The sequence below is a fragment of the Odocoileus virginianus genome, chromosome 2 (genome assembly GCF_023699985.2).
Source record: "Odocoileus virginianus isolate 20LAN1187 ecotype Illinois chromosome 2, Ovbor_1.2, whole genome shotgun sequence".
Classification (NCBI taxonomy): Eukaryota; Metazoa; Chordata; class Mammalia; order Artiodactyla; family Cervidae; genus Odocoileus; species Odocoileus virginianus.
Window position 1 is genome coordinate 63,436,854 of NC_069675.1, and position 244,286 is coordinate 63,681,139.

Here is a 244,286-nt window from a genome sequence, read left to right on the forward strand (position 1 = left end):
CACTCTTCATTTGCATTTGTGGATGAATTTCTTGTCTTTTGTCAAATGAGTCAGCAAAGATGTAAATGTCCCTTTATTTGACTTGTTTCAATGTGATCCTGAAACAACAATACCAGGGATGCTGTACTGAGGTCCACCGTGTCTGTACATATGGTGTGCACATACGAAGCACGTATTGATCTTTTCTGCTCCATCTGGACATGCAGCTGTTGGCTACAAATGCTAACTGGTTGAATGCTTTGTGTACTTTCTTTTACAAAGTTTGAAGGTTTTTTTTAAAAAAAAAAACTGAAATTTCTAACATCAATAAAGCTGAAGCTAAAAAGTGAAGCCTCAAAATAAAATTTGGTATATGTAGTTTATTAAAAAGTTAACTTGAGGAAATTATCATTTATAAAGAAAGAAACTTTAAAGTGATACATTTGCTGTGCTATTCAGTTGCTAAGTCATACCTGACTCTTTGTGACCCCATGGAGTGGGCCAGGCTCCATGTGGTTCTCCAGGCAAGAATACTCCAGGCAAAAAATGGGTTGTCATTTCCTTCTCCAGGGGATTTTCTGACCCAGGGAGCAAACCCTGTCTCCTGCGTTGGCAGGTGGATTATTGGCCACTGAGCCACCAGGGAACTGTATAATTCTTCTATTAACTAGTGTGTAAACAAAAGTTTATACAGTATATATTTTTTATTCATTCCAAATTGAATAAAAAAAACTTTAGAAACTGTTGTTACTGGAGGGTATTTAGAGAAGAGGAAAGAATCCACATTAGAGCTTTGAAGAGACTGCTCTCAGGTAGCCATTTATATCTTGTTAGGTAAAAACGTGAGGGTGGGGATGTTTGCAAGACATTTGCCTTGTGGATTCTAAAAATATGTCCTTTAACCAAAGTTGGGGTTTTCACCCTTCTTGGTGAATAAATAATTATGCTGCATCTAGTTACTCTGAAAATATCTTGGCCAGTTGTTTTTCATTCATTTTGTTTATTTAATTAATGTTCATTCAAAATATTTAATAGATAATCAGTGTCAGCTACTGTTTCGGCTGCTAATCTCATTGAGTTTATATTCTTGATAAACAAATAAATCATGTGATAATTGTTACACAAAAAGATAATAGGAATAAAGGATTGAAGGTCAGGGCCTGGTGGTGCGCTTTTAGTGAAAGGAGTTGGGGAAATCCTCTTCAGTAAGATGGCATTGGAGCCGAGGCCTAAAGGAAGAGATTGAACCATGTTGCTATTTGGAAGGAGAAGCCTTCTAGACAGAAGGAACAGAAAGTACAAAGGCCCTGAGGTGGGAGTGTGCTTGAGAAACGTCAAGGATGCCAATACAGGAAAGGCAAAGTATGAGTGGAAGGGGGATAAAAAGGTCCTGAAAGTAAGATCAAGCGTCTGTGGAGTCTAGGTCACATGGGACCACTTAGAAAATTTCCATGCAATGTGTCCTATAAGTTCTCAGGCATCTTCTCAACTCTTGAGCAACAATATTTCCAACTGAATTTATATATGCAATAAATGGTACCTGTTAATTTTTTGACATGTAAATGACCTCTACATTGTTAAAATCAATGGTCTTAGTCACCCTATTGTTTGACTTCTCAGTGGCACCTGCAGTCATTGATTTCTCCTGCCTCCTTAAAGCATTTCACTTCCTAGTTTTCCCTCTACCTTTCCTCAGTCTCTTTTGCTGACTCTTCATCATTTTCATTTCTGAATCATCGGGTGTCTCAAGGCCCAGTCCATGGACTTTATCTACCTAATCCTGCGTTGTGAAAAGTCTTACACTTTTAAATTTAAGTTGATCAAAATGATTTACGCTTCTGCAATGGTTGGTATTAATGCTGGACTTACTACAAAATTTAAATTCAAAGACAAAATATTTCCCAAGGATTTGATACATACAAGTGTTCATTACAGGGTCACCAAGAATACTGTCTTTAAAATAAAATAGGAGCGACTTCCCTGGTGGTCCAGTGATAAAGAATCCCTCTTGCAATGCAGGGGACATGGGTTCGATCACTGGTCAGGGAATTCAGATCCCACATGCCACTGAGTGACTAAGCCTGAGTGTTGCCACTACTGAGCCTGTGTGCCACAATTAAGAACTGACACAGCCAAATAAATATCAAGAAAAAAATGTTTCTAAAAATTAAAAAAATATAGAAAACTATGGATGCATCACTATGAACTAATACGACACCATTGCTTAATACTCAAATAATTCTATACTCTGTTTAAAAAATTGGCTGCACAATGTGGCAGCAGCAATTGAATGACTTACTTCTGCAAAATGTTGAAGAGACGGCTTGAAATGTAAATCAAAACAACCAACTTGTTTCATGCTATTACAAAAGAATCCCTACCTTAAATAACCAGCAAGGTTGGATTGAAGGATTGTCATTTCAACTCATCACACTGACCATCCTCTTGCCTGGGCATCCTTAAGTGGTGACATAAATATATTATGTAACCTACTCATTCTTGGAAAATTCTTTCTTGAGGAAACTCAACTGGCACATAAAAATCTGACCCACTTCTGCTACACTGAAGTCAGTCTCCAAAAATAAAATTGTCATATGAAGTATGACTGTGAAAACTAAGAACTAAACTTCAAAAAGTTCTCTGATTTCAAAGTTTATGAAAATGAGCTAAGATCCTTTTTACCATCTAACTGAATATTGATAGTATAGAAAATTACTACAAAGAGAGGCTATGAAGTTGCAGTTAAACAAAATCATAAAGAATATATAAGGGGATTTCAGAAGGGCAGAATTTTATAGATATCTTGAGTGGCAAGTCAAGATACAAAAACCATGGTGCAAAGATTGCATCCATATTTGGAAACAACTATATTTGTGATCAGCAGATTTTATTATAAATGAAAATAAGTATCCCTTTTGTTTAAAGGGTTTAAGGCTAAATCCTGCATTGCAAATTGGAGCAAAAAAACAAAAAAAACAACCCCCCCCCCACCAACCTGACAGTGACATCTTAGTGAGGAAGGAAATGTGTGAGATTTTAGTTCCCAATGGAAGGGGTAACCACTTTAAAAAAAAAATGTGATTTAATAGAAGTGATATTTAGAGAAAAGTATCATTGTGCCTTTTCTAGTATATGACTATCTCCCTGGTTGGTCTTGGAGGAGATTTCAACCTATTACAGAAGCTGTGTGAGAGTAAGAACAAGGTAATACTTCTTTTCTGACATTCTTTGAAATTTACAGCAAGACAGCAGGCTTAAAATCCAGTTAATGGTGGGGAAAGAGGGTTTATGTTTTTTTAAGGCCTGAACACGGAGACTGTAGAGGTACTGTAAAGAAGGGACCCCGGTGGGGATGGTGAGGTGGTGAGGCTAAAGCACAGGAAATGCTGGTGATTATGGAAACCCACCTGTGCGTTCTAGTTATGGGATTGTGGGGAAAGGCAGAGAGAAAGAATCAGGAAGGAGAGAAGGAGTGTGCTGTGATTGCCCGTGTTTGACTCTTGGTGTGGACAGTGGGAAGAGACAGGTAAATTGAAGGGAGAGTGGCTTTTCCTGCTTCCAGTTTGAGATTCTGTAGGAGACTCCTGTGGAGAGGCTCCATGCCAATATGGGCCAACCAGCACAGCCAAAAGAGTTGTTGGACATGGTCAAGAAAAGAGTAGCTCTAGTTTAGACCCCAAGTCTCCCTTGGGTCCATGCTGAGAGCCAGGGGGCTTGTTATCATACCTGCCATTGGAAGGAGCAGGTTGCCCCACAGCAGATATTGGAGGAAGACCAGCTGGCTATGTGACCGCGTGGTGGAGCTGGAAGAAACTCAGGTCTACAGCCAAACAATAGCCAAGAGTAAACTGGAGAAGCATGAGATTGCACAGAAAAGATCACATATCCATCAGAGGTAAGTCAGCAGTCGACGCCAGTAGAAAGCCCTTGGACAGTACCAGTCAACCATGCTTCCAGCAGCCGTACAAGCAGATGATGATAGAGGAATGGATGTGACATGACTTCTTCTGACGTGAAATCACATAAATCCCTCTGTCCCTGGGTGCTTTTTACAATTTTTTGAATGGCAGTAGGGTATAAGGCAACAGAGTCCAAGGTAGTGAGCATTTTTCTCATAAGTTGGATATTTAATAATGCTTTCTGTCATTGGATAGGTCTAAGGTTTGAAATGAATTCAATAGTAAATCTTTCCCCTTCTGAAACTCAGAGGTTATGGGCTTGCAAGGAGCACAGTTATATCAGCTAAATAAAGGAAAAACAGCTTTCTATGTGCATGTAAGTTGTGTATAAAACCTGTGACAGTATTCAGGATAATTATATTTCTATTGTTTTTCATTGTTTGGGTGAGGTTTCCATTTCGTTTTCAAAACAAAACTTCCAATATTTTACAAATGTATACGAGATTGTGCGCTTAAGCTGTAGTTGAATCAAAACAAGATAAGTTTAACTATGTCTTTCTTCTGTTGACTTTTCCTACGTTCAGCCTGCTTCATTCCTATATATTGCTGATTTGATTTCTGAAGGCATTTGGGTTTATAATTTTGTTTTTAAAGAAATCAAATAACTCTCCAGGAACAACTTGACCCTGAAAAGAACACAAAGGGTGGAGAATGAAGAAAACCGATACAGTAAGTAGACTCCGGCATTAAAAGATTCTTTAAGAAATTCCCCAACAATGGACACAAATCCAATTAAAATTCACAGAAGTAGGATTGTGAGGAATAGGCTTGCCTCATTCCACAAGGGTTTGCGAAAAGGTTATAGTTCCTTACAAAGGTAAGCCTGAGTGTTACACTAAGGAGTCCTTCCTCTTCCTTCTCTCATCCTTCCTTACTCCCTTCCTTCTTTCAACAAATATTGTCAGGTCCAGTGCTGAGCACTGGGGAAATACTGGGGAATAAGATGGGTATGTTGGTACTCATGATATTTAGACATTTGGGAAGAAGACAAAGAGAAAGCAAATAGACACGTATATAAAGTAAGTGCAAAGCATGTGTAGTGAGTCCTCCCCATGAAGGAAAAGAAACAGGATGCTGAAATGAGAACCATGAGCGGTGGTTGAACGGGGAACCCACTGTGGACTTCACGGGCTAGGAAAGCTTTGCTGAGGAATCAAACTTGACCTGAGACTTGAAAGTTAGTGATCTATTTGACTAACTCAGTTTGTTCACGACTTTATTGGTTTTAAAGCTAAAAGTTCTGCATCCCTGGAATCCCTTTAGACCTGTGCAAACCAGGGTGGTCAGTCACCCTGCATGAAGGATGAGAAGGAGCTGGCTTTACACACAATAGGAAACAAGCCCTCCAGGAAGAAAGAATCACTAAGAATTGATACAAAGGCTCTGAGGTGGGAAAGAGCTTGCCATGTCAGGGAAGGGTCAGTGCAGGGAGGAAGTGCAAACAGCAAGGTGAGGAGGAAGAGACAGGCAGGGACCAGGTCCCCACGTGGAGATCTGGTGAAGAGTTCTGACTTACTTGAGGTGCCGTGGGCAGAGAGACATTGATGGGTTTTACTCAGGGAGCGATATGGTTTGATACATTAACAAATCACTTTGGCTGTTTTATGTACAGAGGGGTCAGCGTTAGAAGTCAAGTTGGGATGATAAGGCAGTAGCTCAGGTGAGCAGTGAAACTGAAGACTAGGGGACAAGTATGGGATATATGGTGGTGTTGGTGAAGACTCTTGAGAGTCTCTTGGACTGAAAGGAGATCAAACCAGTCAATCCTAAAGGAAATCAGTCCTGAATATTCAATAGAAGGACTGATGCTGAAACTGAAGCTCCAATACTTTGGCCACCTGATGCGAAGAGCTGACTCATTGGAAAAGACCCTGATGCTGGGAAAGACTGAAAGCAGAAGGAGAAGGGGACGACAGAGGATGAGATGGTTAAATGGCATCACTGACTCAATGGACCAGAGTTTGAGTAAGCTCTGGAAGTTGGTAACGGACAGGGAAGCCTGGCATGCTGCAGTCCCTGGGGTCTCAAAGAGTCAGACACGGCTGAGCAACTGAACTGATGGCATATACAGGGGCAGAATGGATAGAATTTACTGCAGGGTGCCTCCTGGGATTCTGGTTTGAGCAGCTGATACCTGATTCGCTGCAAAAGGGAAAACTGGAGGAATAAGTGGTACTTTCTGCCTAAATCTCTGCCCCTTATATCGACTAGCTATGTGTGTCACAGACGATAGATTCTTAGAACATGTAGCTCCTTATAAAAAGGCACTCATTCCAGCATTTCAAATATGCTTTTTTACATAAGTAGGAAGTTTAGAACCATGTGAAGGAGTTGTCATTCCTGTGTTTCTGGCATAACCTAGTTAACATTTATTTTTGGAGGAAAACACTGATTAAGACAGATGATCTGCCAAACAGAGCCAGAGAAGTAAGTGTGGAGATCGCTAGAAGGAAAAAGGTACTCAACATTTCTGTCTGTGGTGTAGACCTCACCACAGCTGTGTTACTTCTAGACCCATAAATCCTGCCTACCATTATAGCTTAGGATATAAAAAGGATAAAATGTACACTGCAAAGTCAACAACAGATATGGTGAAAAGTAAAAATTGTGACCCCAAGATTTAGAAGAGTAAAATCATGACAAAGATAAAATAAGCTAGAGGATAAATATAGAGTGCGAAAATGAGGTGACAAAAGAAGTGTGCAGAAGCAAAATGTTAAAATTTGTTAGAATTTAACTCCAAATCTCCTAGTCCCCAGACATTTGTGGAATGAAGGTCTGGAAAAATTAGTTCCTGTTACTTAAAAACAAAAAAAGACCAAAGCTGACAAGTGACGTGAGTTACTCGGAGTGATCTCTGGACTGAAGTAACTCCCACAGGTTAGGAGCAGAGCTTCAGCAGAGCTTGAGGGCAGAGATGGCCTGAAATCACAGGGTCTGTGATTCTTCAAGTGCCTTTTTAATGCAAGTAACTACAGGTCAACAACAAGTAATCTGCCTGGAGAGTCACTACTAACTGGTGTTAGTAATATTTCTATTGCCCTAATTGCTTCTATTTTTACTGCACAGAAGTATGTAATACAGAAAATACCAGAAGGACAATATTCCTTGAGTATCAGTGAATTGTTAACAACTTTGCAACTTCAGCTATAAAAGAGTTATAACTGAGGTAGAGATTGGTGGGAGAGATAGTCCAATCACTCAATTCTTTTTTTTTTCTGGGACACTTTTCTCTCTCCTCTTTATGAAACACTCAGCCAACTAAGGTAATGTTAAAAACAAACAGACAAGAACAAAACCACCACTATCCTCCAGGAACCTAGAACAGCCAAAACAATCCTTAAAAAAGAACAAAACTGGAGGACTCACACTTTCTGATTTAAGCACTTAGTACAAAGTTAGAGTAATCAAGATAATGCAGTGTTGGCATAAGGATAGAGAGATCAGTGGAGTAGAATTAAGAGTACGGAAATGAACCCGTACATTACGGTCATCTGATTTTCAAAAAGGTGCTAAGACTATTCAAATGGGGAAGATAACAATTTTTCAACAAATGGTGCTGAGATGACTGGAGAGCCACATGCAAAAGAATGAAGTTCCTTAATTCACACTATCTAGTTGCCTTGAACATGAGAGAGTCAGGGTGCCCATTCCATAGAGTCCAAAATCCACACCAAACTCTATAGTCTGCCCTCTGTATTCCATATCCTTGGGTTTGACCGACTGTGGATCATGCAATTCTGTAGTGAATATTTAGTGAAAAAATTCAAGTGTAACTGGAGACTTTCAGTTCAAGCTCGTGTTGTTTATGGGTTAACTGTATAAAGAAATGAACTAAAAATGAAATGTACAGAATAGGCAAAGCTATAGATACAGAAAGTCGATTAGTGGTGACTGAGGCAAGGCAGGAGGAGGTATGAGAGATGAGACATGACTGGCAATCCTCATAACAACTCCATGAGTGTGAATATTTTTGTAATGTTCATTCTACAGATGAAAAGCAGAGGCAGAGACAACTTACTCACATAGTTAATAAGGAATTGTAGCAGGAATGAAATATCTCCAAGGATTGTTGGGAAGATGCCTTCATCATGGTAAACACTCAACTTAGCGTAGCTACAAATATCTATACGTTCAACTTGAGCGGTGATTTTTGCCATGCCTTCCTCCAGGGATCTTCTCAATGCAGGAATCCAACCCGCATCTCTGAGGTCTCCTCAGAACCCATGGACAGATGGGTTCTTTACCACTAGCACCACCTGGGAAGCCTAGAGTGGTGATTCTTGTATCACAAATACACTGTGCTTTAGACAAAGTCAGGAAAGTAGTCATATTGAGTCAAAGCTAAGTCATATTGAGACAAAATTCTACATCATACTTGGGCACACTTTGCTTTCCCTTTTGAGATGTAGCTATTTCTTACATAATGAAGTATGTAACTCAGGAGATGAATTTCAAAACTTACATGTGACAGGTGTGTTTTCAAATGAAATGGAATCTTACATGTGAATTCTTATAACCTTGCTCAATTCCTCAAGGTTCCTAGCTCAATCTTTCTGCCTAAATGAGTTTCAAAGGGAAAGAATAAAATATGATTCTAGAAGTGTCTTGACTCTGGGTAAATTCCTTTTATAGTCTTTTCATATCTATAAGAGTGGAATTTATTCATAATGTTAGTAAAAGGGTGAGAAATTTCTTTACACTTTAAGACTGTTAAACCATAAATGTCTAATTCTAAGCTCTTGGAGCCAACAAACTCAGAACTTGCATTCATTACTTCAGTAGAATACACTCACAATACAGCTCAACCTTAAAGAGCTACAGAATCAGTGGAGGCATTGAGCTGGAGATTTGGAGAACCAACTCATGGAAAATGAAATAATACCCCTTTGGAAAAACATCTGCACAGAATAATGACTTGGACTTTATTTTCCTTGACAAAAAAAAAGAATTCAGATGTTCTTAATTGTGCCTTTGGAGATTAAGGTAGAAACCCTTTGAAAGGTCAGGCCAGGACTGGAGGGTGTTGTGGACGGAGAGTGGTTGGATGAGAATTCTCTTCATTGGAGTATTTTATTTCCTGACATCTTAACTTTCTAGCTGTAGAGTCTGTCATTTTTGGATGGGCAAATGTTCTTTTCCAGGAAAGCCTCACTCCACTCTCAGCCCACCCCTATCACCTGAGATGGGCAACACTAGTTTCGATTCTGTCGTTTGCGACTAAATGGATTTGGACAAAGTTTGACATCTGAAAATTTCCAATCAGCAAACAGGTTGACATGAACTCTGCTGGCTCGCTCCCGCTCTGTTCTAATAGGAACATTGCTCCCTCTGCCGGCAGCAGTTAGCTATCGCCAGGTCTCAAGGATGGTGTGGCAGAAACAGTTTTGAGTCAGACCTGGGGTCGGGATCTCGCTCCGTGTAAAAGCTGTTTGATATTATTCAAGTTACTTTGCTTTTATGAGTCTTAATTTTTGCATCTTTAAAATAGTAATGTTAAAAAAAACTACCTTTCAAGACTGCTTTATGAATAGATGGCTACATAAAATGTACTTTATAAATGAAAGATATTATCATAAGACCCTTTTGGAGAAGATTCAGCTTGTTCATCAAGCTTTTCAAAATTGTATCATATGATCTTCAATACTGTTGATTTTCTGGATTTGAGAAAACATACATGTGTTATGTCAGCCTAGGAAGCTATTCTTACAGAATGTAGAATAGTAACATGTTATTTGTAAAGTTCTTAAAAATTGTCAGTGAGAAATGCTTAACTTAAATTATAGATGCCAAACAGCCCTTTAATAAAATACAGATGCATTAGATAATAAAAGATTCTTTAATAAAATACATATGCATTAGATAAAATATAAATTAATGACTATTCCCCTAACATGATTATGCACATATATATTATATAAAGGATATATTCATATATCACATATATATGATAGAGTGAGGGAATGTTATGATGGAGAAATGCTAGAAGCATTCCCACTAAGGTAAGGAACAAAGCAAAGATGTCCACTGTTTAACAACATACTGGATGCATTAGTCAGTATATTCATTCTAGGAAAAAATATAAATATTGAAAAAAAGAAAAATTCCATTTGCAAGTGATATGATAATACATTTGGAAAACCCAATAGAGTCAGTGATAACACTAATATGAACAAAAGACTTCAGTAAGCTAACAGGCTACAAAACTAATGTAGACAAATTAATAGTGTGTGTGTTTATAGCTGTAACCAATTAGAATATAAAGGAAGAGAAAATCACATTTATGATAACAGCATAAAAGATAAAAATACTTGAAAAATAAGACAAATGTTCAAAACCCATATGAGGAAAAATGTAAAACATTCCTGAAAGATAAAATCCTTGATCTTGGATAAGATAACTTGATATCATAAAGATATAACTTATCCCTTCAGCTCAGTTCAGTTCAGTCGCTCAGATGTGTCTGACTCTTTGTGTTTCCATGAACCATAGCACACCAGGCCTCCCTGTCCATCACCAACTCCCGGAGCTTACCCAAACTCATGTCCATTGAGTCGGTGATGCCATCTAACCATCTCATCCTCTGTCGTCCCCTTCTCCTCCTACCTTCAATCTTTCCCAACATCAGGGTCTTTTCAAGTGAGTCAGCTCTTTGCATCAGGTGGCCAAAATATTGGAGTTTCAGCTTCAAACTTATCCCTAATTTAACACTACTTCCATAAAATTTCAACAAGTATATTTCTTGAAATTAGATGAATTCATTTTATTTTTAATTAATTTATCTATTTTAGTTGGAGGCTAATTACCTTGCAATATTGTAGTGGTTTTTGCCATACATTGACATGAATCCTCCATGGGTGTACATGTGTTCCCCATCCTGAACCCTCCTCCCACTTTCCTCCTCATCCCATCCCTCTGGGTCATCCCAGTGCACCAGCCCTGAGCGCCCTGTCTCAGGCATCAAACCTGGACTGGCGAGCTGTTTCACATATGATAATATACATGTTTCAGTGCTATCCTCTCAGATCATTCCCCCCTCACCTTCTCCCACAAAGTCTAAAAGTCTATTCTTTACATCTGTGTCTCTTTCGCTGCCTCACATATAGGGTCATCATTACCATTCTTCTAAATTCCATATTATGGGTTAATATACTGTATTGGTGTTTTTCTTTCTGACTTACTTCACTCTGTATAATACGCTCCAGTTTCATCCACCTCATTAGAACTAATTCAAATGCATTCTTTTTGATAGCTGAGTAATATTCCATTGTGTATATGTACGATAGCTTTCTTATCCATTCATCTGCCAATGGACATCTAGGTTGCTTCCATGTCCTGGCTGTTGTAAACAGTGCTGCGATGAACACTGGGGTACACATGTCTCTTTCAGTTCTGGTCTCCTTGGTGTGTATGCTCAACCGTGGGATTGCTGGGTCGTATGGCAGTTTGCATGGAGAAGTGAACACACATGCATATATGGGAACCTGGGGGCAGGGAAAAGTCAATGAGGAGAGATAACCTTATTAAGTGGGCTTCCCAGGTGGTACAATTGGTAAAGAATCCTCCCGCCAATGCAGGAGACACAGGAGCCTCAGGTTTGATCCCTGGATCAGGAAGATTCCCTGGAGAAGGAAATGGCAACCCACTCCAGTGTTCTTGTCTGGAAAATCCCATGGACAGAAGAAGCTAGGGGGCTACAGTTCATGGGGTTGCAAAAAGTTGAACAAAACTGAGTGCGCACACACACACACACACACACACACACACAACCTTGTTAAGTACAAATACACTCTAAATCTTCTATAACTAAAACAATGTGGCATGAATAGATGGGTAGATCTGGAACATAATTGAAAATTCAGAAACAGAACCAAGTTAACTTTACTAATGAGTAAACTGGCATCTCAAACCATGAGGTTAAAGACAGACTTGTTAAAAAATGGTGTTAGGACAACTGCACAGCTATTTGAAAAAAAATTTTTTTTGGATCCATAGTTCACATTTCAGGAAAATATCCAAATGGAAAAATGAGCCAAAAATGTACTAGGAAAAAACCCCTAAGTTAATTTATTCATAGCTTTGCTGTGGAGAAAATCTTTTAAAATACGCACATCATCCAGATGCAATAGTGGAAAATATCAACAAAATTAACTATGTTAATAACAAGAAATTTTATGAAAAGTGATTATAAACAAAACCAAAAGACAAGTGACAAACTAGGAAAAATGTAATTGCATCATATACTGTAGATAAAGAACTAATTTCCATATTTAAAAAGCACTCAAATACCAAGAAATGCAGATTTATAAGCATTAAAAAATACAAGCTCCTTTAAACATATGAACTTTATTTATGAGATGAGAAATGCAAATCAAATCTACAATGAGAAAGTTCTTTCAGCCTTATTGTATGCTTGAAAAGTTCTCAATAAATCATTTCAAAAAGCCACATGAAGATACCGTTTCTTACTGACAGATTGGTGAGCATTCAAAAGCATGAAATCATACTTTTCAGTGATCAATTGAGTGAAACTTGGAACTGAGCTGGGTATTAGATGATATATTCATGTTTTTCCATAACATCTTACAGAAAAAAACTTTTTGGCCAACCCAGTATTATTGTATGAAAGCAAAATCTCTTGGATGTGATTATAGGGTTATGGTTATGAAGGAGTATATGTTTATGTGTCCTGAGGGAAAAATATTCTCCAATATTTATGGGTAAGATATGAGGCCTGAAAATCTACTTTCAAATATTTCAGCTCAGTGGAAGCAGTGTGTGCTTTTATTATAGACCAGTTCTGATTCAGGGACATTTGGCAATGATTGGAGATATTTCTGTGTCACTACTTGGGAAGGGAATGCTCTAGGAATTTAATGAGTAGAGAACAGGGATACAGTTAAACAGCATATGAAGTACAGAACAGTCCCTAAACAACCCATAATGTCAATAGTGCCAAGGCTTAGAAACCTGATATAGATAAAACAAATGTGGCTAAAGTTAACAATCGGGTATTCTAGGTGAGTGTATCATTATGCTATTCTTTCAAATTTCTGTATCAGTTCAGTTCAGTTGAGTTCAGTCGCTCAGTCATGTCCGACTCTTTGTGACCCCATAGACTGCAGCACGCCAGGCCAGTCCACCACCAACTCCCAGAGTTTACTCAAACTCATCTCCATTGGGTCAGTGATGCCACCCAACCATTTTGTCCTCTGTCGTCCCCTTTTCCTTCTGTCTTCAGTCTTTCCCAGCATCAGGGTCTTTTCCAGTGAGTCAGCTCTTCGCATCAGGTGGCCAAAGTATTGGAGTTTCAGTTTCACCATTAGTCCTCCCAATGGATATTCAGGATTGATTTCCTTTAGGATGGACTGGTTGGATCTCCTTGCAGTCCAAGGGACTCTCAAGGGTCTTCCTCAACACCACAGTTCAGAAGTACCAGTTCTTTGGTGCTCAGCCTTTCTTATGGTCCAGCTCTCACATCCATACATGACTGCTGGGAAAACCACAGCTTTAACTATACAGACTTTTGTTGGCAAAGTTATGTCTCTGCTTTTTAATGTGTTGTCTATGTTTGTTATAGCTTTTCTTCCAAGGAGCATGTGTCTTTTAAGTTGAGAAAATGATCAAGCATGACTTTTATAAAGGTTCTTTTATAATGTATGTATTTTCTCCCACGTTTTCACTGATCATCAAGTAGATAATTTTGTCTTTTTAAAACTAAATCAAAACAAGCAAATTGGGAAACCAGAAGTGAATTTCTTCCTTACTTGGCTCAGAGACCCATAGCTAAAAAATAGACCTTAGAAAACAGCTATTTAAAAAATTTTCCTTGCCAGGTTAATGTTTATAGTAACACAGCATAATTGGTGTGGTTTGCAAACCTCTAGTTTTATCTTATTTTATCATCCATTCTGCCCAGATGGCAGGGACTAGGAAGGTGTTGGGAAGTGTGAAATGGTCTACAAAAAAGGGGGGTTATTTTTAGTAGAGTTCACTATAAAAATGCTGAGCTCTAACCATATCTGACTTGCAGCCTTCATTTGTACTTTGACGTTCTTTGGCCTCATCTCAGTCTCCGCTGTTCTCACTGTTCCTTCTTTTCCCAAATTGTTTTATCATGAAAAATAACAATAGAATGAGTTGATTTCTTTGTATCACTTCCCACTGTACTTTCCATTCCCAGTAAGTCTTGTTTCTCTGCCTTCTCCACCTGTGAAGGCAGGTGTCCAAGTCTTTGTAGGAAGGATGGAACATATGACTAAGAATAAAGAAGTCAGAACTGTTTTGAATTTCAAAAGACTAAAATAAAAAGGAAAAAAAAAAGCACAGAAGAAATGAAAGTTTTCATAATCCGGCTTTGAATGCAAAGATCCAGGTACTTGAGAAAAGGGTCTTCTGAATTCCAAAAGATTCACTTTAAATAAATCAAAAACATTGTTTATTAACTGAACTACCATTAAATAGGAAGGATGGAAGATACAACTAAAGTTCAGCATTCCCATCCAAAAAGCGATTGAGGCGTTTGCCAGCTGGTAGAAATGTTGCAAGAAGGGGGACCTCCTCTCGGGCTGCAGAGTAATGCTGGCCAAGCAAGAGACTTCACTGGGAAGGGGCGCCTGGGGGGAGAGCAGGAGGCCAGGGGAACCCAGGGGGAACTGCTATGCCATGTGACTCGCAGTCTGAGGTTTTATGGTGATGGGCTTAGTTTCCGGGTTGTCTCTGGCCAATCATCCTGACTCAGGGTCTTCCCTGGTGGTGAGCACGTTGCCCAGCCAGGGTGGATTCCAACAAGCAGGATTCTGGGAGGTTGGTAGGACACGTGGACTGGCATCTCCTCTTTGCTTTTGATCATTCCTGAGTCCTTCTGATTGATGGTGGCTTGTTATCTCCATGTTCCTTAATAAGACCTCCTATCCTAGAACAACTCAGGCAAATGGTTACTGTGGTGCTTGGCCAGGGTGAGCTGTTTCTGTCTGTGGTTCCCCTAACAGAAGAAAGAAACTCAGAGAAGTCTAAGGGAAGTTTCTGGGGGTGCCTCTGAGCACCCTTCTGCTACCCACTGGAGAGTAGAAGCCCCCAGACGCATCTGAGGGACTTCATGGTAGAACATTCTGTGTTCTTCCAAAGACCTGGGAGAAGGATGTCTTATAACTACAAGGCAGCCACAGCGGAGTGGAAAGGGGCATGCCGAGGGTGTTCAGGCCCAGGGGGCCTGAGGAGAGGCCGGGTCACCTTACAGTGTCACGCTCAGTCAGAAACCATTCTGTGTTCAGTGAGGGGTGTGGAGTTGGGAGTGGAGATGGGACACACTCTGAGACTCAACCTTGGTATTCTCCAGTCATTTCCTGGTTAATTCAAACTCAGCCCTTCATTCCATCTTTCCGGGTTAGGGTTGCTAGGGAAGAAACACATGCCTGGTTAAATTTGGTTTTCAGATTTAAAAAATGAAAAATTTATGTTTTAGTGTAAGCATATCCTATTAGATATCTGGGATATGCTTATAGTAAAATGATTCGCTGTTCATCAAAAATTCAAATTTAACTGGGCAACTTACGTTTTTATTTGCTAAATCTGGCAATCCTATTTGGAGTTCCTCTTTTTCCCTTCTCCTTCCTCTTTCTTGGCAAGGAGGGGGAGGGGGTGGCGGGCAGAGGAGGAAGCTTGAGTAACAGTTTCTTCTGATACTGTATCCTTTGTCCCTATAATTTGTCTCTTCTGTTGGAACAGTCAGGGCTCAGGGCATGGGGTCCTCCTGCTGCTGCCTCTGGCCTACCCCACATCTCTATGTTGCTCTAAGATCTCTGTGGCCCTCGCTATTTGGCTTCTGGTTTTGGTTGCCAATTGCAGGATTCTGCTTGGGGGTTCTTTTGCCTAGTTTTTCAGCTGCTTCTATAGCATGGGAACCTTTTCGGTGGTCTCCTGCCTGGGCTGAGGAAATTTGAATGTTACTTTTCTCTCTCCGTCCCTTCTGGAAGTCCTATTAGAAACTATTAAACGTTTGTATTCTGACTCATAATCTCCAAATCCTTTTCTAAAAATATTTTTTCTCTCTGTGCTTTGACTCAAATCATTTTTCTATTGTTCTATTTCCCAGTTCGCAAATGTCTTTTTCAGTGGTATTCTAATCTGCCATTAAACCAATGTATTGAGTTTTCATTTCTGTTGTAATTTTCAGTTTTAGAATTTCCATTTAGTTCTTTTTTAATTATTCATTGAATATTCATGAAAATTCTTCATTGTTATCTCTTTTCTTCATTTTGTCTCCCATTTACCTGGATGTCCCTGGTATCTTAGTTGGTAAAGAATCCGCCTGCAATGCAGGAGACACTGGTTTGATTCCTGGGTTGGGAAGATCCCTTGGAGGAGGGCAAGGCAACCCATTCCAGTATTCTTGCCTGGAGAATCCCCATGGACAGAGGAGCTTGGCAGGCTATAGTCCATGGAGCTGCAAAGAGTCAAACATGACTGAGCGACTAAGCACGTAGTATACATAAACACGGTTACTATATTGTGAGGTTTTTGTCAGCAAACTCCACTAACTCCCTTTGACTTGGGTCCTTTTTCCTGAATTTCCATCATTTAGTTCTGTCTTTCAGTATGCTCAGTAGTTATCTATTGGATGCAGACATTGTATCTGGCTCTAGGTGACTTTATCTTCCTCTAGAGAGGAAGTATCTTCTCCTAGGTCCAGGGGTTTGCTCATCCTAATCAAATTAGAGATTTAGCTGAATTGAGGCTGCAGACAATTTTGTGGGGCCCTCCAGGGGTTTAAATTAAGAACCTGGATGTTCACCTGGGTCCAGGTGCAGCCTCAATTCTAATTCCTATCTCGCCTGCAGAGTGAGGCCATGTGAAAACTCCACTCTGTTTTTCAGAGGGTCTCTGCCTAGCTTCTTAGCCTCCAATTCTGCAGGGCTTCAGAATTTGGCAAGTGTCCTAAAACTTAGCTCTCCACCTTCTTGTTGAGCCTTCAAGTCTCCAGTTTTGTCTCTCTAGCACTCTTGAGACCACCCACAGATTTGTTAGAATCCCTGCCTCCCCTGCCAAGGCCCTCTATCTTAACAAAAGCCATATTCTTAGTTATTTTTTGCATCACACTTGGAATTGCCAAATGTTTTCAGGAAAAAGAAAGTAGTAGAATATCAATTTACTCTCCAGGTCTATCCTTCTCCAGAATCTTGACCCTGTAGCTCTGGTTGCTTTGGCAGCCTTCCAATGCCTTTCTATTGATGTTTTCTGTTTTCTGTCTTTTCTATTTATTTAAGGCAGTAGCATTGCTCTTATATATCCTCATTGCATGTTTTTTGGCCTTATTTTCCCTATCGGTTGCTGACAGAGGTGTGATTAAAAATCTCCTACTGTGATTATGGATTTCTCTACTTGTTCTTATAATTTTTTATTGGTATGTTTTCATGCTGTATTATTAAATTCACAACATATGAAAAATTTAATCCTTTTTATAATTGTATAATTTTGTAAAAAATACTCTGGTTATATACTTTTCCTTAAAAAATTTAATTTGTCTGATATAAGCTAGATACATCAACTTTTCTTCTGTTAGTCTTTGCATAGCATATAGTTTTCCATCCTTTTACTTTAAACTTTTCTGTACCCTTCAGTTTTGATGTATCTCTTCTAAAATGCCTATAGCTGAAACCAAGTCGCCCTGAAACTGAGTTCCTCTCCTGAGTTTGTGATTAACCTCTCTATTCAAAACTTTATCCCCTTTCTTGTCCCACATGTTTCCCTCAAGATTGAGGAGTATCATAGAAAAGAAAAGGGGGGTTGAAACTGAGGAGAACACTTTGGGGCCCTCCTGGGTAAGAAGCCCCTCTGTGCCCCCTGTGTCTTGTTTGCAGCAAAAGAATTTACTCTTTTTTTTTCACCTTTATTTTATTTTTTTCTCCTAGTTTACTCTTTCCCCTGAGTTTCAAAGAGCAGGCCCACAAGCGGTTACTAATTAGGGAAGTGAGGGAATGCAGAAACAAAGGAAAAGGAGAAGTTAAGAAAAGCAATGACAATAATTCAGCAATAAAACAGAGCCCAAGTTCCTTCTCAAAGGATATACAGTCTGATGGATGTGGATATCTTTAAGTTGTTCTTCAAGAACTAAGACTCCTCTCCCTCACTCAGGTGGAGTTTGGTGACCACATGTTCAGCACAAGCACTAGCCCCACAGACTGGCTGGACCCAGAAGGTTTGTGATTAAGATTTCTGAAAACCACTCTGTTACCTCACCACCAACCAATCAGACGAAATTCATTCATCCTGCAACCCTCACCCCCAAATATTGTCTTTAAAAATACTTCCTGGAGAGGTATCAGGGAGGAAAGCCGTCAGGGAGTTCTGGACTTTTGAGCATGAGCTGCCGTACTTCTTGCTTGGTGCCTGCAATAAATGCTGCATTTCCCTTCACCACAACTTGATATCAGTAAATTGGCTTTTCTGTGCACCAGGCAAGCAGATTCAAGTTCAGTTTGATAGCATAGTTTAAAAATTCAATCCAACATCTTTGTTTTTCCACTGCAGATTTTATTACTGCCTTATACTTGGTGTTCATTGAGATTTGTCCACATATTTATACTTTTATTGATTTCTGTTCTTTCCTATACTCCAACCAGATGAAATCTGGGAGCACATTCCTTTTACTTTTTCAATGTATGTTTTTAGTTCAAGTCCATTCGTAAAATTCTCTCTCAATTTTTCTTTTCCTGAGCATGTCCTTGCTTCACTTTCCTTTTTTGAAATGTATTTTCTCTGGGAATGTAATTCTGAATTGGTATTTTTCTTTTGGATCCTTTTTCTTAAGATAACATTCCTTTGTTCTTGTTAACAAGAAATCATCCAATTATTGTTCATCCAATGGTAGTTTGTCCTTTTTCTTTGACTGCTTTCATTTTTTTCTGTCTTCACATTTCAGCAGCTTTAGCTTAGTTAGTACGTCTTTTGTATAGCATGTTTGCAGATTGCATGGTTTCTTGAATCTGTGACTTAAGATCTTTGATCAGTTCTTAGCTGTCATTGTTTCAAAATTATTTTTACCTCACTCTAAACTTCCTTGTCTTCTTGAACATGTATAGAGTTTCTCACTTCATTATAAATGTTTTCCCACTATTCCCTTTTCTGTATTTTTCCTCCTTTTTCGCTCTTTGCATCATTCTGGATATTTTCTTTGTACTTATTTTCAGATTCATTCATACTTTCTCCTCTCTTCAGCTGTGTTTAATCTTCTGCTAAACCAATCTATTGCTTTCTTAACATGTCATTTTATTTTTTAGCTGTAAAATTCCCACTTGGCTCTTTTTATAATTTTCATTTCTCTGCTGAATTTCTCAACATGCATTTTATGTCACTGATTACCTCAAGCTTTGTTTTTTTGGAGACCTCATCTAATAACTACAACTGTGGATTTTTTCTATTGTGTTTTTCAACAATGATATTCGTTTTATTCTTTATAATGTCTCCTCCTGTGTGTGTGTATACACATCAACATCAATATTTTACAATGCTCGTAGAGATAATATAAAGCCTAAAATGTTGATAATGTTGATATCTTTCTCCAGGAAGAACTTTTCTTTTCTTTGCCAGGGTGTCTAGGGCATTCTTCTTCTGGGATCCTATCATTCCATTTTCAGAGGCTGAGATGTTTTGAAGGTGCATAGTTTTTTTTTTTATGTACTTCCAGGTCACTTCCTTTCCTAGGGTGCTGTCCTTCTGAGTCCCAAACCATAAGAAAGTAGATTACTAAGGAGAGGGGTTACTGGTTCTCTTTTGCTTAACGAGTTCTAGATTCCACTCATCGTCCTTGTAGTCTTGCAGACTTTCAAAATCTATTAAATCTCTCAGCTCCCCCTGCAGAAATTGGCAAATGTTTTCATGGCAAGATTAACCTCAATCATTGGCTTACCTCTTTGATTTTCTTTCTTTCCCCAGAAATTGGTCCAATATCTCTTTGCTATCTTATTAGCTCTGGGATGCCTTCAAATAGATTAACCCCCACCCCAATCTGGTTTTCTAATTGTCCTAAGAAGGAAATCTTGACAGAATTATCTGTTCTGCTACTAGCTGAAATGTAAGTACTATGTATTTAAAATTAATTTCATATAGAACCTCTATATATTTGTAATGGGAGATGTTATTTGTTAGTCTTAGCCTGTCATGTTGTCTCAACATAAGAACAAATTGTTGAATTTACAAAAGATACTATATAGGGGTTAAAAGAGAAGGAAATGGCAACTCACTCCAGTATTCTTGCCTGGAGAATCCCATGGACAGAGGAACCTGGCAGGCTACAGTCCATGGGGTCACAAGAGTAGGACACGACATAGCGACTACCACCACCATAGGGTTTAAAAGCTTGATATCTGAAGTTGGAGAGATTTGAGTGTAAATAGTAGGTTTACATTTCCTTTTTATGTTTTAGACTGCCTGGCAAAGAATTTAGTGATGCTTTCCTATGGTCTTTAAAAGTCTAATTATGAAGATGAAGTAAGATAATGTCTTATAAAGCATTTAGCATAGAGTAAGGCAATAATTTAGAAATGAGTTGTTGAATAAAGAAGTCTTTGCTCTATGGAAAAGAAGTCTTAGCTCTATGGAAAGAAAGTCTTAGTTCTATCACTTTAAATAGAGAGATTTGGTGATTATCACCTCAAGCAATTGATCAAATTCTCCTTCCATGTAGTGCAACAATGGGGTATCACCTGTTTCTTAATGAGGTACAGTAAGAAGTATATTACATCACCTGTGTAGTCTAATTGTTGAATATGTTTTAGCTGAATCAGATCATGAAGGGACAATCAGACAAATCAGTTATAGAACATTCTATAAGATAACCAACCTGAATTCTTAAAAAAAAAGTCAATATCCTAAAAAACAAAACCAAAGGCATGGAGATATTTCTATTTAAAAGAGATTGAAGAAACATAAAAAAATGATATGCGTAAACCATATCTGGATTTTTAATTGGAAAAAAATCTATGAAATGTATTTTTGGAACTATTGGATAAATTTAAATAGGGATAGTAAATTAGATGACTACTGAAATAATATAAAAAGTTTTAGATATGCTAATGAAGTTATATTAATATTTAGGAGACTACATATTCTTAGGAGATGCTTGCTGAAGTATTTAAGGGTGAAGTATCATGTCTGCAACTTATTTTCAATGCTTTGGCAAAAGTGATTAATAAATGTGGAAATGTTAACAAGTAGTAAGCTAGGTGAAGGTCATACAAAGGGTTTTTGTCATATATTTTTATTTTTCTGTGGGTTTGAAATTTTTCAAAATAAAAAGTTGAAGGAATATTCTTGGCTCTTCTATTTGACCTACTTGTTTTCAGATTAGTTTTTAATTTGTTCAAAATAAAAATTTAATGAGTGCCTACTATGTATTACATATTCTTATAGGTGCTGGGAAGTGAGGTTGGACTAGGTAGGTAAGATTATTCTCTAATTTTCAGTTCCCTCATGCATAAAATGGATATAGAATAATAGAAACCCCTGCATTAGCACAATGCTTGGAGCAGAGCAAGCATTCAATAAATGTTGGCTATTATAATTAATCAGCTTTGCCCATTGTTTACCTAATTTCATCCATTTGATGGTTTTGTTTTTTCAGTTCTACTTTAAATAAAAACGTGTGATCGTCCACTGTTATATATTATTCTTTGCAAATCATATCCTAGTGTTACTACTCATCTTATTTTTGTTAATATTATTAGGGCATTTGATGTTGTGGAGAGAAGATATTATGTAAAGCCAAAGCAAAGATGAAATTAAAGTGGTTAGGGGTATATTTTTCAAATTAGGCTTCTATACTTGACTATTCTAAGGTCTAAGGTTTATATTCCCATAGATTTTATTAATGATTATCCTGCTCTAAGATTGGGTTTGATTCTAAACACGATTTCACCACCTCCCACCCCACTGTCTTGCTGGGGCTTCTCTGCGCTTGGACATGGGGTATCTCCTCACAGCCACTCCAGCGCCACGCAGCCGCAGCTCTGAGTGCCTGAATAACTATGGATGGAGGTTTGTGACATTGTACAGGAGGAGGGATCAAGACCATCCGCAAAAAAAAGAAATGCAAAAAGGCAAAATGGTTGTCTGAGGAGGCCTTACAAATAGCTGTGAAAAAAGAGAAGTGAAAGGCAAAGGAGAAAAGGAAAGATATACCCATTTGAATGCAGAGTTCCAAAGAATAGCAAGGAGATATAGGAAAGCCTTCCTCCGTGATCAATGCAAAGAAATAGAGGAAAACAATAGAAGGGGAAAAGACTAAAGATCTCTTCTCTCATAGCTCAAGTTGGTAAAGAATTCGCCTGCAATGCAGGAGATCCTGGTTTGATTCTTGGGTCAGGAAGATCTGCTGGAGAAGGGATAGGCTACCCACTCCAATATTCTCTTGGGTTTCCTTGGTGGCTCAGCTGGTAAAGAATCCACCTGCAATGCAGGAGACCTGGGTTCGATCCCTGGGTTGGGAAGATCCCCTGGAGATGGGAAAGTCAACCCACTCCAGTATTCTGGCCTAGAGAATTCCATGGACTATATAGTCCATGGGGTCGCAAAGAGTCAGCACAACTGGGCGACTTTCACTCACTCAGAGATCTCTTCAAGAAAATTAGAGATACCAACAGAACATTTCATGCAAAGATGGGCTCAATAAAGGACAAAAATGGTATGGACCTAACAGAAGCAGATGATACAAAGAAGAGGTGACAAGAATACACAGAAGAACTATGCAAAAAAGATCTTCACGACCCAGATAATCACAGTGGTGTGATCACTCACCTAGAGCCAGACATCCTGGAATGCAAAGTCAAGTGGCCTTAGGAAGCATCATTACAAACAAAGCTAGTGGCGGTGATGGAATTCCAGTTGAGCTATTCAAATTCTAAAAGACGATGCTGTGAAAGTGCTGCCACTCAATATACCAGCAAATTTGGAAAACTCAGCAGTGTTCATGGGACTGGAAAAGGTCAGTTTTCATTCCAATCCCAAAGAAAGACAATGACAAAGAATGCTCGAACTACCACACAAGTGCACTCATCTCACACACTAGCAAAGTAATGCTCAAAATTCTCCAAGCCAGGCTTCAATAGTACACGAAATGTGAACTTCCAGATGTTCAAGCTGGATTTAGGAAAGGCAGAGGAACCAGAGATCAAATTGCCAACATCTGTTGGATCATCAAAAAAGCAAGAGAGTTTCAGAAAAATATCTATTTCTGCTTTAGTGACTATGCCAAAGCCTTTGACTGTGTGGATCACAACAAACTGTAGAAAATTCTTCAAGAGATGGGAATGCCAGACCATACAGCCTGCCTCCTGAGAAATCTGTATGCAGGTCATGAAGCAACTGTTAGAACTGGACATGGAACAACAGACTGGTTCCAAATAGGGAAAGGAGTACGTCAAGGCTGTATATTGTCACCCTGATTATTTAACTTATATGCAGAGTACATCATGAGGAAATGCTGGGCTGGAAGAAGCACAAGCTGGAATCAAGATTGCCAGGAGAAATATCAATAACTTAAGATATGCAGATGACACCACCCTTATGGCAGAAAGTGAAGAAGAACTAAAGAGCCTCTTGATGAAAGTGAAAGAGGAGAGTGAAAAGTTTGGCTTAAAGCTCAACATTCAGAAAACTAAGATCATGGCATCTGGTCCCACCACTTCATGGCAAAGAGATGGGGAAGCAATGGAAACAGCGACCGACTTTATATTTTTTGGGCTCCAAAATCACTGTAGATGATTTCATGACTGCAGCCATGAAATTAAAGGATGGTTGTTCCTTGGAAGAAAAGGTATGACCAACCTAGACAGCATATTAAAAAGCAGAGACATTACTTTGCCAACAAACGTCCGTCTAGTCAAAGAGATGGTTTTTCCAGTAGTCATGTATGGATGTGAGAGTTGGACTATAAAGAAAACTGAGCACCAAAAAATTGATTCTTTTGAACTGTGGTGTTGGAGAAGACTCTTGAAAGTCCGTTGGACAGCAACAAGATCCAGCCAGTCCATCCTAGAGGAAATCAGTCCTGAATATTCATTGGAAGGACTGATGCTGAAGCTGAAACTCCAAAATTTTCCCCACGTGATGGCGAAGAACTGACTCATTTGAAAAGACCCTGATGCTGGGAGGAGAAGGGACAATGATTGCATGGTTGGATAGCATCACTGACCCAATGGACATGAGTTTGAGTAAACTCTGGGAGTTGGTGATGTCTGTTGCTGCAGTCTGTGGGGTTGCAAAGAGTTGGACATGACTGAGTGACTGAACTGAACTGAACTGAAGACTGAGTTATAAACTAGAAGCAACTGAAAAAAGGTTGCTAAAAGCAACTACAAAAAACTAGATCTTGAACTGATCAAACATTAAGCAACACTGGAAATTCCTTAATACTCTTCCCTAATAAACTTGCCTCTTTACAGATTATGTATATATAACATGTTATTTTATCTCTGAGTTAAAGCACTCTTTTTCATTTGAGTCCACCCACACACATTCTCAGATGCTAATGACTTGATCTGATAAATGTACAACTCATTCTAAACCCATTCCATAAACTTATCATTAAGTTCCAAAACTTTCCTTTCAGTGTAGACTGTAATCACAGTAATAACTTATTATACAAAGAATTATTTTAATGGTATAAAAATGGTATAAGACAAAACCCAAAGATTACTCATTTAACAATATTTAAAACTGATTGGGATGATCCATATTTAAAAATGAATGACACTTTTGGGTAAAGTACATTTTCAAGTGTTTATTCAAAAAATATTTCTTCTTTCCTATTTTTCTCTTATAGCTTTTAAGAAAACAAGAATAATTCTTCATACACTAGCATTAATATTAAGCATCCCATATATCTTATGGGTTTGTACATTGCATTTCAGTACAATATTATCTACTAAAATATGTTATTTTTATTTTACATTCTGGGTAGGATTAAAATAAATAATATAAAAATAATTTAACAACTCTATGAAATATCTACTATGTTTCAGGTTTGGGAACACAAAAATAAATAAATGGTCCCTGCCATTAAGCGGCTCACAATCTAATGGGGGAGATACACAAATCAAACAGACAATTTAATGTAGTATGACAGCTTTGAGAATGGTATGTACAAAGAACTACGGAACCTTAAAAGGGTCACTTAATGCAGAATGGTAGAAGGTAGGAGTGGTTTCCAGGTTAAGATGATACACTGTACAAAAGAATTTACGAAGAAGAGAATTAATGGTGAGTGGAAAGAACATTCCTATAGTGGGGATTACCGAATAATCCTAGAGACTGGACTGTCTGATCTTCAAGGTCCCTTCTACCCCCAAGAAGATAGTAGGAGATAACCTTAGCGTGCTGCAGTCCATGGGGTCGCAGAGAGTCGGACACGACTGAGTGACTGAACTGAACTGAACTGAACCAATCATCACCTACTTGATTCAACAAAGGGAATCTGTATATAGCAGGACATATTCCTCATATTTGTTGACTTGTTAAATATTGAGTTCCTGGACTCTTACTTTTCATGCGATAGAGCATAATTTAAGAAGAAAATCCCATACTAACTAAAATGTTTTGTAGTCACGTTACCTATGGTGCTGATCACAGTTTCAGACTGAATAATCTGGTACCACGAATATATCATCTACTTTTAAGTAAAAGAGAACAAAAGTTAAAGGTTCCTATGAAGCTATAAACTCTAACAGTCAAGTATATAGGTTTCTTGTTAATAATATTTTCTTTTCTTTTAAATGTGGAAAAACAAAAAGGAGCTGGTCCTTTTTCTTGGTTATCTACAAGAAGTACACTAGATGGTGCTACAAGATGTCAGAAAGAAGATAAGTTTTACCAAGAAAAACAGTGTGGAGGTTCTGATGGCACTTTCCATACATTTCAGCCCCTGAGAGTATTTCAAGGTTTGTAGGCAAGTAATGAGGAACTTAATCTCACAAATTTTAGTTCTCTTGTTGGACTCATTTAAAATTAAACCACATGTTTAACATAAAATATTTTCAGTGTTTGACAATTCAATCTGATTCCACTGAAATGGAAAATTTTAAGTTATTAAAATATACATTTATTATACACTTAAACATATTGCTATTAATTTCATTTAGGGATTTTTCCCATGAGCCTAACTATGTCTACTAATTAATAAATCTCTAAATCAGTTCCTTCACATTGTTTCTTGAATTTTCAAATTATCATTAAGCAGAGAACACTAATAAAACTCTTTAATCATTAAAATACTGAAGTACTACAACAGACCAACACAAATACATGAAATAATACATTTTGAAATCACCCTATCAGTATAGGATTTTTATATAAATAACATTTCATGATTTTTCCACATTACAGTAAAACCAGAAACATTTAGGTAAGACATTATTTTACCTGAAGTGCAAAATGAAAACAAAGTTTTATTTTTTATATTTTCTATTTAGTTTTCTTTTAAATGTTAAATAATAAAAATGCAAACAAAAAAATGGACGGTTAAAGACATACTTTTTATAATCTAAGAGTCATTTTGGTTTTAAACTCTCAAAGTTAGGAGAGTTTTCTGCTTATCTTTCCAATTCTGCTTCTAGAATTTCCCCCCAAGTGTCTGCATCCATTGGGTACATGATTTTTTCTGGTAGGCTGACAGGAGAACATATGTTGCTGTATCTGCCAGTTAGCCACTCATGTTTCACTTTACTCTTCTGGTAATTCCTCAGTAGTATGACCTGAAAGAAGTAAACCACCATTGTTAATGGCAATCCACTCCAGGATTCTTGCCTGGAGAATTCCATGGAGAGAGGAGCCTGGCTGGCTACAGTCCATGGTAAAGAGTCAGACATGACTGAGCGACTAACACTATTACTACTACTAACTACCACCACTGTTAAAGAAGGTAGTCAGGGGTTGGTGAATGAGTTTGTTTGAAGCTAGAGAAGCTGACTGAAAGGCTGAAAAGATTAAATATTTGCATTGATACACACATCTATTAATAAATGTGTGTGTGTGTGTACGTACAGAACAGTGTGAGTTACACAGTTTGCTGGGGTTTTTGGATAGGTGGAGTAAAATGAAGTAGCCATTGTGGTTTATGAGGTAAATGCCCCCCAAATTCAAAAGGATAGATGGGAGATATCCTTTTTGCAGGAAAAGAATATAATTTGACTTTAACTCCCAAAGTCAACCCACTCTGTGTGTCATTCTGTATATGAAATCCTCCCTCCTTCAAGCCAGAAGGTAGAGCGTGGCTCAAACAGACCACCATATTGTCAAGAGGGCTTCAGATCGCAAAGGTTAAACTTACCCTCCAGGGATAACCACTCTCTAGATCGTCATCTATCTCTCTTTGACAGACAGCTCTTACAGTCAGGCAGTGAGGTTTCCACAAGGAGTCGCTGTGTCTTATTGCATGATTCCAGCTCCTGCATGTCACCGAAGCCCTGCACAAGCTCCGGATGTCTAGCTGACTGAAAATTTTAAAAGTAACTTCTGGAGGCAGCAGTTCAACAAAATTATTTTGACACTCTTTTTTTTCCTTTTCAGCATCCACAGAGTTCAATTCTATGTCAGAAATTCTTGAAGCGTGGTTTCTCTTGGAGTTTTTCTTCATAGCTTGGTATTTTAGTGAATTATCCTCATATATAACCTGAAAGGCAAAGGCTAAAAATATTCACTGCCTTTAGATCAGACTGTAGACGTCCCTTTGAGCCAGATACTTTCATGGTTAGATTTAATGAACTTTAACTTTCTTGACTTGAGCTCTTCAGTCTGTCAGATGGAGCCAGTGATGCTAATCTGGTGTGTCTTCTTACAAGGATGACCAGAGATGATGAGTGAAGAATCTAGCTCTACGTCTGAACTGAACACAGGAGACATGCAACACATGCTACTCCTTTTCTTCTTTTTAGATATTTTTGGTAAATGGGTTTCTTTCTAAACATTTGTTTTTCTACTCCCAAAGAAAATTATCTGAAAAAGAGATGTGATTCTTCACATTCAGTCTATAATTTATTTTTAGTAGTAGAAACAACTATGGTGAGAACACATTCTATTCCAAGTATTGATTGAAAAAACTTTTGAAAATGTATATGTTTCAGTTCTACTCAACTCATTGAATATTAGTCTGTGGGAACAAATGCCTTGTCTTTAAGTTTTTCACTTATAACTTGTGACTTAATGACAAACCTAATGAATTTTCAGTAGTTTATATAAGAATTATTTATCTACTTGCACTTAATAGGTAAATACTCACATTTGACACAGATGCTGTCTGAAATTGATAAGAGGTTGAGGTCTGGGCTATACTGACAAAATCTCAGATATTCAATTAGTTATAAGAGTTGTGTTTTAGAAATAGCTTCTTGAGGCTATTCCACATGGATAGTTAATTACAGACTAAGATAACTAGTCATTAAGGCCATCAAACGACAGTGACTAACAACTATAAACAATATTTGTAACGCATCTAGGTAAAGCACATGACTAAAGATTGAAAGTCCAGTCTGAGCTAATTTGCCTAAGGTGCATGGTTTAGGCTCCTGATATCAGTTGAAAGTATGGCGGTATTTTGGCATATAAAGACAGTTCATATTTACTTAAAATCAGTTTATTCCAGTTTGTACTGCCTTTTATAGTGAGGGGTGTTGGTGCAGGAGAGGTTTCAGATATAGCTAATACTTCATTTATCTTAGCTAATGACATATTCCCCTTTCTAGATGTGCTCAGTTCAGTTCAGTTCAGTTCAGTTGCTCAGTCGTGTCCGACTCCTTGAGACCCCATGAATTGCAGCACTCCAGGCCGCCCTGTCCATCACCAACTCCCGGAGTATACTCAAACTCATGTCCATCGAGTCGGTGATGCCATCCAGCCATCTCATCCTCTGTCGTCCCCTTCTCCTCCTGCCCCCAATCCCTCCCAGCATCAGGGTCTTTTCCAATGATCTAGATGTGCTACTCACCTATATGTTTCTATACCTGTCAATACCACAGATGCTCCCGTTCATTTGGTTATGATCCAAGTTGGCTACAGTGGTCAGAATTTTAATGTCTGACTTCAACAGAGGATTTCCTCTTGAGAGTTTGGGGAAGTAAGAAAGCAAACTGCAAAAAATAAGTTCATAAGTCAAGTTTTTGCTCTTCCACCCTCTAGCCCTCATCAATATAAACTAAAGCCAAACTACTCTATTCTTGAAAAGAATCTCATACTAGGAGAAAGTTACTGTGCATTTAAACGCACATTTGTTGTTTCTCCTAAGATCTCCCTGGAGATAAATACGTCCTCCCGTTACAATTATTCCACACGAGGCAGACGAAAGCATTTCAATTTAACAGATGGGGGTGCCTAAACCCCACTAGGCATTTTTCTTCTTCTGAGTCCCATTTTGCCTGGATGTCTAGAAACCTATCCTCTTCTTTCTAAACCAAACTTTGCTAAATTACCTCTCTAATTAGGTGACAGATCACCCCTCTTTCAGGTGCCACACGGAGGGAGGAATCGTAAAGCAGGGCAGACGCCCGGCTTTCGGGGAGCCTCCACCCCAGGCAGACACTGCAGGCCGGAGTGAATGACCCCACGTCCCATCTGAACCACCCTCCTGGCATGCCCGGCGCCGACAGCAGCTGTCTGAGTCCAAAGAATACCTGGGCATTGACAGGTAAACAATAACAACTGTCAGCACCGACTGTCACCGCAGCTCCGGTAGGCCGAGCAGAGGCTGTGCGAGGGCCAGGGCCGCACCCCGGATTACGCCTGCCAGATGTCAGCGCAAAGGGAAGACCCCCTCCTACCTACTGGAAAGCTGCTACCTCTCGATCCGCGATTTAAATTGTCCAGAATTCGAATCCTTCCCTCAGTCCCTTTCTTCCCACCCACTCTAGCCCCGCCTTGCTGACTCAGATTTCGCACAGGCGCGGAGAGGGGCGCGCGTTGCCTCTTGGGATTGGTAGTTTTCCAGGGGCGCCTGAGATCGACAGTGGAGGAGAAGGGAAGGCGTCATGGACTACAAAGACCGGCGTCCTCCGAGCCGGGTGGGCGGTGAGAAGGGCTGGGGGGGAGTGGGGGTTGGGTAACCGGGGCTTTTAAAAGACCGATTGGAGGCGGTGTGAAAGGGGATTCCCTGAGTACGTCACTGGCCGGAGTGGAGGGGCGGGGTTCGGTCCCCCTCGGTGGGGCCCCAGCTCCGCGGAGCCGGGGCACACTCGAGGGCAGTCTTTGCTCTACCTCCTCCTGTGTTTCTTGGGGCCTGCTTGGGCCTTGGGCCTGTCGTTGGAAGGCGGAAACGGTTGCAGGGTCTCGCCCCTTGCGAAGGGGTCTATTTAATCCTCGCCGCCATGTCCGGGGGCTTCGAGCTGCAGCCGCAGGACGGCGGCCCCCGGGTGGCCCTGGCGCCCGGGGAGACGGTCATCGGCCGCGGGCCGCTGCTGGGAGTAAGTGTGGCGGGGGTTCGGCGGCCCCGGAGAACCGCGAGGTCCCGGCGGGCTCCTGAGGCCTTACTCTGGGTCCTGCCCGGGTTCCCTACCGCTCCGGGCAGGCCTTTCTGGATTTTAGAAGTTTGAAGGCAGCACGTTTTTCAGTCAACTTGAACTAACTCGCAGACGTTTCCTTCTGCTGCCTTTAAAAAGCACTGACCTGGATTATCGTCGTTAGTGTTTTACCCGGAGGTCGGCAGACTACGTCCCTGGCTCCAAATCCAGCCAGCAATTGTTGGGACCCACATACTAAGAATGCTTCTCAGATTTAAAAATGTAAACAAAAAAACCCATATTAGCCTTTAAGGGAGAAGAATTTCTCTAAGGGTTGGGAATATTGCCTGTTAGCTTGATAAGCCACGATATTTATAGTAATTTCTGGCCCTTAACAGCAAAAGTCTGCCAACCTCTGATCTTAGTTTTTCTAGAATAATTTCTTTTAAGCTTTGGCCCCTCTGGTGGTACTGTCTGGGCGTTACTTTTATTGTAATAATCTTTTTCAGTAACGTCAGTGACTCACCTTTATGTAGTGTGTAGAATTCCAGGCATTGATCTAAAGACTACCTGTACCAGCTTCTTTAAACCTTTCCAAACTTTTTGAGTTGGGTGCTCTTATCTTCATTGTTCAGATGAGAAAATTGAGCGAGTTATTTAAGGGACACACACAAGATTTTGGGTAACAGAGTGCAACTGGGTTATGTATTCTTCCTCTAGGGTGTTTAGGAGTTAGAAAACTTGCCTGTAACGTTCTGGAAATTTGTCGATCTCTCACTAAATACATATATATTGTTTTCTCGACATGCAACGTATCTTGTTTACTGGCCACTTTATGCTGCGCATCTGCAGACCCTAGCACTGCGGGTGCACACAGAGATAAAATGGATACTTGCCCTCCAGTTTTCTCTTGGACTGTCTGAACAAAGCTGTATCAGTGAGCCTATACCTGGAAGTAAGGAGTCTGGTCACTTACCCTGATTAACCGCCAGTGTCTAAATGGAACCATTGGTATTAGGCTTAGGACCCCTTTCCAGGCAGAAAAAGGAAAGGTGGTTCAAGGCGGTGATGGGGAAATTAGTTTTAGAGGAGTGTGAGTATATGTATATGTAGTGGGATTATTGAGAAACTTCAAATTCACTTGCTGTTTTTTTTTTCCACTTAAATGTGTATTACTTTTCTCCATAGTCTATTATATACAAACCTTTGGAATAACTGCTTGGGAGGTTTTCTCCCTCTGTTTTCCTTCCTTTCTTATTCCCTTCCCTCCTTTCCTCTCCTCCCTCCCGGTCTATTCCTCTTTCTCTAGCTCCCTACTTCTCTCTCTCCCTACTTCTCTCTCTCATTTTATCTCAATTAGAAATAGAGTATCTGCTTCATCTAGAAATCTTATGTCTGGTTACTAATGAGTTTTAATTTACTCAACAAATCGTATAATTAATGTAGAGTACTATGGATTGGGTTAAATGATGGGTGAATTTTAGGCCTCTGTTTTATAAATTTGGCACCAGGTCACAGACCCTTCATTATTTGTAGCTTGATCTTTGCTAATAGGTTTGCTAATGTGAGACAAGCTTATTTGGTTTCTGTTTTTAAAAATGGTAAGGAATAGGAAGTCAGTTACCTGGTCAGGATTTAGTTTTTCCTTTTTGAATAGTCATTGATGGTGAGATTCTGTTTCCAAATTTGGTGGGTATTAGAAGTGAATGATACTAGATGTGTTGAAGAAAAACCTTGAAGAACAAACAAATCACCATGTGGTTTTCAAAAATTTGGAGCTGACAGGTGTTTCTTCTCTACAGTGTTTTAAAACTCCACATGAGGGCTGCAGTTTCAAACAACAGCAATTTCAGTGAGGGTTTTTTTTTTTTTTTTTTTTTTCATGGTGTGTGAGAGAGCACAGACATAGTTCTAAGTCAGAAAACTCAGGGAGTTTATTTTAATTCATATCTATCAGAAGTGAATAATAATAATCAGGATGATTTTTTTTTTACCTCTCTTAATTAGTCATGTCTTTTGGAAACAAATTTCACAAACCTTCATGGCCACAACCTTACGTTTATAATTCCAATGTGTTAAGCATTCTTTGTGGTAAAATAATTTGGCAGTGGGAATGTCTTCATGTTTTTACAGTGGGGGAAAGCTTAGAACTCTTGTAGATAACAGAACACAGTGAAATTTCATTTTCTTGTGCCCTTTGCTTTAGAGTGAATCCTCAGGGAACCCAAGGTCTTTTCTTTACTAAGTTGTAATTCTGGTTCCTGATCACCAAACAAAAGGTTTTGCAGCAGGATGAATCTCTAGGGAATTATCCTGGATGAAAACAGCCAACTCCAAAGGTCACATATTGTATGGTTTCACTTACATGATGTTATTGAAATGACAAATTATAAAAATGGGAACTAATATGGTTGCCAGAGCTTACTGAAGAGGTGAGGGGAGCAAGAAGGGAATCAGGTATGCCTGTAAAACAGTAATGAGGAATTTGTTTTGTATCTTCACTGTGTCAATGTCAATATCTGGTTGTGCTGCTGTACTATAGGTTTGCAAGATGTTACTGCTGGGGGGAATGATGAGCAGTACAAGAATTCTTTTTGTAATAATATCACCATGAACCTACAACTATCTTAAATAAAAAATTAAAGATTTTACAGCATCTCAGCAGAATACCATTAAACCAAATTATTTGCTTTATGGTTTTTCTTTAATTAAATCTGATTATACTCTTAATGAAAACTACTCTTTCCGGTTTCACATTGTCCTTATTCGAAAGCAGGGATTATAGGGCACATTCCTTAATGATCTGTTTTCTTCCAGGGAAATAGGATAGCACCAGGTATCTAGTGAGATTTCCTGAAGGCAGATGTAATTGAATCTATTGTTCTAATTAAAAAGGGAAGGGGCGCCCAGTGAGGGGTGGGGATAGTCCTGGCCTCTAGTGCAGACTCTTCCCTAGGCATCAGTTAACTCCTGTTGTGTGTTCCACAAAGTTTATATTAATACAAAGTAACCACTCCCAAGCCTGGCAACTCTGCGCTGTTACTGTGTGTGTGTGCTAAGTCACTTCAGTTGTGTGTGACTCTGTGTGACCCTCTGGACTGTAGCCCGCCAGACTCCTCTGTCTGTGGGATTCTCCAAGCAAGAATACTGGAGTGGGTTATCATGCATTCCTCCAGGGGATCTTCCTGACCCAGGGATCGAACCCCAGCCTCTCATGGCTCCTGCATTGACCGGTGGTTCTTTGCCACTGGTGCCATCTGGGGAGCCCCTGCACCGTTCTTCCTTGTTGCCAAAACTCACTCACTGTCTTGGAATGCTAGTTCTACTTGGTCCAGCAAGATTTGTCCGTGGGGATGTGCCAAGCACTCCTAGCTGCGGGGGAGTTTTGCCCCTCCCTCAGTTACTGAGCCTAGTATAATTCCTGGCACATAGTAGGCCTTCAACACATGATTTCTGTTTCTCAAATCCACTCTTCCAAACCTCGTTAAGAGCCTACTTGCAACTTAGGTGTAAAAAGGACAGCATGGAGTTTTGAAGTGGATATAAATATTTTAAAGAGGCAGCGCTGCCAACTGCTAAAGCTTAAGGAGCAACATCCATGATGGATTGTTTACATTTTTCCTATTTTGTTGACTAATTAGCAAACTCAGGAAATAGTTCATGAATCTAGTTAGATGGGAAGAATGAAGGAGAAATAAGTCCTTGCTTTCAGGAGACTTATAGTTAGTGGGTATGAGAGATGCAGAAGCAAGTAACTAGAAAGGGGAGCTAGACAGACCCTTCAAGTGAGTGAAGTGGAAGAGCATAAGGAGAGTGACATGGAGATGTGATAGATGACAGCGGTATCATGAATGACACTGCTGTGGGCTTGGGGAGCCACCAGGAGAGGGATCTGTAATGCAGCTTGTGCTGCCTGGTAATGGAGTAACTGTTGGGACCTGGTAACATTGTTTTTCTCAAAGGTAGTAAGAAATCTAGATTTTTAGATATAACCTCTGATTTAAAAAAAAATTAAATCGGAGGCTAATTATTTTGCACTATTTTGGTTGTTTCTGCCATACAGCAGCATGAACCAGCCACAGGAGCACATGTGTCCCCCATCCTGAAGCCCCTCCCTCCTTCCTCCCCATCCCATCCCTCTGGGTTGTCCTGGAGCACCGACTTTGCCCTCCCTCCTTCCTCCCCATCCCATCCCTCTGGGTTGTCCTGGAGCACCAACTTTGAGTGCCCTGCTTTATGCATCAAACTTGCACTATAACCTCTGATTTTTAAGAGGTCACATTAAAAGCTTTTTCAGTACCTTAAGCCAAACAGAAGACTCCTACACCTACAGAAAGGTGTAGGAAGGAACCCACAACTTAGATGAGGAGGTCAGAGAAGACTTTGTGAAATCAGTGACGTGTTGAGCTGACTTTGAAGTGATAGAACAGCTAGAGTTTTGGTAGGTGGAGAGTGAGTGGTAGGAAGGGAAGGGCCCTTCAGGCTAAATGAATGTATGACTTAAGGCTCTGAGTTTGGAAAGTGTATGGCATATTGAATAATTGGGTAAGGGTGAGTAGACTTGTGGGATGATCACATTAAAGCAGTGATTCTGTTTAACTTTTACATTTAACAGTATGCACTAGTTTTCTTTTTTTGCCATTTATTTTTATTAGTTGGAGGCTAATTACTTTACAGTATTATAGTGGTTTTTGTCATACATTGACATGAATCAGCCATGGATTTACATATATTCCCCATCCCGATCCCCCCTCCCACCTCCCTCTCCACCCGATTCCTCTGGGTCTTTATTTTTAAAAATAGTCTTTATTAAGTTCACAGCAGAACTGAGCAGAAAATAGTTCCCAGATACCCTCTGCCCCCACGCATGTACCATCTTCCCCTCTATCAGCATCCCCTACCATGGTGGTGCATTTGATGAACCTGTTTTGGCCTGTCATTATCACCCAAAATCCACAGTTTACACTAGAGTTCACTCTTGGTGTACATTCCATAGATTTTGACTAATATGTAATGACATGTATCTACCACTGTAGTATTAGAGAATACTGCCCTAAAAATTCTTAATGTTCTGTCCATCTTTCCTTCCCTCCCAACACCTAGCAACTACTGAACTTTAACCATTTGCATAGTTTTACCTGTTGCAGAAAATAATATCATTGACATCATACAGTATGTATATGTAGACTTTTTTTCAGATTGGTTTCTTTTCATGTATTTTCATTGTTTTTGAATGATGAGTGATATGTTTCACAGTCTGGATGTTTCAGAGTTTATCCATTTGCCCACCAAAGGATATCTAGGTCACTCCCACATTTTGGCTGTTATAAACATCCATTGCAGGTTTGTGTGTGAACACAAGTTTCCAGTCCTTTTGGAAAAATGATGATGAGGAGCACAGCTGCTGGCTGGTGTGGTGAGAGCGTGTTTAGTGTGGCAAGAAACTGCCAACTGTCTTCCAAAGTGGCTGCACCAATCATTCCCACCATCAGTGGACGAGAGCTTCTGTCATTCATCATCCTCACCAGCATTTGGTGTTGTTAGTGGTTTGGATTTTGGCTGTTCTAATGGGTGTGCAGTGAATTGCTTTTCACATGTGTTTATTTCTAAGTCAGTGTCTTTAAATTATCATCCCCTGTGGACTATTGGATGTAAATACGCTGCCTTCTCACTTGCCTCCAGACCTCTGTCCAAACTCTTTTCTCTGGTTATTTGATTCTGTAGATAGTCTCTGGGTATCTGTATTTTTAAAAGCTCTGAAGATGATCCTGTTGAGAAACCAGATTTGAAAACCACTTCTAGACACGCTAAGTAGAATGCCTTGCACAGAATAGTCTTTAACAGATGTTTTACCAAAGTCCCAAGTGGAGATTTAGACCCTGTTTTATCTTCCTAAGCTGTGTTTATGTTTTTATTCACTATGTTGCCTCTATCGTAACATATTAAAGATGAGGATGATGTTCTCAAATTTGAATAGCATTCACTGTGTAAGCGGAATTGCAAGCCAAACAGGTTGAGTAAGTTGACATTGCAACAGCAGCAAGTCAGCACAATTCCATTATATTGGCTAACAATTCAGCAACCTTGAATTAGGAGCTCAGAAAGTATTGGATTTTACTTTTAAAGGTCTAAATGATCCATATTTCATTACTATTGTGGATTACGCAGGTGTTTGTGAGGTAGCCTGATAAACTCACTCTAATTTATACCATTAGTCATAGGAGAAAGTATGTTGACAGGTTTCAAAGGTCACATGCAATATAGTAATAACCTTTTTTTTTTAAATTTTATTTTATTTTTTTTTATTAGTTGGAGGCTAATTACTTTACATCATTACAGTAGTTTTTGTTATACATTGATATGAATTAGCCATGGATTTACATGTATTCCCCATCCCAGTCCCCCCTCCCACCTCCCTCTCCACCCGATCCCTCTGGGTCTTCCCAGTGCACCAGGCCCTAGCACTTGTCTCATGTACCCAACCTGGGCTGGTAGTAATAACCTTTTTAAAGAGAGATAATTGATAAACTGGAGTCTGCCTCTGACTAAAGTCAAGTCCATTTTCTCAAACTTGTCCTTTCTTAGCATCAGAAGCTGGACTCTGATGCAGCATGTACGATGATACTAAACGTCTTCTATCAACTAGCTTTTGCTCTGTTGCAAAATAAGGTCCATTTATCATCTAATATGGCAGGCTTGGTGTGGATGTGTGAGCGCTGGAGTGTGTGTTGGACCTGATAGTGGGAAGCACTCTAGATAAGAGTTTATGGTGTGTCGACTGGTTTATAGTAACCAGTCTGTCTTCAATTTGGCTCTTAATTTTACACTTTACTTACTTGCTACACAATATAAATTTGGGGAAAGAATTTTATGCCGATTATGCCTAACTAGGTCCCATGCTTCTTTAGGTTTATGTATTTTCTCATAAAGTGGAAGTGAAAGTGAAGTCGCTCAGTCGTGTCCGACCTTTTGCGACCCCGTAGACTATAGCCTACGAGGCACCTCCGTCCCTGGGATTTTCCAGGCAAGAGTACTGGAGTGGGTTGCCATTTCCTTCTCCAGTTTTCTCATATAGAGGCTCAAATCTCAAAGCAGATGATTTCCTGTAGTTTTCTACCATGATAGTTTGAATCTGTCTGTTGTTGATAGAACAAACCAGGTAATCTTATGTGAAAGTACTGTAAATTTTAAAGCATTGTACAAGAAAATTTTTATTATCTCAGTCCTTGATTTGCTATGTAGTTTATTCTGAAAAAAACTAATTTTGCCCCTTCTCTGTTCTTCCGTTTATAGGAACCAGGCTAAATGGTAACATTGAATTCATGAGATATATTATTCCTGTCTATGATATTCAGAAATTTCTCTAGGAAACATTGCCAGAAAAATTAAATGATGTTGATTTTTCAGTAAATACTGTTGTTGTTCAGTTGTGTCTGACTCTTTGTGACCCCTGGACTGTAACATGTCAGTAAATATTATATATGGACGAAATGAAAGGTCCAGTAGCTTTTCTACTTCTACTTTTGCTTTATTCAGGTTTGTTTTTATTTTTAGAATTTTAGGAACAAACAAATAGGTCAGAGACCTTGGTTCAAAACACTTAAACGTTTCTGCTGGTAGCATAAGGAACTCTTCATTTTGTTTGACTTCAGTAAATGCCAAAAATAAATATTTGGCAAAGAAATCACAAATGATTCTTTTAAGCTTTCATGTCTTTTTTTCCTCCACAAACACCATGTCTTAAAAACGGAGAAAACTTCATCATAATACATGAAATACACAATTCAAAACTAAAAAATCAAAGATAAGGGATCCACACTGTAAAATACAAAAGTGTTAACAAAAACAGAGAGCCCTGTCCCCATTCAAGACACAGCATGAAGAATTTAAGCAAAAGGGTTTTTCTATAGTATCTGAAGAAAAATTACCATCATTCTGGCTGTTGCTAACAAAGGATAGGAGTGATTTCAGTGTAATTCTTTAGCCGGTGTATTCAGAATTTCTTTTCTAAGCTTCTGCTGTATGCTATGCTGTTCTTTTAATAATAAAATGTTCCTGTACTTGAATGCTCACTTTAGTTAACTTTTCTGTTTTCTAATATTCCTTCTCTGCCTGGCTGAGTATAAAGGAATTTATTGTCAGTGTCCAGTATCAATGTAACAGTTGTTAGAGTAGTGTGTGTTAATCATAATTACTTTGGCTACAAGTAACAAATGTGACAAACAGCAGTGTAATCAAGTTCATTTTTCTTCTGTAACAGAATCTCAGGGGCAATCGGTCCAGGGCTAGTGCAGCTGTTCAAGAAACCGCTGCTCTCTGCTCCTTCTTGGTCGAGCTTTGCATGTGGCTTTCCTGTCTGTACTCATAAGACACTGCTGTACTTCGAGGTGTTTACATGTGAGCAGGAAGAAAAGGAGAAAGGCAGAAGGAAAAAGGTGTAGGCCGGTTGAGCTTGTTCCTTTTTACCAGGAACACACAAGTCTTCCTAGACACTCTACTTGGTTTTGAAATATAGTTTTGTTAGGTATGGTGAGGCCCACGGACCAGGAGATGGTAGTCGTTGAAGAGAGACTTACAATTCCAGAGAGAAATAAGGGCCCACTGTGCCACACAGGACCACACAGGATTGGAGGAGGGCAGAAGGCAGAGAGCTAGGGGAACTGCAGGAAAGCCTTTCTTGTGGTTTTCTTGGAAATGAATGGGCAAGGCAGGGAAACAGAGTATCATAATTTAATTATATTGGACTCTGGGCTATAAGGGCCACCTCTCATTGTCTGATGCTAGCCAGGTGGTTAGGACAGTGTAAAAATCAGATAAAGCCAAGATTGGGGTGTGGCTTTGAGTGGGTTTATTTGCGTATGAAGGTTGCACTTGCGGGTAAGTCTTTTACTGCCTCTTTAGAAGTAGTCTTTCTCTAGTCAGCAAAGCCTTAGATATCAAAGCGTCAGATATAGAAACTAGAAAACATGGGTAATACACACTCTTTCATTTGTGCTTGGCGCTTGAACTAAGTATCTGAGCCATCTACAACGATGAGGAATTCTCGGCTTTTGGATGTTTTTAACTGGGTATAATGTTACCCTTAACAAAATTTAAGTAAAATTAGTGTTAAAGAAGAAATGAGTAGATACTGATTAAGCAACTAGCAGCATCTGGTGTACATGATATATGTGGAGAATTAGCATCTAAAAAGTTCCGGTGTCGTTTAAATCATGAGTTACAAATTGAAATGCCTGCGGAGGCCAGGTATGCAGAAGAGGGAGTGGGCTAAGTGGAAGATTGTAGGGAGTGCTGGGGACTCTGAGGGGATGGAGGGTACCTGTACTCTTCAGAGCACAAATTCAAAAAAGATACTGAGTGATTTCCTGTGTGTTGGCTACCAGTTGGTGGTGCTTAATCTAAATCAATTTTAAGAGAAAAAGTAGATATAACTAATAGAAGCTTCTTAATTTCAGTGGCATAGCTGTAAATTAAATCATACTTCAGTTATCATGTCACACTGCTTTTATCATGTTTGCTGCTTTTTCCATAACCTAATGATAATCCTTTTAGTATCAAACGAAAATGTACCAGCACTTTAAAAATATTAACTATTTTCCTCTCAACTTTTTATTTTGAAAGATTTCAGGCCTGTTGAAAAGTTGAAAGGCTGGTACAAAAACACCTATGTAGCCTTAACTTAGATTAGTTAATTGTTAACATTTTGCCACATTTACTTTCTCTTTCTCTGTTGCAAATTAGTGAGTTAGCAACAGACAAGCTGTAAGTATCTTTTTTTTTTGAAGAAAACCTTTTTATTTTTATGAGGTATAACTGATTAACAAACTGTTGTAATAATTTCAGGAGAACAGGGATGGTACAGTCATACATATACATGTATCCATTTCCCCCCAAACTCTCCTCCCATCCAGGCTGCCACATACCATTGAGCAGAGTTCCATGTGCTAAACAGTAGGTCCTTGTTGATTATCCATTTTAAATATAGCAGTGTGTACATGGCCGTCCCAAACTCCCTAACTGTTCCTTCCCCCATCCTTCCCTCTAGCAACCGTAAGTTCATCCTCTAAGTTCCTGAGTCTTTTTCTGTTTTGTGAGTTCAGTTGTATCATTTCTTTTTAGATTCTGCATATAAGGGATGTCATACGATATTTCTCCTTCTCTGACTTACTTCACTCAGTGTAACACTGTCTATCCATGTTGCTGCAAATGGCAGCTTTTCCCTCTTTTTAATGGCTAATACAGAGGATGAGATGGCTGGTTGGCATCACTGACTGGATGGGCATGAGTTTGAGTAAACTCCAGGAGTTGGTAATGGACAGGGAGGCCTGGCTTGCCGCGATTCATGGGGTTGCAAAGAGTCGGACACGACTGAGAGGCTGAACTGAACTGAACTGAATATTCCATTGTAATATACGTACCACATTTTCTTTATCCATTCTCCTGTTGATGGACATTTAAGTTGCTTCCAGGTCCTGGCTATTGTAAACAGTGCCGCAGTGAACACTGGGGTGCATGTATCCTTTCAGATCATGTTTTTCTCTGGATATATACCCAGGAGTGGGATTGCAGGGTCTTAGGGTAGCTCTATCTTTATTTTTTTAAAGGAACTTCCATACTATTCTCCATAGTAAGCCTTTAGCACCTTCTGAAGGATGTTACGCCTTTCAACCTACTCCCAGTAGCCTCTAACCAGTGTACTATGAGTCCTTACATTTCTTCACTTTTCTTTAACCTCTTCCCACTTGCAGACCAACATCATGGTCAATGCACTGCCTACTAAACCCTATGCGCTTTATTGTCTGCTGTGAATAGACGACTGGGAATTCACATAGCTCGTCTAGGTAGACTTGGTTGTGCTCTCAGAATACACAGGACCGCGTGGAAGTCTGAAGGCTTCTTGAAGCTTTATTTAGGGCTTCAGTTTTCCCAGAATGTCTACTTGCTTAATAAATAGCCATTCCGTCTTATTTCTAGTTTTTTAGTATGTCCTAGTTTAGACAGTTAAGCTGATGTTGAATCATCTAAAAAAGATGTTTTACATAATGATAACGAGGAAAGAAGTATAGCACTAAGAGCGAAGGTGCCTTTAAATCACAAATCCTGGCCCCTCTCCTTTGCTTACTGGCTCTGTAACCTCTCTGCCGTTCCAATTCTCACCTGTGAAATAAAGATGGTAGTATCTTCCACAGGTTTTGTGATGATGGGAAAAGATATATGTGATAAATATAGAACAGTGTTGTGGTCTTGATAAATAATTGCCATTACAATTTGTATGTTAATAAAAATGTGTGGGTATTTACTCTGCACAAAAAGCAGTGATTGCTGTTACATAAAGCAGGTCATCAGATCTTTAGGATCTGTTTATGACCTTACTCCTTTAAGCCCCTTACCACCCCCATCCTGAAATTAAAATAAGCTTTAAACATCATTTGTTAAACCTTTAAGCTTTCTATTGAAAAAGCATAAATTACTGTTTTGTATCACTGACTCAATGGACATGAATTTGATTAAACTCTGGGAGTTGGTGATGGACAGGGAGGCCTGGCATGCTGCAGTCCATGGGGTCGCAGAGAGTCAGACATGACTGAGCGACTGAGCTGATTGTTTTGTAACTTACTTGTTATTTAGAGGTGGGGCATAAAAGGGACAGTTGCAGCTGAATGCCTGAATGATGTTAATTTCAGAGACTCGAAAGCACTTTTGTGGGTACTATAGAAATACACAGCTTGCAGTGAAATCACACTGTTGAAGAAACATGTGTCCACTAGAGGTCATTAAACCTTTATATTATTGCTTTCTGCAAAAATTTGGCTTGAAAATGAAAGAAACCCAAGTTGGACTATTACAGGAACTGTAATTATATGTCATGGTTTTATATTTGACAGTTTGTTACTCTGTTGTAGAAGATCAATTTGTATAATTGAAGTTAACAATAAGATATTACTCCCCAAGTTATAAATAGAAACTTCTTACTCCTTGCCCCAGAATAATTTGCAGTTCTTGAAACTATTTCTAAATGATTACATGTAGGTGTAGAGTAATAATACATGACTTTTTCTCATGTATTTATTTTTGTTAATTATGGAATTGGAGTACTGTGAAGAGTGACCTACACAAGCAACTAAAATTCTCTGGACTTTCAATTTCCAATATGTAAAATGTGAATAACATTTATGACAGTGTTATGGTGAGGCTCAACATTTAAGTGAAAGTTCTATGCAAATGATAAGATCTGTGTGAATGGTGAAGTGGATTATCAGGTGACTGCTGTTTTGGGCCCACTAAGACACATTATGGGAAGAATATAGGAGCCTCCAAATTTCTATCCTCTTTTCTGATTGAATAGGCTAATAGTTTATATTTAATTTTTATATTTAATAAATATATTTATATTTAATTTATATTTAATAAATAGTTATATTTAATTTTTTATGAAATAGCCTTTGTAGCTAATAATGGGTGTATTTTAAGTAGGCTTCCCAGGTGGCTCAGTGGTAAAAAACCCTCCTGCCAATGCAGCAGTGCAGGAGATGCCGGTTTGATTCCTGGGTCCGGAAGATCCCCTGGAGGAGGAAATGGCAGCCCATTCCAGTATTCTTGCTGGGATAATGCCATGGGCAGAGGAACCTGGTAGGCTACAGTCCATGGGATTGCAAAGAGTCAGACAGGACTGAATGAACAAACACACATGCACCTGTAAGGTATTTTATTTTCGAAAATGTCCTAAAAATTAACTGTAGCTTTGTGGAAAAGTCACATATGTGAAATTTATTTCACTGTGATGCTTGATATTACTATTTTTATATAGTCACAGCCATAAGTCTAGTTGAGCTTAGCGTCACTATGAACAAAGCTAGTGGAGGTGATGAAATTCCAGCTGAACTATTTCAAATTCTAAAAGATGATTCTGTGAAAGTACTGCACTCAATATGCTAGCAAATTTGGAAGACTCAGCAGTGGCCACAGGACTGGAAAAGGTCAGTTTTTATTCCAATCCCAAAGAAAGGCAATGCCAAAGAATGCTCAAACTACCGCACAATTGCACTCATCTCACACTCTTGCAAAGTAGTGCTCAAAATTCTCCAAGCCAGGCTTCAGCAACACGTGAACTGTGAACTTCCAGATGTTCAAGCTGGTTTTAGAAAAGGCAGAGGAACCAAAAATCAAATTGCCAACATCTGTTGGATCATCGAAAAAGCAAGAGAGTTCCAGAAAAACATCTGCTTTATTGACTGTATCAAAACCTTTGACTGTGTAGATCACAACAAACTGTGGAAAATTCTGTCAAGAGATGGGAATGCCAGACCACCCAACCTGCCTCCTGAGAAATCTGTATGCAGGTCAGGAAGCAACAGTTAGAACTGGACATGGAACAACAGACTGGTTCCAGATTGGGAAAGGAGTAACTCAAGGCTGTATATTGTCACCCTGCTTATTTAACTTATATGCAGAGTATATCATGAGAAACGCTGGGCTGAATGAAGCACAAGCTGGAATCAAGATTGCCAGGAGAAATATCAATATCCTCAGATATGCAGATGACACCACCCTTACGGCAGAAAGCGAAGAAGAACTGAAGAGCCTCTTGAAAGAGGAGAGTGAAAAAGTTGGCTTAAATTTCAACATTCAGGAAATCTGAATGGCATCTGGTCCTATCACTTCATGGCAAATAGATGGGGAAATAATAGAAACAGTGACTTTACTTTTTTGGGCTCCAAAATCACTGCAGATGGTGTCTGCAGCCATGAAATTAAAAGACACTTGCTCCTTGGGAGGAAAGTTATGATCAACCTAGACAGCATATTAAAAAGCAGAGACATTACTTTGCCAATAAAGGTTCATCTAGTCAAGGCTATGGTTTTTTCAGTGGTCATGTATGGATGTGAGAGTTGGACTATGAAGCTGAGTGCTGAAGAATTAATGGTTTTGATCTGTTGTGTTGGAGAAGACTCTTGAGAGTCCCTTGCAAGGAGATCCAACCAGTCCATCCTAAAGGAAGTCAGCCCTGAATACTCATTGGAAGGACTGATGCTGAAGCTGAAACTCCAGTACTTTGGCTACGTGATGTGAAGAACTGACTCATTTGAAAAGACCCTGTTGCTGGGAAAAATTGAAGGTGGGAGGAGAAGGGGATGACAGAGGATGAGATGGTTGGATGGCATCACTGACTCAGTGGCCATGACCTTGGGTATTCTTGGGGATTTGGTGATGGATAGGGAAGCCTGGCGTGCTGCCATCCATGAGGTGGCAAAGAGTTGGACACAACTGAACTGAACTGAACAGCCGTAAGTGTGGAATTGCTCTTTGGTTAAAAAAATGAGTACTGATTCTTGAAAGTTTCGTATTTTTGCAAGTTTTTGCAGAACTAGTAGGACTGAACTGAATTGAACTGAGTGGATTTAATTGAATTTAGGCCTTGCTGCAGTCTGTTTTTACTGATAATTTTGGTCCTAATGTGGATAAGATTAGAGATGAAGTGACAGATACCAAGGTAATGACGAGATAGGCCAGATAATTATGCTATTAAATAAAGTTGGTGATTGAAACATTTTCATTACATAAAACTACAAATCATGAAGATAATCTGTCTTAACTGTTGTGTTAATAGCCATGTAGGGAAGGCTTGCTTGGCAATTTCAACACTTAAAAGTGCAAGCAATTTTTAAACTTTGGTGTGCAGAAGTGATTGTGGGCATAAGTAAAACACTACTTGCAGTAGTTGTCTCAAAGCAGAAAGCAAATGTATTTTTTAAATGTTTCTTCACTGTAAATATTTGGTTCTCACTGCTCTTCCTGTCTTCCTGCCCTCTTAACTGCTGCTCATGGTTCAAGTGCAGGTCTGCTTGACTTGGGTCTGCCTGGCCCCAGTGCTTGTAGTCAAACCTTTTACATTTACCAGACTCTTGCTTGTTAAGATCTTTTGTCATTATAACACATGGTATATTTTCTGTATTTGAAATGTTTCCTGATACATACATATTATATAGATTTTTTTCTTTCTCATCTTGTTAATTTTATTGATAATCCCTGCTAAAGATATGTCTTGAAATGATCGTGAAAGGTTTTGGGATCTATTAGGTTCCAAGCTTGAGTCTCTGCTTCACTATTTATTTTTCTGTGACTTTGGGGAGGCCTCTTAATCTCTGAGTTGTTTTCGATATGTATTCAGCAAGGACAGTCATTTCAATATACAGTCATTGAATGAGTAATAGATTTCATATCTAGTCTACTAATTTCAGAAACACTGCTGTGGGGTTTTTTGTTGTTGTTATTGTTTTTTGTTTGTTTGTTTTTAGAAGGTGACTGTGTTTGAAATGTTAATTTTTTCCCCCTGTAGATAACAGATAAGAGAGTGTCCAGAAGACATGCCATTCTTGAAGTGGTGGGTGCTAAGCTTCGAATCAAACCGGTAAATATGTCATTAATGATTTATTTTAACTTTTTCTCTCTCACCTTTTTCAAGCTCCTGATTGGAGGGGCTTATTCTTGAAGTTATGAAAATAGGGAATTAATGTTAGAGTGTGTTTCCCTTATTGCCAGAAGATAACTGGGAGATAAAGATCTAAACTATTTAAGCTTCTTTTTTTCCCATGCGGTAGTGCTACATTTCAGTTAGAATTTTATTGAAAGGTGACTGCCAGTTCATGTATGCATTACAATTTTGTTCATGAGTGGATATTACAAAGAAGATTCTATAAGAAAGTACCTACTGTGTAATGGTTAGTTTTGGGGGGATGGGGCAGCAAACAAAGTCACTTAAGTGTTCTCGGCTTGTTTTAATGGATTTCTATACCTAGAATATTTTCCAAATTGGCTTAAAAAAGATGCTTAGTTGGAGTTGTCCATCCCTGGATGAAAAGTATTCAGATATATTCTGAACTTCTATGACTATTTAAAAGAGTATTGATAATGTAAAACAAATAAAGGTGATTTTATTAATGGAAAATTTCTTCTTAAACTTCATCTATAAAGTGGGTCAAATTTCTGTATGGGAGTTTAATCAATGCTTACTCAAAGAAGACACCTTTTAGAAAACAGTCTTCACCTTACTTGGTCTTTAGTTAGATTGTGCTTATATAAGTAAACAGTTGTTTTTTGAGCACCAAATTGTGGTAGATACAAAATTAGAAGTTAGAGCAAATATTTCACATTAGGTTATAGATACAAAACTAAAATTGGGGATGATAACATTTATTTATTTAAATTATACCTTTGTTTATCTTTTAAATATTATCTGGTATAATTTTACTGAACTTTTAGTGTGTGAATTATATACATGAAAAAAATGTAAATAATTTTGCGCTTTTCTTGGTACTGTTGTTTTTGACAGCTTAGAATGTCTAATTCTACATAGTCAGTAAGTTGTTTAGTGGGAAGTAGAACTCAGGTTCTTTGAACCTTTGCAGTAGGGTTTTTTTTTTTTTTTCCATCACATTGTCCAAGTCAGGATTTTTTTTTACCATTTGGTGTTCTTTAAAAAAAAAATTCATGGAGTTAAAACCAATTGTTGATTTATCTTCACAAAATATTTTAGTGCTTTCAGTTTAATAGAGCTTTAGAACTGAAAGCAATCTTGGATTCAGGCTTATGTATGTGCTCATTTGATTGGGGCCAGAACTGTCATTGCCTATCAGTGGAGAAGAGAATTTCTTATCAGTAAATGGTACTGGGACAGTTTGTTGTTTGTTAGGGGGAAAAAAAAATAGACCTTGTACCTCAAACCATACATAAAAATCAATTCCAGCTAGATTAAATGTGAAAGTCAGAATTATAAAACTATTAGAAAATATAAGAGAAAACCTTTATGACCCTAGAGTGGGGAAATATTTTTAAATAAGATATAAAAAGCAGAAACTGTAAAAGAAAGATTGGAAAAAAAAGCCAATTACGTTAAAATTAAGAACCTTTGCTGATCAAAATATAATGAAAATGAAAAATGCCACAGGGAGAAGATATTTAAAACATGTAAAATTGACAAAGGGATGATATCCAAAATTTATAGCAAATGCTTTCAATTAATAAGAAAAAGATAATCCAGTAGAAAAATGGGCTGAAGACTTGAGTTTCACCTTACAGAAATGAAAATCTGATGGTTAGTAACATGAAAAGCAGGCATACAGTCTTCTTATTAGCTGGGGAAATAAATGAAACCACAGTGAGATACCATTGTATACACAACAGATTGGCAAAAATACAAAGTCTAACAATTTAAGTGTTGGTGAGGATGTAGAACAAGTGGAATAGTGATGAACTGTGGGTGGGAGCTCAAATGGTGCAGCCACTTTGAAAAATAGCTTAGTGTTATTTCCAAAAGTTGAAGGCTTGTATTCCTTCCAAACCAGACCTCATACATATACAGGATGTATACAAGAGCCGTAAGAGTGAAATTGTATGATAGCAAAACACCAGAAGTGAAAGAAATTTCCACCAACAGTAAAATCAATAAATATATTGTGATATATTCATTTAATGAAATACCGTACAATGAAGATACTGTGAAAACTGAGAAAATATAGATTAAAATCTGGAACAAAGTATTGAATGATAAAAACATGCATTGGAAGAATGTATATATAGTATGGCTCCATTTATATAAGATTAAAAATCCTGCAAAATTAACAATATATTCTGTGGTCAGACCTAGGTGGTGAATAGGAAACAGTATGTACAATAGTCAGGGCAGTTTTGTCTGAGGGAACTGAGAAGAGAGTGAATAGGGAAAGACAGGGAACGTCAAAGGTAATGGTAATATTCTTCTTAAACTGGGTGGTGGGTCTGCACATATTACCTTACATTAGTTACCGCTCTGAAAAATTAATATGGAATATTTATAACATGAAAAAAGTTATGAATACTACAGCAGTTATTTCTGTAATGCCAGACTACCAAACATTGGAAGACACAAGAAAAGTTTTTTTATGGAAATGTGCAGTTCTAGTACTAGAGTTTGATTCCTCTTTTAGAAAAATATTTAATTGGGTTTTTGTTTTATTCCCAGAATTATTAAATTCACATTATATTAGTTGAAGGAAAACTGACTCTTGGATTTAGTGATATATGTGTAGTTTCTTTGCTTTATGTAATGCTTGATTTCTTGTTTATATTAATATAGTGTCAATAAAATATCCCCTTGAAATAGATTTATTTATTTAATCAGCCTGTTATTGTTGCTGTACCTTCAAGGTGTAATGTAGGGAAATTTAGAGGAATTCTAATACAGACTTTGGTAATGAAATTTAAGATCAGTAGTAATGAGTATGAGATGGACAGATAACTTCTAGTCTTTATCATAATGTTAGATATCACTTATTCTCTGTTCCTAGTCAATTACAAATTATTTGATCTACTAAAGCAGATTATATATGCACTATAATAAAATGTTGAGAAGTTTTAGTTTAAAAAGCTTTGTAAAATTGCATAAATAAATATAGCAAATATTTTGTTATGATGATCCCTTCCATAAGCTATATATTTCACAGTTATGTTTATGTAGTTAAATATTGTAATGTTATGTGTAAGTAATTAAATATTTTTTTGCTTTCCCTCAAATTAAACAAAAAAGTAGCTTTGTCAGTGATACATGAATGCAATTAGGGCAAGAGCTAATTTAGACTTTTAGATTGGATGAATCTGTCTCTTTTTTCCCGTTCTGATATTTCCTTTAGAAAAGGCTGTGGCACTTAGTAGTTCTAGGAAACAGTGCATGAGGAGATAATATTAACTCAGGAGGAGATGATGTTAGCTTTTTTGTGTGTCATTTAAATTTAATCTACAGTCTGGTATCAGCAGGGAGAAAATGCATTATGAAGGCAAAATGACAATGTTCTCTATAAAAGACTGTATCACCAGTGGTTAGTTTTATCCTCCGGGTGTTATTTCATTTTAATAAAAACTTACTTCCTGGTTCTTGGATGACTGAAGGAGTAATTTTATAACTTTAAATTGCAAAGATATTTATTTTTTGCCATTTCATATTGGTTCTCAAAATATATGGCTTTGAGTGATTTTTTCTATTGCACAGTGAAATTTCTGAGTTGTGATTATTTTTATCCCATGAAATTAAGACTGTACTTGTAAAATAGCTATTAAAGTAGCTTTTCCACAACTCATTTTGTTTTTTTTTTATTTATGTATTTTTTTTCCAATAGCATTGACTTTTATTCATTTATGTTAAGTCACCTGAAATGGTATCTGTTGCATTTAAATGCTCATTAATGTAAATGGCTGAACAAATCCATTTTAATGAATATTCAATCCATTAAAAAAACTCAATATCCCACATAATTAAAGTCACTTCAACATAGCCTCATGACAACTCCCACACCAAAACAGTACTTTATTTTGTAAATTTTGACCCATTATTACTCCCATGTTATTTATGATCTTTTCAGCTGTCAAGAGCACAAGGTGAAGAAAAAATTTAGTTAGATGGGGGTTGCACTTGGAAAATAAAAGTTCAAGAGAATGAATATTTTGCCATGCTCATTAAAAGTGCACAGTCTGTTACAGGTTGACACATTGATTGACCTGATTTATGCAGAATTAATAAGCTATTCAGATAGTGTAGCTTTAGTATGCTGCACATGGTACTGGCAGCCTGGGAATTCATAGATGGACTTGGGACCCAGCAGATTTGAAACATGTATATGGAGTTTAAGAAATTTATTTTCCAGGTGCAACCCCCATCTAACTCATTTTGTTTAAAAAAAACAAAGAACTTTCAAAATTAAAAAAAAAAAAAAAACAATATTGAAGAGCTTTTAAAAAATTTTTGACACATTAATCTTTCTTTAATATTTAGTGATAACTCCAAGAGAAAGCTATAGGAAATTGATTTGTATTTTAGTTCCATTTTTTCAGGGGGATAATGCAGCCTTTGTACCACTTTGAAGAATACAGCATACTCATTTAACTTCATATTTATAATCACATGGATCTGTGAAAAGGCACATACCTCATGTATACCTCTCATACAGGTAGCTTGTATCTTTTTATTTACTGTGGGTCTGGGTTTGCCAGTGTTTTCCCTGCCCTTTTCTGCCAGCCTCATTGAAGGAATCAGAGCCTTCCATCTTTTTTTGGTCTCATCGTTTGGATATTAAGAAGAATCTTTAAATACATTTAAGTCTGATTTGGGGGAAGAATTGGAAAGATATTTAGTTATTGATTATATTTTTAAAATATAAGTCTAATTCAGTCTGCTTTTCTTTTTTGTTATTAAACACTTTTTAAACAGGCCACACATGCACAAAACATACATACTTTTTTTAAAAAGTCAGTTTAGTGTATATTTAAGATAGTTGTCAATTTTGGCCATATTTATAAATATATTGATATTAAAGTATTTATAGTATTCTATTAATTTTTAAAAGTTTTGTTTTATGAGTACTTATTTCACTGTTTTCATTCCAAATATTCTATATATATTCTCCCTTTTTATTAATATCACTAGATTTTTGTCTACTTTTTACTTATAAAAAACTATCTTTTGGATTTCTTATATACATGGCTTTTTAGTTGGAGTATACATAGTTTGATATAGTTTTTCTTTTTTTTTAGCTTACTGAATGAGTAATATTTATTTAGATGTTAATTATAGGATCAAACATCAGATCTCTTGAGATGTCACTTTTGTGCTTAGTTTTGGGATCTCCTGGTATGGACATTTTTAGGAAAAGAAAAAGATAATGATGGACCACACAGATTGGCCTACTTTCTTTGTGGATGGATTTGCTAAATGCTTAGTATTTAACCACCTATATTTAAATATTAAGTGCTTTCAGCTGAGGAAAAAATACTCAAGTTGATTTTTGTTTGACTTTGGGTTTTTGATGTCTTTTTAAAGACATATAATCAGTTTCCTTTCTTAAATATTTAACCTTTTCTTCTCTTAGAATTTTATGCTTTTGTATTTAACATCTTAGCTTTTGTAAACTTAGGGCTGTATCATTATTTAATATTGTTTAGAGATTCATCTGAGTTTTTCAAATACTCATGAACATCATCTTATCTTAACCTATGAGAAGGAAACCTCAGAGTTCAGGCAGAAACTCTGCATATTCGTATTTTGACTGTTGTCCTTCCCACTACCCAGCATTCCTTACTGGTGACCATGACATATCAAGAAAGGGGAGGCTTCACTTAAAAGGCTGAGGAATAACAGGGAACATTTCCAAGCCCAGCAACGTGTGAAAGCACTCAGAAGTTCTAACCATATGCCAGAGTGCCACACTGAGAGAGAAATTAGGGGTGGCTGATAACATAATGAAAGGTTAAGTTCAATTATAACTTAGAAAATATCAAACATTCACAGCTCTTTTTAGGAATATAATGTTGCATAAATTACACTGCATCTCTATTCTTATGCCATCTTGTTTGTAAAATTTTATATTACTATAGTTTGTAAAATGACTCTGACCCAGTGAAATAAAGTAAAAGTCGCTCAGTTGTGTCTGACTCTGCGACCCCATGGACTATGCAGTCCATGGGATTCTCCAGGCCAGAATACTGGAGTGGGTAGCCATTCCCTTCTCCAGGAGGATCTTCCCAAAACTCAGGAATCAAATCCAGGTCTCCCACATTGCAGGCGGATTCTTTATCAGCTGAGTCACAAGAGAAGCCCAGTGAAATAATTACTTACCAAATTTGAGGGCTTCCCTTAGTAGCTCAGAGGAGAAGGGAATGGCAACCCACTCCAGTACTTTTGCCTGGAAAATCCCATGGATGGAGGAGCCTGGTAGGCTACAGTCCATGGGGTTGCTTAGAGCTGGACATGACTGTGCGACTTCACTTTCACTTTTTACTTTCATGAATTTGAGAAGGAAATGGCAACCCACTCCAGTATTCTTGCCTGGAGAGTCCCAGGAACGGAGGAGCCTGGTGGGTTGCTGTCTATGGGGTTGCACAGAGTCGAACTCAACTGAAGCGACTTAGCAGCAGTAGCAGCTAGTAGCTCAGACAGTAAAGTCTGCCTGCAATGCAGGAGAGCAGGAGACCTGGGTTCGATCCCTGGGTCAGGAAGATGCCTTGGAGAAGGAAATGGCAACCCACTACAATATTCTTGGTCTGGAGAATCCCATGGACAAAGGAGCCTGGTGGGCTACAGTCCATGGGGTCGCAAAGAGTCAGACATGACTGAGCGACTAACACACACACACCAAATTTATATATCCTCTATTTTTAATTTCTAATTCTGTCCTTTCCTCCAAATTTTATTTTACTGCTTTTTAATCTTTTTCAGCATAGACAGGAAATAGAAATGTTTCCCCTTGCAGATACACCTGGGAAGGACTTAAGGCTAGATCCTCATGAAATTCAGTTGCTGGAACTAGATAAATTGTATTCCTTGCAGCTTTCAGAGTTTTTTCTTTTTTAAAAATTGAGCTTATAGGTAGCAGTGCTTATTTTCCTGGCAGCTTTTACTTTAATACTCCTAATCCTGTAGTAGGTCTGCTCCCCACGCTACCTACCCCTCTACTCCCCCACTCCCCACCCCCCACACTAGCCACAGGCCTGGGTTAAATGTACTGTTTGGATGGTTTAGCTTCTAAAATGTAGTCACTTTCTTTCCCAATTTAGCTAAATACTTTCTGATTCCTCTACCCAAATTCTATGATTTTGTGGTTAACTTAAAAGTATATTATGGTATTTGATCAGATGAAGTCATATGAAGTTACAGCTAATGTTACTTGTGTGATTTTCTTGGGATTTTGAAAGCTAGTAAGCTTTTGTGCTGAGCTGTTGGCCACCAGGAGCTTTTTAGAGGATGAAAGTGGATTCTGTTTAAAATTTAGTTTACCTAATTGTATAGATTATATGGATTTAGCCAATTTTAGGGGTGAATCTATTTAAGTGACTCAACAGATAGCATTTTTAGTAAGTACATTGGGTTTCCAGCCTCACTTCTTATAGTAAACTATTTGGAACCATTCCTGAGATTATTCGTTTAATGACTGATGGTTGAAATATCATCGATTCTTCCTGCTACTAGAGACTCCTATAGTCATTTTAATCATAGACTGTTAGAACTGTGGTAGATAATTATCTGTGCCCAGGGACCTTAGAGTCTAGTGGTGATTTGTCAGATGATTATAGGTAATCTTTGACTGGTAGAAACTGGTTCCAATAGTTCAAGCAGAAAGGTGGTTGGGATAAGACATTACTGAGGCTGTTGTAAACAACAGAGCATTTTTTAGTAGGTATTAATGATTGGGCCAAAGATTGTATGTATAGGGCAAAGATTTTGGTGTATGAAGGTGGAAGTTGGGGTTGGAAACCTCTGTAGGTTTATGAAGACCCTTCATTTCTATGCTTTTTTATATTGGAGAAGCCTCAGAGGGCTTATGTAGAAAAATGTAAAAAGTAACCTGGGAAGCAGTGAGGTGATAGAAGACTGGGAGACTTGATGTGATGTTAGCGAAAGTAAGAAATGCACACAGTGGGTAAGAGTTTGAATTAGGGCCATGACTGCAAATGGTAAAGAGAAATGGACCTGGTATACTTTATAGAGGTAAATGATCTGGAACTTACATTTGAATGGAATGAAAAAGGTTATAGATGTTCAGTAAAAGTTTGTGGATATTTTGCTGTGGCTTAATATAGAAACTAAATCAGAATATATTTACCGTTTAAATACCCTGTTCTTTTGGAAATAGACATTTTTAAAAAATAAAAACAAATGAAAAATATAATGCATAGTAATATACCAAAGTTAATAACAGTATTTGCTTCATGTTTATAATAATATTCTAAACTTACTTATATTTTACTTAGTTTGTATTCCATAAATGATTAAGATTTTTTAAAAAAGAAAATAACTATATTTAATAAAAATTTTAAACTGAGTTTCCCAATGGAAAGAAAATTTTTGAGGGGTAAAAAGAAAAAAAAAATACCAATGCATTTCTAGAACTTGAAAATACATTTAAAAAGAAGCCTATTGTAAGCTTCCTTAATTTTTCTCTAATATTTTTTACAGTAGTAACAGAAGATTTTACCTTTTGAATTTATACTCAGTTCAAGTCTGTTCAAACTCACGGTGAATAAGACATATCTTAACACCTATAGATAGTTTAAATGGTTGGGGTCAGAAAATGTTTTGATGTATGAATGAAAATATGCCTCTGTCTCAAGATACGTTCAGTTCAGTCGCTCGGTTGTGTCCGACTCTTTGCGACCCCATGAATCGCAGCACGCCAGGCCTCCCTGTCCATCACCAACTCCTGGAGTTTACTCAAACTCATGTCCATCGAGTCGGTGATGCCATCCAGCCATCTCATCCTCTGTCGTCCCCTTCTTCTCCTGCCTCCAATCCCTCCCAGCATCAGGGTCTTTTCCAATGAGCCAACTCTTTGCATGAGGTGGCCAAAGTATTGGAGTTTCAGCTTCAGCATTAGTCCTTCCATTGAACACCCAGGACTGATCTCCTTTAGGATGGACTGGTTGGATCTTCTTGTAGTCCAAGGGTCTCTCAAGAGTCTTCTCCAACACCACAGTTCAAAAGCATCAATTCTTCGGCGCTCAGCTTTCTTCACAGTCCAACTCTCACATCCATACATGACCACTGGAAAAACCATAGCCTTGACTAAGATGGACCTTTGTTGGCAAAGTAATGTCTCTGCTTTTTAATATGCTGTCTATGTTGGTCATAACTTTTCTTCCAAGGAGTAAGCATCTTTTAATTTCATGGCTGCAATCACCATCTGCAGTGATTTCAGAACCCCCAAAAATAAAGTCTGACACTGTTTCCACTGTTTCCCCATCTATTTCCCATGAGGTTATGGGACCAGATGCCATGATCTTAGTTTTCTGAATGTTGAGCTTTAAGCCAATTTTTTCACTCTCCTCTTTCATTTTCATCAAGAGGCTTTTTAGTTCCTCTTCACTTTCTGCATTAATGAATTATAAATAGAAAAATTGAGAATGTTCAGCATATGTCAATCTCAAGGTGATGTTTATGTTGCTGTGCTGGAGAGATGGTTGATGTCTCCAGAAAAAAATGTCATTTAAACTGATAAAGTAGACAGATGGGTGGTAGGGGGAGTTGCTCTATATAAAATTCTTAAAGAAAAAAAAAGAAAATCTGCATTAATGTGGATTGCTTTGTTATATGCTAAAGCTTATTTATTTAAAAGACCCAGTAGTATGGATGTCAAGAAGGCTATCTGGAAATGGCTACTTTCAGTTTGATTCTAGTTAGAATTTTTAAGATGCCTTTCAATAGGTCTTAGTTACGGAGGCAGCTCTCGTTGTCTTTGCTAACATGAGGTAATTCGTGGAAACATAATTCAAAATAGTGACTATTGTAATAGTTTTGACAGTGATATATATTTGCTTCTTGCAATTTGAATATGGATGATGATCTTCAGAGGGGAGTTTCATTGAAACAAAATAAGATTCTTTTGTGAGGATTTTTTTTTTTTAAATAAGGTATGTTGTTTGCTTGAGATATTTGGTCAGAATTTTCCTTCCCATAGAGTCTCATTTTTTAATTGTAGTATTTCTTAGGGGAAAATAAACAGAAAAGAATTTTCAAGGGATTAGTGAATTTTGGATAAAAATTGGGGGACGCAATTTCCATACTGATAATTATTTTTCATGTTTCTCTTTCCAGTGTCCAGTCATCTCTCAAGAAAAGTATCTTTTAACCAGTTAATTAATAACTTTGCTTTTTTCTTTGATTCCTAGAGAAATCAGAAGTATAATAAAACTATTTTTTTGTATGGTTAGATTATAATTATATGGTTCCTTGAAGTGTCAAATTTATTAGACTTTTCAGTGTAAATTTATACTTAAAATTGTTTTGGCACTAAAATTTTGAATCCATTCATATTTAGTTGTATTTTTGTCATGATTTTGAATTATAACATCACTGTATTCTGTTTTTTAAATTTGTTAGCTACACACAAATCCATGTTTTTATCAGTCTTCTGAGAAGAGCCAGTTCTTACCATTGAAGACAAATATGTGGTGCTGGTTGAATCCTGGAGATCGTTTTTCTTTCTTAGTTGACAAATACATTTTCTGTGTCTTGTCTACACATTCTGAAATGGAAATGGAGTGTACTTTAAGGTAAGATTGCCTGATGAAGTGTGATTAAAGTAATGATATTTGTAGTCTAATTCCTGAGTCATCCACAAAAGCTTCAGTTGAAACCACTCTAGAATTTATAAATATGGTGGCAATGTAGGTCTTTCTTGATGTGTGTGTGTGTGAATGTGTTTCTAGAAAACAGTTGGTTTTGGAAACTTATGCCTCAGTAGTGATTGCTTCTATATATTTCATCTTTTACAAACATTATGTTTAGAATGCTTTTTCCATCAAATAATAATCAGGATAATTAATATGAAACTATATTTTCTTAATCTTTTCTTTTTTTAACTTTAAAAATTTTCTTAAGATATTAACCTCTGGTTTAGACTATACTTGTGTAATTCCTCTTTCTTATGAGAATAATAGAAAATATATAATAGGGAAACTGATGAAATGAGGTATTACAATAAATAGGTGATGTAAAGTTATAATTAATGCAGTGAGTTTTATTGAGGCAGTCATTAGCAGATTATTTGCCTTTGTTTAGCTTTTAAATTATAGAATATTTAAACTGGACCTATAGAAGTAGATGGGCAAAATTATATAGAGTATATTCTTTGATTGCACTGGTATTAAATTAAAAATCAATAAAAATACAATATCTAGGAAGATCTTCAAATATTTTGAAATTAAGCAGCATGTACCAAGTAGCCCATGGGTCCAAGAGAAATCTCAAGGGCAATTAGGAAACATTTTGAACAAAATAATACTGAAAGCATAACAGAAACATTTATGACAGTAAGCATTTGAGGAAAATTTATATTAAATGCTTTTATTAGGAGAGAGGAAAGCTATATAATGAATGCTATATGCTTCTACTTTTAGAAGATAGACAATCAGGAGTAAATTAATCCCAAAAAGGAAATAATAAGAAAAATAAGACTAGAAATCTGTGAATAGAACATAGACAAATAACAAAGAAAATCAACAAAGCCTAAAGTTAGTTCTTTGAAAAGACTAATAAAATTGATAAGACCTTAGTAAGGCTTACTAAGGAAAAAAAAAGCTGGAAAACAAATGATCAATACCAGAAATGGAACAGGGGGTATCACTACTGACCCTGCAGAGCTTGAAAGAATAATGAAGAAATTATTATTTAAAATTCTATGGGAGTAAAATTGATGGCCTAAATGAATACATAACATTTCTTGAAAAACAAAATTTACAAAAACTGACACAGGAAGAAATAGAAAGTCTGACGAATCCTATATTCATTAAAGAAATTGAGTTCCTAATTTAAGAATTTCCCACAAGGAACTTCACCAGTGAATTCTTTTTAACTGACAAGGAATGAATAATACCACTGTTATACTTTTTTCTCCAAAATAGAAGAGAGTACGCTTCACCATTCATTTTATGATGCTTTTATAGTCCTAATAGCAAAATCAGATAAGAACATTACAAAAGAAGTAAATATAGACCCAAATTCCTTATAAGAAGATATTTACAAGTCACAACCAGCAATGTGTAAAAAGACCAAGTGAAATTTGAGAACTGCAAGGTGAGTTTATCATATAAAAATCATTCAATGAAATTTACTGTAACAGATTAAAGAACTGTCATTTCAGTAGATGCATAAAAGTTGTGACAAAAATTTAATACATGTTTATGATTAAGTTTTAAAAACCTTAGAGAAAACTAGGAAAAAAAGGAAGTTTCCATCCTATAAAAAAATACTTAATAGTGAAGTATTGGAAAGTTCTCTCCCTACTGTTGGGGGCAAAACAGAGATATCCGTTTATTGGAGGTCCTAGCCAATCCAGTAAATCAAGAAAAAGAAACAAAGGGCATCCTATTGAAAAGAAAAAAGCAAAACTGTCTTTATTTGCAGATGACATTATTGTCATCACTCTAAATTCTTTCTGATAGGTTCCCTGTTTCCTCTCCATGTGTTAAGTTTTGTAGTCTTTTACCTTGCTCCTTCATCTGTAACATATATATATATACATATATATATATATATATATATATGTATATATATATATAGTCTTTTGTTTCTTTTTGTCTTTGATGGATGTGACTGTGTTCCTGTCTTACTAGTTCTTTGTCTTGAGGTTTCCAGCAGTAGAGTTTGCAGGCAGTTGGGTGTGGAGATGTGGACCTCTGGGATACCTCAGTCCAGTTAATCTCTCTATACTTTTATAATACATGTTGAAATATTTTAAAATTTGAATAAGAATAGAAAACCTATGTGCTTTGTGTAAGTTATAAGGACCCTGATTTCATTATAAACTCTTTCTTCCAACCAGCTATGAATTTAAGAAAGAGGTTTGAAGAGCAAAATAACAGTGCAGAATCTTGTCGTTTCTTCAAGTTCTCATTTTACTCCTGTCAGCATGCTTTTCATTTAGTATTTAGATTCTGTATAAATAAAGCCCATTCATAACTGACTTAGAGCTTATGGGTATGTATACATTAGCTCTAGTGTGTTCATTTTTCACTCTGTATATGTTTCTCTGAAATTATTGTATGAAAAGCTGTACTTTTTTCACAACTCTTGAGAGAAAGTGAAAAAAAAGTTTTATATTTTAGTTCAATTAAATTATGGCGTATTCCATATAGAAGGGCCAACATTAATTTTGCATTCCTGTTGCCTTCCCAGTAGTGGGTGCTTAGCAGCCGTTTCGCTGTTAGGTTGCTCAGCCATGTCCGACTCTTTGCAACCCCATGGGCTGCAGCACGCCAGGCCTCTCTGTCCTTCCCTGTCTCCCAGAGTTTGCTCAAACTCATGTCCATTGAGCTGATGATGACATCCAACCATCTCATCTTCCGTTGCCCCCTTCTCCTTCTTGGTTTCTTGAATACATGAATGAAATACTTTATAATATTTTCCTCATCTGAATCTCATTGTTGGTAAGCAAGTACAACATTCTCTCTCCGGAGTGACTGTTTTCTTTAAAACACTGTTGAGGAAAGGAAAGTAAATCGTTTGTACCAAATCATTTTTTCTTTCAAATTGTTAAAGTGCTTAATACTTAGTTTCCACTTAAATAGTTACTTTTAATCACTATTTAATTTTGGACAAAATAATGAAATGTTGATGAAAATGCCATTGTAGTATGAAAACAGGCATGTTTATAATTTATTTATAATTATTTTAAACTTTTAGGTCTAGCTCATTCATATTAATATATTTTGTATTAAAGACAAAATATATAACTTATATTTAAATATAACAGACTATAATTTTAAAAATAATTGCCAAAACAATCTTTATTGTTGCTGAGCTAAAACTATTTATATATTTATTTTTGGCTGTGCTGAGTCTTTGTTGCTGTGTGTGGGCTTTCTCTAGTTCCGGTGAGTGCAGGCTGCTGTTAGTTGTAGTGCATGGTCTTCTTACTGTGGTTGCTTCTCTTGATGCGGACCACGGGCTATAGGTGCATAGGCTTCAGTAGTTGGAGCACGCAAGTACTGGGCTTCCAAACAGTCTTTAAAAAGAAGAAAAAAGTTGGAAGATTCATACTTCTCAATTTCAAAACCAGCTACAAAGCTACAGTAATCGAGACAGTGTGATACTTGTGTAGGAAAGATATATGGATCAATGGAATAGAATTGACAGTCCAGAAATAAACCCTTGCACTATGGCCAATTAATTTACAATGAGAGTGCCAAAACAATTAAATGGAGAAAAGAATAACAAATGGTGCTGAGACAAATGCAAAATACTCCTACCTCACACCATATAAAAATAGATCAGAGACCTAACTAAAAGAGCTAAAACTATGAAATCCATAGGAAAAAACACTTGGATTAGGCAATGATTTCTTAGATATAACACCAAAAGCACAAGCAAGCAAAAATCTAGATAAATTGGACTTTATCACAATTAAAAACTTCTGTACTTCTAAGGATGTCATCAAGAATGTAAAAAGATTGCCCTCAGAATGAGAGAAAATATTTGCAAGTCACATATCTGATAAGGGACTTCTATCCAGAATATATAAAGAACCTTTATAATTCAGTAATAAGAGAACCCAATTTGCAAAATGGACTTGAGTAGACCTTTCTTCAGAGGTGTTACCCAACTGGCCAATAAGCACATGAAAAAAGATGCTCAACATGAAATGTAAATGAAAGCCACAATGAGCTCCCATTTCACATTCATTAGGATAGCTACAGTAAGACAGATAGTAAGAAGTGCTGGTGAGGTTGTGGAGAGATTGAAACTCATATATTTTGGTAGTGGGGTTGTAAGTCTTTACTGCCTCTGTGGAACTCATTCTGGCAGTTCCTCAGAATTTTAAATGTAGAGTTACTTGTGACCCAGTAATTCTACTCCTAGGAATATACACAAAAGAACTGAAAACAGCTGTATACACAAAAACTTGTATGATTCTATCTATATGAAGTGTCAGAAAATGTACATGCCTAGAGACAGAAAGTAGATGGCAGTTGCCAGGGCTGGAGAAGAGAATAAGTGACTACTAATGCATATGGTGTGAAAGTGCTGCACTCAATATGCCAGCAAATGTGCAAAACTCAGCAGTGGCCACAGGACTGGAAAAGATCAGTTTTCATTCCAATCCCTAAGAAAGGCAATGCCAAAGAATGCTCCAACTACTGCACAGTTGCACTCATCTCACACGCTAGTAAAGTAATGCTCAAAATTCTCCAAGTCAGGCTTCAGCAATACGTGAACCGTGAACTTCCAGATGTTCAAGCTGGTTTTAAAAAAGGCAGAGGAACCAGAGATCAAATTGCCAACATCCGCTGGATCATCAAAAAAGCAAGAGAGTTCCAGAAAAACATCTATTTCTGCTTTATTGACTATGCCAAAGCCTTTGACTGTGTGGATCACAATAAACTGTGGAAAATTCTGAAAGAGATGGGAATACCAGACCACCTGACCTGCCTCTTGAGAAACCTTTATGCAGGTCAAGAAGCAACAGTTAGAACTGGACATGGAACAACAGACTGGTTCCAAATAGGAAGAGGAGTACGTCAAGGCTGTATATTGTCACCATACTTATTTAACTTCTATGCAGAGTACATCATGAGAAACGCTGAGCTGGAAGAAGCACAAGCTGGAATCAAGATTGCTGGGAGAAATATCAATAACTTCAGATATGCAGATGGCACCACCCTTATGGCAGAAAGTGAAGAGGAACTAAAGAGCCTCTTGATGAAAGTGAAGGAGGAGAGTGAAAAAGTTGGCTTAAAGCTCAACATTCAGAAAACTAAGATCATGGCATCTGGTCCCATCACCGCATGGGAAATAGATGGGGAAACAGTGGAAACAGTGTCAGACTTTATTTTGGGGGGTTCTGAAATCACTGCAGATGGTGATTGCAGCCATGAAATTAAAAGACACTTACTCCTTGGAAGGAAGGTTATGACCTACCTAGATAGCATACTAAAAAGCAGAGACATTACTTTGCCAACAAGGTCCATCTTAGTCAAGGCTATGGTTTTTCCAGTGGTCATGTATGGATGTGAGAGTTGGACTGTGAAGAAAGCTGAGCACCGAAGAATTGATGCTTTTGAACTGTGGTGTTGGAGAACACTCTTGAGAGTTCCTTGGACTGCAAGGAGATCCAACCAGTCCATCCTAAAGGAGATCAGTCCTGGGTGTTCATTGGAAGGACTGATGCTGAAGCTGAAACTCCAGTACTTTGGTTACCTGATGCGAAGAGTTGACTCATTGGAAAAGACCCTGATGCTGGGAGGGATTGGAGGCAGGAGGAGAAGGGGACAACAGAGGATGAGATGGCTGGATGGTATCACCAACTTGATGGACATGAGTTTGAATAAACTCCGGGAGTTGGTGGACAGGCAGGCCTGCCATGCTGCGATTCATGGGGTCACAGAGAGTCGGACACAACTGAGCTACTGAACTGAACTGAATGCATATGGAATTTCTTTTTGAGACAATGAATATATTCCAAAATTAGATATTGGTGATGATTGTACAACTTTGTGAATATACTGAAAACTACTAAATTTTATACTTTAGAAGCATGAATTTCATGACTATATATATTATGTCTTGATCGCTGTTGCCAAAGAAAAGGAGAGCTCATTTATCTTTGTTTATTATATTCCAAGTTGTTAAGTTTTAACAAATTCTAGTTCACTGTATTATAAATCTGTGATAGTTGATTGCTCGAGGAAGTATTAATATTTGAAGCTAAAAATAGGAAGATGTTTATGTTACAGTGGCAGTATTTATATTTAAATAAAAGTGTACTAAAATCATTTGTACTTTGACCTATTTGGAACTAAATGTTAAATAGAATTTTGGGGGGGATCAGGTTTTTTGTTGTTATGTTTATTCTTGGTAAATACTAAAAAATTTCCCTATGGCCATAGGATGTATATTAGTGGATTTATGCCAGAATAGAAAAACTAGAAATGGAATGGATGATGTTGCTCAATTTCTAACTCTGTAAGTTGTGAAAAGTCATAGCATTTCTCTAGAGTGTTTCTTAATATTTTTCAAATAAAATAAATGTTAAGAAAATTTGAGGGAAAAAATTAGAATTTGGAAGCACACCTCTGTGTTGTGAGTAAAAGATTTGAATATTTTGTGGGAGTGCAGTTTTATGGGTAAAACAATCATACATTTTCAACTCCGAATCCCCTGTACCTGGCGTAGTATCTAACATACACTCGGTATTTTTAAAATATTTATTCAGTGAACAAAAACTGTAGTGTTACACAGAAACTTAGTCAAATTTTTGTTTTTGGCTGATTCCTGCCATGAATTCAAGTCTGCCTTTGAGGGAGGTTATTACTAGGCAATAACACAAAACAAATAAGATAAGCCACTAATTATTCTCAGCTAGACAAATTTTAAAAATCTTATATCTTTAATTTTTAAAATTTCCCTTTTACTGAGTAACATTTTACACATAGTAAAATTTACCCCCTTTAAATGTATAATTCGATGTAGTTTGACAAGTTTGTATAGTCACATTAAGAACCACAATGAGATATAGAACATTTTAATTTCCCCCCCAAATTCCATCTTGCCTCTTTGTGGTCATTCCTCTCCCCCACCCCAGCTTCTGGTGACTACTGATCTGATTTCTGTCCTTTCAGCTTTACCCCTTCAGAATGCCACATAAATGGATTCATATGATACATACTTTTGTGTCTGGCTTCTTTCACTTAGCAAACTGCCTTTGAAATTCCCAAGATGTTGCATAATCAGTACTTTTTTCCTTTTTATTTCTGAGTAGTATTTCCATCTACATTTTCAAATTGTCAGAAAGATAAGTTTGTTGATTCCTGTCTATGCATACATAAAGAATAATGAATTAGAACTTTGGATAATCTTACCACACTTTGCAGCAAGTAAGAGGCAGTTAGTTCTGCTAGTATGTTCCATATATGACCTTGGATGCTCCTTTGTTGGACTACAAGTTGGGAGATTTCACAAGTGGCTGTAATGGCCAGGACCTCAGTAGCAGCTGTGTGTGAACTTGACCTCAGTGTTTTGTTTTTTCTTCAAGAGCCTAACTAGTTTAACTGATGTTTTTACAGTTTGCATTTTCTCTTTGGAAACTTGTAGGTGATCTAAACCTTTTTAGACAATCTGGACTTATTTGCCTATTTACTAAATAAGTAAGTAGCTCTTCATCCTTCATAGAGATGGCTACTGCCCATCTTATAAATAGCTGTGGTTTCTAGGCCCATGCTTTGGGAAGATTAATGTGATGGTGATACAGTGGGCAGAACATGAAGAACATATTCTAGTCTATGTATTTTATTCTGGTATACTATAATCTGCTTTTTGTCCTCCTAAGTCTGATAAAAGTAGCGTGACTCATTAGTTAGATATACTTAGGAGAATCACATAATGTCATGGTACGCAATAGAAGTGTTTTCAGTTTAAATGATTAATAAATGAATTTCAATTGTATCTTATAGAAATAGTCAAATGCTTGATGAAGATGATATACTGAATGAAACACCAAAATCTTCCTCAGTTGATTTGCCCGATAAAACACCCAGTGCCCCACAACTGGGAAGAAGCATAGAAACAGCAAAGACCCAGACCACTGCAAATAATGTGGTAAGAAATTTAAGATCTTAACCATTTATAACATGTTACTTAAGTTGTATTGAGGAGAGAAGACAACTGATATTAGACATATCTTGACAAAATTGCTAGCGTTGACCTGCTTTTCCTGTTTTTAAGTAAAGCTCTAGAGAAGGTCACACTAGACCAACCCTTCAGCTAATAGAAATGTTGAATTTCTTCCTTTGAGAAATTTAACTAATTCAGTCCACAGCTGCAGATGGGTTTTTTAAATGGTAGCTTTCTTCAAAGTAAATTGTTGTGAAGTTTCATTAAGGATTCAGGATGATTTTTAGCAATTAATATATAGGTGCCTTTTAGTCTTTCATAGGTGAAAGTAGAGACTCGAGTCAGCAACAACCAAATCCTTCCCAGAGGAAAAGAATCCTCCCAGCATGGATGTTGACAGAAAATTCAAGTGATCAGAACCTTTCAGTCATCAGTGAAGGTAGGTTTTGTTTCAAGAAAATATTTGACAGAATTTGAAAGTTTTTGAACAAGTGAAGATAAAATTGTAGTTGTATATGTGTGTAACTTAGCCTAACATTTTTTTAGGAGTCTTCATGAAGTTTAATTTAAATCATAAATTATTATTTTATGCCATTTGTCAAACACCATGCTACTACTTACTATTATTTTTTAATTTTTTATTCTAGCAGCTTAGAACAATACCCATTATTAGCTCACAGTTTTTAAGTCTGGGCAGATTTAACTTAGTTGTCTGTTGAGAGTTTCACGAGACAAATCCAAGTGTCAGGCTGGGCTCTGACCTGGGTGTCATGGGATATCCACTTACAAGATCATTTCAGTTTTTATGGAGAATTTGCTTCCTTGTAGTTGGAGGGCTTGTTTTCCTACTGACTATTGGCCATGGCTACTCTCAGCTACTGGAGGGCATTTTTCAGTTCTGAACTTCATCTTCAAGGCCAGCATGGCCCAACAGACCTTCCTCCTGCTCTGCATCTAATTTCTCCTTGGTGACCAACTGAGAAAACTCTGCTTAAAGAATTTGTTGATTAGATCAGACCCATGTATGTTATCTTCCAGTTAATTAACTCAGGATAAACTGATATGGATAAACTGATATGTAAACTTAAAAATAGGTGCAACATTTATTTTGCCATATAACCAAACACAATCATGGGTATGATATCGCATTCACAGTCCTGGGGATTAGGGCAGGAAATCTTGGGGAAGGGTCATTTTAGAAATCTTCAGACCACACTAATGTCTCTCTACTTGTCCACTCTCCTAATATTAATATATCATAATTTAAGCATTATCTTAATATTTAACTTTTGTCACTGTCCCAAATTATAGTGTCATTAAGTGTGATTAAAAACTGTGTGAATGTCTTAGAAGTCTACCATTATTTTGTTGCTATGATATAAATTGTAGAAAGGAAATTACTTGATCAGAAACTACAAATATTAAAGGATCATGACATGTTACTAAAATACTCCCTTTGTACTACAGTGAAAAAAAAAAAACACTTTGAAAAATTGTTTCCTGTCAACTCTAGGTTTCACTCAACAACGTGTGCCATCTGTATATGTAACAAAATAGTAAAAGTAAATGTAGAAGTAGGACACCCATTAGTGAGAGAATTCACTGGAGCCCAGATGACAGGGATTGAATCCTAGGTCCTCTGCAAATTCTGCTGATTATTATTATTATTTTATTTTAAATTCTGATGGTTTTTTGATTTATACTAATTTTAGTTCCGGATGTCATTAAAATAGATTTTCAAACAAATCCCTTAGGGTCATGTCTATGATGACAAGCACAGTAAAAACATTTCAAATTAAATTAAAAAACTACAAGCACACAATGTTATGTGTTGAAAAGAGTCAAAGATGATGAGACCAGTGTTCTAGCACAGTTCATTGTCGTGGTAGATACCACAGTGATTTATGTCATCTTCTGGATATTCCCATTGATTAGAGATTATTAAACTTTTTGCTACATTGTATTATTCAGTCAGCATTTCATTTGCAACTTCTCAGTCATCTGAGGTTTAATTTCTGTTGGCTGCCTGTTTTCCTCTATGTGGGTCACATTTTCCTATTGTGCTATTGGATGTTGGATGTTATGAATGATACAGTATAGAGACTTTGATTTTGTATCCTTCTGAATAAATATTTTTATTCTAATAGGTAGTTAACTTGGCCTTCCTGTTTTCTTTTTTTCCCCCAAGATTACGAAAATCTTATGCTTTACTTTTAAAAAAGATATTTTCAAAATTTCATATGATTTTTCACCTACACACATGCAGGGCATAAAATAATGTGTGATGAAGTCAGTGATGGAAGAGCCAGAGATTCATGTGAGCAAGGATTATTCCTAACTCATTGCAAGCCTCGATCTCAACTTTGCAGCAGCAGAAGTGGAAGGGGCAGCATATAGGCCATGCCACTCCTTTTAGCTCTGTCTACATTGTCCTAGAAAGGAAAGAGCATCAGGCCTGATGGAAATTTAATTGTTTGTCAACCCATTCCTTCCTTTCCTTCTCAGTTAAAAATGCTAATTTGGATTATAGTAGGATCAGAATGATTTTTTGGCAAAAATAGGTTATATGTGTTAAGGGAGATGTGATTTAATCTGGAGCATTTTCACATTGAAATCTAAGATTTCCTGGTAAGGGTTTTATTTATTCCAGGACAGTGGTTTTGAATTCCCTACTCCCCCTATCGTTACATGTATATCTTTATCAGTAGTATTTCTCATTAAGTGTGGGTCCTCTCCTTTTGCAGGAAGGGGGTGGTAATGGGGGATGGTAGTGGAGAGGGAGCAGACACTTCCTCTCATTAGAACATTTTCTGTAATATAGAAAGAATAACTATGTAACCAAAAATTGACCAGTGTGAATTTCTTCCTTGCAAGCAAGTTCTTTTCTTTCAGAGTTGTTTTGTACTGTAATTGCTTCTATACTATCATTATTACATTACTTATAATTGTCCAAAATATATTTACTTCCAGTTATGAATATATCCCTTTATTTTCACTTGGTAAATGTACCATATAAAATGTGAAGCACTTTTTTTGACACCTCACCTAGAAAACACAAATGAGAGTAATTTGACATTGCTTTAGACAGGCATATTAAATAGCGTGTGTGCGCTAAGTTGCTTCAGTCAGGTCCGACTGTTTGTGACCCTATGGACTATAGCCTGCCAGACTCCTCTGTCTATGGGATTCTCCAGACAAGAATGCCATGCCCTCCTCCAGGGGATCTTCCCGACCCAGGGATGGAATCCCCTATCTCTTATGTCTCCTGCATTGGCAGGCAGATTATTTACCACTAACGCCACCTGGGAAGCAGCCCCCATTACATAGTGCAAAAAGCTAAAGCTTCAAAATAAAGTCTTTGCATTTAAGCATTTCTTATAAATTCCTACTTTGGGGAAATATAAGAAAAAAGGTAGGTTAACTTTTTTAAAGACAGAGAGATTTAGAAGGAAATAACAGTTTAGTACTTGAATCCAGCAAATTAAAGTTTGGAGTACTTTGACTTTTTCTGCTCTGTAGTTTCTATTGTTGTTGTTATGTTCGTTTAAATAGTTTATCACCCATATCAATAGACCAATGCTAGTGATTTTTAAAAATCAATTTCCAGGATGCATTTTAGGTTCATTTAGGTATAGGATACTTTAAGTCTTTTACAGCTCTAATACTATATTGTGTTAATTGATCTTTATTTAGACTACCTAAAACCATCTTGATATTTTTGAACCATCTGTGTCTTCAAATACAGAAAAAAATAGTAATGTTAATTAATATGAACTGACTTGACTTACCTAAGATCATAATAAATGGCAGAGATATAATGAGATGTAGCTCTACCTGACTGTAAAGCACATGCTCTGAACCATATCACTTTATAGCCACCTAAATTTACCCTCTGTATATTTTGGAGGTTTAGTTTTGGTTTTGCTTTTTATTTTATTAATATGCCTTGCATTCTCTTCTAGATCTTTTCTCAGTTTAACTGTAGTTTTAATTCTTATATGTACATGAATGTTTGCTGTGATCAGGCTATCCTTTCTGCTTTTCAGCTAATATACTTCTAGTTTATTTAGTTTTCTGGGTCCCCAGGTATTATCCCTTGGGTGTTATCCTGAGTTTCTTAGACCTGAGCTGAAATTTTTTCCATGTCCCTTGGAGTGATTGGTAAGTGAGTATATTTGGGCAAAGACTATCAGACTTCCCCTTCTCTTTGCTTATGTCTGCTTCCTTAGCTCGCTAGGGCCCAGGACAAGGTATAACTCCTAGGGTTTGATGTTCTTGGTAGATTAAGAGGAGCTTTTATATTTTCACTGGTTCATGCTACCCTTTAGTATTCTTCTTTCCCCATCTTCTAACCCCCCAACATGAAGTAATGAAAAGTGACAGATGCTGATAAAGGTTGAAGTAGTAAATAGTCCCCAAACCGTTAGGTTTACATTTAATTTTGTACAGTGAATATTTTCTCTGTGACAATACAGATGATAAATATTTAACTGACATTGTTTAGTTTGATTACAGTACGAGTTATTCTGTTTATTTCAAGCAACCTTGTTAAGTGGTCTAACTAATTCTGATTGTTTTTTAGCCTCTTGGATTTTCTAGATGTATAGTCATATCTATAGAATTATGATAATTTTGACTCTTCTGATCTATTTATTGCTTTAAAAGCATTTATTTCATAAGTTAGATCCTATAAGTTTTAAATAAAAATGGATAAAATTGGCATCTCTCTTCCTGATTTTAACAGAAATTGTGTTAGTACTTCAGCATTTAATATGTTTGGTATTCAATTCTGATATTCTTATTATGTTTGGGTTGATTGATTCAGGGATAGCTTGAATTTTTTGAAAAAATTTTTGGTATAGAAACAGTTCTGCATTTTCATATATTAATGTAATTAATGATGTTGGTAGGTTTCCTATTGTTGCACTATGCTTGTGTTCCTGGGATAAGTTCATTTTATCATGATGGCATATTATTTTATGTTGTTAGACTTATAAATCTTTAGGATATTTGCATCTATATTCATAAGTATGGCTAATATTTTTCTCCATATGTGCCATCCATATCAGATTTTGACATTATAGGTATGTCAGCATTGTAGAAAATGAATTAAGTGATTTTTTAATACATGTTCAAGGACAGAAATATCTTTTTTTTTTTTTTTAAATAGAACTTTCCTTTATCACAATCTGGGCCTAGTGCCTGCTTCTAGTAGTTGACAGTTCTGGAATAGGAATGGGTTAAGTTGACCAGTAAAAAAGAATGAAACACCTCAAAGCAGATTACAATGACACACATTTAATGTATAAGGAATTATCAATTCAAATTGGTGGAGAAAGGATGCATCATTGTTAAATACAATGTGGGAGAATTAGATTTCCATCTGGAAGAAAGTAATAATAGAGCACTCACTGGTCATGTCACATTTATAAATAAACTTCTACTGAATTAATAACCAATGTTAAAAATTGAAGCTAAGGCATTTGAAGAAAATTTGGGGAAACAATTTTTTATTACTTCTGGGAGACTTTCCTAAGATGATGGGAAGCCTAGAATAAGGGAAAATTTGACAGACATATTTTGGTCCAGAAATTCCAATCCTAGATATTTATCCCAGAGAAGTAATAGCATGTATACTTTTAGTCCTGTGTGTATTCTTGTATTTGCTTAAACTTAAGAAAAAGCTGAGAAAAATATATATAAAATTGGTAATATGGCTGTTAGGAGTGGTTTGTTTGAAGGATAAAATTAGATGGATATGATTTTAATGACATTACATATCGTTGAGCTAGCATTCATGTAGTGTTAGTGTAATTGTGTCATATAAGTAAATGCAGTTAGTAATTGTTCAAAATAAACTGATTTGTAATAATAGCTAATTTCTTTTACAGTTTTATCATTTAACTGTACTCATCCTGAATTTATAAAAATGTGTTTTATATACCAGATATAAAGATTTTTATGAGCCATTGGGCTTCCTCTGTGGCTCAGCAGTAAAGAACCCACCTGTGATGCAGGAGACACAGGAGATGGGAGTTTGATCCCTGGGTTGGGAAGATCCCCTGGAGGAGGAAATGGCAACCCACCCCAGTATTCTTGTCAGGACAATCCCATGGGCTGCAGTCCATAAAGTTGCAAAGAGTTGGACATGACTGAGTACAGCATGATAGATAGATGAGCCAGCTAACTTATTTATCTTATATATGCTTTGTGAAGAGCATTTAAACAATATCAAAATGACTTCTTGCTATGCAAAAAGAAAGAGCCCTGGTCCCTAGAAGGAATATTTGTAGTATCTCATTTGGAATTTAAAAGAATTGAATATTATAAATGTGTATTTTTAAATTTTAGACTTTTATGTACATCTGTGACACATGGAATGTGGTAACCTGCCATTTGTGCAGAAACTGTGTCTTATTTATAGTTTTTAGTTCCTAGCATAGTAGACAATATCATAATTGATTATTTCCCTTGGTTTGACAATTCACATCTGTTGTGTCATCAAACTATATAGTCAGTTCCATTTAGCTTTATTTCTGACAGTTTCTAAAATGATAGGAAATGTTTCCTAATTTAGATTTAAAACAAAGATGTTAGTAATTGAGGCCAAGTTTATTTATTAGTTTATACATGTTTCTTTTGATAAATATATTACTTTTATATTGGTTCAGTGATTTTCCTATTTAATAATATGGATAATATTCTATTAGTCCATATTATCAATTTTTATTATCAATTTCAGGTCATTTCAATATCCTTTAGAACAGCTCTGAGCAAACTATAGCCTATGAGCCAAATTCAACCCACTGCCTGTTTCTGTAAAAAAGTTTTTTTGGAACATAGCAAACTCTCATCCATGTATGTATTGTCTGTGGTTGCTTTCACACTAAAAAGGCAGAATTGGGTAGTTGTGGCAAATATACAGCCCATAGTGCTTAAAATATTTATTCTTTGGCTTTTTACAGAAGTTTGCTAACCCTTGCTTTAGAACATTAGAATAGTGACTACAGATTGCCTTACATACATGTATCCAGGTTCTCAAGGGATCTTTGGACAATTTTCTGTTTATGCTTACAGTTTAATTACTCATACATATTCATTGAGTGCCAGTATATGCAGAGTATATCATGAGAAACGCTGGGCTGGATGAAGCACAAGCTGGAATCAAGATTTCCGGGAGAAATATCAATGACCTCAGATTTGCAGATGACACCACCCTTATGGCAGAAAGTGAAGAAGAACTAAAAGGCCTCTTGATGAAAGTGAAAGAGGAGAGTGAAAAAGTTGGTTTAAAGCTCAACATTCAGAAAACTAAGATCATGGCATCTGGTCCCATCACTGCAGATGGTGATTGCAGCCATGAAATTAAAAGACGCTTGCTCCTTGGAAGGAAAGTTATGACCAACATAGACAGCGTATTAAAAAGCAGAGACATCACTTGGTCAACAAAGGTCCGTCTAGTCAAGGCTATGGTTTTTCCAGTGGTCATGTATGGATGTGAGAGTTGGACTATAAAGAAAGCTGAGCACCGAAGAATTGATGCTTTTGAACTGTGGTGTTGGAGAAGACTTGAGAGTCTTTTGGACTGCAAGGAGATCCATCCATTCCATCCTAAAGGAGATCAATCCTGAGTATTCATTGGAAGGACTGATGTTGAAGCTGAAACTCCAATACTTTGGCCACTTGATGAGAAGAACTGACTAATTGCAGAAGACCCTGATGCTGGGAAAGATTGAGGGCAGGAGGAGAAGGGGACGACAGAGGATGAGATGGTTGGATGGCATCACCCCGACTCAACGGACGTGGGTTTGGGTGGACTCTGGTAGTTGGTGATAGACAGGCAGGCCTGGTTTGCTGCAGTTCATGGGGTCGCCAAGAGTCGGACACGACTGAGCAACTGAACTGAACTGAACTGAACTTTGTGTTAGCTGCAGGTCTAGATTCTGGAGACATGAAGTAGGGAATAGTGAAGAAGGCACAGGAAGCCTCTGCCCTCATAAATTATAGAAGAAAGACAACTAACCATGAAGATTTCCCTCTTTAGATCTTTTTTCTTTTCTGATTAGACAGTTCATGAATTTTTTAACAAAATATGATACTGACTTAAGTTTCTCCACTACACTGAACCTTGAATAAGGGTTATGACAATGCAGTGTCCATTGTTATTGGAGATTTATTTTCTTTTATTAGTTAAGTTTGTAGAGGTTGCTTTCCCTTTTCAGTTATTTTTGGTTTTTAATCTGTCTTTAAGGTAATTTAAGGTGCATTTCTCAATATGGGTGGTAGGGGCTCAGTAAGTATGTGTAAAATTCATTGATTGCTATAGGTCAGATTTTCTGTTATAAAAATTCATTGCTAAAATTAAGAAACTATCCATATGATAACTAATATACATGTGATACTCTGATAATTTATGTGTCTTATCTGATTTACTCCTCCTAATAACTCCATGAGTTTTTATAATTCCCCTTTTCTACATGATGAGACCAAAGTTCAGAGAGGTAAGGTTAAACAGTTAAAGGATGGTGCTTGCCCACATTAGCATCTTGGCCTGGATATCTTCAGGGCTGGAGTTCTTGGCCATGGTGTTGCTTAATACTTCTTGAGATTTGGAAATATGCATTTTCAGATTGGCCTTAATATAGATAGAACTTTAGTGTTTGCTCTTTTATCATTTTTATTTTTGTTTTGATTTCTTTTTTTGGGGGGTATGGATTATTGACATTTGAAGGTACAGGAGATAATTTTCGTTTTCTTTTTCCTTGTGTTTATGTGCTTGTGTATGATTAAGATAATAATGTAACCCGAGAAAGTGAAAAAGAAAGAGTCTGCAAAGAAAAAACCCAAGTAAGCATAACACAGCAAGGAAAAAAGCGATTAATTTCATCAGGAAGTTCAGAAAGTACATCAGCAGAGCAAGACACAGGAAAAAAGTACAAAAATGATGATCAGGAAGAGTCTATCATTTCATCCAAGGTGATTTTTAAAATATTCATTATTTGGTTGTTTATTTTCTCCATCAAGTGTTCTAGTTAGGATAATTATATGCTATATATATCAGTGAAAAACCAAAAATGCTTTTTATATTATTTCTCAAGATTTGTTATTTTGTTTGATTTTGTTGTTTGGCTTTGTAATATAGCACTTACAAAGTAGAAAACAGAGCTATTTAACTTAGAAATTTTCAGACTGAAAAATAGGTGGAGACCACTTGACTCTGGACATAATTTGGTACCTCCCTTTTGAAACTCTGGGTTTTTGATCATTCTCAGGCTGCCTGTCACTACTTTTCTCTTGGTAAATATTAAGAGAGGAACAATTAATGAGTAGTTCTTAACAGTCTGTTGCAGAATTACTTCTGGGTTTACTTGCAGTATTTATAAATCTTTTCTATCCTCTTTCAGTTTTTGCTAATTCATTAGAATGGTTTGGCTGACTTAAGCATTCTTTGATACTGGGTACTCTAGGAAAATGAGATTATTAGATGAATTTCAAAAGAAAGGAGGGGGAAAAAAGAGAGATGACTCTGGGACAAAAAGATCAGGTATTCCTCCTTTCAGGAGAAGAATGGCTTTAAATGATCATTTTCATGATCCTTGTAGTCCTGTGGCTAAGCTCTATGCGTCTCCATCTGTTTAGTCTCAGGGAGAGCCAAAGAAATAGGATTGCTTTTAGAATAGCATGCACTGGATTGATTGAAATTTCAGCCACTATCCCAGAGAATCAGGTTTTTTATAGTTCTCCCCTCACTCCTGCCTCCTCTCTAGTGAGAAACAGGATCCTTTCTTCCAGCTAGAAAGCAGGGTCTAATCACTATAGGCTTAACTCTCCTGCTTACTTATAGAGTCAAGCTTAATAAATGAAAACAAAATGTATTCTAACTCACATACATTGACCATAAAAACTTAACTATACATTTTATGTGAATTTTGAGCCCTAATATTCTCTGCTGTACTCTCTAAACATATTATTGACCTAAAGCAAGTAGATTTCCAGATATTTCTCCAGCAAAGATGAGTTTATTTGGGATCAGCCAAGAATTGTATTTTGGAGTCTTCAGCCATGGGCGCAAGTTCCTGCACAGCAGAGGAAAGAGGATGCTTTTTAGCCCACAGTAAACAAATTTCATGGATTTTCATTGGCTGAGTCTTTGCCATGCAGGAAGAGGACTCTTTCTTCTTCCTGTTGCGCTCTGCTGTTATCTCAGGGCATGAGAACTGTACTTTCTGGTCTCCCAACTCTATTTAATTTTTTATATTTCCCCATTTCCCATTTTGGTCAAGATTTTTCTCTGAAAGCATTGCTAATCAAGAGTCAGGTTTTCAGTGACTTTTTGTCCTTTAGTGCCAGGAGGGACCTTTGCTGGGTGTGGCATCTCACATTGGAGTGAAAGTACACAGATTGGAAACCTATTGAAGTCACATTCAAGTATCAAGGAGAGGTAGGAGGAATAATTTTCAGGCACTTTTAATCTAAAGTTTGTATGTCACCAAAATCATAGAGATTGGAGGGTGTTGAAGTGTTCTGTCATCATCAAAGGTGTGACAGACAAGCTGCCAACAGGCCTGGTCTGGATATCTTCAGAAAGCTGTCTCATCAGATGTCATCTGCCTCAATTCTGGGAAATCTTTTCTTTCAGGTCATCAGATAATGTGCAGATCTAGTCAGGGTTTGGTACATTTTCTATATGTGTCATGTGAATCCAAGAGTCTTCTTGGGGTTTGGTGGCACAAAGGCTGGTTCGCAGTACGTGATAGAGGCCTTTCCAGTGAGGTTGAAGAGAGTTCTTCTGGAGGTGTTTCTTTCCAGTAGACAAAATATCCAGTTTATCAGGTTTATTTTAGGTCATCTTCCCCCAAGAGTACATTGTGAAAATATTGCTCTACTAAAAAAGTTATTTTTAATAGCATTTAGGCTTTTGCTATATTGGAGTATCTCTCCTTTTACCAGTTGTGAGTCAAAAGAAGCAAGAGCATCCTGTGACTGTCTTCAAGTGCAAGAGCTTATAAGTTCTGAAAGGGGTGGATCTGAGATTCAGAATGACCAATGACAATGCTTTTGGCCAAGGCATTTTGGCCAAAATTTTTGGAGTGCCTTTACTAATTTTGTCAACTGAGTAATAATAATGCCATTAGTGCATTCAACTAAATGGGGATTGAGGGTGGTAAGCACAGTGAAAGTGTTGAAAATTGTCCAAATAGCACAGACTTGTTGAAGTACCTGACCAATAAGAAGTGTTCCTTGATCACCATGAAATTTGAGAGGAATTCCCCTGATAGGGATAATCTTTTCTAAAAGGACTTTAACCACAGAAGAAGCAGTAGCATGTCTGCCAGGGATGCCTGTCTGTATGTGAAAACACACAGACCATTACTGAAACGTATTTGTATCCATGAGCCAGAGCAAGTTTTGAGACCTTGTGAATGGTTCATTGGGCTGTTTAAATTGTCTGGGAACATTATAACAAGCTTTCTTGGGTTGTATTTCAGACAAGTTGGACAAGTGAGGTAGATATTTTTGATGACCTTGTTAATATTTGCACATCAATATTGATTGATGAATGCTATAATTTTGTCAGTAGACCAGTGGTTTAATACATGTACAGTGCTGAAGTATAGGGATTTTAGAGTGTCCAGGAGGACTGGGTTGTTAGTCTAAACCACAGCTTCCTCTTTTATCAAACCAACAATTTTTAAATTTCCAATCTTGTTTTTCCTTTTCTGAAGCCAGTTGTTAGGCTTCTTTAGTCTGTTTTTTTAAGTTATCATTTGGGAAAATTTCTCTTTGGACCAACAGCTTGCTATTGGCCCCTTGGTATTGGCAACATTCCCTGCAGAAATGTCATCAAAGTTATTTCCCTTAGTTTCCAGAGAGTCAAGTGTAGAATGTCCCAGAATATTAGTAATACCTAAAGTGGCAGATAAAAATATTACATCCAGTAAATATAAGGGTCACTTAAAATTTTATTTCAGCAGGAAGTAAGGAAGTCACATTGCTTCACAGTATTCCAAAATCATAAGCTGCTGTGTAGTGTAAAACTATTATATTTGTGTATAATATTATAAAAGTATATACCATCAGTATAAATATTGGCTTTGTACAAAGCTTTGCCCTTGGCTTAAGTACAAGCCCACATGAGAGTGTATAATTCCGCCTGTTTGGCCAAAGTCGCCAAAGGTAAAAGTGCTGCCTCAACATCAAAAGGAGTAGCAAAGCATACCTAGCGTCTTTACCGTCGTTACCTTTTAAATAAGAATGTCAGTGAACCTTGAGAAGTCAGTGTTACCAGGAGGTCTTTCCTGTAAACCAGTATGAGTCTGGAGGTGGGCAGTGTCCTCTTTGGTGGTCAGTTAGGGGCTTCTTTGGTGACAGAGGGGAGAAGAGGAGCAGGTCCAGCATAAAGGAGTTATGTGGGGAGAAGTTAATGAAAGGACTTACTTCTTAGGATGTAAGGCACCTGGCTGAGAAATATTAAGTGTGATGAGAATTCAGGAGGGCTTCCACTGCATGATGTACAAAAATGGTTAAAGGGGATCCTGTGATTTTCTTGGTGGCCTTAACCAAAAGAGCAGTAGCCATAATGGCTTTGAGGCAAGCAGGGTATCCCTATGCCACAGAGTCCAGTTCCTGGCTGTAATGCAGTGTGGGTTGATGGTGGACCCATGGTTTTGGGTGAGTACCCCAAGGACATTTTCTTCCTTTTCGTATATAAAAAGGAAAGAAAAAAAGAGAATCTGATAATTGGGATTCTCAAAGGCAGATGGGTTCATGAGACGCAACTTTAAGGCTTTAAAGGCTGTGTTGTTCAGTTCTTTCTTTAAGTTTGAGTCATGATTGTTACTGTTTAATAAAGCTCACATAGGTTTGGCCATAAGAGAGAAATTTGAGATTCAGCTTTGGAAATAACCAACCAGCCCGAGAAGACTTAGCATATAGCAGGGTAGTCTTGGGTTTGGGGAAGCTTAGGATATTATGAAGTGTATCTGGATCTCCTTAAAGCTTTTGTGCTGATATCAGATGCCCTGAATATCAAACCTGGGTTTGGGTAAACCCTAATTTTTCTTTGATGACCTTATGTTCCTAAAAGCTTTGGCAAGTGGATACTGTCTTTTTGTGAGGAGGCTTGAGAAGGAGAGCAAAGAAGCAAATGAAGCACATATTACAACAAAGTAGAACCTCTAGGGAACCTTACATAATCCAGATGAGCCTTTAGTATTTGTAAGAAATAAGGATTCTCAGTAAAACCCTGAGTCATTACTGTTCAGGTGAATTGCTTTTCTTCCTAAGTGAGGGCAGAAAGATATTGGTCAGCCTCATCAACTGGAATGGATGTTCGTAATTATGGTATTAAGAACAACAGTGTCAAGGGATAACAGTGTTGTTTACTGCTCAGAGATCCTGGAGGAACCTCCACCCTCCGCCCTTAGGTTTTGTTCACCTGACTGGTGTAAGGGTTAGTGAGCCCTTGAGCCTTGTAATGTTCTTTTATGGTCTTTATGCCTTTCAGGGCTTTCTTTTCTTATAGAATATTAATTAAGTCTGGTTAAGTGGTTTTTGAGGGATCTATTTGAATCTTGGGATGTGTGCTGTGAGTTTTGCCGGTATCAACTGGAGATTTTACCCATAAGGTGGGTGGTAACTAGGGACCAGTGATCAACATTTCCAGATCAGTATTAGCTCTAGTACTGTCAGAGGCAAACCAAATAAAAGATGTCAAAGGACCATTTCATTCACCTGGTTCATTACTTTGATAACTGTTGTCAGATTCTAGAATTATTTCCCCTTTTTGGGAAAAAGAAATTCAAGCATGACACTTCATTAAGAAGTCTCAGCCTAATAAATGAGTTGGGGGCCAAGGAACTAAGGAGAAAGGGGTATGCATCTCTCAAAGGGCCTAAGTGGAAGGGAATAGGTTCAGAGACAGAAACCTCTTGAGGCTCGTTAGAAATCCCCAATCCCACTAGTTGGGGAATACATGTAACTCCATGGCTGATTCATGTCAATGTATGACAAAACCCACTGCAATGTTGTGAAGTAATTAGCCTCCAACTAATAAAAATAAATGAAAAAAAAAAAAAAAAAAGAAATCCCACTAGTTGAGCTGTGTTGAGACTGCTCTATAGTAGTCATGTTGAGCCCTGAGAGTATGACTTCAGGGTCAGTTAGGACTAGAATAGACTTGTCTCCAATCTGTAGAAATGTTTCTCCAGGTTGACGGAGAGGGGAGACTGGGAAGAGCCCCTGTTCTTTCTCAGAGTTCTGTCCTTGAGAATTGGGCAGATGTTGGAAAGGCTGGTTAGAGGACTGAAGGCATCTGAAGTACTTAACAGTATATTTGTAGCAGTCTCTTTCGAATGTCCTGGCTCTTTGCAATAATAGCAGAAACAAGGAGGGTTTTGGTTTTGTTTGGAGTCTTCAGTTGGTGGTTTGAAGATAGTCTTCCTTTTGGGTGATCCATCTAGAGTCTGAGTGAGCTGGCTTGCCAGATGAGCTAAATATGGAGCTGATAGTTTCCCATTCTGTCCTAGTCCTTTTTACTAGAAAAGAAAGGACCCAGTTCAGTTTATGTTTAAGTAATAAACATGGGTTAATAGATACCCAGGTGGAATCAACATCTGAAAGAAGAGTAGACTTTTCCTTTAAAACAATCTGAAGTTGATTGTAATAGTCATGAGTAGGATCGTTGGATTTTTGTGTACAGGCCTGAATTCTCTTCCAATCAACAGGCTTTGAGAAAGCCATAGAAATCACCTGATGAAATTGCCTCATGATTGCTGAAGTGTGATCATATAATCGACTTCCCAGGTGGCTCAGGAGTAAAGAATCCACATGCCAGTGCAGGAGCCACAGGAAACACAAGTTTGATCCCTGGGCCTGGAAGATCCCCTGGAGTAGGAAATGGCAACCTACTCCAGTCCACCCAGAATAACCCCATGGATGGAGGAGCCTGGCCAGCTATAGTCCATGAAGTTGCAAAGAGTTGGAAAAGACTGAGCATGCACACATGATCATATAATAAGTTAGTGGTCTGGTTACTGAGCTTTAATTCTAGAGACCTTTCAAGATTTTCCCAACTAGATGCTTTTATCCAGTGCTGGGCCCAGTCTTCACTGACAAGTATAAAATTAGATGATATATGTCAGAAACCAGGTTGATAAGTTTGAATAACTATATTAAATTCCTCTGCAAATCAATGAGGATCTTCCGTTACGTTGGAAAAGTCTTTGACTATGGCTCACAGTTCAGCTTTAGTCCAAGGAATGTAAGAAACTAAGAGTTTAACATCTGGATTCTCAGAAGGCTTAATTTTAAAGGGACAGGTTCTGGCAGTTTCAGAGGAAGAGAGTAGGGAGAGTTTCAGAGAAAATAGGAAGTTTGGCAGGAGAATGGGTGTGGGGTCATTGAGGGTAGAGAGGAGGTGTCGACAGTGTAGAAGAGAAGAGGAAGATTGTGCCAAAGGTGTAGGAGCTAAGGCAGAGGCAAGTTGGCACCAGATGTGGAACCTGAGAAAAAGAAGCTAAGGAAGAAAGGCCTGAAGCTTCGGAAACCATTCTATTCTTCTTTAATCATATGCCTCAGTTAATCTTAAAATCTTATTTTGCAGAGAGGCAATTTTAAACTTCTGATAACATTGGGAAGCTTCAAAATATCAATCAAAATCATCATTCCATTCAGTCCTGGAAACTTTGAGCTACTGTAATCCATCTTGGCTTTAAGAGAATTAAATTTGGGGATTTCAAAAGTTTCCCACAATGGCCATTGATATTCTAAATTGCCTTTGGTCAGGTTGGTCCATTTAGTTGGAAATGCACATAAAGAAGGACTAGTTTTTAAGCAGAGAATCAGTTGAAGTATCTATTTTGGGGGGTGAGGTAACCTCAAAATATTTAGGTAACTGGAATCTTACTTCTCAGAGGTTTTCTTCTATAATAAAAGAATAATTTTTAAGCAGCTTAAACAATTTACCACTTAAACAGCTCAATTCAAACAGCTTGCAACTCAAACAACTTGCAGGCCTAATAACAGCCGGTTCTAAAGAAATAACTTGGTCCTGGAGAAGCCAAGCTAAAAGCTTCTTAGCTGACTTCAGTTGAAACAGTCTGATCTCAAAGTCAGACCAAAGTGCCAAATGGGTACCGTCATGCAGAATAAGGCCTTAACCTGGAAAATTAAAACTCAGAATAGATTGCAAACAAAGCTCAGAGAGCTTCAAATGCAAAGAGGGTATGAGCTCACATCCTGGAGAAACATGTACCTTCAAACTCCAAGATCTGTGAGAAAAAGCAATGATTACAGTGGACTTGATTGTGGATGCTGCACCTGTTTGCCCACCAGCCCTGGAGCTGTTGAAGGTCTTCTCTGATCCCTGTATAAGGCCACCAAACTGTTGACCTGAAACAAATGGACTTCCAGATATTTCTCCAGCAAAGATGGGTTTATTTGGGATCAGCAATTTGAGGTCTTTAACCTTGGCAAGCCTCTGCTGCAAGCTCCCTCACTGTAAGGGAAGGAGAACTTGTAGAGAGAGGAAAAGGAGGTTGGCAGGACTATAGTCAACTAAGAGTCCGTGGCTCTTTTATTGGCTGAATTATTGCCAGGAAAGAAGAGGAGTCGTCTTCTTGTTGGGCTTTGCTATCATCACAGGGCACGAGAGCTCCATCTTCTATCTAATTGAGGTTTCTTTTTATTGATTTTTTTACAGTAGCAATATAACTGCCTTTTTTTCTAAGAGAAATTTTTTTTTCCCCAGAAGAAAATCTGTAGTGTACATGTCTTACTGTATTTAAAGCAACACATAAAGTTTGATAATCACAAGTGAAACTTTTAAGAAAGGTCACGCCTTTTCTGCCAGCTATAAAAACGGCAATCTAGGTTGTTCAGAAAGAAAAAACTTAAGTTATCAGGAATATCAGAAGATCTAGATGTACAATAAAATCTTGGAAACATTACCAAAAATAGGTTGTTTATTCCTGAAAGCTGGTAGGGAGGTGATATTTTAAGAGTATCTTCATTTGTTTTTAGTACACTAGATTCTTGCCTTGACTGACCAAAATAACAGGAGAGGTAAAGACTATAACTCTTATTTACATAGCTCACTCTTAATTAAGACTGTATCCCCAGAGCTCCTTACTGCATCAAAGAATCTTATATCCTTTGCTCCTGACTGGCTATTTGGGTTGTACCATTTATAGCATGTCTCTGATCAGTCCCACAGAAACATCTATTTATTCATTCATTTAATAAGCATTCATTAAGCAAATAGTAGTAATACATGTTAACAACAACAGCTGAAAAATTACCCACAACCATTTATTAAGCTCAAAGACCATTCTGATAATCATTACCCTAAGCAGTCTTTCTGTTATATGTAAGGCAGTATGCTGGAACGTGGGGTTAAATACATAAAGATGAAAAAGACATAGTTGATGAGGAGCAAATAGTCTTGTGGGGCACATGATTCAAATGCTAAAATAAAGTGACAACACATTGATTTTTATGGCAATCTTGAGGAGGACTCCATAAACCAGCTTCTAGGGAGGGGTTCCTGAGAGAAGTGACCCTGAGCCAATCCTCAGGGCAGTGGGCATGAACCAGGCATAGAAATCCATCCCAGGTAGATGAGGCAGCAGGTATAAGAGCAGAGAGGGTCCAAAGACTATGCTGGGGACCATTGTTCTTAGCATTGTTGGTGCAGAGCTGGGCGGCAGGGCAAGATGAGGATGAAGCTGGTAGTGTGAACGAACTCATTGAAGGAGGACCTTGAAATATTTTCAGCCAGAGATAATCTTATCAGCTTTTCTTTTCTTTTTTTTTCTTTTAATTTTTATTAGTTGGAGGCTAATTACTTTACATCATTACAGTAGTTTTTGTTATACATTGAAATGAATTAGCCATGGATTTACATGTATTCCCCATCCCAGTACCCCCTCCCACCTCCCTCTCCACCCGATCCCTCTGGGTCTTCCCAGTGCACCAGGCCCGAGCACTTGTCTCATGCACCCAACCTGGGCAGGTTATCTGTTTCACCCTAGATAATATACATGTTTCAGTGCTGTTCTTTTGAAACATCCCACCCTCGCCTTCTCCCAGAGTCCACAAGTCTGTTCTATACATCTGAGTCTCTTTTTCTGTTTTGCCTATAGGGTTATCGTTATCATCTTTCTAAAGTCCATATATATGTGTTAGTATACTGTAATGATCTTTATCTTTCTGGCTTACTTCGCTCTGTATAATGGGCTCCAGTTTCATCCATCTCATTAGAACTGATTCAAATGAATTCTTTTTAATGGCTGAGTAATATTCCATGGTGTATATGTACCACAGCTTCCTCATCCATTCGTCTGCTGATGGGCATCTGGGTTGCTTCCATGTCCTGGCTATTATAAACAGTGCTGTGATGAACATTGGGGTGCACGTGTCTCTTTCAGATCTGGTTTCCTTGCTGTGTATGCCCAGAAGTGGGATTGCTGGGTCATATGGCAGTTCTATTTCCAGCTTTTTAGGAAATCTCCACACTGTTTTCCATAGTGGCTGTACTAATTTGCATTCCCACCAACAATGTAAGAGGGTTCCCTTTTCTCCACACCCTCTCCAGCATTTATTGCTTGTAGACTTTTGGATAGCAGCCATCCTGACTGGCATATAATGGTACCTCATTGTGGTTTTGATTTACATTTCTCTGATAATGAGTGATGTTGAGCATCTTTTCATGTGTTTGTTAGCCATCTGTATGTCTTCCTTGGAGAAATGTCTGTTGAGTTCTTTGGCCCATTTTTTGATTGGGTCATTTATTTTTCTGGAGTTGAGCTTCAGGAGTTGCTTGTATATTTTTGAGATTAATCCTTTGTCTGTTGCTTCGTTTGCTATTATTTTCTCCCAATCTGAGGGCTGTCTTTTCACCTTGCTTATAGTTTCCTTTGTTGTGCAAAAGCTTTTAAGTTTCATTAGGTCCCATTTGTTTATTTTTGCTTTTATTTCTGAAATTCTGGGATGTGGGTCATAGAGGATCCTGCTGTGATTTATGTCGGAGAGTGTTTTGCCTATGTTCTCCTCTAGGAGTTTGATAGTTTCTGGTCTTACATTTAGATCTTTAATCCATTTTGAGTTTATTTTTGTGTATGGTGTTAGAAAGTGTTCTAGTTTCATTCTTTTACAGGTGGTTGACCAGTTTTCCCAGCACCACTTGTTAAAGAGGTTATCTTTTTTCCATTGTATATCCTTGCCTCCTTTGTCGAAGATAAGGTGACCATAGGTTCGTGGATTTATCTCTGGGCTTTCTATTCTGTTCCATTGATCTATATTTCTGTCTTTGTGCCAGTACCATACTGTCTTGATGACTGTGGCTTTGTAGTAGAGTCTGAAGTCAGGCAGATTGATTCCTCCAGTTCCATTTTTCTTTCTCAGGATTACTTTGGCTATTCGAGGTTTTTTGTATTTCCATACAAATTGTGAAATTATTTGTTCTAGTTCTGTGAAAAATACTGTTGGTAGTTTGATAGGGATTGCATTGAATCTATAGATTACTTTGGGTAGTATAGCCATTTTGACGATATTGATTCTTCCAATCCATGAACACGGTATATTTCTCCATCTGTTTGTGTCCTCTTTGATTTCTTTCATCAGTGTTTTATAGTTTTCTATGTATAGGTCTTTTGTTTCTTTAGGTAGATATACTCCTAAGTATTTTATTCTTTTTGTTGCAATGGTGAATGGTATTGTTTCCTTAATTTCTCTTTCTGTTTTCTCATTGTTAGTGTATAGGAATGCAAGAGATTTCTGTGTGTTAATTTTATATCCTGCAACTTGACTGTATTCGTTGATTAGCTCTAGTAATTTTCTGGTAGAGTGTTTAGGGTTTTCTATGTAGAGGATCATGTCATCTGCAAACAGCGAGAGTTTCACTTCTTCTTTTCCTATCTGGATTCCTTTTACTTCTTTTTCTGCCCTGATTGCTGTGGCCAAGACTTCCAAAACTATGTTGAATAGAAGTGGTGAGAGTGGGCACCCTTGTCTTGTTCCTGATTTCAGGGGAAATGCTTTCAATTTTTCACCATTGAGGGTGATGCTTGCTGTGGGTTTGTCATATATAGCCTTTATTATGTTGAGGTATGTTCCTTCTATTCCTGCTTTCTGGAGAGTTTTAATCATAAATGGATGTTGAATTTTGTCAAAGGCTTTTTCTGCATCTATTGAGATAATCATATGGTTTTTATCTTTCAATTTGTTAATGTGGTGTATTATATTGATTGATTTGTGGATATTAAAGAATCCTTGCATTCCTGGGATAAAGCCCACTTGGTCATGATGAATGATTTTTTTAATATGTTGTTGGATTCTGTTTGCTAGAATTTTGTTAAGGATTTTTGCATCTATGTTCATCAGTGATATTGGCCTGTAGTTTTCTTTTTTTGTGGCATCTTTGTCTGGTTTTGGAATTAGGGTGATGGTGGCCTCAAGTCCCCTTTTTCTCCTCCTGCTCACCTCTATCTCCTTCCTCCCTCTCCTATTCTTCATGTAACTCTGTTAACCTCTCTGGTTGTCTCTCACGGTGGAGAATCTTTTCACCATTAACCTAGAAGTTTTATTATCAGTACTGTATAGTTGGAGAAGCCTTTAGACTCTTGGAAGAATAACACTGAAATCCAGAGGCAGGAGACTTGAGCCCAAATCCTGAGAAAACCAGAAAACTCCTGACTATATGGAACATTACGGAATAAGAGACCATCCAAAAGCTTCCATACCTACACCAAAACCAACCACCACCCAAGAGCCAATAAGCTCCAGTACAAGACATACCACGCAAGTTCTTTAGCAACGCAGGAACATAGACCTGAGTGTCAACATACACGCTCTCCAAAGTCACACCTAACACAGAGACCCATCGCAAAACTCATTACTGGACACTCCATTGCACTCCAGAGAGAAGAAATCCAATTCCACGCACCAGAACGCTGACACAAGCTTCCCTAACCAGGAAACCTTGACAAACCAATCGTCCAACCCCACCCACTGGGTGTAATCTCCACAATAAAAAGGAACCTCAAACCACAAGAATACAGAAAGCCCACTCCAGACACAGCAATCTAAACATGATGAAAAGGCAGAGAAATACCCAACAGCTAAAGGAACATGAAAAAAGCCCACCAAGTCAAACAAAAGAGGAGGAAATAGGGAATCTACCTGAAAAAGAATTTAAAATAATGATAATAAAAATGATCCAAAATCTTGAAAACAAAATGGAGTTACAAATAAATAGCCTGGAGACAAAGATTGAGAAGATGCAAGAAATGTTTAACAAGGACCTAGAAGAAATAAAAAAAAAATCAATTAAAAATTAATAATGAAATAAATGAGATCAAAAACACTCTGGAGGGAACCATGAGTAGAATAACAGAGACAGAAGATAGGATAAGTGAGTTAGAAGATAAAATGGTGGAAATAAATGAAGCAGAGAGGAAAAAAGAAAAAAGAATCAAAAAAAATGAGGACAACCTCAGGGACCTCTGGGACTATGTGAAACGCCCCAACATTCGAATCATAGGAGTCCCAGAAGAAGAAGACAAAAAGAAAGACCATGAGAAGATACTCGAGGAGATAATAGCTGAAAACTTCCCTAAAATGGGGAAGGAATTAGCCAACCAAGTTCAAGAAACCCAGAGAGTCCCAAACAGGATAAACCCAAGGCGAAACACCCCAAGACACATATTAATCAAATTAACAAAGATCAAACACAAAGAACAAATATTAAAAGCAGCAAGGGAGAAACAACAAATAACACACAAAGGGATTCCCATAAGGATAACAGCTGATCTATCAATAGAAACCCTTCAGGCCAGAAGGGAATGGCAGGACATACTTAAAGTAATGAAAGAGAATAACCTACAACCTAGATTACTCTACCCAGCAAGGATCTCATTCAGATATGAAGGAGAACTCAAAAGCTTTACAGACAAGCAAAAGCTGAGAGAATTCAGCACCACCAAACCAGCTCTTCAACAAATACTAAAGGATCTTCTCTAGACAGGAAATGCAGAAAGGTGGTATAAAAGTGAACCCCAAACAACAAAATAAATGGCAACGGGACCATACCTATCAATAATTACCTTAAATGTAAATGGGTTGAATGCCCCAACCAAAAGACAAAGGCTGGCTGAATGGATACAAAAGCAAGACCCCTATATATGCTGTCTACAAGAGACCCACCTCAAAGCAAGGGACACATACAGACTAAAAGTGAAGGGCTGGAAAAAAATATTCCACGCAAACGGAGACCAAAAGAAAGCAGGAGTCGCAATACTCATATCAGATAAAATAGACTTTCAAATTAAGTCTGTGAAAAGAGACAAAGATGGACACTACATAATGATCAAAGGATCAATCCAAGAAGAAGACATAACAATTATAAATATATATGCACCCAACACAGGAGCACCGCAATATGTAAGGCAAACGCTAACGAGTATGAAAGAGGAAATTAATAGTAACACAATAATAGTAGGGGACTTTAATACCCCACTCACAACTATGGATAGATCAACTAAACAGAAAATGAACAAGGAAACACAAACTTTAACGGACACAATGGACCAGCTAGACCTAATTGACATCTATAGGACGTTTCACCCCAAAACAATCAACTTCACCTTTTTCTCAAGTGCACACGGAACCTTCTCCAGAATAGATCACATCCTGGGCCATAAATCTAGTCTTGGTAAATTCAAAAAGATTGAAATCATTCCAGTCATCTTTTCTGACCACAGTGCAGTAAGATTAGATCTCAATTACAGGAAAAAATTATTAAAAATTCAAACATATGGAGGCTAAACAACACGCTTCTGAATAACCAACAAATCATAGAAGAAATCAAAAAAGAAATCAAAATATGCATAGAAATGAATGAAAATGATAACACAACAACCCAAAACCTATGGGACACTGTAAAAGCAGTGCTAAGGGGAAGATTCATAGCATTACAGGCCTACCTCAAGAAACAAGAAAAAAGTCAAATAAATAACCTAACTCTACACCTAAAGCAACTAGAGGAAGAAGAAATGAAGAACCCCAGGGTTAGTAGAAGGAAAGAAATCTTAAAAATTAGGGCAGAAATAAATGCAAAAGAAACTAAAGAGATCATAGCAAAAATTAACAAAGCTAAAAGCTGGTTTTTTGAAAAAATCAACAAAATTGACAAACCATTAGCAAGACTCATTAAGAAACAAAGGGAGAAAAACCAAATTAACAAAATTAGAAATGAAAATGGAGAGATCACAACAGACAACACTGAAATACAAAGGATCATAAGAGACTACTACCAGCAGCTCTATGCCAATAAAATGGACAACTTGGAAGAAATGGACAAGTTCTTAGAGAAGTATAACTTTCCAAAACTGAACCAGGAAGAAATAGAAGATCTTAACAAAATGATCACAAGCAAGGAAATCGAAACTGTAATCAGAAATCTTCCAGCAAACAAAAGCCCAGGACCAGATGGCTTCACAGCTGAATTCTACCAAAAATTTAGAGAAGAGCTAACACCTATCTTACTCAAACTCTTCCAGAAAATTGCAGAAGAAGGTAAACTCTTGTCAGCTTTTCAAAGGAGAGATTGGAAGAGAATAAGATTAAAAACAGAGGGATAAGGTAAGGTCATTGACACTGTCATGAAGAGAATCTGACTGAGGCACTAATATTAAATATGATAGGCATGAATTACAGAAATATTTAAGAGACACACTGCAGCACTTGTTTAGATCTGGGGAAAGTAAAGAAGAAATGAAAAATAGTCATCCAAGAAATTTATCCACATCTTCTGGTGAAAACAAGTTGATTATGTTGGCCAAAACTGTGGTACAGAATACAGAGGGAGGATTTCAAATTTGACATTTTGAGTGTGAGATGCATAGAATATTGAGGAAGAAATGTCTAGCTGTTGTTTAGTCACTAGTGTCACTTTCCCCCCATCTGTTAGCCATGAAGTGATGGAACTCAGTTTATTTCAGTTCAGTCACTCAATCTTGTCCAACTTTTTGCGATCCCATGGACTGCAGCAGGCCAGGCCTCCCTGTCCATCACCAACTCCCCGGGTTTACTCAAACTCATGTCTGTTGAGTGGGTGATGCCATCCAACCATCTCATCTTCCATTGTCCCCTTCTCCTCCCACTTTCAATCTTTCCCAGCATCAGGGTCTTTTCCAATGATTCAGTTCTTTGCATCAGGTGGCGTAAGTGTTGGAATTTCAGCTTCAGCATCAGTCCTTCCAATGAGTATTCAGGACTGATTTCCTTTAGGATTAACTGGTTGGATCTTCTTGTAGTCCAAGGGTCTCTCAAGAGGCTTTTCCAACACCACAGTTCAGAACCATCAATTCTTCGGCACTCAGCTTTCTTTATAGTCCAATTCTCACATCCATACATGACTACTGGAAAAACCATAGTTTTGACTAGATGGACCTTTATTGGCAAAGTAATATCTCTGCTTTTTAATATGCTGTCTATGTTTGTCATAATTTTTCTTCCAAGGAGTAAGTGTCTTTTAATTTCATGGTTGCAGTCACCATCTGCAGTGATTTTGGAGCCCCCCAAAATAAAGTCTGTCACTGTTTCCAGTGTTTCCCCATCTATTTGCCGTGAAGTGATGGGACCAGATGCCATGATCTTAGTTTTCTGAATGTTGAATTTTAAGCCAACTTTTTCACTCTCCTCTTTCACTTTCATCAACAGGCTCTTTAGTTCTTCTTCACTTTCTGCCATAAGGGTGGTGTCATCTGCATATCTGAGGTTATTGGTATTTCTCCCAGCAATCTTGATTCCAGCTTGTGCTTCATCCAGCCCGGTGTTTCTCATGATGTACTCTGCATAGAAGTTAAATAAGCAGGGTGACAGTATACAGCCTTGATGGACTCCTTTCTCATTTGGAACCAGTCTGTTGTTCCATGTCCAGTTCTAACTGTTGCTTCTTGACCGGCATAAAGGTTTCTCAGGAGGCAGGTCAGCTGCTCTGGTATTCCCATCTCTTTCAGAATTTTCCACAGTTTATTGTGATCAACACAGTCAAAGGCCTTGGTGTAGTCAATAAAGCAGCAGTACATAAAAGCAAGGAACTCTTGCTTTTTCAGTGATCCAGCAGATGTTGGCCATTTGATCTCTGGTTCCCCTGCCTTTTCTAAATCCAGCTTGAACATCTGGAAGTTCATGGTTCATGTATGCTGTGAATGAGTTTGAAGTTCAAGAGTGAAGTTAAGGCTGGAGTTGAGAACTTTTTATTCCTTAACATGTGGGAGCTAATGTATTGATGCAGGACTTTTAAGATAGTTTATTAGCACAAACATTCTTTCCAAGGGCAGCTTGGAGACAATAGCAAATTGCTTCATTGAGCTTGTTTTAGGGGAAGTTCTTTATTCTCTCCTTTGAAGTATGTTAAAACTTCAGATGGGGAATTCTCTGGTGGTCTAGACTCAGTGCTTAAAACTCAGTGCTTTCACTGCTGTGGGCCCAGGTTCAACCCCTGGTCTGGGAGCTAAAGATCCCACAAGCTAGAAAAAGAAACCTTCAGAGAGATAAGGAAGGACTTATTGGGGAACTTAACAGGCTACTTTAATAGCCTTGTTGTTAAGTTTGTTGTTCAGTCACTAAGTCGTGTCTGACTCTTTCGTGACCCCTTGTACTGTGGGCCTCCAGGCTTCTCTGTCCATGGATTTCCCAGGCAAGATTACTGTAGTGAACTGCCATTTCCTTCTTCAGGTGGTCTTCTCGACTCAGGGATCGAACCCACGTCCCTTGAATTGGCAGGCAGATTTTTTGTTTTACCTGCCCAAATAACCTTAATATAGTACATTTTAGCCAACTTCAAGTATCAAGGTCACCTTCCACCAGCTCCATGCTCCTCAATTCCTGAGGTCTGTAGCATGTATTTTTATAGAGAGTGTAGGAGATCTGCCTCTTCTGTCATGAATCTCTAGCCTCCTACACTTTATTCTTCACATTTTCATGTCATCTGGGATATAAGCCATGTGGGTCTCAGATATAAAATAAAATATGGAGCTCTCTGCCTTCCCCTACTTCTTCCAATTACAGAGAACCCTCCATCTTTCCTCTTTTCTCATTTGCCAGTTCAATGACTTGCTCTGGTTCATGAGCTTTTTAACTGGCATAGTACGAATTTATGTCTCAGCAAACTTACAAATTACTGCATGTAATGGATTTTTGGGACCATTTATGAATAATTGAAACCACAAATGTTAAATTCTTGAATGCCAAGGGCCTACTGAATATCAATATTTCATGGAGTTCCATAATGAACATTATGAATTCCAGCTTTTATGCCTCTTAAAATATTTGATAACCCCCGATCCATAGTATTGATATCTGTGACTTTATTACTCCTTTCTCTTTTGGAATAAATTAACATGTTAAACATATTCCTTGTGAAAATATTAAAAAAATAAATCCTTCTTTACATTTCATAGAAGTAGAGAGAGTTGAAATATGATGCTTTATAGTTCATATCTTTTATTGTATTTCTTGGTTTGCTTTTCATTTTTTTTAAATGGTAATATAGTAGATGCTTATCAAAAATGCATTCAGACACATGTTAAAGTAAAATGAAAATCTTGATTCGCCTTTTCCTTCCATCTCATTGAGTACTGATATATTGGTTTATTGCCCTTCTAAATCTTTTCATTTGGATTTACATAGGTAAGTAATCAAATAGATATGTAGGGAATGTTTTTTTACAATCTAGATAGAATCATAGTGTGTGTGTGTGTGTGTGTGTGTGTGTGTGTATGATGTATATATATTTTAATTAAAAAAATCCTTGGATATATGTAGAGAGAGATCTACCTCATTCTTTTCAGTCTCTGCACAGTGTTTCATAAGTGTATTCTCCTTTATTTAACGCTTTCCTAGCTGTGTCCTTTTTTCCCCTATAATAAATATGACAGGAGTGGGATATTTTCCCCTATTGTCCCCAAACTGTTGCTGCGGCCCAACACCCGGGGCAGAAGTACTAACTGTAAGCATCTGATATTTGAAAGGAGCCCTCAGCAGTGAGAGCTAGTCTTTTTACTATGGGACCTTTTGAAAGGGTTGAAAAATTCACTGTCCCTCCCCACCCAGGCTTTATACTTAGAGAACTGAGACAAAAGAAGGTTGAAAGATTTGGAAGAGTGCTGTGTTTGGTAGAAGAAGTTATTTTCTCCCTTTCTAAAATCAAGAGAAGAGATGTGCTCAAAGAGCGTTTATTGTGGAGTTCTGAGATGCCAACAGCAACAAGAGACTGACGTTTTCCTGGCCCTGCTTAGCCAGTAAAGATTTGCTCACTTATCCCATTACTACCTGAACAGAGAAAAAGAAAATTGGTGAGAGTTGAGCCAGTCGGGGACTGCAGATAAGGAGGTGGGTCAGGATTGCTCTGTTTCCACCCCACAGCTACAGATCCTGGCTAGTTGGGGTCCTATAGTAAAGGGAGATGAGATTGGGGTGTACTTGAGCAGCTTGTGGGGAAAGAGTGTATATGTCGGCAGGATGTGGTATGAATGCCAGCAACTGAGGGCCAGCTCCACCTGGTTATCTATTACTATACAAGAACCATGATTTGATCTAGGTTCTTTCTGCAAGGTCTTTAGTCAGTTTGGATAACATTTGAAAGTTGGATAACACTTGAAAGTTGGCCTACTATATTTCTTAAAAAAGAAAAAACTATGGAAGCACCTAAGGAATTAGTCTAAAAAAGTCATGTTGATAATATCTTCAAGAAATTTCAGCTGTTGGATATCAAATAACATTAAAACCAGCTTTTTCCAGTAGATAGCCAGCATACGTGAGTTCTTATTATACGCAGGGGTGAACATTTGTGTGTGTTTTCATCTAATTTCATTCTAATATGTTTTCATTACATCCTTACCGTGAGGACTGGAGTTTATCTAAGCAATGTCTCTGCTGCACAGGAAGTATAAGCAATTAAGAGGTCATTTTTAATAGGATAAGACTAGGCTTACTCTTTGTACTTGTGGTAAGTACATATTAAAAAGGTTCTGTAATGCTAATGAGAATACTTACTTGATTCAAAATACCTTTAATTCGTTAAACTGAAACTGTTATTCATACCACTTCAAAGGAATCTTATTTTCTAAGTTGGTCATAAGATAGTTTTCATGTGAATTTTTCTGTGAAGGAGGATCATTTTCATCATTCAGCTGAGGGGAAAAATCTTGATATAGAGGGTAGAAATAAAGTATTACAGTAGCTTGTAAGAAATTAAAAGAACAGTGCAGAAGAGTGTGGCACATTGTTTAACAGGAAATTTAAGAGCCATGTAGGTTTTGGGGGAAAGATTATATTCAAATGAGCAAGTGTTGGATTTTCTCATGTTTCATTTGTATTTTTCTGGTTATTTTTCGCTGAATGTTTGTCATGATTGTAAAGGTTTGACATAGCTGTAAATTCCTTTTCTAATAACACATTATTTCAAAGTTATTAAGCTAGAGACATAGACAATGATATTTTTAATAACTTTAAAATATGGATCTTAAAGTTTTAAAATATACATATTGCATGAATCTTACAGTTTCATGCATTTATGCTTAAATTTACACATTTCCTTTGAAACATGTTTTACTTATGATTTATTTCCTGATTTGTCTTATAGGAAATGCCACAGTCATTTTCTGCAGCCACGTTACATAACACAGAGGTAAATAACACTAATACTGATCCACAGAGAAGCAAAATCCCAGTAGAGGCACTTGGTAAGGTTTCTGAACATAAAATCATCACTAAGGGAAGTTCAAATAAAGACAGCATGGCAAGAAGTTGTTCTGAGAGTTGTTCCAGTACCCAGAGCAAGTCTTTCTGTGATGAGCCTCAAAAATCCCATCCTGAATCCAGCTCTAATCCGCCCAGTCCTGAATGTGTGCAGAAGGCAACCGATACAGTTTCACATGGTTCTGAAGAAAACAAGGTCCAGAGAACGTCCTGCATGTATGGGGCAAACTGCTACAGGTAAAGCGAAATTACAGGTAGCATATAATTCCATTATTTCAATAGCATGTAGCATGTAAATACATGCTGTAGTGTGTTAAAAGACTAAGAAGACCCATTGGCCTTAAGGTTAGGAGCTTTATTGTGTTTCTGCTGGTCTATACTTTTTCAGTATGCATTCTAGCAAATCCTTCTAGAGGCTTTTAAAATATAGTGGGGAATTAAATGTTTCATTATAGATACACTGACTACTACAAGAATCTGAACTGGGGAATACAGACTTGAAAACAGAATCACTCTGACCTAAATACCTGTTTATTAATGTCTTATTTAGGTGTTAGAAAGATAGCTTCCTAAGTAGTTTGTGTATACAGTATAACTCTCAAGAGAATTCTAAGTTGTGTTTAGGCATCTTATTATACTTGTGCCTTTTATATTTTTCTAAAAATGCTTTTAAATCACTATGATGCCTTCGAAAAAAACTGAATATATATTTTCTGGATTGATTGGCTACTCTTCTACTTACTTCATTTGATTATATTGTATCATATTTTCTAATATCATACCTTGTGAATTACTTTTATGCTGTATGTTTATACTGTGTTTTCTCTATGTTTCATAGCCCTATTTCAGAAGTTTTTCTTTGCTATTGCAACTTATCAAGCTAAATATCTTATGAATACATTCTAGTATAGTTTATCTTCTATGCAATAGCATTTGTATATCACATATTCTGTTAATTTCTCATTCATTGTATCTCTTTAAAGTGCAGTGCCATTTTAACATTTGAATAACCAATTTTAGTGATTATAATTTATGCATTTATTCACAATTTTGTCTTATTTATGATGGCTTTAGTCCCGCGTATGGACCATAATTGATAAACTTGTGACTGGAAGTATATAAACCTTCTGTTATTTTGAATTTTTGAAAAATCCTGTTTGGTATTTGTATCAGTTCAGTAGACCTGCCATAACTGAATACCACGGATTAGGTGGTTTAAATAGCAGAAATTTATTATCTCACAGTTCAGGAGGCTAGAAACCTGTGATCAAGGTGTCGGCGGGTGAGTTCTCCTGCAGTCTCTCTCATTGGCTTATGGGTGGTGCCTTCTCATTGTGTCCTCACATGGCCTTTCTCTGTTCATGCACATCCCTGGAGCCTCTTCCTCATCTTACAAGGACATCAGTCATTTGGGATTAAAGGGTCTACCCTTATGAATTTATTTAATCTGAATTATCTCTTTAAAGGCCCTGCCTCCATATATAGTCACACTAGGGGTTAGGGCTTCAATATATAAGTTTGAGGATGGGGGACACAGTTCAGTCCGTGACAGTGTTCAGCTGGTATTTGTCTTTGTTAAACATGATTTAATGTTCTATCAAGATCATAATGAATTCAGTCATACTTGACAATGACACGTTAATCAGTCATAGCTTATGAATATTTTTTTACCTTTTCACTCATTTTGATATACATAATTAATACCCATGAAATATTTGCAACTGAAATCTTGATGACAGAATGCTTATATTTGTAATAAAGGGGAAAAAAAAACCAAATTGAGTTCTTGTTATACATGTATATCATAGCAATCAGTTCAATGTATCTTTTTTCCAGCCTCAATGCCACTGCTTCAGCTCATGCCATGATTCCCCTGGAGCTAGTAAATAATCTCCGAAGTCTCCACACTTTCCCTCAGGTTCATATTTCTTCCTCATTCTTGCCTGAATGATCTGACTGAGAAAATAAAAGCAAAGATAAAAAATAAGAGAGAAAAAAAATCTGACAATTTTACTCTTATACAGAATCCTTCAGTGTCTAAAGGCTGGATTTCTTAGCAGAGTCCAGAAGGCCCTGAACTGCCAATGATTCTTCAGCTGCACCATGCTGTCAGGCTGTTGTTATGTCCTTTGGATGCACTGTTCCCGTTTCCTCACTTCGGTCCTGCTGAAAGACTCATTCAGTTCCTTTTTTCATCCTTTTCTGATATGCCTATTCTTCCCTACATTGCTCAGCCTCTATCTTACACAACTTTTTTCCTTGTACAGTTTCTAAAGTGTGCTATTAGATCTGATATTTAATATCATAGCTCAGTCGGTAAAGAATCTGCCTGCAATGCAGGAGACTCGGGTTCAATTCCTGGGTCAGGAAGATCCCTTGGAGAAGGAAATGGCAATCCACTCCAGTATCCTTGCCTGGAAAATCCCATGGACAGAGGAGCCTGGCTGGCTGCAGTCCATGGGGTCACAAGAGTTGGACACAACTTAGCGACTAAACCACCACCACCACCAATTATTTACATGTTCTGTCATAATAGAAAATTATTGCTCAAGAGAAGTCTTATTCTATCCCTTGATATTATGCTATTAACTCCCAAGTCTGTATCTCCAACAGAGATTTCTGTACTAAATTTTAGATCCAGATAATCACTGTTTATATCACAGGCACATCAAGTTCAGCCTTGTCTAAAGCAGTCACATCTTCTTTCAATCCTTTGTGAAACGGAAAACAACAAAAGAGCATTTAACTTTGTAGAAACTGTTGTTTCCAAAAAACTTGTTTTGAAAGATTTTGTTCTTCTGGGGTCATATAGTTTTTTTGTTTAATAGCATATGGTTCCATTAGTAAGCTGATTTTAAAAATCGGGCAGAAATTGAAACATCTGTTATTAGCATGTAATAAATTAATACTTTAATTAAAACTTGTAGTTTTATCTGAATAAGATCATAAAAAGTATGAGTTAACAGTATATAAAATAAGGTTTTTATCTCTAATACATGTGCAGTGTCTAACTGAGGACCAAACCTCCCACTGCAAACAACTAGCAAAGCTGAACACCCATGTCTGAGAACATCGGAGGCAGTCACACTTTAAGGCTTCTTTTTCCTTTGTGACATTTGCCAGATTTTTAATGTTTCATGCTGAGGGCTAGGAGAACAGGCAGAGCTTTGGGCAGTCTCATAGAGCTTAGGCAACAACAATGGAGTTCAGTATTTGCCAAGCGGGAGGGACCCTGTATGGAAGCTATAGACATTCATGAGGGAAAATAGAAGCATAATAAAATTGAATATGACTATATAAAGCAGTAATAACTTTTGTGTTATGTAATGTATTTGTTTAAAATACATGAAAATAGTACAGACGTGGTCAGGGATTAAAACAAGTAAACTTTGGCTATAGTTACAATACCTAAGTGGAAGAATACCATATTTGTTATTTCGTGACTGTCTTAACTTTATGTGGGCTTCCCTAATAGCTCAGTTGGTAAAGAATCCACTTGCAATGCAGGAGACCCCAGTTCAGTTCCTGGGTTGGGAATGTTTGCTGGAGAAGGCATAGGCTACCCACTCCATTATCCTTGGGTTCCCTTGTGGCTCAGCTGGTAAAGAATCTGCCCGCAATGTGGGAGACCTGGGTTCGATCCCTGGGTTGGGAAGATCCCCTGGGGAAGGGAAAGGGTACCCACTCCAGTATTCTGGCCTAGAGAATTCCATGGACCATACAGTCTCAAAGAGTCTATACAGTCTCAAAGAGTCAGACACAACTCTTTATGTAGGTCCTCAGAGTTTATCCATGTTGTAACATGAGTCAGAATTTCTCCTGTTTTTAAGGCTGAATCATATTCTCTTTTATGTTTATACCTTGTTTTGTTTATCCATTCATCTTTCAATGGACATTTGGGGTGCGTCCATTTCTTGGCTATTGTGAATAATGCTGCTGTGAACTTTTTTTTTTTCCCATTTATTTTTATTAGTTGGAGGCTAATTATTTTACAACGTTGCAGTGGTTTTTGTCATACATTGAAATGAATTAGCCATGGATTTACATGTATTCCCCATCCCAGTCCCCTCTCCCACCTCCCTCTCCACCCGATCCCTCTGGGTCTTCCCAGTGCACCAGGCCCGAGCACTTGTCTCATGCATCCAACCTGGGCTGGTGATCTGTTTCACCCTAGATAATATACATGTTTCAATGCTGTTCTCTTGAAACATCCCACCCTCGCCTTCTCCCAGAGTCCACAAGTCTGTTCTATACAGCTGAGTCTCTTTTTCTGTTTTGCATATAGGGTTATCGTTACCATCTTTCTAAATTTCATATATATGTGTTAGTATACTGTAATGGTCTTTATCTTTCTGGCTTACTTCACTCTGTATAATGGGCTCCAGTTTCATCCATCTCATTAGAACTGATTCAAATGAATTCTTTTTAATGGCTGAGTAATATTCCATGGTGTATATGTACCACAGCTTCCTCATCCATTCGTCTGTGGATAGGCATCTGGGTTGCTTCCATGTCCTGGCTATTATAAACAGTGCTGTGATGAACATTGGGGTGCACGTGTCTCTTTCAGATCTGATTTTCTCGGTGTGTATGCCCAGAAGTGGGATTGCTGGGTCATATGGCAGTTCTATTTCCAGCTTTTTAAGAAATCTCCACACCGTTCTCCATAGCGGCTGTACTAGTTTGCATTCCCACCAACAGTGTAAGAGGGTTCCCTTTTCTCCACACCCTCTCCAGCATTTATTGCTTGTAGACTTTTGGATAGCAGCCATCCTGACTGGCGTGTAATGGTACCTCATTGTGGTTTTGATTTGCATTTCTCTGATAATGAGTGATGTTGAGCATCTTTTCATGTGTTTGTTAGCCATCTGTATGTCTTCCTTGGAGAAATGTCTGTTGAGTTCTTTGGCCCATTTTTTGATTGGGTCATTTATTTTTCTGGAGTTGAGCTGGAGGAGTTGCTTATATATTTTTGAGATTAATCCTTTGTCTGTTGCTTCGTTTGCTATTATTTTCTCCCAATCTGAGGGCTGTCTTTTCACCTTGCTTATAGTTTCCTTTGTTGTGCAAAAGCTTTTGAGTTTCATTAGGTCCCTGCTGTGAACTTTGATATGAAAATAACTCGTTGACATCCTACTTTCAATTATTTTTGCGTATAAATCCAGAAGTTGAATTGCTGGATCAATTCTGTTTTTAATTTTGTGGGATACCATCATACTATCTTCCATAGCAGATATACCATTTTATATTTCTGTGAACAGTGCACAAAGCATTATAGTTTCTCCACACTTGTTACATTTTCTGCCAACAATACTCAAAAAGTGTTACACTTTCTTACCAACACTTGCTGTTTTCTGTTTTTTTGATGGTGGTCATTTTAATGGGTATGAAGCATGATACATTGTGATTTTGATTTGCATTTCTCTGATGATTGCTGACTTTGAGCATCTTTTCTTATACTTATTGCTCATTTGTGTATTGAATAGAAATTTCTTTGGATTATAGACATTCCTTTGCTCATTCGTGATTCAAGTTTTTTTTTTTTTTTTTGGTCATTGAGTGGTATGAGTTTTGTGTATATTCTGATTATTGACCACTCATTAGGTACATGACTTGTGAATATTTTCTTCCATTCTGTAGGTTGCCTGTTCATTTTATTAATTGCATCCTTAGATACAAAGAAAAGTTAAATTCTGATGTAGTCCAGTTTGCCTAGTTTTACATTTCTTGCCTTTGCATTTGGCAGGATATCTTTGACAAATCCAATGTCTTGAAGCTTTCTCCGGTTTTCTCCTTAAAGTTTTGTATTACTATCTTAGGTCGTATATTTATATCTTGCATACATTTTAAGTTAGTTCTGTATATAGTGTGAGGGGAGGGTCCAACTTCATTCTTTTGCATGTGAATATCCTGTTTTCCCAGCACCATTTGTCAAAAAGAGTATTCTTTCCTTTTAGAATGGTCTTGGCACCTTCGTTGAATGGACAAAAAATCATACAATGGAACATTGCACAGTAATAAAAGTATACTGTTGTTACATGAAACAGTATAGAGTAATAATATAAACATAAGTCATTCTCAAAGAAGTGCATATTTCCATTTTAATTCAAGTACAGACAAAACTAATAAACTTTTTTTTTTTGGCACTAAGATGTTTTATTTCTTTGTAAAAACAATGTATCAAGAGTAGTTTGAACAGTACTTGTCTTATTCTCTTCACATAACTTATTAAGTATGGAACAAGCATCATTTCTATGCCTGAGCTAACTGGGGCTTCCCAGGTTGCTCATTGTAAAGAATCTTCCTGCCAAGCAGGAGACTCGGGTTTGATTCCTGGGTTGGGAAGAGCCCCTGGAGGAGGAAATGGCAACCCACTCCAACATTCTTGTCCATGGAAATCCCATGGACAGAAGAGCCTGGTGTGCTACAAATAAAAAGAAAAATTGTTATACACTTTTTGAAGTTTTCCTTAGCTTCCAATATTTTATCTTTCGTAGTGAAGTATCTCTGATAATTTCTTTAATGTGAAGATTTTTGCTAGTGTTTCTTCCTCTGAGACATCTTCATTCTTTTGTCCCAACCACTTTTCCAATTTGTGTTGATAAATTAGCTTCACTAAGTTCTGTGCTGTGCTGTGATTAGTCGCTTCAGTCATGTCCTACTCTTTGTGACCCCATAGACTGCAGCCTGCCTGGCTCCCCTGTCCATAGGATTCTCCCAGCAAGAATACTTGAGTGGGTTGCCATGCCCTCCTCCAGGGAATATTCCCAACCCAGGGATCAAACCCGTGTCTCCCACATTGCAGGCAGATTCTTAACTAACATACTGTTTTATAACATTGCTTCTCAAAGTATGGTCCAGAGGCCTTTGCAGGGCCTGGCCCCCAAGATGCTTTTGAGAAAACTGTTGGGCCGAAACCAGTTTCATAATAATGCTTCCTGTGTATATGCCTTGCTGCTGTGATTCTCTCACTCACCAGTGTGCAGTAGAATTTCCCAGAGGCTTATGATTTGTGTTAATGATTGAATGCAGAAGCAGATAGGAGAATCCAAATGCCCTCTGTTGAGCCAGACAATATAGAAATTTTTGAAGTATAAAACGGTGTCTCCATCAATTTTTTTTTTTGGAAGATAGGTATTTATGTTGAGATTTGCCTTTTATGATAATGTGTAAAGGGTTTACTGCTATTTTAAAGTAAATATATTTTTAAAAAAATTCTCATTTTTAGTTTCTAATAGATTAAATGTTCTCAGTTGCTCAGTCATGTCCTACTCTTTGCATGTAGCCCATCTGGCTCCTGTGTCCCTGGGATTTTTCCAGGCAAGAATACTGGAGTGGGTTGCCAATGCCTTCTCCAGGGGATCTTCCTGACCCAGGGATTGAACATGGGGCTCCTGCATTACAGGCGGATTCTTGCATCTGAGCCACCAGGGAAGCCCTTAAAAGCTATATATGTTTATAATATTTTTATCCTACATATGTATTAATCTACATAGTCTGTTATATATATCCTATTTAAAGTACTGTTTGCAGTTCGTCTGTTGACAATCATGGTTTTTCCCATGTCACCAGAAATTAATTTTGCTACTATGAGAGTTCTGCCCTGACTAGTTATCATGAGTTTTATTTTTAACAATGTAGTGTTAGTTCGTGTTCTGGAATAATCCGATGTGTATCATTTGATTTTCCTCTATATCCTACTATTTTTTCTAGTTTAGCTAGAAATCTAGTATATCCTATTAATTATTTTTTCTGACAGTATGTTTGTCACTCTCATAGGAAAAATCCTGTCCATTTTCAACATTTCAGTCACCCTGGTGATAGTGATTATGGAGGTGTAAACATCACGTGTCAAGATGAAGCTGATGACCGGCCTGAATGTCCCTATGGAGCATCTTGTTATAGGTTTGTAAACCTGAAATGTTTGATTACATTGCTTTTCTGTTTAATTTTTGTTAACTTACTCAGGAGAAACTGCAGGCAAGCTTCTCATCTCAAGCCTTTAACTTTTTTTTAAGCTTCTATAGGTAATAAATTTTCATTTTATTACTAGGTAGGATTATGATGATTCTTTTAGACAATTCTAAGTTGTTGAAATTATTAACATTAGAAATGCCTGAAATTTTTCCTAACATTCTAACACTGCAAATCAGATAATTTAAGAACTGTCAATGCTACCCCATTATACATTTTATCCCGACTCCTTCAGTTCAGTTCAGTCGCTCAGTTGTGTCTGACTCTGCGACCCCATGAACTGCAGCACACCAGGCCTCCCTGTCCATCACCAACTCCCAGAGTTCATCCAAACTCATGTCCATCGAGTTGGCGATGCCATCCAACTGTCTCATCCTCTGTCATCCGCTTCTCCTTCTGCCCTTAATCTTTCCCAGCATCAGGTCTTTTCCAATGAGTCAACTCTTCACATGAGGTGGCCAAAGTATTGGAGTTTCAGCTTCAGCATCAGTCCTTCCAGTGAAAACCAGGACTGATCTCCTTCAGGATGGACTGGTTGGATCTCCTTGCAGTCCAAGGGACTCTCAAGAGTCTTCTCCAACACCACAGTTCAAAAGCATCAATTTTTCAGTGCTCAGCTTTCTTTATAGTCCAACATTCATACATGACCACTGGAAAAACTATAGCCTTGACTAGACGGACCTTTGTTGACAAAGTAACGTCTCTGCTTTTTAATATGCTGTCTAGGTTGGTCATAATTTTTCTTCCAAGGAGTAAGCGTTTTTTAATTCCATGGCTGCAATCACCATCTGCAGTGATTTTGGAGCCCCCCCAAAATAAAGTCAGCCACTGTTTCCCCATCTATTTGCCATGAAGTGATGGGACCGGATGCCATGATCTTAGTTTTCTGAATGTTGAGCTTTAAGCCAACATTTTCACTCTCCTCTTTCATTTTCATCAAGAGGCTCTTTAGTTCTTCTTCACTTTCTGCCATAAGGATGGTGTCATCTGCATACCTGAGGTTTTTGATATTTCTCCTGGGAATCTTGATTCCAGCTTGTGCTTCATTCAGCCCAGCGTTTCTCATGATGTACTCTGCATAGAAGTTAAATAAGCAGGGTGACAACATACAGCCTTGACCTACTCCTTTTCCTATTTGGAACCAGTGTGTTGTTCGATGTCCAGTTCTAACTGTTGCTTCCTGACCTGCATAAAGGTTTCTCAGGAGGCAGGTCAGCTGATCTGGTATTCCCATCTCTTTCAGAATTTTCCACAGTTTATTGTGATCCACACAGTCAAAAGCTTTGACATAGTCAATAAAGCAGAAGTACATGTTTTTCTGGAACTCTCTTGCTTTTTCTATGATCCAGTGGATGTTGGCAATTTGATCTCTTGGTTCCTTTGCCTTTTCTAAAACTAGCTAGAATATCTGGAAGTTCACGGTTCACGCATTGCTGAAGCCTGGCTTGGAGAATTTTGAGCTTTGCTTTACTAGCGACGCCTTAGTTTGATATAAATCATTTCAGGATGTTATCTCTGCTCCCTCAACTCCTACCACTCCACCATTCTTGTGACCATGTGAAACTCACCCCTAAAAGAAAACAGTACCACTCCTCCCTCCTTCCATAGTGTCTTGTGCTCATTTGTGTCATGCAGAGTAGAATTTATCTCATGAGGCTCTGTTTGGCTCTTCCCTGGACTGGCTTCTCCAGGCCATGTAAGTTCCTTGACAGTAAGTACTTTTCTGTCTGCAACTTTGTTTAATGAATGAATGAACTTGAAATAAATGAAACCACCAAGGAAAGAAGTAGGATTCCATTCTTAGAGAGCTTTAATTCTAGATAGCTATTTTTCTTAGGTGATTTTCGAATACAGGTAACTGAACCTGCTGGCCTTTTTGAAATTTTTACTATTTCTGTGACTTTGTTTTCAATAAGAAAGCAGAGTAAGTTTCTGAGGCTGGAAGAAAAATCAAAAAGCCTGTACCTTACCATTTGAAAATTAAGTGTTCCATTCCAGCAGAGCATCCTACAGATAATAATGACTATGTTGTCATCAGCTATATCAATAAACATGAAAATTTAGGAGAAATGACCAAATTTGTAGAAAATACAGCTTGTAGAAAAGATACAAGAAAGAAAATGGGATAATCCTGTAACATTAGAAAAATTGTATATAAAAATAACAGACTTCCATTAAAGAAATTCTAAGTCCATATGACTTTAATGGCTAATGGCTAATACCCTGGGTGCTCAGATGGTAAAGATTCAGCCTACAATGCAGAAGACTTGGGTTTAATCCCTGGATTGGGAAGAACCCCTGGGAAGGGAATGGCAACCCACTCCTGTATTCTTTCCTGGAGGATTCCATGGACAGAGAAGCCTGGCAGGCTGCAGTCCATGGGGTTGCAAAGAGTTGGACATGAATGAGGGTGTAACACTTTCACTTTCACATACACTTAAAGAAGAAATACTCAATTTTTATTCAGAATGTTAATATTCTAAAAAATGTAGAAGAGAATATATTCCCCAACTTGATACAGAAACCCAGCAAGAATAATATAAGAATGAAAATTTACCTTTGATCTTAGATGTAAATAAAAAAAAAGGTTCATTAAGTGAATTAAATAATTGGTTTTATTCAAGGAATGCTTGCTTTGTTTAATATTAAAAAGTAATGTAATTTACTACATATCAGACTAAGTAGAAAATTATTATCAGACTAAAAAATCTATATAAAATCATATAATTGTTTCAATAGGTATTTTAAAAAACTGACCATTCATTTATGATAATTCATTTTAAAGTAGGAACAGAAGGAAATGTCTTTAATATAATAAAAGGTTATCTATAAAAAAGTTTATGGCAAATATCTACTTAGAAGTGAGATATTCAGCATTTTCTTTCTGATAACAGAAATGAGACAAGAATGCCTTTTCTTACTAATATTATTCAATGTTTTCCTAGTGATCAAGATAGTATAATGAGACAAAAAAAGGAAATGAATAAGGATTGGAAAGGAGAAGTAAAACTTTAATTGTCGACAAATGGTTTTATTATAGAGATAGAAAATGCAAAATAGTCTCTAATGAATTGTAAGTCTTAATAAGTTCTTAGCAAGATTGTTTAATATAAATATCAGTATACAAGGCCAATTATATTTTTATATTTCAGTCAACAATTGTGAAAAAAATCTTGAAAGATTTTATCTATAATAGCATCAAAAAGTATCAAGCTCCTAGGAATAAATCTAATAAAAGATGTGAAAGAAACAATTTGTTAGAAAAGCCTAATTATAAAGACTGAAATTTTCACAATTAGAAGATTCAATATTGTTTAAATTGCAGTTTTCCCCAAAATTGGTTTGTATGCAAACACATTCAAAATCACAGAAGTTTTTGTATAGAAATTTATGATGTGATTCTAGAATTTATATGGATAGACAGAGGGCCCCAAATTGCCAAGACAATATTAAATAAGAAAGTTGGCAGACAGCCCAGGTTTGATGCCTGAGACAGGGCGCTCAGGGCTGGTGCACTGGGATGACCCTGAGGGATGGGATGGGGAGGGAGGTGGGAGGAGGGTTCAGGATGGGGAACACGTGTACACCCATGGCTGATTCATGTCATTGTATGGCAAAAACCACTACAATATTGTAAAGTAATTAGCTTCCAATTAAAAATAAATTAAAAAAAAAAAAAAAGTTGGACCCCCAAACCTATGGGACACTGTAAAAGCAGTGCTAAGTGGAAGATTCATAGCATTACAGGCCTACCTCAAGAAACAAGAAAAAAGTCAAATAAATAACCTAACTCTACACCTAAAGCAACTAGAGGAAGAAGAAATGAAGAACCCCAGGGTTAGTAGAAGGAAAGAAATCTTAAAAATTAGGGCAGAAATAAATGCAAAAGAAACTAAAGAGATCATAGCAAAAATTAACAAAGCTAAAAGCTGGTTTTTTGAAAAAATTAACAAAATTGACAAACCATTAGCAAGACTCATTAAGAAACAAAGGGAGAAGAACCAAATTAACAAAATTAGAAATGAAAATGGAGAGATCACAACAGACAACACTGAAATACAAAGGATCATAAGAGACTACTACCAGCAGCTCTATGCCAATAAAATGGACAACTTGGAAGAAATGGACAAGTTCTTAGAGAAGTATAACTTTCCAAAACTGAACCAGGAAGAAATAGAAGATCTTAACAAAACGATCACAAGCAAGGAAATCGAAACTGTAATCAGAAATCTTCCAGCAAACAAAAGCCCAGGACCAGATGGCTTCACAGCTGAATTCTACCAAAAATTTAGAGAAGAGCTAACACCTATCTTACTCAAACTCTTCCAGAAAATTGCAGAAGAAGGTAAACTTCCAAACTCATTCTATGAGGCCACCATCACCCTAATTCCAAAACCAGACAAAGATGCCACAAAAAAAGAAAACTACAGGCCAATATCACTGATGAACATAGATGCAAAAATCCTTAACAAAATTCTAGCAAACAGAATCCAACAACATATTAAAAAAATCATTCATCATGACCAAGTGGGCTTTATCCCAGGAATGCAAGGATTCTTTAATATCCGCAAATCAATCAATGTAATACACCACATTAACAAATTGAAAGATAAAAACCATATGATTATCTCAATAGATGCAGAAAAAGCCTTTGACAAAATTCAACATCCATTTATGATTAAAACTCTCCAGAAAGCAGGAATAGAAGGAACATACCTCAACATAATAAAAGCTATATATGACAAACCCACAACAAGCATCACCCTCAATGGTGAAAAATTGAAAGCATTTCCCCTGAAATCAGGAACAAGACAAGGGTGCCCACTCTCACCACTACTATTCAACATAGTTTTGGAAGTTTTGGCCACAGCAATCAGGGCAGAAAAAGAAGTAAAAGGAATCCAGATAGGAAAAGAAGAAGTGAAACTCTCTCTGTTTGCAGATGACATGATCCTCTACATAGAAAACCCTAAACACTCTACCAGAAAATTACTTGAGCTAATCAACGAATACAGTCAAGTTGCAGGATATAAAATTAACACACAGAAATCTCTTGCATTCCTATACACTAACAATGAGGAAACAGAAAGAGAAATTAAGGAAACAATACCATTCACCATTGCAACAAAAAGAATAAAATACTTAGGAGTATATCTACCTAAAGAAACAAAAGACCTATACATAGAAAACTATAAAACACTGATGAAAGAAATCAAAGAGGACACAAGCAGATGGAGAAATATACCGTGTTCATGGATTAGAAGAATCAATATTGTCAAAATGGCTATACTACCCAAAGTAATCTATAGATTCAATGCAATCCCTATCAAACTACCAACAGTATTTTTCACAGAACTAGAACAAATAATTTCACAATTTGTATGGAAATACAAAAAACCTCGAATAGCCAAAGTAATCCTGAGAAAGAAGAATGGAACTGGAGGAATCAATCTGCCTGACTTCAGACTCTACTACAAAGCCACAGTCATCAAGACAGTATGGTACTGGCACAAAGACAGAAATATAGATCAATGGAACAGAATAGAAAGCCCAGAGATAAATCCACGAACCTATGGTCACCTTATCTTCGACAAAGGAGGCAAAGATATACAATGGAAAAAAGATAACCTCTTTAACAAGTGGTGCTGGGAAAACTGGTCAACCATCTGTAAAAGAATGAACCTAGAACACTTTCTAACACCATACACAAAAATAAACTCAAAATGGATTAAAGATCTAAATGTAAGACCAGAAACTGTAAGACTCCTAGAGGAGAACATAGGCAAAACACTCTCCGACATAAATCACAGCAGGATCCTCTATGACCCACATCCCAGAATTTCAGAAATAAAAGCAAAAATAAACAAATGGGACCTAATGAAACTTAAAAGCTTTTGCACAACAAAGGAAACTATAAGCAAGGTGAAAAGACAGCCCTCAGATTGGGAGAAAATAATAGCAAACGAAGCAACAGACAAAGGATTAATCTCAAAAATATATAAGCAACTCCTCCAGCTCAACTCCAGAAAAATAAATGACCCAATCAAAAAATGGGCCAAAAAACTAAACAGACATTTCTCCAAGGAAGACATACAGATGGCTAACAAACACATGAAAAGATGCTCAACATCACTCATTATCAGAGAAATGCAAATCAAAACCACAATGAGGTACCATTATACGCCAGTCAGGATGGCTGCTATCCAAAAGTCTACAAGCAATAAATGCTGGAGAGGGTGTGGAGAAAAGGGAACCCTCTTACACTGTTGGTGGGAATGCAAATTAGTACAGCCACTATGGAAAACAGTGTGGAGATTTCTTAAAAAGCTGGAAATAGAACTGCCATATGACCCAGCAATCCCACTTCTGGGCATACACACCAAGGAAACCAGATCTGAAAGAGACACGTGCACCCCAATGTTCATTGCAGCACTGTTTATAATAGCCAGGACATGGAAGCAACCCAGATGCCCATCAGCAGACGAATGGATGAGGAAGCTGTGGTACATATACACCATGGAATATTACTCAGCCATTAAAAAGAATTCATTTGAATCAGTTCTAATGAGATGGATGAAACTGGAGCCCATTATACAGAGTGAAGTAAGCCAGAAAGATAAAGACCATTACAGTATACTAACACATATATATGGACTTTAGAAAGATGGTAACGATAACCCTATATGCAAAACAGAAAAAGAGACTCAGATGTATAGAACTGACTTGTGGACTCTGGGAGAAGGCGAGGGTGGGATGTTTCAAGAGAACAGCATTGAAACATGTATATTATCTAGGGTGAAACAGATCACCAGCCCAGGTTGGGTACATGAGACAAGTGCTCGGGCCTAGTGCACTGGGAAGACCCAGAGGGATCAGGTGGAGAGGGAGGTGGGAGGGGGGACTGGGATGGGGAATACATGTAAATCCATGGCTAATTCATTTCAATGTATAACAAAAACTACTGTAATGATGTAAAGTAATTAGCCTCCAACTAATAAAAAAAAAAAAAAAAGTTGGCAGAACTTGTTATACAGTTACTGTAAGACAGGTCAGTATATGCTCAAAGATAAAGTAAGAAGGCCAGAGCAGAACAGAACCCAAAAGCAAACCTCTGCATACACAGGTGACATGTTCATGAAAAGAGTCATTGCAGGCAGTGAGAAAAGTGTGAATTTTTTCAGTTAATTTTATTGGGATACAAGTGTTTAACGAAAAAAAGAAAATTCACACCATAGTCAAAACCTGAATTCCAGATGGATCATAAAAGTAAATGTGAAAGAAAACAATAAAGTTTTAAAGATACATATAAGAGAATAATTTCACAATCCCAAAGTAGGAGTTGTTTTCTAAGACAAGATATAAAAAGTAGTAGCTAACAACAGAAATTTACTGTGTAGCACAGGTAACTATATTCAGTATCTTATAATAACCTATAATGGAAAAGAATCTGAAAATATATATATATATGTATAACTGAATCACTCTATTTCAATAAAAAATCAATATTTAAAATGGAAAAGTTATTTACTGCATTAAAATTAAAGGTTTTTTCCATCAAAAGGCACCATTAAGAGGGTGAAAATAAGCCACAGAGTGAGAAAAAGATAATTACAGTGACATAATAGACAACAGACTTATATCCTACTGTTCTGTATCCTGAAAGTAGACTTATAAATTACTATTGTTTTTCTCTTAGTGACATATACAGACTTTTTGCTGAAAAGAACATCTAGAATGAATAAGCATGAAAAATTACTCAGTATCATCACTAATCAGGGAAATTTCACACACTCGCATACACACACATACACACACTCACATACACACAATCTTGAAGTAACTAATTCATTGCTCCCATTTATTCAACAAATATTTCCCAAAGAATCATTAAATATCAAGGATTGATGAAACAATGTTGAGTGAGATTACTTGTAGAACAAATTTATTTATGTCTGTCTATCTAGATTTTTGGAACAAAACAGCTTTCACAGCTCATGTCAAAATTTGTGGCACTATGATAATAGACCTTTTCATTTTTAAAAAACTTTTGTAATGCAGGCTTTTATATGTATACACAAGTTGGGGCGGGTGGGGGGAGTGTAGAATAAGTTCCAATGAAGCTGTAACTCATTTTCAATAATTATCAAGTCATGGCCAGTAGTTTTTCATACATATCACATTTCCTTCCATCTTATCCCTACTCCTAGATTATATTGAAATCATTGTTATCTTTTTCATTCCATTTTATCCATAGTTGTCTTAGATATTCTGTCAGGTATCCCAGTTTCCTTATAGTCTCATTTTGTCCCCCACTTTTGTTTCTCCATATCAGGATCCAGTTAAGGTCCATCTATGACAAAAAGTGGCCATTTTTCTTAAGTTATTTAATCAATAGGTTTCTCTTTTCCTTGCAATGCATTTGTTGAAGGAAGCTGACTTTTATTTTGAGGAGTATCCCTTAGCCTGGATTTAGCTGACTGCATTACCAGATTGTCATTCATTATATTCCGTTGCATTTCCTAGTAATTGTTGGTTAGAGACTAGTTATGTGTTTGTTACAGATCTCTTCCTTCTAGTGGTATTTTGTCTCTGAGATAATACCTGGGTTAGAAATTTTACTCTGCATTTTTGAAAATTCAAATTCAGACCTTAAAACCTCTCTGAGCTCCTCTCAGCAAATATTTCTTGGGAAAAATCTGCCTTGTGTTTGAAATTCCCTGACTTTCTAGACTGTTGTGGTGACAACCCCGTGAGACCATGATAATAAGCTCTACTAGTTTCTCTTTCCTCAAATAGTGTGCCTCCATTTGGTCCAAATCTTATCCTTAGCCTGTGCTAAGAATTGTCAAAGCTCTCTTCGGAAGAGAAGCACGAGTTATTATCAGTTCCCCTAAGAAGGACTTTTTCTCTTTGGAATTTTAGATAATATAAAATTCTCATTGTTCCCACAATTCTCTCATAAATAAAATTTTAACAATATATCAGAGTTGTTTTTCCCCCCCTGGTTGTTAAAACAAGAGTATTTGTCTGCCATGATGTCCTACACCCTTTTCAGAAGTAGAATGCAGTATGCCTATTCTTTAGGAGGATAAAAACAAAATGCAAGGCCTTGCTAAGAATAATGATGTAAAAAAATTGCAGCCTTTCTTTCATCACCCTTCATTTCATCAATCACTTTAAATGGGGACAGAGTAGGGAGTAGTCAAGAGAAATTACTCAGAGGCCGGTGACTCACATGTAATAGCAAAAACTTTCATGTCTGTATCTAAATATATTTATATGTATGTACACTGCAGCCTTTCTTTCACCACCCTTTATTTCATCAATCACTTTAAATGGGGACAGAGTAGGGAGTAGTCAAGAGAAATTACTCAGAGGTCAGTGACTCACATGTAATGGCAGAAACTTTCATGTCTGTATCTAAATGTATTTATATGTATGTACATTGTGCTTTTCTTCTTCAGCTGTTGAGCTGCTCCAGTGTCCTTGTTTCTACTTGAAGATAAAATCTTAAGTTTTTTCCCTCATTAATTTTAATTACAGTTTAAAGAGAATGTTAGATGTTATCACTTACTCTGACTATTGTTTTACAGATAAGGGAATGGAGACTAAGAAAGGTTAAATTAGTTGCCTAAGACACCAAAGCTAGTGAGCTCAAAACCAAGTCTCTTCTCTCCTCCAGTTCAGCCTTTCTCTGTGGTATGGCCTGATTCCACCGTTGCTAGTCATGGCTTCTCAAGTATTGCTAGTCCTTGTCTTTTTAGCCTAATGGCAAAATAATATTTTGGAGCTGACAAAAGAAAAAACCAGATAAAGTACTTTGAAGAAATTGTGAATTTTTCAAATCAACAAGATCCTAGAAACCAGATTGTAGAAGCATGATATATATTTGTATACCCTTTCTTGTCACATTATAATTTTTAGTTAGGCAGAAAACAGGATCTGGTAGATTCATTTTGTATCATTGCCATAACTAAATTGATAAAATATTATGAACAGTTTATTATTTAACAATCTTGATTTGCAAGAATAAGCTATTGGGTTTGTTTAGCCTCACACACACATTTCCTGCTGTTAAAAAATGATTTAAAGAAGACAGTTTGGATGATACAAATGAACTTTATCTAACACTTCATGAAGCAGTCTCCATTTGGAGAAATGCAAATAGGATTGAAGACAGGAAGCTGTTAAAGGCTGAAGAATAAAGAACAAGGTAGAGAAAAAGAGAAAATATCTGACTGGCTGGGGCTACAACCTTGTTTGGGGTGAGAAGGAACAAGGAAATAAGTATGGAGCCCAGAGTTGGTATGGCCTGTGGGGACTGGCTGATTGGACGCACTGTGTCTCTAATCAGGTAGAGTATGTACAGGGACCTGAAAGTTACCTTACCTTTCAGTTTGCTAGCATGGCACCCTAGGCAGAAGCAGCTCCATCTTGGGTCTAAATGTTTATTTCAGCAGTGTTGAGAATATAAGCCTATTGTCTCAGAATGAGAAAAATGTTCTAATTTAGCTTGCTTAAAAGAGTTTTTATGTAAATGCATGTCAGATTTTTCCTATCGCCACAGAAGAAAAATATTGAAGCCTCACTGATCATAAAATAAAGCACAAAATCAGCCAGAAATTATTATATTTATAAAAGTAAATATATATCAATATATATGTTCTAAAAGTAAATTTGTGATATGCCTGTACTCCGTGATGGTTGATTCATTTGAAAGAGGTGAAATTCATGAGCTAAAATATCTTTGCTTTTTATCTTCAAAAATTTGCCTTCACAAAACAGGATAAGAATTATTCTCAGGTAGAAAGTATTCTTTCAAGTGAAATATTAGGTTGGTTTTTAGTTTGTTTGCTTCCCAGCCTTACCTTCTAATCCCTTGAATGAGTCCAAGTCAGTTTCTTGTTGGTAAATCTAGGTGATCTCAAATGTTGTATTCTACACTGAATAATCTTAATCTTATGCACTGCATCAGCTACCTAAATTTATGTGGTATTGTTTTGTATTTGCAAGTATTGTCATCTGTGGTCAAGGTTTTTATCACTATAGAGCAAATATGAAAACATAAAACTGTATGTAGATGGATATACTTAATTTTCAGATATTTTATTCAATGAGTAAGACAGATATGGATCACATGTTAATAAATATATTATGCAGTAAAAAAGAAAAATTCCCATATAATGTAGGAAGTTGATGTTGAAAAAACCATCCTTAATTATTAAATTTTATTTTTTCCTAAAACTATAGGCATTACTAACATTTTCTCTGACGTTATACTTTTAAAAATATAACAAAATTAAATCAGCTTGAAAATTGATAATTTGAAAGAACTAGTTCATGGTATCATTTTCAGTATCTTGCCCATTTAACTGATTTTTTCCCTTTTGTGCTATATACTGCAATCTGTCAGAAGGCTCGTTCAGTTTAATGCATTTGATTAGCTTAAGGTACTTGTCTAAATTAGACACTTATTGTCCAGGATAACCCAGTGATTGCTGTGCTTGCCACTGACTCACTTCCTCTGGTGCATAATAGGATTTTATGCAGTGTATTACTCCTGTTTTTATTTGTTAAATTAAGCACTAAACTTAGAATGTATATACACTAAAATGAGCAGAATCCATCTTCAACTGGCTTAGTATCAACATGTAAAGTCAAACTCACATATATTGCCTTAGATTTACAGAACCTTAGGAAGGCATGTATTATACAAATGAAAGTGTTGGTACCTTCATATTTTCCAGAAGCCAGAGCTCCACTATTTTTTTCAAATTGTAATACCTTCTAAGAGGGATGACGTAGGGAAGTGTGTCAGTCACCATATAAGTGCTCTCATTATAATGAATCTACGACATGATCTGTATGCTGTGAAAGAACACAGTGTTTTTGCCACAAGCATAATTCATTTTAAAAAACATGTATTTGATGTTAAAATTACTATCTTTTGTTATTTGCTGAGTCAGATTTATAACTATCATATAAGCTCAGTCATGTCTGACCCTTTGCGACTCCATGGACTATACAGTCCATAGAATTCTTCAGGCCAGAATCCTGGAGTGGGTAGCTGTTCAGAGCCAGGAGATCTTCCCAACCCAGAGATCGAACCCAGGTCTCCTGCATTGTAGGCAGATTGTTTCCTAGCTGAGCCACCAGGAAAGCCCAACTATCATATAAAATCTTTTGCTATTTTCTCTTTTATTTTCAAAGTTTCCCAAGTTATTGCAGTATTATCTTTTGTTTGTTTGTTTTTGCAGTATTATCCTAATAATGTATGCAAATGTACACCTTAAACTACAAAATGCTGATTTTTTGAAGCTGCTTAATAAAAATAGGAACATGTGTATTTAGTATAAATACATACTATATTATTTGAGACAAAATAAATGGGTTTTCATAGGGAAACGAATTGCCTCATAGTTGAGGTTCGCAGAATCAGTCATCAGGCTGTCGAGTTAAGTATAATTAAAGCTGATAACATCACCCATATTTATAGGACCTGCATATAGAAGTAATCTGCCATGTTCACAATTCTTTAATCATGTGTAAGAATACAGTCTTAGAAGAAAGTATCTTAGAATAAATGTTAATCACTGGTTACACAGTTTTACCTGGAGACATGGCTGTAATTTTTTTTTAAACTTCATTTAGAAGTAGCAGTAAAAGCATCAAAAGAGAAATAGTAGTAACAACATTGCTCCTTGATGTGTAATGTGTCATGTAGCCTGGACAAAATGTGCTGGAGTGTCTTATGCGGTTTTGTTTTTCTTTCTTCTTTATTTGAATGCACATTAACAAATCTGTTTTTCTTTGTTATATTTAGTTAATTGCACACACACACAGATATATATATATATATATAAATACATTTTCAGAGATAGTACATTGTAATGATTTTAAAATAGCAGATTGATTAGTTTCTCTTATTTTATGTTGGCTTACTCTTTCAGTAAGATCATACTTTTAATTTTCCTTTTTCTCCTAAATTTGAGACTTAAATATTTGAAATCATAGTATTCATGTTTTTGCTTTAGGTTTTAAAATAAATGTTGAATTTCACTAGTGTAAAGTAAATTGTTTTGCAATGAAAACAAAAGCATAGTATGAGTGAATATTGAGCATCAGACATGCTTTTTATAAAAGTTTTTTTTATAAAGTCTTTCGTAAAAAACTTCTATAAAAGTCCATTTTATAAAAGTTGATGTGAAACAGGACTTTAGGTTCATTTGAAAATTTTGAGTGGTAAGTTTAGTATTAAGTTATCAAATTTTTGGAAGTAAAACATTATTATTCTGTTCTTATCGCTGCCTAATTAATCTTTAGGTATCTCTGTGATGGAGAGATAATGAGTTTTTACATCAGCAGGCTTAGGTTCTAGTTATGGTTATGCCAATTGTGTAGCAAAACTTTGCATGCCATTTGATTTTCCTGGGCCTTAGTTCCTCATGAAAACAAGAAGGTTGAAACATTTGTGCTCTGGGGGCCTCCATTCAATAGTAGGGAAATCTAGAACAGAGAGAAATATAGTCCAGTTCATAAAGTCAGGTCAGTGAACACTCCTGGCTGCTCTTCCTCAGCCTTCTTTGCTGTCTCCTTTTTCCCACCTATAATTACTGCTGAACCCCGGGGTGCAGCTCTCTGATCCTTTACCTTTGCTGCTCTGTTCTTACGCCCTAGGTGAGCTAATTCAGTGTAATGGCTCCAGACTCCTTTGTTTAAGTGCCTCCACTTGGTTGTAAAATAGCTCAGACTTATCACATCCAAACAGATCACTTTTGATTTTTGTCATGAAAACAACTCTTTCCCAAGTGTTTTACACCTTTGTAAGTGATTTCACCATTCTCATACCGAGGCTCCCAACCAAGACGCAACCTTGATCCTTCTCTTTTCTTCACATCACTCATCAGCAGTTCTTACCATTTCAGCCTTTAAAATATGTTTAGAACCTGAACATTTCTTAATTCCTCTGCCTCAGTCATCTAAGTCATAACCACAGTCATCTCAGATCTGGTGTACATACAATAGTAGCTTCTTAACTGACATCCTTATTTCTTATTTTGCCTTTTAATAGTTCATTTCCACACAGCAATCAGAGCAGTTCTCTAAAAATGTCATATCAAGTTGATTTCTTATTCAAAATTGTCCAGTAGCCTCACACAAAACTCTTTACCTTGGCCCAAATTCTTCTCTAACTTCATTTCCTACTCTTTCCTCCCCCTCATTCCTATTGAGCTATGCAAGCTGTTTGTATTTGTCCATATACCCTAGTTTGTTCCCACCTCAGGACCTTAGCAAATTTGAAGACATTTTCTATTTTCTCTTTCTGAATGTTTTTCCTTCAGATATATATTTGTTATTCATATCATTCATAAGGCCAGAAATGCTTTGTAAAATGTGTATTTTAAAATATAACAGCTCATAAAAATCTGATGTAGTTATAAGTGTGTATGTCTGTGTTTAAAAGCCCAAAGATTAAAAAAAAATGTCAAAGAACAGGATTTTGAGGCCTGCTGAGTTACAAAAATGCTATTTGTGAAAAAGGTTGATGTAAATTTTTTAATGAATGAACTCTAAGTATTTCCAATTACTATTAGGAAAAAGTCCTGAGTGGAATTTTGCTACATTGTCCTTGAAAGTTATTACGGATATGCATATGTTCCCAAAGAGCTGTACAGTATTGCCACTTAACTTTAACCCAAGGTAATATGAAAAAGACTTTCTGCTGTATTATTAATAACTGATATTTTAAAATAGGATACACATGGGCAAATGTTATAAAATATTCTATAAATATGTGAAGGGTGATGGGGGAAATGTTAAAGGGTAGTAACTGTATTATTGAAGGAAAAACTCAGCTGTTTAATATTAGCTGGCAGTTACTTTTACTGGCCAACTTTTACATAGAGTTTTCAGACATTGTTGGCTATCTTAAAGTAAAATTGATTTGTTTCTGTAAAAATAGTTGACACCTGTAAAATGCTTAATGGTCCACAAATGTTTATGCACATCACTTCATTTAGTACTTCAAACTACCTCTGTGAGGTAGGCAGTATTTTCCATGCTTAGGACTTGCCCCGAATCACAAAACCAGTAAACAATGTAGTTTGAATTCAGACTTGGTTCTTCTAATCTCGGAACCTTGAACACCTTCTACAGCATAATGCTGGTGATTTAAACTTTAACAAGCCAGATGAGAACAGGTCCAAGTCACCATGGCATTTGTCCCTAAACTGTATGTGAAGGACTCTGTGTTCCTGTTGACTGGAGTGAGTGATTGATGAGAGCTAAGTGTCGTGTGATGCTGAGCAGTCAGTATCTCAGGAACCTGTTGGCAGTGGAGTCCGCTTAATGTGATTGTCAGATTTTCATTGTTTCCTGAGGAGGTAATATGAATTGTTAATGGCAGGAAATTTTAACACATTTTAGTCCTAGGTTTGTGTAAAAAGGCTCCGTGAATACTTTTGATTATTAACTTTGTAGGTGTGAGCACAGAGCAATTTCAGCACGTGAACATTCTTTTCAACATAATGAGAATAGGCTTGTATCCAACAGAAAAACTGCCTTTCAAAGGAAATTCTTCTAAAAACATCAGGATCCATAGATTATGATTTACTAGAAAAAGAAAAAAAAGTAAGAAAACTTGTCAGTCTAGAAATGATTGGAACTGCTTTTTGTACCAGCCAATGAGAATTTTAAACTTTGGTTTGTATTACAAATGATTCTTGCAAATTCAATAATCATTTTGAAATAATAATAAAGGTAGCAAAAAATAGGTGTCTTTTTTTTCCCTCTTAAATAGAAAATATTTCATCATTTTGGAAACTCATGTAAAAGCTCAATTAAAAAAACTCTTTGAAGGGAAAGAGTTGATTATATTGTAATAGGTAGGTAGTTTTTGAAAAGTATAGTTGAATGCCATCTCATAAAAGGTACTCTTGTAGGAGCTGTAAAAGATATTTATAATGTAAGAAAAAGCCACAACCTCCAGCAGTTCGTTTGACAGATGATGAGATAATACATACACATGCACACGCACACACACACACTCACATTTGTGTTGAAAATTTAAATGACTGTATAAGAAATTATGTGGTGAGTACTAAATGGTAGATACGGACAATATATTCTGGAGGTATTACCCGGTAATTATCAGAGTTGTTTTCCTGAGGAAGGTACTTAGGTAGGTAGTATAGAGTTAGAAGAATATTCTTGGCTGTGAGCAAGTGCCTATCGATGGCAAAAAATCAGAAGCTGTTTTCCCAGAGAAGAAATGAAGGATTGGGCTGCAAATAAAGGTATAGACCAAGATCATGAGGGACCTTGAAGGAGAGGATGATTTAAGGAATTTAACATTCAGAATACTTAATTTTTTTACATTTAAATTGCTATGTAAACAAGATGTCTAAAATTTGTTTTTATTTTGAATATGCTTTTGCCTGTGATGATATATTTTTGTTTCTGCTTTGGCTTATTTTCTTATTAAAATCTATCCTGTGAGTTATATCATCAAGAAAGAATAAAGTATATTTGAAAATACCCTAAAACAGAAAACTTTTGAACCTATCCCAGAGGATATTTTTTCTTCATTTTCAATGAAATAACTAGCAGAATATTGACATTAATTCTTTTATTTTAAATTGGAAGTTTAATTTCTAAGTTAAATGTGGAAAAGCACCAGCACATCTAGTTTCTTCTGGTCTATATTGCAGTCTTACACCTGCCTTTTAATGAAAATAGTATCAAGTTCTCTTACAAAAGGACAGAAACTGTTAAGGAAACCTTAAAGAAACACCCTTTCCCCCTCTAAGGCAGATGAAAATCTGCACATGGAGCTGAAAATCTTTTCCTTTTCTGAACACAAAATTTCATAACACTTATTTCTGTTCTTCTTTTTTGGAATATACCAGTGTAAACCTTTCCCCCTATTCATTTATTCTGAAAGGGCTTGCCTTTTCCTAAGTCGAATGTGAGGTTAGATTGTGTAGATCGGTATATGAGTGCAGCTGTGGATGTGTCCCAAGATAACCACCTTCTATAACTTTAAGGTTGAACTATTACCCCTGTCCCCACTAGGCTTCATTTGGCCTTTTAAAAAGGATACTTTTCCTTTTAGTCTTTCTAGCCTGAGAACTGATGTCAGCAGTCTTTTAACTGGTATTTGGTACACAAACTATACTTATCTCCATTAACTCACTTGATTTCATTTCTGTGCTTGTTTTTAGATGCTTGAGAGTTTCTAAAGCAGCTTTTGAAGGAGACTCCAGTAGCAAACAATTAACATCACATTGAGCTTTGCAATAAGCCTGCTCTGTTCAGGGAAAAGCAGGAAAAGATAGGACTGCTTTCAGACTGCTTTCTGAAAGGAAACGTATTAAAAGAAGGAGAAAAAACCTTTAAATCGCAAATGACTCTAGATAGATAATAGTGAGGCATCTATGTAGAATGTTAACACTTGAAGAATTTCAATGAGGATATATGGAATTTCTGTGTACCAGTTGACTACTTTTCAGTAGTTTGACATTTAAAATAAAAAAAGTTACCAGTATTTTACCACAGTAATAATAACAAAAAGATTTTAAGAATATTACCAAAAATAATCTCAGAGGATCAGCAATTTTTTCTAGATTATTAATGAGAACTACCTCTGGCATTAATGTCTTTCATTTTTCTTTTCTACCTCTCCTGATATCCAATATTAATTGTACTTTAATAAAGATTGAATTAAACAAATTAATGACCTGTGCCAGCGTGTTCAGTGAGGAAAGATCTTCCCACAAAGCATCATGGAAGCTTTGTTCATTTGCAGCTCCCTTCATCACGTTTAAGTTGTCCAGTTTATTTCTTTGAACCTTGAGGTTTCTTTTTCATTCAGTCAGATTTGGGTTAATTACTCCAAACACACAGTCTTTTGGTGAATCTTTTCTCCACTTTTCAAAACTGTTGAGTTATGACCCTTATTAATTGTGTGGCTGCACTCTTGTACTGTGTTTACACTCATATTGTAGGGAAAGTTACCCCAAAAGAAGAGAGATTAGCAAGAAGAAATGTCGCTGACACCTGCCACAGACCCTCGCGTGTGATAAGTGCCCTGTGACTATTTCTTGGACCACTGATGAATGAACAAATGGCCAACCGTAGTTACTTACCACCTACTAAGCCCTTAAACTTAAATCCTCTCAACAGCTTCATATGTCCATCTCAGCATATGTCTGTTGTCAGCACTCCCCAACTCTCCTTTGTTAGCCCCCTAAGAGAAAGGTAACCGCCAAGTGCAGCATGATGGACCAGTTAATGCTTTGAAGTTTTGCTGTCTGGGCAATTTTGCATTATCTGGAGAATGTTTATATGTATACAGTGTACCCAAACATTTGTTTAATAAAATGATAGAAGAGATTGTCAATATATTTAATCAAAAGTAGATATTCAAACAGTGGTTTCTGTTTGACTTTGGGATATGTTGTTATATGTTTCTCAATGCATATTGACTTTCTTATTTTCTCATAACAGTTGATTGGTATCGTTTGGAGACACATGACTTGTATGCTTTTGTTTTTGGGTTCTAAAAGAGCCTTAAAAGTATCCTTTTAGATATTACACAAACACACTATTTGATACTTTGTGTTATGTATTTTATATACTAATTTACATCATATCTTTATGTGATATATGATATTGACATTTTAAAAATACAGTATATTGTATTTTATTTGTCTCATATTGCCTTTCTGTAGAATGTAAGTCAAGAGGGCGGAAGAACTTTGTCTGGCTCACCACACTTTGCATCCAACACTATACCTGGCGTGGAGTAGGCACTCAGTAAATGTTGTAATTAAAAAGCAGATGCTTTGTACAGCATGGTAACTGTAGTTAACAGCAATAACAAAGCAAATGTTTATCAACAAGTGGCTTATTGCTAATTTTATTTGTAGTTTACTGAGTGCTCTAGTTTAATTTAAATAGTCTTATTCATTTTTAGTGATTGTCAGACCTGACCTTATATTTGCTTTCTTTTGTTTCTTTCTTTTTTTTTCCCTTAGGAAGAATCCCCAGCACAAGATAGAATATAGACATAGTACATTTCCAGGTAAGTAATTTTACTTGAGGAAATTCAAAATGAAACCTTCAGATGGATTCTCTTGTTAAACCTAGAGACAAAAAAAAAACAACCTAGAGACAGTTGCCACTTATTTTAATTAGTTTTAAAAAAATCTCTGCTTCTGTGAATTTGTTGAATTATTGATTTTAATGATTTTCTTAGATTTAAAAATGATAAATTTTTATATAGAAGATTTTTTTCTGCAATCATTGTCTAACAGTGTATATATATTTTCCTTTGTATCTGTTAAAATTATTTTGTTTGCAGGTACCTTAAAACAAAATCTCCAACTGGCCTGAATGATAAAGAGAGCGTATTGACTTCTTTTACTGAAAAGTCCAGAAGTAGGGCTAGATTAGAAAAGATTTGTTGCTTCAGCTCATTAATAATGTCAATAATGTCACCAATAACCCACTTTCCTTCCATCATACTGTCCTTAGAGGAGTGATTTTTATCCTAAGACTGGCTGCTCTCCCCAGCAAGGAACTATATACATCTTTATTCAGCTGGGATGATAAGCATCCATGTTTACACCTAAAGAGAGAGAGAAAACAACTTTGATGCTTGCTATTCTTAGGAAAAATCATGAAACTAACTTAAAATTGCTTAAATCACATTCTTATTCTTGAATGAATCACTGTGACCACTGATTAGTTTGTTCTGCCCTTGGAACTAAAATAGAATCTCTTTCTTCAAAACCAGAGATCCTTAATAGAAACTCTTGTTTTGGGGAAGAGAAGTAGGGGACAAACACCAAAGCAACAACTATCGATTGACCATCAGTCCTGCTTACATCAACCAGTTTTGCTTTCTGTTTCCTTTGCTTCTGAACTCTAGTATTTTTTCCCTTTAATAAATTCTGGCTTCTTTGTATCATTTATATAATGCAGTGGCCAGTTCAGCATCCAGTATGTCTGCCCACAGAGTGAGAGAATAAACTGTATACCAGGCTATGCCCACATGCATTTGTATATGTATAAACACAGCCAACCTGTAACCAGGTGATAAAAATAATTTCACCACAAGGGAATTCTATTTACTGTTTCTTATTAAAGCACACTTTAGTGTTTTAATACAGATACAATATGATCACTTTATCTCAGTTAATATGGTATGGAGGTTATATGTTATACTTTCCTTACTGAGGCTGTATCTGAAGCTATAGCATTTATGGTTGTTAACTTTCAAAAGTTTCAAAAGTTGAAAAATATTACTTTGAACAATAATATAATAATATTTGATTAAAACTCTGTTTTATTGACAAATTTTAGCATTTTCCCATGAAAGAGCATTTGACAGATTTGTTTATCTTTGTAGAAGTAGGAACCATTTACCTGAAAACTGTCAATACACATCATATGGTATTGTTAAAAAGTACCTCAGTTTTCTTTGAAAAATCTCTTTGAATTATCATTGAAGTATCTTCAGAATGAAGAACATAATTTTAGAATATTTAGCTTTTTTTTAAGAAAAAATTTTATTTCATTGGAAATCCTTTTTTTTAAAAATAGGATATTTTAGCATAACAGTTTAGCCTTATATATTTAATGTATTTTCAAGGGTTGTTATGTGGCAGTATAGTCAGGATATCTCTTCCCACTATAAAATGTATAAATTAAACTCTCTGGGGTATTTAAAATTTTATATTATAAATCTCACTATATTTCTTAGAGATACCTGACATATAATTCTAACATACATGTTTTTATTATTTCCAAAATCCTTAAGGTTTAGCATTACCCAGATTTTAATCTCATTTATGTAATGATTCACTTATGCACGCATTTATTCATTTATTATATGACTTCCAAGTGAGCAGAACTACAGAGATACATGAAAACAAGCTGTGGATCCATGTGCTTGTGGTGAGATGCTCTACAATCTTGGAGAAAAGAGATGGAGTACTTTTTGTTACAGTTAATCAGGGTAACTTAGTGAGGGAATTTTAAGTAAAGTTGGTCTTTAAGGTGGTAGGATTTCAATTATCTTTGTTTCTTAGCATTGGGTAGGTGGGTATAGGCTATCCTAGGCAAAGTGAGTAATAGATTCGTCAAGGACATTGAGATAGAAAATAATAAATTGTGTTTGGAATTAGAAGGTGGGTCAGTTTAACTGACAGGGAGAGTCTCTGCAGTTACTGTGAATGAATGATATTCTTGTTCAGTCACTAAATCATGTCCGATTCTTTGTGACCCCATGGACTGCAGCACATCAGGCTTCCCTGTCCTTTACTGTCTCCCAGAGTTTGCTCAAATTCATGTCCATTGAGTCGGTGATGCTCTCTTAAATATCTCACCCTCTGCCGCCCTTTTCTCCTTTTGCCTTCAATCTTTCCCAGCTTCAGCGTCTTTTCCAATGAGTCGGCTATTCACCTCATGTGGCCAAAGTTTTGGAGCTTCAGCATCAGTCCTTCCAGTGAATATTCAGTGTTGATTTCCTTTCGGATTGACTGGTTGGATCTCCTTGCAGTCCAAGGGACTCTCAAGAGTCTTCCCCAGCGCCACAGTTCTAAAGCACCCATTCTTCAGTGCTCAGCCTTCTTTGTGGTCCAACTCTCACATCTGTACATGACTACTAGAAAAACCATAGCTTTGACTAGACAGACCTTTGTCAGCAAAGTGATGTCTCTGTTTTTGAATATGCCGCCTAGGTTTGTCATAGCTTTCTTCCAAGGAGCAAGTGTCTCTTAGTGGCTGCAGTCACCGTCTGCAGTGATTTGGGAGCCCAGAAAAAGAAAATCTGTCACTGTTTCAACTTTGTTCCCATCTGTTTACCATGAAGTGATGGCACTGGATGCCATGATCTTAGTATTCTGAATGCTGAGTTTTAAGTCAGCTTTCTCACTCTCCTCTTTTACCTTCATCAAGAGGCTTTTTAGTTCCTCTTCACTTTCTGCCATTAGGGTGACATCATCTGCATACCTGAGAGTGTTGATTTATTTCTCCTGACCATCTCGATTCCTGCTTGTGTTTCATCCTGCCCTGCATTTCTTATGATGTACTCTGCATATAAGGTAAATAAGCAGGATGACAGTATACAGCCTTGTTATACTCCTTTCCCAATTTGAACCAGTCTGTTGTTCCATGTCCAGTTCTAATTGCTGCTTCTTGACCTGCAAACAGGTTTCCCAGGAGACAGGTAAGGTGGTCTGGTATTCCTATCTCTTTAAGACTTTTCCACAGTTTATTGTGATCCACACAGTCAAAGGCTTTTGCATAGTCAATGAAGCAGAAGTAGATGTTTTTCTGGAAGTCTCTTGCTTTCTCTATGATCTGTTTGTTGACTGTGAATGATACTAGAGGAATGCATTGAGGTCAGATTGTAGAAGTCCTTGAAAGCTAGACCAAAGATGTGGGTGTGGTGACAAATAACCACACACACAGCTTAATGATGAGCTGTCTGAATCAGAGTAGAGGAAGCCTTATGGGTATTAGTTAGGTCGGTGAATGAAGGACCAGAACTGGGCTGCTATGAGAATGGAAAAACAGGATTTGATACAGGTGAGATTTTGAAAGAAGAGTAATGAGGAATTTCCAACTGATTGGCTGTGGTGTGGGGGATGGGATGAATCAAAGGAAATAGGAATGATTGAAAGTTAAAGTACCAATTATCAGGAGCTTCAGTTCAGTTCAGTCACTCAGTCGTGTCCAACTCTTTGCGACCCCATGAATCCCAGCACGTCAGGCCTCCCTGTCTATCACAAACTCCCGGAGTTTGCTCAGACTCATGCCCATCGAGTCAGGGATGCCATCCAGCCATCTCATCCTCTGTTGTCCCCTTCTCCTCCTGCCCCCAGCCTCTCCCAGCATCAGGGTCTTTTCCAGAGAATCAACTCTTCACATGAGGTGGCCAAAGTATTGGAGTTTCAGCTTCCTATCAGGAGCTTAGAGATGATAATAGAAATCAGGAAGAAAAACCCACCCCACCTCAAATTTAACATGTGTAACTTAAAAAAAAACCAAACCCACATACTACCTAGTTTTTCCTTCTGATTTCATATCAGGAGCTTAGAGATTATAATATAAATCAGGATGAAAAACTAGGTAGTTTGTGGATTTGATTTTTTTTTAAGTTATACATGTTAAATTTGAGGTGGAGTGCCAATAATCTATAATAAAACAATAAAAGTTATAATAGAGACCCATATACTGTGTACCAACTACTCTAGAATTTTATAATATAAAATAACTATATGAAACTATTTTATTATTTAATTTCTGATTTGTAGCGCTTCTAAAACACTTCAGACTAAAATTTTCCCACACATGTAATAATTTATGCCATATATTTTGATTTTTGTAGGTTTGACTGTAATCATCTGTTAAGCTCTTGTTTATCTAATTGGTTTAAAGTTTTACTAGCTTTCCACACTTTATCAGAGTGCTACATACAGTTTTAGCACAGCATATTGAGTAAAAGAGTAATAAGTGCTAGGAAATTTTTATTTTAAACTTTCTTAGCTACCTTACTTGCTGACAACATTTGAAAGAAATTATCATCAGTGTTATATCACTTGATTATTGGAGTCATTCTCTCTGGCTCCTATTATTATGTGACAGTCATGATTCGAGGGGATCCGTACTATTCATGGATGAAATTTAGAATGTTCTACCCATCTGAAAACTATTTCAGTATTTCTCTAGTTCTCCAATCATATGCATACATATGCTTATATAGGCTTTTTTATTTTCAGAAGTAGAAACTAAAAGATCTAGAAAGTAAGCTATTAAGTAAGGTTAGTGATGCTAAATGGGATTTTGTAAACTGCTGCTTACTGTGGGAAAAGCCGAGAGATTTTAGAACATGAAAGAGGCAAATACAGTGGTGTTTTTAAAAAGAAATAAACAATGTATTAATATAATAAAGTGGATAGGCCTGCACAAACTGCTTTTCCAAAGTTAAAATGTGAATACCCGACTAGTAGCTTGGTTCATTACAAAGATCAGTATTCAGTAGTAAAATGAGGCATTTAAACATCTTTATTCTTGGAGTATGTAGTACGCTTTCATCTGTAGAAATATTGGGCTAAAATATTTTTTCACTTAAATGAAAATTAATATCCTAATTCTAAGATTTACTGGACAAGAAAGGAAAATAAAACCTGAAGAATTATTGATGTTAAACTACAAATCTGCTATGAGACATCTGTCTTCTTATTTCCTGTTACCAGAAAACTATTTGGAGAAAATCAGCAATTTGGAAAGATTTTTTCCTCCACATAATCATCTTCCAGCATGCATATAACACAGTGTACTCTTTAGTAGCTCTGTAGACTTGGTTCTTTGGATAGGAACTTGATGGTGAAATTTTAAGTTGTACAGGAAATGTTAGATACAAATTTCATATAATAAAAATATTATAAATACTTCTGCCAAAAAAGAAAAGTCAGAAATTACCACATCCTAATAATACCAAATAGTTAATAGCACATTCTTTCAAATATGTTAAAGAGTTTGTTACTTTTTCTAGAGTTTGTTATTTTTTCATTATTATGGTAGAACAGTATTATCCATCACTTTTTTAAAATAAGTGACAGCTTATTTCTCTTGTGCTGCCTTCAAATAGTCAAGCTGTCAGCCTGTCTGTATGTTTCATATTCCTGTAGAGAAAATGAAGATTCCTGCTTTGTTCTTAAAATTATAACTTTGGGGTTGGAAAGGATCTTTGAGGTCATTTAATCAACATCATTTAATTCACAGATAAAAAGATAAACTCCAATAAATGCCTTGTTCATTGTTAAGGGATTTATGACACAGATCTTTAAACTTCTACCCTCCTAGTATATATCTTTTTCTTAAACCATGTTATTTTTTAGATACTTCTTATTGGGTGAGGGGACTGGAACATCACAGATAAACAGTCACTAGCAGCCAGAAGATAGAGAAAAAAAATGACTGCTTCTGAGCTCACCTTGACTTGGAAGAAACATGCTTATTTCTGACTTCTTAGACATGCTCAACAATTAGGTTTCAAATAAAGTATTTGTAATATAAGAAAATGCTAAATGTAGGCTCTTATTTTTCCAAAAATGGCATTATACTGTTTAATTCTGTGGAAATCTATTGGAAGTCACAACTACAAAAAATAAAGCCACAAAAATTGGTTTTTGCTATTGCTTAAAAATATTAAACACTTATTATTCCATCTCAGGCTCTCACTGTTGTACTTCAGTAAGCTTTGTACTAACCATGGTGTCCTGTGTACAGTGTTGGGATCTTGGTTTGGGATTGTCTATAATGTGACTCCTCATGACTGAGTTCTGTTAAATAACATGCTTCCTTGTCTGAGAGGGTTTCTTTGAACTTTTTGTGTGGCAAACATTATAGTTATAGCAAGGTTTATATGAACTTTACTGGCTTCATCACTTTAAATCCAGATACTCAGATACCATGCTTCGGCTTACTCAGGGAATACACATATGGGCGTCTGTTCCTGCTTTCTGCAGATGCCCCTTTGCATAAAACTCAATTGTTATGGTAAAGACAGACATTTTATTCATAGGTTATGTGCTAGTCATATTTATTTCAGAACTGTGCTTCCTGAGATTATTCCCATGATTCAAGAAATCATGAAATGACTCAGATCAACAAGTGAATTCAGCATTTTCTAGTAAATGAAGTTTCATCATATCTATGGCCCAGTTATACCTTCAGCACTTAAAAAAAAGCCCTCCCATCTAGATGGCATTTGTATTGTAGAATATTTGAAGTCATTACTACAGAATTTGCTACAAGAGGGTCCATTTAATTGGTTCCACAAAAAAGGTCAGCATTCAAAACCCTGTCGTGAGATGTGGACCTGGGACCACTAGGAAGGGACATAGAGCTGAGTCCTGGCACTGACTTGACCTTGTCATGACCTTGCCTTGCTTATGTCAAGCAGTTCTTCAGGTGCCTTCACTTAAAGCTGAGTGCCAGTTCACATGAAGTAGAGGGGCGGGATACCAGCCACACTGAGTACTGTTACATATGGTTATTTCAGATTCTAAACTTCTTGCTAAAAGAACATGAGTGTGATGTTATGATTTTATAGATAAAAACAATTTTTTGATGAAATGAGTGGGATTCTTCTGATTAATATGTTGTTATTGCTTCAGCAAATGAACCTATCCAGTAAGTTGCTAAAGATTCCCAGGGCTCATTGAAGCTTAAAGCTCCTTCAGTTATCGGGATTTAAATAAAAGTCTGTAATATAATTCATTTTGTTGACAGGCAGGCTAGTGATTAAAAGTGTAGGTTATAATAAAGCATTTCTGAAAACTGAAGGTGTTCAGAAGTTGATTTGCAGATGGTTCATTTATTCATTCATATATTTAGCAAATATGTGTCTATAAGTGTCTTTTATGTGTTAGGCATTGTTGGAGGAGTTGAGGATACAATAGAGACAGAACCTTGCTCTTGTAGAATTTCACAAAGGTGGACAGCGCACATGTTACCAATTATGTGATGTCGTGTAGTGATAACTGCTAAGAAGAAAAATAAAGCTGTGTAAGAGGACAGAAGGAAGGAAGCTGTGGGCTTCCCTGGTGGCCCAGACGGTAAAGCATCTGCCTACAGTCCTGGAGACCCAGGTTCGATCCATGGATCGGGAAGGCCCCCTGGAGAAGGAGTGGCAACCCACTCCAGTACTCTTGCCTGGAAAATCCTATGGACAGAGGAGCCTAGTAGGCTACTGTCCATGGGGTCACAAAGAGTCGGACACGACTGAATGACTCAAGAGGACAGAATGGCAAGGGTGTGGATGGGGGTGGGAGCAGGTTCCATTTCAAATAGGACAGTAAAGGAAGGACTGTGATAATTTCAGCATAAGGCTGAAGGAGAGACCCAGCCAGGTGATTCTCTGAGGGATGGGTGTGTTAGGCAGTAGGAAGGATGCTTCAGAAGCCCTGGAGATGATCCTGTTGGTTTATTCAAGGAGCAGTGAAGAGAGGCTAGGCTTGGAACAAAGTGTAAGTGAAGAATGGCAGGTGAGAAGAGAAGAGCTAGTGAACCAGTTTTATAGGGTCCTGGAGGCCAAGAGCTACAATTGAGGAGTTCAGATCTTATTCCGGGTGAGATAAAAAGCTATTGGGAGGTTTTTTGGCTTCTTTGTGAACAGATAAGAGTAGAAGTAGGGAACCCACCTAGGAGGATATTGGGAATAGACCAGGAAGAAGATGGTATTATTGGATCCAGGGTGTTGGAGTAGATGTGAGAAGTGGTGGATGCATTCTGATGGTAGAGCCAATAGGATCTCTTGACATTAAATATTTTTGAGGATATTCAAGGATAACTCCAAGGTTTCTTGCCAAGATGATTGGAATGGGCTTCCCTGGTAGCTTAGTGGTAAAGAATCTGCCTGCCAGTGCAGGAGATACGGGTTCAATCCCTGAGCCAGGAAGATCCCACATGCTTTGGAACAACTAAACCTACGCACCACAACTACTGAGCCTATGCTCCAGAGCCTGGGGTCTGCAGCCTCTGAACCCACGTGCTACAGCTACAGAAGCCCACACGCCCTAGCACTTGGGCTCTGCAACGAGAAACGCCACTGCAACGAGAAGCTCTTGTGCCACAACTGGAGAGTAGCCCCCACTCACTGCATCTTGAGAAAGTCTGCATAGAACAAAGACCCAGCATAGCCAAAATAAAGTAAATAAAATTAATTAAAAACAACTGGAAGGTTGAAAGAGTCATATATGCTCAAGATTGATAAGAGAATGACCACATTTGGGTGAAGCACCTCAAGAGCTGTGTTCTGGAAGTGTTGCATTTCAGATTTCTGTTAGTCACTAAGTAGAGATGGTACACAGCCAGTGAGATAGATGAGTCTGGAATTTACGCTGTGGTCAGAGCTTAAAATATAAATTTAGGAATTTAGGATATGCAACTAGATGGAATCATCTAAGGACTATATTTGGAGAAGGAAATGGCAAACCTGCTCCGTTTTTCTTGCCTGGAGAATTCCATGGACAGAGGAGCCTGGCAGGTTACAGTCCATGGAGTTGCACAGAGTCGGACACCCCTGGGTGACTGAACACAGCCTAAGGAGTGTCTTAGAGAAGAGGTCCCAGCCTGAAATTTGGGCACTCCAAAATTTAGAGGTTGAGAAGATGAAGAAGATCCAGCAAAGAAGATGGAGAAGGAACAGCCAATAAAGCAGGAGAGCCTGAAATAGTTTCAGCTTTATATATATTTTCCTTCTAAATCTGATAAGCTAATTTCTGAATCTAAAATGAGACTGTTAATTGAGATGGCAGTATTTATATATATGAGATACTTCCAAGAGCAGAATGGTCAAGAACAGAAACATTGCTGTTCTTTCTTCCTCACTCCCTTTCCCATCTGCAAACTATCCTCTAAATGGTTTTTAATTGTTTTCTGTCATAAAAGTTACATGAGGAATTGAGGTTAGTCAGACATAAAACATGCCTTCAAGAGGCTTACAAGAGATAAGAAGTGTACACAAATAATCTCAGACTTCCCTCAAGGAACTGGTGTGCTTCTTGTGCTAATGAGAAATGTATGTTTTTGTGTAGCCTTTTTGGCTTTCTGCTACCAAGACACCTAGGGAGAAATTTGATGCTCAGTCTATATTGATTATGTTAAAAATTGAGGTTGATATACTTACATTCTGCTTTCTTTGTTCTTAATTTCTACTTTTATTTGTGTTATCTCATGATAATACAGGCTTCCCAGGTGGCGCTAGTGATAAAGAATCTGTCTGCCATTGCAGGAGACCAAGGGATATAGGTTTGATCCCTGGGTTGGGAAGACCCCCTGGAGCAGGAAATGGCAACCCACTCCAGTATTCTTGCCTGGAGAATCCCATAACAGAGGAGCCTGGGGGTTTACAGTCCATGGGGTCACAGAGAGTCAAACATGACTGAGTGACTAATCACAGTAAGCACATGATTATAAGCTGTCTCAAATCCTCTTGGAATGAGTAGTGATATTAAGAAAGAAATAACTGTCTGGGCTGTGAAAGTTAAAAAGACAAATAAATTACTTTCTTTGTCATCATTCTGCCATGAAAAATTTTCCTATCAAATTTCTTAACTTTCATTTAAGTTATGTCTGTTACATATTAATGTTTTAGGAAGAAGCTAGCTGAAGCATATGTATGCTCAGTCGCATCTGACCTTTTGCAATCCTTTGGACTATTGCCCACAAGGCTCCTTTTGTCCATGGGATTTTTCAGAAGAATACTGTCGTGGGTTGCCATTTCTTCCTCCAGGGATCTTCCTGACCCAGGGATCAAACCTCATCTCCTTTGTCTTTTGCATTGCAGGCAGATTCTTTACACGATGAGCCATTGAGGAAACCCCTGCTGAAGCATATTCAAAAGTACAAACATTTTTAACCTTTAAATATTCCACATCATCCTAGGGTCTCTCACTGCCTTATTTTAAACCAACTCTTGCTCTCTGTGAAAAGAAAACAGTGGAATGAGGGAAGAAATTAGTTTTGAGACAGAAGAATTTTAGAATTGTAATTCTACTATTATGATATTATTTAGAAACCTGTAAATTCTGATGGTTGTTACCATAGTAATTCTAGTCTTACCAAAGTGTGAGCTATAAGATCTACAAAGCTAAATTTTTCAAAGTCTGTAAGTTTATATCTCATCATTTGGTCACAACTCTGGTGTGTCACCTGGAGAAGGAAATGGCAACCCACTCCAGTATTCTTGCCTGGAGAATCCCACGGACAGAGGAGCCTGGTGGGCTCTAGCCCGTGGGGTCACCAGAGTTGGACATGACTGGAGCGACTGAGCGCACACACACTGGTGTGTCAATCAGATTGTGCTAGCTTTGTGGTGATAACAAACAGTCCTCAAATTTCAGTGCCTTATAACAACAAATAGGTGTATTTCTCTGTCATGTTAATATGCATGTAGCTGCATGTTGGCTGTTGCTCTGTCTCATGCTTGTCTCATCCTGAATCCAGGCTGAAGGATCAGCCTCTATCTGGGGCACACTGTTCTCCTAGCAGAGGGAAAATGGCAATAGCAGAATCACAGAGAGGCCTTTAAGGCTTCTGCATGGAAGCCACTACTTCCACTTACTTTTCTTTGGCCAAGTCTGACGTCAATGGCAATGGGTAAATAGAATCACATCGCAAGGAGGGACAGTGAATAACTGGGACAGAAATATATTCTGCCCTTGTGGAAGGTGGTGTAGCTTGATTATGATATTATTAAGGAACCATTATGATGAATCTCAGAGGACATTTTAATCTTGGAAGCCTCATAGTAGGGGAAGTTTGATTTAAGCAAATGTTAAAAAATAAAATAAAAATAATAGCTTTAGCCCCCTTTCTAGAAATTTGTAATTGTTAGCTATGTATTAAGTAAAATCTTCTTGACAAAGATATTTTACAGTTAGAGGTTTCTAAACCCAGGTTGAGTGACAGTTGACGTGCTATGTACTAAACTGTTTTTCAGTGAGAAGCATTTCGGATGAAGATGACAGTGTTGGGCAACCCAATGAGTACAACCTGAATGACAGCTTTATAGATGATGAGGAAGAAGGATACGAGCCAACAGACGAAGATTCCGACTGGGAACCAGAAAAGGAAGACCTAGAGAAGGAAGATATGGAAGGGCTTTTGAAAGAAGCAAAAAAGTTTATGAAAAGAAAAAAGTGACTCCTCTGCCGTAATATATGGCTCATATTTTACTGTTTCTTTATGGAAAGATAATTCAGGAAGCACTTAAGGGATAATTGTTTTTCTGCTTTTTATGGCTACAACTTTACTGTTGACTCTTCACAAATGAAACATTCAAATGTCACCCTTCAGTGTAGTGGATGAAATTTGTTCTGTTGCTTTGCTTTTTCTATGTTATTTCAAACATCTGGAAATAATAAGCAGACAGAGTTAAAAAGAAATAATTGACATTTTTCATGTACTTTATAATAAAAAGTAAACATCATAGATTGCAAAAAAACACAGGTCTTTTTTCCTTTTTTCCAAAGATTCTACCTTTATGTAGAATACTATACAAGTATAACCAGGCAGATTACGTAACTGGTGGGAAAGCATGCTTCTTTCATTCCTGTTGGAGTAATTCTTAAAGCAGAACCAGACTTTAAAAAATACCAGCCATCATATAATGGCTATTATTTTTTCTAATGTCCTAGATGTGAGCTTTGCAATTTCATTGACTACTTTCATTCTTTGAAACTCGGGGAAGTTAGTACAAAATGAGTACTGAAAATAGATTCAACTAGACTACAGAAATGTCCGCCATGCAGGGAATGTTATTTTGTGTCCCAAGTCTGTAATTTACTATATGTCTGAGTTTAAAAGTAGAAAACCTGAAAGAATTTGACCATTTCTTTTTCAAACAAGTCCTGCCTGATGCTTTTAACTCTCAATATGCTATTCTTAAATTAAGAATATAGAAATTATTTTAAACCATAATTTTCTTAAATTATATTAGCTCTTTTATCCTCAGATGAAAGTATCAAGTTGTCTGCCAGCATTCAAGATTCTGGCCTTTTGTTTCAAGAAGAAACCCCTTCTTCTCCAGTTTTATATAGTATAATATTTCTGCATCTCTGTTCTTGAATTCCTTTAGGCTGTGTAATACTGTTCATTTTACGTGACTTAGAATCTTTGAAATATAGTTTAGAATCTTTAATTTGGGTTTGTACAAACAGCAGTAAATACAGCTTTGAAATTGTAAATCATAAACCAAAAGTTTCCTCGTTAAGCACTAATATTTTATATTCTAAGAGGACCTAAAAATGTATGTCTTAAAAGAGCAGGACAGATTTGTAATTGTTTTCTTAGTGTTTTTAAGTTTATTTTAAAATAATTGCATAATATTGAAACTTACTTATATTACAGCAAGGAAAAGATAAATATTTTTCTATTATCTTTTATTCAAATTTTTCTCTCTGTTGTTATTTAGAAACTAATTTTCTCTTCTAATGTCCCTTTAGTCTTCAGGGCTTGACAAACCTGTGAAAAAAATTCTTTGAACTTACTTTTACTTTCACTTTGCACAAACTTAATCCTTAAAGTGTTTCTTGATCCATTCATAGATATATCCCAAAGGAATTAAAAACATGTGTCCACATGAAAACTTGTACATAGTGTCCATAGAAATATCATTTGTAACAGTCAAAAAGTGGAAACACCTAAATGTCTTATCAGCTAATATGTGGATAAGCAAAATGTAGTCTATCTTTACAACCAAAGATTTTTTGGCGAAAAAAAAAAAGAAGTGAAGGATTGAAACATGCTACAGCATGGATAAACCTTGGAAACAGTATGGTAGGTGAAAGAAGTCAGACAAAAAAGGCCACAAATTGAATAAGCTCAACTATATGAAATACCCAGAATAGGCAAATCCACAGAGACAGAAAGTGAATTGGTAGTTGCCAGGGTCTAGAGAGAAGAAGAGTATCTTTCTGAATTGATAAAAATGTTCTAAAATTAGTAGTGATGGTGTAAAACTCTGTAAATATACTAAAATCCACTGAATTGTATACTTTCTATGGGGGAATTGTATGGCATATGAATTACAAATATCAAGAAGGCTATGATACGGAATACAAAAGGTGACATTAGCCTTTTAGAAAGAAAGGCATTCAATATCAGAATATAGTCTTCTTAGAAGTTATATGATAGCTCATGTTAATTTTTAAGAATAATTTGATGTGCCTTTCATAAACATCCTAAAGACACTTTTGAGTATAACTAATGTGTAAATATTTAACTTCATTGTAATGAAAATTTTCTACTTGGACTATATTTCAGTCTATGATTTTCAAAATAGAGGCAAAAGTGATGAAATTGGTGGGCTCAAAAGCATTGCTAACAAAACTTGATTTAGTTGCTGTCCTAAACAGTGGATTGAGAGCCAACTGTCCTTATCATGGTATTCATAGAATTTAAACTATATGCTAACCTCCTCCTTCAAGCTAAGAATGGTCACATACACTTTTTTCACTAATGTGCTTAATTCTAAAAGCAAATGTCTTTTGTCGACTTCTTGAAGTGAGGTGGGTTTTCTGGGACCTTGGGAAGCTGGAGACATGAAGATTTTCAGTGACACATGGGTACTGATTCTGCTTTTCACCCAGGTTGAGGATGACATTGTTGATACTATTTCTAGAACTAGAAGATCCTAATGATTGTAAACATTCATTATAATGAGAAGAAATAGATTGTGAGCGTAATTTTTCCAGAATGGTGAGGTAAAGGTAAATGGATAGTGACTTTCTTCTGATTTATCTGTGCAAAGTTCAGTGTCACCCACACATCCCATGGAGGCAGAAACCACCCACCAACCTGCTACATCTAGCCCTGCTCTTTGAGTCCACCTTCTTGTTCCCATTACTTTCTCTTTCTTGAGGAGGAATCTGTAAGAGAGTGTCTGTGTGTGTGTGTTTTCTTCCTGCCAGTCTGCAAACCTACAAAGCTGCTCCTCCACAGTAGGTATTGAAAGAAAAATAATAAAGAATAATTATTTCTGAGATTGTTACTGGACATCCTGATATAATGTACACAATAAATTTGATTATCATAAGCAACCACAGTTGTACTCTGTTGTGCCCAAGACCCTGTCTTAGGTGCTGATGATTCAAAGAAGAATAACATGGAGTTTCCGTTTTCAATGTCCTTACAGTCCACTGGGGAAGATAGGGATATTTATTTATTTGATAACAGTGACTACCAAATACTATGGAGAATACAAGGAAGAAAAGGACATAGCTTCTGCAATCAGAGAGCTCGCAAAGGCAGTGAGGCAAATAACATAATGGGTAGAAATGCAATAGTCCGAGAAAGGAATGCTGGAGTGTAATTTAAATGGTCTGTCTTGCTGTGTATTGAAATACAGTCTCATTCTTGAGGAAGAGTCTTTGTCTGATTGAGTTGCAAGCTGACTTTGTGGATTTTTTTCATGGAACACAACTTTTATCTTCAAAAATGACTGGCAGACATACTACGGTTATTCAGAATGGAGTGTGAGGCTGGCATTTCCTCAAAAATGAACTTAGCCTATTTTTTTTTTCCCAAGGAAAACAATGAACAGTATATATTACAATTGTAAAAATGAACTTTCAATCAAAAATTAGAGCTTTAGAAAACTTCGATATGTCACTGAGCTTGTTAGCTCTCCAAAACTTTAAAAACTGTTCTGATGATATTGTTGGTGATCTACTACAATGAAATGTGTCAACGTTTGGAAGATATACAAAACTGAGCAAGCCAGTGTTTTCCGAATGACCAACGCATATTATAAAATCAGGCATGGGTAAAAGATCCACTCAAAGCATAAGATAGGCCAATGAAACTTAGTGTAACAGAGTCTGTAAAGTTCATTAATATGACTTCAGATTGTGCCTAACACATTGTGCCTAACACATTTCAGAAGCTGCTATTTATTTTTGGTGGCCCATTGAAAATAATATTCATAATTCTCTGAAAAGCATATGAAACTACTTCCTTTTCCAATTACATTATCTTTTTAAACCCTTATTTTCTCTATATACTTCAAGCAAAACAACATAGAAGAGTGGACATGAGAATCTAGCTGTCTTCTATTAAGCCAGGCATTAAAGAACTTAAAAAAATGTGAAGCAGTGCCACTCATTTTACTAAATTAAAAGATTATCTTAAAATATATTATTTGTGTTTATATAGAATGGATTATTTTAAAAAATAGCAAATAAATTTCTCAATTGTAATTACAATAAAGGTGAGTATCTATAGATATGACCCTCATAAATGAAAGCTCTTTGGGTCCTCCATAATTTTTATGAGTTAAATCTTAAGTCGCAACATTTTGAGAACCATTTAATTAAGTCACTGTACCAATCAGTGTCAGATTTTATATTCTTGGGCTTCAAAATCACTGCAGATGGTGACTACAGCTATGAAATTAAAAGATGCTTGCTCCTTGGAAGGAAAGCTGTGACAAACCTAGACAGTGTATTAAAAAGCAGAGACGTTAATGAAAAAGGTCTGTCTAGTCAAAGGTATTTTTTTTCCAGTAGTCATGTATGAGTATTAGAGTTGGACCATAAAGAAGGCTTAGTGCCAAAGAATTGATGCTTTTGAATTGTGGTGCTGGAGAAGATGCTTGAGAGTCCCTTAGATAGCAAGGAGATCAAACCCGTCAATCCTAAAGGAAATCAACCCTGAATATTCACTGAAAGGACCGATGTTGAAGCTGAAACTGTAGTACTTATGCCACCTGATGTGAAGAGCTGACTCATTGGAAAAGACCCTAATGTTGGAAAGACTGAAGTCAAAAGTGGAAGGGATGGCAGAGGATGAGATGGTTAGATAGCATGGCTGACTCAGTGGGCAGGAATTTGAGCAAACTCCAGGAGATAGTGGAAGACAGAGGAGCACCCTGGTATGCTACAGTTCATGAGGTTGCAATGAGCTGGACATGACTTAGCAACTGAACAACAACAGCCACCATTCAGTTAGGCTAGTTGTGGTGGGATAACCCCCAGATCACAGTGCCTTAACACAAGGAAAGTTTTCTTAAGCCAAGATTTTGTGTTGGGTGAATCCTCAGGCCACTGTCTATCATGTGGCAGCTCATCACTCCAGGATTTTGGAAGCTCTGTCATCTTGTAGTTGCACCACTGGAACATGAGACTTTACCAATCATGACTACAAGGGGAATAGAGAAAGCGAAGGGTTGTACCCTGTTAATTAAATGCTTCCAGCTAGAAGTGTCACTCATGCTCACAGCCCATTGTCCAGAGGAAGTCACATGGCCTTGCCCACTGAAAGGGACCTCAGAAATACAGTTTTGGTGCCCAAAAAGGATGAGAACCAGATTGAGTGAACACTAGTAATGTCTATAATCACTAAAGGGGTGAGTGATAAATAGGGAAAAGAGTTGAAGACATGATCTTGAGTGTCAACATTTAAGGAGTAGAAAGATGAAGACTTCAGAGGAATTAGAGGAAGAAGAGGGATGTCAGGAACTTGCTGTGTTGCAGAAGCTAAAAATAGAGGACTGTTGAAAGAGAAAGCAGCAGACATTGTAGTTGCTGCAGAATGGATACAAGTGCAAGTACTGAGGTTAGATTTGACTTCCTACTTCTTGGAGATAGTTGAGGCTATTAGATGAGAACTTGCACAGACTCACCTGTGTCTACCTGTCCCCCAGCTATTCCCATACTCTCTGTTGTCTTTCCAGATATTTCAGATGAATCATCTGTGTTCCTATTGAAAGTCAATCCCCCATATTCAGTCACCTCTTATATTCTCATGGATTTCACACTGGTTATTCTTCCCTTTTGCTCCCATTTCATCCTTTTTTCCTTATATACTGAACCATTCCCATCATCATATAAATACTTCTTCCATCCTAAAAACAAATGAAATTTTCCCACTAATTTCACTTTTGCCTGCAGCTTTACTACTCCATTTCTCTTCTCCCTGTAACAGCAAAATTCCCCCAAGTGTTGTCTATACCTGCTGTCACCAATGCTTTTCCTCCTTTGAAAGTCTTTTGAGTCAAGCTTTCCTTATCACCTCTCCATTGCAACTGCTGTGGTCAAGAGCATCTGTGATCACTCCTTTAAATCCTATCATCTATTCTCAACCCTCATCCTTCTTGAACTTTCTGCAATGTTTGAAACAAGTCACTCCTACCTCCTTCAGACACTTCCTTCATTTTTCTTCTAGTAAATTAGAATATCTCGTGGTTTTTCCTGCCTTATTCCCAGTGTCCGTTGCTGGGTGTTCAGTTTTTTCATGAGCTCTTAATGCTCAGACTATCCTACAGCAGAGTCCTTGGTCTTTATTTTCCTATTTACACTCATTTGTTTCATGTAATTTGTTTTTTGTTGTCATTTTTAAAATAATTCTAAATTTGTAACTCAAGCCTTGACCTCTTCTCTAAATTGCAGACTTAAATATCCAATTGTCTATTCAACATCTCCACTTGAATGATAGATCTCGAACTTTACATGTTCAGGACTGAATTCTTTTTTTTTTTTTTTTTTTTTCAGGACTGAATTCTAACTGCCTTTTTTTGCTCCCCTGCAAACCTTCCTCTCCTGATTAGGCTAAACAACTTGACATTCTTGACCTCCCACTTTGTCCTACACTCAGCAAAATCTTGATGGATCTACTTTCAGAATATATATCCAGAATTTGACTCTCTATCTGAACTTCCACTGCTGACAGCTTGGAGTCCCTGCTTCATTCTTACGCTCCTACAGCTATGCACTTCAGTTCAGTCACTCAGTCGTGTCCAACTCTGTGACCCCATGGACTGCAGCATGCCTGGCTTCCCTGTCCTTCACTAACTCCTGGAGCTTACTCAAACTCATGTCCATCTAGTTGGTGATGCCATCCAACCATCTCATCCTCTGTCGTCCCCTTCTCCTTCTGCCCTCAATCCTTCCCAGGATCAGGATCATTTCAAATGATTCAGTTCTTCACATCAGGTGGCCACAGTATTGGAGTTTCAACTTTAGCATCAGTCCTTCCAATGTATATTCAGGACTGATTTCCTTCAGGATGCCCTGGTTGGATCTCCTTGCAGTCCAAGGGACTTTCAAGAGTCTTCTCCAACACCTTAGTTCAAAAGTATCAATTCTTTGGCACTCAGCTTTCTTTATAGTCGAACTCTCACATCCATACATGACTACTGGAAAAACCATAGCTTTGACTAGACAGACTTTGTTGGCAAAGTAATGTCTCTGCTTTTTAATATGCTGTCTAGGTTGGTCATAGCTTTTCTTCCAAGGAGCAAGTGTCTTTTAATTTCATGGCTACAGTCACCATCTGCAGGGATTTTGGAGCCCCCCAAAATAAAGTCTGTCACTGTTTCCATGGTTTCCCCATCTATTTGCCATGAAGTGATGGGACTGGATGCCATGATCTTAGTTTTCTGAATGTTGAGTTTAAGCCAACTTTTTCACTCTCCTCTTTCACTTTCATCAAGAGCCTCTTTAGTTCTTCTTTGCTTTCTGCCGTAAAGGTGGTGTCATTTGCATATCTGAGGTTATTGATATTTCTCCTGGCAATCTTGATTCCAGCTTGTGCTTCATCCAGCCCAGCATTTCACACGATGTATATAAGTTAAATAAGTATATAAGTTAAATAAGCAGAGTGACAATATACAGCCTTGATGTACTCCTTTCTGATTTGGAACCAGTCTGTTGTTCCATGTCCATTTTAACTTTTGTTTCTTGACCTGCATACAGATTTCTCAGGAGGCAGGTTAGGTGGTCCCATCTCTTGAAGAATTTTCCACAGTTTGTTGTGATCCACAAAGTCAAAGGTTTTCGCGTGGTCAATAAAGCAGAAGTCAATGTTTTTCTGGAACTCTCTTGCTTTTTTGATGATCCAACAGATGTTGGCAATTTGATCTCTGGTTCCTCTGCCTTTTCTAAATCCAGCTTGAACATCTGGAAGTTCACGGTTCACATATTGTTGAAGCCTGACTTGGAAAATTTTGAGCATTACTTTGCTAGCATGTGAGATGAGCGCAATTATGCAGTAGTTTGAGCATTCTTAGCATTGCCCTTCTTTGGGATTGGAATGAAAACTGACCTTTTCCAGTCCTGTGGCCACTGCTGAGTTTTGCACATTTGCTGGCATATTGAGTGCAGCACTTTCACAGCATCATCTTTTAGGATTGAAATAGCTCAACTGGAATTCCATCACCTCCACTAGCTTTGTTTATAGTGATGCTTCCTAAGGCCCAGTTGACTTCACATTCCAGGATGTCTGACTGTAGGTGAGTGATCATACCATCGTGGTTGTCTGGGTCATGACAACCTTTTTTGTATAGGTCTTCTGTTATATATAGCCTTAATATATAGCTATATATAGCCTTAATTGGTGCTAGTGGTAAAGAACCTGCCTGACAATGCTGGAGATGTAAGAAATGAGAGTTCAATCCCTGGGTCAGGAAGATACCCTGGTGGAGGCATAGCAACCCACTCCACTACTCTTTGCTGGAAAGTCTCATGGACTGAGGAGCTTGGCAGGCTATAGTTCATAGGGTTGCAAAGAGTCAGACACAGCTGAAGGGACTTAGCATGCATGCACATACATATTAGGAAAAAGACTGCAAATAAAAGACTACAAATGAACTAAGTAGTTTTCTTAAGAAATAAGATGAAAGCATCAAAATAAACCCAAGGAAAATAGTACAGAATTAATAAAGTTAAACTTGGAATAAAAGATTCAAAAAAGCAGTAGACTTGATCAATAATACACAAAAATAATTCTTTAAAATGATTGATAAAATAGACCTGTGGTGAAAAAAGACATATATTAGAAACCAAAAGGGCTAGAACTATACATAAGAATGATGTAAAGTTTTTATAATATGTACAACTTGTTAATAAATTTGTAAATCTAGATAAATGTATGACTTTCTATAAAAATATAATCAAAATTTACTTTAAAATAGATTTAAGATATGAACAGATCAATAGCTCTAGAGGAAATAGAAAGTATTTAAAATTCTACTCCTAGTGTGGCACTAAATGCTGGGGATTACAAGTAGGGCTATTAAGTCTTTGTTCAGCAAATAGTTCTCCTGTTATAAGAACTATTACAAAGTGTGGAAAGACATGGATAACTCTCCAGTTCTTCAAGTCAGCCAAAGACATCACTGAAAAACTTACAGATTTATTTCAGTTTGAACATAGACATAAATATCCTAAATTATTACTCAACTTGTCTTCAACAGTGCATTAAGATATCATGACGTAGCAGGATTTATGCTGAGAATGTAAGGGTAGTTCAGTGTCAGTTAATCTATGAATGTAATTCATCACATTAACATCACTGATCACATTAAGAAAGGAATAACTTATGATCTCATAAAAATCCAAAAAAAGTACTTGATAATTCAACACTGTTCTTCAGAAAACAAAAGAAAACACTTGGAAAGCTAGGAGTAGAATTAAACTGCTTTAACTTGATGAAAGTATTTATTGGGTTGGTCAAAAATTTCATTCTGACTTTTTCCTGTAAGATGTTACAGAAAAATCCAGACAAGCTTTTTGGCTAACCCAATATTAGAAATTTACAGCAAACATTACCGTTCATACAGAAACATTAGAAGTGTTCCCAGAGAAGAAGTTTGAAACAAGACAAGGGTCTCCATGATCACCTCTACAATTCATGTTCTGAATATTCCACTCCTGGTAATAGAAATTAAGAGAAATAATTGTTTTCTGTATTGGCAAAAAAAAAAAAAAAAAAATGCCTGTTACTATTTGCAACATATTTGGCTACTTAGGAAACACATGAACTGAAAAATTATTAAAATTGACAAGGATATTTTTTAAATTGGCTAGATACAAGGTCAGCAAAAATTAACAGCTTCCCTTTCTATCTGCAGGAACAAGTTAGAATGTGTATGTGAAAATGTATTCAGCCTCAGCGTACATGGGTACAAATTAATGAGGTTTTCTTTTAACTTTTTATTTTGTATTGGAGTATAGCTGACTATGTAATAGTTTCAGGTGAATAGTGAAGGGCTCTACATATACATGTTTATATGTATATAGACATATACATGTTATGTTTATATATATATATTTATATGTATATATACATATGCACACTCAGCCATACATATACACACGTTTCCCCTAAACTCCCCTCCCAAACAGGTTGCCACATAACATTGAACAGAGTTCCATGTACTATACAGTAGGTCCTTGTTGGTTATCCATTTCAAATATAGCAGTGTGTACATGTCTGTCCCAGACTCCCTAACTGTTCCTTCCCCCATCCTTCCCCCCAGCAACTAAAAGTTCATTCTCTGTGAGACTTTCTCTTTTGTAAGTAAGTTCATTTGTATCATTTCTTTTTAAATTCTACATGTAAGTAGTGTCATATAATATTTTTCCTCCTGTGTCTGACTTACTTCACTCAGCATGAGAATTTCTGCTGCTGCTACTGCTGCTAAGTCGATTCAGTTGTATCTGACTGTGTGCGACCCCATAGATGGCAGCCCACCAAGCTCCCCCATCCCTGGGATTCTCCAGGCAAGAACACTGGAGTGGGTTGCCATTTCCTTCTCCAATGCATGAAAGTGAAAAGTGAAAGTGAAGTCGCTCAGTCGTGTCCAACTCTCCACGACCCCATGGACTGCAGCCTACCAGGCTCCTCCATCCATGGGATTTTCCAGGCAAGAGTACTGGAGTGGGTTGCCGTTGCCTTCTCTGTGACAATTTCTAGGTCCATCTAAATTGCTGCAAGTGGCATTACTTCATTCTTTGTAATGGCTGAGTAAGAGTCCATTGTATATATGCTCCACAGCTTCTTTATTCATTCCTCTGTCAATGGACATTTAGGTTGCTTCCATGTCTTGTCTATTGTAAACAGTGTTGTAATGAGCATTGGGATGGATGTATCCTTTAAGATCATTTTATATGATGAAAGAGTTCTTGACTGCCAAGTTGTAAAATCTAAAAATGTTGATAGCTTCCAGTGATAAGGAGGATGGTTCATTGGTCAAGTCTTTCTGGAAGACAATTTAGCTATAAATATAAATATTTAAAGTGCATGCCCTTTGAGTATGTCCTGATTTTAGGAAACAGTCCTGCAAAAGCATTTGTGTAACAAATTTAAAGATGTAAACAGGTGTAAAGATGAATATTCCACAAAGTCCATTGCAGCTTTGTCACTAATAAGAAAGAAAAAAAAGGAAAAAATCCTTAATTTCCAACTATCAATAGGGAAATAGTTGAATAAATTAGGAAGCCACCATATTATGGAGTGTTATACAGCCATGAAGAAGAATGTGTTTGACTTTTGTACAAATAAGAAGAGCTCACCATGAAATGCTAGTTCAAAAAAAAGAAATAATTGAATAATGAGTATTCATTATGCAGTATGACTGCATTTATGCAAATAAGTACTATGCATATTTGTGTATATCTGAATAGAAAAAAACAGGATACAGGTAACTGTTAATAGTACTTACCTGTGAGACTGGGAATGGATGTGGGAAGGGAAGGAAATTAAGGGTGGACTGTCAAATTCGGTCTACATAGTAATATATTGCCAGAATATATTATTATATTATAACAAGAATATATTCAAGTACCATTTGTGTCCAAAAAAAAAAAAGATCATCACTGAGGATCCCCATTGGTGAAAGTGAAAGAGATAGCAGTGCAGTCCCAAGATAAAGCCCTCAGACACATGCATTATTTCTGCTGCTGTCAAGAATATTTCTGTCATTGAAAACTATTTTAGTGACTAGGACAAATCCCCTCTGTGCCCATGACTCCTGAGGTTTTACCAAAATATAAATTCAAATAAAAGCAATTTAACTAGTAGAAATGTAGGAGCTTTTACAGATTCAAGGTATACTCTATGCCATGGGTGTCAAACAATGAAGAAATATGAGAGATTTTACAAAAAAAAACTAAGCTAAATTTTCCCAGTTCCCTCCAAATTCCAAGCACTTAGCCAATATCCTGGATGAGGAGTTTGGAGGAAGCTATAGAAGAAGGAGCATCATAAGGTGTGACAGGATGAACCAACTCAGTGCTACATCCTCATCCATTCCTAGAAGGAATCTTTTCCCCTCCTCCTGGCAATCTCTTGGCATTCCATGGTGTTTAGCACCCATCATAAATACTGAATGACTGGATTCTCTTAGGTGTCTTGGTGCTGGAACTCTTCCACTGTGTCAGCATCATTAGGTCAGCAAGCATGCACCCGTGATCGCTGATATCCTATGTATTATCACAGAGCGAGATAAAAGCCAGGAGGGTTTACCTATTGGTCCTGAACATTGGATGAGGAAATGCACATTGAAGAATGTGAGCTAATTAAGACCCCAGATAATTCCCATCCCATTCCAGTGTTTAAGTGAGAAGTCCAGACTATTCCCTAATTCTGCCAATGCTAGCTTGTGGGCGTGCTCATTCACTAAGTCTTGCCCAGCTCTCTGTGACCCCATGGACTGTAGCCCACCAGGCTCTTCTGTTCATGAGATTCTCCAGGCAAAAATACAGGAGTGGGTTGCCATTTCCTCCTCCAGGGGATCCTCCCTCCATCTAGGGATTGAAGCAGCATCTCCTGTGTCTCCTGCATTGGCAGGCAGATTCTTTTACCACTGAGCCACCTGGGAAGGCCCTGGAACAAACCATCTATGCTTAAATATTAACCATGCCACCTGGTAAAAAGATGGCCCTTTTATGACTTAGCAGGTTGATTGGTCTGTGAAATAATGTTTGAAATTAGCAGACTGGATAAAATTTCCCTGATCAATGACACATTTGTTCCCCCCAAACCTTTTTTCCAAACTGGCACCATATCTGTATTCCCCTAAATACTAAAAAAAAAAATCACAGTTATCTAAGATGTTTTAACAAAACAAAACTATCGGCTTTATCAGAATGACAAAGTTAATGAAATTCCCACAGTTTTACTCAACACATCCTTGGTTCATTTTAAAGAACATCTGAAGTTTCCTTTGTGGAGGCTGCCTACTGGTGATGGTCTGTAGGCTCTGAGAACGTGCCCAGGGGTGATTCATGCCCAACTCCATGATCCTACCTCTCTAACCTCAGCCACTGATGCAGGGTGAACTCAGACCCCACCAGGCCTATCAGGTGCTCCTTCTAGGAAATTTGTCCTGGGTGAGGACAGAGAGGAGGAGTCGGAGCTGGGGCACTTGGCACTGTGGCTGTCTTGAGATTGAGTCTGCAGGCCTTTGAACTGCCACAGGGTCTTTTTTAGTTTCCTTAAGCTAGAATTGATGTCTGCTGCATCCAGCAAGAAGAAAAAAAAAAACCTCTTTTAATTATTACCCTATACATTATGATTAAGCTATGTAGTTAACACTACAGTTTTCATTTAATTAAGGGAATTTTAATCATTGTTACAATCTTTCTTCTGTTTTCTTCAAAAATCAGTAATTAAAGAGGTAGGCTGAGATAGAAATGTTGAAAAAAATATTGTCTGTCTTTTAAAACATCTAACATAACGCCTTCAGGTGAACTTCTTGGCATTTTATCAAGTAGTGAGTCTCAAAATGTATTCCGTTATACAGGTGCTATTTCAGTGCTTCCTAAGCTCAAATATGTACAGGGTCTTCTTAAAGGAAGACCCCAGTACACCAGCATTTATTCAGCTGATTAGAGATTTAAGAATAGCTTTAAACTACCAAAGTTGGAAGTGAAAGAAAAAAAAAAAAACCACCAGTGACTCTATTTCATAATAAAACATTACATAAATATGAATTTATGATTACATAGAAATACTGCTGTTGCTAATATTAATAATAAATATTTTTGCAAATTAAAACAAAGGAAAGTCATTTTCATTAACTTTCTGCTCTGGAAATTTGAAACAACTTTTATCCTGCCTTTGAGGAGGAACTGCATTTCATCCTCAGTAGAGGAGAGAAATCTTGTTTCACTGTAGGATGCCAGCTAATACGTGGACAAGAAATGAGAGAACTAGGAAATCACCATTTTCTGACTTGTCAAGTAATCACAGATTCAGTCAAGCACAATCAACACATCCTGAAAAGTATCACCATATAGAGAACTTACTAACAGAGAATGAATGTAGCTTTACAATGGGGAGGTAAGTTGTCACCACCAGTATGACCTTATGTGCTTCCTGAAGTGATGTTCTTTACCACAATATTTTGTTGAATCTAATAAAGCCTTTGAAACTAACTCCGAGGATACAGAAAATAGAGTGGGTAGAGAACCATGGTAAATGACACCACAATAAAGTAGTCAGATAAACACAAAATTTAGGACATTATACCTGATCTCTTAAAAAAAGACAATGTTCTAAAAAGATTGGTGGGGGAGCACTGTAGACTTAAAGAGAATAAAAAGTCATGAACACCACAAGCATGCACAAATCTTGATTTGATCTTTCTTTGGGGCGGGGGGAGAGCTATAAAAGATATTTTAAGGACTATTGGAGAAATTTGAGGATGTCCCTGGTGGCTCGGCAGTAAAAGAATACACCTGAAATGTAGGGGACCCAGGTATATGACCTGAATGTTAGAGAATTCTTAATTCCTTTGGCTGTGATAATAGCATTTTGATGCTGAAGAAGAATGTTCTTAATTGTAGGAGATATAAACTGAGGTATTTATAGCTGAAATGGCATAATATATCAATATTTAGCTTATTTTCAAGCAGTTCCATTTATACTTTTTGCCACTTATACAGTGAAGTTAAGTGAACAATGCAAAGAAATAGAGGAAGATAATAGAATGGGAAAGACTAAAGATCTCTTCAAGAAAATCAGAGATACCAAGGGAACATTTCATGCAAAGATGGGCTCAATAAAGGACAGAAACAGCAAGGACCTAACAGAAGCAGAAGAGAATAAGTGGCAAAAATACACAGAAGAACTGTACAAAAATGGTCTTAATGAACCAAATAGCCATGATGGTGTGGTCACACACCTAGAGCCAGACATCCTGGAATATGAAGTCAAGTGGACTTCAGAAAGCATTACTATGAACAAAGCTAGTGGAAGTGATGGAATTCCTATTGAGCTATTTCACATCCTAAAAGATGATGCTGTGAAAATGCTGCACTCAATATGCCAGCAAATTTGGAAAACTCAGCAGTGACCACAGGACTAGAAAAGGTCAGTTTTCATTCCAATCCCAAAGAAGGGCAATGCCAAAGAACGTTCAAACTACCTCACAATTGTGCTCATTTCACATGCTAGCAAGGTTATACTCATAATCGTTCAAGCTAGGCTTCAGCAATATGTGAACCAAGATTTTCCAGATGTACAAGCTGGATTTAAAAAAGAGGAACCAGAGATCAAATTGCCAACATCTGTTGGATCATAGAAAAAGCAAGAGAATTCCAAAAAACTCTACTTCTGCTTCATTGAATATACTACAGCCTTTTACTGTGTGGATCACAACAAACTGTGGAAAATTCTTAAAAAGATGGGAATACCAGACCACCTTACCTGCCTCCTGAGAAATCTGTATGCAGGTCAAGAAACAATAGTTAGAACCAGACATGGAACAATGGACTGGTTCAAAATTGGGAAAGGAGTATGTCAAGGCTCTATATTGTCACCTTGCTTACTTAACTTATATACAGAGGACATCATGCTAAATGCAGGACTCAGTGAAGCACAAGCTGGACTCAAGATTGCCAGGAGACATATCATCAACCTCAGATATGCAGAAGATACCATTTAATGGCAGAAAGTGAAGAGGAACTGAAGAACCTCTTAACGCAGGTGAAAGAGGAGAGTGAAAAAGCTGGCTTAAAGCTCAACATTATAAAAACTAAGATTGTGGCATCTGGTCCCATCACTTCATGGCAAATAGATGGAGAAAATGTGGAAACAATGACAGATTTCATTTTTTGGCCTCCAGATTCATCGTGGATGGTGACTGTAGCCAGGCAATTAAAAGACACTTGCTCTTTGGAAGAAAAGCTATGACAAACCTAGACAGCATATTAAAAAGCAGAGACATCACTTTCCAACAAAAGTCCGTATAGTCTAAGATGTGGTAGTCATGTATGGATGTGAGAGTTGGACCATAAAGAAGGCAGAGGGCTGAAGAATTTATCCTTTTGAACTGTGGTGTTGGAGAAGATTCTTGAGAGTCCCTTGAACAGCAAGGAGATTGAACCAGTCAATCCTAAAGGAAATCAACCCTGAATATTCATTGAAAGGACTGATGCTGAAACTGAATTTCCCATACTTCGGCCAACTGATGCCAAGAGTCGGCTCATTGGAAAAGACCCTGATGCTGGGAAAGATTGAGTGCAAGTGGAGAAGGGGTGACAGAGGATGAGATGATGGATGGCATCACTGACTCAGTGGACATGAGTTTGAGTAAGCTCCAGTAGATAGTGAAGGACAGGGAAGCCTGGTGTGCTGCAGTTCATAGGGTTGCAAAGAGTCGGAGATGACTTACCAACCGAACAACATGTGGATAATGCAAACATGGCAAAAGTGTCAGTTAATGTGGAATTTAGGTGATAAATATCCAGATGTTCATTTTACTATCATTTTAACTTTTCTGTATTTTGAAAAACTTTCTTTAAAAATCTTAGAACAGAATATTATAGTGGTTTTTGCCATACACTACAATATTGTAATTAGCCTTCAATTAAAATAAATACATTTAAAAAAATCTTAGAAAAGAATAAATGAAAATAAAACATGGTGGTGATTTTTTAAATTACAAAATAAATTGATGCATAGCTCTATCCTAGTCAATCTGAAGACAGAAGAATTCTGTTAAAAATATAGATTATTTCAAGTTGACCTCATCCTTTAAAATGTTTCATTTTTTTGGTATTTTGTAGTGCATATAAAACTAATATATTAATATAGTGGTGCATATAAATACTTTATGTCAAGTATTTATGTGAATACTTGATTTAAAAAATATACATGCTCAAAATTTCTTGTTGATGCAATGTGCAATCAAAAACATTTGGAGACTACTTCTATGCTTAAAACTTCATATTTCCAGGTCAACTTTTGAAATGCTACCAAAGCAAGTAGAATAACCCACTTGTGGGTTTGTAGAGCAAAAAGTAAACAGAGTAATCAATTAGCAAGAATTTGTTAGGGGGCTTCAATCAAGATTGGGAGTGTTTGGGGGGTGTCTCACTTAATCATCAGAAGTTAGAATTATGGCTGTACCAAGCAAAATTGCAAAGAGCTCTCTAGACTGTGTTTCTCTGTCTTCAACGACTCATTTGACCTCTTGGAAATTTGGAGTATATGTAATATGATCAAGATATTTCCTATAGCTGAGCTCCCTATGGCTCTGGTTGCAGTGTTTCCTGGAACTAAGGCTCATGGAAAGATAATAAAATGATAATATATTATATGCACTGTAAAACAGAAAGTCAAAAAATTTAAAGGATGAGGTCAGCTTGAAATAATACTTTTAGCAGGATTCTTTTGTCTTCAGATTAACTAGGATAGCTATGTATCACTTTCTTTTGTAATTTAAGAAACCACCCCCATGTTTTATTTGCTTTTATTCTAAGATTTTAAAGAAAGTGTTTAAAAAACACAGAAAATTTAAAATAATAGTATACATTATTTTATAATTTGTTAAATTATAAATGTATTATTATAATAAATTAATTCAACATTAATTAACATTTTGCCATATTTGCATTGTCTGTGTGTATATACATATAGGTGAAACCATTTAGATCATTGAAGGTGTCCTTGAGGAATGATACTTGAGTCAAGACATGAGTGAAGCAAGGTAGTAGTCACATATATATCTAGGGGAAGAGTGTTCCCAACAGAGGTAACAAGTACAAAGGCCACAGGCAAGAAGCAGCTTTGGGTGTTCCAGAACCATCAAGAAAACCAGAGTGCTTAAAGTAGAATGAGCAAGGCTGAGGGGAGCAGGAGGCCAGGAAGGGTAAGAGACTTCTTCCTTTAGCAGAGGGCAGAGCTGGATCATGCCAGGTCATGGGGATGTTCAGAGAAGAGGTGACCAGTGAGGGCATCTGGGAGATGACAGACTGTGAATTATAGAGAGTTTCGGAGTTGGGAAGGAGTGAGAGACTGAGATTTGCATATATGTTGAACATATAGGTGTTAATATGATACTAGGTGAGATTAATGTAAGATACTAGTTGAGAAGTGATCTTAGACCTGACTGAAGCAAACAGGGCTGTGGGGCATGATGAGATGGATCTGATGGAAAATAATTAGCTCTAATTGCAGCCTCCAATTAGACTTTGTCTATGGGCAGCTGAGTCTTTTATGGTGTCCTGAAGGAGAGGGAGAGGAAGCATATTACCAGGGGCATTCAGAACTCATTGGGGTTTCATTATTTCCAGCTGAAAGCCCTGTCCCAGCAGAGAAGGACAGTCATATGGGTCCAGTTTCCTTGAGGGTGAGAACTACCTTCTCTTTTTCTTATGCATTTCCTAGCCCCTCGCTGTATACATAGCTGATTTTCACTAAGTGTTTTTCCAGTGAATTGAATTTAGATCTTGTGACTTTGAGTTGAATAATCTAGAACAGAAAGTGACTTGCACTATAGCCAACAGAATTCATTGGAAGGACCGATGCTAAAGCTCCGATACTTTGGCCACCTGATTTGAAGAGCTGATCAGGGAAACATTGCTGGGAATGTTTGTGAGCAAGAGGAAGAAGAAACAACAGAGGATGAGATGGTTGCATGGCGTCACAGACTCAATGGACATGAGTCTGAGCAAACTCCGGGAGATGGTGAAGAAAAGGGAAGCGGAAGCCTGGAGTGCTGCAGTCCATAGGGTCACAAAGAGTTGGATATGACTTAGTGACTGAACAACAACAGAATCCAAATCCATATCAGCTGAGAGCAAGATAGATTCACAACACAAGAAACCTTATGAACATTTCTATTATAACCATTAATAAAACTCATAATATTAAAAATTTAAACACTTCAAATGAAAACAATAGGCTTTTATGCATAATAACATGTATTGTTTTATATGTATTATGTGTATAAGTGATATTTATTCATGTTAATAAATCATGTATTATTATACATGTGTTGATATAAGTAGAAGAGATACTAAGCTTAAAACCTTCTTTGATGTTCTGTGTGTATTTGAATCTTTGTTTTCCTCCTTAAGGAAAAGAGAAAAACCTTCATATGATTTTTATCTAGTTGTTGTTCAGTTGTTAAGTCTTGTCTGTAATTCCATCTAACTTAAAAATGTAATTTCTTCTCTGGCCATCATTATGCTGGAAAAAAATTAAAAGCTATTGAAAATGTGACTAATCATGCCCTTTCTATAAAGCAGCTTCTTGAACTGATGAGAGGTTAGCGAATATTCCTGAACTTTTCTATAGGGCTCATTAACTCCCTGCCAGACATTAGCCCCCAGAAAGCATTTCTGTTTCACTGTAATGACTGGAGAATATGTACTGGTTGAAAGTAGTAAAGGTATCATTATCATTTAATTTTATTGCTGGAAAAAGCTTGAGAATTTATTGAGAAGCAATGTAGACTGTGGAAGAATGTTGACTATAATTTGAGACAATGATGGGCTTGTTTCCTCTGTTATGGCCCTGTGTGTGAAGAGCCATCAAAAAATATAGAACATTCATCAGTAGGGAGGCAGTCACTTAACCCTAAGGAAATATTAATAATATCAATGTGTAAAGATAAAATAATATTTAAATTTATAATATGCTTAAGATTTTATTTCCAAAAAATCAGAGAAAACAGAGAAGCAGAAAGAACAACATAAAAATCCCCCGTAATAATCACCACCACCTCAGACCATCACTGCTGCTTCTCTCTCGGAGTATCCTATTCCCATTTTACAATTGGTAAATTAAAGATTAAAGATGTATAAGTGAATCCTCCAAAGTTACAGATGAAAAATTAGTAGCAGGGGTAGTTGTAGGAGGGGATGGCAGATGATTTAGGCCTTTTTGTCATTCACTCTACATAGTTCCAGTTCTCCCTTCCAGCCTAGGATTCTTTCTACTTTCTGAAGTGGCCTCTAGGTAGTAGTGGTTTGGTTTAGGTATAAAATTGGTTCACCTGATGCCTGAACCAACTCTCTCACACCTAATCTTATAAACAAAACAAAGCCATAAAGTCAGATTTTTATCTCAAGCTTTGATCTTGCTTTAGTGCACTACTTTAGGATGTGGACAATCATTGACAGATTAATACCATTATCAGCCCTACTGAAATCCATCCTCTTAGGGAACTAAGGTCTTGTTTGCTAGATTTGCTGCTTAAAAGAATGAGAGCTATAAGGGAATAAAATAGGTGCCAACTTGGCATCATTCTTTCAGTGATAAATAAAATATTTCTGAAAGAGGAGTTTCTGATTAAAGATGCAAGGACCCTGTCTCGCTAATTTCAGCCAATGTCCTGCCTCGAAATGTCTTCCTGTCTCTCTCACTGCCAGTGATTGACAGCTGGCTTAATAATTAAATTCAAGGAGTGTTTGCTTTTCTTGACCTTTACTGAGAAATGAGTTTTCAAGCTCTGGACATGAACAGAGTGCTTTAATTTGGGGGAAATAATGTGTTTGCATCATCCCCAGCAAACCGTGGATCTGATTACCTGTGCTATTTCTACATTCCACTTCACAGCAGACTTCCAGAGGATGACTGGTATTGCAGCCTCTCTGTAATTAATTCTGAGCTTTGGCTATCTGCACATTCATTACCTAAGAGAGGGCATGCTTGTTTTTGATTGGATGAATAAAGGCTCTAGCTGACCACTGCTTTCAAGAGCCTTCAAAACCTATTTATTTTGAACACTAGATTTTTCATGTTTTACTAAGGTCTTTTTTCATTCTGGTTCATATGATCAAATAGTTTTGTCAAGTTGTAGTCTTGATTTTCTTGCCTGTCTTCACCTTGTCTTTCCTTTGTTTCCCTGTTGCTCTCCATCCCCCTCTACTGGGGAAGATCTGATGGTGAAACAGTAGAGAGCCCTCTGGTTTAGAGTGAACTTCAGGATTTCAAGGGTAAAATGGAGAATAGCCATCTCATAGATGTATTGAAAGGATGAGGTCAAACCATGTATGTAATGTGCCCAGCAAGTGCTTGGCACATGCTGTGGTAGGTGCTGGATCCATTAACTGCTGCTGCTTTCTTACATATCCAAAGTCGTCTTCATGACCTTGATTTCTCTTGCTGCTTGGGCTTTGCAGGTGGTCTTCCTTCCTTTTTTTTTTTTTTTTTTAAACTGTGCACATTTCTCATATCCTTCAAAGAGAATCAATTTCTTGAGTGAAAACTCCCCTCCCCCTTTTATCAGCATTGGTTTAGCTATTTCAGAACACCCTGGGACTCTTTCTTTGGTTAGTCCTTACGCTGAAATTTCTTCAGTCCTTTCCAGACACTGGAAGATTCCACCTCCAAGAACTCAGCTGACTGCAAGGAGGAAATCTCCTTTGTAAATGAAAGGGTGATTCCATTTCTGAGAACTCATCTAAATTGAGTCTAAGGATGAGTAAGGACAAGCCCATAAACCTTAGAGGCCCGTGGTGGGGGTACAGGGTGTCCAGGCATGTTATGTAAAGCCAAAGTGACCATATAATGTACCACCCCACTGGGAAACTTCTGAAAGTGAATGGAGACACTAAAATTATCAGAATTAATTATTTTTAAAATACTTACTTAACCAAAAAATTGGTTTCATTGAATTGGCAGACCACAAAAAATTTTATCCAAAACTATTTTTCAAAACTAAAAGTCTCTTTAAAAGCTTGAATACACAAGAGCATAGAGTAGATAAAAATTTAAAATTCCCTTATAGGTTTTCTTTAATATTAAAAAATAACATAAGCAGAGTATTTATTTTGGATAAATCCAAACAGACTTATAAAAAGATGGTCAACATCACTTATCATTAGGGAAATGCAAATAAAACCTGCAATGAAATATCACCTCACACCCACTGGGATGGTTACTTTCCAGAAACAAACTATTATCACAACAAAACCCAGAAAATTACAAATGTTGATGGTGATATGGAGAAATTTGCACACAAGCGTGTGCACTATTGGTGGGATAAAAGATGATGAAGCCATTGTTGAAAACAGTACAGAGGTTCCTTAAAAAATTAAAAATAGGACTGCCACGAGATCCAGCAATTTTACTTCTGGGTATACATGCAAAGGAGTTGAAAGCAGTGACTCAGATATATTTTTATACCCATGTTCATAGCAGAGTCATTTACAATAGCCAAAAGGCAGAAGAAGCTCAAATGTGCACTGACAGATTAATGAATAAACAAAATGTGCTGTACATGCACAATGAGTATTTTCAACTTTAATACACAAGGAAATTCTGACACATGCTGCAACATAGATGAACCTTGAAGATACTGTGCTCAGCGAAATAAGCCAGTCACAAAAAGACAAATAGGGTTATGATTCCACTTATTTGAGGTATTAGAAGAGTCAAATTCATAGAGACAGTTTGCCAGGGGTTTGGGGTAGGGAGAGAGTGGGAATTGTTGTTTATGGATATAGAATTTCAGTTTTGCTAGATAAAAAAGACCTGAGATTTCCTTGTGAAACAATTTGAATATACTTAATATTACTGCACTATACACTTAAAAATGGTTAAGATGGTAAATATTACATTACATGTTTAACACAATTAAAAAGAAAGAGGGCAGAGGTGAGAGGAGGAGCCTGGGGAGCACTCCCCATCAACCTTCCTGCAGTTGCCTCACCACCACAACCTCACCTACCCTCTCAACCACATCTCCAACCCCTCCAACCCCCAATTCCCAAGTGGTAGCATCCACCAGCCTTCCCAGCCAAACTCGCAGTCGCCAGTACCTGCTTTAGACTCTGGGACTCAGTTCTGTTCAGTCGCTCAGTCGTGTCCGACTTTGTGACCCCACGAATTGCAGCACCCCAGGCCTCCCTGTCCATCACCAACTCCCGGAGCTTACTCAAACTCATGCCCGTTGAGTCACTGATGCCATCCCACCATCTCATCCTCTGTCGTCCCCTTCTCCTCCCAACTTCAGTCTTTCCCAGCATCAGGGTCTTTTCCAATGAGCCAGTTCTTCACATCAGGTGGCCAGAGTATTGGAGTTTCAGCTTCAGCATCAGTCCTTCCAATGAAGGACTGGACTGGTTGGATCTCCTTGCAGGCCAAGGGACTCTCAAGAGTCTTCTCCAACACCACAGTTCAAAAGCATCAATTCTTTGGTGCTCAGCTTTCTTTATAGTCCAACTCTCACATCCATACATGACTACTGGAAAAACCATAGCTTTGACTAGATAGACTTTTGTTGGCAAAGTATTGTCTCTACTTTTTAATGTGCTGTCTAGGTTGGTCATAGCTTTTCTTCCAAGGAGCAGCATCTTTTAATTTCATGGTTGCAGTCACCATCTGCAGTGATTTTGGACTGTGGGACTAGGCCCATTAAAAATTTTTTTAAAAAGAAAATTCTTATAAGTAGAGACATTTCAAAGCACAATTAGAAAATATCAGTTGAAATTCTCATTTAGTTTTTATAGGTCCTATAGCATATATTCCTATATATATATATGTCAATGTTTCTGTTTATAAGCTTTGTTTTCAATGATTGTAATTTACTAAAAGCTTTAAAACTTGACTTATTTTGGTATTATAGTCAGTGACACTTCAATAGCAGATTTTAAATTATTATGCTTAAAATGCATCCAAATTTAAAATTTTTTAAAGTTTAATACAATTGTAAGACACTTTAATTTACAAAATTATTCCTTAAGGGCCCCAGTTTTATAAGATCTGATTAACAATAGAAAATAGAGACAACAGATTCTGCCAAGCTAAAGGTTCTTTTTAAAATTAATTAGTTAATTTGGCTGTATTGTGTCTTAGTTGTGGCACACAGGGCCTTTGATTTTCATGGCATGTAGAATCTTTAGTTGTGTTATATAAGATCTAGTTCCCTGACTAGGGATCGACCCTGGGCACCTTGTATTGGGAGCGTGGAGTTTTAGCCACTGGACCACCAGGGAAATCCCAAAAGGGCTGGGTTTTTTTTTTTTTTGGTATTTAACAATAACTTAATTTTCTGTACTATTCCATATGTACTTATATTTATAAATGTTGTCAGCTGCAGCTGCTACGTGGTTTTGGAGAATATTGAAAGCTTGTGTATAATTATGAATTATGTGTGCAAAAAACTAATTCTAGAGATAGAATTCTCCCCATAATTTTTTAAATTTAATAAGAACATACCTCTTATTACAACACTGTGCTCCACTGAAATTCAGATTACCAACACATACATCCCCCTCAAACAATTTTATCATAAATGTTGAACTTATTACTTGATTCTATAATAGCATTTAATATAATGGCAAATGTTTGTCTTTGCCAGAATGAAGTTCCAAAAGCTTTACTATGATTCTGTGAGTGTTTTAAAAAAGTAGTCAAACCATTATTGGAATAAGTCCAGCTGATTTTCAATTAGACTCATTTGATGATATCAATATAAAATACATAATTTTTTTTTCTTTGATAAATGGGGCCTGCCTATATACTAACAGCCATAATTTTGTTTCTACACATCAAAAAAACTTGAGTTAAAGCAGAGTTAGTTTAGAAAGTAAGAACTTAGAAGACTGATCATTTGATCTAAATGAAAAGCTATACTTCACAGAATGATAGGTAAGTGTACCTTCTGCAGTTGGTGATGGCAAATTAGACACAATCTTAAAATAATCTCTAGCTCTTGTAGTAGACACTGATGTTTTTTCAAGAGATTTGTATCTTCTTGTTTTCATGTGGTCAGTGATATCACTATGGCCCCCATAGTAAACATTTATCATCAATTTATCATCAATTTCCCTTAAAAATAATTAGTATTTTCCTTTCTGTAATTTCGTTGCTACCAAAAGGTTTTATTGCAAAATAATTTTTTAAAGGCACCAAAACATATTGTAAAATTGTAAAGCTTCTGTTGCCTGAAGATTCCCATAAATAGACTGTGAGCACCCTGCCCAAGTGACCAGGAGATAAGACTGGTCCCTGCCACATGTTCCCCTTCTTGCCCTCCCTGACTGTGACCTAGTGGCTTTCAATCACCCCAGTGAAATTCACTCACACCTTTCCCTTCTGTACTTCACCTTACCCCCCAGTAGGGGCGCTTGTCCACAGGGCCTCACTCTCTCTTGGCTCCCCACCTGCTTGGGTGAGCCCACTCCCCTGGCACTCCTCCTGTGTGCCCCCTGCACATAGTTCCAGGTTTACCTCTTCTAGGACCTGTGAACACAGTAAATCTCTTGCACATTCATGTCTCTCTATGGTCTTATTCAGTGTCTGTTCACTGATCAGCCGAAAGATCCATTTTAAGTAATAGAATTATTACAACACACAAACCCTGAAATAAATACACAGATCTGGATTTACACCGTCCCCAAAATAATGAAACTACTACAACACAAGCATTCAGACCACTCTGTATAAACTCCAGGGCAGGACAAGTCAGCCTCTGTTGCCACAGTCCTGTCTATCACTTTTTATGTTTGCCAGGGACCCTGACAGCTGGTGGCAGGAAGCTTGGAGCATCTCACAGGCCACAGCACATGGACCATGGCACGGTTGGCTGGCTTACCAAGGAGCCAGCAGGAACAGAAATGGTGATGACCTGAAGGAGTTACATGACTCTCAAACCTGGTTTTATCTGCCCCTGGAAGCATCATCTATTTACACTTCCATCTGGGCAGATGATTGAGTGTGTCGCTCCTGGTTCTAAAATATTTTCACCATTCAGTTTTGTGAAGGGTATTTTTGTTTATAATCCTTGGATTTCTTTAGATATTTCTTTCTTTGCTTTCTTTTTCTTGTAGCAGTGTATTATCTAGTTCTATTTTTTATTTATTTTTTGCTGTTGAAACATATTTGACTTGAATCACATTTTAGTTGGATACAGTTACATATTGTGATTTGATTGCCATTTTAGTGAAAGTTAGCAACTTTATCACATTGCATAATTCTTTCTTTTTAGGAGTTGAAATAGTTGAGTTATAGTCTCTTAGCAAGTTTGGTAATCGTGGTGCAATACATTACACAAGACTGTGCATTGCATCTCTAAGGTTCATCTACTATTTGTTGTATCTGGATGGTATCTAAGGCTTCCCAGGAAGCACCAGTGGTAAAGAATTCACCTGCCAATGCAGGAGATGCCAAAGATGCAGGTTCAATCCCCAGGTCAGGAAGATCCCCTGGAGAAGGAAATGGCAACCCACTCCAGCATTCTTGCCTGAGAAATTCCGTGGACGAAGGAGCCTAGCGGGTTGCAGAGTCAGACACGAGTGAGCACGCACAAATTCAAGAGATGGCCTCAAATACTTCTTCTATCCATCTACTAACTTTCTCCAGTACTTCTGACAGAAGCAAAGTGCTGTTCCCTTTCCTGCAGTCCAAGGAGAAAGTACAGATGATAAATGACAGCTCAGGAATGTGCACGTTGATTTATCTGATGTCAAGGCCCATGTTCCGTCCAAGACTCGGTGCTGCCTGGCTCGAATCTAAACCCTGGTGAGAAGAGAGATAATGGATGGCTGTTATAGCCCCTGTTTGTTGAGAGCTGCCAGGTTCCATAATAAGCACTTTAGAGTTCCGAAGCACTTCAAAGTTTCAAGGTGGTTGTTTTAAGTTGCTTGGTTTGGGTGATTTTTATGTAGCAATCGATAATTAAAATGATTAATGTTTAATTTGATTCCTTTAACCAACTTCCCAACTTTATTCATCTTTCACTGCTGCCCAAGAAACTTACCCAGAGAGAAGGGGTGATTCATGGAGACTGGTATACTCATGATTCAGCATGTGTTAAAGTTTTCCTTTGAAATTTGTAAATGGAAATAATTTTATTCTTCAATCTTGCATGGTTGACTAATATGAGTCCACTCCTAAGAGATGGATCAGCTATCATTTGGCCACAAAATCAGGTTGCTGAGGACTGCAGCTGAGTGGTTGTGAACATAGGGAGTTAAAGATTGCCCTGGGAGGGTAAGCCAGCCTTCAGGCCATTTCTTCCAAGAATGCACCTGCTGTTCCACACAAAAAACTCCTCAACATGGGAATAAGAGCAGGAGTTCCGAGGAGCCTAACTCTCATGAAACCTTGAGATGGCAGAGTCCCATGGCTCATCTGTTCTCTGTTTTAAGTTTTAATGGAAGTTGAATGAGATTGAGGCAGTTGTGGTTAAAGAAATTGAATATTTATGGGCATGTTAATTATTGATTATTGTATAAAAATTATCCAAAACAATGAACACTTATTATTTCTCCATTTGTATGGGTCAGAAATCTAGGCGTGTCTGAGCTGGGAGCCTCTGGGGTAAGAGCTCTCACAAGACTACAACCAAAGTGGCTGATGTGATTGTGTTTATATCAAGACTCAGTTGGGAGAGTCCACTCCCAAGTTCACTCACATGGAGTGTCAGGCCTTACGTCTTCACTGGCCATTGGCCAGAGACATCAGTTTCTTGCTCCATGAACCTTCGCCCCAAAGAGCAGCTCATATCATTGCAGCTTCCTGGCTCTAGATCAACTGAGGGAGCAAGAGAGTATGCCCAATATAGAGCCACAGTCTTTTAAAACCTAATCTCAGAAGTAATGTCATCACTTTTGCTAAGTGAGGCATTAGATATGACCCAGCAATCCCACTCCTGGGCATACACACTGAGGAAACCAGATCTGAAAGAGACACGTGTACCCCAATGTTCATCGCAGTACTGTTTACAATTGCCAGGACATGGAAGCAACCTAGATGCCCATCAGCAGACGGGCTGTGGTACATAGCAGCAGCTATGGTACATAGACACTATGGAATATTACTCAGCCATTAAAAAGAATTCATTTCAATCAGTTCTAATGAGATGGATGAAACTGGAGCCCATTATACAGAGTGAAGTAAGCCAGAAAGATAAAGACCAATACAGTATACTAATGCATATATATGGAATTTCAAAAGATGGTAACGATACCCCTATATGCAAAACAGAAAAAGAGACCCAGATGTATAGAACAGACTTTGGGACTCTGTGGGAGAAGGTCAGGGTGGGATGTTCTGAGAGAATAGCATTGAAACAAGTATACTATCAAGGGTGAAACAGATCACCAGGCCAGCTTGGATGCATGAGACAAGTGCTCAGGGCTGGTGCACTGGGAAGACCCAGAGGGATGGGATGGGGAGGGAGGCGGGAGAGGGGATCGGGATGGGGAACACATGTAAATCCATGGCTGATTCATGTCAATGTATGGCAAAAACCACTACAATATTGTAAAGTAATTAGCCTCCAACTAATAAAAATAAATGAAAAGAATAAAATAAAATAAATTAAAAAACAATAAAAACCTCATGATCATTACTAAATAAGATAACTATTATGTAGTAAAAATTTAATTTGAACCTAAAATTCAGCAATAAAACAAATGAGGACTTCCTATTTAAAAAAAAAAAAAAAAGAAGAAGTGAGGCATTAGGACTAGCCTGCTTAAGCAGAAGAGGTTGCATGTGACATGAATACTTGGAAGCTGGGGTCACTGGAGGTCACTTCAGAAACTTCCTTCCACAGCCATCCTTGTTCTTTTTGAAATTTGTCATGGCTATTCTTGCAGATGAACTTTAGAATCAGTTTGTCAAATTTAGTAAGGAATTCTATTCTGATTTTTAATGGAAATGCACAAAATTTATAATTTAATGGGGTGATGCATATTTACAAATCCCTTGAGAAGGAAATGGCAACTCACTCCAATATTCTTGCATGAAGAACCCCATGGAACCTGCAGGCTACAGTCCGTGAGATCCCTAAGAGTCAGACATGATGGAGTGACTGAACAGCAGCAGCAGCATATTTACAAAATTCAGTCTCATCCATGAACATACCAGTCCCTCCATCTATTTGGTTCTTCTATATGCACTAGTATTATAGCTTTTAAAATAATGCCTTCCATATATATTTCTTATCACTTTTATTTCTAAATACTTCATAATTATTATTGCCTTTGTGAAGGGAACATATATTTCCCTTGCATTTTCTAATTGGTTATGGCTATTGCTATGAATAAGAAAACAACTAAAATTTTCTGTGCTGGCCTTTTATCAGAGCAATTTAATGGAAAGCCTTATTAGTTTTAGCATTTATTTATTAATTAAAAAAAATTTTTTTTGTTAGCATTTATTTTAACACATTCTGAGAGATTGTCTAGTTTGGCCATGTTACCATCTGCAAACTATGGCAGCTTTTTTTATTCTTTTCCAGTGTTAGCACTTCACTTATTTTTCTTGTTTCATTAAGTGTTGAATGATGGGAACTTGTAGCCAGATTCCTTACCTTGTTCCTGATTTTAACGGGATTGCTTCTAAGGTTTCACCATGAGGTATGGGACTCACTGCCATTATAGATTAAAAAGATCATAGACTTAGAGCTTTACAAAGCTTTTTTTCTTTGTATAAATAATTGTATAGAGAAAGAAATGAGGGAATCACAGTAATTTAGTCTTTTTCACATAAAAATCAATGGGTCTTTTTTACAATATTAGCACAACCTAAGGGACGGGGGAGCCTGGTGGGCTGCTGTCTATGGGGTCGCACAGAGTCGGACACGACTGAAGCAACTTAGCAGCAGCAGCAGCAACAAGAGCTGCTCAAACCTGTGCTCCCTAGAGCCTGTGCTCCACAACAAGAGAAGCCTGCACTCCTCAACTAGAGAGAAGCCGCCACTTGCTGCAGCTAGAGAGAGACTGCATGCAGCAAAGAAGACCCAGGGCAGCCAAAAACTTTTTACATTATTTTAAGCAAGGAGGAAAGGGGTCTCATGACATCAAATTGGGGGAGATAAGACCCAAGACACCCTAAAGGAAGATTAAAGTGGTACTTATGTCATAATTTAGAAACTCCAAGGTCTGCTTAAAAAAAGCATTGATAAGACACACATTATTTGTCCAGAAAAGTATTTGAGAAGGCACCCTGGCATCTTTTCAAGGAGAAGGCTTAGAATTTTACAAAGTTTTGTTTGTAAAGCACTGAAGATCTATAAAAAGATCACGAAGTTGGTCTAGAGGAATAAAATACTAAATAATTCAACTCTTGTGACCTCATGAATTGTTGCCCACTAGGCTCCTCTTCTGTGGGATTTCCCAGGCAAGATACTGGAGTGGGTTGTCATTTCTTTTTCCAGGGGATCTTCCTAACCCAGGGATTGAACTTGCATTTCCTGTATTGCAGGCAGATTCTTTACCACTGAGCCCCCAGGAAAGCCCAAGTAATTCTTTGCTGAGAGGTTAAGATCTGCAAGTAGGTAGTCAGGAAACACCTGGAGTAACAGGCAAATTTAGCCTTGGAGTATAGAATGAAGCATGGCAAAGGCTAATAGAGTTCTGCCAAGAGAACGCACTGGTCATAGCAAACACCCTCTTCCAACAACACAAGAGAAGACTCTACACATGGACATCACCAGATGGTCAACACTGAAATCAGATTGATTATATTCTTTGCAGCCAAAGATGGAGAAGCTCTATACGGTCAGCAAAAACAAAACCCGGAGCTGACTGTGGCTCAGATCATGAACTCCTTATTGCCAAATTCAGACTTAAATTGAAGAAAGTAGGGAAAACCACTAGACCATTCAGGTATGACCTAAATCAAATCCTTTATGATTATACAGTGGAAGTGAGAAATAGATTTAAGGGACTAGATCTGATAGACAGAGTGCCTGATGAACTATGGACGGAGGTTCGTGACATTGTACAGGAGACAGGGATTAAGACCATCCCTATGGAAAAGAAATGCAAAAAGGCAAAATGGCTGTCTGAGGAGGCCTTACAAATAGCTGTGAAAAGAAGAGAAGCTAAAAGCAAAGGAGAAAAGGAAAGCTATTCCCATCTGAATGCAGAGCTCCAAAGAATAGCAAGGAGAGATAAGAAAGCCTTCCTCAGTGATCAGTGCAAAGAAATAGAGGAAAACAACAGACTGGGAAAGACTAGAGATCTCTTCAAGAAAATTAGAGATACCAAGGAAACATGTCATGCAAAGATGGGCTCGATAAAAGACAGCAATGGTACCTAACAGAGGCAGAAGATATTAAGAAGAGGTGGCAAGAATACACAGAAGAACTGTACAAAAAAGATCTTCATGACCCAGACAATCACGATGGTGTGATCACTCACCTAGAGCCAGACATCCTGGAATGTGAAGTCAAGTGGGCCTTAGAAAGCATTACTACGAACAAAGCTAGTGGAGGTGATGAAATTCCAGTTGAGCTATTTCAAATCCTGAAAGATGATGCTGTGAAGGTGCTGCACTCAATATGCCAGCAAATTTGGAAAACTCAGCAGTGGCCACAGGACTGGAAAAGTTAAGTTTTCATTCCAATCCTTAAGAAAGGCAATGCCAAAGAATCCTTGAATTACTGCACAATTGCACTCGTCTCACACGCTAGTAATTCTCCAAGCCAGACTTCAGCAATACGTGAACCATGAACTTCCACATGTTCAAGCTGGTTTTAGAAAAGGCAGAGGAACCAGAGATCAAATTGCCAACATCTGCTGGATCATCAAAAAAGCAAGAGAGTTCCAGAAAAACATCTATTCCTGCTTTATTGACTATGCCAAAGCTTTTGACTGTGTGGATCACAATAAACTGTGGAAAATTCTTAAAGAGATGGGAATACCAGACCATCTGACCTGTCTCTTGAGAAACCTGTATGCAGGTCAGGAAGCAACAGTTAGAACTGGACATGGAACAACAGACTGGTTCCAAATGGGAAAAGGAGTACGTCAAGACTGCAAGGAGATCCAACCAGTCCATCCTAAAGGAGATCAGTCCTGGGTGTTCATTGGAAGGGCTGATGTTGAAGCTGAAACTCCAATACTTTGGCCAACTTATGCAAAGAGTGGACTCATTGGAAAAGACCCTGATGCTGGGAGGGATTGAAGGCAGGAGGAGAAGGGGACGACAGAGGATGAGATGGCTAGATGGCATCACTGACTCGATGGGCATGAATTTGAGTAAGCTCCGGGAGTTGGTGATGGACAGGGAGGCCTGGCATGCTGCGATTCATGGGGTTGCAAAGAGTCAGACACGACTGAGCGACTGAACTGAACTGAACTAAACAAGGCTGTATATTGTCACCCTGCTTATTTAACTTCTATGCAGAGTACATCATGAGAAACACTGGGCTGGAAGAAGCACTGGCTGGAATCAAGATTGCCAGGAGAAATATCAATAACCTCAGATATGCAGACGATACCACCCTTATGGCAGAAAGTGAAGAGGAACTAAAAAGCCTCATGATGAAAGTGAAAGAGGAGAGTGAAAAAGTTGGCTTAAAGCTCAACATTCAGAAAACTAAGATCATGGCATCTGGTCCCATCACTTCATGGCAAAGAGATGGGGAAACAGTGCAAACAGTGTCAGACTTTATTTTTGGCGGCTCCAAAATCCCTGCAGATGGTGATTGCAGCCATGAAATTAAAAGATGCTTACTCCTTGGAAGGAAAGTTATGACCAACATAGATAGCATATTTAAAAGCAGAGACATTACTTTGCCAACAAAGGTCTGTCTAGTCAAGGCTATGGTTTTTCCAGTGGTCATGTATGGATGTGAGAGTTGGACGGTAAAGAAAGCTGAGTGCCAAAGAATTGATGCTTTTGAACTGTGGTGTTGGAGAAGACTTGAGAGTCCCTTGGACTGCAAGAAGATCCAACCAGTCCATCCTAAAGGAGATCAGTCCTGGGTGTTCACTGGAAGGACTGATGTTGAACCTGAAAACTCCAGTACTTTGGCCACCTCATGTGAAGAGTTGACTCATTGGAAAAGACCCTAATGCTGGGAAGGATTGGGGGCGGGAGAAGGAGGGTACGACAGAGGATGAGATGGCTGGATGTCATCACTGACTCGATGGACAGGGGTTTGGGTAGACTCCGGGAGTTGGTGATGGACAGGGAGGCCTGGCATGCTGAGATTCATGGAGTCGCAAAGAGTTGGACTTGACTGAGTGACTGAACTGAACTGAAGATCTGCAATATGTGACATGAAGTTTTATTGATAGTGGGTCTGTCTTTTTCTGTACAATAGGTTTCTAGTTAAGTTTACTTTTATTCACAGCTTATGAAGAATTTTTAAAAGAAAAAATATTTTTTAATTTATCAAATTCTTTAGCATCTAGTAAGAATGTTTCTTCACCATTCGCTGCTTCATGTAATGAATTACATAGTAGATTTCTAATGCTGAACCATGCATGTCACCATGGAATATATCCTGGATGTGATTCTTCTACTGTATCCAGTTTTACTAATATTTATCATAAGTTTTTGATCTTTGTTCATAAGGAGAGTGGGTAAATATTTTTGGGGGATTTCCATCATCTGTTACTCACACTTCAGTAGACTTTTTACATAAATCTGGCTTTGTTAACTTTCATAGGAAGAGACTTTACTTTTTCATCATATCTACAATTATTGTGATTTTTACCTCTTTTGAGTCAATTTTTGTAATTTATAAAAGAATGATTCATTTCATCAAGTATAAAACTTTACTGTCATATTTTTAAAAATCCTGTGCAACCATATTTACTTCCTTTTTTGATTGCTAAAGCTATCCTCTATCACTGATCTGTTTATTTTCTTCAGAAATTTTGTGCCTTTGAAACTTCGCCTTGGAAATGGTAAATGAGGTTTGTAGGTGATTTGAATGTGTTTGATTGTTGCTTGCTTTCCTAGCATTAACTGTTAATTCCTTTATTCTGTTCGCTCTAGCTGCCTCCTCAGATCTCTGACCACTGAAAATGCATAATTGAATAGGAAAAATGTTCTAAAATCCAGCCAGACACCTGGATTCTAAGCCTGGTTCCAGAATTTAAAAGGTTTGTAAGCCTAAAGCTCAAACACATATCATGTCATGAACAACCCACTCCTCTCAAAGTGACAATTATCATAATAAGGGCCAATGGCCCTAGGTGGGGGACGGTAAGCCATGGTGATGTTTAGTCTCTAGTCTTCCCCTCATTCAAGGAAAGTAACTATAAAAAAGCACTGTTATGATTTGAACTGTGTCCCCCCACCTCGACTGATATTGAAGCTCTAATTCCGAGTACCACAGAATATCACAGACTTGGAAATAGGGACACTGCAGATGTATTTAGTTAAGATGAAGTTATACTGGAGTAGAGTAGACCCCTAATCCAATATGACTGGTGTCCTTAAAAAAATATTCATGCTTATGAAAACATTTGGGCACAGGAGAATGCCGTGAGAAGATGAAGAGAGAAATAGGGTGATGGTTCCACAATATCACAGATTGCCAGCCTACCACCACGAATAGAGAGAGACACGACAGAATCTTCCTCACAGCTCTCACCTGGGATCAACTTTGCACCTTGATCTCAGGCTTTGAGCTTCCAAAACTGCAAGACCATCAATTTCTGTTTTTTAAGCCACTCAGTTCGTGATGCTTTGTTACTGCAGCAGCAGAAAACTAGCCCCACTTGGGTTCTCAGGGATTATTTCTAGATACCCCAGCATTTCATGCTGCTTGTCTTTGTGAACCATTACAGGCTGTATTGGTCAGCGTTTGCAGCAATAATGGAGCATTACTAAGTACCTCGAAGCTTAGTAGCTCAAATTCCAAACAGTTATTTTTCACTTGTGGGTCTGTGGCTGTAGCATTGCTTGATGCTGCTGGGCTGTGCTGGACTTGACAACATGTGGGAAAGATCTAGGTTTCTCTGTCCTCTCGTTTGGGACCAAGACTGAAGGAGCAGCCACTTTTTAGACATGTTATTTGCGGGTGGAAGATAGGAGTTCAGAAGGCCAAGTCAAACCATGCAAGTGGTCATACTGTGTTCATGCACATTCTATTGGCCAAAGCAAGTCCTAAGACTATGCCCAAAGTCAACCCAGGAGGGGTGGGGCTTGTAGCTAATTGAGTTAGCAAAGCATACTCTACCTAGACAAGTATGAACAAATAGTTAGTAACAAATAATTCAGTCTAGTGCACAGTCAGGCTTAAAATAAGCTTGTTGGTTTGTTTCACAAGATGTCTATATATCTACATCTATATATGCAGTCATATTTGTATTAATCTGTAGAAGTTCTCTGAGCCATCACTTTGATTGCCCTGAAATGCCCTCCCCACCTCCATTTCCCCATTTCTCCTTTCAAAATCTGCATTATTTGGCATGGGGCTTTGCATACATCAAGCAGTCAATAAATGCTTGTTAAATTTATTGTTTAACCTTTTCTTCTTGATGTGACTTGTAAAAAAGTAGCCTTTCAAAAAGCAGGCATTCATAAAAAATGACTGAATTGAATTGAGGACAGGAAAAAGAACAACTCTTTAAATACAGCTGTTGATGGAGACCCAGACAACTTTGTCTGAGTCAAGGATTACAAACAAGAAAGCAGAATACCACCCTACTGAGATTTTCTGATGTCTTTAAGAGCTAATAAGGTAGCCCAATTAATTAAAATATATTTTTTATTCAATACTTTTCCTTTGAGCTTTATTCATTCTCTCACTCTTTTTATTTGGTGTCTTTTCTAAAAATTACAAGGAAATATAAACAAATTTTTTTCTCTTACAACCAAATCTTCCAATGGGTACATTCCAGGCATGTGTATAAAGAAGATACTCCTCTGGTGATTCTGACGCACAACAGATAATAAAAATCATGTTTTGAGAGGTAACAGAATGAAACCCCAGGAAGCCTATTATTCCATTCCCTACCCCCAAACTCGAGAGTTGGGAGGCCATATTCAGTGCTGTTCCCCAAATCAGTGTTTCATTTGCCTCACAAGAATGGGCAGGACATAAACTTGAAATTCTGGAAGCATGAGTTTGAATTCTGGCTCTGCCATTTACTGCCTGTGTGACTTTCTTTTTTTCAGTGTGAAAAGGATCAAATAAGAGGACTTAGCTCATAAAATTGTGAGGATTAAGTAAATAATGTGTATACATACAATGTTGGCACATAACAGGTACTCGATGAACACTTGCTCCTTCCTTAGCAAACCTTGGCATCTGGCCAAGGAAGAGAACACTGTAGAAAAACCTGGATTCTCCCCTTGAGAGTCAATCCCCTCCATTTCCAGAAATGTGCCTCAGGTAAAAACACTGTGTATAGGTAAAATATTGACTATGAATGCTGTTGTTTTTTTGTTTGTTTTGGTTTGCTTTTATTTTTTAATCTAAAAATTCTATGGGGGAGGGGGTATGAAACTGAATGAATAAAAGACTACAGAGGATTTTTAAAAATCTACTAATTTTGCTGAAGCTTTTGCTTGCTGATTACTCAAATTACTGACTTTTGAACTGGAACTCAATCCTTCCTGCAAAGGTTCCATGATGCTGGTCTTTTATGCCCCATGAAAATGCTGGTCCACTGGCCATGCCCTCTTTCATGCCTGTTCAAATCTGCTGCTGAGCTACTCTATTGAATTTTTCATTTCAGTTACTGTACTTTTCAATTCCAGAATATTCTGTATTTGAAGAGATACATTCTTTTTAGTTTCTTTTGTTCTTTCTCTACTCTTCCCTTTAATTCTTTGAATGTAATTTAAACAGCTGATTTAAAATCTTTGTCTAGTAAGTCCAACATCTTGACTTCCTCAGGTATAGTTTCTATTGATGCTTTTATATGTCACTGGGTATTATTTCTTCACATCCTTTGTAATACTTTGTTGAAAACTGTGCTTTTTGAATATTACATGGGCAACTCTGGAGATCAAATTCTCTTTCCTTAGGATTTGTTGTTGGTATTGCTTGCTGTACTTTTGGTCTTTGTTTTTAGTGGCTTTTCTGAATGAATTCTGTAAAGTCTGTATTCTTCATTGTGTATGAGTACTGATGTTTCTGGTCTGTTCATTTATTGATTACCTAATGATTTGGGCAGAGATTTTCTTAAACACTTGGAACCAAAAATTCTTACAGCTTTTGCCAATAGTTTGTCTATGTGCTTTGAGGCATACCTTCAACATCCTGTCTGGAAGTTTACAACTCTGTCCTAGATTCCACCTTTGCTTGTGCAGAATCTCAAAGTCTGCCAGAAACAAGAGCTAGGGCCTTCTTGGGTCTCTCTCGAACAGGTACACAGCTCTGGGTGTCTATGTAGCCTTCCATACTCCCAGAAATACTTAGGAACTTTACGAAGTTCTTCCTTCCTTACTCTTTCTTTTCAAGCTTTGAGTTGAGTCTGTTGTCTGCTGAACTTATATCTGTTGTCTCAGGCAGCAGTGGCTAAAATATTTCCCTGTAATTATTTTTGACACATGTTCCCTGGGTAGTGGCTAGGTGAGTTTTAAGTCCAGTGAGATGAAGATAGCCTTTCAAACCATCTTCCACGGAGGCACTAGTTGGTGAAATAATGACAGTTCTTTGTGAATAGGGTTTGTTCTGCTCCTTCTGGAACTGAGAATGTGGACTGCTATTTTCAAGGCTGTTACTGAGCTAGTGAGTGAGTGAAGGATTGGGCTAGGGTAAGTTAAAACACCACAAAGCTCACCATTCTAACATAGAATGTTAGCTGTTTTTCTTAAACAAATGCTCCCCATCTTATTGAATGTCTTTTATTAGCTTCCTAATCAAAAGCTAATTCTAATAGTTTAGGACATTTTTTTCATTGATTTCCTGGAAGGACATACTTTTGGAGTTACTTACTCTCATTTTGGTGATATGCTTTCTGACCTTGAGTAACCATACAAATAGTAAACATTTGGAGTTTTTCAGTATGTCAGGCAATGTCGTATACATTTTCTCATTTCATCCTTATAACAGAATTTGAAATTGAGAAGTAAATATGCCTTTTATAGCTAAGGAATTTTAGGTGTCTTCCAGGCAGCTGCTCTGTCTTCTGTGTCTTCCCAGCTCAACTGTCATATCATTAACATTGTGAGTAATATGTTTTCATAGGTAGACCATGAACTGCGAGACAGACTACAGAATTCTATTTGTACTATTAACATAATTCTTAGATCAAAGTACATGTTTTTGGAATTTAAAAAAATGAGCAGTGAAGTTTAACATGTGGGACCTCTTTCCCGATGAATGATTTCACGGAATCCTACAATGTTAGGTCCTCAGGGGTCACACAGGGAGGGAAGGAAGGTGTGGGACTTAGCTTCCGTCCCTAATGTTTCAAACAAAATCAACTCCAGATTAGTTTTTTCCCACCATTTTCATTTAACAAATATTAACTGAGCTTCTACTCTGCTGCAGGCCTGTACTAGCAGCTAAGAACTTAGAAATTAGACAAACTCCTTGCTATGAAATTTACTTTTCATGGGACAAATAATGAGTCCATAATTTCTATAATTAAATGGAAAAAAGCAAAACAAGGCAGGATAAGGTAGGGTACTAGAAGACACAGAATTATTTTTAGATAGTGTTACCAGAGCTGTCTTTTCTGAGGTGACATTTGAGCAAATATATGAAGGAAATGAAGGATCAGGCCATCTGGGAAGGTAGGGGCAGTGCTACAAGCAGAAGAGGAGCAAGTGCCGAGCCCCTGAGGTGGAAGCGAGTTTAGCGTGAGAAGGCAGGCGTGGGCTGAGCCGGGGCAAAGGGCCATGTGTGAGACAGGTGAGAGCAACCAGGACAGTTCATGGGCTGCCGTGGTAGATCCCTTCTGAATAAATAGTTCTATAGATAAAGAAAGTGCTTAAAATGCAAAATTTTATATTATAATTTGTGATGATCTATGTACTTACTTGCTTCCTTTTTGACCTTTTTTAAAAAATTGAAGTATAGTTAATTTACAGTGTTTTCTTAGTTTCAGATGCACAGCAAAGTGCATCTATATATATATAGATCTTAAATATATATATTTCATATATATGTATATTGTTTTTCAAATTATTTTCCATTATGAGTTATCATAAGATATATGATATATATATATGATATAGTTCCCTGTGTTATGCAGCAGGTCCTCGATGTTTATCTTTTTATTTATATATAGTAGAGTGTATATGTTAATCCAAAACTCATAATTTACCTCTCCACCCCACACCCTATCTTCTCTTCCATCTTTTCCTTTATTTTTTCTCTTCCTTCATTCCTTCTTTTTCTTTTATTTCTTATTTTTCTTTCTTTTTTGTGTTACCCATCAGCAAAGACATCTGGACCATGTTTTCTTTACCTGTGATAAATTTACTACATATGTGTGTGTGTGTGTGTGTGTGTGTGTGTTAGTTGCTCAGTCATGTCCAACTCTTTGTGACCCCATGGACTGTAGCCCACCAGGCTTCCCTATCCATGGAATTCTCCAGGCAAGAAAACTGGGTGGCCATGCCCTCCTCCAGGGGATCTTCCTGACCCAGGGATCGAAACCGGGTCTCCTGCATTGCAGGTAGATTCTTTACTGTCTGAGCTACCAGGGAAACTCCACCTGGCACATGAGAGGTACTCAAGAGATATTTTTGAATGAGTGAGAAAATTGAGACCTTAAGGTAAAGTAGCACTTTCAAGGTCATACCACTAGTTAGTGGCAGAGCAAGAGCCAGACCTACATTTGGTTCAGTTTCCGCTCTTCTCCACATTACTACCATGGAATCAAAAACAGAGCCAAAGTATTTTGCAATTAGTGTGGCTTATTGTTTCCTATTGGAGAAGGAAATGGCAACCCACTCCAGTGTTCTTGCCTGGAGAATCCCAGGGATGGGGTCGCACAGAGTCGGACACGACTGAAGTGACTTAGCAGTAGTAGCATTGTTTCCTGTTACTGCCTCCAAGTATAGTCTAATTGTACAATCACACAGCTAAGTCATTAGCAGAAGAGTACTTGTTCACTGAGTCAGGTGAAAGCTTTCATGCTGCCAGTCAGGATCAAAGACACAGCATGTTGTAAAGAACCAAGGATATGTTTTGCAAGGTAGGGTGGTGGAGGGCCTGGACCACTGGTACAGTGTCCAGTCAGAGAAGGGTGACTTAGCTGCAAATCTTCTTTAATGAGGGGAAGAGAGAGAAAGGAAAAATAGCATAAAAAATTGTCAAAGTAGAAAATGCCACATTTACTGCTTTGCAGATAAGGGGCCAGAAGGCAGACAGACTCAGAACATACATCATTAAAATGACCTGTTATGCTTTTTGGAGAGCAATAATGTGATTGGCCAAGGCTTGAAGCATCTTTTTCAGCGCCAGGGCAGGAGGTCTTCAGTGTCTCCACATGAGATGCAGCCAATTCAGGCAGACTCGGAGCCTGAAATGAATCTGGAAAACAAGAATGCATGTGTTGAGACTGATGGTGTCTCCACCATCCTCGCAGCATTGAATAAGTCCCACAGCAGATCCAATTGCTATCCAAGACAAAGAAAGAGGTGAACTTTCATAGTAGATGGAGCAAGCCAGAGACCCCAAAGGGAAGTCACCAAATCAATAGGTATCTGGTCAGAAGATGGCAGTTGTTATAGTCATGCCAGTCCAGGTCTCTGTCTATGACTGATGCTTCTACCAGCCCAGCAATGGCAGAAACAGCTTGTGTTGCTGCTGCCTTTCAACCAAGAGTGAGTGGAGTAATTGGAAGTAAGTAACCTTGTCCAGATTTCCACTGGCCCTAATGGCAACATCCAGTGGGCTCCATGGATAGAATACCAGGCACTCAGTGCACAAAAGCTGCTATCACTCACCCACGACAGAAGATTCTGGAGTTTACATAACAGATTGAGGTTGTACAAACATCCTAGCGGACAGCACTGATGAGTAGTTGAAGCTTTCCAGCAGTGCAGATGAACAGCTGACTGCGCACATCAAACAGGTCTTTGAAGAACCAGAAATCTACTCAAATCATCTTTCAGCTACAAAAGTTTTGTACCACTGGGAGTTTTGGGAGGTTGCGCAGGGCAGGATCCCTTGGCAACCACAGGACATCTTCAGGGACATGCACCAGGGTCTGAAGGATGTGGAAGTGAAGGGGGATGGCTTCAGTGAGAGTGTGGGCGACTTGATAAAGGTGTGTTCTCCAGCTTCTCCCAGCAGCCACTCAGAGATGGGGGCCATGACCTCAAAGCCCGGGGAGATCATCTGATTAGTTGGAACAAATTTGGCAGAGCAAATCTTTTAAACTCAACGCCACAAGGAATTATGTAATTTTAGAACTTGAAGGGACCTGGGAGATTCTTAGACATTACGACAAAGCAGAATCCCAGAGAAGGTAGGCAAGCTATACACCACCACCCAGACAAGAACAAAGTAGACATCTGAACCCAGCATGTTAGTCTTCTGGCCAGGTGGTGTTAGTGGTAAAGAACCTGCCTGCCAATGCAGGAGACATAAGAGACTCTGGTTGGATCCCTGGTGTTGGGAAGATTCCCTGGAGGAAGAAATGGCAACCCACTCCAGTATCTTTGCTTGGAGAATCCCGTGGACAGAGGAGCCTAATGGAATACAATCCATGGGATCACAAAGAGTCAGGCATGACTGAAGCAACTTAGCGCACATGCACTAGTCCTGGAGCCCCTCTACCCAACTGAAGGTAGGATGGAGGAATACAAACTTGGATGCAGATGACCAGCTGGCATGCTGAGTTGATAAAGCAGACTTTTAAGGACCAAGGATTGATCCAGTAGACAGACTCTGGGCCACAGCAAGCATTTCATTTGCACCAAGTCACCCCTTCCTCTGGGTGGACTTGGGCCACAGGAAGGCCATCAGCTTGGCATGAGGTGTGTGGGCAGAGCTTCAGTCTCTGTGTGCTTTCTTGTCCAGCTACTTTATGTGGGATACACCCTGAACAGTCTCACCCAGCAGCTTGGCAGGTTGAAGAAAAGTTGCAGGGAAGCCCTTGATCTGGAACGATAGTGCAGGAAGTCAGGGAGCTGACTTATTTCCCAGTTTCTAGGGTCTGAGGAAGGGTGAGGCTACACCCCATACACCTTTCCCAATAACTAGCAAGGTACTAAAATTCTATTACAGAGGGTCAATCATGAGGCTTGTGGCTTTATCTCCATAATACATTGAAAACATCCTTTATAAAACAGCTGTGTTGGAGAAGGTGATGTGTGCAAGCATAGTCTGTAGTAGTGAAAAACTGGAAACAATATAAGTATCTATCAGTAAAGGATTATATAAAGAAATTGTGGTATATCCCTTCATTGGAACACAATACAGCAGCTAAAAAGGATGGAGTAAGTCTATTATATATACAATGGCATGGAAAGGATCACATTGATAAGTGAATAAAGCAAATTGCAGAACAGAACACAAGATATGATTATCTTATAGAAGTACATATGCGTAAATTCCCTGGCGTGTTCACATCATTAGACTGGAGTCCAAAGTGAGGTCTATTCCTTTTACAATTCAGAGTAAATGTCAGTGAGCCTATATGTCAGTCCTTTATGAGAATTTCCTCCTTGTCATTCCCTCCAGGAACAAGTCCAGGATTCCCCAGGATACTTTTGGATCCAAAGCCCTGTTTGTGTGTGCTGCTGTCCAGCTACTGGAGTCAGAACTCAGAAGTGCCCCCTAGAGGCTGGAGGACTCCACACCGTTACCCGACCTGGTTCTGCCAGGGTGTGGAGCTGAGTTCTGTGACTGTCTCTGCTTAATCCATGAAACTCAGAGACTCTCACCACAAGCCTCTCTTCCCCACTGTTGCCTCCAGTACCTGAATGCATCTCTCCCCTATATTGGGTGCCTAGGGCCAGTTCTAGTGGTTTTCTTGGCTAGAGGTGGCACTGAGGCCTGCTACCTAGAACCTGGGACTCCAGCACACCACCAAGCATTTGCTCAGTCATTCCCATCATCATCAGAGGAAAGTGGAGGAAGGGTCTGACCACATAGCCATCTTGTCTCTCTAAGACCAGGGCAGTTCGCTTCCACCACTGGACCTTACACATGGCCCCTCCATGCCTCTGGCCACACACTTCAAGTTCTATCCTCCTGCAGGTCCGAGGCTCACCTATTTCCTGCCTGAGTAAAACTGAGATGCAGAGTAGCTGCATTCCTGTCTTTTCTTTATGGCTTCCAGGAGACAGTCTCTCTAGGGAAAATAGTCTGGGCTTGGAATTCTACCAAAGTGCAGATTGCTCAGTCTTCTACCTAGTTTCTGTATTAAATAAACACACACAAAGAGTTTTCTAATAAACCATGTTCACCAATATTAGACTAATGCTCTGGCCCTAAGGTGGGTATTTTTTTTTTTTTTTTTGGTAGCACACTGTGGCAAGCAGGATTTATTTCCCTGAAAAGGGATTGAACCTGTGGCCCCAGCAGTAGAAATACAGAGTCCTAACCACTGAACCACCAGAGAATTCCCATGAGGTGTGTGTTTTGAACATTTGTGACATTATAGTCTACTGTCTACTTGTATTTTAAAATACATTGACATTTGCTATTTATTTGACATTAATAAATTCTGTATAAAATGGTTTTAAGACACTCTGTTCTTAGGAAAATACACCAAAACTGCTAGTAATGGGATTATGGATAAAGGTAAGTGTGAGAATTTGCATTTTCTATACTTCATATGGTTTGAGATTTTGTTTTGTAACAACAAATGTTACTTTTGTGATCACAGACAAAACTTAAAGACCCTGAAAATATATACTTTATGTACTATTCCCAATTAAATACCATATATGTGTGTTCTTGAGAACACACATTTCTTTGTTCTTGAGAATAGTATATGATGTTAGGGGGAGAGAGAGAGCATGAGCAGGTGCAAGTGAGCATGGAGTCTAGAGACACATCTGAGCTTGGATGAGGTGATGTCATCAACAGGTAAAAAGCTGAGAAGGTGAAGTTCTGCCATATAAAATAGCACTTCGGTCTGAACAGCTTCAACTCTTCTCAGACCCTTCCATCTAGGTCATGGCGTCTGCTTTACTTTACCTAAATTACAAAAAGTCATGTACTTTGTTTCAGTATTCACTCCTTTCACCCTTTCGGTTAAGTAACATTGAGAGCAGTTTCATTAGATGAGCTATATCACTACAATCTGGCTTTTGGCCAGTGATAAAAGTGCTTCCAGGTGGTTGCCATGTATATCACTTGTCTCCCATTTCCTCTACACACTCTTGCAAAACCATACACAGACACACACACACAGACATGCACACACACACACATAACTTGAAAACGGTCTGAATATAAGGCAGTTTTGTACATTATTCAGTAAAACATGTAAAAGATCAATTACACTTTTTATGTGTAATTTGAATTCAATCTTCTCCTGTGCATTTCTCTACAAGTATAAGAAGCACAGAACTCTGACACTTGACTTTACTTAGAATGACATCATCTTCTTGGCTCTGTGCCTGTGGCTGCAATTCAAGCAAATGTTAGGCAGATCGAAAATCAGAAGAGGGAAAAATGGTTGTGTGAAATCAACTGAATCAACTCACATTTATTATAAAGCAACTCTTGGCAGAATGCAAGAAGGGCTGAAAAATCAGAGAAAGCTTAAGATATTCTCAAAGTGAGAGGGTTTATTTGAATTCTTAAATTAAGCTACTGATCCAGTTTCCATTTTTACAGTCCGTGATTGTAGCTAATTTGGGATAGGCAAAATTGTATCTCATTGTTTTTAGATGAAATTTCTTTGATTACTGATGAGAGTTAGCACTTTAAAATACATTTTTATTGTTATTGGCATTTCTTTTCATGAATTGTCTGTTTGTATATTTTGCTCATTATTCTTTCGGAGATACCAGCTTTTTCCTTATTATAATGTAACAGTACTTCATATATCAAGAATCTTGACCTTTTGTTTGCAATATTTGCCATAAATATTTTTCCTAGTTTGACATTTAGTTTTGACTTTTGTTTATAGTTTTTCTGACTTTCAAATGTTTTTAATCTATCCATTGCTTTGGAGATCATCTATTACCTTTTTGTTTTTTACAAAACAAAAGCCTTCACCATCGGCGCTACTCTGAAATCTCATGATTTTCATAAATTTTTTTTATCAGTTTTCTTTAGTTTTTAATCCTTTGAATTTAACTCTTTAATCTTTCCTTCTTGCATTTTAGAATACAGTGTGAAATAAAGATCTAAATTAATGATTTCCCTTAATAGTTGATTCTCCTATTCATTGCATTAATTCACCCTTTTCTCATTTATAAAATTTAAAGCATGATACAAATAATATAGATTCATTTAAAAATAAGAAAAATACAAATATTTGAAATGAGGGAGAGAACACTTGTATTTTCTTTCCATTCTGAGTTGAGTGTTAGCAATTTTAAAGACATTTTCTTCTCTAGAGGATGCATACATTTCTCTTGATGTTTTTCCATTCAGTAATGCATCATGACTATCTTTCCATGTCAATCAATATCCTTTTACAGTACTATGTCTTAAGTAACTTTTCATTGAAATATACGTACATTCAGAAATATGTATATGACATAAATACATAAGTACTTATGGATGAATTGAATTTTTACAACTGAACACATTCATGTAGCCAGCTACCAGCTCAAGAAAAAGAATATTACTAGCACCCCCAAAACCTTCAAATGGCTCTTGCCTGTGATCTTCTTTCTCCAAAGGTAACCACTGTCCTTCTGTCCTGACTCATAGCACCATAGATTCATTTCACAGTCCTATTTCTGACAGCTAGATGTATTCCATCAGACATAAATGCATCACAATATACTTGCTTTGGGTTAAATTGTGTCCTCCCAAAAGATACTTTGAAAACTTAGCCCCTAGTGCCTGGGAATGTAACCTTATTTGAAATAGGGTCTCTGCAGATGTCATCAAGCTAAGATGAAGTCATTAGGGTGAGTCTTCATCCAGTATGACTAGTGTCCCCACAATAGGAAAATGCCATATGAAGACAGAGACACACAGAGGAGAAGGCTATGTGACCCTGGAGACAGAGATAAGAGTGATGCAGCTGCAAGCCAAGGAACACCATGGGTTGACAGTCACCACTGGAAGCTAGGAACAGGCAAGGAAGGATTCCAGTTAGACACTCAGAGCAACCGTGGTCCTGCCAACACCTTGATTTCAGACATTAGCCCCCAGACTGTGAGAGAATAAATTTCTGTTGCTTTAAGCCACTTAGTTTGTGGCACTCTGCTACAACAGCCCCAGGAGACTGAGGACCCAGTTTTGACGGCTTTGGCGTTTTTCTAACATTTTGTTATTCTACAGTGTTATGAATATTTAGTGTTTTCCTTAGAAGAAACTATAAGAATGAACTATCTAAAACAAAGAATACTAGTAGACAATATGAGCACAGTGCACTTAGTAAGACAAAGGCTGTGTGTGTGTATGCTCAATCATGTCTGACTCTCTTTCACCCCATGGACTGTAGCCCACCAGGCTCCTTCATCTCTGGGATTTCCCAGGCAAGAATACTGGAGTTGCTTGCCATTTCCTCCTCTAGGGGATCTTCTCGACTCAGGCATCAAACCTGTCTCTTGTGTCTCCTGTATTGGCGGATGGCTTCTTTACCACTGTGCCACCTGGGAAGCCCAAGACAAGGTTCAGTTCAGTCCAGTCACTCAGTCATGTCCAACTCTTTGCGACCCCAGGGACTGCAGCCTGCCAGGCTTCCCTGTCTATCAGCAACTCTGGGATGTATCTAGTTCTTAACAGTGGCACACTTTCTGCTCAAACTCATTACCTGCTGCCTTCTTGAACTTTCATATTTTGATATTAGCAGGTAAAATTTCCTCTTATTTCTCTTCTTTTCCCAAACATGTTTGTATGCCATCATCTGTTTACTTTTCCAGATAAACATATGAATAGTTTTGTCACCCACTAAAAGTTGTCAGGGATGGCATCAAACCAATTAAATTAACAAGAGATTTGACATCTTTGGTGTGTTTGGGAATGAGAGCATGTCTCTGTGCCTAGCTGAATCTCTCTTCACATCTCCTCCTGAGGGCTTTGGGGAGCTGGAGAGGAAGGGCAGAGCACAGTCCAAATGACCTGCTGAGTGGGCTTTGGGAAGCTGATCAAGCATTGCTGGCTTGAGTATAGGGGAGGTCATTGGAAAAGGAGGCAGGTTGAGTTCTGAGCCAGCTCTGGGTGTCTTCCAGGAATCCTTCATTTTTTTTCATGGCATAGAATGAGAGTGTATGCCCAGGGAACAAACCTGATGAAAGCAGAAAATAAGCTGTTTTGGTAAATTTGCCAGACAGGAGGAATTGTGGCTGAACCCTGAAGCCAAGGATCACAGAAAGAAGGGCAAATTGAGAATAGGTAGGGATGTGTATTGTGGGTGTGGCTGGCCAGGGAGGCAAGGGTTGAGCTGAAGTTCAGAAGATTGGATTCCAATCTGAGATCTGAAGTCAGCCGGTTCCCTTGGGCTAGAGGCCTTCCCTCTTGAGCATCAATTTGCTCCTTTCTCAACATGAGTGCTCACAGAATGACCTCTAAGGCCCTCCCTGAGCTGGGATTCTAAATGGCGTTTGCTAGAGCATCACGGGAGTTGCATGGCCGAAAAAAGTCCAAGATGTTAAATTTTCATGTCTAAACAAATAAACTTAATTATAGAATAATATGATGAAGAAATGCAATTTCAAAGGGCCTTTGGGATGATTCCTACTAGTGGAATGAAGTGAAGTGAAAGTGTAAGTCACTCAATTGTGTCCAACTCTTTGCAACCCCATGGACTGTAACACACCAGGCTCCTCTGTCCATGGGATTCTCCAGGCAAGAATACTGGAGTGGATAACCTTTCCCTTCTCCAGGGAATCTTCCCAACCCAGAGATCAAACCCAGGTTTCTTGCGTTGCAGGCAGATTCTTTGCCATCTGAGCCACCAGGAATAGGAGAGGACAAAAATCCAACATGCTCAAGAACATTATTTAGGGGTGAGGGACACCAAAAAGCACTAAAAAAATACTTTCCAAACAAGTGCTTTCTTTTGGTTTTCTTTGGTGAGGGCTCCCTGGGATGACATTCTCTCAGGTATTGTGACTTGCTTTGTAGGCGGGATGAGGCAAAGCATGTGTGCCTTGTGGCAGCAGACTCTAATCACACACAAAAAACTTCCAGGTCATTGGTGTCTTTGGGACTAGACATTTGGGGAAAAAAATGACATTATTAGAGTTCCAAATTTTTTAAAACCCCTTCCCTTTCCTTCTTCTCCTTAGCCTTTTTTTTTTTTTAAATAAAACCTTTTTAGTTCCAGATTGTGCTGTAAGTCTGGGTTTAACACTGTCACAGAGATGAATTATTAAAACTGACCCCCAGATGGAGTGGGCTCCTCAGATGGAGGGGGCTCCCCTGAAGACTTTGGCAGAGACTGATCCCTACAGAGGGACCAAGTCCTTCAAAAGAGTCCCCACCAAGACCTGCAGTGCACAGAACCTGCCAGACTGTGTCTGCCTCCAATATTTTCATTTCCCCCAGGCGGGTCCTGGCCAATAAGGTATTCCAATTATGCTCTCCTGACTCCAACTCCAGAAGCCACCCAGTACCTCCCTACTCTGAAGGTCAGAAAGTCTTCATTGTGGCTAGCTTTGTTAGCCTCAAGAACCATTTGTTATCAGGTTTTAGATGGGGAAATAGGAAAATTCTAATTTTGCATTAGTACCTAGCTTCCAAGATAGCCTCCAAATCAGTTCCCAGTGATCCCCCTCTTGGTATTCACACACTTGTGAGGTCCCCTCCTACACTGTGGCAAGAGGTGTGTGTGTGACAAATACATACTGCAGAAAAAAGGAGGTCAGCTACATGTAATGAGGTCACTTGGGCAGTCTGTAGTGAGCCCCACATGGGTGGGAGGAACTCACATCTCCAGCAGCAGCCAGTGAAACCTAGAGGCCTGACAACTTTGTGAGTGAACTTGCAGGTAGATCCCCTCCACCCTAGTTGAGCCTTCAGATGAGGTATCACCCAGGCCAACAATTTGATATCAATCCCAAGATAAACCGTGAACCTGGAACTGCCCAGCTAAGCCACTCCAAAATTCCTGACACTTAGAAACTAGGTGAGACCATACCTGTTTTTTGCTTTAAGCTCTGAAGTTTGGGCGTAATTTGGAATGTGGAAATAGATAACTAAAGCACAGTGTGCTTTGCTTTTGATTTTTTTGAGTAAATGGGAAGACATACTATGTGGAATGAACACATATATGTTATCTGGAATGACAAGTCAACAATTGTCTGAAAAGCCTTTTCTATCTTTCCTTTGTTTGGGGCAGGACCTGGGAACTGTATGTTTAACTAACACCCCAAATGATTCTAATGATCAGGAATGTCTGAGAAACAATACAGAGCAGGATTCAAAAATGAATGATATTTGTTTTTCTCTTTCTGACTTAACTTCACTCTGTAAGACAGACTCTAGGTCCATCCACATTTTTCATATGTGGAATCTAGAAGAAAAGATACAGATGAACCTATCTGCAGGGCAGAAATAGAGATGCAGATGCAGAGAACAGACGTGTGAATGTGGCAGGGGAGGGGCTGAATTGGGAGATGGAGATTGATGCTTGTGCACCGCGACGTGTACAACACGTAGTTAGTGGGGACCTGCTGTGTAACACGGGAAGCTCAGTGCTCTGTGATGACCTAGATCCTGGGGTGTGCAGAGGGGAGGGAGACCCAAGAGTGAGGGGATGTATATATATCTATATGTAGCTGATTCACTTCATTGCATAGCAGAAACAAGCAACATTGTCAGGCAAATATACCCTGATTCAGGGAAAAAAAAAAAAAGAATGAGACAGAGCCCTTCTTCAGAAACTTCAAGATAAAAAGCAAATTGGTACATAGCAGTACATTCAAAGAGAGCTCTTCGATGGCTTAGGTTTATTTTTTAAACAATTTTAAGTGTACAATTCAATGACATTAAGTGTATTCAGTGTTGTGCAACCATTACCACTATCCATTTCCTTGTCATCAGCCCAAACAGAAATTGTGTCCCTTAGACAATTACTCACTATACTTCCTCCTCATTCTATTCTCTGTCTTCATAAATCTACTTGTTGTAGTGCCTCATATATGTGGAGTCATGTGTGTTTCCTGTTGTGTCTGGCTTTGTTCACTTAACATGTTTTCAAGATTCCCCCATATTGTGTCAAGATTTCATTTTTTCGCCCCATTTTTTTCTACTGTGGTCAAATACATATAATATTTGGGCTTCCCTCGTGGCTCAGAGGTAAAGATCTGCCTGTCAATGGAGAAAAGATGCCAGTTTGATATCTGGGTCGGGAAGATCCCCTGGAGAAGGAAATAGCAACCCAGTCCAGTATTCTTGCCTGGGAAATTCCACGGACAGAGGAGACTAGTGGGCTACAGTCCATGGGGTTACAAAGAGTCAGACATGACTTAGCGACTAAACAATAACAACATATAATATTTACCATCTTAACTGTTTTAAGTGTGCAGTTTAGTGAATTAAGTACATTCATATTATTGTGCAACTATTACCACCATCCACCAGCAGAACTTTTTTCATGTTACAAAATTAAAACCATGTTTGTATGAAATAGGAACTCCCCTTCGCTTATCCCCCCAGCCCCTGGCAACTACCATTCTACTTTTGGTCTCTATGATTTTGATGCATCTAGGTACCGCAGATAAATGGAAATTATGCAGCATTTGTCTTTTTGTGACTGACATTTCAATTAGCATAATGTCCTTAAGGTTCATCCATATCCTATGTCAGAATTTCCATCCTTTTAAAGTCAGGAAAATATTCTGTTGTATGTATAGTACAAGCTACATTTGTGTTTATGCATTCATCTGTTGATAGACATTTGGGCTGGTTCCACCTTTTGGCTGTTGTGAATAACCTTGCTAAGAATATGGGTGTACAAATATCTTTTTCAGACACTGCTTTCAGTAATTTGGGGGATATACCCAAAGGCGAAATTATTGGATCATATGGTAATTCTTTTTTTTAAAATTTTTGTGGTCCTGCTATATTGTTTTCCAGTGTGGCTGCATCACTTTACGTTTCCACCGACCGCACACAAGGATCCAATTTCTCCACTTCCTCAACAACGCTTTTATGCTTCCTTCCTTTCTTAAAGGATGAGATATATTCTAATGCATGCGTAACCACATTAAAAAAATTCCATTCATCAGTTGATGAACATTGGCTTGTTTACACCCTTTAGCCTGTTGTAAACAACGCTGCTGTGAACATTTATGTGCAAGTATTTGAATCCTGGCTTTGGATATTGTTGGAAGTGGAATTGCTGGATCCTAAGGTACTTAGGAGAAGGAAATGGCAACCCACTCCAATGTTCTCGTCTGGAAAATCCCATGGACGGAGGAGCCTGGTAGGCTGCAGTCCATGGGCTCGCGAAGAGTCAGACATGACTGAGCGACTTCACTTTCACTTTTCACTTTTATGCATTGGAGAAGGAAATGGTAATCCACTCCAGTGTTCTTGCCTGGAGAATCCCAGGATGGGGCCCGCACAGAGTCGGACACGACTGAAGCAACTTAGCAGCAGTAGCAAGGTACTTTTATAGGGTTTCCCTCGTGGCTCAGCTGGTAAAGAATCTGCCCAATGTGGGAGACCTGGGTTCGATACCTGGGTTAGGAGGGCTGCTGCTGCTGCTGCGTAGCTTCAGTCGTGTCCGACTCTGCGCGACCCCATTGACGGCAGCCCACCAGGCTCCCCCGTCCCTGGGATTCTCCGGGCAAGGACACTGGAGTGGGTTGCCATTTCCTTCTCCAATGCATGAAAGTGAAAAGTGAAAGTGAAGTAGCTCAGTCGTGTCCAACGCCTAGCGACCCCATGGACTGCAGCCCACCAGGCTCCTCCTTCCATGGGATTTTCCAGGCAAGAGTACTGGAGTGAGGTGCCATTGCCTTCTCCATTAGGAAGGCTACCCAGGTAATTTTATATTTAAGTTCTTGAGAAATCTGTAGACTTTTGAAGGAGATCGGTGCTCTGTAAGTTAGCTCTGAGCATCCTAGCATTTTGAACAAATATCCCTGGGTAGATGGGTGGATGGGTGGATGGGGGGGTGGAGGGCTGCTCTCTCTCCGGCATCCACACCGCTGCCCTCCCCCAACTTCCTTGCTTCCCGGAAAGCAGTTCTCTGAGCCTGTAACACCGGGGTCAAACGGCTGAAATGAAGCCGACCCCCGCGTCCAGTTAGGCTTGCCCGGGGGAGCGACGTTTGAGTTGCTCCCAGTGTGTCCTGCGAGGGCGGTGTGGGCAGAAGGGGCGGCTCCTCCTGGTTCTTTGAAATCTCGCCGGCTCCCCAGCCCGACCGCCCACTCTGGCGATGGCTCCGGGGCAGGCCAGGTGAGCGGCCGAGCAATCCCGAGCCCCGGGGACGGCGGGGTCGGTACCTCGGAGTCGGCGCTGAGCCCGGCTCCCAGCGCCGCCGCCCTTGTTCCCGCCCCGGGCGGTCGTTCCGGAGTCTGAGCCCAGGGAACGCGCGCTCCCTGCGGCGTGTCCTCGCCTCCAGCTTCCTCTCTGCATCCCCGACACTCCGGCCCGGGGGCGACTCCGGGTCCTCAGCCGCGCGCTGGCCTGGACTCCCCGACGTGGCCCCGCCTGGAGCCCAGACCTCCCAGCCTCGGCGTCTCCTGGAGCCTCGCGGACCCGGCGGAGCACGCCTCCCAGAGCCGGCCACCCGGGCCCTCGGCGCCCCGCGGCCCCCGGGGCGGGGACAGCGAGTGTGGGGCGGGGTGGCCTCGCCGCGGAGCCGCGGTCCTCTGATCTGCGGCGGCGAGAGCGCAACTCCTGCCGAGCCTAGCAGGGAGAAAGCCCCGAGCGGGGACCGTGCTCTTCCTGCGGGCTTCTGCGAGCAGCGGCTCGTGTCCTCCGACCTGGGCTAAAGAGCCCAGGACCCCGTCTGCCTGGCTCGGGACTCCGGAATGAATCAGGTACAGAGCGCGCCCTCCGGAGCGATGCTCCAAGGACTCCAGGGGCCCCGGGGCTTTTGAGTGAGAACGGGGGCTTTCCAAGAGACTCGCACTCGTGCTCGTATCTTCACCGGAGCCGGGCTGCCCGCTCCTTCTGTCCTTAGGCGTAGCCTCTGAGGCTCTGGAAGACAAAGTTGCGAGCCGGAGACAGCTTACCAGCAGGGGCTGCGAAGGGAGGCTTCCAGAGATGGGAGGGGTCTGGCCAGGGGGGCGAGCGCTAAACGCTGGGGCTCCAGAGGACAGCGGGTGACAGTGGGGTTCCTCTCCGAGAGGTGGGACTAAAGGAGAAAGAAAAAGATCGCTGGACAATTTCTCCCCAAATCGCAAAGCTCCTAACACCCGGTCTCCCCAAGAAGTTTTTATGCTCTTTGTTTTAAAATTGGGACTCTGAGTCTTCCAGGTAGCAAGCTTGCAGGGCCTTTTTCAGAGGTGCCCTGCCTCGGAGACACACAGGGCCGGCCAGGGACCAGGGCTGTCCCACCCTGCCTGGGTCCTTCCTGCCTGGGTGGCAAGCCTGACACCCTCTGCCGTTTAGGCTCTGGATTCTGCTTCTTAGATCTGACAGGGGCAAAGGGCAGGGCCTGAGAAGGGCAGAACTGATGCTCAGAAGAGGAAAAAACTATCTGAGGAAAATCGAGGCAAAGAGTTGGGGGAGAGATGGAACTGGAGCTGAGCCTCCCTGGGGTGCAGAGGCGCTTTAGTTCTGCCCCCAAAGGCAGGCTCCAGGCGTGTCACCTTTGAGGGATGTGGACAGCAAGCTCTCCCAGGGGTCCTTGGAGCCTTCCTGGTGTCTCCGTCCCAGGAACCTCAGACTTCCACATTTCCCCTCCCTCTCTGGATTTCCTGCCCTCCACGGAGCTCTCCAGACTCCAGCCTTCTTATTCTATCCCAGCAACCTGGTCTGATGCTTGCAGACTGTGGGACGGACTGGGCTGTAGGGAGAGCGCAGGGGATGTGGGGACTCTGGCTGGCTCTTGGATCTCTGTCCCCATCGGTGCAGCCGACAACCCCTCCCAGTATCCCAGCCCCAGCATGTGGGTCAGGTGGACCCTCCTCTTCTTGCAGCTGACCGAGGAGGCGTTGGTCCTCACTAGTAATTCCTTGCGGTCCTAGGATGTAACACCCTCCCTCTCCACAGAGCTCAGTGCTTTACAGACATCATTGATCTCTTGCCCTGGAGGATGTCTGAACTCTTATCTCAGGACACACAACCATCCCAGAAAGGACTTTGCTCCAGTGTCCCCTTTCTAAGTCACTCGGTGATTAGGCTGGGAATTCAGTCCCTACAGCCCCTGTCTGGAGACAGACCTTGGTCAATGCTGTGTGTTGGCTTCTAGGGTCTCAGCTGCCTTGGATGTAGGAATAGGAAACCCAGGGAGGAGAGGGACAGGCAGGTGCTACATAGGTTCTGTGATTTTAGAGCAGTGTTTTTCCAGAAGGAAGGAGGCCAGCTCATGGAGAGCGGTCAGGTTTGTCTCAAAGCCTTGCTTCTTCAATGGGATTCAGAACAATTTCTTTTAAGCCACAGAATGGGACAATTTCACAAGGACATAGTTCAGGCTGTCGAGACAAGGAAAGGAGTTTGGAGCAGGTCACTTTGGTTCTCTTCAGCCTCCCCACACTCCTTACTTTGCCCCTGAGAAAAAGTGCAACATTCAGAATCTTCAGTGGAATGGAAATAAACTGAGTTGGTGCCTGTTTGTCTCTATAGCAATCTAACCTTACCTAAATGAGTGGGTATGTGATTTGGATTCCTTTGTTTTCTTCCCCTGGTTCCTTTATTTCTATTCCAACCCAGTGTTCACTCTGGGCAGGTGGCTAATGGGCCAGGTTACAGGATGGCTTTAATTTGGCCTGGTTTGTGTGTAATGTCTTTTGTGTGCCGATTGTGTGTAATGTCTTTCAAAGGCTTAGGATGAAGCTTGGATTCTGGACCCCAAGGATGTTTGCAGGGACACACTGACTCATGAAGGAAAAGCTGAGTTTCGGCAGAAAGGGGAGACCTCAGCCTAGCAACATCACCCCAGAGGAATTCCCAAGAGTGTGGCACAAGGCTTCAACCAGCCAGATGGAGATCACCATGGGGGTCATGGATGAGAATGCCACCAATACATCAACCAACTATTTCCCTCTGCTTGACCCCCTTGGAGCCCAAGCTGTTTCTTTGCCCTTCAACTTCAGCTATGGTGACTATGATATGCCCTTGGATGAAGATGAGGATGTGACCAATTCCCGGACTTTCTTTGCCGCCAAGATTGTCATTGGCATGGCGCTGGTGGGTATCATGCTGGTCTGTGGTATCGGCAATTTCATCTTCATTGCTGCCCTGGCCCGCTATAAGAAGCTACGCAACCTCACCAACCTGCTGATCGCCAACCTGGCCATCTCTGATTTCCTGGTGGCCATTGTCTGCTGCCCCTTCGAGATGGACTACTATGTGGTACACCAGCTCTCCTGGGAGCATGGCCATGTGCTGTGTGCCTCTGTCAACTACCTGCGCACGGTCTCTCTCTACGTCTCCACCAATGCCCTGCTGGCCATCGCCGTCGACAGGTGAGTGGGGCTGGGACAACCAAGGAAGGACAGTTGTGATTGATGAGAGGTATCTATATTCAGAAGAACTGTGGATGCATGGAGGGGCCAAAGGTGGCCCAATTAAAGAAAGTGAGAATTCTAGTTTTCTAGCTGTAAGGAGTCAGGAGGTAGTAGAGGCCCCTAGAGTTGAGTAGCCAGAAGGCTTCTGGTCTCTCTGCTATGGGCTTGCTGATAGGTGTTGTATCTGTCCAAGGCCTAGAGGTAGACAGCCATCAGGAGATGTGGAAGGAGAAGTTTAAGTTTCAGGCAGTTACCTCTGGAGTTAACTTGGTAATCTTGAAGGAGGTTTCTATCTCATCAAGACCTACTATACTAAACATGACACCTTACTAATACCAGTTGACTTTTTAATAGTTATTATTATTTTAAAGTTTTTAATTTTATATTGGAGTATAGTAGATTAGGGCTTCCCTGGTGGCTCAGATGGAAAGAATCTGCCTGCAATATGGGAGACCTGGGTTCGACCACTGGGTTGGAAAGATCCCCTAGAGAAGGGCAAGAATGCTCCAGTATTCTTGCCTGGAGAATTCCATGGACAGAGGAGGCTGGCTACAGTCCATAGGGTCCAACAGAGTCTAGCACGACTGAGTGACTAACACTGCTACTACAACTATAGTAGATTAACAGTGTTAACACTGGTTGATTTTATTTTATTTATTTTGGTTGATTTTAAAGAAGGTTGAGGAATTTGTTTGGAAAAAAACAAACAAAACAAGTCAAAACAAAGCATATGCTTACTCTTTTAGTTTTGTTTGCAATAATCAGTTTGCTCCTTTTCATACATTAGCGTGCAACAGTACTGAAGAGCTGATTCTAGTGAAGATAAATAAAATCAGTAAGAGCAGCCTATGCCAATCTTATATCTTCAGGCTTTTCATTTAGTATAATCACCTGTGCTAATGGGCCAGAGCGGTTTTTGTGCCCTTGGGACAGTCTTTGAAGGCTCCTCTGCCCAAAGTTGAACTCTTGTTACAAAGCCGTGTTGCTGTATACAGACAGTTACCCTGAGGGTCTGACTGGGCCCCTGTGTACTTGGATCGGAACAGTCTGTCTCTCCCTCTTAACCCAGAGGGCCTGAAGCACAGATGCTCTCTGTGTCCCATGGCCCGAGGGCTCTGGTGGCATCTGGCCCACTCCTTGCAATCAGAACATCCTGGGATTGAGAGGGGGTTGAGAAGGAGCCTGGCTTTAAAACCTAGAAGCATGTCAGAGGGTTAGCACGTTAATCAGCCCCTGGTCTGTCATCTGTAGAAGGTGTTCAGAAGTGTCATCCCTGAAGAAGACTTGGCTGAGGTCCTCAACGTGAGCCATGGAGCTCCATGGTGTTCTGTCCACCCATGAACAGACCTTGGGTGACTATGTGGAAGGAGCAGGAGGGGGATAGTCAAGCAGACTATCTGCTTCCCAAGTCCTCCTCACAACTGTTGAGGAAAATCTCCAGGGACCTTGTCTCTGAACTTTTCTGAAAGTGGAAGCTACACCATCTCTTTTAGCACATGAGCAGGACAAAACATACAGGGTCATTTGCTGACGTTTCACTCTAGTAGGACATATTTTCCCAGGGGGTGCTCCCAGCCACTACAGGGGGGTAGGTAGATGCCTGCTGTGGGGTGGGCCCTTGCTGCCTGCGTGAGACCCATTTTACCAGGGAGGGGCCTACTGGTGGAAAGGGGTAACACTGGAGGAAGAAGCAGCTTCAAGGGGGATGGAAGCCAGGGTAAAATCAGGACATCGGGCTATTCTGAACATGTAAGATAAATTACTATTATGTCAATCAACTCACCTCCATCTACCAAACTCTTTCAAATTCTTATTCAACTTTCATATGAAACTCAGCTTGTCTGAAATATTGCAGGCATTTCTCTTATAGTAGGGGTTTTAATTGGGAGCATGCTTTGCATCCTGGGGACTGCTCTTGTTTAGAGTGGTGTTGTGATTGGAAACTTGAATCCAGACACTGGAGGAAACAGCGTTGCCTGCACAGGACCATCCAATGGCCTTGGCCAACTAACTGACTGCTCCAACGCATTAAGTTCATTTCGTGATGATTGTGATCTTTGTTTCAAATTATTTAGATTTTTATGTGTTTCTCACATGTCAAATTTCATTTTCATGAATAGATTCTTGTTTGACCTCATGTGTTCAGGATTTGATCAGTGATTTTCAGGTTTGATTTTGTTGTTGGTAACTAGTTTTTATCTTGATATAACAAATATGTCCACAGTTATAAAAATATCTTTAATTTTATGAATTTCTGTAGGAATAGTATGAGCAGTTAGTCTGTTGTTCAGTCATATCCAACTCTTTGTGACCCCATGGACTCTAGCCTGCCAAGCCCCTCTGTCTGAGGAATTCTCCAGGAAAGAACACTGGAGTGGGTTGCCATTTCCTTCTCCAGGGGATCTTCCCAAACCAGGGATGCAACTGGGCATTCCCACATTGTAGGCAGATTCTTTACCATCTGAGCCACCAGGGAAGCCCAAGCTGTTAGTCTATCTGGGTTTAAACTCCTACTGCACTGTCTATTGACTTCAGGGTTTTGTTATTTGACCCCTCTCTGCTTCAGATTTCTCATGTATAAAATAAGAATGATAAGAAAACCTAATGTATTGGATAGCTTTAAGGATAACATGAAATAACACATGTAGTTCTTTAGAACAATGCTTAAAGCAGAGTAAGTACTAAATAAACAGCGGATGTTATAATGTGTAAATTATCCTTTAAAGGAACAGTAATAACAAAACCAGATAAACTATGACTATTTCTGATTGGCTAGCCTCTTTGCTTTCATCATAGTGGTTGTTTTATGATTTGATTAAAGAAATAATACTACAAAGTTTCTAAGAAATACAGCTCTCAAGCTATAGTAGAATAAAACTATTTATCTCCTACCTGTTCTCTGTCTCTACTGTTGGTTCCATGGTTCTCCCAGGCATCTAACCTGGCAAATCCCTTTTGTCCTTGCTGCTTTCTCCCTTTCTCCACCATTCATTTTATTCCCAGGGCCTGACAGTACCCCCCCACCCACAAGTCATGCTCCCACCTCCCACTTTTTCAGCAAGGGCTGAACTGTCACAGTCTCCTCTTGGGCTTCCGGCCACCAGGGTTTCTCGGCTCTGCCTCTCTGCCAAACCTACTCCCTCACAATCCATCCTAAAGATTCATTCATTCACTCATTTGTTCATTCAAACAATGCATTTTTATAGAGAGCCTTTGATGTGACAAATACTATTACAAACACTGGTGAAATGATGGTGAATAAGCAAAAAAAAAAAAACCTCCCTGCACTCATGGAGCTTGATGGAGAGAGACCAGTCAGGCAAGCAAAGAAGTAAGGTAATTTCAAAACATCAGAAATACTCTGAGTAAAAGCAAAAATATACATACCCTATAAGGAAAAAGAATCAAAAAAACACGTACATGTAGGCATAACTAAATCACTTTGCTATACACCTGAACATAATGCAACATTGTAAATTAAGTGTTCCTCAATAAGACAGACAGACACACAAGCAAACACTGAGAGTGATGGAGTGTGGGAGATGCTCTAGGTGGGATTCAGGAAAAGTGTCTCATAAGAGATATTGAAACAGATCTCTGAATGATGGAGGAAAAAAAACTGGCCTTGTAAAGATTGGGAAAGAGTATTCCAGACACAGCGTGCAAAGGCCTCAAGATGGGAGCAAAATTGAAGGTTGTAGGAATAGTGAGAAGGGCCCTATAGACTGAGGGAAGAAAGCAAGACTACAGCCAAATTAATCTTCTGCCTCATACACCCCTCCCTCTCTTGCTTGAAAGACCTCTAACACCACCATTGTCTACAGAACACGGCTGGAATCTTTTCATCTGCTTTTCCAATGTCTTATTATTGAGCTCCAGACCACCTGCCAGTCTCATGCAGGGTAAACACATTGATGTCCTGTTTTCCAAAAACAGGTTGCAATTTTTTTGAGAACTGTCACCGTGGCCTATTATGTTTCTGTTCATCTAGGGCTAGGTACTTGTCGAGGGTGAAGTTTTATTAAGATTAAGTGCCCAGAGTTCACAGTCAGCAAAAGGTTATGAAAGAAGTAAGACATGATCCCTGTTCTTGGGAAGTTTGTCATCCAGGGTGCAGGGAGGGGTGAGAACTAACCCGGAAGAGTTGGAGGGGAAGTAAAGCGTCAGTTTGAAATTAAATTTGGAAAAGGGGAAGATCATCTGATACCAGAAAAGTCAAAGGAAGCCTCATGCAGGAGACAGATTATTAACTTGGCTTCAACCAGTGACTATCAGTAAAGAAGAAGAAAGGATTTCCAGGAGAGTAGAATGGTGTTTGCAAAAGCTGAGTGGTGAGAATGCTTGAGGTGAGAATGAGATCCGGGGAGGAGAGGAGGTGTGGGGACAGAGCAAAGAATGTAAGAGAGTAGAGATCAGAAAGAACAGGAGCCTGCTATAAAAAATAAACAAATGGGACCTAGTTAAACTTAAAAGCTTTTGTACAAAGGAGGAAACTATAAGCAAGGTGACAAAACAATCCTCAGAGTGGGAGAGAATAGCAAATGAAACAACTGACAAGGAACTAGTCTCCAAAATAAACAAGCATATGAAGCTCAATACCAGAAAAGCAAACAACCCAACCCAAAAGTGAGCAGAAGACTTAGACATTTCTCCAAAGAAGGCATACAGATGGCTAATAAACACATGAAAAGATGCTCAACATCGCTCATTATTAGAGAATGCAAATCAAAACTACAATGAGGTATCATTTCATACCCATCAGAATGGCCATCATCAAAAAGTCTACAAACAATAAATGTTGGAGAGGGTGTGGAGAAAAAGGAACCCTCTTACACTGTTGGTGGGAATGCAAATTGAAACAGCCACTGTGGAGAACAGACTGGAGATTCCTTGAAATGCTAGGAATAAAACTACCACACAACCCAGCAATCCCACTACTGGGCATATACCCTGAGGAAACCATAGCTGAAGAATACACATGTACCCCAATGTTCATTGCAACACTATTTACAACAGCTAGGACATGGAAGCACCCTAGATGTCCACTGACAGATGAATGGATAAAGAAATTATACATATACACAATGGAAGGTTGCTCAGCTGTTAAAAGGAATGCATTTGAGTCAGTTCTAATGAGGTGAATGAACCCAGAGCCTATTATAGAAAGCGAAGTAAGTCAGAAAGAGAAAGACAAATACTGTATATTAATGCATATATATGGAATCTAGAAAGGCGGTACTGATGAACCTATCTACAGGACAGCCATGGAGATGCAGACATAGAGAACAGACTTTTAGACACAGTGTGGGAGAGAGAAGGTGGGATGATTTGAGAGAGTAGCATTGAAACATTATACATTACCGTATGTAAAGTAGATAGCCAGTGGGAATTTGTTGTATGATACAGGGAGCCCAAAGCTGGTGCTCTGGGACACCTAGAGGGGTGGGATGGGGAGGGAAGTGGGAAGGAAGTTTAAGACGGATATGTATATCTATGTATACCTATGGCTGATTCATGTTGACATATGGCAGAAACCATCACATTATTGTAAAGTAATTATCCTCCAATTAAAAACAAAATAAAATTTAAAAAAAGTAGGACCTTGCTCTACAGGATCACAAAATCTGGGCACCAGGAGTCAGACCTGAGGGTAACAGGAAATTGAGAAAAACCCTTAGAGCGCTCTGTCCCCTAGGTCTGGGTTTCCTCTTTGATATGGAGGCAGCTGCACAATCCTCGGGGTGTATCTTTGGATCTCGGGCATATAGGGCACTGGAGTCCCTTCTTTTACCTGGAATCTAGGGAAGCTGACCAGTCAGCCTGCCTGTTGGCAGCTCTTGTCTGGATGAGGCAACTAAGGCCGGAGGAACAGCACTCAGCCTTAGGAAGCACCAGTACTTCCTGGTGAGCTTACTGGTTGTTTAAGGAGCAGGTTGTGCATTAGCTGCCCATCCCATGAGCCACCGAGTAGCCACTGTGATCACCATTTCCATGATGAGATCTGGGGCTGAGTCCCGGGGACAGAGAGGGAGCTCCAAGCCTCTTAGCTTAATCACACAACCCACTGCCATCACACAGCTAGTGGCTGGACATTTCTTTGTCTGGCAGCCTTCACTCTTTGTTCTCTGGGAAATGCTGACTCTAAGTGGATTTGAACCTGAGCCACTGTAGTGATAGACACACTGGTCAAGCCAATGGCATACTCCTAAGCAAAGAAAAGTAGTTGCCAACTGTCTAACTCCATTTTGAAACATCTATAGGTAGAAACTGACTATGATGAAAAGAAGAGAGGGGCTGCTAGGATTTCAGGAGGGAAGGATGAAGGGTTGCTTGTTCTGGGTGGAAATGGAAAGAACATTGGAGTACTGGAGAACCCACGGGATTTGGAACAAGACATGGATGGATCTGCATCATAGTTCTGTCAATTACTAGCTGCATGGCTTTTGACAGTTATTTAACTTCTTCACATCTCAGTTTGCTCATCTGTAAGATGGGCATCTTTGCTTCCTTAGCAATAGGGTTGGGGTTATCTAACGAGAAAGCAGATTTTAAAACACTCTGTAAATTGTAAGCTGCTTTACAAACTTAAGCAAATATTACTAATAATATGCCTCCCTGCTGGCTCATATAGTGAAGAATCTGCCTGCAATGCAGGAGACCTGGGTTCAATCCCTGGGTTGGGAAAATCCCCTGGAGAAGGGAATGGAAACCCACTCCAGCGTTCTTGCCTGGAGAATCCCATGGACAGAGGGGCTTGGTGGGCTACGGTCCATGGGGTCACAAAGAGTCAGACACGACTGAGTGACTTTTACTTACTAATATTGGAGTTCAGAGTATAGCATAGCTAAGGCTGGTGGCTATCCTTGAAACAGTTTTCTGCAATTTGCTTATTGGTAAATATATTTGGAAGACCTCTTGCACACCTCCTGGTGCTAACCTTGGGGATGGTGGTGGGGTGATGTCAGGATGAACTGATGGACAGTCACACATTACCCTGAAGATTAGTGCTGATGCAAAAATGAATAAATCCAATAAAGTAGATCCAATAACATAGAGCCAAGTAGCAGAGAACTTGCAAATGCAGGATTTGCCAGTAACAGGTGAAAGAAAATTGCTTGCTATACAAAATAGCTCTGAAAAATACATTTTAGGATACTAACAATTTCTTGCATATTAACAGTCTATTGTTTATATGCAGTGTCACTTTGGAGCCTCACAGTATCTCTGTGAGCTTGGAAAGATAGTTGATATTCCCATGTCAGAGATAAGGAAATCGAGTCCACAGGGCTAAAAAAATGACAAATTCACATGTTTGTGGCAAAGCTGGGATTAGATTCTTAATATTCTCATTCCTGGATCAGTGTTCTCTCTTACATGGTCATTGAAAAAACACTCTGAGTTTGAAACATCATAAAGACTTAGGAAATTACTAGTGGGAAAAGGAGGAATAGAATTGTATAGTGTAAGTTCAGATAGCAAGCAAGTATGAATACAGAAACATTCTTTGACAGAGTAATCAGCAGAATATGGTGGGGTAGATAAGGGAGAGAGATGATGAGAACAGAAGCTCTAAACTCTTAGTTTTTGCTATGGCTCAGAGCAGATTGGTTGTCCTCCTTACAGCAGGAGCGACGTGGTCTTCAGGGAGGTCCACTGCATGCATTGACAAAGGCACTGCCAACACGCTGCAGGCATTCCCACTTCACCCTTAGCATCCAGCCTGGGAGACTGGCGAGTATCAGGGTTTGTTGCTGGTGGTAGAACCTGTCAAGCAGTCAGTTGGGTGGCCAGGGTGAACCCAACCCATCCAACTTCATCTAACATCTGGAAGAAAGCAGAAGTCTTGTGCCAATGAACTCTCCAAGTGACACTCAGCGGGGTTGGCTGTCTGTGTTATGGGATGGACAGAAACAGCAGAAATATGATATGAAAAAAACAGAATGAACCTCCCCTTCCAATCAGAATTCCAAGTAAGATGACCTCAAGGGGATCAGTTGCAAAGAAAACAGAATTGTTTAGCTTTCTTCAAGCCCCTGTCATGTTTGCCCTTGGTTTTACCAGGAATAAGCTGTGGATGCATGAGGATATGTTTATTTCCAGCGTTGATTAGTCATTCCCTCCCACTTCACTTTCCATCTTTCTCCTTCTCCTGCTTCTACCCCCTGCCAGACAGAATGTCTTCCAGGAAATCAGAGCTGTCTGCCTAAGTGTGTGCGCTCGCTCTGGGAAGGATGCTTTCATGCTGCACGAACGACGCACATCCCCCAGCAAATGCTCTCTCTTCTCTCCGGACAACTGTGGCAACAGCAGTGTGGTTTAGGGGGAAAGGACAAAACCACTATCTTTTACTCTCTGTTGCTTTGTGGTTCAAAACACATGTTCATGTATATTCTCAATTGATTTTCACATCAACCATGTGAGATAGGGTTAAATGTTTTCTATTGAGAGTACTATGGTATATGACCTTGAGAAAGTCAGTCATTTCTCACTAAGTTGCATTTTCCAGCCTGAAAAATAAGATAAGCGGTCACATGCTTTTCTTTCACCTTTGCATGTAGAGCAATGGTTTTAATGTATTTAAAAGTATGGAATGAAAGCAAAACCTTGCCCACTAGTTCTATCAGAAAGGGCAAATTCTCCCAACAAGTCCTTGGAATTATCAAGTCCTATTAACTCTAAACTGTGGGGTAATTAGGATGAATTTCCCTGAAAACAGCATGAACCTGGGAATAGTGCCAGGCTAGAAACCCATAGGAAATGTTATTATTACATTTAATAATAATAGTTACCATTTATTGAGTGTATACCATGTTTAAAACTGTGCCAGAAATTGTGTGTATACTGGCACGTTTAATCTTTAAAAACAAACAGGCAAAAACTTTTGCAGATAAGGAAGTCGAGATTCAGAGAGATTAAACATAAGTTGCCTGTCCTGGGCATATATCTGGAGAAAATGCTAATTCAAAAATGTACATGCAGCCCTATGTTCAAGCCTTACTATTCATAATAGCCAAGACATGGAAACGACTTAAATGTCCATCGACAGCTGAATGGATAAAGATGTGGTACGTATATACAATGGAATATTACTTAGTCATAAACAATGAAATAATGTCACTTGCAGCAAAATGGATGGGCCTAGAGATTATCATACTCAGTGAAGTAAGTCATAAAGAGAAAGATAAATATCATAAGGTATCACTTGTATGTGAAATCTAAGAAGTGAAGTGAAATGAAGTGGTTTAGTTGTGTCTGACTCTTTGAGACCCCATGCCTACCAGGCTCCTCTGTCCTTGGAATTTTCCAGGCGAGAATACTGGAGTGGGTTGCCATAAAATATGACCTAAATGAACTTATCTATGAAACAGAAGAGACTCACAGGTATAGAGAACAGACTTGTTTTTTCCAAGGGGCAAGGGGTAGGGGTTGGGACAGGGATAGATTACCAGTTGGGGGTTAGCAGATGCAAACTATTATATATAGAATGGATAAAAAGCAAGATCCTATTGTATAGCACAGGGATGTATATTTGCTATACAGCAGAAATTAACATTGTAAAACAGCTGTCCTTCAATTAAAAATAACTTTCCTGAGGTTGTACAGCTAGTAGATGTGGGGCTGGAGCTGGCAGGCAAGTCTGCCTTTCCTGGAAGCCCACATACCATAGGTGCCATTTGATTGTGCCTCAATGTTGCAAAAATAATATCCTCCAGCACTTCCTTACTACATGTTGATACCAACTGTGTCCTTATCCTAGATATCTGGCCATTGTCCACCCGCTGAGACCCCGGATGAAGTATCAAACAGCCACCGGCTTGATTGCTTTGGTGTGGGTGGTGTCCATCCTCATTGCCATACCATCAGCCTACTTCACCACTGAAACGGTCCTCATCATTGTCAAGAGCCAGGAGAAGATTTTCTGTGGCCAGATCTGGCCAGTAGACCAGCAGATCTACTACAAGTCCTACTTCCTCTTCATCTTTGGCATCGAGTTTGTGGGCCCAGTGGTCACCATGACCCTATGCTATGCCAGGATCTCCCGAGAGCTCTGGTTCAAGGCCGTCCCTGGTTTCCAGACGGAGCAAATCCGAAAGCGACTGCGCTGTCGCCGGAAGACCGTCTTGGTGCTCATGTGCATCCTCACAGCATACGTGCTGTGCTGGGCGCCCTTCTACGGCTTCACCATCGTGCGGGACTTCTTCCCCGCAGTGTTTGTGAAGGAGAAACACTATCTCACGGCTTTCTACGTGGTCGAGTGTATTGCAATGAGCAACAGCATGATCAACACCGTGTGCTTCGTGACTGTCAAGAATAACACCATCAAGTACTTCAAGAAGATTATGCTGCTCCACTGGAAGTCCTCTTACAATGACAGTAAGTCCAGTGGGGACCTTGACCTCAAAACCACAGGGGTGCCTGCCACAGAAGAGGTGGACTGCATCAGGCTGAAATAACTCCAGAACAGGACCTTTGGGCCCCTGACAATGTGCTGAAGCCCACACTATCAACCAAGAACTCTAGGTTTGCCGCATAGGGCAAAAGAAATGGACAAATATGTCAGTTCTGTGTTCAGGAAGCTCAGAATCTCTAAAACTGGTGTGACTACACCATCACCAGTGGCTGACATTCAATTAACATCTAATTTGTGCTAAGTGTAGGCACTGGTGAAATCTATATCTGTTGATGATATTTGATTGGCAGAAAGAAATAGGGATTGAACAAAAAAAAACAAAAATGATGGGACATAGTGTGGAATAATGGGTTTTCCAGAAGGGAGCCTGAGTAGTCACTTAAGACTGTGGTCTATATGTTTGTAGGGTGAGGTTCTCTCGGGATCATCTCAGCTACTCATCAGACACTGAGATAACCTATCTCTGGGATTGTTCTTAGGCTTGAGTTCACTCCTAACACTTCCTGGCCTGGGGCAAGAATACAAAGCAGGTTCCTGGCTCTTTCTGCAATCTCCCCTTCTATCCCTGGTCCTGACTCTCACCCTGGGTACCCAGGAAAGAAAGAAACATACAAATAGGTGGTGGGGGGCCCAACAGTGAGATTCAGAGACTACAGGCTTATTGAGGGATTGTCCCTCTTTTTAATCCACCTCCTTTGTTTGGTGTTTTGAATTTGGAAATTTGGAACCAGAAGATCTGATCCAGCCTTGAATCTATCACCTGTATGGGCCTGGATAAGGCCTCTTGGAGGCAATGAAGATGATATAAAACCTGTGACAGCTACCAATGAGATGACTGTGAAGAACCAATGAGATAATATATGGGAAAACTCTTTCAACCATGCAAGTAATCAAGAGTGGACTAATAGCTATGTGTAGTGCCCTGGACAAGGAAAAGCTTGTCATCTTAGCTTATATATCATAGAATCCTCACCATCTCCCTCTTTCATATTGTTTGTGTGAATTATTCCTTTATCCCTGTTAGCAGTTCTATTTGTGCATTATGTTTCTATTAACAGATTGGTACAATAAGACGTTGAAATTTGGTGGCAGAATTGTGAAAGGAAATGGTAGCTAGGTCTCCAGTCAGAAAATGAGCTCAGGGTTTTAGAAACTTCAGAATCGGAGCATCTTTGTGATTGATCATGGAAGTATCAGTCATGCCTGTTCCTAGCCAGCATGAATCTGGGAAATGTGATACTTGTTTCTCAGTCCAGTTTCATCTCATGGGGGTGTATAAATGTGGAATGGATTTATCTTCTTATTAAATAATTCTAGAGCATCACATCTATTGATATAATGCTATTTAAGTGATGTATGTATGGTGTTTCCCCCTCCAAATATAGTCAACTCTTTAGTTTTGATGGCAAAGTTTTTTGTTTTTGTTTCTTTAATAGTTACTGTATTTGCCTGGAAGACATATTTCAAAACCTGTTTGTTTCTTTTTATTCATCATCCAGAAGATTTACCCTCTGGTTTAACTAGAATACTCTCAGAGAATGAAAACTAATTAAAATATTAGCCTGAAGCCAATCTGGTTTGGAAGGCAATTCTATTGCATTCTAAAACTAGGAAAATAGTTTTAGTTTGAACTGAAATAGTTCAGTTTGAACTGAAAAATAATAATATGACATAATTTATTGTCCTTATGTTCATTTTCCATTAGGAATGTTAAACATGAGTTGACTGTATTAAATGGGAGCTTTTTACATGTGACATTGAAACCTCTTCCTGATCAAATATCAAATTTTCACTTGTTTGCCTGTCTGTAATATTTCTAGATGTCTGTTTGTGATTGTACAATGAATGAAAATGTTATTATCAAGTGAAATAAATAGTCTCTCTCTATATATAATTATTAACCATAGTATTCCTGTAATTTCCTTCCTCCCTTATTCTTTTTCCAGTTACCGTGTGTTGGTTTTCTGAGTGAACACTGAATAGAAGCTGATTCCATGATCATATGAATTCTGAGAACAATTCTATTTCATGTTCCTCTTGCCTGTGAACTTCTCTCCATCCTAAAGAGATTTAGCTGGTTTATATTTTTTTCCTATAAATCTACTTTGGTAAAACCATAGCACCTGAGTGCCAAGACTGGAAATCTGAGGACCACTTTATGCTGATTACATTAACTAAGGCTAAATCTTTGAACAGGCTCAGTGTCCACACATGGAAAATGAGCCAGGAGATGAACCTAGGGTACTACATCTCTTTCAGATTAGCGGCTGAGTCACTGAGCTGAGCAGTGGTCTGTCCAGCTGATTGCTTCTCTAAAAACGGGTAGAAACTCCAACAGGGTGGCACTTGTACCTATGTATTTCTTCTCTATTTTCTAAATACTTTCAGTATGCAAAGAGATATGCACATTGTCCCATATAGAAGAATAAAAACATGATTTTATAAAATCAAACCATCTCCTAAACCAAAGTAAAAGAGGAGGGCAGGTTTAGAGTAAAACTTTGAGAGGTTTTGCCTAATGAGTATACATTTAAAGAATAATTTCTTAAAGACATTATGAAATGGCAGTCACCATAGCAAGCCCTGAAGCGTGAAACAAGTTCCATGCTCAGTGTGGAAAAGAATGCTAAAGAAATTGTAAGATTGCCAGAAAATTATAAACACACGTCCTGTTTCTTGAAAAATATGATTAATTTTGGAATGTGTCCACGAAGAATGAATCCAGTTCTCCTTCCTAGAGTGTAAGAATATCAAATTCCAATGATTTATTTTGCAGGTAATGAAACTGAAGTCCAGAGAGGGGAAGAGAAGTTCAATATCACGCAGCTGGTAACTGTAAGTGCCAGGGTGAGACCCCAGAGCTCCTGAAGCTCAGTCCAGAGTTTTGCTACCACAGCATTCATGAATGTAGGGAGCATCAATCTTGGAAAGAGAAGGATCCTTTCCAAGAACCCTTGAGAGGAGGTTCATCTCCAGCCTGACCTTCTCTGGAGACCCTTAAAGAGTTTAACAGAGACATTCCTGGTTCCTTTGCAAGCCAAGTTTAACTCATCCTACCCCTGGGAACTTTCAGCACAGACGTGGAGATCAGGAGGCTTTAGGGAAGAACTCCTAAAAATTTTTATAGCCATTCTTTCTTTAAATGCTCAGTTGGGGATCCCTAGGAATATAAAAGAAAGATATCAGGCCCCTGTCCCTGAGAATAGCTGCCTTGCCCTAGAAAAGCAGAGGAAAGTGATAAAGAAGAGTGGCCTAGTCTGGTGTCCAGAGGAAGGGCAGGCCTATGTGTTCAGTGGTATCAGAAGTGAAGATGAGAGGTAAAGAGACTTTGGACAAGGTCAGACTTGAACAGCACAAGTGGGTTGTATAAAAGCAGAAGGCAAGCACTTTACATGGGAAGAGAAACATTACTTTTATCTGCTCCAGTAAACCGAAATTGATCTTTTGCTGGGAGAAAAGACTTCTCACTCAACGATAAGATTGTCATCCCTGGAAGAGGTAACGAAGCACTGAAAAGAAAGCAGAGACATAAGCAATAGTGCAGGGCTTATCTGAGAGTGGGTTCTGATGGGAGGAGAGCGTGGAGGGAAGGAGAGACAGAAAGCAGCTTTGCGAAGCTGGTCTGTATGATGGGGTGAAGGAGGCATCTCATCATTAGGCGGAAAAAAGCACAGAAAGAATGTGGAGGAGAAAGTGGAAACAAAATTTGGCTGACTTTAAAAAACCTGCAGTGAGGGGCATCCACCATGTGTCAGGGGCTGAGCTGAGCAGGTCACAGGAATTATCTTGCACAGTCCTCAGAAGAGACCCTCCAAGGTGGGGGTGTGTATGACTCTTGCTTCATAGATGAGGAAACAGAGCTGCTCAAGGTCACTCAAGGAGTGAATGGTTGAGATTTGAAGGCAAGAAGCTCCACTCGTGGGCTCTAGCTTGTGATCAGTCTGCGCTGCAGCCTTTGCATGATCTTCCATGTGCCTTCTAGTATACCAAATAAATGCCTGTCTCCTTTGTGGTAAATCATCTCTTAAGTTAATCAGATTTTCTCAAAATCCAAGAATGACATAAATCCCACCTTCATTTTTCCTTCTCTGAGAAGTTTTTATTACCCTCAGCAGCTGACCCTGATATAGAGTTCTTAACCTTTGAATGTCATGGGTGCTTCTGACATCTTCTGAAGTTCATAGCCCCTTCTCAAAACAGTGTATTGAATAAAAGGTATTAAACAAAATACATAGGTATGCCAAAAAAAATCAATTATATGGACATACTCTTATCCAAATATTTTTTTTAATTTATAGTATAATTGTATCAATATTTATATTAACTTTTCTAAGTTAAATATTTAAGACCTTAAATTATCAGATTAAGATCAGGGTTATTAACTACCATGATGGTTGTTATAACTACCGAGATGGTTGGATGGCATCACCAACTCCATGGGCATGAATTTGAGCAAGTTCTGGGAGTTGGTGATGGACAGGGAAGTGCGGCAGTCCATGGGGCTGCAAAAAGTCGGACATGACTGAGCAACTGAACTGAACTGAACTGAACTGAATAACTACCATGCTTTGGAAGTAGTGATGAATGTGAATGACATTTTGAGCTCTCTTTTCAAGCTGCAATGTAATATAAAGTATCTTATCATTTCTCTTGGGAACGGTTTCAGTGACTGTTAATATTCAAGGGATGTGTTGCTTATATCATAATAGCAGGAATTACTAAAGTTTAATGATAGGTTAGTGAGAGTAACAGTGGATTTTTTCCATCAATGTTTGTGCTGTGCCCTGTCGTCTCTGACTCTCTGCAACCCCATGGACTGTAGCCTTCCAGGCTCCTCTGTCCATGGGATTCTCCAGGCAAGAATACTGGAATGGGTTGCCATGCTCTCCTCCAGGGGATCTTCCCAACCCAGGGATTGAGCCCAGGTCTCCTGGACTGCAGGCACATTCTTTACTGTCTGAGCTGCCAGGGAAGCCCACCATCAGTGTTTATGGCCCCTAAACTGGTTAAGAACACCTGCCTGAGAGGGAGGCCAAGGCAAGCACACCTCAGAGTGGGCATTGGTAGAAATGGAGATGGCAGGAAGGAAGACGCATGTGCATGTGAATGGAATTAAATCAACAGATCTTTTTTGGGGGGTACTTTTCTTATAAAAACACCTCTAGAGGCACTGTGATTCACCCACTGTCTGTCCTGTGCCTTCTCAGTGGCCCCAAACCTCATCCATGTGGCAAAAATTCATTCAAGAAGCTAGAGATGGTCTCTTTCCTTATAACCTGGATACTCAGGATTCTTTCATAAAATTATTTAACAATCATATATTGTCTTAGACTATGAAGTTACAAAAATGAATATGACATAATTTCAGCTCCTGTTCTTTAGCAATTGGTCTCAAAGAGACCAGGCATTTTGTTGATGGAAAGCACAAGACAGATTTAGCTATCAGTGACTGCTTTGCTTCTCTTGTTTTGTTACTTTTAGGTCTTATATTGGGTTGGCCAAAAAGTTCCCTTGGATTTTTCTGCATGGTGTTCTGGAAAAACCCAAGTGAACTTTTGTCCAACCCAATAGTTGTATTTTGTTTCTATTTTCCTCATTTTAATATTGTTGACCCTTTCATACATTCTTGAGTTGAATATACATTTCTTTTATTTTTAGTCTTTCTGTGTCTTGTAAGCAATTAAGGGAGCAAGCTCTCTCTCCTTAGAGCTTTACTCTTGGCTGGAAATGTGGAGTATCCTTATCTCTGAAATATATCTTTTTATTTCATTATGTTTGACAAATGTATTTCTTTCTTCAGAGTTTCCATATTCTCTCTATATGTTTAAGATTTCCAACATTTGCTGTATTTGTTTCTCTTTGTTCCTTTGATATTTATTTATTCCATAGTAGACTTCATTTTTCTTTTGCAGGATCTCTTTCCTTTTCCTCTTTTTTCTTCTTTCTTACTTTCTTTTTTGCATAAATGTGCATTGTTGTCCTGTTTGTTTGTTTTTTTATTTTACTGACCTTGGGCAGAATCAGCTCTATTGCCCAAATACAGTGATTTTATGTCCTCTCTGTTTCTTCCATTTGAGCTTCAGCTAGATAGTAGTGCTCCATGTTCTGCTTTGCATAGGATGGGAAGAGAGGAGCTATTTATAGCCATGATTGGTGGGTTGGGTCTTTTTTCTACAATTTTAAGTCCTATCCTGGGGTTTAGGCTTCCCAGGTGACACTAGTGGTGAAGAATCTGCCTGACAATGCAGGAGACGTTAAGAGACATTGATTTGATCCCTGGGTCGGGAAGATCCCCTGGAGGAGGACATGGCAGCCCACTGCAGTTTTCTTGCCTGGAGAATCTCATGGACAGAGGAGCCTGGTAGGGCTACTGTCCATAGCATCACAAAGAGTCAGACATGACTGAAGCAACTTAGCACACACGCATGCATCCTGGGATTCACTGTTGCTAAACAGGTGCACATCCTGCCCTTGGATTTTGGGTTGTTCCTTCAACTCAAGGAGAGCCACTGAGTCTTCACCTCAGTCAATGATAATCTGCTCTAAGTTTATTATCCCCAATTTCATTTTATTTTTCCCCTCCTATTTCTCTTCCCCTCCACTAGTCATTCGGTGGAAAAATAGAACTTGAAGGCTTTCATGAAAGGTTTTTCCAGTAGTCATGTATGACTTTGAAAGTTGGACCATAAGGCTGAGCACCAAAAAACTGATGCTTTTGAATTAGTGCTGGAGAAGACTGTTGAGAGTCCCTTGGACAGCAAACCAGTCAATCCTAAAGGAAATATTCCAAATATTTGGAAATATTCCAAATATTCATTGGAAGGACTGATGCTAGAGCTCTAATACTTTGGCTACCTGACACAAAGAACCAGCTCATTGGAAAAGACTCTGATGCTGGGAAAGATTGAAGGCAGGAAGAGAAGGGGGTGACAGAGGATGAGATGGTTGGATGGCATCAGTCAGTGGACATGAGTTTGAGCAAACTACAGGAAATAAGGAAGGACAAGGAAGCCTGGCATGCTGCAGTCCATGGGGTTGCAGAGTCAGACAGCAAATGAACAGCAACAACAATTTCTTCTTTGCTTCTCTGAATCCTCCCTCTACTCTGTTCTAGAATCCAGGAGACTGACTTTGGGGTTATACCATTGATGAGCCATATATTGTATTTTTTCTAGCTTCTTGTTGGATTAAGTCAATGGCAGACACTGGCAGAGGGTCAGAGGATAAGACAGAATGAAGATGGGAATTTATTCAGTTGACTCCCAACTTTCCAGACCACAGGGGCTACATTCTATGTAGTTCCCTTGGGTACCACTCCTCCCCTTTTCCTTTAGGGCTGGGGGAGATCCTGGCTGCCTTTGTTGCTGGCTTTAGGGAGCTCACTACTCCTGGTTACTTCTTCTCAGTCCTATCTGTACCGTTACAAACCTGTCCTTTATTAAGGATAACCCCCAACCCCGTTTTTCCTGATAGTTCCCTGTCTGGTAGAGTATCAATCACAGCACTATGAATTCTAGTGGAAGAAGGCAATCATGCGTATCTCTTATGGATTACCCACCCTGTAAATTTAAAAACAAGTTCTTATCTAACTTTTAATTTTCTCTTTTTGCTAAGTCACTTTTCATTCTCAGAAATATTAACCATGTGTGGTCATTCTTCAAATCTTCTCTTGACTTCTTCCCAGCTGGTGAAAAACAAAATGGTGAATCCTGCAATTTTTCTCATTTCTGGTATGTTATCACTCATAGTAGTGGAAAATCTTTTAACCCAGAAAGGAATTTTTAATTTGTTCCTCTAAGATGTCTACCTCCCACATGCAGTATGTACTTCCTTTGTACTATTTTTCAAAATTTCATCTTCTCACCTTGTTCATGGTACCACTTCTAAAAGATACACACACACACACACACACACACACACATATATATGTATATATATATATATATATATATATACAGTTGTGATATATATCATTAGGTTTTATGGTCCTATGTCACCTTTACTATATTTCCCTAAAAGTCCATCATATGTGTTAAGAGTACTATAGGAAGATTAGTACTTTGGAAGGATTTTTGCCAGAAGAACTAGAACCAGATAAATCATTAGAAAGTTAAAGAAAATGAAAGTCGCTCAGTCGTGTCCGACTCTTTGTGACCCCATAGATTGTAGCCTGCCAGGCTCCTCTGTCCATGGAATTCTCCAGGCCAGAATACTGGAGTAGCCATTCCCTTCTCCAAGGGATCTTCAAACCAGGTCTCCCACATTGCAGGCAGATTCTTTACCATCTGAGATCATTAGAAGGAAGTTAAAAATACAAAGGAAGACATGGATGGAGTGAAGGTTTTAAAGTGTTACTGGAGGTAAGGAAAGGGGAGCAGGAAGGGATGATGCTGATGTTTTGAGTTTGGCTGACTGGAAATTCAGGAGGAGGAACTGATTTAAGAGGGGGCAAATAAGTTTATTATTAAATATATTGATTTTGAGGTGCTGATAAAACATTTGGCTATATCCATCAAGTTTTTATTGATGAGGAATATAGGAGAAAATTGGAAGTTAGAGAGTGGGGCTACCATCCACACTGAATTATCACAAAGGATCAAACTGTCAAATTAGACTCACAAATTAGAGCTCCTTTTCAGTACCAAGCTTTACTAATGATCTCATTTCAAGAAATCCAGAGGCTTAGGTCAAGGAGGGATTTTCTAGGACAATCTAGTGGTTACCTACATCCTTCCTATATCAGACATTGCTTTTGCTCTCATATAAAAGATGAGGTCTCTAACTGAGATTTGTGGGTCATTTCATTGGTAGGGGATATTTAAAATCTGAAATAGTTCTTTTTTTTTTTAAACACAGATCATCACAGGGATTTTGTGACTTTTTTAGAGGTCTTGACTCGTAAATGCGCAAACTGTATTTTCATTTAACATAAGTAATCCTGAAACAGGGTTATCCTGCTAAGAAAATTTTACTGATGGGGACTCTTTTCATATGAAATCATTCATTGATTATAGATGATCCAGTGATCAAGAGATTTACAAGGAGATTAGACTGAACAATCTGCCTTCTCATCTGTGAATACCCCTCTGATAATATGGAGGGAAGTGGACCACAAACCAGCTGGCTTAACACCTTCCTAGCTCCATACAAACTTGACAATTGAAGCCTTTGAAATGGATAAAATTGAAAGTACAGAATATAGAGAGAAAAGTAGAATGATCATTCAGAAATAAATGAAGGAAAAACCAGGAATGAAAAGGGAAAGAGATAGAGAATATTCAGAGAAGAATGAATTTAGTGTGACTGGCAATTTTAGCTTCTTTAACTCATTAATATCCCCTTTTTTCTTAGTAAAAGGACCTTTTATTTCAGAGTAAAGACTATGTTTCCCAGTCTTCCTTGCTGCTAAGGATAAATGTGTGACCAGTAAAACCTAGGGGAAAAGTTATGAAAGTAGAAAATTCATTTCCCTAAACAGGGGAAAGTGCCTTTCTCTTTCCTTTTCAAAATTCCATTATTTAGAATGAGATGTGAAGGCTCCAGCAGTGATCTTGTACAATGAAAATAAGGCTTGCAGTATAGGCTTGGTGGACCGGAGACCTGGGAGGATAATGGGCCCATAGTAACTCTGTGGCATCCATTTCAACACTGGACTATCTCTGTATTTCTCCTAAGTGAGGTGAAAGTAATTTATTTTAATTTTTTGGTCAAGTAGCTTGCAGGTTCCCCATACTCCCTGCAGTAGAAATAGGGAGTCTTAACCACTGGATTGCCAGGGATGTCCCTTACTTTACTATTTAAGTAGGTCTGCTTCTACCTAACTTTGTATCCAGAATGGCTCAGTATCAGCTAGCCTGACTACATTTTGTCTTCCAATGACTGTCTTTTCAATGGAAGTTACGTTGTCCAACTACCTGAACAGGATTTCAGCATTCTCCAGCGTATTAGTACCTTAATAAAAACAGAATCTGAACAATTCTAATTGAATCTGTACCACACACATGAGGAAAATTTTTCATCTGGCCTTAAGGTGCTTCCTTATCATAGCTAAGCTTTTCTTTTTAAGAAAAAGAATTTCTTAAATTTTCTTTTCAGCTATTATAATATGGAATATAGTAGTAGTGGTAATGATAATAATAATATACTATACTACTATTTCTAGTTAATCAAGTGTCTCTGTGACTCTATTAAGCGCTTTATAAGCATGATTTTATTTACACCTCATAACCCAATAAGATGAGTGGTAATATTGTTGCTGAGAGATGGAACTACCCTATCTGATCTTCCATTTTCCCCCTCTACTATCTTTGTGTTGAGGAGTGTCTGAGGACAAGGATGCCCCCATTTAGTTGTCTTGTAATGAGAATTCTATCTAAGCATACAAAGTTTCTGAATTTTTGTCCTTGACTCTAAAGCTAAAAGACCATAGACAGGTCTGGTGGTTCCAATATCCAGAGGAACTCTCGGCTTCTCCACACTGCTAATTAGAAAAGATCTCAAAGTGACCACTAAATTGGGATCTCTGAGGCTGTGGATAGTAAGTAATGGAGCACCTGTGATTCTGTTTCAAAACTGGGCTCCCTGAAGTACCAGAAAGCTAAAATTAATAGATTTTGTTGTTGTTGTTGAGAGGTAAGCTTGCAGAAGCCCAGGGTTAGAACAGTTCTCGGTATGAGGCATTAAAATGTATGTCTCTAACTCTGACCTTTTTATTTAGGAAGTGGGCCAACCGAAGTCTTCTATGAACTTCAAGGGGGGGCCGTCTGAGCATCAATAAATAATACACAACCTAATGAGTACATTTTGTTTTTTTAACAGCATTGAAAAAGCATGGGACAAAGAAGGTCATCTTCATGTAAACACACACAGAATTTATAGACTCCTTGAATTGGAATAGGCGTTTGAGTTTTAGTGTAGTTATTTTTGTATCCCACCAAGAAAAAAAAAGATGTCTGTAGACTCTGAACATGGCAGTTTATGAAACAAGCCACACCTTATTCTTAGTGTACTACCAGACATGTTAAAAAACTTTTGGATCCTGAGGGGGAGGTCAGGTCTTTAGATAAAATGTCCTCAGGAGTGAGTCAGTGTATCCATGGCAACCTATTTCCAAACCAAAAAATATACCCTCCCCCCAATTGTGAGAGTGCGCTGAGATCACATTTGTTTAATGTCATTGTCATTTCACTGTCGCCTGTCTGTAACAGCAAGTCCTCATGTGTGATCCTCATTAAAAGTATTACTGAGGCTCCCCAAGGAAGGTCTAGGTCCCAAAAATTTCTCCTTGGTTTTTGCTCATCACTTCAGCCAGGCTCTCCTGCCCACAGTCTACACCAGCTGTTGCTTGAGCCTGTAGGCTGTGCCCTCCACAAGGGGGCTCCAGCTGGCCTGCATGTTGTAAGCACTTGTTTGCCTCTCCTGAGGTCGTTCAACATAGGAGAGAGAGGCTCATCCAGTCTGGGACCAGGCTGCATGCATTTCCTTTGGCACAATTCTCTCATCTCTCACCCAGGAGTTTACTAACATTTCTCTCCCTAGTGGCTCAGTGATAAAGAATCTGCCTGCAATGCAGGAGCTGCAGGAGACTCCGGTTTGATCCCTGGGTCCAGAAGACCCCCTGGAGGAGGAGGATATGGCAACCCACTCCAGCATTCTTGCCTGGAGAATCCCATGGACAGAGGAGCCTGGCAGGCTACAGTCCAAAGGGTCGCAAAGAACTGGACACAACTGAAGTGACTTAGTGTGCTTGCATGCACTCACTTACAATCTGAGTTTTTAGTCTTTAATGCATGGGGTGGGGGTGGGGGTACCCGTAGTCCACCTCTGCTGACTTGTGCCAGGAAGTCTAATGCCTTCCATTCAGAGGGAGGTTGCAGTTGGCCCTAATGTGTGGTCTTGAAAACGTGCTATTCAGTCAGTAAATCTTTGGGAAAAATATACATGCACCTCTACTAAAAACTAACTCTTAATTTTAGGGATTATTTGCAATTCACACTCGGGGTGTGTCTGTTGACAGGGGAGAAGAAAGTCACTTTTGGTTGTAAGGACATAGTCTCACCAATGCTATATCAAATTATATTGTGAAAGCCAAATTTATCTCAGTCTGAAGTATCAACAATCATGTAATGGTGTCTTCTCCATGAATAGTGAACAAGAAGTGGTTATTATTAACATATATACTATACATATATAGTACTGCATGAACTGACACCATCTTGGGCTCTTCCAGATTCTCCTGTCCTTTCGCTGACCCTACCAGGGACTGTACTGTGTAATAAATCACTTCTCTGTGGTCAATGGCTTTGCACTTAATAGATACTGTTTAATCATTAGGATCAGGTGGCGTCTCTGCCCTGTTCCATCTTCAAACAATGATGAAAACCTTCACTGACATTCCCAGCACTCGAGAGACTAGTTACCCATTCATGAATTTTTTTTAAAATTAATTAATTTTATTTTAGTTGTGCTTGGTCTTCATTGCTGTGTGCAGACTTCCTCTAGTTGCAGTGAGAAGGGCTACTCTCTTATTGCTGTTCATGGGCTTCTCATTGTGGGGCTTCCCTAGTTGTGGCTTGTGGGTTCTAGAGCACAGGTTAAGTAGTTGTGGCTCACAGGACTAGTTGCTTCATGGCACATGGAATCTTCAGGGATCAAGGATTGAACCGGTGTTCCCTGCGTTGGCAGGCAGATTCCTATATACTGTAACACCTGGGAAATCCCCCATTCATTAATTTTCACCTAGAAATGTACTTTCTGTTTCCATAGCATCTACTGCCACCTCCTTGGTTAACTATAAAATTGTCCCCATGTCTCCTTAGCTATGTGGAGTGCAGTTTCAAGTGCTTCCAGATCATTGTTCTTGGGATCCTGATCCCACCCTGGAGGTAAGTAACCCTATAATAAATGAATCTATTGATTATATAGAGCTAGCTTCCTCATTTTTTTTTTTTTTGGTCTCAAGATGCCTTCTTGGTTTGATATTCACTTCTCATTCCTTCCTTCCTCTAACAAGTATATAGAATTTACTTTATATACTGTGATAGGCTGGATACTGGCCCTAAAGATACCCAGGTCCAAATCCTTGGAGCCTTATGAGTGCTTTGTTACATAACAAAGGGACTGTGCAGATGTGACTTAGTCAAAGGTTGTGAGATGAGGACGTGGTCTTGGATTGGCCAGGTGGACCCTAAATGTAATCACGTGTCCTTATAAGTGGGAAACAGAAGGAGGAAAGGTGGCCCTGTGATCATGGAAGCTGAGATTGGAGAAACATGCTTTGAAGATGGGGAAGGGAGTCCAAGCCAAGGCCCCTAGAAGCTGAAAAGAAATGGATTTTCTCCTGAAGTCAGCCCCACCAACACCTTGAGTTTAGCCCAGTGAAACTGATTTTTTGGACTTCTGACCTTCAGAACTATTAGATGACACCAAACTCTACTGAAGATTGCTGCCTGAGACTTTCCTTTTCAACCCTCTCAGATCTGCCTCTAGAATCACTTGTGGGAACTCCAGGGTAGGTCTTGCCTTCATGCAAAGCCCTCAACTCTGGATTCCTTTTGCGGTTGGATTTTAGGCTCCAGTTGCCAAACCTGCCCTGTCATGCTGAAAATGCCTGCCAAGGCCTTCCTTGGGGGACTGCATTTTTAGGGAGTGAGATTATTATTGTGGTAAATGAGATATTTTGACTACCACCGAATTTCTTTTCATTGTCCTCTCTTTACCCATTATTACAATGTAGATAGTCCATAGGAGTTGACAGTCTAAATTAATAAATGCTCTCTTTAGAAAAGTCTCCTTCATGGCTTAAAGTCCATCCTTCCTCCTCCTCACCCTCCTCTCCTCCTCCTCTCCCCACTCCTCCTCATGTCTTAGAGCCGAGAGAAACTGTCCCAGCTGTGAAAAGGCAGGTCGGTTGATCTATTCTTCCTCCAAAGGATTCTCCTTGAAACATCAGTCAAGAACCACTTTCCTTGTCCATCTTTGGTAGGAATGTAAATTTGTGCAACCACTATGGAAAACAGTATTGATGTTTTTAAAAAAAACTAAAAATAGAGGTATCATATGCCCCAGCAATTACACTCCTGGATCAGAAAAAAACAAAAACACTAATTAGAAAAGATACAGCCGGAGTGCCCGTAGCCAAGATGGAAGAGCTTAAGTTCGGTCAAACACTTTGATCATAAAATTTAATCAAAAGATTATTTATAATGCGATACACAATTTCAAAAAAGAAAGTTTGCTGGAAACGCTTAGGCTGAGAGGATTAGGAGCTAAAAACCAGGCAGAAATTGTAGTTCGAAGGGAATTAAAGAAAAATAGTAAACGACAAAATAAGGGAGTCCAGAAAGGAACAAACTAGGTTACTTGGAGAAGGATAGGAAGGGGAAAATATGAATAGAGGAACTTTACTAAAACAAGGGTAAACCTATGTACACTACGGGAATGGGATAGTTTTGATAACTGTAAAAAACCTGGAAAAATTGTAAACATGACCCTAAATTAGTGCTAAATGAGAACATCCCAAGCTAAAAAAAAGTACCCAGAATTGTCCACGGGACCCCCGCCAGAAACTTTTTTAAGCAGGATAACAGCAACAGAGGACGAGACTTAGCTAGGGGCATTGCTTTGGTGCTGAGGTCTGACGAAGGAGGCCTCTGTCACAGCAATGTCAGAGCAGCTGTTTTTATATTTAACTTTAGGGATTGAGGGACAAAATTGAACCGTCTGTTGCACGAAACACATTGCGAGAAAAAGGTCGCTAAAAAAAGCAGGGATCAGTTTCCTCTGACATTAATACCGTATTTGCTTCGCTGTATTAGGAGCCAGTGGGGGGGATAAAGGAAAAGGGCCAAGATTCCACCCCTTGACTATACTTTACAAAACAATCCAATTCATAGCTAAAATAATTCATAGTGGACCAAACTGGCGGCATGAAGTGCTCCGCGTGAGGGAAAGGAAGGGGCGGTAGGGGAGGTCAGGGGCAAACCTCTGGCTTGACTGAAGGAGCCGCTCGCAAGAGGGAAAAGAGCACAAGCAGAGGCGCGTGCAAACCTAGGAGAGCCAAGCCTCTGGATTGGACACTGGGTGGGTGGAACAGGAGGAAAAGCGGCCCGATCACGATAGGAGATCACGGGCCCAAGAACTTGGTTTCTCCTACTGGGGGCTAGCTGGGAGAGGAATTAAGGGAACGGTTTAAATTGCAACCCGCCGAGATCAGAGTGAGTGGCCAAAGTTGTCTGGTGCCTGACAACGCTCTAGCCTGGGTAAGGGATTCCCCAAATGCAGGAGTTACCGTACATACAGCTGCTTTTTTGATTTTCTGAGTACCCTACAAAAGGAAAATCGTAACTGAAGTCCGCAATGGGCCTTCATTATGAACAAGTGTGTATTTATATTGTAGTCGGCGGGGAACAGCATAGATTAACCAGATTGCAGGGAAACCCAGTGTGCCACACACGGTGAGCCGGGGGTATCCACTACTTGCCTCTGTTTCTTTTCAGATGAGAACAACAGGAACTCAATCGTTAGCAGGACTAAAGACTGAATAGAGGTCACATAAATAAGGTCAGCACCTGCCAGTCCGATGGTTCCAAATCTGGGAATTCTGACCACTTACAAACAGAAAGGCAGAGCCAAAGAAACAAGGGATACTAGCATTCCAAAATACCTTTGGGGACAAAAATTAAATATCCTCTTGAGTATCACGGCTTCAAGGAAGGGTCTCCCATTTCAAGATATTCAGGGAGTGTAGCTTGAAAAGAGAGCTATCTAAATTGAACTGAACCTACGCTGACCGCAACAACCTCAGAGAAATTCCTAGATATATATGTACATTTTTTTTTTTTTTTAATTTAAAAAAAAAAATTTTTTTTTCTTTCCCTTTCTTTTTTTTTTTTTTTTTTTTTTTTAATTTTTTATTTTTTCTCTTTCATTTTCTTTTATAATTCCCTATTACTCCCCCATTACTCCTCAACTTTCATTTTCATATATTTTTACGATTTTTTTATTTGGGGAAAAAAAAAAAATTTTTTTTTTCTTTTCTTTTTTTTTTTCTTTTTCTTGTTTTTCTCTCCTATTTGCTTTTAGAGTCCTCTAATACTCCTCTATTATTCCTTAACTTTCATTTTCATTTCACTATAGCCACAAAAAAAAAAAAAGAGAGAGAAACCCTATTTTTAAACTGAACTTCATATACAGTTCTAAATTTTTTTGTTTTTGTTTTTAAATATTGTATTTCAAAGAGTCTAACCTCTACACTAGATTTTCAATCTTTGTTATTCTCCCTCAGAACACCTCTACTTCCTCCATTCCCCTTCTCTTCCCAATCCAACTCTGTGAATCTTTGTGGGTGTCTGGGCCACAGAGAACACTTTGGGAACAGATAACTGCGTAGATCTGTCTCTCTCCTCTTGAGTCCCCTTTTTCTCCTCCTGCTCACCTCTATCTCCTTCCTCCCTCTCCTATTCTTCATGTAACTCTGTGAACCTCTCTGGTTGTCTCTCACGGTGGAGAATCTTTTCACCATTAACCTAGAAGTTTTATTATCAGTACTGTATAGTTGGAGAAGCCTTGAGACTATTAGAAGAATAAAACTGAAATCCAGAGGCAGGAGAATTGAGCCCAAATCCTGAGAAAACCAGAAAACTCCTGACCACACGGAACATTAAGGAATAAGAGACCATCCAAAAGCTTCCATACCTACACCAAAACCAACCACCACCCAAGAGCCAATAAGCTCCAGTACAAGACATACCACGCAAATTCTTTAGCAACGCAGGAACATAGACCTGAGTGTCAACATACAGGCTCTCCAAAGTCACACCTAACACAGAGACCCATCGCAAAGCTCATTACTGGACACTCCATTGCACTCCAGAGAGAAGAAATCCAATTCCACGCACCAGAACGCTGACACAAGCTTCCCTAACCAGGAAACCTTGACAAACCAATCGTCCAACCCCACCCACTGGGTGAAACCTCCACAATAAAAAGGAACCTCAAACCACAAGAATACAGAAAGCCCACTCCAGACACAGCAATCTAAACATGATGAAAAGGCAGAGAAATACCCAACAGCTAAAGGAACATGAAAAAAGCCCACCAAGTCAAACAAAAGAGGAGGAAATAGGGAATCTACCTGAAAAAGAATTTAGAATAATGATAATAAAAATGATCCAAAATCTTGAAAACAAAATGGAGTTACAAATAAATAGCCTGGAGACAAAGATTGAGAAGATGCAAGAAATGTTTAATAAAGACCTAGAAGAAATAAAAAAGAATCAATTAAAAATGAATAATGAAATAAATGAGATCAAAAACACTCTGGAGGGAACCATGAGTAGAATAACAGAGACAGAAGATAGGATAAGTGACTTAGAAGATAAAATGGTGGAAATAAATGAAGCAGAGAAGAAAAAAGAAAAAAGAATAAAAAAAAATGAGGACAACCTCAGGGACCTCTGGGACTATGTGAAACGCCCCAACATTCGAATCATAGGAGTCCCAGAAGAAGAAGACAAAAAGAAAGGCCATGAGAAGATACTCGAGGAGATAATTGCTGAAAACTTCCCTAAAATGGGGAAGGAAATAGCCAACCAAGTTCAAGAAACCCAGAGAGTCCCAAACAGGATAAACCCAAGGCGAAACACCCCAAGACACATATTAATCAAATTAACAAAGATCAAACACAAAGAACAAATATTAAAAGCAGCAAGGGAGAAACAACAAATAACACACAAAGGGATTCCCATAAGGATAACAGCTGATCTATCAATAGAAACCCTTCAGGCCAGAAGGGAATGGCAGGACATACTTAAAGTAATGAAAGAGAATAACCTACAACCTAGATTACTCTACCCAGCAAGGATCTCATTCAGATATGAAGGAGAACTCAAAAGCTTTACAGACAAGCAAAAGCTGAGAGAATTCACCACCACCAAACCAGCTCTTCAACAAATACTAAAGGATCTTCTCTAGACAGGAAACGCAGAAAGGTGGTATAAAAGTGAACCCCAAACAACAAAATAAATGGCAACGGGACCATACCTATCAATAATTACCTTAAATGTAAATGGGTTGAATGCCCCAACCAAAAGACAAAGGCTGGCTGAATGGATACAAAAGCAAGACCCCTATATATGCTGTCTACAAGAGACCCACCTCAAAGCAAGGGACACATACAGACTAAAAGTGAAGGGCTGGAAAAAAATATTCCACGCAAACGGAGACCAAAAGAAAGCAGGAGTCGCAATACTCATATCAGATAAAATAGACTTTCAAATTAAGTCTGTGAAAAGAGACAAAGATGGACACTACATAATGATCAAAGGATCAATCCGAGAAGAAGATATAACAATTATAAATATATATGCACCCAACATAGGAGCACCGCAGTATGTAAGGCAAACGCTAACGAGTATGAAAGAGGAAATTAATAGTAACACAATAATAGTAGGAGACTTTAATACCCCACTCACAACTATGGATAGATCAACTAAACAGAAAATGAACAAGGAAACACAAACTTTAACGGACACAATGGACCAGCTAGACCTAATTGACATCTATAGGACGTTTCACCCCAAAACAATCAACTTCACCTTTTTCTCAAGTGCACACGGAACCTTCTCCAGAATAGATCACATCCTGGGCCATAAATCTAGTCTTGGTAAATTCAAAAAGATCGAAATCATTCCAGTCATCTTCTCTGACCACAGTGCAGTAAGATTAGATCTCAATTACAGGAAAAAAATTATTAAAAATTCAAACATATGGAGGCTAAACAACACGCTTCTGAATAACCAACAAATCGTAGAAGAAATCAAAAAAGAAATCAAAATATGCATAGAAATGAATGAAAATGATAACACAACAACCCAAAACCTATGGGACACTGTAAAAGCAGTGCTAAGGGGAAGATTCATAGCATTACAGGCCTACCTCAAGAAACAAGAAAAAAGTCAAATAAATAACCTAACTCTACACCTAAAGCAACTAGAGGAAGAAGAAATGAAGAACCCCAGGGTTAGTAGAAGGAAAGAAATCTTAAAAATTAGGGCAGAAATAAATGCAAAAGAAACTAAAGAGACCATAGCAAAAATTAACAAAGCTAAAAGCTGGTTTTTTGAAAAAATTAACAAAATTGACAAACCATTAGCAAGACTCATTAAGAAACAAAGGGAGAAGAACCAAATTAACAAAATTAGAAATGAAAATGGAGAGATCACAACAGACAACACTGAAATACAAAGGATCATAAGAGACTACTACCAGCAGCTCTATGCCAATAAAATGGACAACTTGGAAGAAATGGACAAGTTCTTAGAGAAGTATAACTTTCCAAAACTGAACCAGGAAGAAATAGAAGATCTTAACAAAATGATCACAAGCAAGGAAATCGAAACTGTAATCAGAAATCTTCCAGCAAACAAAAGCCCAGGACCAGATGGCTTCACAGCTGAATTATACCAAAAATTTAGAGAAGAGCTAACACCTATCTTACTCAAACTCTTCCAGAAAATTGCAGAAGAAGGTAGACTTCCAAACTCATTCTATGAGGCCACCATCACCCTAATTCCAAAACCAGACAAAGATGCCACAAAAAAAGAAAACTACAGGCCAATATCACTGATGAACATAGATGCAAAAATCCTTAACAAAATTCTAGCAAACAGAATCCAACAACATATTAAAAAAATCATTCATCATGACCAAGTGGGCTTTATCCCAGGAATGCAAGGATTCTTTAATATCCGCAAATCAATCAATGTAATACACCACATTAACAAATTGAAAGATAAAAACCATATGATTATCTCAATAGATGCAGAAAAAGCCTTTGACAAAATTCAACATCCATTTATGATTAAAACTCTCCAGAAAGCAGGAATAGAAGGAACATACCTCAACATAATAAAAGCTATATATGACAAACCCACAGCAAGCATCACCCTCAATGGTGAAAAATTGAAAGCATTTCCCCTGAAATCAGGAACAAGACAAGGGTGCCCACTCTCACCACTACTATTCAACATAGTTTTGGAAGTTTTGGCCACAGCAATCAGGGCAGAAAAAGAAGTAAAAGGAATCCAGATAGGAAAAGAAGAACTGAAACTCTCGCTGTTTGCAGATGACATGATCCTCTACATAGAAAACCCTAAAGACTCTACCAGAAAATTACTAGAGCTAATCAACGAATACAGTCAAGTTGCAGGATATAAAATTAACACACAGAAATCTCTTGCATTCCTATATACTAACAATGAGAAAACAGAAAGAGAAATTAAGGAAACAATACCATTCACCATTGCAACAAAAAGAATAAAATACTTAGGAGTATATCTACCTAAAGAAACAAAAGACATATACATAGAAAACTATAAAACACTGATGAAAGAAACCAAAGAGGACACAAGCAGATGGAGAAATATACCATGTTCATGGATTGGAAGAATCAATATTGTCAAAATGGCTATACTACCCAAAGTAATCTATAGATTCAATGCAATCCCTATCAAACTACCAGCAGTATTTTTCACAGAACTAGATCAAATAATTTCACAATTTGTATGGAAATACAAAAAACCTCGAATAGCCAAAGTAATCCTGAGAAAGAAGAATGGAACTGGAGGAATCAACCTGCCTGACTTCAGACTCTACTACAAAGCCACAGTCATCAAGACAGTATGGTACTGCCACAAAGACAGAAATATAGATCAATGGAACAGAATAGAAAGCCCAGAGATAAGTCCACGAACCTATGGTCACCTTATCTTCGACAAAGGAGGCAAGGATATACAATGGAAAAAAGATAACCTCTTTAACAAGTGGTGCTGGGAAAACTGGTCAACCACCTGTAAAAGAATGAAACTAGAACACTTTCTAACACCATACACAAAAATAAACTCAAAATGGATTAAAGATCTAAATGTAAGACCAGAAACTATAAGACTCCTAGAGGAGAACATAGGCAAAACACTCTCCGACATAAATCACAGCAGGATCCTCTATGACCCACATCCCAGAATTTCAGAAATAAAAGCAAAAATAAACAAATGGGACCTAATGAAACTTAAAAGCTTTTGCACAACAAAGGAAACTATAAGCAAGGTGAAAAGACAGCCCTCAGATTGGGAGAAAATAATAGCAAATGAAGCAACAGACAAAGGATTAATCTCAAAAATATATAAGCAACTCCTCCAGCTCAACTCCAGAAAAATAAATGACCCAATCAAAAAATGGGCCAAAGAACTCAACAGACATTTCTCCAAGGAAGACATACAGATGGCTAACAAACACATGAAAAGATGCTCAACATCACTCATTATCAGAGAAATGCAAATCAAAACCACAATGAGGTACCATTACACGCCAGTCAGGATGGCTGCTATCCAAAAGTCTACAAGCAATAAATGCTGGAGAGGGTGTGGAGAAAAGGGAACCCTCTTACACTGTTGGTGGGAATGCAAATTAGTACAGCCACTATGGAAAACAGTGTGGAGATTTCTTAAAAAGCTGGAAATAGAACTGCCATATGACCCAGCAATCCCACTTCTGGGCATACACACCAAGGAAACCAGATCTGAAAGAGACACGTGCACCCCAATGTTCATCGCAGCACTGTTTATAATAGCCAGGACATGGAAGCAACCCAGATGCCCATCAGCAGACGAATGGATGAGGAAGCTGTGGTACATATACACCATGGAATACTACTCAGCCATTAAAAAGAATTCATTTGAATCAGTTCTAATGAGATGGATGAAACTGGAGCCCATTATACAGAGCGAAGTAAGCCAGAAAGATAAAGACCATTACAATATACTAACACATATATATGGACTTTAGAAAGATGGTAACGATAACCCTATATGCAAAACAGAAAAAGAGACTCAGATGTATAGAACAGACTTGTGGACTCTGGGAGAAGGAGAGGGTGGGATGTTTCAGGAGAACAGCATTGAAACATGTATATTATCTAGGGTGAAACGGATAACCAGCTCAGGTTGGGTACATGAGACAAGTGCTCGGGCCTGGTGCACTGGGAAGACCCAGAGGGATCGGGTGGAGAGGGAGGTGGGAGGGGGGACTGGGATGGGGAATACATGTAAATCCAGGGCTAATTCATATCAATGTATAACAAAAACTACTGTAATGATGTAAAGTAATTAGCCTCCAACTAATAAAAATTAAAAAAAAAAAAAAAGAAAAGATACATGCATTCCAATGTTTAGAGCTGCCTTATTTACAGTAGCCAAGATATGGAAGCAGCTTAAGTGTCGGTCAACAGATGAATGAATAAAGAGGATGTGGTATATACATATATATGTATGTATGTTCATATAATTGGATACTACTCAGATATAAAAATAATGAAAGTTTGCTATGTGCAACACTATGGATGGACTTGGAGGGGGGTATTATGCTGAGTAAAATAAACCAGGCAGAGAAATATACTGTATGATATCACTTATATGTGGAATCTAAAAAATAAAACTAGTGAATATGACAAAAAAAGAGGTAGACTCACAGATGTAGAGAACAAACTAATGGTTACTTGTGGGGAGAAGGAATAGGAAGGGGTAAGATAGGGGTAGGGATAAAGAGGTACAAACTACAATGTACAAAATAAATAAACTATAAAGACATATAGTACAATACAGGGAATATAGCCAATATTTTATAATAACTGTAAATGAAGTATAACCTTAAAAATTGTGAATCATTCTTATAAACCTGAAACTTGTATAATATTGTAGATTGACTATACCTCAATTTAAAAAAACAGAATCACTTTCCTGGAGAATTTAGCTCACTTGAAACTGAGAATGCTTCTCCCTTGGTGTGTCCCAGTGAAAGCATTTTATTTATATGCAGATAACAAGCAAGGCAGCAGCTGACATGTTTATGTACTTAGCTAACAGAGGTGCTGTATTGCTCCTCCTCTGTGCCTGAGGCTCTGACAGAAGGGAGGCGCCTCTGGGGCTCACAGAAGAAATGTCAGAGCATGCTGTTAGTCTAAATATGATGTCTGCAGCTACTCCCTTGAGGGCTTGAGAGTGTAACAAAGATGAAACCAGTTTCTTTTGTTTTGCACAAACTTTTACTTTATTATTTTGCAGATTGAAAATCAGAGAAGCTATAAAAAGTTATTGCAGTTGGAATCATTGTTTTTACCATCTGACATTATTTATTCATTTAACAAATCTTGTATTTAATGCTTACTCTGTATTAGGACCATGTAGGTGTTGGGGATTCAGCAGTGAATAAGACCAAGTTCCAGCCCTTGTGGAGCTTATAGTCTTGATCAATCAATCAATTAAACAACAGTAGATGCATAAACATAATTTCTGATAGTGATAACCATTATTTAAAAAAAAAAAGTAGAGCAGGTTAAAGCTATAGAAAGTGACAATCCATGGAATGAGGTCGAAAGGAATTGGAGGTGGTTTAGGTTGGAGGTCAGGGAAAACTTGGCTTCTTGGAGACTTGAAATGAAGGAGCCAGCTCTGTCAAGATCTGGGAAAAGAGCTTTACAAGCAGAGGATCTAGCAAGTGCAAAGCCCCTGAGGCAGGAGCAAGTTCGTGTGATGTGGAACAGCAAGACTAGTGTGGCTGGAATGTCAGGAGGGAAAGACCAGAATTGCCCTTGGTGAAGAATACATTAGATAATGCAGGACCTCACTGGCCACAGTAACTGTGTGAATTTCATCCTAACTGTGAGGGGAGTTAGCTGGAGAGTTTTAAGCAAGGAATTAATATGGGTCTAAACTAGGGTTTAAAATTAAGCATTCTACCCATTGCACTGAGAATAACTTAGAGTGAGTGGGCCAAGTTTGGAATCTAGGAGATCAGCTGCAGAGCTATGACTTGCTCTAGCTTCTGGACTACTTCCGTTCCAAGGAGTATGTTTCCACATTTTTAATTGCTAAGGAGATTCGTTGGTTCTCTTAGTATTCCATTTTAACAGCATTCTCTTCTTGTTTAGCATTCTTATTTTCTTAGATAAAACTTCCCTTACATTACAGAGGATTATATTATTGTTAATTTTTGAAGTTCCATTTTCTAATAATTGCCTTTATTACTAACAAGTGTGTCTAATTTATTATTATTATTGGCTTGGTGGTTAACAGCATAGATTTAAGCCAGATTGCCTGGTTGAAATAGCAGCTTCTCCACTTACTACATGTGTGACCTTGGGCAAGTTACTTACTATCTTTTTGCCTCTGTTTCTTTATTTCAATGGAGATAACAACAGTGTTAACTCAAATGCTGATTATAAGGGTTAAATGAGTAAATTCATATAAAGTACTTAGAATAGTGCCTAGGTCACATATATGCTCCATAAGGGTCAGCTTTTATTTTCTCTATTTGCTTTGGTCTAATTGTTACATTAGATGGTTTCCTCAACTATCTGGGAATTCTTGACTCACTGTACAAACTTATGAATGAGGCTCTAGGCACAGAGGAAAGGCTTGTCTACTGTGGGCATGATTCTAGCATCCCTGGTTAAATTATATCTTTTGGGGAAAAAAATCTAACTTGCTCTTTTCTCTTGGAGTGATCAGGTTCATAGAGAAGGATCTCCCATTCTCCAATTTGGAGATTACAGGCTGAGCTGTGCCATTTTATGAAAAAGAGCTAGAGTTCTCAACATTCAGGCTATAAACTTTCATCTAATCCCCCTGTTTGCAAGTGGTGCCCAACGAGTGTTATCCATTCATCCATCAACTGTGCTTTATGCCATAAATCCAGAATTCCCCGTTTAATGATCTCCAAAGAACAGGTCTTCCCCTGGATAAGTTGGGAAAGACATTTAACTGTCTAAGGTTGGGAGAAATTCTGGAGTTCAATTTTCTCTGCCACAGACTTTCCATCTCCTTGTTTTCAGCCTCATCTTTACTCTCGCTTTCAAAGTGCCAGGTCCACTAATTCTTGGATTTTCTTGGGGTTCAGTGTTGCAAACAGGGCTCTTTCTCAAGCTGTTTTCACTGATTTGGGGATTTTTGACTTCTTGAACACCTAACTCTACCTGTTTTTCAATTTCCAAATACTATTGCTATTTTTCCTCCTTCATTTTTCTTTTCTTTGTTAAAAATTCCTTTGCAGTTGTTTTCATGGGCACTAGGAAGGATCAGAGATACATATGAGTGCTCAATCTGTTATTTGTAATTAGATATTTAGTCCCTTATTAATTATTTTTTTTTAGAAACTTGAAGCCTGAGGTCCAGGCAGGCTACAGAGCTGATTGGCGACAACATGGAGGTAGGATTGGGTTCTTTTGGTTGTGGCCAATGCTCTTTCTACTTGTTTTAGTCTGTTCTGGCATCTATAAAAGAGTATCATAGACAAGGTTACTTGGAAAGAACAGAAATTTATTTCTCCTGATTCTGGAGGCCAGGAAGTCCAAGATCAAAGTGCTGGCAGGTTCAGTGTCTGATGAGAGCCCAATTCCTGGTTCATAGACAGCTGTCTTTTCACTGTGTCCTCCTATGAAGGAGGAGGCAGAAGATAGCTCTGGGGTCTCTTTCATAAGAGCAGTAATCCCATCATCAGGGCTTTACCCTCTCAAAGGCTCCACATCTTAATATCATCATATGGGGCATTAGTGAACGTGAAAGTGAAGTCGCTCAGTCACGTCCGACTCTTTGCGACCCCATGGACTGTAGCCCACCAGGTTCCTCTGTCCACGGGATTCTCCAGGCAAGAATACTGGAGTGGGTTGCCATTTCCTTCTCCATTAGGTTTCAACATATGAATTTCGTGGGAGTCACAAACTTGCAGAACATAACATCACTACTACCTCATCCTAATTCAGAATAGCCTCAAGAGACCTGATTTGATAAAGCTTAGCGAATTCCCTTTGTGATCTCAATGGCCAAGATCAAAGAGCCCACTCTGGCCTCCAGGCTGTTATTAGAGCTTGAAAAGGTATGATTCTACCTCTGCCCCATCTTCTTACCCACACTTCTTACCCATAAAGTTATCATCTGTGCTTTGGAGCGCAACTATTTTCCCTCACAGTAGGCTAATACCCGTGGGAGGCTCCTCTTTTTTAGAAATTAATTTTCATAAAGATGGTGAAACTCCCCTGAATTTTAAGCAACATGATAGATCAGTTCAGTTCAGTCATTCAGTCATGTCTGACTCTGTGCGACCCCATGGACTACAGGACATCAGGCTTCCCTATCCATCACCAACACCTGGAGCTTGCTCAAACTCATGTCCATTGAGTCAGTGAAGCCATCCAACCATCTCATCCTCAGTCGAACCCTTCTCCTCCTGCCTTCAATCTTTACCAGCATCAGGGTATTTTCAAATGAGTCAGTTCTTCTCATCAGGTGGCCAAAGGATTGGAGCTTCAGCTTCAGCATCAGTCCTTCCCATGAATATTCAAGACTGATTTCCTTTAGGATTAACTGGTTTGGTCTCCTTGCTGTTTAAGGGACTTCCAAGCGTCTTCTCCAACACCACAGTTCAAAAGGTCAATTCTTCAGTGCTCAGGTTTCTTTATGGTCCAACTCTCATGTCTATACATGACTACTAGAAAAACCATAGCTTTGACTAGATGGACCTTTGTCAGCAAAGTAATGTCTCTGCTTTTTAATATGCTGTCTAGGTTGGTCATTTGCTTAAGGTTCTGTAACTAACTCATAGTGGAATTTTAGAAAAACTTAATTCCCCTTCACACGGGGATGCAGAGGATGTTGAAAGTCATTTATTCTTTCAACAGATATTCATTACAGGCCAACTATGTGGCAAGTGGCGTTCTGGATTTTGGAGCTCCTGGGGTGAACAATCAAATAAAGTTTCAGCTTCATGAAGCTCATATTCTAGTGGGGATTGGCAGAGGGAATAAACTAACAAATGAATGAATATATGATGCAGAACATGAAAAGAAAAAGAAAAGGCTGACAGTGAGCAGGGGGTGATGGCTGTTTTAGATTGATGGTCAAGGAAGTTTTCTTTGAGGAAATGCACATGACTGGACACCTTAATAAAGTGAAAGGAAAAAACTGTGGAAATATCTAGGACAGATCATTCCAGGTTGAAGGAACTGCAAGTGTAAAATCCCTGAAAGAGAAAAAAGGCTCAAGTGTGTGAGGAACAGCATGAAGGCCATGGTGGAGGTGCCAGGTGAATAGATGGGGGAAATGGGTGATAGGAAGAGGGCAGCCAGAGAGCAAATTCCACAGGCTCTTGTAGGTATGGAAGAATATTGGTTTTAAGTGTGTGGAAGATTTGAGTAAGGAAATAACCAGCATGAATTGCCCTCACTGCTGTGTGTAGAATAGACTGTGGTAGACAAGGGTAGAACCAGGGGGACCAGTTAGGAAGCAGTAGTCCAAATGTGTTATAAATGTATCATAGACGAGGATGGTAATGGTAGACAGGTGGAGAAGTGGATGGATTCATATTATATTTTGGAAAGCAAAGCTAATCAGACTTCATCAGTATCAGGTATGGTATAGAAAGACATAGGGGCAGTCTTTTTTTCCTGAAAAGCTGGGCAAATGATGACATTTTATGTGATAAAATCACTGAGGATGATCAGGTTTGGGGAGGGTAGTCAACTGAGCAGTTGGAAATACTTAGTTTAAGTGTTAATACAGAATAAAGAAGTTGAAAAAATCATTTGGGTATACAACTCTAGAGATTACATACAAAAAATTGGAGTTGGAGATAGAAATTTTTGAGCCATCAATGTCCAAACAATATATATTCAATTTTGGATGATCAAAGACTTAAAAATATAAGCAAGAACCATAGAACTTCAAGCAGAAGACAGAATATCTTCAAAATCCTGGGCAGAAACAGACTTTCTAAAAATTTTTTTACTTTTTTTAACACCAAAACCCTTTTGTATTGAAGTCTAGCTGATTAACAATGCTGTGGTAATTTAAGGTGAACAGTGAAGGGACTCAGCCATATATATACGTGTATCCTGTACACCATGGCTGATTCATGTCAATGTATGGCAAAAATCACAATATTGTAATCAGCCTCCAATTAAAATAAATAAATTAAAAAATATATATACATTTATCCATTCTCCCCCAAACCTCCCTTCCATCCAGTCTGGCACATAAGATTGAGCAGAGTTGCGTGTGCTATACAATAGGTCTTTGTTGGTTATCCATTTTAAATATAGCAGTGTGTATGTGACCTTCCCTAGACGTCCCTACCCCTCGGTAATCATAAGTCCATTTTCTAAGTCTGTGGGTCTCTTTCTGAGAAACATATTTATTAGCACATGAAAAGAGTAACATAAAATAAAAGTTTGATGAGTTGAATTCATCAAAACAAAACATTTTGCACATTTAAAGGCATAATTAAGGAAATGGCAAGTTACAGACTGGGAGAAAATTTTTGAAATACAGAAAACTGACAAGAACTTGAATCCAGACTGTATTTAACAACTCCTAAAATTAACCATAAAAATGACAAGCAACCCAATAAAACACGACAAAAGACTTGTATAGATACTTCACAAAAGATAATATATGATTCATATGTGCGAATAAGCACTTGAAAATGTTCTCAAACATCATCAAATATTAAGAAAATGAAAATTAAAACCACAAGATGTCAATTCTCACCAACTGGAATGGGTAAAATAAAAGATATTAGCAATACTATTGTTGTTGTTGTTCAGTCAGTAAGTTGTGTTCAACTCTTTGTGACCCCATGGACTGTAGCACGCCAGGCTCCTCTGTCCTCGTGGAGTTTGCTAAAATTCACGTCCATTGAGTCAGTGATGCTATTTAACCATCTCGTCCTTTGCTGTCTCCTTCTCCTATTGTCTTCACTCTTTCCCAGAGTCAGGGTCTCCTCCAATGTGTCGGCTCTTCACGTCAGGTGGCCAAAGTATTGAAGCTTCACCTTCAGCATCAGTCCTTCCAATGAATATTCAGAGTTGATTTCCTTTGGAATTGACTGGTTTGATCTCCTTGCAGTCCAAAGGATTCTCGAGTCTTCTCCAGCACTATAATTCAAAAGCATCAATTCTTCGGCACTCAGCCTCCTTTACGGTTAAACTCTCACATTTGTACATGACTACTGGAAAAACCATAGCTTTGACTGTACTGAACTTTATCAGCAAGGTGTTGTCTCTGCTTTTTAATACACTGTCTAGGTTTGTCATAACTTTCCTTCCAAGGACCAAGTGACTTTTCATTTCATGGCTGCAGTCACCATCTGCAGTGATTTTGGAGACCCCCCAAAAAGAAAATCTATCACTGCTTCCACTTTTCCCCTTCTATTTGCCATGAAGTGATGGGATCTGATGTCATGATCTTTGTTTTTTTTCATGTTGAGCTTCAAGCCAGCTTTTTCACTCTCCTCTTTCACCCTTATCAAGAGGCCCTTTAGTTCCTCTTTGCTTTTCTGCCATTATAGTGGGGTCATCTGCATATCTGAGGTTATTGATATTTCTCCTAGCAATCTTGATTTCAAATTGTGATGCATCCAGCCCAGCATTTCACATGATGTACTCTGCATATGAGTTAAATAAACAGGGTGACAATAGGTACAACTTTGTTGTACTACTTTCCCAATTTTGAACCATTTAGTTGTTCTATGTCCAGTTCTAACTGTTGCTTCTTGACCTGCATACAGGATTTTCAGGAGACAGGTAAAGTGGTCTGGTACTCCCACCTCTTTAAGAATTTTCCACAGTTTTTTATGATACGCACAGTGAAGGAAATCAGCGCTGAATATTCATTGGAAGAACTGATGCTAAAGCTGAAGCTTCAGAACTTTGGCCACCTGATGTGAAGAGCCAACTCATTGGAAAACACCCTGATGCTGGGGAAGATTGAGGACAGGAGAAAGGGTGACACAGGATGAGGGGGTTGGATGGCATCACTGACTCAATGGGTATGAATTTGAGCAAACTCCCCGTGTGTCCACAGGGTCACAAAGAATCCGACATGGCTTAGCAACTGAACAATAGCACAGTCAAAGGCTTTAGTGTAGTCAGTGAAGCAGAAGAAGATGTTTTTCTGGAACTCCCTTGCTTTCTCCATGATCTAACAAATGTTGACAATTTGATCTCTGGTTCTCCCGCCTTTTCGAAACTCAGTTTGTATATCTGGAAGTTCTTGGTTCACATACTGATGAAGGATTTTGAACATAAACTTGCCAGCACGTGAAATGAGTACAATTATTTGGTAGTTTGAGCATTATTTGGCATTGCCCTTCTCTGGAATTGAAATGAAAATTGACCTTTTCCAATCCTGTTACCACAGTTGAGTTTTCCAAATTTGCTGACATATCAAGTGTAGCACTAACAGTGTCATTTCTTAAGATTTTAAATAGCTCACCTGGGATTCTGTCTCCTCTACCAGCTTTGTTCATAGCAATGCTTCCTAAGGCCCACTTGACTTTACACGCAAAGCTCTAGGTGAGTGACCACACCTTCATAGTTATCCAGGTCATTACAACATTTTTCGTATAGTTCTTCTGTGTATTCACAGAGCCACCCAGGTCAGAAGGTGTCAATACGCTACTGGGGAAGAGCAGAGGCAATTACTAAAACTCCAGAAATAATGAAGTAGCTGGGCCAAAGCAGAAATGACACTTGGTTGTGGATGTATCTGGTGGTGAAAGTAAAGTCTGATGCTGTTAAAAAAAAACAAACTTTGCATAAGAACCTAGAATGTTAGGTCCAGGAATCAAGATAAATTGGACATAGTCAAGCAGGAGATGGCAAGATTGAACGTCAACATCTTAGGAATCAGTGAAATAAAATGGACAGGAGTGGGCAAATTTAATTCAGATGACCATTGTACCTACTACTGTGGGCAAGAATCCCTTAGAAGGAATAGAGTAGCCTACATAGTCAACAAAAGAGAGCAAAATGAAGTACCTGGGTGCAATATAAAAAACGACAGATGATCTTGGTTCATTTCCAAGGCAAACAATTCAACATCACAGTAATCCAAGTCTGTGCCCCAACCATTGATGCTGAAGAAGTTGAACTTGATTGGTTGTATGAAGACCTATAACACTTTCTAGAATACCAAAAAGTATGTCCTTTTCATCACAGAGAATTGGAGTGCAAAAGTCAAGAGACACCAAGAACAACAGTCAAGTTTGGCCTTGAAGTAAAAAATGAAGCAGGGCAAAGGCTAACAGAGTTTTGTCAAGAGAGCCCACTGGTCATAGCAAACACCCTCTTCCAACAACACAAGAGTTGACTCTATACATGGACATAACAGATGGTCAATACCAAAATCATGTTGATTATATTCTTTACAGCTGAAGATGGAGAAGCTCTAAAAAGTCAGCAGCAGCAAGACCTGGAACTGACTGATTCAGTCATCAATTCCTTATTGAAAAATTCAGGCTTAAATTGCAGAAAGTAGGGAAAACAACTTGGAGAGGGAAATGGCAACCCATTTCAGTATTCTTGCCTGGGAAATCCCATGAACAGAGGAGCCTTGTGGGCTACAGTCCATGGGATCACAAAGAGTTGGACACAACTTAGTGACTCAACAACGACAAAAAGGGGAAACAACTAGGCCATTCAGATATGACCTAAATCAAAAACCTTATAGTTGTATAGTGAAGGTGATGAATAGATTCAAGGGATTAGATCTGGTAGACAGAGTGCCTGAGGAACTATGGATGGAGTTTCATAACATTGTACAGAAGGCAGAGACCAAAACCATCCCAAAGAAAAAGAAATATAAGAAGGGAAAGTAGTTGTCTGAGGAGGCTTTACAAATACAAAAGGCAATGGGGAAAGGGAAGGATATACCCAACTGAATGCACAGTTCCAGAGAATAGCAAGGAGAGATAAGAAGTCCTTCTTCAAAGAACAATGCAAAGAAATAGAGGAAAACAATAGAATGGGAAAGACTAGAGATTTCTTCAAGGAAATTAGGGATACCAAGGGAACATTTCATACATGGATGATCATGATAAAGGACAGAAACAGTAAGGACCTAACAGAAGCAAAAGAGATTAAGAAGAGGTGGTAAGAGATACACAGAAGAACTATACAAAAAATTCTCAATGACCTGGATAGCCATGATGGTGTGGTCACTCAACTAGAGTCAGACATCATGAAGCGTGAAGTCAAATGGGCAATACTATACATGTGGACAAAGAACTTCACCTGCCAATTCAGTAAACAAAGGATGTTGTGGCCACCATGCCATCAACCACTGCCACCATCCCCAACTGTGCACCTTGAGTGAATTCAGGATGGAGAAAAACCAGGTACTGGCCCTAAATAGTTAAGGTACATATCAAAGGAATAATTTCATTAAGCCCAGACATATTCCCATACATAGCAAAGCACTTAAATTCGTTAACTTGAGATGTATGTTTCTCTAATTAGTAGTGAAATTTCAATGTTCCACTACCTACCTTTTTTTTTTTTTTTTTTTGCTTTTTTATTTTTGTCTTGTTTTTGTTTTGCAGAACCTCTTATATATCCTGGCTTCTCATTACCTTTTTGGGACAGTCCCTCAGAGCTATCTGAGAGGCTATATCCTGGGTTCAAGTCTTCAGTAAGTCTGTGGAATAAAATGTAATTTTCAATGTTTAGGTTTTATATATATATTTTTTCAGTCAATGTACATAGCAGGAATGTGGAAGAGGTGCAACTCTCATACATTGCTAGTGGGAATGCAAAATGAAATAGCTCCTCCAACAAAATGCTGACTTCTGTGGCCCTTCTTTACAGTTTCCCACATAAATGATCCCCCTAAATACAACCAATGTCCCATTCTGGGCCACTGAGCCTGTCTAGGCACATAGTTATGCGTGGTGCCTTGTCTCTACCCCCACCACACACACACAAGAAAGAATGTTTTAGTTACTCTGTATCTACCAGAAAAATGTGAAATTTCCATTAAAACGTAACCAGATTTGTGTCAGTATTTTTTAGGGAGCTGGGTGATCCTGGAGAAATTGCCCATGAATGTAGATAATAAGAACACCCACACTAGCCCACCTTCCCCAGCTCCTCTGATAAGGAGCACCAAACAGCATTCCCACCACCCATAGGCTCCTCCTGCCTAGTTCCTGACCCTACAGAAGGTAAGAGTGGGAGCCTCAGAGAAGGAATTCTATTTTTTCCCTTTCCCTTGTAGTTTATTATAAGGTATTGAAAATAGTTCTCTATGCTATACAGTAGGACCTTGTTGTTTATTTTATATGTAGTAGCATGTATCTGCTAATCTCAGACTCCTAATTTATCCTTCCTACTTTCCCCCTTCATTAACCATAAGTTTGTTTTCTATGTCTATGAGTCTATTTCTGTAAATAAGTTCATCTGTATTATTTTTCTTAGATTCCACATGTAATGATATCATGTGACATTTGTCTTTCTCTGTCTGACTTACCTCACTTAGTGTGATAATCTCTATATCCATCCATATTGTTGCAAATGGCATAATTTCATTCTTTTTTTATGTCTGAGTAATAATCCATTGTATGTAAGTACCACATCTTCTTTACCCATTCATCTGTCAATTGATATTTAGGTTGCTTCTATGTCTTGGTTATTGTAAATACTGCTGCTATGAACACAGGTGTGTGTATCTTTCTGAATTAGAGTTTTCTCTGTATATATGCCCAGGAGTGGTGTTGCTGGATCATATGATAACTCTAGCTTTTTAAGGAACTTCTACATTGTTTTTCATAGCTACTGTACAAGTTTGCATTCCCACCAACAGTGTAGGAGGATTCCTTTTTCTCCACACTCTCCCAAGTATTTATTTGTGGAATTTTTGATGATGGTATGGCAGCAATTTAAAGGAAAGCTGACTACAACTGCATTGCTTTTCACCATTTATTCTGTTTTCTCCCTTTTCAAACTAGATCGTGATCTCTCATTTCTGAATCTCTATAAGTTAGTATATACAGTTTCTAGACTATAATCAGGCATTGTAACCATGATTTTGATTACTTTCATGAGGAACCCATACAGATGGTAGAAAATAGACTGGTTAGAAAATATCACTTGTTCATATTATTCATTTATTTAATATGAGCTATTATTTTCTGTTTATTCATTTTAAATAAATCTTGAGATTTGGGATAAGAATCTGGTTTTTGTAACCCTTGGTTCATTGTTCTTTCCTCTACTGCAAGTGAGAAGAGAAATACTGTGAATGGCTTATGGTCAGGGGCTGGAGTGGGGTGGAAGGACAGGTTGTTCGCTTTGGGGTGTGTGTGTGGTCAGTGGTTCAGTTGTGTTCAACTCTTGTGACCTCCATGGACTGTGGTCTGCCAGGTTCCTCTGTCCATGGGATTTCCCAAGGAATAATAGTGGTGGTTTGCCATTTCCTTCTCCAGGGGATCTTCCTGACCCAGGGATAGAACCTGTGGCTCATGCATTGGTAGGCAGATAGTTTACCACTGAGCTCCCTGAGGAGGACATGTTAATTACAGAGCTTTCCAGAAGCTATGTTCCTCAAAAGTCAAACTGTGCATCTTCTGTCCTCCTGCCACAAAACACAGTCTCCTGTGCAGGTTTAGGTCAAGTGGGTGGGAACAGGCTTGAATATTAAGGGATCTAGAGAAAATGAAGTCCAGCAATTCATTTCACAGGAAAAGAACTGAAACCAGAGCAGTTAAGCCATCTTCTTCCTCTTCCGTTTCGTGAGAGCTTAGTTCTGTTGAAGCTGATTTTGAATATTGCATCCAATCAACTCTGGGCTACAGGCTTAACCATCATGAGGCTCTCATTTCATGATAGATAAAGCAGAAAGACAGAGAAGTGGTGTGCTGTGACGAGAAAGTTCTGGCAGGAAATGCGATGGCCAGTTACCACCCATGGCTCTCCAGCTTCTCTCTGCAAGGCTTTTTTTGAACTCTTCTTGCTTTGCCTTCCCATTGAGTGATTGAGTCAGGCTTCATTTAAATTGTACTCATTTGCATAAATGCTCATAATGAAGAAATTCCCAACTGGCCTGGAACAAAGCCTGTGGCTACTTTCTGCCTTCTGCACTGTATCCATTCCCTGGAGGCGTGAGCCCATCTGGTGTGGAGAGTTGCAGTGGCAGCAGAAGGAAGTGACCTGTAGGAACCAGGCCATGGGTTAGATGAAATCACATATTATGTGTCTGACACACTGCGTGTGTTCAACGTTTGTTAGCTCCTGGTATCGTGGCAGTGACATAAAGCACAGTGCGTGCCTATGTGCATATTCAGTTGTGTCCGACTCTTTGCGACCCCGTGGATTGTCACCCACCAGGCTCCTCTGTACATGGTATTCTCCAGGCAAGAATACTGGGATGGGTTGCCATTTCCCCCTTCAGGCAGATCTTCCTGACCCAGGAGTTTATCCTGGGTTTCCTCTGTCTCCAGCATTGGCAGGCAGATTTTTTACCACTGAGCTACCTGGGAAGACCCTATAAAGCCCAATACAGCAGGTATTTGGCTTCAAAGGTGACATAAGACCATATAACTACTAACCAATCTGAGTTAATGTTTTAATTTGTTCTTCTGTTTTAAAATTCCAAACTTGTAGCAGTGTGATACAAGCAGATCCCATCTGGAATTGACATCAACACATCTAATATGAAAGGCCCTTTAGATGTGCTTCCCAACAAATGGTGATTTTGAGATAAAGGTCAGTAAAACATGCCTCCCATCATATGGTGTTTATCAGGGGCCTATGTTCCCAGCACCGCTGGCCTGGGCTCTACTGGGCAGCGAAGGGTTTGTTTACTGTCCTGAAACCCCACAGGGGTAAAGCATTTTGGGAGAGAAGCCAGATCTTCAGTGTCGCTGGATTTGGGGTAAGCCTCTAGGTGTTCAACTCAGAACAAAGCTTTCACAGAAAGGTGTAGCTGACTGGGACCTCTCTGCACCTAGCCTGTGAGTCCTTAGGCTTTAAGCAGCAGGAGTAAATGAATGAGCCTGACTCTATCAATAGCTGGAGCAGGACGATCTCATTCTTATCTCTCACAGGGACCTGACCTAGAAATTCTTGTCTAGGTGGGGGTGATTGTCCTGGACAGTTACATAAATACCCTACTGAAATTTGAGCGGCAAACAGCAAATGATAGGGGAGGCCAGACCTTTCCCAAGTCATCAGTGTTGATGAGAGTTGAGCCACTCAAGGTCTTTGAGACCACATGCTCAGTGATTTCACATTAGTTCTGACATTTCCAAGGAGTCTCATGGTCTAGGTTAAGGCTGTCATCACTGTGGCCACTTCTAGCAGAAAGTCATAGCTGTAGTGAAGAAGGGCCACTGAGATTTGTTAGTACCAGCTTCAGGAAATACCACTCCTGTTTTAATTTTTTTCAATAAAGCCCCTTATCAGATACAAAATTAGTGGAGGGATCTTCCTCTCTATCAAACAAAACAAAAACCTCAATCCTTTCCCAGAGATCCTGTCTTCCTTGTACTATATAGGTGAAATCAAAGAATGCATAAATACTCAACCTCTGATGCTCCTTGTCCACAAGGAAAATTCTGGAAATTGTTGCATTGTTGACTTGGCATTTACCTTTGACCATGTTCTTTCTCCTCCCCCTTTCTACCCACCTCCCCAGCAGTCATTTCTATTATGAGGATCTAGTTTGTTAGAGAACAGAAATGTAAGATGCTCCTGTTTTGAGATCTCTCATATAGAACATAGCACAAAAGAGAGGGACTCATTCTCTCTCATTCCTCTTTAGAACATTGCATGACTCTGGTTCTCCACGGCTCATTGTTCACAGCAGGTAGCCCAGGGGAATGATAGTGATGGTCATCTCTGGCAGAGCTTCATTGGAGCAGGATCTGCTTGGAGTAATGACAGCCACAGGAGGGGAAACTGCTGTGGCCAATGGAGATCTGAAGAGAGACCACAGTGCAGAGATCATGGTGCGTGCCTAGGAAGTTATGTAGACACCATGGGAGAGAGATTTCTCTGTGTACACAAAGGATTCAAATTATATAAGGTATAGTCTTTGAACAAATTGAACTTAACTAAAAATAAAAAAATAAAATAAAAGCTTGTCTGAAATACCTTCAAATAATTGAAAACTAAGCAATATAATTTTTACCTGTAATTTTCTTTTTTTGTACTGTTTTTATCTGATTTTGATATCAGGGTAATAGTGACCTCATAGAATAAGTTTGGGAGTGTTCCCTCTTTTTTAATTGTTTGGAATAGTTTGAGAAGGAGAAATATTAATACTTCTTTAAATGTTTCTTATAGAATTGACCTGTGAAGGCATCTGGTCTTGGACTTTGCTGGGATGTTTTTAATTGCAAATTCAATTTTATTGCTAGCTATTTCTTCCTGATTCAGTCTTAGAAGGTTGTATGTTTCTAGAAATTAATTTATTTCTTCTAGGTTGTTCAATTTGTTGGCATATAATTCTTCATAGTATTATTTTATGATTATTTGTATTTCTATGATCTCAGTGGTTACTTCTCTTCTTTCATTTCTTATTTTACTTAGATCCTCTCTCTTTTCTTCTTGATGAGCCTGGCTAAATGTTTATCAGTTTTGTCTATCTTTTCAAAATATATGGCTTCCCTGGTAGCTCAAGTTGGTAAAGAATCCGCCTGCAATGTAGGAGACCCTGGTTCAATTCCTGGGTCAGGAAGATCCCCTGGAGAAGGGCTAGGCTATCCACTCCAGTATTCTTGGGCTTCCCTGGTGATTCAGCTCCTCAACGTGGGAGACCTAGTTTCAAAATATAAACTCTTGATTTCATTGTTTTTTTCTATTTTGTTTTTGTGGGTTTTTTTTTTTTTTTTTTTTTGGTCTCCATTTATTTCCCCTTTGATTGTTATTCTTCCTTTTTGCTGACTTTGGGCTTTGCTTCTTCTTCTATTTCTAATTTCTTCAGGTTGTTTATTTGAGACCTTTCTTGTTTCTTGAGGTAGATTTGTATCTCTAAAAATCTACCTCCTAGGACTGTTTTTGCTTCATGCTATAGGTTTTGGGGAGTTGTGTTTTTATTTTCATTTTTCTTGAGCTATTTTCTGATTTCCTCCTTGATTTCTTCATTGACTCATTGGTTTTTCAGTAGCAAATTGATTTCTAGTTTCATACTGTAATTGAAAAAAATTCTTGGTATAATTTCTATCCTCTTAAATTTGTTGAAACTTGTGTTTATCATGTGATCTTATGATTTTAATAGACATCAAGTGGTACAATAGAATTATCTTGGATCTTGGATTCTTTTTCAGGAGATCATCTTGGATTCTTTTTCAGAATAAACATCTCTGAGCCCATCTCAGGCTTACTTCTTTGTAGGGTGGGCTGGAGAATCTCCATTTTAGTTGGAATATTTGGAGAATGTTCCATGTGCACTTGAAAAGAATGTATATGCTGCTGTTTTGGGATGGAATGTCCCATAGGTATCTATGAAGAGTCCAACCCAGTAATGTGTCATTTAAAACCACTGTTTCCTTAATGATTTTCTGCCCAGATATGTCTTTGATGTACTTGGGGTGTCAAAGTCCCCTTCTATTATTGTATTATTGTTAGTTTCTTTCTTTATGTCTGTTAATATTTGCTGTACATATTTATGCGTGCTCAGTCACTTCAGTCGTGTTCAACTCTTCGCAGCTCCGTGGAGTCTGCCAGGATCCTCTGTCCATGATATTTTCCAGGCAAGAACACTCAGGTGGGTTGCAATGCCCTCCTACAGGTGATCTTCCTGACACAGGGGTCAAATCTGCATCTTGGGCAATGCAGGCAGATTCTTTACCACTGAATCACCAGGGAAGCTCTTTACATATTTAGGTGTTTCTCTATTGGGTGCATGTATGTTAATAAGTGTTAAATCCTCTTCTTGTATTAATCCTTTTATCATTATATAATGTCTTTCTTTGTCTTTTGTTACAGACTTCATTTTAAAGTCTATTTTGTCTGATGTGAATATTGCTACCCCTGCTTTCTTGTCATTTCCGTTTGCATGAAATATCTTTTCTACTCAGGTTCAGTCTGTGTATTTAGTGTGAGGTGAATCTCTTCACAGTTCTAATGTGAGAGCATATACATGGGCCTTGTTTCTTTATCCAATCAACCACCCTCTGTCTTGGGAGCACTTAGTCTAGTGACATTTAAAATAGTTATTGATAGGTGTTCACTATTTATTTTCCATTCTGATATTTGTTTTCTGGTTGTTTTTGTAGTTCATCACTGTACTTTTCTTCCTTAGTTTCTTCCCTGGTGATTTGATGATTTTCTTTAGTGGTTTGCTAGTGTTCCTTTGTCCCTAGTTTTTGTGTATCTATTGCCGATTTTTGATTTGTGTTTACCATGGGATTTATATATGTTGACCTCTAACTATATCTACTTGTTTTAAACTGGTTGTCATTTAAATTCAAACATAGTCTAAAAGATCTACATTTTTACTCCCCTCCCCCACATCTTATGCTTTTGATGTCATATTTTACATTTTTATATTTACCCCTTTACTGTTTATTATAGTTACAGCTGATTTTACGATCCTTTTTGTCTTTTAATGTTTGGACTAGCTTGTTTAAGAGGTTTCTCTTCTTCAGCCTTTACTATATATTTGTATTTACTAGAGGGATTTTTCCTTTTCTATAGAGGCTTCCTTCTTTTTGTAGCCTTTTCTTTTCCTCTTAGAGAATATACTTTAACTTTTTTTTAGAGTCAATTTAATACTGTTGAACTCTTATTTGTTGCTTGTCTGAAAAGTTCTTCATTTTTCCTTCAATTCTAAATGATATTGTTGTTGGGTAGAGTATCCTAGCTTACTTATCCTAGTTTAAATTTCTTTACCTTTCAGAACTTAAAATATACCATGCCACTCCCTTTTGGCCTAAAAAGGCCCTGCTGCAGAAAAGCCAGTTATGGGGTCCATTGTCTGTGACTGTTCGTTTGTCTCTTGATGCCTTTAGAATTTCGTCTTTATTTTATTTTTTTTTAGTCTTTTTAAAGACCTTTATTAAGATGTTTCTTACAAACTGCGGAAAAACTTTTATACCACTAAGAGAAAAATCCTTATTTTACAAGACCATTTAAAAAACATAATTGAGAATATGATAATATAACTGTGATAAACTCCAGAGTTCCAGATTTCCAGTTCTTTTCAACTACCCTCTAAAGTAGTACTCAAAGCTTTCTGAAAGAATACCAGATCCAGTCACTCCTATTATAGGTGTTTTAATTAGATTATGTCTTGGTGTAAGTCTGTTTGGGTTCACTGTTTGGGATTCCCTGTGCTTCCTGTACCTGGATATGTTTCCTTCTTCAGGTTCAGGAGGTTTTCAGCAATTTCATCAGATACACTTTTGAACTACTTCTCTCTTTCTTCTCCTTCTGGGACTCCTGTAATACAAATGTGGGTATGCTTGATATCATCCTAGAGATCCCTTAAACCGTGTTCATTTTAAAATTTATTTATTTATTTAAATTGGAGGATAATTGCAATATTGTGATGGTTTTTATCTGTTTTCATTTTTTAAATTTGCTTTTCTTTTTTTCTGTTTTGATTGGTTAATTTATTTTTTCTATCTTCTGGATCACTTATGCATTCTTTTGTATCATCTACTCTGTTCCTCCTGATGTGTTTTTTATTTCAGGTATGTTATTCTTCAGTTCTGGCTGGTTCCTTTTTATATTATGTGTGTATAATATTTTCCTAGATAAAACAAATTATGGACATGCTTTTTTTCTCTTGTTTTGTGTGTACTTTGACTAACCCTTGGTTATTGGGACAAACTTTGAGTTATTTCCCTTTGTAGGAAATAACCAAGACCATACATTTGCAAGGGGTCTAGCTAAGGTCAGGGGTATACCTGGAACCTTGAAACTGTTTTTCTCATGGCAGCTCTGAGGTAAAGCATTGATAGATTTGAGCATAAATCAAGCCCTGACCAGTGAGAAGCAGCCTCTCAGTCACTGAGCTGACATGCCAAGATCTCTTCTCTTGCCAGACCTCAGGACTGTGGGCTCAGGATGCTGTGTGTGTCATTCAGCACCCTGCCTCATTTTCCTGGTCATCGTGAACAATAAACAGCTTGAGCAGGTTCGGAGGTATGACGTTTTTGTCATTGGGTGACTCCTCACCAGCTTCAGAAGGAATGCACTGATACTAGCAAAACCCTTAAGGAAAGGAAATGAGAAAACCAAAAATGAGAAATCAGCAAGACTTCAGAAGTTTGGGTGTGTGCAGTGCTGAATGCCTCCCAATATTGCAATGATTAGTTTCTGAGAATTTTTCAGAAGGATAGAAACTGTGAAGAGAGGGTCACATAATCACGGCTTTGAGCCTAAGGAAGCAAGGCTATAGGTACCATTTTAAAAACCAAGCATATTTAATCAGGTTAATTCTTAGCCTTTCCCCACCACTACTAAATCTGTAAAACAACATAACTTTGACCTGTAGCAACCAGAATAAATGTAAAACATAAAAGAGAATTTTAGAACCTATGGTTCCTAACCAGGAGATCCAATGGAATCATCTTGGATTCTTTTTCAGAATAAACATCTCTGAGCCCCTCAGGCTTACTTCTTTGTAGGGTGGGCTGGAGAATCTCCATTTTAGCTGGATTTATCATTGGGAAGACCCTTCTTCTATTTTCATCTTTTGGTGCACTGGGCTTCTTGCGATTCTCCCCATTGATGTGGATCTAACTTTCCTATCAGCTCACGTGTGGCAAGAAAACGGCCCTCTGGTGGCGCCAGTGGTAAAGGATCCACCTGCCAATACAAGGGATGCAAGAGACGCGTTCAATCCTGGGTCGGGAAGACCCCCCTGGAGTAGGGAATGGCAACCCATGCCAGTATTCTTGCCTGGAAGATTCCTTGGACAGAGGAGCCTGGCGGGCTACAATCCATGAAGCTTCAAAGCGTCAGACATGACCGAGCAGCTGAGCACACACATAGAAAGCACAGGGCCCCTGGTGACAAGCGGACAAGCGGTTTCCTGATGGGCCAGCAGAGGGAGCCGAGAAACAAGGGCTTTCCTCTCGCTGAGCACTCCCGTGGCTATGGAGGAAGACGCTCCTTTCTTAGAGCGAGTGTTAGGCTCTCAGTCATGTCTGGCTCTTTGCGATCCCATGGTCTGCAGCCTATCAGGCTCCTCTGTCCATGGACCTCCCCAGGCAAGAATACTGGAGTGGGTAGCCAATGGGTTATAATTTCAGTTCAGTTCAGTCACTCAGTCGTGTCCAGCTCTCTTTGCGACCCCATGGATTGCAGCACGCCAGGCTTCCCTGTCCATCACCAACTCCCAGAGCTTGCTCAAACTCATGTCCATTGAGTCAGTGATGCCATCCAACCACCTCATCCTTTGTCATCCCCTTCTCTTGCCTTCAATCTTTCCCAGCATCAGGGTCTTCCAATGAGTCAGTTCTTTGCATCAGGTGGCCAAATTATTGAAGCTTCAGCTTCAGCATCAGTCCTTCCAAGGAGTATTCAGGGTTGATTTCCTTTGGGATTGACTGGCTTGATCTCCTTGCAGTCCAAGGGACTCTCAAGAGTCTTCTCAAACACCACAATTTAAAAGCATCAATTCTTCGGCATTTAGCTTTCTTTATGGTCCAGCTCTCACACCCATACATGACTACTGGAAAAACCATAGCCTTGACTAGATAGACCTTTGTCAGCAAAATAATGTCTCTGCTTTTTAATATGCTGTCTAGATCTGTCATAGCTTTCCTTCCAAGGAGCAAGCTTAATTTCATGGCTGCAGTCACCATCTGCAGTGATTTTGGAGCCCCAAAAATAAAGTCTGTCATTGTTTCCATTGTTTCCCCATCTATTTGCCATAAAGTGATGGGACCTGATGCCATGATCTTCGTTTTCTGAATGTTGAGTTTAAAGCCAGCTTTTGGACTCTCCTCTTTCACTTTCATCAAGAGGCTCTTCAGTTCCTCTTTGCTTTCTGCCATAAGAGTGGAGTCATCTGCATATCTGAAGTTATTGATATTTCTCCTGGTAATCTTGATTCAAGCTTGTGCTTCATCCAGCCAGCATTCCGCATAATGTTCTCTGCATGTAAGTTAAATAAGCAGGGTGACAATATACAGCCTTGATGTACTCCTTTCCCAATTTGGAACCAGTCTGCATGTTTGGAACACATTATATAAAAATCTTAATATTCTAGAATTTGGCAAGTGAATGTGCCTGATATTTCATTATCACTGTGCCTTCCTGAGCCAGTCATGTGGTCATTGTCCTTGTGTGATGGGAAGACAAATATAACACTGTGTCCAAATGTGGACATTCATGCTGCCTATGATCCTCTCTGGGTAGAGACAAAGAGAGCAGAATCAAACTGGATTACAAGACAAAAAATGGCTAATGTATTTCCCTTTGGATTTTTTTTCTAATAAGTTAAAGAATGATTTTCCTTAAAGTAATAGTGTTATTTATTCTTTTAGAGAGATAGCTTAGTGAAAAGTCTGATGGCAAGTCCTTCCATTAATCCATAAAAAGAGCACTAATTACTTAGGACAGATAGCATGAGGTTGATTTTATGCTAGGTCTACAAGTGAGTTAAATAGAATAATTTATAAAGGAAGAAGAGAATCAGCCATAGAAAGGGAGGAAAAATATTAATTCAATCTAGCCTTGCAATTGTAAAGAGACATGGAAATACTTTGAAAAAAATACAAAACTTGAATTAAGACATCTTGTTGAATAGAATCCATTAAGTTCTTGAGTAAATGGAAAAATGACAATAATTTTGTTCTAGTGGCAGAACTTCAGATTATTTCCTGGGTATTAGTGAAGAATGATGACCAGAACCAATGGAACAGAATTATTATTGGAATAGGAGAGCCTATTCTTTAGATGGTGAATGGGATAATGATTCTAGAGTAAATCAGGCTAAAAACAGTTGTAGGGCTTTATCTTAGCCCCTGTGATAAGTCAGGCTTGGAGTTCTGATTTTTGCATAGATGAACATCAGCCTAGGATTGCTCAGAGTTGTTCCATCTGAAGGACATGATCAGTTTTTGGACATTCACTCCCATTCCAGGTGACTCTCGATACCCCAGACCACTCTTTCTTTTTGGAAGATGTCCCTGCAGCAGGTAACAGTTTTCTCAAGGTCAAAGCCCTCAGTCAACTGGGTGAAACATTCGTTCCCTGATATGGACTCGGTGATTTTTTCCTAGTTCTTACATAACGAACTGGGATGTCAACTAGGGGCTGACCTTCCCCTCAAGATGTAGGTTAAATTACATTTGACCTTCTAATAACTGGGCCTGTGGAAAGTAAAACAGGATTTCTGCTCCATTTCCCTGGGGTGGACCAGTCTTACGTCGCTCTCTGAGTCTCCTCTGCCTCGTTGTCTTCCTGCTTCCTCCTGGGTCGTCTGGGTCAATCCCATGCCAAATGTGAAACAGAGCTGCTTTAGTTTCCACCACAAAAACTCACTCAAACAAGCATGTGTAAGACTCTTAATAGAGAGAAGGACATGGCGAAATGATGAAGGAGATCCAAGTGAGAGTTCACAGCTCAAAATGCAATTCCTCCTTCTCAATGTCACCCAACTTTCTCTCCTCCTCTCTGCTTTCCAGTGGATTTCCTGAGGAGGTCCAATGACTTCTCCTTTCATTTGTAGGCCATTTCAGCCCTTTTCTCTTGAGCTTTCATTTTGGCCTTGATGGAGTTTCACGCTGAGTAGCAGTGGAGGCGATATTTATCCTCAGGTTCTTTTCAAATTATTTTTCCAAAGGGGAAGAGTCTGCTTCCTCAGACAAATTTTGCTGCAAACCAGAGGTTAATATTTTGTCAACCTCAGGATTTCCCTCGTGGTCCAGTGGTTGAGAATCCCTCTGCCAATGCAGGGAACATGGATTCGCTCCCTGGTCCAGGTAGATCCCACAAGCCTTGGAAGAGCTAAGCTAGTGCACCACAACTAGTGAGCCTGTGCTCTAGAGCCCTTGAACCACAACTACTAAAGTCCATGTGCCTAGGGTCAGGGCTCCACAACACGAGAAGCTTCCAAAATGAGGAGCCTGCGCACTGCAGCAAAGAGTAACCCACACTCACCATGGCTAGAGAAAGCCTGTACGCAGCAACAAAGGCCCAGTGAGTCAAAGTAAATAAATATAGTAAAAATTATAGAAAATATTTTTTCAAGCTCATGATGATGATTTTAACTCAGTTACTCAATAGCTACTCCCAGCTACATTAAGCTCCATTCACAACTTTGATACTAATACTCAGAAATGGATGATTAGAAAAAGGAAGAGAGGGAAAATGTTCTTTAGTAAGAAAAACACGCGTTACAGAAGCATTCTTAATAAAGCAATAATACAGATGAAAAGAAAATTCCAATCAGTTCAGATGGGCACATAATCATAATAAAATATCTCATTACTTCTTTCCACCCCCTCTTCTCCCACCGGCTCCCCAGGGGCAGCCACTTTTGACCATTTCTGCTTTCAGTTCATCTGATGGTTACAAGCATAACTTCCCTGAATGAGAGATGACTAAGCTCTAAGCATGAGGGTGGACCGTGAGCACTAGAAGGCTTAACTTAAAACACTTGGGCAGGAAGTCAGGTTAGAACTACTTAAAATGCTGAAAGAGGATGGGCCCTTTCACTGTTGGTTGCTTCCTCAAACCCAATAACCACCACTATCAGCATCACCTGGAAACTCTTCAGAAAAGCAAGTTTTTGGCCCCATCCTGACACTCACTGAACCAGAACTTCTGAGGTGGGATCCAGCAATGGGTGTTTTAACACATACTCCAGGTGATTCTGATGCACACTCAAGTTTGAGAGGTACTGCTCTAAATCAGCCACAGAATCACATTCCTCTTGCCCACGATTAGCTTAGGGTAGACATGTGACCCTGTTCTGGCTACTGAGATGTGGCAGGTTTGTTTGAGGGGCTTCTGGGAAAAGAGTGCTTTCTCTTAAAAGGGATGCATGAAAGAATGGGAGCCATCCTTGGTCCTTCTACCAGGTACTGTGAGGATGGAACTCCTGTGGCATCTGTTGGTGGTGGGGTGAAGTGACAGCGTGAACAGGGCGGAGTTGAGAGGTGGAAAGAATCTGATGTCCTAATGATATCCTGGGGCTCTGAAATTAATCATCCTGAAATTATCCTCCTGTGGACTTTTTGTTGTATGCATGGAGGAGGAGAGAGGACAGGAGAAAGGACCTACTCTGCAGTTTATTTCATAAACATTTGTTCAGTCATTTTCATCCATGAGTCCAGTACCTCTGTTCTGCAGCAGGCTTCTCTTGGACATGTTCTGAGCTGACATCCCTCTGCCAGTATCTATCCCTCTGTATAAATCTAACTATTGACTCGCTTCAAGAGAGTCATGAAAATCCTCAGTCTGCTGATCCTCTCCTATGCTCTCCATTCTTCTTGGTTTTCTTTATTGTCCTTTAGATGAGATTGGGGGAAAGCAGAGCAAGAAAAAGAATATGCTTAGCTTTGCCAACTTGAATCAGAAGTCCTAGTTTGTTTGTTTGTTTGCTCTTGTTGAGACTTGACACCCATTTTCCCTGGTAACCCATTTCAAAAGGAGAAAGAAAGAGGAAGTGCATAGAGAAAGAGGGGAGCTGTTCAGAGTGGCCTCTTCTGGGACATCCATGTAACCCTTGTGAGGCATTTCCATATGTGGAAGTTATGCTTAACTTTTTCATGCTGTGGCTTCTCCCAAAATGTGGATCCTTCAAGAGAGACAGGGCGACTGCAGTGAGTCAGCGTGGCCATAGAGAAGCCCGGTAGGGCTCCTGAGCTTGTCTTGTGTGGCTTCTACAATT

General features: G+C 38.6%; 3 protein-coding genes across 10 annotated transcripts; 2 read left to right on the forward strand and 1 right to left on the reverse strand.

The window, feature by feature from the left end:
- Window positions 1-24,699: 24,699 nt before the first annotated feature.
- On the reverse strand, window positions 24,700-29,865 carry FBXO48 (F-box protein 48). Of its 5 annotated transcripts, XM_070480417.1 has the most exons (5): window positions 29,741-29,864; window positions 29,393-29,593; window positions 28,912-29,053; window positions 27,259-27,923; window positions 24,700-26,683 (listed from the first exon to the last, which is right to left on the reverse strand). In XM_070480417.1, exons 4-5 carry the CDS (start codon window positions 27,562-27,564, stop codon window positions 26,522-26,524), a joined length of 468 nt encoding a protein of 155 aa, XP_070336518.1. In that variant the 5' UTR covers window positions 27,565-27,923; window positions 28,912-29,053; window positions 29,393-29,593; window positions 29,741-29,864; the 3' UTR covers window positions 24,700-26,521. The 5 variants fall into 5 exon arrangements, with proteins under 5 accessions (XP_070336518.1, XP_070336506.1, XP_070336511.1 ...); XM_070480405.1 differs by lacking the exon at window positions 29,393-29,593 and having other exon boundaries at window positions 27,259-27,614; window positions 29,594-29,865; XM_070480410.1 differs by lacking the exon at window positions 29,393-29,593.
- A 153-nt stretch (window positions 29,866-30,018) lies between these two features.
- APLF (aprataxin and PNKP like factor) lies at window positions 30,019-134,899 on the forward strand. 4 transcript variants are annotated; one of them, XM_020878587.2, is made up of 10 exons: window positions 30,056-30,073; window positions 45,753-45,824; window positions 56,313-56,485; window positions 64,382-64,526; window positions 64,854-64,980; window positions 73,333-73,517; window positions 93,190-93,542; window positions 101,085-101,210; window positions 120,317-120,363; window positions 131,800-134,899. In XM_020878587.2, exons 3-10 carry the CDS (start codon window positions 56,379-56,381, stop codon window positions 132,000-132,002), a joined length of 1,293 nt encoding a protein of 430 aa, XP_020734246.2. In that variant the 5' UTR covers window positions 30,056-30,073; window positions 45,753-45,824; window positions 56,313-56,378; the 3' UTR covers window positions 132,003-134,899. The 4 variants fall into 4 exon arrangements, with proteins under 4 accessions (XP_070336490.1, XP_020734246.2, XP_020734242.2 ...); XM_020878583.2 differs by lacking the exon at window positions 30,056-30,073 and adding an exon at window positions 30,080-30,379; XM_070480389.1 differs by lacking the exon at window positions 56,313-56,485 and having other exon boundaries at window positions 30,019-30,073.
- A 49,248-nt stretch (window positions 134,900-184,147) lies between these two features.
- On the forward strand, window positions 184,148-199,508 carry PROKR1 (prokineticin receptor 1). Its single transcript, XM_020878576.2, has 3 exons — window positions 184,148-184,562; window positions 186,510-187,154; window positions 196,954-199,508. The coding sequence occupies exons 2-3, from the start codon at window positions 186,568-186,570 to the stop codon at window positions 197,648-197,650; spliced, it is 1,284 nt and encodes a 427-aa protein (XP_020734235.2). The 5' UTR covers window positions 184,148-184,562; window positions 186,510-186,567; the 3' UTR covers window positions 197,651-199,508.
- Window positions 199,509-244,286: the final 44,778 nt, after the last annotated feature.

Excerpts from the sequence above, each read along its gene's own strand:
- FBXO48 (XM_070480405.1), bottom strand. The coding sequence starts at position 27,564 with ATGAAGAAAAACTCCAAGAGAAACCACGCTTCAAGAATTTCTGACATA. Across the intron at positions 26,684-27,258 it reads AGAGTGGTTATCCCTGGAGG|GTCATACTACTGAGGAATTA; the intron begins GTAAGTTTAACC and ends TACTTCTTTCAG.
- APLF (XM_020878583.2), top strand. The coding sequence starts at position 30,284 with ATGTCCGGGGGCTTCGAGCTGCAGCCGCAGGACGGCGGCCCCCGGGTG. Across the intron at positions 56,486-64,381 it reads GAAATGGAGTGTACTTTAAG|AAATAGTCAAATGCTTGATG; the intron begins GTAAGATTGCCT and ends TGTATCTTATAG. Across the intron at positions 73,518-93,189 it reads AGTCTATCATTTCATCCAAG|GAAATGCCACAGTCATTTTC; the intron begins GTGATTTTTAAA and ends TTTGTCTTATAG.
- PROKR1 (XM_020878576.2), top strand. The coding sequence starts at position 186,568 with ATGAAGGAAAAGCTGAGTTTCGGCAGAAAGGGGAGACCTCAGCCTAGC. Across the intron at positions 187,155-196,953 it reads CTGGCCATCGCCGTCGACAG|ATATCTGGCCATTGTCCACC; the intron begins GTGAGTGGGGCT and ends TCCTTATCCTAG.